Below are 286,255 nucleotides of genomic sequence, written 5' to 3'. Positions count from 1 at the left end.
AAAATTCATTCTCTTGTCCTGCTGAGGTCAGCTCAGCAGGACAGTTCCAGGCACTCTGCCTGCCCCAGGGCAGTGTTATGTCTTTATACTAAAAACTACATGTACAATGTTTACAGTAACTTCCCAATACCCATCACCTATGTTAGACAGTGAGCTTCTACTCTAAACCAATCTAAAAGTGCCAATATCACAGCAGAAGATGGAGGCCAAGAAGAAGGAGAAAGGCTGGACATGCCCAGATCCCTCCATCTTTTCCCGCTGAATCCCCATACCACAAACCCCAAAATCTACTTTTCCACTCTGTGATGACTTCACTATTATTATACCTAAACTGTTGTGGCTTGCTGATCCTCATCTAAGGTTGGTAACTTGCTCCATGGGTCATAACCAAAACCACAGGAGCATCTTGGGCTCTGTGCCAGGGTCTCTGAGCCCCCTGGCAGGGTCTGGGCTGCTCAGCACAGCCACAGGGATGTCCTGGGTGCTGACAGAGGATGAGCAGGGCTGTGTCTGTGTCCCCTGTGCCCTCAGGCTCTGGAGCTGCCTCAGTGTCCAGGCTGGGCTCCCCAGGCTGGCCCCAACCATCCCTGCTCAGATCAGCCCCACGAACACTCCCTGTACCACCCTGGGCTGCTCCAGGCCTGGGCACTGAGGTGGCAGCAGGGACGGGCAGCAGGAGCTGTGCTCGGGGAGGGGAGCCCATCAGGAGGGCTGGAGGAGCAGCTGGAACTGTTGGGATTTTTTAAATTTTATTTTTCTCTCAGTAGTAATTGGTTTTTTTACTAGCTAGAGATAGAATTATCATAGAATGGTAGTCATTTGGATTGAAAGGGATATTGAAGACTATTTTGTCCCAAGCCCACTGTCAGGAACACCTTTCACCAGACCAGGTTGCTCCAAGCCCCATCCAGCCTGGCCTTGAACACTGCCAGGGATGGGGCAGCCACAGCTCCTGTGGGCACCCTGTGCCAGGGCCTCACCTCCCCACAGGGAAGAATTTCTTCCTAATATCTAGTCTAAATATCTTTTCGTTCTATTTCTCCTTAAATTTAAAACCACTCCCTCTGTTCCTGTCACTACCTGCTTGTGTAAGAAGTCATTTTCCCACTTCACTATAAGCCCACTCCAGGTGTTGGAAGGCTCCCATAAGGTCTCCCCTTCCCTTTCCAGGCTGAACATCCCCATCTCTCTCACCTGTTCCCACAGGAGAGCAGCTCCAGCCCTCTGAGCATCTCTGTGGCCTTTCCAACAGGTCCGTGTATACCTGAGGCAGAGCTCTGGGTGAGATCTGACCTCCAGCTCCCACTCCAACCCCCTCTGCCTCATCAAAGCCTCTCCTGTTAACTCAGACACTTGTTAAAGAAAAAACTTAAATTTGGGTGGTGGTTTGGGTACTCATGCCTGCTGTTGTGGCCCACAGACAAATTCTGACTTTTTGGGAGAAAAGTGAGCTCTTGGCTGTGGGGTGGGGGTCAGGGCAGGGCTCAGGGCGCTACCTATTGTTAGTAGATATTTAGAATAGAGACCCAACAAGATAAAGGACTTTTGAAACTCTAAAGGAGGGAAATGATGCCTCAGGTTTTAGCTTTTATGTTTTTCCGATTCTGTGCTGCTTTGGTGTGTAGTTCTGAGCTTCATATTAGGGAGTGGTGAGCTCTATGCACAGAGCAGGGAGACAAAACAATTCCTTCTCTAGCTGGGGACCAAGGAAAACCAACCCAAATTTCAGGCCCAAGAGTGTAAACAACGGTGGAATGAAGAGAGAAAAACAAGGATGGGACTTCATAACCTAAAGCTGTAATTGGACAATTAACTCCAATATGCAAACGGACCAGAAGTTATTAACCTTGTGACCAGGTGTCCATTTTGTGACCATTTTGGTTCATTTTGGGTGCAGCCCTGGCTGGGCTCTTGTGCTGCCCAAGATGGATCCATCAAGGCCTTTTAATAAATCCCTGCTTTATTCTTTAGCTCTGTCCAGCCTCTGTTCTGGGTCAGCTTTCACACAGCATCACCCACAGCTCCTGGAGCAACAGCTCCACCGTGTGAGCCAGGAGCCTCCAGGCACCGACTGCTCAGCTCTGCCTTTATTCACTGCTTAATTTGCATTATCAGACTCTTTTTTTTTTTTTTTTTTTGCAAGTGTAAAAATATTTAAAATATAAAATATAACATTTTAATATAAAATATAAAAATATTTCAAAGAGCTAAATATTTAAAATATAAAATATAACATTGTAATATAAAATATAAAGATAATTAATATTAAATAAAAGTATTTTCTATAAAATATAAAATATTTAATATAAAATATAATGTTTTAATATAAAATATAAAGATATTTACAGCCTGCAATGTTGCTGCACTGCAGCTCCTCAGAGCCTGCAGTAATTCCACATGGGCCCTGCTGCTGCCTGACCCTGTGTCTGACAGATCACTGTGGGACACAGCTCTGCTTTTATTTCACTGCTTAATTTGCATTGTCAGACTTTTTTTCAGCAAATGTAAAAATATTTTAAATATAAAATATAATATTTAAATATAAAATGTAAAGATATTTTAACATAAAAATATTTAATATAAAATAATAAAAACAATTAAAATATAAAATATAACATTTTAATATAAAATATAAAAATATTTCAAAAAGCGAACCAACACCACCACCCGCACACACAAATCCACGGGGCAGCTTCTCCTGGGCTCCCACAGGAGGACACACTGATCATGGCAGGAGTGAAATACACATTGTTATTGAACACATTGTCAAATATTGCAGCCTGCAGTGTTGCTGCACTGCAGCTCCTCAGAGCCTGCAGTAATTCCACCTGAGCTCGTGTCTGACACATCACTGTGGGACACAGCCTCCCCCTGATTCCCCTTGTCTGCTTCTGCCCCAAGGACAAGGTCACCCCCTTGGCATTTTTGGGTTTGGCTTGTGGTCTCTCCGCGGGCTGGAATGGTTTAACAGTCCCACTGGAGTCTGCCCCTTGCCCAAACACTCCCAGCACAGCAAACCACAGAGCTGTGTCCTGTGTTTGCTCAGATTCCCTCACTCAGGGTCCCATTCCACCCTGCTGGGGCTCCTGTCAGTGCTGGGCCCAGCCAGGGCTCGCCAGGGCCACCCCAGAGAGGTGCAGAGCCGGGTGTCACCTCCAGAAAGCTCAGAGGAGCTCGGGCACACCCCAGGGATGGCATCTGTGGGATGGGGGCTGGCAAACCTCGTCCTCCAGCCTGGTGAGTAAAACCATGGGGCTGTGGAAAGAAGGATCCCTGGGCTCACTCCCAGGCTGTGTTTGCTGTTCCCCCCTCCCTGGGGATCCTCTCTGGCTGTGCTGCCCTGCACAAATCAAACCTGACCCATCTGGACACACAGCCCTGGCTCGAGCCAGGAGGTCACTCTGTCCCAGGGTGTTTGGTGCCTGCTGCCGTTCCCCATTGCTCTCTACTCATTTCCCCTCTCCATCCCCCTTGCTGCAGATGTTTTGCACAGGGGGGAGGACATTGATTTCCTTAGTGATCCCCCAAGTGTTTGCTGTCCCTGCCTGCCCTTTCCTGATGAGATTTGATGGAAAACACTCTGGCAGCCCCAGGATGGCAGTGGTGTGTGTCAGTGTGTGTCAGTGTGTCAGGTGTGTGTCAGGTGTGTGTCAGTGTGTGTCAGTGTGTGTGTCACTGTGTGTCAGTGTGTCAGTGTGTCACTGTGTGTCAGTGTGTGTCAGGTGTGTGTCAGTGTGTCACTGTGTCACTGTGTGTGTCAGTGTGTGTCAGTGTGTGTCAGTATGTGTGTCACTGTGTGTGTCAGTGTGTGTCAGTGTGTGTCAGTGTGTGTGTCACTGTGTGTGTCACTGTGTGTCAGTGTGTGTGTCAGTATGTGTGTCAGTGTGTGTCAGTGTGTGTGTCAGTGTGTCAGTGTGTCAGGTGTGTGTCAGGTGTGTGTCAGGTGTGTGTCAGGTGTGTGTCAGTGTGTGTCAGTGTGTCAGGTGTGTGTCAGTGTGTCAGTGTGTGTGTCAGTGTGTGTCACTGTGTGTCAGGTGTGTGTCAGTGTGTGTCTGTGTCAGGTGTGTGTCAGGTGTGTGTCACTGTGTGTCAGTGTGTCAGGTGTGTGTTAGTGTGTGTCAGTGTGTGTGTCACTCTGTGTCAGTGTGTCAGGTGTGTGTCAGTGTGTGTCAGTGTGTGTGTCACTCTGTGTCAGTGTGTCAGGTGTGTGTTAGTGTGTGTCAGGTGTGTGTCAGTGTGTGTGTCAGTGTGTCAGTGTGTGTGTCAGGTGTGTGTCACTGTGTGTCAGGTGTGTGTCAGTGTGTGTCAGGTGTGTGTCAGTGTGTGTGTCAGTGTGTCAGTGTGTGTGTCAGGTGTGTGTCACTGTGTGTCAGTGTGTGTGTCAATATGTGTCAATGTGTGTCTGACCCCTAAAGGACAAATTCCACCTCCTCCCCTCTTCCCTGTCCCCACAGCGGGCTCTGACTGCAGCCCGTTCCGAGCCATCCCACGGACCCCCAAACCCTGCGGGATCTGAGCCCTGCCAGAGGAAGCTCGGGTCTTTTGATGCCACCTTGTGGAAACCTCGCTGTCCTGCTGGCACCCGGGCCCGTGTCACCGAGGGACGGAGTTGGGGATGGAGCGATGGACCCCTGGATGCTGAGAATTTGGAATTTTCTGTGCTGACAGGCACTGACCCCCAAGACAACCCGCATTGGCCTGAGGCTGTGGAGAAGGATTCCAAAATTGAATGATAGAACTGGGATTGTGGGTGTGGAGTTTGAATAGAAGTGTGCAATATCACATAACACACTTCTTTATATATATTACTATGATATATATTTATATATTTTTTATATATTACTATAATATATATTTATATATTTTTATATATTACTATATATATCAATATATGTATATATTGCCTCCACCCTAAAACCTCCATCTTGCTTTATATATATAACTATATTCTAAAACCTTAGAATATAGTAATATATATATAAAGGAAGATGGAGGTTTTAGGGCAGAGGCTGGTCCTTCTTCCCCACCTTCTTCCTCACCTTCTTCTCCATGGGTTTGGGTGGTTTTGTGTAACTGGATAAAAAAGTCCACATTGTGGGCAGGGGTGGTTGGGTATTGGGTTAAAAGTAAAAATAATTGAGGTGCCATTTCTTAATTGGACAGTTCATCTTTAAAAGGCCTTGTAGAGAGATAGATAGGGCTCTATTTTTAGTTTGTTACAGTGAAATGCTGTAGAACTCAGGATTTGTGAGACTATAACATGGATAAGAATTAACAAACATCTGAGTCCCAACAAGAAATTCCATCTCAAGCATTTAATCCCAACCTTGGCAAAAAAGAAGTTGAGACTCCACTGGAGTGCAGGTGCCTGGGGAACATTTTGGGGTGAGGCTGGGTGCAGCTGATCTCACTGAGGCTCAGGTGTGACCGTGTTCACAGGGTCTTAGGATGAGGGAAGAGACGAGGATCTGACTCCATGTTTCACAAGGCTGATTTATTATTTTATGATATATATTATATTAAGACTATACTGAAAGAATAGAAGAAAGGATTTCATCAGAAGGCTGGCTAAGGATAGAAAAAGAAGGAATGAATAACAAAGGATCATGTCTAGGACAGAGAGTCTGAGCCAGCTGACTGTGATTGGCCATTAATTAGAAACAACCACACGAGACCAATCACAGATGCACCTGTTGCATTCCACAGCAGCAGATAATAATTGTTTACATTTTGTTCCTGAGGCCTCACAGCTTCTCAGGAGGAAAAATCTTAAAGAAAAGATTTTCCATAAAATATCATGGCTACACTCAAGTATGCCCAGAAAAGCCTGGAGGGATGGGGATCCTCCCGTGTCAGGGCAGCCCAGGCTCTCCTGGCATTGAGTGTCACCTGTGTTGTCACCACAGCAGTGACAGGAGGTGACAGGAGGCTCCTGAGTCCTGTGTCACATCCAACGACACAGTCAGGAAAGAACAGATCAGCTGTGGGCATGTGAGTGCCTGCTCTGGCTTGTGCTCCATCCTCCTGCGGCACGAGGAGCAGCAGGAGAAGCAGCTGCCCTAAAGGGATGCAGAGAGCTGGAGTGAGCCTTGCACAAGCTTTAGGTGAGTAAACCCAAAACTGCCAGCTCAGCAGCCAGAAAGGTGAAAGTTCCTGCCCATGGTGTCTGGAACAGAAAATCCTCCATAATTGCACTGCTGGCCAAGCCTGCACTGGGCAAATCCACTACAAGGGGTAACCAGGTAATTCTCATGTCACCAGGTGTGCCCTTGGTATTTTAATACCTGGACAGGATCAAGGTCTTTATTAAATTGACTTACAGGTGTTTTGTGCTCATAAAAAACACCCAGAAAAGAGGATCTGTGCATGCCCCATCCACTGCTGCTGTAAGGACTCCAAATGCATCCCTCCCAGCAGAGCATCCTTGCCAGCAGGCTGCAGGGGATTTATTGGATTTATGGATTTATTGGAGGATGCAAGAGGGAACTCCTTCCTCATGTTGGATCTGGACAACAGCAAAGTCAAGAATTTTCCTCTGCTCTTGGTTCACCAGGCTCCTGCTTCACTGCCTCCGGCAGGGAAAGGTTCTGTCTAATCTGGCAGATAAATCAGGGCCTGAGGGGCTCTTCCCTGAAAGACAGGCAGAGCCCTTCCCTGGCATCACACAGCATCAGATATCCCACAGAATACAAAATTTGCCTTAAATATCTCTGTGCCTTAAATCTTTCTGAATATCTTCCTATAACCCTATGTACCCTGATTTCATCCCCTATCAGCATCTTCTGATACCCAATCCAAGCATCTTGACGTTGTTTTAATTTGGGAAGTGTGGACAATGAACATTTGAAAATTTTCTTTTAAAATTACTTTAAAATCTGAAAATAAATAGAAAGATTATGTGTCTTGGTGTGTCATTCTGTATTTAAATTTGTCTTCACCTTATGTTAGTTCTAAACTGGCTTACAGTTTAGAAATCACAATAACTTCTGAAAGTGTAAAAGTTGCAAATTAAATGATCCTAAATCAGGTACCCACATCAAATACAGTCAGTGGGATTACTATCCAGGTCGTATTTCAGGATATTGGCACTTTCAAGGTGCTCTTGCAGACTTGTATTTCCACCTAGGGTACTTTGAAGGAGTAAAACTCACATAGGAGGGCAGCAGCAAATTAGTGCTTGTTTTCCACCTCTGCTTTGGAAGGGGCTCCCAGGGATGCTGCTCTGCCATTTGCATGGCTGAAAAAAAAAAAAAAAAAAAGGGGATTTATTGAGAGAATGAGGAAATATCTGCTAAATTTTGTCCTGCACCATAAAACTTCTGTTTGGATACCAACAAGTGTGAAATCCCAGGGAGGGAGTCATAACCAACGCGAAGACAAAAGCTGTGAAAATGTGACCCTCTGAAAAGTCGGGTTAGGAATTCTTTCCTAGCAGCAGTTTTCAGCTTGATATGAAGCGGACTCAAAAACCCCTCCTGGTAATTCCCAAACCGGCACCCCGCTTTCATCCCCTCCACGGGTCACATCCCTCTACTTATCTGAGACATGGGGGATGCTGGTCCCTGTCAGGTGCAAAAAAAAGCCACCTCGTTGGCTGGGAAGATTGTGCTGGCACCAGCCTGGTGTCTCTCAGACATGTGTATTGAAGAAAACAAAACATCAGTGCCTGATCGTGGCACCCCATTGCCCAAAACCCCACCAGTCTGCTACTCACCGTGCCCCTAGGAATGCCCAGTGGCTCGGGCTGCACACTTCGGGCACACTCAGAGACCGATGCCATAGTCACAGGGGACACCTGGATTAAGAGACAATAAGGTGATTTGGCACAGATGAAACCTCAGCAAACCCCCGCTCCTCCTCCCTACTTCCACCACTCACCAAAACATCTTGGCAGTTGCCGAAGGCCACGCAGATAGCGCCATTAAACACAGAAGTTCAGGGCTTCGTCACCAGGTCCTGTAATACATCCGCAGGACTCACATCTGCAGGACACCCAGTGCATCAGCCGGGTGGCGACAGGGGCTTGGCATGCTCCGAGTAGATTGCCTAAAGCACACCAATGAGAACGGAAACGTAGAACTGCATCACCAATTGAGAGCTGAGCAATAACTACTTCTCTCTACTGCTCACCTTGACTGCTGGTATCCAGCTTCATTTCCTAAAAAGAAAGACAAAGAACAGAGCTGTTACAGAGTCATCAGAACACTTCCGCTGCAGAGACAAATGACGCCTCACCTGCTTATAGAAATCCCCTCACCCCGAATGGGGCCCCCTGGCACAGATTTAATGCATCTGAATCTGAAAAAAAGGTAGGACAAGAGTCAAACTGCTGCAGGATAACTGAAGAGCTCCAGACATCCTGTGTCCATCTACAAATCCCATCTAGAGTCCAATTACACCCCACATTACACATCCCAAGTCCCCAGGACTTGTCATATTGCAGCAGGCTATGCGGCAGGGAAGAGCAGCTCCGGCACAAATGTGTGCAGACACCCGTGCCACAGGACAGACAGGACAGGACAAACAAAGGGCACAACACACAGACAAAAATCTCTTGACAAGGAAAATGGCTGCAAGGACTGAGAGAATGCAAAAGGAGATGACAGAGTCGAAACTGAAGGTGAGCTGCTGAGACTCAGAGAACCCTGAAGGAAGAAGAAGCTAACTCAATGATTGATTGCAAGAACAGCAAAGATCAATGCCTAGGAATCCTGTGGTCAGAATCCTCTACCTAACCTCATATTATTACAAGTCCTAATCCACCAAAATGGATCCAGGTGGGGCATAGCTATCCGTAAAGCTCAGAAAAACACCTGACAAGACATCTGACTGGATGCTTCCAAAGAGAGAACTTTTGACTGGGGAGCTCAGACAGGTATCAGAATCGCATCTATGGCCTGGGTGGCAGGCCAAGGAGTGCAGAGATCACGGATGCTAACAAGGATGCCAAGGTTTCTGACAGGCCCCCCTAAGGTAAAAGACATGGCAGACACAAACAACACATAATGCACAACAGACAAGTGACACGAGACACACCAGGACTGCTCTGCCCTGCACACCGCACCACTGGGATCAAAAGTGAGACTTGGCTTTTATGGGGCCTAAGGGGCCACTTCATTAACACCCCCCACCTCCAAATTGGACTCAAAAACCCCTCCCAGTAATTCCCAAACCAGCACCATGCCTTCCTCCCCTCTGTGGGTCACAGCCCTCTACTTATCTCTCAGACATCTGGGGATGCCAGTCTGTCTCTGGTGCAAAGAAAGGCCACCTCGTCACCTGGGAAGGTCCTGCTGGCACCGGGCCGGTGTCTCTCAGACAGCTAGATTAAAGAGAACCAAACATCAGTGCCTGATCTTGGCACCGCATCGGCCAAAACCCCACCACTCTGCTACTCACCGCGCTCCTAAGAAGGCCCGGCACCTCCTAACCCTGACCCTCTGCCATGGATGCAATGCATCTGCACCTGAAAGAAAGTTAGAACATATGTCAAACACCACCAGGATAACTCAAAAGCTGCAAACACCTTATGTCAATCTAGGAATAGCATCTAGAGCTCAAGTACAGCCCACATTACAAATTTCAACTCCCCATGGTTTGTCCTATTGCAGCAGGCCAGGCAGCAGGGCAAAAGAGCTCCGGCACAAATATGTGCAGACACCCGTGACACTGAACGTGACAAACAGGGGGACATGAAACACGACACATCATGCTTGCGGTGAGGGCCTCGAGCGGAGAAGGCAAAAGGGACCCCAAAGACACACCAGGTAACAGGCACACGGGATAATACCAGACAGACCGGAGCTGTTCTGCCCTGCCCGCCTAAAAGCTGCCATCAAAAGTAGAGTCTCTCCCTTCACTTGTCCTAAGAGGCCCTTGGACAAGATTGCTTTTCCCTCCGCTATTTGTTAAATCTGGCCCAAAAACTCCCAATCTGCTACACTCCCATCTCCAGGCCGAGGCCCCCGACTTATCTTTTCGATGATGATCGGTGAGGGGAATCCACGTTGCACCTGAAATGAGTCTGCCTCAGAGGGCTCTGTGATGGCCTGTGAGCCTCTTGGTCAGCTGCAATAAAGAAAACCAAAACCAAAGTGTGAGTCCAGAGTTATGTGGGCCAAATCCCAGCCAGTCAGCTACTTGCCCTTTCCTGAGCGTGCCTGGCTCCTTCAGGCTCCAGCTTCATCCTGATTCCAAGGCTGTGGCCTTCATTAGGAGTGGCACCTGGGTTAGAGAAAGGCAAAGTTAAATGGCATTCCTGTGAGTGCAGTGGATGACCTTGTGTGCTCTAAGACATGGCAATGCCTCTGCTAGGCTTCTGAACAGCCTTGTGTGGGGGAGGCCTCAAATAAAAATAAAGACCCTTTCTCACCCTGCTGCCTGCAAACCCTCTCCCAAGAACTCCTAACTGGATACCTACTCACCCTCCCTCTCCCAGTCACAATCCTCAACTCACCTGAAGCCTCAGTCTCAAACATCATCCTTGACACTGGGCAGATCCCTCTTGTGACATGATCAATCTGCTGAAAAAAATGTTGTGCTTGACACAGCTTGGAATTTCAGGGAGTTGCACTCCTCAATTAAAAAAAAAAAAAAAAAAACAAAAAAAAAACCCAAAAACAATCCCAAAAATAAACAAAGAAAAAAAAAGAAACAAACAAAAACCCACAAAAACAATAAAACCCAAAACACCTAACTCCCCACAGAAACAAAAAAACCACAGAAACCATAAAAAAATCCAAAAAACCCCACAAAAACCAACCAGAAACCCCAAAAAAACCCCCAAAAACTCAAAAATTCCACCAAAACGAATCCAACCAAAAATAACAACCAGAGCAAAACTAAAAATTACAAAAGCTCCTTAGCACTCCTAAACACAAAACACAAAATCACAAACCTAAATCCTCCCTGTGTTCTATGCTGTTTTCTTCACAGAATCTTCCAAGTCTCTGTGCTTTAGATGCCCAGAAACTCCTGCTGAAAAGAAGCTGAGACGGTCGCGCTTTGCGGCACCTTTTACGACAGTCGCGCTTTACGACCGTCTTTACGACAGTTGCGCTTTACGGCGCCTTTTACGACAGTCGCGCTTTACGGCCGTCGTTACGACAGTCGCGTTTTACGGCACCTTTTACGACAGTCGCGCTTTACGGCCGTCTTTACGACAGTCCCGCTTTACGGTCGTATTTACGACAGGCGCGCTTTACGGCACCTTTTACGACAGTCGTGCTTTACGGCACCTTTTACGGCAGTCGCGCTTTACGGCGCCTTTTACGACAGTCGCGCTTTACGGCCGTCGTTACGACAGTCGCGCTTTATGACCGTCTTTACGACAGTCGCGCTTTATGGCCGTATTTACGACAGTCGCGCTTTACGGCACCTTTTACGACAGTCGCGCTTTACGGCCGTATTTACGACAGTCGCGATTTACGGTACCTTTTACGACAGTCTCGCTTTACGGCACCTTTTACGACAGTCTCGCTTTACGACACCTTTTACGACAGTCGCGCTTTACTGCACCTTTTACGACAATCGTGCTTTATGGCCGTCTTTACGACAGTCGTGCTTTACGGCCGTCTTTACGACAGTCGCGCTTTACGACACCTTTTACGACAGTCGCGCTTTACGGCACCTTTTACGACAGTCGCGCTTTACGGCCGTCTTTGCGACAGTCGCGCTTTACGACAGTTTTTACGACAGTCGCGCTTTACGGCCGTCTTTACGACAGTCGCGCTTTACGGCACCTTTTACGACAGTCGCGCTTTACGGCCGTATTTACGACAGTCGCGCTTTACGGCACCTTTTACGACAGTCGCGCTTTACGGCCGTATTTACGACAGTCGCGCTTTACGACACCTTTTACGACAGTCGCGCTTTACGACAGCTTTTACGACAGTCGCGCTTTACGGCCGTCTTTACGACAGTCGCGCTTTACGGCACCTTTTACGACAGTCGTGCTTTACGACACCTTTTACGACAGTCGCGCTTTACGGCCGTATTTACGACAGTCGCGCTTTACGGCACCTTTTACGACAGTCGTGCTTTACGGCCGTCTTTACGACAGTCGCGCTTTACGGCACCTTTTACGACAGTCGCGCTCTACGGCCGTATTTACGACAGTCGCGGTTTACGACACCTTTTACGACAGTCGCGCTTTACGACAGCTTTTACGACAGTCGCGCTTTACGGCCGTCTTTACGACAGTCGCGCTTTACGGCACCTTTTACGACAGTCGCGCTTTGCGACACCTTTTACGACAGTCGCGCTTTACGGCCGTATTTACGACAGTCGCGCTTTACGGCACCTTTTACGACAGTCGCGCTTTACGGCCGTCTTTACGACAGTCGTGCTTTACGGCCGTCTTTACGACAGTCGCGCTTTACGGCACCTTTTACGACAGTCGCGCTTTACGGCCGTATTTACGACAGTCGCGCTTTACGACACCTTTTACGACAGTCGCGCTTTACGACAGCTTTTACGACAGTCGCGCTTTACGGCCGTCTTTACGACAGTCGCGCTTTACGGCACCTTTTACGACAGTCGCGCTTTACGACACCTTTTACGACAGTCGCGCTTTACGGCCGTATTTACGACAGTCGCGCTTTACGGCACCTTTTACGACAGTCGCGCTTTACGGCCGTCTTTACGACAGTCGCGCTTTACGGCACTTTCTAGACAGTTTTTTCTTGCCCATCTTGGCGTTTTTTTCTGTGTTTTTTTCTGGGTTTTTCTTGCCCATCTTGGGGGGTTTTTTCTGAGTTATTTTCTGGATTGTTCTTGCCCATCCTTGGGGTTTTTTCCAGGTTTTTTTCTGGTTTTTTTTTTTTTTTGGTTTTTAAGGTTTTTCTCTGGTCCATCTTGGTTTTTTTTCCTGGGAGTTTTCTCACCCATATTGGGTTTTTTTCCTTGGTTTTCGGTGGGTGTTTTCTGGGTTTTTTCTTGCCCTTCTTGGGGTTTTTTCTGTGATTTTCTGGGTTTTTTGTAGATCTTCTCCTTGCCCATCTTGGGGTTTTTTTTCTTGGTTTTTTCTGGGTTTTCCTTGCCCATCTTGGGATTTTTTTTCTGGTTTTTTTCCCTGTTTTTTTTTTTTCCTGGTTTTTCCGGGGTTTTTTTCTGGTCCATCTAGCATTTTTTTTCTGGGATTCTTCTTGCCCATATTGGTGTTTTTTCTGGTTTTTCCTTGCCCCCCTTGGGGTTTTTTTTTTCAGGGTTTTTTTTTTTTTTTCCTGGGTTTTTCTTTTCTGGATTTTTTGTTCCCCATCTTGGTTTTTTGTTGTGATTTTTTTTTCTTGCCCATCTTGGGATTTTTCTCTGGTCTGTTTTCAGGGATTTTTCTTGCCCATCTTGGTTTTTTTTCTGGGTTTCTTTTTTTTCCTCTGCCTTTCTTACGTATTTTTCTGGGTTTTTTTTGGTTTTTTTGGTTTTTTTTTTTCTGGGCTTTTTCATGCCCATCTTGGGGTTTTCTTCTGCGTTTTTTTTCTTGCCCTTGTTGTTGTTTTATGGGTATTTTTGGTTTTGTCTTTATTTTGTTTTTTTCCTGGTTTTTTTTCTGTGGTATTTCTGGGACTTTTCTTGCCCATCTTGGATTTTTCGGGGGGGGGGGGGGGGGTTCTCGCCCATCCCGAGGTTTTTTTCTGTGGGGTTTTTGGTTTTTTGGGGTTTTTTTGGTTTTTTTTTTTCTTTTCTTTTTCTTTTTTTTTTTTTTCCATAGGTTTCTCCTTGCCCTCCTGGTTTTTGGGTTTTTTTGTCTGTCTTCCTTCCTTCCTTCCTTCCTCCCTTTCTTCCTGTCCTTCCTTCTTTCACCCTTTCATTTCCTTTCCTTATTTTCTTTTTTTCTTTTTCTTTCTTTCTTTCTTTCTTTCCCTGCATTTCTAATCTTGGTTTTCCTTTCTAGCTTTAGAATAAAAGAGCAGCAGTAGTAACTTTCAGGCTACCTGGGAGTAAAAAAAACCTACAAAACGAAAATGATTTAAAGAAAACTATTCATTCCCTGGGAGCCTGAAATTTTCTACTGCTGCACATGACATAGAGCTTTGATTCCTTCTTATAGATAGTTGATATTTTATACTTTATACAGCGGCCCCTGCCGTCTGCACCGGCGCACTGCATGCAGAGCGCTGCGGCGTCGTTCGGTTCTGTTTAATTAAACTCGGCTGAATTCGGCTTGGTTCGGCTCTTGGTCTAAACTCGTTTCAGTTCGGCTCTTCGGCTAAACTCGGTCGTATTCGGCACGTTGTCTAAATGCGGCTACACTCAGCTATCGGTTCCAGTCGGCTATCATTGGCTCTTGGTGTAAACTCGGCTATTTTCGGCCGCACTGGGCTCTTCGGTTCAAGTAGGCTGTTTTCGGCCACACTCGGCTCTTCGGTGAAACTCGGCTGTTTCCGGCCACACTTGGCTCTTCGGGGAAACTCGGCTGTTTCCGGCCACACTCGGCTCTTCGGAACAATTCGGCCCGGCTCAGCTCCCTCAGGGTGGGAAAGTGGACGCGAGAGGACCCCGGCACAGTGACGCGTTTACCCAGATGCCTGTCACAAACCCACCAAAATACGCTTGCCTGCGGCGCCCCTGAGCCCACAGCATGTCTCGAGTACACATGAAACGCCACAGAAAAATCCGTCGGGGCCGCCATGACGTCGGTATTCCGTGCAGGCAGTCCAGTTACACCCACCCGGTCCTCCACTTCCCCGCCCTTTTCGCCGCCATCTTGAGAAGGTCAACCAAAACTCCGCGACATCGCCCACGCGCCACTCCCAAGGTGGCGGCCTCTCGGTTCAGGGCTGCAGTACCGCGCTCTGCCCACATGGCGGCAGCACTGCCGCCTGCCCCAGCCGGGGGCGCAGCGCGCCTCGGGGCTGCCGGCAGCCAAGGCGGCAAAAAAGAACAGGGGCGACCCTCGCCGAAAACTGCTCTGAAATAAATGCCCCAAAACAACCGGGAAGAGGGGAAAAAAACCGTCTGCCTCTAATCTAATAGGATAAAAGACAAAACAAAACACTACACAAAAAAAAAAAAAAAAAAAAAAAAAAAAAAAAAAGACATCAATTTATTTTAAAAATATTTAAATATTTTTAAGTATTTTTTCATATTAATATTCACATTTCTATTTACAATGTATATTGATGTACACTGTCCATTTATACATTTCTTTTTATAAATACATTTCTATTCCATATTGCATATATCCCTAAAACTTAAATTTATTTGTGTATTTTTATACATATTTTAACATAGTAAGTATATATTTCTGTTACGATTTTTACTTCTGTAACACTTGGATGATTTAAAATAAAACCTTTACCTCCATCCAAATTAAAGCCAAAAAGAACCCCTTTTTTCTAAAGTGTATTTAAATATTTTTTAAAATTCTATTTTTCAGGTTCATATTCACATGTACATTTAAAATGTATACTTATGTATACTGTTATTTGTATTCTTCATTACATCTCTTCCTATTATTTGTGTTTCTTTGTATTTTGTGTTTATATATATTTATATCTTGTTTGTATATCTCAATATTTAGAAATATATGACAATAATATCTACATTCATATTATTTAAAATAAAAACCCTGCCTCTAACACAATAAGAATAAAAAACCCCCAACCCTTTATTTTAAACAAAATTTAAATAGGTTTTATCCTAATGTTCAATTTTTATATTCATATTTGTATTTATAATGTATATTAATGTATATTGCTTACTTACACATTTATCTTTACCAATGTCAATTTAAAACTAAATTTATATTCTATATTAGATCTGATGCGAGTAGTTTTTCATATTTTTTATATCTTTTTATTCATATTTTTTTATATTTCATTAAATATTTCTGCATCAAGATTTTTACTTCTGGGATTTTTACTACGGCAGCAGGCCATGCGGCAGGGCAGAACAGCCCCAGCACAAATGTGTGCACACACCCGTGACACTGAACGTGACAAACAGGGGGACAAGAAACACGACACATCATGCTTGTGGTGAGGGGATTGAGGTGGGAAGGCAAAAGGGACCCCAAAGACACACTAGGGAACACGGCACACCGGACAACACGACACAGACCGGAGCTGTTCTGCACTGCCCGCCTGAAAGCTGCCATCAAAAGCAGAGCCTCTCCCTTTAGCCGTCCTAAGAGGCCCTTGGAGAAGATTGCTTTTCCCGCTGCCAATTTTTAAATCTGTCCCAGGGATTCCCAACCTGCTACTCTCCCATCTCCAGGCCGTGGCCCCCGACTTATCTTTTGGATGATTGGTGAGGGGAATCCACGCTGCACCTGAAATGAGTCTGCCTCGGAGGGCCCCATGATCACCTGTTAGTCTCTGGTCAGCTACAATAAAGAAAACCAAAACCAAAGTGTGAGTCTAGAGTTATGTGGGCCAAATCCCAGCCAGTCAGCTACTTGCCCTTTCCTGAGCGTGGCTGGCTCCCTCAGGCTCCAGCTCCATCCTGATTCCAAGGCTGTGGCCTTCATTAGGGATGGTAACTGGGTAAGAGAAAGGCAAAGTTAAATGGCATTCCTGTGAGTGCAGTGGATGACCTTGTGTGCTCTAAGACATGGCAATGCCTCTGCTAGGCTTCTGAACAGCCTTGTGTGGGGGGGCCCTCAAACAAATTAACACCCTTTCTCACCCTGCTGCCTTCAAAACCCCTCCCAAGAACTCCTAAACTGGATACCTGATCACCCTCCCTCTCCCAGTCACAATCCCCAACTCACCTGAAGCCTCAATCTCAAACATCATCCTTGACACTGGGCAGATATCTCTTGTGACACGATGAATCTGCTGAAAAATTGTTGTGCTTGAGAGCTGAGCAATAACAACCACTTCTCTCCGCTGCTCACCTTGGCTGCTGGCATCCAGTTTTACTTCCTAAAAAGAAAGACAAAGAACAGAGCTGTAACACAGTCACCACATACACTTCTGCTGCAGAGACAAATGGGGCCTCACCTGCTCGGGGCAATCCCCTCACCCGGGATGGGGCCCTCTGGCACAGATTTAATCCATCTGAATCTGAAAAAAAAGTTAGGACAAGAGTCACACTGTTGCAGGATAATTTAAGAGCTCCAGATATCCTGTGTCCATCTACAAATCCCATCTAGAGTCCAACTACACCCCACATTACACATTCCAAGTCCCTGGGACTTCTCCTATTGCAGCAGGCTATGCGGCAGGGCAGAGCAGCCCCGGCACAAATCTGTGCAGACACCCCTGACACAGGACAGACAAGACATGACAAACACTGGGGACACAACAGGAACAGAAATCTCTTAGCAAGGAAAATGGCTGCAAGGACTGAGAGAAGGCAAAAGAAGAAGAGTTGAAGATGATGGCGAGCTGATGAGGCTCAGAGAACCCTGGAGGAAGAAGATGCAAACTGAATGATTTATTCCAAAAACTGCAAAGATGGATGCTCGAGAATCCTACAGTCAGAATCCTCTCCCTAACCTCACATCCTTACAAGTCCTAGTCTGCTATAATGGATCATTGCACAGCATGGCTGTCCGTACAGCTCAGAACAAGACCTGACAAGACATCTGACTTGATGCTTCTAAAGCGAGATGCATTTCTGATGCCTGTGTGAGCTCCCCAGTCAAAAGATCTATGGCATGGGTGCCAGGGTGAGGAACGCTGAGATCACGGATGCTAGGAAAGGTTTCTGAGAGGCCCCTCACAGGGCTAAGATAAGAGACATGAGATATCCAGACAACGCACAATACACAGAAGACAAGTGACACGAGACACACCAGGACTGCTCTGCCCTGCTGCGCACCTCAGCACTGGGATCAAAAGGGAGACTCTGCTTTTATGGAGCATAAGGGGCAACATCTTGGCTACCCTCATTGCCAGAGCCAACTCAGACCCCCACCTCAGGGAGTCCTGACAAAGCACCCCACGTTCATCCCCTCTGTGGGTCACAGCCCTCTACTTATCTCTCAGACATCAGGGGATGCTGGTCCCTGTCAGGTGCATAGAAAGGCCACCTCGTCAGCTGGGAAGGTCCTGCTGGCACCGGGCTGGTGTCTCTCAGACAGCTAGATTAAAGAGAACCAAACATCAGTGCCTGATCTTGGCACCGCATCGGCCAAAACCCCACCACTCTGCTACTCAAGTGTGAAATCCCAGGGAGGGAGTCATAACCAACGCGAAGACAAAAGCTGTGAAAATGTGACCCTCTGAAAAGTCGGGTTAGGAATTCTTTCCTAGCAGCGGTTTTCAGCTTGATATGAATGTTATCACTTGAACATTCCTTGGTTTGCACCACTGGGGTTGCCTTTGAAAAGGCATGGCATGATCTCATGCTTTCCTTTCCTTTAAAAACCTTTGGGGTTGAACCACAAATGGTATTTCCCTGTGAAATCCAGCTCCTCTGCCCAAGAGGCCACGGAGGTGGGCAGCAATACAACATTCCTTCCCAGGTCTGAGGGGAACACGTCTGCATTCATAAATTTAAACATCTGGCTGCACCACCAAGTAGGTCAGAGCTCATCTTCCAGAGGAGGATTTGTCAGAGATCCAGGGAATTGTGTTCTGTCCCTCCTGTGTCATTTACACAGCACCAAACTCAGAGCAGCTGTTCCCCCATAGGTGCTGACTGTGCCCTGAAGGTGTCAGTGCTCCCCTGCAGGGGAATGAAAGTGTGACTGATCCCTCCCCTGTGTGTCCTGCACTGGGGGAATGTGGCACACTGGTCTGTGATGCCACCCCATCAGCACCAGTCTGTCCCTGAGCCCTGGCAGGCCAATGGGAACGAGAAAATGTGAGGGAAATTCTGTATTTCACCAGTGCTGTGGCTGCCAATGGGAATGAGAAAATGGGGGGGAAATTCTGTATTTCACCAGTGCTGTGGCTGCCAATAGGAATGAGAAAATGGGGGGGAAATTCTGTATTTCACCAGTGCTCTGGCTGCTGCTGGGTGCCTCCAAATGTCTCCAGGCAAAGCTGTCACCCCAAGGCTTGGGTGGCACCAGGTGTGGCCATGGCCAGCTCTGTGCTGACGTCTCTGTGACTCCTCTCTCTTGAACGTGAGCACTGTTCCAGCCTGGAAAAAAGGTTCCCCAAAAACTTGTATATCTACAGAAAGGAACAAGAGCTGTTTATTGAAGCCACATCTGCTGGCAAGTCTCTCTGTCAGACTGCTCTGGGCTGGGTGTCACCTCCACATCTGCTTGGTGTGGTCAGCACTGTTGAGACAGAGTGGAAATTTTCCTGAGTAGAAATCCATTTTAATTTAGGTGAAATGTACATCTCTGAGTTAAGTCTATAGCTTGCAAACAGAGCTGTTTGGTCTGACTGCCTGTTCTCACAAAAAACCTGTGCTCTAAGAAACTGCTTCAGCTGAAATACAGTGTCACAGACACATTTTATGGAAAATCCTTTCCTTAGGATTTCTTCTCCTGAGAAGCTGAGAGGCCTCAGGAACAAAATGTAAACAATGATTATCTGCTGCTGTGGAATGCAACAGGTGCATCTGTGATTGGCCCATGTTGGATGTTTGTAATTAATGGCCAATCAGTCAGCTGGTCAGTCACAAGATTTTATTATCATTCCTTTCCTTTCAAGCCTTCTAATGAAAACCTTTCTTCTATTCTTTTAGTATAGTTTTAATATAATATATATATATTATAATAAATCAGCCTTCTGAAACATGGAGTCAGATCCTCATCTCTTCCCTCTTCCTGGGACCCCTGTGAACACCACCCCAGGACAGAGATAAGGGAGGGTCCCTTGAACTCTGAAACAGACAGAGAGGCTACAGGAGACAGGGCAGATGAGCCAGGAATTCTTTCTGATAAAAAAATAGCAGCAAATGTAATGCAAAATCACTAAAATAAACATGTATAAACCTATTGTGAAATTACATGCATATGGATTAGATAAAGAAATAAAAAAGGATCTGGAGTTCCCAGAGGTACTCATGTCCTTTTAAAGGAAACAATCCCCACAGGTACCCAGCACTGTAATAAACACACCAGCTTTATAAATTTCACAAAAGTTTTGGTGTTTGTTTGCCTCCATAAATCACTGTGGCACCAGCCTGGGGACATCCTGCCCCACCTGCACCTGCCCTTGCCCTGCTGCAGCAGATCCCACCCTGCTGAGGCACAGATGAGGGCCCCCTGGCCAGAAAGCTGCAGAGGGAATGTTTAATGCTGGGATACGGGATGTGCAAGCCAGAAAGCTGCAGGGAGAGTGTTTAATGCTGGGATATGGGATGTGCCAGCCCCATTCCCCAGGGGGAATGTCTCAGGCTGTGGTATGGGCCCTAAAAGCTGCAGAGGGAATGTCTCAGGACATGATATGGGATGTGCCAGCCCCAGTGCCCTGAAAGCTGCAGGGGGAATGTCTCAGGCTGGGATATGGGATGTGCCAAGCCAGAAAGCTGCAGGGAGAATGTCTCAGGACATGATATAGGATGTGCCAGCCTCTGTGCCCTGAAAGCCACGGGGGGAATGTCTCAGGCTGGAATATGGGATGTGCCTGCCTCAGTGCTCTGAAAGCTGCAGAAGGAACATTTAATGCTGGGATATGGGATGTGCCAGCCCCACTGCCCTGAAAGCCACGGGGGGAATGTTTAATGCTGGGATATGGGATGTGCCAGCCCCACTGCCCTGAAAGCCACAGGGGGAATGTTTAATGCTGGGATATGGGATGTGCCTGCCTCAGTGCTCTGAAAGCTGCAGAAGGAACATTTAATGCTGGGATATGGGATGTGCCAGCCCCACTGCCCTGAAAGCCACAGGGGGAATGTTTAATGCTGGGATATGGGATGTGCCAGCCCCATTCCCTGAAAGCCACAGGGGGAATGTTTAATGCTGGGATATGGGATGTGCCAGCCCCATTCCCTGAAAGCCACAGGGGGAATGTTTAATGCTGGGATATGGGATGTGCCAGCCCCATTCCCTGCCCATCCCCGGCGGCTCCAGCCGCTGCTCCTGCCCTGCCCATCTGCACCTGGGAACAGATCCCAGCTGCCCTCCAGACACGTCCCAGCCCAAGGAAACGCCCCAGGCACAAGCTCCAGCCCGGAGGTGGCACAGAGGGGGCAACGCTCGCCAAAAGCGCCGGGAATGGGAATCCCTGCCTGCAGGCAGCGAAGGATGCTGCGGATCCCGGCGGGGAGAGGCGAGCGCTGGGCTGAGCCCCCGGGCCGGGGGCTGCTCACAAAGCACCAGAACACAGCCCCGACACCCGCAGAGCTGTGCCCAGCCCCGGGAACAGCAGGTCTCATCTCTGTCCCCTTCCCTGCAGCCCCCCCCCGGCCAGGCTGAGCCAGCCCCGCATCCCTGGGGTGAGCTGGGCAGGGCACCCGGGCTCAGCACGGCTCTGCGCCCAGAGCAGAGCAGGAGCAGTGGATTGGCCCCGGTTTCCTGGCAGAAAACTGGCAGGAAATGGCTCCAGTCCCAGCTCTCCAGAAATGGGTGTCCAGGTAAAACAGGGTGGGAAGGATCCCAGGATGCCAACAAAGAGTTAATGATGGAAGGAAAAATGGGGGAATGTTTAAAGGGGCAGGGAAAAACATGAGATGGAAGGGGCCAATAAGGACTAATTTCATTTCTCTCTACTAATTAATTACTAATTATTACTAATAATTACTACTTATTCTCTCTAATTAAAAGGGGTCAAAAGCAAAGTGTGGAGCTGAGCCTGGGTGTTACCCCATCCATCTCAGCCACACCACAAACAGGACAGGCTGCCAGGCCCATTTCCAGTACCATCCCTCCTCTCTGAGACTTCATTTGAATATTTTTCCAAGGATTCTGGCACTGCCTCCGTGCTCCTCAGCAGACCAGAGCCCCACTGTGTCTGCAGGAAGAGACAGAACCTCCACTGTTGCTCCCCCAGCCTCTGCAAGCACGGCTGGCACAGGGCTCCTGGAATTGCTTCCTTCATTTCCATTTAATGAAACACCCTGGGAAGAGAGGCTGGCTCTGCCCTCAGGCCTGTCCTGGCTCTCTCTCTCTCCTGTGCAGCCAGGACATGAAAATTGGGACATGAAAATTCCATCTACAGGCACATGTGAGTCTTGCTTAAGGATGGGAAGCAGCCATGGAGGGACCTGTTTGGATCAAAGTGTCCGTGGAGCCAGCATGCAGGGATGCTCTTTTAAGGGCTCAACCTCACAGTGCTGGGTTGGAAACCAGAGGAGGAAAAGATTAGAACAAAAAACATAAGACTTCCAGAGATGGTCCTCTGCAGGTGTGGCTGGATCTTTGCAGCCCTGAGCTGCAATGGGTGATGGCAGTCAGTGCATTCCCGTCCAGGGATAAGGGAAAATTCAGGTCCCTGGGATGGATATCTGCACATACAGATGTGCCCCTCTGCCATGGAGTCCAAAGGGATGGCAGAGAAATGAGAGAATCAGATAAATGAGGCATTTTTGTCCTGAGGAAGGGCAGGGAAGGATGTCTGTGCATCAGTGCCAGAGATGTCCTGCACTGAGAGTGATTTCCTAGAGGAAATTTTCTGGAGGAAATTTCTCCTAGAGGAGATTTTTCTGAATGCAGAGGACCCAAATTTCCCCAGGTTAAAGCATGAATCAAACATTTCCCTTTGTTTTCTAGCACTTGCTTTCACCCTAAGCAGGAAGCAAGCTACAAGGAATCAGCTCTGCCTATAGAAAAAAAAAAAATCCAGGAAAAAAACTACACACATGCAGAAAGTTAAGACTTATTGCCAAGTTTTGATGCAGGAAGGGCAGGACTCATTGCCCATGTAGTGTAACATTTATATTTCTTCTGCTGGATCAAATTCAGGCTGGATGTGACTCTCAGGAGCCCCAGCCCTGGGGACAGACCCAGTGGGGAGCCCCCACCATGTCCCCCCAGCCCTCAAGTGGGGCTCCCATCCCTGGGCATGGTCCGAGGGAGGCTGCTCAGAGTGCACAGAGATGGGATGTCCATCATCTGGAGCTGACGTCCACAGCACCCAAACTCCACCTCTCATGAAGCCCTGCAGGCCTTGGCCTCAAACTGATCCAAAATTCCCCTGTTTTGCTTCCTTTCAGCCAACTGAGTGCTTTTCATTTTGATTTCTTCCCCTCCTCCCTTCCTCACCCCAAACTAAAAATCCTGACAACTTGGGCCATTGTGTCAGCTGACTTTCCCTTCCAAAAATAATACTATTTTTGATGCAAACTCCTCAGCCTGCTCTGTTTTAACTCTCTCCAGAGCCCTGTAAGTCTGTGTGTGCAGGGATGCCTGTGTGTCCTCTGGCACGCTTTTGCACATGGAAAGAAAGGACTTTTCCCTACCTGAACGTTCCTGTTATTGAACCTCTTTGAAGTGGAGCAATAAAAAGTTCCTGTGCCCATGTGCAGAGCTCCAGACCAGCCCTTTAATGTCTCACATGCAAACTTCACTGTAACTGTACCAAAAACTGTGGAAGGCTGCTCCAGATTATTGCACTGGTCTCATGACTGAGTTGTTCTTCAAATAAATCTTACAGATCAGAGGATGTCCCCATCCCTGGGGGGGGACATCCTCCAGGTGGGAGTGTCTCCTTGCTGGGGCTTTCTTTGCCCATGGCCATGTGGATCTGGGCACCTCACTACCAGAAAGGATGGAGAGAGGAACACAGAGGATCACCAAAAGCATAAAATATATAAAAATCTGTGCCCTTGCACTGGAATAAATAATTTACCAAGGGAATCCCTGACATTTCTGGCAGCAAATGCAGTGTGTGCTGTGTTTATCTGCAATTCAGCAATAAAATACCCAGAGCCACCAGGGCTCTTTGATGTGTGTCTTGGTTTGGAAAGACAGGAGTCTGCTGAGGAAGGCAGGAGCCTCCCCTGAAATGGAGAATGTAAACCCTCCCCACCCCTCCGAATTGCTATAAATTTTAAATTAGGGGGCTCTCAGGCCCTCAAAAAATATGGGAGCAGGAAATAACAGTTCTTTAATAGGGAAAGGAGAAAAAAAAGTATAAAATAAACAATGCAGTGCACTAGAACAACACTGACAGAGTCAGAACCCAACCTGACACCCTGTGGGTCAGGGTGTTGGCAGCAGTCCCATTGGAATTGTGGCTCAGCCCTCCTGCAGTGTCAGGGGTGGTTCTGTTGGAGCAGGGATCCCGTAGAGAAGGATGGATTCTTCCTCTGAAGATCCGGTGGAAGAAGAGGCAGCTGCTGTTCCTCTGGGGAATCCCATGGAGAAGCCGTGCTGGTGTTCCAGAATCTCCAGATTATATCCAGGTAGGAATGCTTGGCTCCTCCCTCTGGGCTCACATCTCCCAGTGGGATGCTTATCAGTTCTTATCAGCCATGCAGGGACATTCAATAGCTGTTATCAGCAGATGTCTCCATGGAGGGAGGAGTGATTGTGGTCACTCAAAGAGAGAGATAAGGCAAACTGCCCACTTGACAAAGGTAATCTGCCATACAGATGGTAATAGAAAACATCTTGCATTGCAATCTTCAGCAATGTGAGATATTGCAGTGCCTTTTTCACCCTGCCTCACTTTTCCTCCCAGTGAGACAGAAAATAAAGCAAAAGCCAGAGGTGGGGGGATTGTTGTAACCCTGCTGGCAGCGCTGAGGGCAAAACCTCATTCCCACAGGGAATGTGCACTAAGCACCCATCTGTTTGCCCAAAATCACCCTCAGACCATGCCCCCAAATGGGGGGCAGTGATAGACACCAGTCATTGATGTGTTCTCAGCCTGTGGAAGAAAATTCTCCTTCCACGTCTTTCATGGGGATGTGTCTCAGCTGGAGCCCAAAAAAACCTTAAAAATCTCTTCTGGGTGAGCAGAGAGAAGATGCACAGAAACATCCATGTATGGGGAGCATGGAAGGAACAGAGCCAGATTTGGGTGTATTTATCCTCTAAAGGAAAACTTTCTGGGTTTTAGTAGGCATAGGCACTGGCTGGCCCAGCCTGGTTTTCAAGGCACCTCAAGGCACAACCATAAAAAACTCCCCATTGCAGGGCAGGAGTGATTGGTTATGGGGTTAAAAGTAAAAGTAATTGAGGTGTCATTTCTTAATTGGACAATTTGTCCTTAAAAGGCCTTGTAGAGAGAGAGATGGGGCTCCATTTTTAGTTTGTTAGAGTGAAGCACTGTAGAACTCAGGGTTTGTGAGACTGTCACATGGATAAGAACTAACAAACATCTGAGTCCCAACAAGAAATTCCATCTTGAGCATTTAATCCCAACCCTGACATAAAGAAGTGAAGACTCCACTGGAGTGCAGATGGCTGGGGAATGTGTCACTGGACATGAGGTGATGTGGGTAAGGCAGCTACCAGGGCTGCTAGAAACCCTCTCTGTCACCCTGGGTACATCACTGCTGACCCCTGGAGCTCCTTAGACATGGGATAACTCCTTTTTCCCCCACTTCCTTCTCCTTTTTTCCCCCCATCCTTCTCCTTTTCCCCCCCACTTCCTTCTCCCTTTTTTCCCCCACTTCCTTCTCCTTTTCCCCCCACTTCCTTCTCCTTTTTTTCCACCAGTTCCTTCTCCTTTTCCCCCCACTTCCTTCTCCTTTTTCCCCCACTTCCTTCTCCTTTTTCCCCCCACTTCCTTCACCTTTTTTCCCCACTTCCTTCTCCTTTTTTCCCCCCACTTCCTTCTCCTTTTTCCCCCACTTCCTTCTCCTTTTTTTTTCCCCCAGTTCCTTCTCCTTTTTTCCCCTCCACTTCCTTCTCCTTTTCCCCCCACTTCTTCCTCCTTTTTCCCCACTTCCTTCACCCTTCTGCTACAGGAGCTGCCACATTCCTACCCCAGCCCCGTTCCTGCTTGGAGCAAAGCCAGAATCCAAGGTTTCTCCCCTCCTGGACCAGGCTGGGGTCTCCAGATGATGTTCTGGGCCCAGCCCAGCTCCACGAGAGCCCTTGCCCAGTGCAAACACAGATCTCTGCCCAGCTCCAGCCAGGGAAAGCAGAAAAACAAGCAGGGAGAATAAACATCCGGATGAGGGCTGAGGAGGGAAAGCAAAACACTGCGGGGAGCCAGGAATAATAAGAACCAAAAACAAATAGAAAAGAGCTAACAGGAGCAACAGATCTAAAAATAAAATGAAAGAGCAGCAGCAGGGTGGAGGGGCTGGGATATTTTGGGGGCTGGCAAAGCTTGTAGGGCTGGGATTTGCTGTGGTGGGCTCAGCCCTGGGGCACAGCCAGGTTCTCCTCTCTCTGCCTTCCCTCCCCGAGGTGGGGGAGGATGGAGGATGAAGGCTGGGGCTCCCAGGAGCTGTTTGGGTGCCAGTGGTGGCAGCAGGCTGCTCTCCAGCCCTGCCACATCTCCCTGGGGCCAAAAGTGTTTGCTGCAGTGCCATCCTAGGGACAGATGTGCCACCCCAAACCCTCCTCAGCTCCCTGTTGTTCATCCCTCCAACCTGCCTCTGTGCTGGCCCATGGTCTGTGAGGCAGGGGCCACCTCTGCTCAAGGACTGGGGGGAGAAGATGTGACCCCTGGACACCCCAAATCAGTGATGTCCTTCCAGGAAGGGAACCCTGGTTTTCCCATGAAGCCCAACATGGCTCTGCAAATCCTGTCAACCCAGAGCCGTTCACTTGCTCCAATATTTATATCCAGAGGTGAAACCACTGGAAATCAAACCACTAAAATTCCATTTGTTGATTCCCATTCCCTGAACTCCCCAGGCCAAGGTCATACAAAATCAGTAGGGGAAAAAATAGGTTTTTTTCCTTTTTCCCCCCAGGAATTAGCTGGCAGAGGGAAGGCTGTGCAGGACAGACTGAGCTTGGCTGTCCCAGGTGGACAGGGAGCACAGGGTTCACAAGCCCTCAGCAGTTTGGAGATAGGCAGGGAGCCATCAGAGGTGGGTCTAATTCTCCCCCTGGGAAGCCACAGCCAGGCAGGGACTGATCTCTGCTCTCTCCAAGCTGACCATGGGGCTCCTCTGCATAAAAAACAACTTCCTTCACATTTCAGACATTTATTTTTCCTTTGTGGTTGCCCCCATTATTCCTGTTCTCAGGGCTGGGAACTTGCCCCCATCTCCTTTCTCTGCCCCCAATGCTCTCCTCACCCTGGCACCTCCTCCAGGTGCCACTTCCATGGTGGGACCTGCAGGGACTCTGGGAGCATGGAATAAAATAGATGGAGCTAGAATAAAATAAACAATAAATAAAATAGTCTGGGAGATACAATAAAACAAAACAAAACACTTTGGCCACCTCTGAGCCCCTGACTCACAGTTCCCTCTCCCAAAGGCAAGATAAGCTGGGTTGAGGCTCTGCTGCCACCAGAGCCACCACATCCAACCTCCCCTCTCCTGCTCCTGGGAGCCCAGGGGCTGCAAGCCCACCTAATCAGAACCAATGGTGAATTTTAAAGATGAGGAAAAATAAAACCATGAAATTAGAAGAAATCAGTCAGGGTGGAAAGCCAAGGAGGCCACATGCCAGGAAAGTGAGCTGCCTGCCAGTTTGGCATGGAGTGAATGCTTGGCCTGTTGGGGTGAAATGCCAGAGCTGGGCAGGCTGAAGAGGCACTTTGCACCTTCAGGGGGAAAGGACCAGACAGAGCCTGGATGGCAGATGGGCCCCAAACACACTTGGGGATGATAATGGGTGTGGGGAGGTGAAGGGACCTGGCTGGGGTTTGTCAGCACAGCTCATAAATGACAATGGTGCAGCTGCTGGGGACAGGCTCCCTCTGAAACCAGAGCTGGAGCTGCACAGAGCAAGGGACAGTCCCCAAAGGAGTGCTGAGGGCTGTGGAGCAGCAGGAAAAGGCTCCCAGCAATGCAGGGAGCAGCCAGACAAGGAAGAGAGGGATGCAGCCAAGAGCAGCATGTGATGCACCAGCCCCGAGAGTCAGATGTTGAAAGGGCAGTGAAGGCCCCAAAACTCTTCCCCTGTGCAGGAATGGGACACACAAATCATCACTGAGTGGGTGTTCACCTGGGACAGCCAAGCTCAGAGCCTGTCCTGCACAACCTTCCCTCTGTGAACTAATTCCTTGCGGAAAAAAAAAAAGAAAGAAAAAAGATTTTTTTTCCCCCCACACTGATTTTGTATGACCTGGGCTTGGGGGGTTCAGGGAATGAGAAGCAATAAATGGGTTTTTAGGGGTTTGATGGGGGTGCAGGTTGTACCCAGCAGGGCAGCAAGCTCCCTGCGGGCAGAGGAGATGGGTGCCCATGCACGACTGCCCTGATCCTGCCTTGGCTGGGATCCCGCCCCTCCCTGGCTCCTTTCCCAGCTCCCCAGGACCCGGCACAGCAGAGAGCAGAGCAGCCCCTCACACCCAGAGCAAGGAGCCAGAGAAAGGAGCAGCCACAGCCAAGTTTCCCCCTGGTTTTGCTTTCCCCGTTCCGTTTTGGCGGGGTCCAAGTGCAGGGTTTGGGATGCAGCCTCTCCCGGCTGCTCCCAGCGGGGCTGGAAGGAAACGCCGGCACCTCCCTGGCTCTGAAAGCTGCACCCGGCAATTCCCGCCTGGATCCGGGATGGGATTGCAGGGAAAGCTGCACCCGGCAAATCCTGGTTGGATCCGGGATGGGATTGCAGGGAAAGCTGCACCCGGGATGGGATTGAGGGAAAGCTGAACCCGGCAATTCCTGCTTGGATCTGGGGATGGGATTGAGGGAAAGCTGAACCCGGGATGGGATTGCAGGGAAAGCTGCACCCGGCAATTCCTGCCTGGATCCGGGATGGGATTGCAGGGAAAGCTGCACCCGGCAATTCCTGGTTGGATCCGGGATGGGATTGCAGGGAAAGCTGCACCCGGGATGGGATTGAGGGAAAGCTGGACACGGCAATTCCTGCCTGGATCCGGAATGGGATTGCAGGGAAAGCTGCACCCGGCAATTCCTGCTTGGATCTGGGATGGCACTGAGGGAAAGCTGCACCCGGCAATTCCTGCCTGGATCCGGGATGGGATTGCAGGGAATGTGGAAATGTGCTGCTACTTTGTGTCTGTGCTGAGAAAATAATACTAAAAAAAAAAAAAAAAAAATTAAAAATTGGATCATTGAAGTGTGAGTCTAATCTTTTAAAGATGAGATTTTTACTCCTAAAAGTCTCATGGTTTTGTCCATGAGATTCCAGACGTGGTGTTTCTCCTGAAGTGCCCAGCAGGGCTCTGCGCTGGTCGTGCCCATCCCAATCTCTGCTCCTGCTCAGGGATCAGCCCCTCGCATCCCTCCTTCCCCAAACCGGGCTGCCTGTGGGGAATTGATGCATTTCATGCCCTAACCCCCACAGGTGGAGGATTAAAAGGCAAGCAGGGGCTGGGTGCTCAGTGCCAGCTCTGCTGGGGCCCCTGGGCACCGCCTGCCCAGCTGCACAGCATCCCAGCTCGGGAGCTGACAGCACAGGGGAAGGGCAAACTCAGCTTTGCCATGGAAACATTTGTTCAGCAAAGAATTGCGAATTTTCATGGCGAGTATCTGGTTTCCTCCAAACTTAATTGTTGTTGTTTCTGAAAGCTGCCCAGCCGGTCTGGATCTGGCTTTCGTGAGCATTTTTTTCTCCCTTAATGCTTAATTTTCAGCAACTAGGATAACTCTGCTCCCTTTTTATTATTTTTTAAATTTTGTTTTTGTTTTTTCTTTAGGTTTCTATAATTTTTTTTTCAACATAAATGGCAATGGCAGCTCTTTTGGGCTTTTGTGCAGGGCACAAACTCTCACTGAGAGTAATGAATAAAGAATCACAGTAATAATTATACAATCACAGAAGGGTTTGTGTTGGGAGGGACCTTAAAGATGATTGAGTTCCAACCCCCTGCCACGGGCAGGGACACCTTCCACTATCCCAGGTTGTTCCAAGCCCCATCCAACGTGGCCTGGAACATTTCCAGGAGTGGGACATCCACAGTTTCTGTGGGCACCCTGTGCCAGGACCTCATCATGCTCACATAAAGAATTTCTTTCTAATATCCTAAATAATCAAAATCTCCCTCTTTTGAGGATGGGTGACCCAGGAAGGGCCACTTGGATTTTTAGGCTGAATTGGAGAGGTGGGAGTGAGCAGCTGCTCTGAGGACACAGGGGAAATTCCAGGCTTTTCACAGGGCCAGCAACAAGTGATGACAATTTGGGGTAAAGCTCCTGAAGGATACATTTAAGCAGAGAAGGAAGGAAAAGATCATGTCTGACAATCCAGAAGGAGATGAGACATAATTCCTGCAGGGTGCTTTTCCACCTGGGTGCTGGGACAGTGGGATGTCCCTGTGCCCCTGGATGTCCCTGTGCCCACGATGTCTCTGTGCCCACGGATGTTCCTGTGCCCATATATGTCCCTGTGCCCACGGGAGTCCCTGTGCCCCTGGATGTCCCTGTGCCCAGAATGTCGCTGTGCCCATGGATGTCCCTCTGCTCCTGGAGGTCCCTGTGCCCCTGGGTGTCCCTCTGCCCACGGATGTCCCTGTGCCCACGATGTCCCTGTGCCCATGGATGTCCCTGTGCCCACGGATGTCCCTGTGTCCGTGGATGTCCCTATGCCCACAATGTCCCTGTGCCCGTGGATGTCCCTGTGCCCACGGATGTCCCTATGCCCACAATGTCCCTGTGCCCACGATGTCCCTGTGCCCGTGGATGTCCCTGTGCCCACGGATGTCCCTGTGCCCATGGGTGTCCCTGTGCCCACGGGTGTCCCTGTGCCCATAGATGTCCCTATGCCCACGGGTGTCGCTGTATCCCTGAGCCCCTCAGGCTCATCTCCCTCCCCGCCTGTGACCCAGCGCTGCCTTTTCCCCGCTGGCGTTTTCTGGCTTAACTCCATTTTTCCAGGCCGTGGGGAGGCGGAGGCTCGGCGTGTCCCCGGGTGTCCCCAGCGTGTCCCCGGCAGGGCTGTGCCCGGGCAGCCCGCGGTGACAGCAGGTGGCACTGCAGCCCCAGGAACCGGCCCCTCCTGCAGTCCCGGTCCCATTCCCGTTCCTACAGTCAAACACTCCCACTCCTGCATTTCCACCCCTGCATTTCCATTCCTGCGTTCCTATCCCTGCATTCCCACTCCTGCACCCCTGCACTCCCACTCTTGAATTCCCACTCCTCTATTCCCATTCCAGCATTCCCACTCCTGCATTCCCACTCCTCTATTCCCATTCCAGCATTCCCACTCCTCTATTCCCACTCCTCTATTCCCATTCCAGCATTCCCAGTCCTGCATTCCCACTCCTCTATTCCCACCCCTGTATTTCCACCCCTGTATTCGCACTCCTCTATTCCCACTCCTGCATTCCCACCCTTGTATTCCCACCCCTGTACCCCTGTATTCCCACTCCTGCATTCCCAATCCTGCACTCCCATTCCTCTATTCCCACTCCTCTATTCCCACCCCTGTACTCCTGCATTCCCATTCCTGCATTCCCACCCCTGCACTTCCATTCCTGTATTCCCACATGTTTATTCCCACTCCCAGCTCCCACTTCTGCATTCCCACTTCTGCATTCCCACTCCTGCACTCCCAATCCTTCACTCCCACTCCTTTATTCCCATTCCTGCACTCCCACCCCTGTATTCCCCCTCCTCTATTCAAATCCCTGCATTCCCACTCCTATATCCCCACTCCTCTATTCCCACTCCTGCATTCCCAGTCCTGCACTCCCATTCCTGTATTCCCCCTCCTGCACTCTCACTCCTGTATCCTCACTCCTGTATTCCCATCCCTGCACTCCCACTCCTCTATTCCCACTCCTCCATCCCCACTCCTGCACTCCCAGCTCAGCACTCAGGCTCAGAATCCCTCCTGGCCCTCCAAACCTCATCCCCCAGCTGTGCCCCCACCACCCTCCATGGTTTCACCCCGTGAATTTCCAAGCAGTGGAGTTTGGGATGTCATTTCTAAGCCATGCCAGAGCAGGGTGTCCAGGGAATCCTGTGCACGGTGAGGTTTTGGTGCAGGAGCAGAGGAGCCCCATCCTCACTGTGGCAGCTCTGGATTTTTGGGATGCAGGAGGCTGAACGTTGCCTGTGCACAGGGAAAGCAGGAGGAGGGAAGCAGTCCATGAAATCAAGGTAGCCTGGATAAAGTGCAATCCCAAAGCCACTGCAAACCTGGGGGATTTGGGCAAAGAACTTGATTTGCTGTAAGACCATGAATGTGAGCACAGCATGTAAAGAAAACCCAACATCCCTCCATTAACTGTGATGATTTATGCCAGTAAATGTATCCCCAACCCTCCAGTTGTGCCTGCTAAGAATAAAACCTGGGATGCACCACAGCCTCTGCTCCCATCCTGTAACTCCTCTGTGAGTTCAGCCTTTATTTTTAGCTTGGCTTCCTCGGGGCTCTGTCTGATCTGATTTCTCCAGGGAGAAGGTTTTTCCTGCTGGATGCCACCCTCCTGGCTGGAAACCCCCAGCACTGCTGAAGGGCCTCACCTCCTCAAGCAAAGACAAATGGGTCAAATTTGGTAAAATAATTGTCAGCCAAATAGACCAAGACCTAAAGAAGCATTGTGGGGTGAGACAGACAAGTGGCACACAGACATTGCAGCAGCCAGGCAGTGGCTCTGGGAAAGGCAGGAAGGAAAATGGGATGTTTTCCTTTTTCCTCGCTGTGATTTGGCTGCTGTGCCTTTGCCAAGCCCTTGGTGACAGGCTCCAGGGCAGATCCCTGCCAGGGCTCGGCGCTGGTTCCTGCTGGCTGCTCCTGGATGTTGTTTCTGGCCAGCAGCGGGCTGAGCTCATGTCTTGTAATTGCTGGGTGGGCTCGAGGAGACCACTGCGGCTTCCGAGCTCCCAGGGAAAGGGAGAAAATGAGCAGGATTAAGGAATTTCAGAAAATTACAGGCATTGTCATTTCACATCAGCCTTGCCAGGAGCACCATGCCCTGGAGAAGGATGGCCCCTGCAGGACACGCTGCCCACGGGCAGGACTAAAGGGTTTGGTTCCTCATCAGTCACACAAAAAACTGTGAGAGTGTGTTTGTGTGTGTGTCTGTGTGTGCGTGTGTTTTTGTGTGTTTGTGTGTCTGTGTGTGTCTCAGTGTGTGTGTGTGTGTTTGTGTGTGTGTGTGTGTGTGTGTGTGTCTTTGTTTGTGTTTTTGTGTGTGTGTGTATGTGTCTGTGCGTCTGTGTGTCCGTGTGTGTTTGTGTTTGTGTGTGTGTCTTTATGTGTGTTTTTGTGTGTGTTTGTGTGTGCATGTGTTTGTGTATGTGTGTGTGTTTATGTTTGTGTATGTGTTTGTGTGTGTGTGTGTGTGTGTGTCTCTGTGTGTCTTTATGTGTGTTTGTGAGCGTGTGTGTTTGTGTTTATGTATGTTTGTGTCTGTGTCTGTGCACATGCAGCCTTTCCAGGGCAGGCAGTGGCCCTGGGAACACAAGATTTAAGGGATATACACAAGATTTTAGGGATCCATCCCACCTGCAAGCTCAGTTTTACCCAGATTTCCCTTCCATAGCAGGATTGCTGTGGCTGGAGGGAGCTGAGGGACGGCATGTCAGAGCAGGGGCATTTATTCATTTTTAGCCAGGTCTGTCTGTTGAGGTGATGACGCCTCATGTGCTGCTCCCTGCCTGGCTCACACGGGTTTTCCTGCAGCAGGGAGAGACAGAAAGGCACAAATTCCCCTGGAAAACGCCGATTGTGGAGCTGCAGCAGCTGGGCAGGAGTGATAGGACTACACACAGCACCTGGAACTGCTGCTCACCAGGATTTTTGCCCTTGGTGCAGGAACTTGGTAAGGGTTTGGGAGCCCAGCCTGCCTCATCCACCCTCCCAGCTGACATTTCTGCTGTAAATGTTCACTCAGCAGGGTTTAAAACTTGTGAGCAGACACTACACGCTGCTAAATGCTTAAAACGAACACAAATCTGTTTCAGGTGGTCAAGTATTGTCCTCATTCTGCTTCAGGGCGCAGGATCCGAGCATCCCCCTCCCATCTGAGTGAAAGGAGGTTCCTTTTTCAGCATCACCGAGCAATCCCTTGCTGCATTTTTTCCTAATTTATTTTTTTTTCCTTGAGGAAAGGGATCCAACCAGCCCAGGTGCTGCGGCACAGGCCCCAAACCACGGCTTTTAGAACCACAATAGAGACAAAACCCGCTAAAAATCTACTTTTTACCCGCAAACAAGGGTCTGATCCTGCACACCTTGCTCCTGGAGATGGGTTATCAGGTGGGTTGTTCGGCACAGCGGCTCTATCAGGTGCATTTATCTCTCTGGGCACGTGTATATGCACAGGAGATATTTATGGATTCTGTCTCCCGCTCATCATGGCCATTAATCACCCAAAACACCCTAAAAGCGGCGATGGCCGCTTCCATTGTGGCTCATGTGACTCTGATTTGAGGCTTTATCGCACCAGAGCTGCCAACCACAACTCCCCAGACCCCAAAAAAACCCCAAGCTGTTCTCACTGAAAACCAGCGAGGTTTGGAGCAGAGCCCGTCGCTCTCCTACCATGGCTTCAGGCAGCATTGGGGACACATTGTGTCGCGCCTTGGGGACACATTGCCCCAGCGCTGGTGGCCTTTGCTGGCATCGCTGCCACACCCAAACCCGCCCGGAGCCCCATCTCGGCTGAGTAACCGCGATCATATTTCCACATGAAAGTGCCCAGGTGGACAACCCGACTCCGGCTGGAATCCCTGCGGTTTCCATGTGCGGCGGGGAACAATCTTATCGGGCAGATCGCGCGCAGAGATAGCGAGCCCCGGGCTGGGCTGGCACAAGGGCGGATTGCCTCGGCCCTGGGGAAGGCTCTGCTCCCTTTCCAAACATTTGTTTGTTTTCCCCAGCGCGGGTTTCAGGTTCTCCCGGTGACCATCATCCCAGCTTCCCCTCCCTGCTCATTGTTTGGGCACCTCATGGATCACTGGGCGGGGGGTTCTGCTTAAATCCGGCTTCATCCCCCGGACCCTTGCATGTTGCCTTGAGAGATTTCTTGCAAATATTTTTATTTTTTCCCCATCTCCTTGTGGTCCTGCTGTGTTTGAGGATGGGGTGGCCCCTGTTTGGGCTGGATGTGGTTTCCCCCTCCCTGGGCACACCATTTTGGCCTCTCTTCCCCTCCTGCCAGCTCCTCTTTCAAACCTGGCAGCTGCGTGGGCACCTGCTCCCCGCTCACACAGGCAGAAGGATATATCTGTAATATTCAGGATATTCCCTTTCCCTGCCTCACCAGTGGTTACAGAACCCTGGCAGAGCCAAGGGATGAGGACAGAGAGGGGTCCTGGGCAAAGCCAAGCCCCCAGAATGTCATCCTGAGCATCCCAGGGGGTGCAGAGCCGGATTCAGGGCATGCGGGGACAGCCCATCCCCTCCTGCAGTGCCACCCCATCCATGCCATGCCCTGTGCCAGGACAGTCCCTGCTGTGGCAGTGGCAGGGGCTGAGTGCACTCATCAGACACCCATGAAGGGTTTCTGGGAGGTTCCTTCCCTTCCCTTCCCTTCCCTTCCCTTCCCTTCCCTTCCCTTCCCTTCCCTTCCCTTCCCTTCCCTTCCCTTCCCTTCCCTTCCCTTCCCTTCCCTTCCCTTCCCTTCCCTTCCCTTCCCTTCCCTTCCCTTCCCTTCCCTTCCCTTCCCTTCCCTTCCCTTCCCTTCCCTTCCCTTCCCTTCCCTTCCCTCTCTCTGTTTTTCAGTATCTTGTCCCCAAAGCCTTCATCCTTTAGCAGTTCCCTAAATAAAACATTTCCTTGCTGCAGAAAGGAGAGGGAAGATCATTTTCTGCAGGGATCAGGAGGGTGTTCGTGGCAGGGACTTTGTGGCAGCTCTTGCTGTAGTTCCATGAAAATCAGAAAATCAGAAAATGGAAAATCAGATTTGGCTCCTTTTGCCTCTTTTCCTTCTGGTTTGAAGGATTTCAACAAACCCCCCTTGTACTGGTTCCTTCAGATCTTCAGATCATGCAACATCACTTCTTTTTCTTATCTAGGGTCAATTAGCAAATTCAACACATCCACAAACCAGAAGGGAGCACTGTGATGAGCTGGTTGGACATTTGGTGTGGATCAAGGTGCTGAACACCTCCCTGAAATTCATCACCATCTGGGGGCTTGCTAATCCTCCATCCTAAACCCACCGTGTAGGGCCTTGATTCTCCTCCATCCTAAACCCTCCCAGCTGGGCCTGAGCTCAGCCCTGGGTGGGAGCAGAGGGGTGTGGGGGTGACCAGCTGCTGACCATCCTCACCAGGACCATCACAGCTTTGGCCACACCACTGTCCCGGGCTCCTGTGGGGTGATGCAGTCTCACAGGCCAGCAGAGAGCCCCCCAAAATCCCGTTGCTAAACCTCTCCTCAGCCCAGCCCTGCCTGCTGGGGAGCTCAGGGGCAGAGCAGGGGTGGGGATCTCTGAGCAAGCCTCCTGCAGCTCCCCATCTTCAAGCCCTGCTTTGCCTTTGCCCTCCTGAGGGTTTTTGAACCCAGCCCAAGTCACCCTTGGGGCCTGGGGGGTTCAGGAGCAGATCCTGCACACAGGGGTGACAGATAACAGGGTGACAAGGGTGGCAGACACAGCTGGGGCAGCCCCAGGGGCCATCAGCCTGTTGTTCTGTGTGTCTGTCCACTCCAGCTGGCTCTGTGTCTCCTGGGAACAGCACAGCTCCAGCATCCCCTGTGCTGTTCCCCCCAAAAATAATCCCACCTCCCCATCAGCTCCTCCTTGGGTTTTGGAGAAGTTGCCTCTAAAAATAGAAATCCATATAATCACAGAAATGTGGGATGGTTTGGGTTGGAAGGGACTTTAAAGACCATCCCATGGGCAGAGACACCCTCCACTAAACCAGCACAAAAAAAAAATATATCACCGTGCAAGTCAGGGTTTGTCCTTCAGGAAATGTCCTTGCTCAGAGCCCCATCCAGCCTGGCCCTGAGCACTGCCAGGGCTGGGAGATCCCTCCGGGCTCAGGCAGGGATGTGTGTCCAGCCTGGGCTGTCCCAGCCATGTCCTTCGTGTCCTTCCCTCACTGCTCACCCAGCAGGGCTCCCTGGGGTGGCTGGAACAGGGCAGAGCATCCCCAGCATCCCAGACCCACCGGGCAGGGCAGTGCTGCAAACCCCAGGGCTGGGATGCCACCACATCAGGGCACAGAGCTGTCCCTGCCATGGGCACTGCTGAGCCTGCACAGCATTCCCAGCCCCTGCTCCTGCAGCTGCTGGCCATGAGATCCAAGCAGGATTCCTGGTAAATTCTGCACTTCCTTTGTGCCAGTGCCTCTGCCCAGCCGAGGAGGGCTCCCAGGAAGGGAACAGCAGTTTATAAACTGAGTTATTTCCCTCTTGAACTCTTTCTCTTCGTGTTTCCCTGCCATCTCCCATAGAGAGACCTGAATTCCTTAAATACATCTCTGATTTGCCCTAGGATGGTGCTGCCCCTCTGTTGAATGAAGCTGCTCAGAGGCTGTGTCTGTCAGCATCCCTGGCACTGCCACAAAACCCCTCCTGTGCCCTCCTGGACACAGCTGCAGGTCCCTGTGACACCCTCACAGGGCAGTGGGAGCAGGGCTGGGGGGCACAGGCTCCCTTTGGGGCTCAGCAGAAACACCCTGATAGTTTGCAGATGTGATTTCATTTTTCAATTGTTTCTAATTTTCATGGGCTGTTTTTATTTTTTTGTTTGGTGTGGTTGGTTTTTTTGGTTTTTTTTTTTGTTTTGTTTTGTTTTTTTGGGTGGTTTTTTTCAGTTGTAGAAAAGAAACAATTTCTTCAGGGAGTGTTAGCCACAAGCCTCATTTGGCATTGTGTTTTAGTCAATTGGTTTTGTCTCCTACTAGGAATATTGTGTTACATAATGATAAGATGCAGTGGGTTATTATGGGGACTATAAAGGGAGGCAGTGTGGGAGTGCAGAGCACCAGCCCATCACCTGCCCTTGCTCTGACCTTCAGCAGCTCTGTCATCTCCCCAGGTCTCAGTTTCCCTCCTGTAAAACAGGGCTGATCCATGCTCCAGCCATTATCTTAAAAGCTCTTCCATCCTGAAGTCAGGAAAAGGAGAATTTTCCCCTTTTCTTCCATCCTGAGATGAAGGCATGAGGATTTCCACATGAAATCCATCTGGGTCTGAGCAGACACCAGAGCATCCCCATCCCTGCAGAGCTGGGCTGTGGATGAGAAGCTGAGACAGGGATGAGAAGGAGCCTCTCTGCCCACAGAGGTATTTTCCAAAAGCACTGGACAAATGAAAACAGGAAACCGTAATTGAACTAAATCTGCCTCTTTAACCTCATTATTAGGATTGGGATTATATGCTTCAGAGGAAGCTCAGCCTCTGTTTAAAACTTGAGGAGGTGTGGATGAATGGTACAAACCACAGGGAGAGAGGGAATGTTGCTGCACTAGGTGGAAAGTCCAGCTGGAAGGACAGACAGACAGACAGACAGGGTGGCCGGGATGGGGGCTCAGCCTGGTGCCCTCCTTTCAAGCAGAAGTTGGGGTGAGCACTAAAAACCTCTGTGGAACCTGGCAATTTTCTCTCTCTGCCTGAAGATTAAGGCAAATTTCCCTTCATTTCCATATTCAAAGCCGCGTCCCCACGCAGCTGGGAAGGACCAGGGTCTCGGGTTACTCCGTGCTCTGCCCCAAAGCCCTGCAGATCCGGCCTGGCCACCTCTGCCCTCCCCACACAGCACCTGGTGCCCTCAGAGAGCCTCAGCCCCAGCAGGAACAGCAAAATCCATCCCTGGACACGGATTGCCACAGCCAGGGTGTGCAAATTCTGTGTTCTGCTGCTGTTCACAACGTGGGGCTTGCACAGAGACCAGTGTCCAGCAGTGTCACCCCTCTGCAAGCCCTTCCTTGGGTGCAAAATCACTGACAGCAAAGCACTTTGGGTGGGCAGACAGAGAGATTTTCCCCCTGTGCAGCACTCGTGAGTGGAGAAAAGCAGGAGCAAGGGAGAAGCTCAGAGGTGAAGAGTTATCTCGGGGCGTGCGCTCTTTCTTTTACAGAGCCTGCAGATCCTGGAGCACTTCAGGAATAGTTAAACAGTTGTTAAATAGTGCTTTATCTTCAGGCTGGATAACAGCAGAAGCAGCCACTGGCTGCCTGGTGACAGGCAGCTCCATCAAACACCTCCCCAGGAGAGAGGGGGTTGGGATGCCTTGGCCTAATCCTGACAGCTCCACACACCTGGACTCATTCCAGGTGCTGACATCCCCAAAAACCTGTGCTTAAAATGAAACTCTGGCTGTTCAGGCCTGGTTTGCAAAGACACAGAGCACAAATGTGCCACATTTTAGCTCTGGGCTCCTGGAATTGCAGCTGGAGATGTGCAAGCTTTAGGGAGCCAGGCCTGGAAATGTTGATTTAAATCCAAGGGCTGAGCGAGCATCCACTCCTCACCAGCAGCTCCTGTGGAGGGTTTGCCAACACATGACCCAGGATTGTGGGGGCAGAGAGTGGGATTTGGGGGGCTGGTGGGGAAGGGGATTGGCAGGAGATGGCAGCAGGACAGGGCAGAGCAGAGCTGTGGTTTGGGGACAGGACAGCGCTGGCTCAGCGTGACCCAGGAAATTAAACAAGGAGAGAGCAGGGGGCTGGCTGCCTTTCTCCTTGGGTATTTGCTTTTATACACTGAATTTCCTGCTTGGGGAACCCCAGTGCACCCCACAGCCCTCCCCAGGCTGTCCCAAAGGTGGGGCTGGGCTGGGGAGCACCAGGCTGCCCATCTGAATCCAACAGAGGAAGAAGCGCTTACGGTGGAGGTGACCTTTCTAAATCCCTGCTTTGGACAGACATTTCCAATAAGTGCTGGAGAAAAGCCTGCCAGTTCCAGCTTTCTCAGCCTGCTCTCCATTTTCCTTCCATCCTCTCCAGGCTGAATTTAATCCGAGAAGGTTCCTTTGAGCTTTTGTGTGTTGCTGGGGGAGATGTGGGCGCACGAGGGATCGCGTTACAACTTTCATTTCCTGAAATGTTTGAGGGAACATCCAGGGTTTTATCCACACATCAGGCAAAGTTGAGGGCTCGGATTTCAGGTCTTGTCACTCAGCTGTCACCAAACAAATGAGGCTCTCAGAGCTGGAGACGGGGAGAGCTACCTGCTATTCATGACCCCGAAAGCAGGTGATCACTCATGGGAAAAGCAGGTAGAATTAATCATTCTGCTGCTCTGTTTCCTCCCCTTTTTTGGCTGACCTGGACACAGTGTGAAATCTGTCCTGGGGGGTGAACGGGAGTGGGGAGGGGGCGAATTAACCCCTTCCTGCCGGTGGAAACACAAAGCAGAGCTCAGTGAGACGGAGCCTGGGGCTGCTCCCCGGGCTGGCCCTGCTGTGAAAAGCTTGCTGCGAGGTCAAACCTGATCGAGGAGAGCTCAGCAACCTGTGCCTGGCTCGGCTCCAGGGCCGCCCTGCTCCTACCTGACGGCTGGCTAGGGAGGTATTTCCAGGGGGATGCCCTCAGCACCCTCCATCCCTCCTTTCCACCTCCCACCTGTTGCCAACCTCTCCCTTTTGGGAAATGGAGAGCACGGGGTGGGAAGGGCTCTGAGGTTGGGGGGCCTGCGACTACCTGCGGGCTGCAGGTGTGTGCTGGAAAGGGGGATTTGGGCAAGGGCAGCATCCCATGGCACCTTCCCCAGCCTTCAACAACCAACCCTGTCCCTGCCTACACGCCTTCGAGCTGTTTGCTTTGAAAATACCTCCTGGTTAGGACTCCTTGCTTGGCTTTCCCGCCGCGCAGGGCTGCGGCCCCGGGCGATATTTATCCTTCCTCTTCACCGAGCCCGCGGTTTGGGAAACAAACGGAGCCGGAGTTTATCCATCCTCCAGGCGTGGAGCCCGCAGCTGCTGACCCTACAAACATCCTGCATTTCCCCGGGGGCTCCCCTTTTCTGCCCGAGGGACGGGAGCGGCTGCGCTGGATGGGACCCCCGGCAGGTGATGAAGGTCCCAAAAAGGGACAAGAGGATGAGCCCGGAGCGGGGGCACGGACTGTCCCGTCCTGTCCCCCAATGTCCCGGCGGGTCAGGCAGCAGGAGCCGCCTCCTGTCCCCTTCCCCAGCCGGGCTGGGGGTCGCTGCACACCAAGAGAGGGGGCTTCGTGCTCCCCCACAATCCCGGCTCCGCAGAGCAGCGCAAGCAGCTCTGTGCGCGGCATTTGCGCGCTGTGCCCTCGGTGCCACGCTGTGCCCGCCGGGCAGGAGGTCTCCGCTAACCCGGCCATGCCCCCCAAAGCATCGTGGGCACAGAAATCCCGGCGGGATCCGCTCCGGCTCCCCCGAGGGGCGGCAGGGAGCCCATCCCAGAGCCCCGGGGCGGTTCCCCCTCTGTCCCCGGAGCCCGGCGGGGTGACATTTATAAATAAACCCCATCTCCGCCGGGCACGGAGCCGCTGCCCGGCCCGGCCGCGGGTGGGATCCCCGCGGGGCTCCGCGCCGCGGATGGAGCGGGAGGGCGAGACCCTCCTGCAGAGGGTGACATTTCTCCATGGCCCGGGACCCCGAGCACAAACACGGCCGAGACTTAAATAAACACGCACTAAATGATGCAAAACGCCGACAGGGAGAACCGGCAGCGGCGAGGCCCCGACGGGGCGGGCCGGGCGCTCCCTCCCGGCCGGGTGTCCTGCTCTCAGGGGGCACAGCGGGCTCCAAGGCTCCTCTGTCCCCGTCCTTGCTCCCTTACCGAGGCACCGGCTCCTCCTCAGCTCCGCTGCAGCCCGTGGGGAAGGGGCGAGGGCGGGCAGAGGGGCACGGGCTCGCCCCTGCAAAGAAAAGCGCAGCCTGGGTGTTCTGCCATCAGCGTTGTTTAATTTAGACTGTTTAGGTACAATAGAAAATAAACCCGAAAGCACATGCGATTTTTGGTAACAAATACTCGAGACAGGCAGCGCCATCCGCGGGCTCTCTGCAAGCCGGAGGGCGGGCACGGGCGGGAGAAGGCAGCGGGGAACCGGCGGGGCACTTTGGGAGGAAATGGCCGTCGATTTCATTATTACTATTATTATCCTAATTTTTAGCCGCATCGATGCGTTTCACCACCGAAGAGGAGAAAAGTGGGGGACGCGGGTCCACGGGAGCCCACTCAGTATCTGCCTCGCACGGCCGCGGTCAGACACAGGCACTTGGTAAAACTCTAATACTGCAGCTTTTGATACATTTTTTTTCACTCCTTTTTCTTTCTTTTTTTTTTTTCTTTTTTTTTTTCTGTATTTTTCTTTTTTTTTTTTTTTTTAATTTAAACTAGATCGAAATCTTTTTGGTAAGGCTAAATATGAAAAATGTAAACGTAACTTCCCCTCCCTCCTCCCACTCGGCCACAGGGCTCGGTGCAGCGTTTCTCTCCCTCTGTCCCCGTCCCAGCTCCTCGGGGACCGGGCCAGGCAGCAGCAGCAGGGATGTGCCGGCCGACCCTGCCCCACGGCGCCCGCGGCATTTGTTTGGGTACAATCGGATCCAGCAGGGATTTGGGGTTTTATTTTCTTTTTTTTTTTTTTTTTTTTTTTTAATTTCCCTTTTTTTTTTTTTTTTTTTTTTGTAATTCCCGTTGGGACGATCTCGTTTGAGCTCCAAGGGCTGATGAGGGGTATTGCCGCTCTCTGCGTTTGGCTACGTGGAAAAAAACAATAATTAAAAAATCGTGGTGACAGTGGGAGACGCTGAGGGGGAACTGGAGCAAGAGCCGGTGTGGGGTTGTGTGAAAAGAGACGAGAGTCCCGTTAGCAATCAGCGGGTGACCTGTAAAACCGGGTGCTGTCCTCTATGTACAACCCAGAGCCTCTGTCCCCGAGCAGAACCTCCTCTCCCGATCCTCCGGCGAGGCCCTTTAGGATCCCAGATCCACCAGGCTGGACGTGAGGGGTCCCAGCAGCGAGTCCTGGAGCTGGTGGCCTTGCAGGCTGTGCGGGGTCTGGGATGCGGCCAAGCCGCTCAGGGAATAGCCGGAGCTCCTGGCGTGGCTGAGGTTCCCCTGCAAGAGCAGGACCGAGTTCTGATCCGGGCTTTGGGGAGGAGAAAACTCTTCCTCGGAGCTGGACATGAGCGGTTTGCTCCCGTCCAGAGGCGAGAGTTGGTTCGGTTTGTTGGTGGCCGCGTTGTTGTTTTCCGTGTTCTCTCTGCGGAAAGACAAAAAAAAAAAAAAAAATTAAATTTGTATAAATAATCGCAGGACGGGGATGTTAGGGCGGGCACGAGGCGGCGGGGATGGGCATTGTGCTAATGCCCACCGTAAATCCTTCGCGTTTAGTTCCAGCGTGGGAGCAGATGCTTCTCAAGGGGGGAAAAACAATCCTAATAATTTCATAACGGATCGTCCCTATTTCTTTTACTACTCCTACAAATAAACACACCGAACAGCCCGATAATTTAGGTGAGGAGGAAGGGATTTTTTTTTTTTGAGGGGCAGTTTTCCTTTCCTTTTAATTAAAAATTAAAGTGCGGCCCGGGGCCGAGCTGAGCGCGGGGTTTTCTCCAGGAGCCTCGGTGACTGGAGGAGATTCCCTCCGTGGCTCTCGGTCTCCCCGGGCCGAGCGGCCGCCTCGCACCGAGGCCACCGTGTCGCCTCCGGGGTGGCCTCGGTACGGGCGGCCTGGCCAGCGCCTCCTCATCCCCATCTCCCTCTTCTTCCCCCGCCTCGCCATCCCGGAGCTGCATCTCCCTCCTCCTCCGAGCTCCAGAGCTGCCCTGCCCGATCCCGGCCGCACAGGACCCGGCATCCCCGGCGCTCCCCGCATCGCTCCCGGCTCGCAAACAAAGGCGGCCGAGCGGCCTGGAACAGCACGGTGGGGGCTGCTTGCTGCCCCAGGGCAGGTGAGGACGAGTGAAAAACCCATTTTGGAAGGGGAAAAGGCAACGCGGTTTACGAAAAAAAAAAAAAGAAAAAAAGAAAAAAAAAAAAGAAAAAAAGAAAGGAAAAAAGCAGGGGGAGGGGGATTTGGGGAAGGGAAGGGAACCGTGTGTTTTCGTGGCTCCGATCCCATCCGGCTCCGCGTACTCGCCGCGCTCCCGGAGCAGCTCCCGGGGCTCCCAAACGCCCCCCGCACGGTGGAGCAGGGGAAAAGCGGGGACCGGAGGGTGGCACGTACCTTTCCTTCGCCTCCGCCGCTCGGTCCCGCTGCCTTCTGTTCTTGAACCAGTTGCTGACCTGGGTGGTGGTGAGGCCGGTGGCTTCCGCCAGCTCCCGCTTCTCCCGCGGGGACGGGTAGGGGTTGTGGGCGTACCATTCCCGCAGCACGCCCCGGGATTTCTCCTTGAAGCAGTAGCTGGTTTCCTCGCCGTCCCAGATGGTGCGGGGCAAAGGGAATTTTCGGCGGACGCGGTATTTGCCGACGGCGCCCAAGGGTCTGCCCCGCAGCTTCTCGGCTTCCACGTAGTGCGCCTTCAGCCAGAGCTGCTGCAGCTTGGGGTGGTTGTGGGGCGAGAACTGGTGGCTCTCCAGGATCTTGTAGAGCTCGCGGAAGTTGCCGCGGTGGAAGGCCACCACCGCCTTGGCCTTGAGGACGCTCTCGTTCTTGTGCAGGTGGTCGCAGGCCGGCAGCGACCAGAGGAAGCGGCCCAGCCTCTCCAGGTTCCCCCCTTGCTGCAGCACCTCGCACACGCAGGCGACCTGCTCCTGCGTGAAGCCAAACGACGGCAGCATCGACATGGCCGAGCGCGGCGGCGGCCGCAGGACGGCGAGGAGAAAGAGGAGGAGGAGGACGAGGAGGGACGGGCACCCCGCGGGAGCGCGGCGGCGGAGGGGCGCGGGGTAGGCGCCCGCCGGGCCCGGGCCCGGAGCTGATCCCGATCCCGGTGCCGGTGCCGGCCCCAGAGCGGGGAGGCGCTGCGGCAGCCGAGGGCGGCGTGCGGGGCGAGCGGGGATGCTCGTCGCGGCGCCGGGGGGAACTTTGTCCCCGCTCCGCCGCCGCCGCGCTTAAAGCGCCCGAGCCCCCGCGCCGCGCTGATTGGGCACCCCCGGCCCGGCCCGGCCCAGCCCGGCCAGCCCAGCCCAGCCCAGCCCAGCCCAGCCCGGCCCGGCCCGGCGGGCAGAGCCTCGGCACGGGCGGGCGGGGCCTGGCGGCGGGGACACGGCCCCGGACACGGCCCCGGCCGCGGCTGCGCGTCCCTCCCGCCGCCGCCTGTGCCGAGCGCCGCCGCCCCGGGCGCATCCCCGGGGAAGCCGCTGCCGCCCTCCGCTTGTCTTGCTTTCTTTTTTTCTTTCTTTCTTTCTTCCATCTTTTTTTTTTTTTTTCCCGCCCCAAAACTCCTGCCCCCCGCCCGCCCGCTGCCAAAGCAGCCCAAAGTATTTAATTACCTTCGAGCTGGGGATGAATAAATAATGCAATAACGCTTTGGTGAGGAGCTGAATAAGGCGCGGGGCCCGAGCGCCCCTTCCTGCCCCGGGGGGGCCCGGCGGGTCGGGGCAGCCCCGAGCAGACCCCGGGCAGCAGCGCTGCACCCACCGGCGGCGCTTTAATTAGCCTAATCCTCATTTGCACACCCCCGCTCGAAAGCAATTATTTAAAAAATTAGAAAACAATTAGGCTCCCTAAGCAAAGATAATCTATTGTCAGCAGGGAGGTGAGGACAATGCGGTGAGATAAGGGCAGGGCGCGGGGGGCCGGGGGTGTCTTTATGGCTGTATTTATCTTTGATTAGATAAGTCGAAGCCCGTATTTTAAGCACACTCCAGATCGCTTTGGATTCAGGAATGAGTTCGTTCCGCGGGTGCTAAGAGCCATCGCGGGGCTCTTTAAAACCTGTTTGTCCTCACTAGGACAGTCGGATTTATTTGACCTACCAAGGCGGATTTATTTGCGTTCACTGCTCCGAGGGAAGGGGAGCCCGCTCCGGCCGCGGGGCTGGGAGCCGGGGCGCTCCGTGCCCGTTCCTGCCCATTCCCTGCTCCTTCCCTGCTCATTCCCTGCTCATTCCCTGTCCATTCCCTGCCCGTTCCCTGCCCGTTCCCTGCCCCATTCCCTGCCCCATTCCCTGCCCGCACCACGACGTGGGAAAGGCCGATATTTTCCTAAACCCGGATTGTTGTTTTTCCCACGTACTTCGCGTCTCGGTGCCGTTTAAATTAAGCCCCTGCCACCCAGTCTGTACAGCGACTGCACTATGTCCGCTGGAGTCAGGGCGCTTCCATATCCCATGACCATGTGTCTGGTAATTTTCCCTTGCCATTTTATTTTAGTACTTATGATGCTGCAGATGAAGTCTTAAAGAGCTGCAATGTCCTCCCAGAAGGAATGTCTACTTGGAACAGATCCTTATTGACAAGGCAGCTGTGTGGGGACCGGAACGGAGCCTTAAACCCGGCTCTAAAATCAACTAATACCCTAAAGTCTGGAGCAAGTGCGCAGAATTAGGAGGCATGGGCTCGCCCGCGGCCGCGTCCTGCAGGAGCAGCGCCCTGCCCGGCCTAGGGGTGCGTTCCCCCATCCCTCATTCCTATTGTTATTCATTTTAACTTTTATTTTCTTCTTTCTAGTGAGGGGCTCGGCTCGGGAAGAGTTCGGACCTGAGGGTTTGTGACTTCTGGATGAGGAGGAGAGAAACGCAACGCGGGGCTGGGGAAGCCCCTGGGCGTTGTAACGAGAGCGGGCTTCTCTTGCCCTCACAGTTCTCCTTTTTTTTTTTTGTTGTTGTTGTCTTTTTCTTCTTTTTCTTTTCCTCCTGTAAAAGGCCGACCCAAACAAACACCGCTCTTGCTGGGAATAAGGAAATTATCCCGATGCGGCCGGCGGAAGAGCTGACGGACACGGGTGAGGGCTGAGCGGAGTCTTCCTCGCCATTCTTGAGCGGGGCTTTATTCTCCCCTCTCATCAAAATTCACAAAAGGAGGGGACAGACCCGCCGGGGTCTACCTGGGAGTTGCTGCAGGCAAAGAAGCTGAGCGTCAATGTTCCTTAAGGCTCCGGTGTTGGTTTTCCTAAAAATTGAAAACCTTTCATTTTGAACCAAGGGAAGAGGCAAATGTATTTCCAGAACCATCCCATTTAACCCTTAGAAAATCACAAAAGCAACGACAAAAATGAGAGTTTCGAGCCGCTCAAAAAATAAAAAAACATCAATAAGGAGGCAAAGGGAAAAAAAAAAAAAAAAAAAAGGAAAAATAAGCAAAAAGCCACCGAAGAGGACAACGGCTCTGAGCTGCCGCCGGCCCCTCTCGGTGCTCGCTTTGCCGGTGGAGCAGGAGCAGCTCGGTAGCATCACCGGGCAGCATCATGGGGCAGCATTACCGGGGCAGCATCACGGGGCAGCATCCCCGGGCGGAATCACCGGGCAGCATTACCGGGCAGCATCACGGGGCAGCATCTCCCCTCTGCCCGCCCGGCCGCAGCTCCCCGGGTTGTCCCCGCCGCCGGGCCCCGGCCCCTCCGCTGCTCGCCCCCATTGCCCGGGCACCCATCGGCTCTGTTTGTGCGGGAAATTCATTTATTCCCTTATTTATTCGATGTGTTTCTACAGCGCAGGGCGGGGGTGAAGATGGAGCCCACGCAACACGCTGCGGGTTTTTCCTCGATTTCGCCAGAAAATCAAAACAAGGCAGGAAAAAAGAAGTAAACCAAATACATCCCCCGTTTCCTTCCGAGCTTAGAAATAGAGCTGTTCCCCAATCAAAAATAAAATTTAATTTTTTTTTTCCTATAAGTGCGGAGGTCTAGAGGAAACAAGTAGCGCAACAAAGTAAAACCAGCAGCGGGTTTTTGGGAGCCGCTTCTCGCCGGGAAGAGAACCGGGGCTGGAGGCTGGGAACCGGCGGGGCAGAAACACAACGCTGCCACTCGCCCAACATTTCGAAGGCGAAACCCAAAACCGACCCATTAAGTCAATGAGGTTTGTGTTGTGGAGGCTCCTTTCCCATCCACTTGCTGTTCTGAAAAATAGATCGCATTTCGTTATCTCGAGCGAGGATCTGCAACGTGATACCGGATCCGCGCCGCCTTCCCCGCCGAACGCGGGGCGCGGGGAGACAGCCAGCTTCCCGGCTTATTCCCCAACAATAAAGGATTTGTGTTTTCTTTCTCCCCCTCTCTTTCCTCCCACCACCCCCCCACCCCTCCTTTATTATTCTATTTTTTAATGAGGAAGAACAAACCCCTGTCCATATGCAGCGCTCTTCTCTGCGGCCCGGCTCGCCCGCAGACCGGCGCGACCTTTAATTACTTGTTGGTAAATTGCCCTCCCGACACCTGTACAAACAAAGGCGCTGTCCCTGCCCCGGGGGTGCCACCGAGGGGTCCCCCCGCGCCCCGCGGGGTCAGGCCGGCCCGGGGCTGCCCGGGAGGGCCGGGATGCTGGGGCAGGACGAGGATGAGGATGAGGATGAGGATAAGGCCTTCCCGATGTGGCCGATCCCCAGGGCACAAAGGGCTCTTTCTTCGCGCACTTACCGGGACATTTTTCAAAGGATTAGAGGTGTACACGCGTTGTTTTCTTCTCTCCGAGGGCCGATACGTCTTTCTGTCCCTGTCCCCGCCACCTCCACCCTTGTTTCCTCCCGCTTTTGCCATGGCACCCCCAGATCCCGTTCCCCCCTTCCCTTTTCGCTAATGTACCTCCTGGACGCTGATTCTTTTAAGCTACGAAGAATTTCCTTTTGGGAGGTGAAACCCTCCAGCTCCTCCTGTTCAGAGGAAAGTGCTAGTGACGGTAATACGGGGTGACACTAAATAAACAGTTAAAGCAGGGCTGGAAAGATGGAGTTAATTATCCAGTGAGCTACATTTAAACCGAGACCAGGAGGGGCTGATTTGTTTTGGCGCAGGGAACTGAGAAGGAGACGAGCCACCGAGGTCTCCTTGCTGCTCTTTGGTGGCTCTTTGACTTGTCCTGGTGTCGCCAGCCCGGGGACCGCCGTCCTTTGGCCCGGGAGGGGGAGCCCCGGCCGGGAGCCCCGAACCGCGGCCCGGGCTGCAGCGCTGGGAGCCTCTGTGCGAGCCGTGCTTGGGAACAGGCGATTTCAGAGGGTCCAGAGGCGACTTTTTTCGATGTTTGTTTGCTTTTGCTTCCCAGAAGTCAGATAAATTCTCGCCGGTGCCTGCGCTCTCAGGTAAGTCTGCATGCGAGCAGCAGCCCCGCGATGTGCTTTTGTTTTTTAAATTTTCCCTCCTGCTTCTTCCCTATTTTCCTCCGTTTTTTCCTCCCTCTTTTTTTTTTTTTTCCTTTCCTTTCCTTTTTCTTTTTTTTTTTTTTCCTTCTTCTTTGAGAAGTCTGATATTAATAATCCCCGTATGCCCCGCTTTCCGGGTCATTACGGTACTGCTGGTCTCTAATCAATCCTAATGCGATGGCAATTGGAGTCTCTGATGAATGCATCTCAGGTTTCTTGTAATGGCTCTACCACATTTTCCTGGACCTCCTTCTTTAACCTGAGATGCCAGGGGGACGTCTCCGTTCTCAGCTGCTGATTACTTCAAGATGTTCGGGCTGGTGTGGGGAGAGAGGCAGCGAGCGAGGCAGCCTGTCCCTGAATAATCTGGAACTGAATTGGATGAGCCATTTCCTAAATCAAAGGACAGCGGCGGGGTTTAACTCCTTTTCTGCACGGGAGCTTTGCCGGCTCTCCCTGCAGCCTGCACGGGCTGTGCCGCCTCTCCCCGCGTGTTCGTGGCCGTGACACGGCCCGGGGGTTCCGGGGGTGCGCAGCTCCCCCCATTCTAAGGACGAGACCCCCACCGCTCCATCCCCAGCTGCTCTCTCCATCCCAAAGCCCCTCAGTGTCTCTGTGGGTCCACAGCCCCCCCACGGGTGTAGGACCCCACGCCGAGGTGGGGAAGGGGCGCTGGGATCCCCGGGCGGGCGCGCAGGGACGCGCGGTGTTAGCGCTGCCATTCGCTTTCCCCCGACATTGTTTTTCTCTCTTTTCCCAGCGCTGGCCGTAACGCGAGGCAACGTTGGCTGCAACTTCTGCCTCTTTCCTCATTTTTAAAATTTTTAAAAAATAAAATACTGCCGCAGGAATTAGGCTGCGGCCAAGCCAGGCGCGGGGCTGCCGCGGGTTCGGGTGAAGGATGTTCCCTCGGGATGCGGCTCCTCCGTGGGACAAAATCCCGCCCCAGCTGCCCCTCTGCAGCCCCCCCCCGGCCCGCAGCTGGGTACGACCCAGCGCCACCCAACACGCGTGGGCAGCTTGGCCTGCGCCCCTGCGAGAGCAGGGTGTGCCGAGGGCGAGGGGCAGAATAATATTTGGAACGAATAATTGAATGTCGCAGCGCCGGCTGCGAGGTGGAAATGAATCCGCGGCAGAAGAGCGGCCAGGGGTAAATCCAGCCCGATACCCGCGGGCTCTGGCCCTGCGTGGGGAGGCAGCAGCGCGGGTGGGGTGTTTGTACCGAGGCCGTGGGTGGGTCCCGGCTGCACCTCGGCCCGGGTGCCGCATCTGCCAGGGATGAGTCACTCCGAAGCGAAACAAACCGCGGGCGCCTTCTCCGCGCAGGGCGCTCGGGGAGGCGGCTCCGGCAAGGCCGATCCCCGCGGGCTGGGCCGGGGGCTGAGCTGCGTGTCACCGTCCCGCGTGTCACCGTCCCGCGTGTCACCGTGCCGCGTGTCACCGTCCCGCGTGTCACCGTCCCGCGTGTCACCGTCCTGTGTGTCACCGTGCCGTGTGTCACCGTCCCGCGTGTCACCGTCCCGCGTGTCACCCTGCACACCCTGCCGCCTGTGCGCTCCCACCCACCTGAGCACCCCCCGCCTGTGCCCCTCCGTGTGCCCGCACCCCAAATCCACCCGTGGGCGCTCCCCACCCGCGTGTGCGACACTCCGCATCCTCTGAAGGCACGGGCCTGTAGAGCTCCTCAAGTGGCGCTGCCACCCTGCCCGCGGTCCCCTGTGTGCTCACACCGAGCCGTGTGAGCGCTCCCGCAGCCCTGCGTGCATGGAGCCACCCGGGTCCCGCACCCCACCCGCGTCCGTGACCCCCACCCACATCCGTGACCCCCACCCGGGTACCGCACCCCACCCGCGTCCGTGACACCCACCCGGGTCCGTGACACCCACCCGAGTCCCGCACCCCACCCGCATCTGTGACCCCCACCCGCACTCGCACGGACCGTCCCCACTCATGTCTGTGGTGGGGAGTTCAGGGCTGGGTCCCGTCTGTCCCTGCCTTAGGTGATGGCTAGGACGGGGGCGCTGGACACCGGGAAAACTGCAAAAAAACACCCTTATTTAAAAAAGGGAACACTAATAAAAAAGGCAGCAAGGGTGATAGTTGATTTTTGTGGTGTTTTGGGGGGGGGGGGTTTGGGTTTTTTTGTTTTTTTTTTGGTGCAATATATTGTTATAATGATTTCCGCGCAAAATGCGTGGAAAAAAAAAATATAAATTACATTTTGTGTCCTGCTCGGATGGAGGCAGGCACTTTGAGGCTCTCCTCCCTCTGTGCCATCCCCCAGCACAAATCCTTGTCCCCACCTGCCCAGCGCAGGATCCACACTGATCAGGGTGATCACTGCGAGGGTGGCAGCTGGACTGGGGACAGGATTTACATCCCAGGCTCTGTTTGCCGGTGTGCTTTGCATTCGGGTGCTGAACAAATATTTCCATTGCCGGGGGACCGTGCCAGTCTCAGCAGGGCCAAGGGAGGAGGCACCAGCCCCCTTTGGGAGGGGTAGCTCAGTGGCACACGGGGCTGTGGGGCACTGTGGGGATGATCCAGTGCTGGGGGGCCCATCCCGCACCCACCTTCCCGGTGGCTTTCCAAGCTGGCTGCGAGGAGGGGACCTTTCACCTCTCATTAGTGATGCCATCAGTGGCTGGGCAGAGCAGCGCTGAGGTCAGGTTACATATGGCACACAGTCTGTTCAGCGCCGGCAAGGCCAGCTTTGAAATTTTAGAGAGGGGAAAGGTCACCTTGCGAGAGCCGGCTCGGGGGGTCCCCGCTCTGTCTGCGCCCTGGGTGGGTCTCCATATGCCTCTGTCTGGCCCTGAGAGATGCTCAGCCCCTCTTCTCTCCCACCTCCCGAATTTTCAGGGAATATTTTCACACTGCCTTCCCTTTTCCCTCACAGAAAGCCTCTCCCAGCGCTGTTTTTTTTTTCTCGTGTCTCTTCCCAGCACAAACCCGTCTCTAGCATCTGATTGTTTTCTCAAACAACATTTAATGCAGCTTTCCAGGAGAAAATGAGTTGTCTGTGTTTATCAGCAGATCTCTGCAGACGGATAAGTTTACTCTCCTCAGACCTGGGTGTATAATTTCATAGACCTTCAAAAGTGTCGTGCTTCCATGGTGATTAAAACTCACTCCTGAATCTTGCTGGGGCATTTCAGGTTTCATGCCACTGGATCTTAGAAAAGCACATCTGTGCAGCCATATATCTTTCATCTGAAGGGCAAAAAAAAAAAATTTTTTTTCTTCCTACATATTTTGTATTTGGGAAAATATGACACATTGCAATAAATTAATTCCTGTAATTCACTACGTTGAATTTCAGCAGGATCCTGTTGGAGCTTCATCTGGAATGATTCTGGAGGTGTTGGCTGCAGGGAAGAAGTTCACCAGTTTCCCACGTATCACAACTGACAGGTAAGTTCATGCCCCTTCTCAGCCCTGCTGCAGAATTTTATTTTGCACTTTGTGTTTTTAAATACGTGGGGCCTGATCCTTAAGCTGTTCAAGTAACTTGGCCAGGAGTCTCTGGCATGCAGCTGTTGCAGGGAGATCTTCAAAAGGACATTTGCTTCTTCACAGGTCATAACTAAAAAGGCTCTGAATTAAATAGATGCTTATCTTGAGAATTCAGGAGAAGTTGGAGCTGAACCAACATGCAGTGGATTTGGGATACACCTTTCTGTCTGCTCCAGTGAGGCATCCAAAGAGCCAAATTAAAGGCAGTTTGATGTAATTTCCTGCAAATAGGGCTACTTGCATGGATTTTCATTTTTAAGTAGGAATATTCTGCCTTTTAAAGAGGGAATTTGGGAACAAATGTATTAACAGGCACATTTTCAGAAATCGAGATGCTGCAATCTATTTATATTTTTCTGCCATAAACGATGTTTTCCTACATGGGGCCAAACTGTGCCCTTGGTTATTGAATGCAAATCTGCTGCTTTAAATGGAGTTCATTGCAAGTGGGAACAGGACTTAGCCATCATTTTCCTCTGCTGTCTAATCACTGTAGTCTGAGGAAAAGCAACATATGTATAATGGTAGCTGAGATGCAGGAGGGGTGGAAGCTTTCTACCAATAAGAGCCACATTAAATAATTAATTCCCAATTGCCTTTCTGCATTAGTGCTTTTGGCTATAAAAGCTGGTCAGCTTTGTAAGGCCCCAGGCAATGAAACATTTGGTGCATTGTCAGTCCAAAAGTGGAGGTAATAGATATCCAGCGTGGCTGGAAAAGTGCTGCTCTCCATCCTGCCATTTACATATTCCAGCTGCACAGCCTCATTCCTCATCCCTTCCTCTGCCCTACTCAAGTTTGACAGGACAGCATCTCTTCTGAGCTGGCTGCTGGAGAAGCCAAAATTTTGTATTTATTCCATCAAAAAAGAGAGGAACTCAACGTCTGAGTCTAAAAACGGAGCGCACAAAGCTGCTCTCTGTTATCAGCAGACAAATCTGACAGGTTAATAAGGAAAAGACTGAATTTCCCCCTCCTCCCCCATTTTCCCCCCTCCTTGTCCCATCTGCTGTCCCCCAAGCCCAGCCTGTCACCTCAGGTCACGATGGGATCTCCGGGGCTCGTGCGTCATCCGCAAGAAAGGTCTTGCCATGAGAAACGACTTCAGAGAGCTTTGATGTGCAAGGCACCAGAGGCTGCTCCCCTCACCTTCTGAGATCAAGATACCTGTGCCTGTGTGTGTGTGAAGCTGGGGAAGAAAAGGAAGTGCTGGGATAAATTGCCTGGGGAGGTGGGAGATTCTCTGTTTAAAAACAGGTCTAGACAAACATCTGTCAGAAAATACCGACGTCTATTTGATCTTGTCTCGGAGCTGGGGGAAAGACTGAATGGGGCTGTCAGGTCCTTTTCAGCCCTGAGAGAACACAGTTACACACATGTATTTATATCTGCTCAGGTGTGTGTGTAAATGTATGCATTTCCTCACTTTCAGGGACAAGCTCTTGGCCCCTGTGGTAATTTGTGTCTGTGAATCTTGCAGGTTAATTACACCCAGCTTTGCTCTCTCTTGGCTTCACCAAATTTGAGTTTCAGTTTTATTTTAGTGTCCTTTGTGCCTCGAGTGGATCAGATCACAGTGCCTAATCTACTGATGGTGTTTTCCTCATGTTCAAGTGAAGTTCCTTCAATTCTGTGAGATTTTCAGCAATTCCACTTAACTCCCAAAGCACATTTGTCAATGCACATGGGGTTGCACTTCTTGAGGTAAGGTTGTGGTAGAAACTTGTCTTTGCCATCAGCTGTAATGGATGGATGCTTGGTGAAGTTGTAAGGTTGAGCATGAGGACAGCATGAAAAATTTGGGTTTTTTTAGGATTATTTTTGCACACAATCACTTTGGAAAGCATTCCTCAGGTTTAAAGACAGCGTGGCCATGGCTGCTGCTGGCACCCCTATAATTTCCTCCCAAGCATGCAGACCTCAACAGGATCACTGAGCTGCAGGATGCAGCTTTGAGGAGTGTGTTGGCAGCTCATTTCTGTTTGTGCATGGAGCACCGGGAGACACCAAGGGCCAGGACTTGTGATCCTCTACACAGATTCCAGTATTAATTATAAATACTTCAATTAAAATGTATTTTAAAAGGAGTTTTAACACTCTGATGCTTCCCTAAAGATGGGGTCCTGTGCAACTCAGCATTGGAGACAGAGAGTGATGGAAAACTTACATTCCAGGGATGTAAAAAGGAGTTTTGCAGGGCTGAAGTGCCGCAAAATGTACAGCAATTTTCCTGTTGCTGCCCCTAGAGCACAATCACACCAGGCAATGCCAGTATTCCCTTGACATCCTGGGGTGTGGAAGCTGCAGGAATCAAACAGCACCATTTTGTAGCAGAAACTGAGCTCTGAATTTCTGAAGCCAAAAGCTGGGATGAGCCAGGCTGCAAAGGCTGATCTAGGATTTTAGGCTCCACGAGGGTTTCAGAGGTGGCTTCTCCTGCTTATCCACCTTATCCTTCCAAATGATCCCCCCCACAGCAGAGCCCTTTGTGGCCACATTTGTGATGGCCTGGCTGAAGCCAGCTGCTCCTGCAGAGTGCACTGGTGCAGCAGGCTGAGCTCTGCAATCACCATGGAAGGGAACACATCACTACTTCTGCCAGGAACACAGAGAGGCAGAAACCTTTGTCCTGGGGACAGGCAGGGGCAGAAAGCCCTGACAGTGCCTAAGAATGAGCAACTAGAGCTCAGGAGTGTGTCCTTGGGCAGCTGGGAGTTAAATTCACATTTTGGACCCTCCTAGCAGAGCTGAGCTCTCCTGCATGTCCAAGCACTGTGAGCAGCAGGGAGGAGAAGGGGAATGATGAAAACTCCTTGGGTGCAGGAAGCAGAGGGGCTCTCGCAGGGTTTGTGCTGTGTCCCAGCTGGTGATGGGTGTGGGGCAGGTTTTGACATCAGGACAAGGAACTCTTAGCAGGCCAGCCTCTGGCAGGGCTTGGTCAGGCTGTGCAGAAAAGGCAGGGGGAGAGAGGGATGGTGACTGTCCCTTGGAGCCACATCCCAGAGGATGGTGACTGTCCCCTGGAGCCACATCCCAGAGGATGGTGACTGTCCCTTGGAGCCACATCCCAGAGGATGGTGACTGTCCCCTGGAGCCACATCCCGGAGGATGGTGACTGTCCCTTAGAGCCACATCCCGGAGGATGGTGACTGTCCCTTGGAGCCACATCCCAGAGCATGGTGACTGTCCCCTGGAGCCACATCCCAGAGGAAAGAGCTGTTCCAGGGGGGAAATGAGCACCCAGGAGCTGGATGCTGGGACAAGGTCTCCAGCACACGGTGCTCTGCAGCAGGGTGAGAGAAATCACACTCATTTTACAGAGGATCCCGTGGAAGTACAAAGGGCTCAGCTGAGCTGTTCCTCTTCTCTTATCTCACCCTTTTTTGTTTTAGACACCTCTTTTCCAAAGGTCTGCCTGCAGAGGGTGGGGCAGGCAGGGCACCAAAGGCAAAATTCCTGTTTGCCCTTCCCAGTGTCACATTTGCATGCACCAGAGGCATCGGTGTCAGATGGGTTTGGGGGCAAGGCAGAGGAGGAAGAGGGGGAATCTTCCTCCCATTTTGTTTTGTACATTCCTTCTGCTGGTGAATTGTTACCACCGTGGCTGGGGGGGTTTTTTCTGATGCCTCTTGGGTTTGTTCTGCAGCCAGCCCTTCTGATTCTGTCTGGCCACATATTGTATTTGGCTGGCTGTCTCTCTCACTCTGAAAATTCCTAATTTTTTTGGTTTAATTTTTTTTTGTTTAACGTTTTTTTTTCTTTGTGGCATTTTAATATCTCACAACTGGCACCTTTACCAAGAGATTAAAGGTCTGTAAACAAACAGCTGTTTTACAGGCAAGCTTTAACACAGGCAACAGGTGAGAACCTCTTGTGAAAGAGAATTTGGGGAAAATTTCTTGAGTGTGGGTAACGCTTTTAAAAAATATTTTCCACAAAACTGGGTATTACAAACAATTCCTGAGCTAACACTCAAGTAAACCACCACGAATTATTCAGGTAATTAAAATTTTAAAACCATTTTAGGGGAAGGTAGGGGAGAGTGAAGCATTGACCTTGAAAATTTTCTACAATGATGAGAGAAAATCCAGATACTTTTGGATGGGTGGTAGAGGCAGTTCAGTTGCTTCTACCTTCAACTTCAGGGAAGGAAAGAGAAAAGCCTCAAATATTTTATGCTAATAATTTGTTTCACACTCTGGTAGAAAAGCCATTGGAAATGTGTCCAAGGTTGTGCTGGAACTGTCTTGGCACTGCAGGTCTGGCCTTTTTATTGAGGTTGGTGAAAGCACTTCAGAGCTTGGCCCTGGGGATTGGGGAGAGCTGATGTGGGGATCGTGCAGCCAGCAGACACACGCAAGGAGCAGGGATCCCTTGGCAGGGAGTGGGTTTGTCCTCCTGTGAACTTGTGTAAGAGCAATTTTAACTCAAACCCTTTCCTTTTGATGATCTAGAGCAGATCTTTTTCCCTTCATCACCTGAGGGTTTCCATGTTCTGTTCTCCATGTAAAACTTCCCTCTGGTGAGTTCTGGGGAGCTCCTTTCCTGGCTGGGTGTCTCCCTGTCCTGCCTGGCCCGTGGTGTGGAATGCATTGGCAGCTGCTGGAAGGGTGCAAGGGCTCAGCTCAGGGGTGACAGCAGCTCAGGGCCCTTCCCAAGGGCTGGATTTGGCAAATCCCAAGGGCAAGGACTCCCCAGCTCCATGTGTTCCTGGCTCTGCATGGAGCTGGCATGCTGGGGGACAGGCTGAGGCTGCTCGGTTACAAGGACTCCAGGACAGAGCTGAAATGAAGCACAAGGGACAGAGTGTGGAGGTGGATTAGCTAATTAGTGCACAGCTAATTAGGAAGCTGAAGCCAGGCATGCAAGCCCTGCTCTCCTCCTCTCCTGGTTCTGACCCCTCTCACTGTGAGTGTGACACAGGCAGCCGCTGCAGAGCACTACAGGAAAAGTAAATATTGTTGTTTCAAGCAGAGAATGGTTTATTCCACAGCAGAACTCTCTCTTGGAGAGCCCACATTGACCTCAGGGGGTTGTAACTGACCCAGGTGCCAGTGAGGTGCCAGGTGTGCCACCCTAAACCCACGGGTGACAGGGGATGTGTGTGGGGCTGCTGTGAGCACATCCAGCGCCTCCAGAGATGCTCCAGCAGCTCCTCCCTGCCTGCAGGTCCTTTGCTGGGCTTTGGGCAGTTCTGGGCAGGTGCCCAGGGCAGGATGGAGTCTCTGGGGTGCCAGTGGAGCTGTGAGGATGCAGCTGGAGCAGGCACAGGAGCCAGAGATGCTGGGGGAGAGGGGGGCACAAGCTCTGCCCTTCCCCACTGGAGCTCTGTGATCCTGTCTATAATCCCCTTAGCTTCAATGGCACCATGGTGATTTACAGCTCTAATGCTTTGATCCAGAACATGATGGACCATGGGACACAAATTAAAAGATGAGAGATGAGTGCAAAGCACAAGTTTCCATTTGTGGCCAGCTATTTTGTGCAGACGTGACAGCAACCAGGTGTGAAGATCCTGCAGGAGATGAGGGGAAAACCAAACCAGTGCAAGCAGATTTGTTAGAATGTGAATGGGAGCACAGCAGAGTAAGTGCTATTAATAGGATTTACACAGATTAGTAAACTAATCTGTGCATTTCAGATTGGATTTCATATTATGGAAAAGAAAATTAAGCCACATACCACACAGACTTTCCAGGCAGTGATTTGTGAGTGTGATCTCTTTGCTGGTACAAGTGGCTGCTCAGCAAGGCTGTGACAGCTCTGATGGGTGGGTCAGTGTAGCCATGATATTTTCTGAAAAATCTTTTCTTTAAGATTTTTTCTCTTGAGAAGCTGAGAGGCTTCAAGAATAAAATGTAAACAATGATTATTTGCTGTTGTGGAATGCAACAGGTGCATCTGTGATTGGTCTCTTGTGGTTGTTTCTAATTAATGGCCAATCACAGCCAGCTGGCTCAGATTCTGTCTGAGACACAAGCTTTTATTATCATTCCTTCTTTTTCTATTCTTAGCTAGCCTTCTGATGAAATCCTTTCTTCTATTATTTTAGTATAGTTTTAATATAATATATATCATAAAATAATAAATCAAGCCTTCTGAAACGTGGAGTCAGATCCTCATCTCTTCCCTCATCCTCCTGTGAACACGGTCACAGGTCAGGGGCACCCACTGGGAGCCAGGAGGGGACAGTGCTGCAGCATGCAGAGCTGTGCTGGTGGCTTTGGGAGACAGACAACGAAAGGAGCAGCTTTGTTAAGGAATGGCTCTTAAAATGCATTGCCAGGAGATAAAGCAGTGTCCTCCTGACTCCTGGCTCAGCTGAAATGTGAAGCTGTGGATGCCTCATCTGTAGAAGAGCTCAAGGCCAGGTTGGATGGGACTTGGAGCAGCCTGGTCTGCTGGAGAGTGTCCCCACCTACGGGATGAGATGAGTTTTAAGGTCCCTTCCAACACAAACCATTCCACATTTCTGTGAAAAATAACTTTCCCTGCTCTGCACGTGGAGTGAAGAGGAGCAGAACTGGTCCAATGTCACTGAAGTGGGGAGGTAAAGGGCTCCCCAAAGGGAAGGGCAGAGTTCCATTTCTGTGCCCTGCTCCTGGTACCCGTGTGCAGGAGCTGGGCAGGGACAGGGAGGTGGGAGGCACTGGCACAGCTTAGGGAGAGATTGAGCACCCAGGACAATTCAGAGCAGTCATCTGTGTAAGCTCAAAGTTTCATATATTATGTAAATATAATATAATATAATATAATATAATATAATATAATATAATATAATATAATATAATATAATATAATATAATATAATATAATATAATATAATATAATATAATATAATATAATATAATATAATATAATATAACATTTCAGATTATATAATATAAAACTAGATATTACATATTTACATATAATATATAATATATGTAAATATATACTATACAATTAAATAAACATTTTAATATATGCTTATTAATATTTATATTTGTATATTTATATATTTATAAATAATAATTAGAAATAAAACAAATATATATTACATTATATATAATATATAATATATAATATATAATATATAATATGTAATATGTAATATATAACATAATATGTAATATATAACATAATATATAACATATAATATATTATGTATTATGTATTATATATTATTATATAATATATTTTTATATTTTTACGTATATATTTATAAATAAATGTCTTTGATTAGCAGGGTCTGGCCTCAGTATTTTGACTGTGCTATTCCAGATGGGTGAACACCAGCCTGGCTGTGCCTCTTGCCATGGAGAAGGGGATTGCTGTTACTGTTGTTGTACTGATGGGGAGATAGAAATCCAGGTATTTAGGAACTGGACTTTTGGTTCCAAGTGATTAACATCAGCTAATCTTGTGATAGTTACAGTTCAAGCTGCCTCTGAGCAGGGCTTGACAAATAAAGTGTAACTCATCTTTCTCTTGGTGCTTCCTGTTATTTTGCAAAAATACAAGTATTTGGAACATTTAAACACTCATTATAGCCAGGACTGAAGGAAGAGCACCATTAGCCTTTCAAATTTCTGTTTTAGGCCAAAGCTTTGAGGCAGAAGGAGCTGAGCAGCCCAGTGATTTTTCTTCTTGCAACACCTTGTTAGGTTGCAGCAAATAAAAATCCCCAATTTTGATTTGGTTTTTCTGGGAGAACAAACACTTTGGATTTTTCCAGGGCCAGGGCTGAGGGTGGCAGCCAATAAAAGCCACTTCAAGAAAGTTCCTCTCCCTTTTCTGCCTCCTTTCCCACAGCCCTTGAAGTTTCCTCTGGTCCTTGCTGTGGGTGATAACTGAGCTGAAAACCATTTGTTACAGCTGGGGGCCATTTGCTTTGTGCTAATTATGGATGAACCAAAATGCAGTTTGTGTGCAGAGATGTGCTGAGGTGTGGCGTGGAGCTGGTGACCAGTAACCTGCCATGGACTGGTGTGTGCTGCCAGCCCTGAGAGCTGCCAGCAGCAGGGTGCTCTGGAAATCCTCTGTTACACAGGGATGTAGAGTGAATTGGCTGGAATTCCTTGAAAACAGAACTGCTTTTACAGTGCTGATTTTAGGAAATGCATTTGTATGTTATTTTTGGGGGGTTGGTTTTTAGGTCAGTGAAATGTGTCTCTAGCTTGAGTTATACTGAGGGTTTTTTTTTTAATTTTAAATCAGCTATTAGGTTTAGTGATTATACTGCAATAGTCTAGGAAATTAATTCAAAAGCCTAATTTTGAATTTTGTGGGAATTTGAACTCAGAGGCAACTTTGACATATATTCTCTTGAATTTGTAGACTATTTATTACTTTTATTTCTAAAATAGCAGCTATTTTTTACCCTTGTTTATTTTCCTGAAGTATCTTGTTGCACAAAGTGCTATCAGACCCAAAGGCTTGGAGAGAATGAGGCAACACCAGATTTGAGATAAAATGCAGATAAGATAGATAGATGGATAGATGGATGGATGGATGGATGGATGGATAGATAGATAGATAGATAGATAGATAGATAGATAGATAGATAGATAGATAGATAGATAGATGTGATACACCCAAATTTATATGTATTCTGGCTTGGAGACCTTCAGTATCTCCAAATTTATTTTTGTATTTTAAAGCCGGGAACCTAATAATGAAGTTGAGCAGGAAGTTGTGGCCATAACTCCTTTGCCTACTTCCCCTCTCTCACCATCTACTAAATATTGCAAAGCCCATAAATTGTGAAAGGTGACAAATCAGATTGTTGCTCAAGTATAAGATTGAGACTTGGGGCCAGGAGATTTCAATCCTGCATTACCTGGAATATATCATTACTGACAGACTTGTTGGGATTCAATTTCTCCCAGCTATAAAGTGGGATTCTCAATTTCTGTCGTGCCAGCCTCGTTGCCTTTGATGACATGATACCCTGCTTGGAAAGGGAAGAGCCATCAGATGTGACACAGCTTGGCACCCACCAGCCTTTGGTGCTGTTCCATGGCCCAATGAACTGGGGAAATGTGATCTGGGCAAAGTCTCTGCAGGGTGGGTGGGAAATTGTTCTGAATCAGTGATTGTCTTGGGCTTCCAGGTCAAAATATCACCATCTCTTGATCAAAGTGATCTCTTGATCAAGTGTTTCAACTCAGCACAGCTTTAGGCTGTGTTTGCAGGGACATCTTGGAGGTTGGAAGAGGGTGTGCTTATTAAATACAGATGAGCTGATGATTGTGCATGAGTTTCACAGGGTGGAGACCTGGATGCTGAAACATCTTGTGGTGCCTGTGCTGGGAGCAGAGCTTGCAGGACAGGAGGCATTCCTTCACTGGATGTGGCTCTGGAAAAACCTAAGCAGGAGTGTTCCTTGGTTTTGGGCTTAGGTATAACTCTCCTACTGCTCTCCAGTGTTATGAGTATGCTGCTGATTTCACATCCATTTGTGCATTCATTGTGCAAACCAAAGGCAGAGTCAACCTGAGCCTCAAGCCAGGAGAGCTTCATCCCATTCCTTTGGAAAAGTCAGCCCCAGCAAATGAAACCCCTTGAGAGTTGCTCAGGTTTGTGTTTGTTACCCAGTGACGGCAGCAAGAATTGCTCACCTGGGCATGGTGAGAAGTGCTCCTGCCCCTTCCACACTTCTTCACCAAGATCTGAATCTTTTTCACTTAAGTTTTGGATCAGTTTGGGTTACAAAAGAAGTCTTGTTTTGAGTGAATGATGCTCATGACAAACAAGAAATAGTCATTTGTGGTGGCCTGGAGGACCAGACCAGCTGCTTATTTCACATTCATTTATATGGCTTCTAAAAAGACCCCAATAACAGAGAATAGTTAAGAGATGAACAGAAATGGGCTCTACCCTGTACTTTATTCTGAGGGTCTGGTCCTCCAGGCCACCACCAAATGACTGTACCTTGTTTGTCATGAGCATCATTCACCTGAAACAAGACTTGCCCTCATAACCCAAACTGATGCAAAATGTAAGTGAAAAAGATTCAGATCTTGGTGAAGAAATGTGGAAGGAGCAGGAGCCTCTCACCATGCCCAGGTGAGCAATTCTTGCTGCCATTACTGGGTAACAAACACAAACCTGAGCAACTCTCAAGCGGTTTCATTTGCTGGGGCTGACTTTTCCAAAGGAATGGGATGAAGCTCTCCAAGCTTGAGGCTCAGGTTGACTCTGCCTTTGGCTTGCACAGGAAAAAAATCCACAACAGCCACAAGAAACTGAGGCCAGGAGGGATTTACTGAGACCTGCTGAGCATGGCAGGAGGTGCCAAATGTCCTCCTGACACCCCTGTGCTGGGCAGTGAGGTGTCCTGGAGCCATGGAGGTGCTGTGTGACCTCTGTCCTGGGAGCAGGCACGCTGCAGCCCTGCTGCTCAGGCTGTGCCTGGAACGTGCAGCATGCCCTGTGCTCCTGGGAGCACTTCCAGGCCCTCCCTGATAAAGCCAGACCCCAAAATAGGCTGCTATCAGCAGCCTGCTGCCAGGTGCTGCTGGTTTTCTAAGTCCTGGGTCCCACCTCATATCAAGAGGTCTGCAAGGCTGAGGGGATGATGGCAAATAGGAGCAGCCCCTAAAAGCCTCCCTTGGAATTTATCTGGTGGGTCCTGGGGAGTTCACAAGACAAAAAATGCCATGGGGAAGATGCTACAGGGCTGAAGCCCCTCAGTGCTCACTGGCCTGGAGGCTGGGCCTGCTGTGGTCTTGCACCCAGTCCTTGTGGGTGGATGTGTAAAAGAAAGAGTCTTACTTTTCTGCTCTGGAGTTCGTGGCTTTGTTGGCAAAGCTGGGGGACACCAAACCCTGAGGGTGATGTAAGCAGTTAAAACACCTCAATGTTTTGAAGCTCAGGGGAGAATAGCACTACATTCGGAGGGAAAAGGAGAAATGCCATAGCAGCCTTCAGAAGCTGATGTGACTCCTCCCTACACAGGGGTGTGATGTGCCTAAATCCTTGCACGTGCAGGTGGTGTCACTTCCCCAGAGTTTGCAGCTCTCTCTTACTGATATTGTGTCTGCCTCTCCTCCAAGAGCAGCACTAACAGGGCACTCAGCCCCTGCTCTTCTGCCACAGGCTCTGAGCAAGGAGACAGCACATTTGACAGCAGCAGGTCACAAATCTGAACCTGTCTGTGCTGGAGTTTTGGGGCTGTGCTCTAATATATGTTGCCTGCAAGAAGAAGAAAAGGCTGCACCTCTTGCACAACTTCATAGTGGTCCTCAAAACAAAGATATTATTTTTTATTCTTAATCTGGTCAGTGCTCACTTCCACCTGCATGCGTACAACACACAGATAATGCTTTTTAATGCAGACAACTTGTGAATTTGTATGTGCATTGTGAATATGCTTGGGATGGTGTTGAGTGTAGACTTTTAGAACTGCCTTCTGATCCCCTGGCCTGCCTTGGTTTGATCAAGCAGCAGTAAATAGCAGAATCTCCAGTATTTTCCCTAGGACATGAGTAAAATCCAAATGGTCATTTGTTCTCAATGTGCTCTTTTAAGAAGCCACTGACTGAGGACCTGCAAGAGCAGGCATAGCTCAGGCCCTGGACTAACCCATCCTCACTCCCCTGAGCATTTCTCCCCCTCAGGCTCTGGACTAACCCATCCTCATTCCCCTGAGCATTTCTCCCCCTCAGGCTCTGGACTAACCCATCCTCACTCCCCTGAGCATTTCTCCCCCTCAGGCTCTGGACTAACCCATCCTCATTCCCCTGAGCATTTCTCCCCCTCAGGCTCTGGACTAACCCATCCTCATTCCCCTGAGCATTTCTCCCCCTCAGCTCCTTGGGCTTGGTGGGACATGAGTCAGACCTTTCTCAGATTGCCTTGATTTGGAAGTGGGTGGCTCTGGAGTCCCCCAGGGCCTGCATGAGCATCACCCTGAGCTACAGATCCAGGCAGGAGCAGTTTTTGGAGGCTGAGTGCTTGGAGGCTCAGGGATGCTGCCCCAGGGCCAGTCTAGTTACCAACAGGGCTATTGGTCAGCATGGGAAGGTGGCTGTAAATACAGCAAATAAATGAAAGCAAGCTCAGCTGGGATGTCAGCAGCAAGTCCTGCTGCTGCTGTCACGGGATGTTGCATCCCAGAGGGATTGGGCTCCCGAGGAGGTGCCGTGAGCCAGCGGGCAAAGCAACAGGGGGAGGCAGAGACCTGGCTGTGCACCCTGCCTGTGCCACCCACCCTGCACGGCCCCGGGCACACCACCTCACCTCCCTCCCTCCCCTCCTGCCTCCTCCCATCCCTGTGAGCCTCAGGGGCTGTGTTCACAGCTGCAGGCAGTGCAAGGGATACCGTGAACATGGAATTCACTGCCTGCCAGCGTGCAGAGCAGGACGGAAAATGTTGCGGTGTGACATTCTGGGAGTCCTTTCCTAGCACAAGGTCTATCACAAAGCACTTTGGCTGCCACAACAAAGCTTATTGATCAGCCTCAAGTATTCCAAATTGGGTCTTTCTGCCCGAGAAGGAGCAGGAGGGAGAATTGAAGCACTTACAGGGGAGAATATCGTACATGAGTTATTGAGTAACCATCAGCACTGCTCCAGGGCTGCTCCGTTCCTCTGGACTGCATGCAACTTCTGAGCATTTTATCTCTTTCCTTCAGCGTTTTCAGGCATGTGCCAGCTTCTGTAGCATATAAACTAGGTGCTATTTTTATTGAATCTGGCTTTAGTGCTGTAGATTTTTCACACGTGTGTTGGTTTTTTATTGTTGGTCTCATTCCTGAACTTTCTGGCACCTCTAAGTGTGAAATCGGTTATGTGCACGTTGCTTGGCAGATGAATTCCTATTTCTGGGAATCATTTTCCTTCTGAAATGTATTTTTATATTAAAAATGTGATCTGTATCCATATACCGGCCTAAGATTCCAGCCCAGAGATTTCCACAGCCAGAGATCACCACAACAGGGGATGCAGCCTGGAAGGAGACCTCTGCTTTCCAAGCTGTGAGTACTCATATTAAAATCCTGTTTTACTGACCCAACCTCTGCCTCTTGGAGCAGCAAAATCCCCTTCTGATCTGGCACCAGCGAAAAATCAAGACAAATATAGAGGATAATAAGTGATGTCTTCCAGCACTGTCTCCCTGCTGGATCAAGAGAAACCACCCATCTCCTGAGCCTTCCCACCACCAGCTCCATTCCAGCTACTGCCTTGGCAGCTCCCCCTCCTCCCTGCAGCATCCCAGGCCCTGTGGGAAAGGCAGGGGCTCAGGGACCCGGCTGCCCACCCTTCCCAAGGTGCTGTCCCCCCCTTTTCCATCCGTGCACAGGCTGCCAGGGAGGAAGGAGCCGTGGCTGTGTGTGGTTTTCTCGCCCAGGGTGACCTGGAGCACATCTGCGGAGCGCTCCGAAGCAGCAGGAATGCGCTCCGTTAGGACATGATTCATCCTGCATACCGCATGGGTGGCTGCTCAGGGAGAATTTGGCCATTTGCATACGCTGCCGAGACCTTCCCCTTCTTCTCCTTGTTCCCAAAGCCCTGTGCTTCATCCAGAGCCCCTGCAGGGGCTGCACAGCCACAAATCCCTGCCCTGGGCATTGCCCTGCTCCTGGAGTGCCACATGGTGAGGCAGAAACTGCTCCAGCCAGGTCGAAGGATGGCTTTAAATCCTCAGGAAAGCTGGGACAGAGCTGCTGCTCGGGAATCAGTTTGGGATTTGCTCTCTGCAGGCAGGAAAATCCCATCCCGGTTCTGCTCGGGCAGAGGAGAGCCGCAAACACGCCGGAGCCAAGCGCCCGCTTCTGGGAAGGAAACAGGAATTGGGCAAGCAGGCAATTGGCTCTGGCTTAGGGCAGCTCCAGGGTAACTGGATTATTTACTTGGGCAGCTGCAGAGCCGGATCAGCCTGGAGGAAAGAGGGAGATGCTCCCCGGGCTGGGAGGGGATCCCTGCGCTTGGCCAGCGGAGCTGCGATGCCTGGGAAAGGTGGAGGAACGGTGGAAAACAACAAGGTCACGTCCTGAAACACCAAGGTAACGTCCTAAAACACCAAGGTAATGTCTTAGCAAGCAACAAAATCACGAATTTCATGTCATTAACTCTATCTATTAAAAAAAAGAACCAACTCCCAGACCTCACATTGCTTCTTCTGGCCTAAACACAGCTTAAAGGGATGGAAGGGTGTTTTCCTGCTGGCTGTTAATTATCTCTAATGTATCTAAAGCTTCAGTGAGGGAAACTATTTCACCTGCACAGATTGGTCTATTTGGATTTATTGTCATTCATTTTGGCACCAAAATGGTAACCAGGCAGTGCTGCTGCTTGGAAGGCAGATCTGAAGTAATATGGTAATGTGTTTAAATCCTTTAATATCAGGGGAACATAGCATTTCAAGCTGTTCTCAAAAGGCTGCCAAAACCAAGCCTGACACTATGTGAAATGTTTTAAAGAAAAATTTCAACAAATAGGAATTTAGCAAATAGGAGTACACCTACCCAAAAAAAAAAAAGCCCCTGACACAGAAAGCATGCCAATGTCATGGGAGCAACAAGTAAACACTGACTAGTCCTAACTAGCAGGTGGAAGTAGATTTTAATAATATCTAACTAATTATGGGACAAATTCGGTTTGAGACACAAATAGGTTCAATATGAGGTATAAGATTTATGGTTTTTAATTTAGTATTTTAGAATTCTGACAAAACCCCCTCAAGTCAACAGAAAGTCTCATTCTTGCTTAAATAGGGTGCAGATCAAATCCCTGGCAAGCACAGGCCCTCCCAGTTGCCATCACCTTTCATGATGAGTCATTAGAAGCCAAGTTTCTACTTCAGATTGCTTTTCCAACTCAAAATTCAAAGCCCTCGTACGACATCCAAACAGAAATATTTACACAAGATGTGTATAAATATAAAGTTTATTCAGTATAGTGTTTAGAAAAATAAGTTCACATCATCTCAGAATACAAATAAAACACTTAATTGTCCAGGCACAAACCCCTATTACAGTACAACAAACATACATACTTTAGATCTCTTTGGTTGGGTAATTAAGCACAGATATGTTTGATGATACACTCTGGGGCAGCATCACCTAACAGTGCAGTAAAGTTCTTGATTATTCCCTCCTCTAACATGTACATTCCACTTAAATTTAATATTTGTTGTAAGGCACAATAAAACCCATACTGGAGAAATAACTGGTTAGTTCTGGACAAACAGTACATGCAGCAAAAGAACAAACATCCTCTGAATGTGAATCCTGAAAGCCAGAAGATTCACCCCCTCCTTGAGTTCAGAAATTTAAGAAGCAAGTTTTAAATTATATGAAACATACAACTAAGGTATAAAATATCCTTCAAGATAACAACTGCTAGGAGATACAGGAAGACTTCAGGCATCCTTGCTTTAAAAAATATCATTATTTTTGTTTTCAGAATTATAAAATTACTGTTCTTTTGGATGATTTGACATTCTTTTTGACCACAAGCACTGGGCAGTTTATGTCCCCAGAGCCCTGCACAGATATCTCACATGATACTGGAGGGATGCACCCCCTTGTTCATCTGCCCTTGCTGAGGAAAGTGCACAGACACTGGAAATCTATGTACATGAAAAGCTCCTGTGCACACAGGGCCAAATTCCACCCTGATTTATTTAACTGAAAATCATCACTGAGGTGGTTTTACACGATTTGAAGTCAGAACCTGTCCATTATTGTCATCAGTCTCAGACTGAGAGCAGCAATGACAGTCCCAGCCTCACCTCTGGGTGAAGCCACTTTCTGAATGAGTCTTCCTGAATCCACAGGGAGGGGAAAGCAGTAAATGGGAAGAGGTATTTGCTTGGATAAACTGTGACTGTTTGGTTCTACCCAAGTGCCAGCCTTGTGCTCTGGTTTGTGCTGCCACTGTGTACTGGGCCAAATCCATCCCTGACCTAACACCAGTGAAATGAATGGACCATATTCCCAGCTGGCAAAAAAAGGACATTAAAGTCAGTGGAAATGTGCTAGTTTAGCCCAGCTGAGGACCTGGCCAATGCATGTCTGTGATTTACATTGCTGAAATGTCCTTGCAGGTAAGACCACAGGGATAATGCTGCAAATAGTCCACACAGAGCATTCAATTCATCGTGTTTCTGGTTTTCTGCAAAAGTCTGGGTGAAACAGAGGCAGCTTTAATCAAAAGTAGTAAAGAAGAGAGGGGTTTTTAACATCATGCTTTGTTAAGAATTTCCTTAGGCATATTTTTCAAAGCTGAGTCTGGGACTAGTAAAGCAGTAGAATTTGGCAATGTTTTCTGTAAGATTTCCAGTGGACTTAGAAGTTACAAACATATGTGAAGTTGAAATGATCCTTTACTCTCATCCATAACAGAGAGGGAGGGAAGAGAAGGAATGTGTATGCCAGGTAGACATACCATTCATTTAAGTAACAGAATGTGATAATAAGGGCTGTCTGTGGGGCTTGGACACTCACTGCCCTCCCATGTGTGGGAGATCAGCATCCAAATCCCCTAAACACCAAGTAAAAATCCTTGCTTTGGGAGTCAGTGGAGCAATGCCTTATTTACAGCAGCCAAAGATCTGGCCCTGGACACTTTTTGGGGCTTTGAGTACTGTCTATTGAGAGCAGTGAGCCTGCCTGCCTGAGGGCCACAAAATAAAAACTTACCCTTGTAAGGAATAAAACTACTTATTTAAATTTCTATTTTAAACACACTGTACCGTGCAATGAGTCTTTATATTGTGCATATGTACCTGCAGGAGACATGAGGTTATAACTATGTTATTTGGAGGGAATGACACTTATTTTCAATGGGAGAAAGAAAGAAAAGAGTAAAAGATAATAGGAAGTTACTCGATATCTGGAAGACTAGAATAGATTAATCTCACTTTGTCCCAAAACACTGCTTTTATGTACATCCTCCACTCCAACTGGAGAGTGGGAAGTCTCCTATTAGAAGTACCAGACACTCCAAGAAACGTGCCACTGTAACAACATACACAGTTTTTCACAACAACTGTGCTGCAAAGCCATGGAATTCACTCAGTAACACAACAAATGCAAAGAAGGAAAAATTAAAAATAAAGTAACAGGTACTGTTGTAACACCACAGTCTCTTCAATTATGAGAGATGATCACACCAACAACTGCTCTGAAATATTCCCTAGCTTGCCTCCAAATATAGTCTGAGCTTCACAGACCAAATGTTAATCCACCATCAACTCCTTCAGAGCCAAGTACACGTTCTCCATTAAAATGACAGCGATAGGGGACATTTCTAATTTTCCAAATGGCTGAATGATTTCATGCAAAGCATATACAGCTACTGTCATCACCACCTTAGTTACACGGGTGCAGAAGAGGTGGGAAACAGACAGCTCATGCTGGGGCCCAGCAAACAGATAAACAAGCAGAGTGGTTGGGAGAACTCTGGACTATCCGATTCCCTGCTCACGCGGAGCTCCCGGGAACGTCAGGGAAAGCTGTGCCAGGGGAACATACAGCTCCATGTCCTGCCTGTGATAATCTCTGCTTTGAAGCACTTGCCTCAAACCCCCTGTTTGCCTGGGAGCACGTGGGGACAGCCAACTGCTGATGGGCTGCTCCTGCCTGCGGAGCGTCAGCGGCTCCGCGCAGCTGCAAGCGCTGTCCTTGCACTCTCCTCCTTCCCTTTTCCTGCCCTTCTCCCTGCAGCCCTGGCTCACAGCACGGGCTCCAGTGCACACTGACAGAGCTCAGCCTCAAGGTTCCACAGAAAACCCTGCAAAATAGGCAACATAGTGCAAAACCACGACGAGAATGCCAATGCCGTGCTCACGGTGCACAGAGAAACCTTCATTCCCAAAAGCTTTCCATGGAACCAGTTAAAACCAAGACAAACACACTGGGATTTGCCACCTTAATTATCTTTCCTTTCCATTTTCTTTTTGTCCTTTACAAGTGATCTTGTTCTGTCCTGAGCCTGCTTCAGAGCCCACAGAAGCTCATGAAAACATTTCCCATTGCCTTCCAAAGGCTTTGGAGGATGAATACATGCTTTAGTTATTGTATATATTCACATCAGGATAAAATACAACAAAACCAAACCCACCAGCATTAACAGCACGTCACTTTTGTACATCTGAATTCTTCTTATTGTTTTAAAGCTATAAGGATGTGCTTTTCCATGCTACAAAAATAGGAGGAAAGGTTCAGATCTGCTCCACCTGCTCCAGGGATGAAGGTGTGGGCACCATCCCCAGCCAGGCAGGGACCACGGCTGCTGCAGCTCCCACCACAGCTCCCAGGCTGCTTCTCCTGGAGGATATTCATAAACACACACTCAACTGCACTCCTGGATGGGGGCCTTGCTGCACCAGCAGCTGAAGCTGTCCCACATGGGCTCTTTGGCCAATTTATGAACACAGGGTTCCCATCCTTGCCTCGCCCATCCAACCTTCCCTGCTCATCTCACAGAGCCAAGAGCTCAACCCTGTGGTCCCCTCCTGCTGATGTGGGGCAGAAGGACCCATCCTTGGCTCTCTGCACTGCCAGGAAATGTCACCCACCATGTCCAGAAGACTCTCAAACCTCTTCTTACTCGTGCAAGCAGGGGCACCTAAAGTCAGGGGGTCTACTTGCAGAAGTAAGGCATCAGGATTTGGCCCTGAGGACGGATATCTGCAAATCAGTGTTTTTATTCCTCCTGCCACTGTGCTTTAGTAACAAAGATAAGGCCACTAGGAAGAAAGGCACGTGGAATTCTGTAAAAAATACACAAAAGGGTTCAACTAAATCGCAAAGTACTAACAAAACAAACAAACAAAAAAAAAGCCCTGAACACAAAGACAGAGGGGGTAGAAACAGTGACCTCCTGGGTTTGTGAGACTGGGAATTAATTTTCTAGTTTCAGTGTGATTAACATTTTACTTTTACAGTCTATTGCTTGAAAAAAAACTACAAAAAAGTAAAACCTTGTCAGAAATAACTACGCTTACTTCCTGCTCAAACAATAAAATAAATTAAACAGCCAGAAAACGTTTTCCTTTTCAATGCATTGTGTCTAAAGTGAAAGGGAACATAAACCATAAATAAAATCCATTGTACTAATTAAAAAAAAGTCTCCTTTATAAGAACTGAAACAATATTTACATTCATACTGGATAGAAAGCTTCTGAATTGCATAATTAGAGTTTCAAATGATGCTTTTTCTGGTGCACTGACAAAATGCTAGCTGTAGCATTTAGAAACCTGTACATGATTGATGTGAGACTTTTGGTTTAAATGCAAGTCTGCTGGAAAAAAAGCAAACATACCAGTAACAATGTTATGATTTTGTTTTGTTTCTTAACCTCAAACAACATAAAAGTAGCCAGAGAGGTATCATCTAGAGTTCCTTAGAAATCTCTCAATGCCCATGGACTGGAAGTAAACAGAAAAAAAATGTCTGCATTGTTGCTACCATTTTGGAGTGAGATTTTTGTTTTCCATCTGAAGCTAGGAGTGTATACTTACTGTTAAGATTATGTTGTACTATGGAGAGTCTAGTTAAATTTTCAGGGTAGTATCTGGTAGCCAAACCTGTACCCATTCCTCAGTACTTGCCCTGGCCATTTCCTTTCTCCTTTAACCTGTTTAAAAGAGGATACTGCATGCAAACCAAGTGTGGCAACCTAATTCCACTGCTGGAGATTCCTCTGTACATTGATTCAGACCACTTAAATGTTCTTCTGGTTTCTTAAAATGAAAAAAAAAACCACCAAACAAAAAAACCCCACAAACACCCCACTAGGTGTTTGTTAGGGCCTCAACAGGAGACTTATCTATTAAAACAGAAAGCAAGAAAAGAAAGAAGCTACAAGTCTTGCATAACTTCATCCATCTGAACTGTCTGCAGTTTGGCAAGTTCTTTTTTGTCCGTTTCCAGTTCTTCACATACCGTGTCAACCATGTTGCTCATAACATACTTAGATTTGGAATCCAGCATCATTAAACTGCCAGTTGACTTGCTCTCAGAATTAGGCAAGAAATTCTCTTTGACATCAGGTACAGCTTGCAGAACCAACCTGTGCTCTCTGCCAAAATCCTGGTGCACTTGTGCAGGGGGGTGGCTGACACGGTCTGCACTGGCTGAAACGATTTCTCCAAGCACGGGCTGTGCTGTGGAAATGGACAAGAGATCCTGACTGGTGATGAGGGGACAGTTCTGGAGGGTTGCATAGTTAGTGTTGCTGATAGATATCACTGTAGAGGTACTGGTCACGGGTGAAGACATGGCCTGGCTCTCCGAGATACCAGAGCTCAGTTCTGCAGCATTTAAAAGAGTTGGTGGAGTGAGGGAAAAATTGTGTGAGGGCGTTACATTCACTAAGGAGGAGGCCAGGGACTGCAGCCCTGCACTGGATATATTTTCAGAAGACATGCTGACGTTCAGTTGTGTGTTCTGACTGACTGGCATCAGCTGAGAAAACACCAGGCTTCTTTCCAGTCCTTCTTGCTTGACAGATCCTACAGCCTGGCCCGAGTTGGGAACTGTATAAACCACTGCACTCGGAGTGAGGGGGCTGAAGAAAACCTTTCCTTGCTGCACTGTTGAAGATTCTGTCGTGAAAGTTCCTCCATCAGATGTGCTGGGGTTTGCTGAAACATTACCTAGAGAAAGGAAAGCAAAAGAAAAGAAAACAGAGAGTTATGCAGTCCTGGTCTTTTTTACCTTCGCAGTATACACACACACTAATATTTCATGTAACACTGCAAAGCAATTTTTGTAGCAGGTGAGAGAAAACTTGCTGTAAAGAAATCAATGCTGTTAATAGATGTTGCTTCTAGAAAGTTAAAAAAAAAAAAAGAAAGAAGTTTCTGATCTATTACATTAGGTATCTTTCAGACTCTCATTAAGGAGCAAACAGTCCCCAGCCATGTGACTAAAATGAATGTGCTTTGGCCTTCACTAGTTGCCACCACTCAATTTCCATCTAAGAATAGAAGCATGAAAAGCCATTAAAGATAGTTCAGTGACAGACTACAGCTTGTGTGTGGGAACTGGAGACGCGTCACATGAAATCCACTGCTGCTGGGGAGAACCTGCCCGAGCCAACCCCCACGGAAAACACGAAAAACCAGTAATTTCTATTGGTCTGACTCGGTAATAATCCTCAAGCACTCAGCTCTACTCCCTTTCACCTTGCTTTTTTGTGTTTTTCTAAAATCCTAATCCTGCCACATCCAGCATGCTGTGAAAAGCCACCCAGCACTGCCTGCCCTTGCTGAGAGCCATGGCACTGCTCGTGTGATGTTGCAGTGAGCCAAAGCAGGGAGAGGTGGCCAGAGATGACCTGAAGTTGTTTTCACTGGACTTGTCATGTCAGTTGTCATTATGGTAATTCCTAAAATAAGAAATAGTGGCTCTTGGGACTGAGTCCCACTTGGAACACCTCACTTTCTCAAAAGCAGTTTAATTATAAGAGATTACAGTTAGACACAGCTGAATATTTTAGAGCAGCACCAAAGATTAATTTCTCACATGGGGAATATTTTAATTCCCTATTAATTTTGGTTAATCAATTATGATTCTTTGAAAGATGTTATGCACATGGGTAAACTAGAATAACAAAGCCAGGTAACTTAAAGTTACCTGTCAGTATTATTTACTGGCTTACTTGAAATAGCCTGCAGCATGCTTCACTTGGAATAGGCAGCCAGCTATCCATCCAAGACAAGCAGAACTTTTCTCTGCACCAAAGATATGGTGAATCACCCTCCAGTGGGCAGTAAGTATTTTTAACAATGGGAAAAATGGTCAGAGAAGAGCTTATTATGAATCTTAGGACTTTCAAATACAATAGTCCTACAATACTTAAAAGGATAGAACTTACTTTCTCACCTTTGCTGGTTGTTAGTTTGTGCCTTGGAGCATGTGGATTAAGTGGCTTTAGTAATTACAGGTGGCATTCAAACTAAATGTCTTCTCTCTTTAATCTTGCTTAAACTATGTGCCAGTAACTTCCAGTGCCTGTGAGTGCTGTATTTTAGGACTTTATAATTGTGCACCCATTTGAAATGTGGTTGCACAGCTTCAGTGCTCCTCTCTGTGCTTCAGCAAGAGCAATTCATACCCTATACATATTAAATTCAAAGAAGCACATGAGCATAATTTGACTTTCATTATAGTATTCACAGCTCCTGAAACCAGAGAGAATCATTCCAGTTTAATAACTTTCATAATCAAATAAATAAAGTGGCCAATGAGTACCAAAGATGTTCAGCTGTGCTTTTTAACTGATCTGCTTCAAAAAAGGGATCCAGAACAAGGTTTGTGCTCCCTGGGATTCTTCCTGGCCAGCTGCAAGATTCAGACTTTGGTATGCTAAGACCAACTCTAAAGCAAACTTGGGGAGGAGCCTGCACACTTGGCACATGAACCTGTGATGACATATTTCCCTTGGACTCAGGGCAGCTTTATACAAAGAGCCTCACATTTTATATCTACGAGCTAGTGCTTACTTCTATTGTTCCCCTCAAGTTTAATCTTTCTTAATTATGGAACAGAAAATGTACAAGCAACTGCTCGGTCTTGTTGTGTCTACAATAATTCAAAATGTATTTTTGTGAAATGCTTTTGTTAACAAAAAAAAAAAAACAAAACCACCACAGGAACAACAAGGGTAACAATTTCCAGCTGCCATAATTTTCATTTTTATGAACCTTCTCATTAAAAGAATTCAGTGGCAAATGGGGAATATTTTGAATTACTGAAACATGTAAAATTTACAGATATTTGTGAAGACTCCTATCACAGACTTCTGTGAACAGCATGAGATGAAAGGGGTGTAAATTACCAGACCTCCTTCCATGCTCTTAACAGAGGAGCTCAGCTTCATCTAACAGTCTGCCCATGAGCATAATTCACTATAAAGGAAGGCAAACAGTATTATTTGATGTTCTGTGTGTGGCCATGGCTGAGATATTATGTTGATACCTTGGAAGAAAAGGACCACAGTTTCTAAACTGCTCAATGTGCCTGATTCCAACTTTTCCTCATATCTCTTAGCACAAGAGGCAAAGCTTTTACCTTGTGAAGCTGCCACAGAAACTGGAGGCAGCTGCAGAGAAGAAAAACCAATGCTTCCGTTCAGCAGCTGGCCATTTGTTCCTGAATTGGGGATCTGGACAATGCCATACTGGTTTATTTGGACAGGAGCAGTAAAAGTAACCACGGAGCCTCCATCCTGGGAAGCAGCAGTTTCCACGCCTTCCCTTTTCACCTCTGAGCTCGGTATCAATCCCGGGAAAGTGACTGGGATGTTGCTAGGGCTGAAGGCTGCTGTGGCATTGGGGACCGAGGCCTGAAGGAGTTTGAAGTCTTTGACATCTTCTGAGGACGATGAGGACAGTATGTCAGTGATGGACACGCCGTTGCTCACGACGCTGGCCGCAGTTTTGGGCGAATTTAAGGTAACAGTCTGCGAAGTGCCCACGCTGAGTCCATTGAGTATGACACTGTTGGGTCCCTGAAGAAACGAGCTACCATTGAGGAAGACAGGAGAGGTACTGGCAGGCATGAGGTTCCCATTCAACAAGACGCCGGACGAGCTCAAGGCTATTTTAGTGTTTCCAAGCTGCTGCATGTAGACAGGCTCCATGTGGCCGGGAAGGCTGAGGCTGGTAACGCCGTCGGATGAGCTGGAGAGTGGATGGGGAGATAAATCCTCCCGCCCCTTACTGGATTCATCTTCTGTGCTAGGGTTGCCATCTGACTCGCTACGGGAAAAGATGGAGAGATGACATTGCATTACCACGGCGTACAGGATCTCTGCACCAAGGCGGACTTCTTGCTTTAACACAAGTATGCGAGAGCTTTCACGAACAATTCTTTTCTGTGTTTTGCCTTTACGAGGAACTTTAAACGAATATTTATGCCAAGGGAGGAGGTTTCTTAGAATAGAACACATCAAACCAAACACTCGCCCAAAGGAAAAACTTTACAGACTGGGTTATGGAGTTGTAAATAAATTCCTCCACCCCGGCGACCGAAGGGGGCTGCCTGGGCCCGGGGTGCCCACACGTGTGAGACGGGCCGCGGCCATTTGGCAAAGCGCTGGGAGGTGAGGCAGGGCCGGGCAGCGCCGCCGGACCCTCGGGGCTCAGCCTGGCGCCCCCGGCCCGGGGGAAGGGGCAGACCCCGGCCCGCGCTGCCCCGATGCCGGCGGAGGCACCTCCGGCCGTGCCGGGGGGAGGGACGCAGAGATGGGGGGCGGCCTTTGTGCCTCCGCCCGGGGCTGCGCCGGGTTTTTTCGCTGACTGGTCCGCCCTCGGCCGCATTTTTCGGTCGCTCTCCCCTCCCTCCCCCCTCGGCCTTTGATGTGTCCCGCGGAGAGGGGCCGCGGCGGCACAATCGCGCCCTTGGTTGAGAAATGCCTTGGGGCCCCCTCCGCCGGCCGCTTTCCCTCCTTCTCTCCCCGCTCCCTTCCTCCACTCCCTCCTCCCCGCGCTTTCTCCCCCCTTTCCCGTCCCTTCCCGGAGGAAGGCGGGAGCGGGGAGGTCACCTCCACCTGCCCGCGCCCCCGCCGCGGGGCGGGGGGAGCCGAGCCCGAGCCGCGGGCGGAGCGGGGCCGGGGCCGCTCCCGGGAGCCCCGGGAACCGGCCCCGCTCCCCCGCTGAAACCCGAGCCCGGCCCGCTCCCGAGTCAGGTTTCAAAACAGAGGGAGCGCCGGGACCCCGCGCGTCCTCCGGCCGTCAATGATTAACTCTGTCAGGCGCGACAATTGAATAAAAACAAGGAGCGGGGGGAACGAACACCCCCGTCCCGTCCCCTCCCGGGAGTCCGCCCCGCGGCTCCCCCGTGCCGGCAGCGGCTCCCCGGTGCCGGGAGCTCCCCCGGGAGCGCGGGCCGGCGGGTCCGGGAAGTTTCCCCGCGCCGCCTCGCACGCCCGGGCCGGGTGGGTGTGTTGGGAACGAGGGAGCGGGGAGGAGGAAGGAGGGGAGGACGAGGCGCACCGAAGGTAAGCGCCATGTTTGCAAGGGAAGAAAGAGCCGGGAGAGGGAAAGGCAGGCGGGAGAGGGGGCGGGGAGGAAAAGTTTTCCCTCACCTTTTGGACTGGGTCTCGGAAGGGTTGCGGTCCCGCTGCCTGCGGTTCTTGAACCAGTTGCTGACCTGGGTGAGGGACAGCCCGGTGATCTTGGCCAGGTTGCGCTTCTCGGCGGGCGAGGGGTATCGGTTCTGCTTGTAGAGCTCCTTGAGCGCGTTGCGGGACTTCTCCTTGAAGCAGTAGACCGTCTCCTCGCCGTCCCAGATGGTCCTGGGCAGGGGGTATTTCCTCCGCAACCTGTACTTGTCCACCGCCCCCAAGGGTCTGCCCCGGGCTCGCTCCGCCTCGGTGTAGCGAGCTTTGTACCAGAGCTCCTGCAGCAGCGGGTGGTTGGAGGAGTCGAAGTTGTGGCTCTCCAGGATGCTGTAGAGCTCGGCGTAGATGCCCTGGTGAAAAGCCACCAGCGCCCGGGCTTTCATCAGGCTCTCGTTGCCACGTAGCAGATCACTCGGGGGCAAAGACCACAGGAACCTGGCCAGGCGGTCCAGGTTCCCACCTTGCTGCAGCGCCTCGCACACGCAGGCGACGTGGTCCGGCGAGAAAGCCAAGGGGGTCTGCGAGGAGGAGGAGGAGGAAGAAGAAGATGAAGAGGAGGGAGAGGAGGCAGCGTGGTGATTCCTGGCCAGGAGTTCCGTGTGGAGCAGTACCTGTTCCGCGGCTCCCTCCTCGCCGGCGGCAGCGGAGCCTGCATGCTCCATGGGGAACTGGGCAGCGGCGGGAGGGGGCGGCGGCGCGGGCCCGTCGGGGGCTTCGGAGAGCATTTCCATCACATTTTCCTCCTTGATCTCTACCGCGATCACGATGTCGTCCGTGGCGGGGGAGGCAGAAGACATGTTTCGGTTTGTTTTCCTTTTTTTTTTTCTTTTTCTTTTCTTTTTTTTCTTTTCTTGTGTGCTCTTTTTTTTCCCCCCCTTCCTCCCTCCCCCCCCCCACCACGTTCCCTTCTCCTCCTCTCCCCCCTTCCTATCTCTCTCCTCCTCCTGCTCTAGCCGATCAGGTTTCCCCCGGCCCCGCGGTGACCATCCGGGATCGCTGCTGTATCCCGGCCGCGCTCCGCCGCTCCCCCCGCCGCGACTCCCGCACCCGCCGCAAGACTATGTGGCCCCGCCCACCTCTGCCCCGGCCGCGCCCGCCCATTGGCTGCGCCGCGCCGGGAGGGCGTGGCTACGGCGTCTCCATGGCAACCGTCAATCAAGCGGCCGCGCTCCTCTCTCCGCTCCCCCCCCCCCCCCATCCCCACCTGGAGCCCCTGGGGAGCGGCGGCTCCGTCACCTGCGGAGGGAAAGGGTTAAATCGCTCCCGGTGCTGTCTGCTGTCCTTACTGGGGGTGAGGGACTTTTGCTGTGTCCGCTTCTGGGCGCCTCACTTCAAGAAAGTCATTGAAGTGCTGGAGCGAGTCCAGAGAAGGGTAGCGGAGCTGGGAAGGGTCTGGAGCACGAGTGCTATGGGGAGCGCTTGAGGGAGCTGGGGATGTTTCTCCTGGAGGAAGGGAGACTCGGGGTGACTTTATCGCTGTCTGCGACTCTCTGAAAGGAGGAGTAACCAGGTGGGGGTCGGGCTTTGCTCCCGGGCTGCCAGCGACAGGACGGGAGGACAGAGTCTTAGTGGAGGTTTAGGTTGGACACTAGGAGGAATTCCTCCGCAGAAAGGGTGATTAGATATTGGAATGGGCTGTCCAGGGAGGCGATGGAGTTACCATCCCTGGAGGCGTTTAAGGATAGACTGGACGTGGCACTCAGTGCCACGGTCCGGTGGACACGCTGGTCTTTCCCGTCCCGAAGTGATTGATTCCGTGCTTCCTCTTGGTTAGTCAGGGGCAGGTGTCCCCCGTCTCCCGCTGTTCCACCCGGAGCTCTGGGGCCCGGCCAGCGCTCGGACAGCCCCGGCGCTGGCCCCGGGCTCCTTCCCGCTCGGGCGGGCGGTGTCGGGCCCGGGTGGCGCACGGAACGCGCGGGGCGGCGCTGGGCGGCGGCGGGGCCGTTTGGCGGCGGCACCGGAAGGCGGAAGGCGCGGCGGGAGGAGGGAGGGGAGCGGGAGGAGGCGGCCATGGACGACTTGGGCTGCCCGCGGTGCAAGACCACCAAGTACCGCAACCCCTCGCTGAAGCTGATGGTGAACGTCTGCGGGCACACGCTGTGAGTGGCGCCGGGCCCGGGGGGAGCGGGGCGGTGAGGCCTGGGGGAAGGAAGGGGTCGCTCCCCCGGCCGGCCCGGGGGTGGGGGCGGCACCGGCTCCGCCAGAGCCGAGCGGCGCTTGCGGGGCGGCTCCGGGCCGGTCAGGCCGCCTTTCCTGCCGCGGAGGGTCCGTGCCAGCCCGGACTGGCTCCGGTGTGGGTCTGGCTGCCCTCGGTGCGTTCTGTGCGGTGAAATTGCCGGGAGGAGCCCGCGGGACGCGGCGTGAGCTCGGGACACGCTCCTGTCCCGCTCCTCTGCCAGGCTGCGGCGTGAGAAACGGGCAACGCAGGGGAAAATACATTTCCCATGCAGTTAAACATTTCTTGTTAAAACTGCTCGAGTAGTAAAGGAAAAAGTGTTTTGTGGTATTATTGTAATGTGTTAATTCTGCTGAATGAAGAGTGCTTTCCTGAAGGTTTGGTGCTGGTTTGAACGTTGGAAAATCCTCTTGAGAACCGGTGCTGATGGTAGTCTTAACTCATTCGTGGTTTTTCCTTTTTTGTTTTATTTGTTCTGTTTTTTATTTTTTCCCAAGACCACTCATTACTTTTTTCCCTTTTCTCCCAAAACTCAGCCCTTAGATAGTACCATCACTGGCTATTGCTGATTTTAGTCACAGATAGTCTTGCTGATTTAAGTCGCAAATAGCCTGAACTCACTTTCGGATCTGAAGACCATCCTTAGTTAGTGTGGAAGTTTGAAAGGCTGTGCTCTAAATTCTTTCTGGATGTACACCATCCAAGGCCAGTACTGCAGTAGCAGTCCTTTAATATATTTTTTATTTTTGTCTTGCCATCTTTCCTGTGATGTGTATGTTTTTAAACCACGTGTGAACTACATTGAGAAGACGCAGCCTGGGAGCTGTCGCTTGCCTTGGCGCATTGCTGTAAGCGAACAGGGTGAGGGAAGTCAATTACAAGAAAGGATTTATCTCGTTGTCTTAGGAAAAAAGCGTTACTTTTCACTCTGTTCCCTGCTCCCGTTCCCTTCCCTTGCCGTGGAGGTGCGGTGGGGTGGCAGAGGTGGCCTCGGCAGTGTCCCTGTGGTGGCAGCAGCGCCGGGGCTCCAGAGCAGCGGCCCCGTTCAGGGGTTTGGAGCGGTGCCTCGATCCTGCACTGACCGAGGATCACAGCAATGATCAGAGCGGTCCCCGTGTGCTTCCAGGCTCCTCCAGAGCCTCTTCCAGCAGAGGACAGCATGTCTCAGTTTGCTCTCCTGCTTCGCTTCTCTTGCTTTGGGCTTTTTTTGCAGCTGAGTTTTGCTGGACACAGTTAATGCTGTTTTCTGCTTTAGTGGCTGCAGTTGCTGACGCCGTGTTTGGGGCTGATGTTCTTGTCTTGGTTCTTGTTTCTGCAGCCCAGCTCTTGTTGTTTGCATCTCTGTGGCAGAGTAGGAGCTCTGGGTTTGTTTTTGTTGCAATTAAGGCCTCTCCATCTCAGTGTGGTTCAAGTGTGCCACTTTTCCTCTGTGCTTTCCTTCCAAGAGCTCCCTCAGGGTTGTATATCTATTATAGTTTCCACACGGTGTTACAAACCCTTCATGCTGGAAGTTGTTTCTTAGTAATGGTTGATGAATTTCCCTAGTAACTCATCTAGAAGCTCAGATGACCCACCTGTGCATGAAAGGAGGGGACTGACTTGTTCTCATAAATTCACCATATTTCAGTCACTAGGAAGGAATGTTTAATGAGATGACAGAAGTTTCTGATGGAGATTCGTCCTTTATCAGTCTATTTGGATATTTTGCAGTTGTTAACATTGAAAATGCTACTCCTAATTTCCAATTTAAATTTATTTGCTATAATTGAAGCATTTAAGAACTCTACCATGAATTTTATACACTTGTGAACTCTTTATTACTTCTCTTTTGTAGGAAAGTCTGGAATACTTTGAGGGCTTTCTTTTTGGTTTTTCACTCTGAAGAAATCCCATTGCTTCAGTCTCCTCTCTTCAGTGATTTTTAATGTCTTTTTTTTTTTTTTTTTTTTGTTACACTTGGGGGTTATTCTCACTGGGGTTTTTTTAGGCCTTTTCCACTTGTTTTGCATTTTATTTATTGAAGCTGGACATGGTGTTCCATGTGAGTCATTAGTACAACAGCCAGACTCAAAATTATTTTGTGTTCTTCTCATTTTGTGTTCTTTTTCATTCTTTTCCTGCCTGCATTTCATCCAGGCAGGATGATGACTCTTGATGTATTTAGTTTTTTTGCCGTGATATTATTGGTTTATATTGAACATAAATCCCAGATTCTTTAGCACTGCCACATCTGTGGGCAGAACAGAATTCAAGCTTGCTTTCCATGTTATGTTGTGCAGGTGATGATGATGATGATGATGATTATTATTATTATTATTATTGCCTTTTTGCTCTGTTAAACAATTTGTTACTTCATGTGACTTTTATTTGCTTCAAGTGACTGTGGATTCTGAGCCCCTCCATCCAAGTTCTTGAAACTGCCTGAGATTATTCTCTGTTAACATCCTGATATTTTCTGATGTGTAGTTTGTGGGCAGAATGTCTGGGAGATATTGGAAATTGTTGCTTGTCACCATAAGAAATCCAAGTGAGGCACAGCAAAATATGAAGTTGCCTGCAGTAAATTCATTGCTAAACCCCCCCTTCCCCTGGTTGCTTTCTGTAACAGTGGAGAATGTGAAAAGATTAAAGCCATGTGAATGGGCTTGCTACCAATTTTCTCTCAGACTGAAGCAATGATAGCTTATCTCTGGGTGTGGGTTTCTAATCACCTCTGAGTACTTCAGTACGTTCTGCTTTTGTTTAGATTGCATGGCTGTCAGTTTAATAGTGTCAAAAGTCCAGTTAAACCAAAACTATATTGCCTGTAGTTGCTGTTTCACTGCCTGTATTGTTACTGTGCCATTGGAGGGAATTCTGTGCCTTTGATGTGATTTGTTCCTAAGAAATTGTGTGTTGAATCTCTCTGTTCTGTTATCTGACATATACAGGAGATAGGTTCTTTCCTCAGATTATTTTGGCATTTTCCCAGGATCTGATGGTGAGCCTGCCTCTGGTCTGTTTTCCTGTGTCCTTGTTTCCTGCTCTTTAGAGGCAGGTGCTTTAGTCCTTCTTTAGGTTCTTGGAGCTTAATGCAGACAGCAGAGATGCTCCAAAACTTCTTTTGTCAGTTTTCAAAGGGTAAATATTACATCTACCAGACCATATTTGAAAACCTTGAAGCACTGCTAATGCTGTAACCCTGGGTGTAGTCCCCAGGTTTATGGACTGCAGGGCCATGGGTTTATGGAGGCTCATGAAGCTGTCTGCAGGAGCACATTGCCTTTGTGGTGCTTTTTGTTTGAAGTGTGCTGAGAGATCTGCATGGAACATTCAGAGCCGTGCCTTTGCTGGCTCTGGAGTGCTGGAGCAGTTGCTGTAATGCATTTCCCAGCTCTGGCCTGGGCTCCTGCTCCTTCTGCTGTGCTAGGAGTTACATTAGCCAGCTAATCCATCTCACTGAGTGCAGATTGATGCAGAAAATGCCCCAAGTGCTTTGGCATCATCTGTTAGAGATTTTCCCTCTCGTTGGATTGTGGGTTAATGTGCTCCTGCTTCAGCTGTGCTTGCATTGCAGCCATTCTGAGGGAATATTTGCATTTTACCTTCAGTGCTGCCTCCTGGTAGTTTCTTTCCTAAAGCCCTGACCTTTCCTATTCTGTCAACTGTGCTGTTCACTTAATGAAGTGACCTCCAGTGATGTGATTTGCACTTGTGCAAAATACCTTGAATTTTAAAATGTTGAGGAGCCTGTAAAGGCTGAGATGATTTGTCAGCAAGCTTCAGATCTTTGTTTCATCTGGGTTTCAGAAAGCTTGTGGTTTTATCAGGAGTTCATTTTATTCATTTTGTGACTCTGTTTCCCCTTCTGAAGAACTGTGAGAATTGTCTTCTCATGCCTTCTGTCAGCCAGGTTGTTTCCACTTTCATGTTCTTAGGTGCCCTCTGATTAGAATGAAATTAGAAGAGCCATTCTTCTTATCATGGTTTATTCCCCCTCCACCTCTTATATAAAAAAAAGCACCTCAGAATATCTGAGAACTTGTTGGGCAACAAATGCCCTGGTTTTTCTTTCTTTTTGTGACAGATGGTTACAGTGAAGGTTCTTCTTGCTATGAAATCCTGTGCTTTGGAGGTTTGGCTGTTCATTCTTCTCTTCCTCACTTCATTCATTTAAATCTCATCTGAAGTGGATGAGAAAATCCCTGTGCATCTCTTTCCTTGCAGTGACCTTGACCCTGCCATCAGATTGGGTCTGCATTTTGGCAGCACATGCAGGTAGCATTTCTGCATTTCTCCTCCCTCATCCTTTGCTTGAGCCCACGTTAGAAATCTCCCAGGGCTGCACTTTGGCTTGGGCAGTTCTCCCAAGGGCACTGGGGCTCTGGAATGTTTCCTGGCACATCAGGGTGCTGATAAGCACAGCAGTGGAGATAAGGGATAGGCAGGTGGCTGCAGAGGATGAAATCAGACATTTGGTCTTTTATAAACAACATCAGGTTAGGATTCCACTGCAGTTTATTCCAACAGAACCATGCCAAGGCTTACAATTTTTACAATTTTGGCAGTGTTTTTTTTTTTTTTTTTTTTGGGGTATTATTTCTTAGTAGTTTGTTTTCCTTGGTTATTGCTTCTTGACCAGTATCACCAAAAGTGTAACACCATGTGTTTTTGGCATCAGAGCAGTGTTAAATAAGCCTTTTCCACTATAAATCTTCCCTGTCACTGGGAGGGAGGATGATAAATTAGCAGTTAAAAGTTGTTCTAGGATGGGACTTAGTAGGGAAATGCTTAGTTCAAGAATAATGAATGTCTTTTAAAGTTTATTTTCTTAAGTATAGCAGAGGTTCAAGGCATCAGATACTTGGCTTTAAAAAAACTTTTGTGCAGAGAAAAGTGTCTAATTATGGAGCAATGCTTGATTAAAGTCCTGTAATGCATTAGTTTCTAAGGTGCCCTGATGGCTTTGTCTTCTTTTAGAAGTTCACTCGAGAATTATATTCCAAAACCATTGTGCATGCATGAAAACTTTTGGTTTTTCAGACAATTCCTAGAGTCTTTTCTAAGCATTCAGATGCTGGGTGCATGCTTGCCAATGGAGTTGTAATCCACCTGGCTTCACTTGAGCCCATGAATTATCTTTTACTCTGCCTGCTTGGATTTCATGGCCTGTGTTGAGTTTTAGGAGGCAGGTTAAGCATATCCCACTGATTTACTTACACAAAGAGGAGGGGAAATGTATCCACCCAAAGCTGCATTAAAAGAACATTGAGGTTGTTACTGCAAGCAGGAGTGGGTAAAGAGATTTATTCCTGCCTGTAAACTTGGACCATATGGTCTCCAGGGAGGAGACACAAAAATGTTGGTAAAAAAGGTACTTAATTGGGGCTGCTGGTTCACCTTTGTTATCCCACTGCCTTTTGTAGGGAGCAGGAGGGAAACTGGTGTGAAAAGCTCTTCCTTAGGAGTCAGTCCTGGTGCTCCAGCTTGTAGAGAGGAAATGTGGGTGTCTGCAGACCAGCAAAAGCAAAGAAACTCCTGTTCTTCCCCAGTGCCATGCCAGCTCTTGTGCTGTTGTGACAAAGTGTCTTTTCCAAGCCTGATATCTCTGGGAGACACGGGCTCAGGGGCCAGAGCAGCCTCCACAGAAAGCTGGGAAGCTCCATTTCAGCTGCTGCCAGTTTGGTGGGTGTGGGTTTGTTCATGTTTTGCCACAATCTTAGATGGCAGCTGATCAACTTGCTTCATTCTAAGCTTTTCTGCTCTCTTTCCTGTCTTCAAGAAAGGTGTCTGGGCTCCTTACTAAAATATAGTTTGTTTTTTTTTTCCTCCTGTTCCCAGAGGGAGATGTATTTAATTCTCATTTAATTTGTTAATAAGACTTCAAAATGAAGACAGTGTGGAAAAGCTGACTGTCTCTAGGCCCAGCTTTGTGCTGCTCAGGGGAGACATCAATTCACCAAGCTGTGCTGTGGGGATTCTCTAATCTGCCCTGCACCCTGTTAGGTGTTCCCAGGGATTCATTAGGGGGGAAGTGCATCCTTGGAGAGCTCTAATTGAGGTGTTAACAGCTGCAATGTGAAGAAACAGAGCTTTCATTATTTGGGTATTTATTTTAATGTCAGAAGCTTTTGGAGTTTTGTGGCTGTCACATTCCCTGGGAGGCAGAAGCAGGAACATCCCTGGTGGATTCAGGGGAATGGGGGCTCATGCCAATGTGTGGGGCTGGACTTGTTGGAAAACAGTTTGGAATCTTCTTGTTTCAACCCCTTCCAAGTGAAAGGATGGCTTGGCTTCCTGCTGCATTCTTCTCTGCAGTGTGGTTCAAGAAAATGCCTTTCTTCCAGGATGGGGGAAAGCCCTGGAGACTGTGGAAAATAACATAAAACTGTATTTCAGCCAAGGGAGTTTGAGTGAAGAACTCTAAACTAGAGGTAGGCAGTGAAGATCTGTCAGACCTGTAACTTTTAATTTGAGCATGTGGGAATTAGGGGGGGGTTTAAATATGCATTTGAATTTGATTTGGCAAGCTTTTTTTCCTAAAGAAAATACCTTGAATGCAAGATATGCAAGGACAATGATTCAGGGCTGTCGTTTGTAAACATAAAGGTTGGCTGTAATAGATATGAATTTTAGGCCAAAAAAAAAAAAGGTATGTGGGCTTTGGAGCTCAAGCAAGTGGGAGTGTGCTGGTTCAGCCATGGAGTGTGGATTCAAGATTTGTGAACAGCAGCAGGCACAAGGAAAGAGCCAAAGAGCCACCAGGCTTTGGTGCTTACCAGACCCTTGCAGGAGCTGCTCTGGTTTGCTGATCTGACAGAAAATTGAGCTTTTTTTTGGTCAGTTCATGCTATTTGTACAGAACTAGCAAATGGAAGTGGCTTGTGAATGGTTAGTCAGACATCAGAGGTGGTGCAGGGCCCTCTGTAGGAATGTGTCTACGGATGAGGTAGGAATAGGGTGGAAGGAAGGACCTTCTTATGACACAATGTTAATTTGGCTTTTTAAACCATGCTTTAGAATTGGCTTATCTGGGAGAGCAAGTGTTCTGCTTTGTCTCTGAGACTTGGTTTTCTGCTGTTATTACCACATCACAGCTCAGCTTAGATTCCTGGATGGTAAATCCTTGCCTGTATGAAAAGCATGAACAATCTTGGTGGGTTAAAGCAGATTACATGCAGTTGAAAATCTCAACCAGAACAGAAACTTGGTGTGGTCCTGAACATGCCTGCATTGCTTTGGGGAGGTAAGTAATGAAAGCTGTGTAAATCTGTTTCATTCCCAGTAATTTCCACCTCTGAAAGAATTCTCTTAGTTTCTTCTGCGTGACTTGGGAGACACGTCAGGGAGTTTTTTACTCATTTTGTCAGATCTACTATGAGACTTGAACTGATGCTTGATTGAAGTAATTGCACAATCAAAGCCTGTCTGCTTCCTCAGAGGAAGAAGCAATTTTTTATTTTATTTTTATGTTAAGTGGGCTGTATTCCCTCTGAAAGAAAGCTTTTCCCTGACTTCTTAGGGAATAAAAATCTAGGTCATCTTTCTTCTTTGTCTTTTTGGAGTTTTTCCTGGTTTTATTAATTGGGATTAGATGCTCTTTGGATCCAGTTGCATCCCATTAGGCTTCCAAAGTCTCTACAAGTTAGTCATGGGAGGTGATTAAATCACTGCTGAAATACCCAAGAGATTATTTCCTTCTGCCATCCAGTTTTGACAGTGGATATTTGCTTTTACATTTGGCTCCGAGTCATGGTCTTGATACTTCTGATGAAGTGGTGTTAATGCCTCAGTTTAATTCTTTTGTTTTTAAAACTGGCATATTTAGAAAATCTTCTCTTTTCTCTGTTGAGCTATCAATTGCCATGTCTGCTTGGTAATACTTCTTGTCTGCTTAGCAAAGCTCACAGAGCTCTACTCTTCATTCCCTGTAAGTACTTTTTGGAAATGTAAGTTATGGTTCTGCTCCTTGTGACCTTGGCAAAAGGAAAGCTGTTGTTTATATCCTGTCTCTTCAGTCAGTAAATGGAAAAGTAAATTCTTTTTTCTTGGTTCTGGAAATTCAGTCTGTTTGAATCTGCAGCCTGGATTGAAGACTTTACAGGAGCGTGCAGTGACAGGGCAGGGGAATGGCTTCACACCAAAAGAGAGCAGGTTTAGATGAGTTATTAGAAAAAAATTCTTTACTGTGGGGGTGGTGAGGCTCTGGGATAGGAGAAGCTGCCCCATCCCTGGCAGTGTTCAGAACAGACTGGATGGAGCTCTGAGCAGTCTGTCCTGGTGGCAGGGGATTGGAATGAGGTGATCTTTGAGGTCCCTTCCAACCCAAACCATCCTGTGCTCCTGAAAATGGGTTTGGGTGCCCACTTGAGGAGTTTGTTCCAACACGCTCTGCCCCTCCTGGTTTGGGTGAATCTCCCCCTGTTAGTGTGAATATGGTCATGGTCTGGTAAATCTGTGGTGAGAACAAGTTCTTCTCAAAAAGAAGGCAAAGACAAGAGCTGTTTAAACAATTTCATATTAGGAAGGTTTTTCTTTTCTCTTTCTTTTAATTGCATCTACTTCATTTTAATTGAAGCCATAATAATTCTGTGGGTTTGTGAGGAAAAAGGACAATGAGCTTGCTTCTGTGTGGTTGCATTAGCTGTCAGATGTTAATAAGCCATATGCATATGTTTAATATTTATGAAATTAAGCAAATAGATTCCTGAGTCATTTTAGAAAGCACATGTGTCTTGGTAACTGTAAATTCACAGCAGGGCAGGTCCAGAAGTGCCCAGAAGTTGCATTTGTGTGCATGCTCTTTGTTTGGGGCTTTGCTTGGTTGTTCCTCCCCCTGGACAACTGAAGGTGAAATCTGAAGAAAAGCCAGGTCAACATTTTGGAAGATGAATTGAATACCCCACTGTTCATATCTGGTGAGGAAATAAGGAAAATTCCCTGAAAGCAACAGGCTGTGGCACAGGCACAGCTGAGCTTGCCTGGGGACACTTCAGTTTCATGTTGCTGCTTCCCTCCCTTGGTTTGAGGATATGCAGGCAACAGTGGATGTTTCCTCACAGACCACTCTGGCTGCAATAAAAATCACAAATAGTAGTCCTAACAGTGATCTGAATTTTATAAAGACATTTTACCTGGTTTCTCTTTTTAAAAATATATTTTGCAAGAATTCATTTTGACGAGACCAGATCTGAGAAAAGATCTTAGCTATATGCGACAAAATTAAACTTTGTAATAGCTAAAAACATTTTTTGATCCTCTGAAAATTATATTAAATTATTCCTTTTTTTCGGAATATAATGTGTGTGGGAAGAGAATATATAAGGAAATTCTTGCAGTTTTTTTTGTGTGGAATGTAGGTAAGTTCAGATCACTGAGAACAAGATGGCTCTGTCACAAAGGAACAATGAGCAAGTCATGTCTGATAAATATTTTGGCTTCTAATTGGGGAACATGAGGTAATGATTTTTGCTGTGCCCACACAGTCCTGCCTCAATGGCTGGCACTAAGGTTAGATTATGGCTAAGCATTTGCAGAATCCTGGGCTTAACATGAGCATGACAACTCCTTTAAGATTTTAGAGAAGATAAATGGCTCTGCTGAGAGTTAGGAAATATTGGGATGTGACAGAGTGAGAAGAAATGTATTAAGGTGAAAGTCCCCAAGAATGTTGTGCTCTTCAGTTTTTTCTTAGTTCCAAGAAGTGTGGCCAGACTGCCAGGGTGGCAGAGGAGGACTGATGTTCCTAGACAGCAAAAGGCAAGGGAGTGGTTTGGCCAGTGTTGACACCTTGAGGCTGCTGAGCCAGAATGGGAAGTGTTGGGTCTAACTGGGCAGGAAAGTCTGGCACTGGGATTAGAGGTATTGCAGGAGCTGCCCTCAGAGCTAGGGTGAAGGAGGAAGATCTCTGATCCCAGACAAGTACAGGCAGACAAATGTTTAACTTGTCTTACTTGCAGGGTGTCATGTGTTTATCTGTAAAAAAAAAAAAAAAAAAAAAAAGATATCTTTGTGGGGATTAGGATCTGAACAAGCTGTAGGTGTAACTAGTGGCTGGGTAATCTTTACTGTGAGTACATGAATAGCCTTGTGTAAACAGAAGAGTCCAGATTGTTCTGGGGGTAGTGTCTGTAGGCTTTAAAAGGCTGAAAAAAATCATCCTTACACACCCTGGAAAAACTGTCAGTGGCAATTGTGTGGTTTGATAAGCTTGTGACTGATGTGCTGTGAACTACAAATGGGAGGCTGCCTTTAAATCCACAAGATCCCTTGTTTAAGGGAAAAAATGAAAAGTTATCTTTAGTTTTGGGGTATGTTGTGTTGTGTAAAGGGAGAGAGGGAGGTTAACAGGACTGAGGGCAATGCCAGGGTGATGGGATGTTGCTGAACATTAAGCTGAGCAGGCTTGGAGGAGTTCAGGAGCTGCAGAGATATTTGTTGAGCTTAGTCTAGAAGTGCTGCATTTCTTTGAGCTTTTTAGTTTCTACTCTTGCAACAACATTTTGCCAAACACCCCCTTGATTTCTATTCTGTCTGCCTGGTTTTGGGGAAGGTGATGCAGGGGGTGTGTGCAGAATGAGCTGCCTTCACATGGGCAGGATCTCAGTGATGGGTGAGTGGAACAGCCCCTTGGAGATTTGTGTCTTGGGATGAAGTCAGGGAGCTCAAATTGCATGGGGTCTGAAGGAAACCTTTGCTGCCAGCTGCCAGATTTTGGAAGGGAAATTCTCTTCTACAGGGAATTTGTGACTGGGAAACACCTTGTGGCTCTGGGGAAACTGAAATCCTACAGTGGTCCCGAGGGGAGGCTGCCTCCCAGTCTGACTGTATGGCAGAAAGGAAGCTGCAGAGATCACAAGGGAGACTTGCTTAGGGAAAGGGACATGGCTACATGAGGAGTTGAGAGAAGGAGTGATGGCTGGGACAATCTTGGAAAACTGGAGCTCACAAGCGTGTAGCAAGATGTGAAGTTCTTGGAGGATGAAGGCATGGGGAGGCTGTGGCAATCAGAGGTGAGGACAGTGAGTGTGTTTTTGAGCATTGTGCTGTGGGGCTGTAGGTGTCTAAATGGAAATTTTCCAAGGCTGGATACAAAAGTCTTGGCCAGGAGAAGAGGAAAGGTGCAGGAGGCACTCAGAGCTGTGTTCCCTCACTGGGCTGGAGCAGCACCTGGGTGTTGGAGTGCTTTACAGAGCTGGCCAAGTGCCTGGGGTGCAGCATTTTTAGGGGCTCTGCTGTGCCCATGGGATGCCCCTGTGGCAGTGCAGGCTCTGGGTAACTCCTCCTGCCCTCCCTGGGAGCCGGGCTTTGGGCAGAGGAAATCCTACAGAGCGCTAATGCTAATCACTCTCTAATCAGGAATGTGAAATTTGGGCATGCTTCAAGCATTAATTATAGTGGCTTAATTTCCTTATCTGGTAAAGTGGGGATAATGCTACCTCATGGTGGTTTTGAGAAGGTCAGTTATTTAATGCTGACTGTGCATGCCAAGGAAAACTGGAGAGGGGGAGAAAAACAGTAAACGTGTCGAAGCAGGATTTGAGCAGGGCAGAATAAACAAGGTCTGAGGATCAACTGGCATTGCCTGAGTGTGTTAGCTGAGTGTTGCCTGTCCAAAAGGCTGAAAGAGGTGGGATCCTAACAGACTGGAAAGAGCAAACCCTCATGCTGGTGCCTGTGTGTTCAGAAAAACGTGTAGTGCCTGGGCCATATATCATGCAGGTTGTTAGAGGAATAACATGGCATTGAGGCCTCTGCCCTGCCTGCCTTAGTTGACATAAGGTAATGGATATTGAGGGGAGGAGCTGAGTAGCACCTGATTGCATAAGCCTTTTTTCCAAAGGAAACTGGCTAGCACAATGTGGAGATTAGAATAAATTTATATTGTGGTGCACGACCACAAGAGGGATCAGGCCGCTTGAATTTTCACTTTTTCAGTTTTGGTTCTGCTTTCTTTCATGTAGCCTGTGTTACATATGGAGATTTTAATTGTCTGACTTGCCAATGGTAACATGAGAAATTTGGGTGAGTAGTGGGCTTGGCTATAGTTTGCTTTCTGTCTGTTTCTTGGCTTCAGTCTCTGCAGTAAAAACAAAGCTGCGTTACTGCATGACTTTGATAAATAGATTTACATTTCTGCTTGCACAGGAAGTTATCTCTTACTGTTTGCTAGGTAAAGCTTCATTTCCCATACTCTGTTTTTTTTTTAAAGTGAATATTCTAAGAAGTGACTGTGCTGTGTAGCTCAGATAAAATACAGAGCCTCTATTTTATAGGAGCTTGATCGTTCAAACCTGATTTCTCTCTCCTGGTTTCTTTCTTCTGGAGTATCACTTGTGTAATTGGCAAATATATACAAGAACAAATGCTGACCTGAAATAACCATTCCTTGACTATAGTGGACCACAGTTATTTCCTCTTACACCTAATTAGCCCAACATTTTGTTTTAAAATCCATTTGTTTTCTAGGTAGAGTAGAAAGATGCAAAGTTGCTTGAAGGAGAATTGTCCCAACTTGTTTCTACTGTGTCCTTCCTCCACAAATATAGAAGCAGCTCTGTCATTGAAAATTTAATGAAGCTTTCATCAATACAATGCTGTGCCTCTTCATTCTCTGAAATGTATTCATTTTTAATGAGCTTCTAATTCTAATTCCAGGTAACAGGAACAACTGAACATAACCATAAATCTGATTTATTTGTGAACAGCGTATCACACGTAATTTACAATTCCTTAAGTTGTACTTATCACTTTTGGCTGCTTTTGGTAATTTGGTAAAAATGTTTTGTTTCCAACCTGTTTTGTTTTTTGTTTTTTTTTTTCCTTTTTGTAAAAATCAGCATCAGCAAACAGAAGCAATGATCTTAAAACAACAACAACAAGGTGGTTATCCTAGTTTCATATTGGAGTATTCGCATTTTTAATTTTTTTTTTTGTTTTAAATTTCTTAGCAAGCCCGGGGTTAATTCCTTAGTTAAAAACTACAATAGTGGGAAAATATTTTGGATATGTGGGAGAGCTGGTAATACTGAACAAAATATAGTATTGTGATAATTAATTGCAGAAGATGGAAATAGTCTGGGAATAGCTGTGTACTGCACTATGGACAGTCTCAAACTGGAGATACCTTATTGGAGATATGAAGCATCCAATAATGTTGCACTGCTGGAAGAAGGAACCAGTCTTGCTTGGCTTTTTCTTACTGGGAGTTAATCATAATGCTGAAAAAATAGTATTACTTACCAAATTTTATGCAACAATGACACCTATGAGTACATAATTACATTTTCAATTCAAACAAGAAAGCATTAACACTAAAACATTATTTTGGTCATATGAAAATAGTTTATTGTTCTATCTGCATTATTTAATTTATGGTCCTTTTATTGTTTCTCATAATCTTAATTGACATTTATCCATAAATATTTAATTGGTGTTTTGGATGTTAATTGCAGAAAAAGGCCACATAGATTGTGATGCCACTGAGTAGGGAAACATAAAATTTAATAACCAGAAACATTCTCTACTACACATAGTATTGCCTTTGTAATAATACAGAGAGTAATGTAGAAAGAGGGGATGGGATGAGTACCATTCTTGGCAATGTGCAATTTTTTGTTTTATCTATTAAGTTCCTTGAGAGGAAGTATTACTTTAGTACCAGGAGGAAGCTGCACTTGCATGGCACATGTTTGTATCCTGATTTCTTTTGACAGTTCTTATTGTCCTACATTGATTTGCTTGGAGCATTACACCAGCAGGATGATTTTCCATATATATTTCTATAAACACTTTTTAGCAGCTTCACAAATGGAAGCAGTATGCTGAGCACATTATATGGATATCCTGAACTGTTTCAGGTGTGTGAAGCAGCCCCACAATTCTGCTCAGCCTTTAGTGAGACTCAGAGCTTGTCGTCCTTGGTGGTGTCTCTGTGGTGCAGACCCAGGGGAGGTGCTGTGCTGGCATCTCCTGGCAGGTGCAGCTCTGGAGCAGCTCCCTTGGCACTGCCAGCGTTGGCACAGGCTCGGGGCATCCCTGAGAGCCAGAGCAGGGCAGGGCTGGTGCCACTGCTGCCCTCAGTGAGCCCTGCCCTGGGGAGGGAGCTGTGGGAAATGCAGCACAGCCTGTGGCGTGGAATCCCTGATCTGGATTGTTGCAAGAACCCTGTTTTTTTACCTTTTAAATGCTTTCCTAAATGATTTCAAGGCTTTCAGAGACTTCTTCCTTAGAAGTTTGGATCTGGTGTGGGCAATTAAATCTGGCATGTCCTGAAGTAGGAGAATGAGTGTTTGCTGTGCTGGTCTCTTCTAGAGACTTCACCCTGGGCAGTGCCAGCTCTGTGTCACTGATGGACACTTCCACTGTGGACTGATATCCATATTTACTGAATTTATGATGGCTAATTACAAAAAATCAAATTTCTACTTAGCATTCCTGTAGGGGGATACAGTATGGGTGAATGAAGGTGCTACAGAATGTAATCTTATCCCCTCAAGAGTTACAGCTGGACCAATTGCTAAAGATTAGGAGCAGGCCTGATGATAACAGGCCACACCTGTAGCCAATAAGAACAGTGGTATAAAGGAGTGGATTGGTGGGACCAGGAGTCAGAGGGCTGCTGCAAGGACCAGGAACAGTCAGTGCTTAGAGGAGCTGTCTGTGAGAAACATTGAGGAGGTATGAAACTCTGGTGGTATGGAATCTTTGCACCATAATGATAATAGAACTCTTGATGTATAAGACAATACATTCCCATTTCCTGGTTGTTTGGAATGCAGAGCTGTACATCAGAAGAGTGGGTGAAGGATCTGTGTTAGCAAGGCTGTTGTTTTAAAGACTGCCTCAGTTCTGCAGGTGCTGGAGTGCCAGAGTAGCCTCACATGTGCAGGTAGTTCATGGAAATAGTGAAAAATCTGCATGTGATAATTATTTTCAGGACCAAGCCTCTTCTATTTATTTTCCCTTCTAAAAAATGTACATCAGTTTTTCTGATAGTTGTTTTTCTGTTAAATAGTTTACTTAACACAGACAAACAGTTTATTTAAGATAAGTTGATAGCACCAGACTTGGAGTTTGTCCTAATACTGTCACTTCTCACATTTGGCTTGGACTATTTACAGGAAGCTGAAGGTGAATGAGATGAGGGAGAGGTGGAGGTTTGTGTCATCTGCCCCTTTAAATGTGATCAGTTCACATTTAATGGCTGTTGCTCATCTTCTTCTGGGTGATACCAGACCTTCCACTTGCCAGTCTTTGACTAGGTCAGATTTTTATTTGGGACTGTAATAAATACACCAGTCCAACTTCATTTCATAATGAGAGAGCATTTTTTTTGCTCAAGACTGGAGCAACTACATTAATAAAACTCTGTTTGTTTTTCTTTCCTAATAGCTCCAGAATTATTTTTCCAGTTTCTTCAAGGATAATTCGAGCATTGTTGCCTGGAATCTGTTGAGGAATGCATGGATAGTGCATAAAAGCCACATTCCAAGCTTTGTTTTAGAGTTTAGCACCCAAAAGTTAGAAAATTGCAAGATAAGGACTCAGGCTTAGTGTGGTTCCTCTGTTTATGTGGTAAGATACTATTATTGACATGGAATGGTATTTTTCATCTTGCAAGATGTGTTTTATGCTGTAATCACAGTATTTTAATCCATTACTTTTTGGACATATCAAGCATATGGAATGAATAAGAGGAACATTGATTTCTTTCTTTTCTTTAGCATTCTTGATATAAAACTTTTTGTGCCTATGTATTTCTCCTGTGATATTAAAGCAATGCTGCCTCTTTTTTCTGATGAGAAAAATCATAATGGTTTAATGGGGTCTCTACATTTTATATGTGCTAAAAGGGGAATGGAGGTGGTACAGTCACCATTCCTGGATGTGTTTAGCAAAGCCTGGATGTGGCACTGGGTGCCAGGGTTTAATTGAGGTGTTGGGGCTGGGTTGGACTTGATGATCTTGAAGGTCTTTTCCAACCTTGTGATTCTGTGAACTTCTCTTCCACCAAAACTTCATCTTCAAATACACAGCCTGCTTCCCCAGCAAACCAAACCAGCCTTCAGAAAGCCTCCTGATGTCAAGTGTTAAACTCAGAATGTGCCAATCCTGTGAGTAGCTGCTGGGCATTCCAGAAAAGGGTGTTTGCATGAGTTAAGGAAATGATACTTCAGCTTTTCTGTGCATCATAATTTTGGAATTTTTACAAGTTTTATCATAGAGTGTTAAGGAGTTGGAATGGACCTTAAGATCAGCTGGTATCAAACCCCGCTGCCATGTGCTGGGATACCTCTAAAGGTCTTAAATTTTGTGTTACATTTACCTTTGCCAGGCATCTGTGGTTGTACCCTTTCCAGTGGTTTTATTATTGCTTGGGCCCAAAATGTTATGGCTCTCCCCAGACTCTGTTTCCAGCACAAATGAGCTTTGTTACTGGCCAGGTTGGTGTAAAATATTTTTATGCTTTGGACATGATCAGGCATCACTGGTGGTGCCTTTTATGTATAAGGACAACAGGAAGAGAAGTGGTGTGGTTAAGAGAACAAATAAAAATTACTGGCTGCAGGAGTGTGGTGACTTCCACTTGAGCCTCCCTGGTTACTCCAGCTAATTAAAATCCAGGTGTTCCCTGTGCCACATGCCTGTCCCATCCTCGTGTTCCAGCCCTTTTTTTGGCACTGAGTGGTGAATCAGCTCAGGAAGGTGATCCCTTTTAGGGTTTTAGACTTTAGGTTATCAGCTGAATTACCTCCTTGTACTGCTCCTGGGCACAGGTGCTGTTGTAGAGATTGCAGGGCAGGTCTAAAATAGGATAAGCTACTGTAGGACTAGACTTGACCTTGCACTTGTAGTAGCCATATTAGATACCAGTAAAAATAAATATATGAATCTGTATGAGGTGGCTGCATGTGTCTTTGCTGATAACTCCAGTGCTGTCCTGGTGACATTCCTGCAGCCTGAGGTGCCCTAGGTGTGTGTCAGCCATGCAGAAAAAGCTTTGATCTCACATGATCCCACACAATTTCCCCAGTCCCTGCTGTGGGAGTTCAGATGTTTGTTTTAGTTGACAACCTGAGCTTGCAGAGGCTCCATTTGTCTTTTGTGGCTTGGATTGGGATTTCACTTAAACAAATGGCAAGGAACTGCCTCTTCATGTTATGTAAAGTTTGCTCCTGAAAATAAAAGGATCACTTGTGGATTACTGAAAGTGGTGCAATTTGAAGAGAGCTGTGCTGGGGAGGAAACAACTTTCTTCTTGAAGTAGGGGAAGAGTTTTCAGATCTCTTCTTTTTTAGATATTTTCATGATTCTTTCAAAACTTGTGCAAGGATTTGGTTCACAGTGGGCTTGTAATGTTGTCACCAGTGTGAATGAGAAGCTGGTATGAGAATTACTCAGGAGGATGCACAGTGTGGTTCTTCATGAAAGTGATGGGTTTTGTTTGGCCTATTTTTCTTCTCTACATAAATGAAAGTGAAGGTAATGCAAAGCAAAATCTGTTTGGAAGGTAATAGGAATGGCAGTGAAGCAAGTTTGATATTTGATGTGTCTTGGCTGTTGTCACCAAGTGCTTTTTCTCTTCTCTCTCTTTTTCTTTTGAACGTTGTTTACAGTGATAGTAACCAGAAGACCTTTCATGAGTCCCAGCTCACAGTTCTCTGCAAGGAAAGGAAAAGGCTTGGATGAGCTGTAGTGTAAAAAGTAATCAGATTTGGAAGGTGAAGATAGATGGGAACAAGAACCAGTTTTCTCCTGATTTAGTTGATGCAGTGTCTCCTGCTATGGGACTAGCCCAGTTTCATGCATGAGTTTTCAGTGGAGCTCCAGGATGGGATGGGAAATAACCCTGGAGTTAGAACTTCATAGAGCATAAATTTCAATATTTGTGTCTCCTTATCTGTGTTATTTTTTTTCACACCTCTCCCCCCGGAACAGAGGGGCAGCTGGTGTCAGGGGCTGTTTGTGCATTATCACAGAGATCACATGTATGCAAGTCATCTTTGTCCCCACCTTCCTTGTCCCCTGGCTTGGGAAGCCATCCCACAGCTTCTGTCTGTGCTGGTGTGTGCAGAGGGAGAAAAGGGCAGGAAAAGTCTCACTCCCATCAGCATCATGTGAGTACTGTGTGTCCCCAGGAGCCTTAAACTTGGGGTCTTTTCAAAGCAGAATAGATGCTGTGCAGGTGAGTCAGCTTTTTGTGCTAGGGGCCAGGTGCTTGACTTATTTTCAAGCTGACATGCTGGGACACAGTGGCATTCATCACATTTGTAAACACTCTGAGAGCTGAGGAAGGCCATTGTCTGTAACCGGTTTTCCTTAATGCTCTGGGAGTGACTGCCTTGACGCATTTTCCCCACGTGGCATCGGCAGCCTGTGAAACACAGAGGAAGCGTTTCTGCTCTGTGACCTTTGCAGCAAAGTCATCCTCAGGGAGGACAAGCAGGAGTGAGTGTCTGCATGTCTGCACTTCTGGTGCTGTGCCCAAATATGTGCACTTTTGACTCCAGAACAGGGAGTGAAAGACTCCATGTCTTGGACCAGCCCTTGGGCAATGCAGTTCTTGTCCTCACTTTTCTGCTGTATGTGAATTTGATGGTTCACAAGTCATTCCTGCAGAGCAGGAAGAGAAATCTTACCGTTTTAGCAGTTTTATTGCTTCTATTGGAGTGGAACAGAGCAGGTTGTGGTCTGTTGTGCTGAGTTCTAGGTCATGTTCAGGCTCTCACTTTTCTGGATGAGAGCTCAGGTTTCCTTTTAGTAATCTAGGTCTAAGTAGTCTAATATTAGTCTAAAACCTAATAATTAGTTTTTATAGCATTTGTTTTTGAACAAAGACTGAGGAGTATTTGTCTGTTGCAAAGAACAAGTGGAAAGTAGTTCCTGGTGAGTTTTTTACAATATGTGGCATAAGGATGGCCTCAGTGCTGGGGCTGCTTGTGGAGGTGAATATCAGGCTGTCATGACCCACACAGTGTTGCCAGGGAAAGCAAAAACTCCAGTTAGATGGGATTTACCCAGTACATGTAATAAGTGTTTTCTCAAGTGTCTATACTCTGTTTTTTTCCTTTTCTCCTCTCTGTGTAGTGGGTTTTTTGTTTGCTTTCAGTAGACCATTGTCTTGAGGGGCCTGGTCCTGCAAACAGTAATGAACAGGCTTTTTGTTGACTGGAGATACCTGTGAGACTGTTCAAATAAGTTTGTGGAGCTGAGTCCAGGGCCTCCTTGAAGCCCACCAAATACTGAGGGTTTCTTTCCCCTTCTTCCTTGAGACCTCAATTCCTGAGTGCCTTGAAGCCACTTCACCTCTCCCAGTAGTCACTGACTGAAGGATTAGGCCATTTTTTATAGTAAAATAGACCCGAACATATTCACATTTTGACATGTTATGTCTGAGAATGTACAAGCTGTGAGCTGTTGTTCAGCCACACATTTTTAGCTTATCAATGATGAAGTCTTGAGTGTTAACATGCCTGTTAAATGGATATTTTGGGCATGTGGAAAGTGGCTTAATTGTATATTCACAAAACCAAAGAACCTCTTTTGGCCTGGCCGTTTAATAGACCATTTAGCCTCACTTGAATCTGGTTTTGATAAAAGCTGCTGAGCAGAAATCACATGGGTTTGTCTTTCACTGTTCACTCTGTGAGGCAGGTGCTGGTGACAGTCTGAGCTGTCAGGCTTGGTGCTCAGAGTGACAATTGCTGCCTCACTAGCAGAACCTAAACAAACATTATCCTATCAGTGCATCCACATCTTTGTGCAGTTAAACTGTGTTATGTTTAAGCTGCCTCCTCTGTGCACGTTCCCACAGTTTTAACAGCTTGTCATTTAAAGCCTACGAGAATTTGAGTGAGATTCAATTCCACCTGCCCAGCCTGGCTGGCAGTGGGGTGTGATTGTGTCTGTGTGGTTTAAGTGCAGCTGCCCTGAGCAGTGAGAGTGCTCCAGTCAGTGTTGCCAAGGTCTTCAGCAACCAGATAAGAGGGAGTGACCAGCAGGAAATGCTCCTTGGTGGGGGAGAGTCTTTGTTCCATGAGAACACTTTCAGATAAAAGGTGAAAATTGATCATCTTGGCATTCCCCTGCTTTAAAATTACTCAAGGACTGGTCAAGGGAGTTTCCTTGCAGTGTTTAATAATACTGATTTCTGCCAAAACCCCAATATTTCCCACATATCTCAGTTGTGTCACTTGGAAGTCTTGCAGATGAGTACTTGTCAGTCCTGGAAGCTGTAATATATATTGCTGTTAAGGGGATATTTTGGGGTGGTGTATTTTTTTTGAGTAAGCATCTATGTCTCAAAACCATCTGAGTCATGCATTCTATTTTTTAATACAAAATGGTTTTGAAGGTTCAGCATGTTGTAGTGGTTGAGATATGACACTAAGCATAAAGAGCCATTGCAATGCCTCCTGAAAGGAGGAGAAAAATATTATAGCCCCAGGATCACAGAATTAATTTACACATTTATTTATTTATGGTGACCTGGGCAATGCTTGTTTGCAGGCTCATTGGGGTGTGTTGATGGGTTCAGTTTTGGGGCTGGCACCCCCCTGCCCCAGTTAACTGAGGGCAGCAGGTGATGGTTCTGCTTCACCTGTACAGACAGGGCAGGTCTTTCTCTCTTGGGTTCAATCATTTTGGGAATGTGGCCTGATCTTTGATTTCCATGACCACCTTTAGCACTTTTTTTCACGCAGGAATTTTGTTGAACTGGTTAACTTTGTGCATTGGGTTCAGGTTGTGCTGGAGTGGGTGTCACCGAACTTGTTTTACAGGGTTTTCCAAGGAAAACACCCACTATGGTGTTTTCTGCCCTGGGTAGGCTGTAAATGGCTTTTTCTGTGGAGCTGCAGTTGCTTTTCAGGTGCCTGAGTTGCACAATGGCACTGTGACTCAGGGACCACAGCCCTTGTCCCTAACTGGATTCTTTTGAGGCTTTAATTGTTGTGTGCAATAGCCAGGGTGCAATCTTCAGTATCTACAAGCAATCCATCTTTTCCTTATCTTTGGATCCCATTTGTTTTATTTTTACCAGTAAACTTGGCTCATGGGCTTTGTGGGAGTAGGAAAAGTGATCACTTTTCTGTAGCATCCTAATGTTTCTTGGGGAAAATGCTGGGAAACGATGGAATGCCTTACACATCTCTCCAAAATGTTGCATGTGGTTTTAGGGGGTGGAAGCAGCATGAGTTGCCCTTTAAAATTGAAAGTTAAGGAAGTAGCTGAAGTTGACAGGAATCTGAGAGCTTTAGAGAAATTAACAAAAATGTGTTATAAATAGCAGGAATATAAAATAGCATAATAAAATGGTGAGAGTAGATTTTTAGTGTAATATCCCCTTAGAGAGTCATTTTTGGGTAGAGAGAATGAAATATTTTGCACATGCAGCTTGCTTTGGTCAAGAAAGTTAGAGGTGGGCAGTGTGACATGGGCACCCCAAAATGTCAGGAGTTGGAGGGGCCATTACTTTCTGAAAAACTCATCTTTGCTTTATTTTGTCTTCACTGGATCTCCCAATTGTTGGTCATCATGGATTTTCCTAGTGACTATTGTGTTCTGGAAGAATCAATAGAATCAAATAATCATGTGTAAAATAGATGTGTTGATTTTTAATTATTATTTTTTGAGTGTGTGGTTGTGAAAAAATCCTTTTCATTGTTGTGTACAGCTTGTAATTTGATTGAGATTCAGAGCATAAAAAGCATGAAATCCTGTATTTCAAACTTCCTAGAGCTGTGTACTCAGGGTTGTTCTCCCCTGATTTGTTTTAATTTGACTGCTTTAGTGGCACTAGATAATATCAAGCATTTATTGTGTGTGATTTATATGGATAGGGAAAATACCATACACACTTTCTCAGGCCAGAAACAATGTTCTTTACACATGGCATTTAATACAGTTGTGAGCCTAAATAAATGCTGCTTTTGAATATGTGCACAGCTCCTGTATAATTATGGAGCAGTGTGGTTTATTAGGAGAGAACATGCAGCATTGTGGAGTGCTCCTCAGCTGATGCTTGGATAAAACAGATCAGCTCAAATATTGTCTGGGACTGATCATCTGAATCTTGGGCCAGATTTCCTTTCCCTTACTTGTTTTCAGTGGCTCTGGTGGCACAAAGCTCAGGGATGTAGCCATGGATAATGGTGGGGTTTGGTTATCTGTGTGATGTTTACAGCTGAAGTAGTGAATGGAAATGCAGAACTCTTGTCTCTCCCAGTAACATTACACAGAGATAGGAATCAACAAAAATACTCTGCAAAATGAGTAAGTTAGACCAGTCCCACAGAGGATGCCAGGTGGGGTTTATGCTAAAACAGGCATTCAAAAATACTCTTCCAGGCTATTTCCACACATAAAACCAAGGCACACACAAAATCCCAACAATCTATGCTCTGAATTCACTGTACATGGAAGGAACTTCACATAATGAAGAGCAGATCTGTGGATATTTATCTGCCTTCAGATCATTTGACAACAATTGGATCATGATCATCTCACCAGTGTGGGGAGGCAGCTGTGTGTCCTCCTCCCTCCTGTCCCAGCATCTGCATCCTCTGCTGAGGAACTTCACTGGGGTGTTCTGCTTTGTGTGGTTTGTGGCAGAATGGGTACTGAGAGAAATGCTAACAAGAACAGAATGTATTTTGTTACAACTTTTTTCCTTTCATCTTTTTGATCCTCTGTTAATATGAGTTGTCTCGCTTCTGCTCCCTCTGTGCAACTGATTCTCCTCGTGGCTTTTCCTACTAACAAACCCTGAAGGAATAAATTTGCATCACAAATTTTTATTGTGATAATATTCTTTGAAATGTGCTGCAACTCTGAGAGAACAGCTCGTGTTATGTCTTTGCAATGGTGAGTAATGTGTTTGCTCACTTTGTCCTTTGTGTTTGATAACCTGGGAAGCTCCCTCCATATTCACTGGTGTAGGGCTGGGTTTTTATTCCCCACAATTTGTAGGAAATTATTGAGATGCCAGCACAGCTAATGAAGGCCTGATATGTTCTCCTTATTTTTAATACCTAAAAGTAGCTGCATTGAATATGGCCTTACAATTTAGCTTCTAAAAGTTGGCATGACATTCACCAAGTGGTTTAATGTGCTAGAATAGGAGTTGCCTTTTTTTTTGAGCTTGAAGAAAAAGCATTTTTTTGAATTATTAACTTTAAAATGCAAAAAAAACCTTCCCTACCATGCTTTAAGTAGGTCAGGATTTCTGCCACCCTTAAAAAGGAAATTGAAACCTGACCTGCTCAATGACCAGGGTGGGATGGGGGAAGGAGGTTTTGGTGTGTTTTTCCTTTTTCTTTTTTTTCTTTTTTTGTTTCGAATAAATCAAAATATAATTGTTTTTTTTGAGATTTGTTTCACTGGCCACGTGTTGCATATTGTAGGGTATTTCAAGACATCCCTGAAATATTTATCATGCTGTGTCCCACCAAGAATGTAATCTTAAGGTCTCCACTGTTTATGAAGCACAGTCTATATTTTATCTCATGCTGAGAAAAGATGTGATAATGGTTGTTTGGGGATTATGTGAAAATGAAGTGAGGAATGACCCTTAAAAATTGGTGGGAAGTGGGAGATTCCCAAATGAGACCAGGGAGGTGGGGAAACAGAATTGCTGCTCTGGGGTTTTTCTAATGAATATTGTCCTTGCACTTACAATGGGGAAAATGAAGATTAGGGAGAGAGAGAAGCATTTAAAGGAAGTGCCATAAAAATCTGTTGGGCTACAGAAATGAAAGCTGACCCTGTAATTTGGGGCACTTGTGTGTGTCAGTGGGGCAGTTCCAGGAGTGCAGGCACAGAGCCTGGGAAGGTGCCTGGGATGCTGGAGATCAGCAGTGGATCAGAGATGCTGGGATGTAAATGAGCTTCAGCACCAGGTGGCACAGCCACTCCTGAGTGAGACACCCATTCCAGCAGGAAATGCTTTACTTGGTTTTGGGCTCATTCTTTACACCTCCTTTAACTTTAGGTTAAAAAGGAAAGTAGATTTGCCAAAATATTTCTTCTAAAAACATACTTGCCTAGGCTTATGTCTTGAAGGATTGAGTCTGAGTTTGATGAAAGATGGCAATAAAGTGTTACTGGTTGCATCTTTTGTTTTTCTGCATCTTACTGCTCAGAATAATTTGGGCTCTGCTCTGTGAGGTATTAAAGGAGTTCATAGAGATCATTCTTCCTTCTCTGATGTCCAGCTATTCAAATTGCAATAGTGAAGCCAACAGAGATTTAGCAAGTCATTCTAAATGGTGCTTTAGGGCAGGGAATAAATAATGTCCTAATCAACTGAAATTCAGTAGGGAATTGTGATATGATGTAAAATTTAAAATTACCTTCGTTAGTCCAGAAAACCCGTGTGATCTCAACAGCAAAAATACTACTGAGTCTTTATAGCATTCAAAGGCTGCTGGTGCTTTTGGCCTCACTGAAAAGGCTGCAGCCTTGGAAAGAACCAGGTTCCCTGAGCCTGTGTTGGACTGGAGAGGAGGGGAGGATGATTTGCTGAGTCATGGCCACCACCTTTTGCTGCAGAAAGGATTTTTTACAGTAGAATATTTCAGGATTTTTGCTAGTAGAATATATCTCCATGACAAATTGCATGTTCTGTCTGAAGTAAGACAAGCTGGGGATTCTCACTCCAGTTCCTTCTGTGTGTTGTACTGGCTATTAAGGACAAGCAGAATGGGGTGATCTTGCCTATTCTCTTTCCACCATGTAAAAAAATTGATACAAGTGAATCCAAGTGAAGTGAATTGGGTCTCTGACATATATGTATTATGGGTTGTGCCAGATAAGAGAAATAGCTTGCTTTTAGATAGAAGACTATTAATCTCTTGAATTTGGGAAGGCTGCTTTAGACTGATGGCTGAGAGTGATTAGTGTTATGAGCAGATGATTAAATACTGAAAAAAAATTTTAAAGGAAGGCAAAGGAAGGCCCAGATGTTCTAAGATGCACATAGTTTTAGCTTTTCTCTCTCCTTTTTTATTTTTCTTCCTAAGCTATTATTGTTTCAGGGTTTCAGTCATTAGAGCACATAACCAGGACTGTAGATGTGAGTGGAGACATCATCTCTACCAGATTTGGTTATTGAAGACTGTCAGGTCATCAAATCCTCCTCTTGTTAACTTACAAAACTTTTTAAAACTAGTAATGTTAATTTTAACCTATTTTTTGTCTTGTTACTCCTGTTGATTCTGATTCCAGACCCCCTCTGATGTGACTGATGAGAAATACAATTTCCAATATGAAGTTTTACTCTGGTTAGACTTATAGTTGAGTGGCTTTTCCTGCTGTTTTTCCTGAAAAGCCAATCCTCCTAATCCTGTGGTTATCTTGTTGCCTTTTTGTGCATTTATAGGATGAGCTCATCTGTTTTGAGTGTCGTTGACCAGAGCCACACTGCTCACGTCAGGTTAAACCTCACATCCTGCTGGTGACTTTGAAACACCAGCAGCTCTTCAGCTGCCACCTTGGGTTCCATGAGCCTGTTCCTGACTGCCCCACATGGCAGGGGGACCACAAGGTGTTATTTAATTGGTTTAGGGCTGTCATTTTCTCTGCTTGCTGCTCTTTAAGTGATGAGCTCCCAGTGACTCTGTGACTTGGTTCAAATGCATGAATTAATCAGTTTTTTTTCAGTTGTATTGCTTTCTGTTTCTGTTGTGGAAGGGCTTGGCTATAAAGTAACCTTGTGTGCTTTGTGTAAAGTATTCTGAAATAATTTGTCATGGTCTTTTGGCTGTCTTATTTTTAGCAAGTCTAAAAAATAGTATTTACCCTCTGTCTGCTCCCCCATGTATTATTGCATGGCTTGTGTTTTAACTGTTCAGTGACTCAGCTTTTTAGAGGTGTGTTGATCAACTTGTAGGGTACCCTGAAATAATAATGGTGAACACTTTTTGGGTCTTATTTCCCTCTCCTTATACTTTTGGTTCAAGATAAACACTTCCCCTCAAACCACAACACTAAGTATGCTCCAAAAGCTTTGGAGGAGGGAAGGAGAAATTCTAATAGAGAGAAGAGCAGCTTTTTATGGCCTCCCACCCAGTGGAAATCCCTGGGATCTCAGTTCAGGGAACTTGTTCAAACTGTAACCTGCCTGTGTGGTGCACCCAATGGGAGAGTTTATCTGGTGAAAAATAACCCAAAAATAACTGTGTGGCTGCACAAATGTTATCCTGGCCTGAGGGAGAGGACAGCAGGGGAAGGACAGTGCACAGCAGTGAGGTTACAGCAGCTTCTCTGGTGTTGCTGCTGATTTAACATGCAGGGATACACTTCTGCTCTTCCCAAGCTGAATATACAAACTCAGGCTTGTTGGGACTCCTGCTGCTTATCAGAATGGCAGATGATGTCTTAACCTTTGAGTTTGGCCCTTCATTTGTAATTAAATAAAAAGAAACTCTTGATTTTATTGTATCATAAACCAAGATTTATGTAGGAGCTCCCACTTGGTCATGGCAACTTGTTCTTTCAGTCACTTCAAACCAAGCAAGTTTAGTGGTAGGGAGGACACCACTTTGTTACATTTTGTTTTTTGAGCACTGATAGGGGTTTCAGAGCTATCCAGGACGTGGCTGATGCAGTTATTGCTCCACCAGGCTGTTTTTTCAGTTGTTTTTAATTGTGTGTGCATACACCCACACTGTCTCTGTATTTGAATAGCTTGAGGAAACTGGACTGTGTACTTTTCATGCTTCAAGTCAAACACAAGTCTCTGCTCTTGGCAGGAATTTGGCTTGGTTCCTCCCAATACCCAGGAGAGATGAGCCAACATTTGTAGATCACTCAACAATACCTTTGTGAAAGATGGGTCAAGATTTGGATTTTTGAGGGATTTTCAAAGCCTTGCATGTTTCCCATTGAGACCCCAAACCACTGCTGTATTTTGGAAGACCTTGGTCATATGCCTGGCTCTCTGACAGATGTGTCTTATCAATTTTATCTTCCTACTCTTAGAGATTAGACATGAAATATGGGAGTGTCTCGTGACAAGCCCTCAGTAATGTGGTCAGGATATCCCATCATGCCACAAATATCTTTTAATGTTTTTCCCCTTTTACCATAAAGCCACATTTCCTTGTCTTGTTCCCACATGCTGTTGTTGCACTGTTAAAATGTGTTAAAAATACAGGACAGAAGGTACAAGTCTTGTTTCAGTAAAAGAATTCAAGTAAGAGATTTGTTGTGACTATTTTGGGACCCCCAAGTGTTTATTTTTTTATTTTCTATGTTTTAGTTTTTTCCATGTGATTTCTGGTTTATGTAGGTGTTTGGTGTGATAATGCTCAGAGTATTTGGTACAGTAAAATCTGTCAGCTTAGCCACATGGTGCAGGACTTTCTCATGAGGTAAGAAATGGATGTGGAGGGAGAAGGGGGCAACATTTCTGGTGTGAGATCTCACACTTGTTAGTGACAAATATGTTTGTCCTGTGAGACAATGGGTGACGTGGAGCTGGATTGTGTCTCAAAAGGTGCAGTCTTGGCAATTTGGACAGACGGGAGATTTCGTAATTGTGACTTAAGTTCAGGTGTGCTGTGGGCAGCTGTTGATCCTGATAAACATTTTAATTTGATGTTTGCTGAGAACTCTGAAAACTTGCAGAGTTCTCACTGAAGGAGAATAAAGCACAATAGCAAAGGTTATTGACGCAGTTGAATTATTATTTTAGTGCATGTGTTTGCCCAGTAGACCATAATGGATTTGGAGTAGTTGTTCTGGTACACTGAGTAAATTCTGGGTCGGTTTTGGTGTGCCTAGTCATTGTGAAAGCACTTATTTCTCAATGCCACACAGCTGCTCTTGGAGTGTCAGGAATTGGCCTGTTGTTTGGACAAAGTGGCAGAATGGTGCTGTAGGACACGTTCTTGTGATTGTGTCCTTAACTGACTAGGCAGCACTATGTCAGGAAAAAACACTTTATTTGAATACTCATAGAAATATTTTTTCTATACTATCTAGAGTTAATAACATAAAAGCTTCTCTATTTTTTTTTTTCCCTGGGGAAAAAAGAAAGGCTCATCTGTACTGGATAAAAGTGATTTAAGTTTTAGCTTGCTGCAAATTCTCTTGTCAGGTCCAAGCCCCTTGAAATGGTTTTGTAGTAGAGATGTTGAAACACGATGGGTGGTGGAAATATTTATTATTAATTGACTCAGTATGTCTTTTTTTTCCCCTTTAGAAATCCCAGTCAGTCAGGGCTGTTGTTCAGTCACTACCTGGCCTGCTTTATTTCTGATGCAGCTGAGAGGAGCTGGTCTGTATAGCAGAGTATGTACATGGGAGTTTGGAAAATAACGTTAACTGTGCCTGGATGTCTCCTAAATTTTTGAGATGTCTGGGCTCATTTAACCTCCTCTTTTCTGCAATGTGGAGCAGAACTTGTCTGACAAAACAAAAATGAAACAGAAGTGGTGTGCATGCATCCTTTTCCCAAAAGATATAAACAGTCTAGAAGGAGGATTGTGTTCTCAGGAGCTTGGCAGATGATGCTGAGAATTGACATAACACAGATATAGGCAGAGCACCAGAGTCTCCTTTTGCTTTGCTGCTTAAAGGAGGGAGTTCAGATCAGCTCTCTGGAGTCCTGGTTTGAAAAAAATGAAATGTTAGCAAAGCAATCTCTGAGATTTTGTGTCACACTGTGACTGGGCTGAAGAGAAGGGAGCTGCAGATGGCTGCAGATAGCTTATCAGCAGTGTTTAAAACCCAAAATTCTCATCTGAACTGAGCACTTCTCATCTGAATCTGATAGAGTTGTGGTTCCTGCCTGGAAGCTGTGTCCTATTGCCATGATGAGCTGCAGTCTCTGCATGTCACAGGGGTAACTGTGAGACCTGTTTATTTACTAGTTGAAGACAAGGCCCATTGTGTGGGTTTTTTGGCCAAATAAGGTTTTGAGATCATTCTGCAGTTGTCTCCTCACAAGGTAAGGACATCAAAATCCCCTCTGATAGAACTTTACAGAATCTGGACAAGATTATTCCTTCTCCCAACTCCCTCTTGGATTTGGCAGTCAGGGAAGAGATGGCCCAAAAAACACAGGCAGCAGCTACTGCAAGTACCTGAATAAGGATTTATGGATTCCTGAAGCTAAGGTGTAAAAAGGAAAAGCCTGATTTTTATCCCTAACTCCCTACTGATCTTTTAAGCTCCTTTATTCTGAGGCTCTCAGAGGTGCTTAGTGTCACTGAAGTCGAACTTTTCTTTCCTCTGCTTTTGCTCCCTATCCTGTAACATGGCAAAAAATGGTTTTGTCTGGGTTCTTTTGGATCTCAGAGGTCCTGGCTGCTGCAGGCTCCAGGAAGAACCTGTGTCTGTGGGTCCATCAGCTCAGAAAATGAAGCTGCAGTGGCCAGCTGCAAGTCATTGATGAGCTCTTGGCTGCTCAGCAGAACCCACTGTGACTTGTTAAATGTACTGAGGGTTGTGAAATAAACAGGTTTGACAGCTGCTCTCCCCAGATTGGGCTGTTCTTGTCTCAGTTCAAGAATCTCTGCTTGACAATATCAAATTGTCTAATCCAGGCTAAGCAAGAAGCCCAGGAATGTTTCTAGAAGCATCTTTGATTTAAAAAACTAGATGTCATCCTGTAAGCTTTCTCATGTGTGTGTTTTCTGTTTTTTAATATTCCCTCCCCATAAATCAAGTCATTCCACTTCTATACGTAAATTTCCCTCTGACATTGAAATTGAGGAACAAATGAAGACATTTTTGCTGATTCGCTCCACTCCTGTTGTTTGTGGTTCAAGTCTTGGCTATGTATTGAAGACTGCATTATTATTTTTTTAATCTAAACTATTTCTTTCATAGTAGAGAGGATTGTTGTTTTGTTACTTGAAATTACAGAAACATCTTGGTGATAAAAGCTGAAGAAAGAGAGGCTTAGAAATTCTGATACTCTTTAGTGAGTCTATATACTAATAATAGGCTTTGTAAAGAAGGGTAGTAACTCATTCTGTAATACTCCTAGTCAACAGCAAAAGCCATAAAGTTTTTTTTTTTTCACTGCAATGATTAATGGCTGCATATCTAAAGTTCTGCAAATTTTTGTAATGCTTAGCAGAATCTAAAATTTTGAGAGAATATCTTGTGTTCCTGCTTGTGGAAATAGCTGTTCTTTATTCTGTTTTGTTTGCTGCCTCGCCAGCCAAGCTAAAAAAGTGAGCAGCACCATCAAGCTGTGCTAATGCTTGATGGTGCTGCTAAATGTGAGCCATTTCCATCCTCCATGTCCCAGATTCCTTGTCTGCCATCATCCCTGCGTGCAGTGAGTGTGTGCATGTGTCAGGAATGCAGCATTGGGCACCAGTCCTGTACCCTCTGAAGACACTCTGTCCAAAACAAACACTCAGTTCCCTGTCAGTGTAATTTAGTTGATAAATATCTTAACAGCTTTCTGGGGAGGAACCTCTGCTTGTTTTCTGCAATGTACCAAAAGCATTTTTAGTGATCCTGAAGTCCTTGGACATGAGGGCCTGTAGTGCTGTTTGTGCATTGCCAAATCATGGAGATGCTTTGTTTGCTCCCCCCAAAAATGTGGTGTGATAGACTGCTCAGAGACTGGGCCTTTTGTTTAATATTTCATGGGGATTAAAGAGAAGAACAACAGATAAAACCACTGCCCATGAAATGAAAATGAGCATTCTAATGTTTATTGGTGTCCAAGATCAGGACACTTCATTGTTCCTGCTTGGCATTACTGATAGTTGTGCCTGTTGTATGTCCATGGGTAAATCCTTGGCATTTTCTGTTCATGTCTTCATCCTGATCACATGTTCTTAAGGTACAAACTCCAATCCAAAAGGAAATGGTTTGGTGAGTGTGTGAAGTAGAACACAGATTGCAGAAGAAGCAGCAACATCACATCATTTGTTTAGCTCTCACGTGAAGCTGTTGTCTTCAGACAAACTCAGTATTGAGCAAATGTATGGATGAGATTTTTTTAAAATAGAAATGTTTGTCATCATTAGTTTATATATGTAGCATATCTGCCTACATAATACACATACAAAATTGCCTATTTAAGGCTCCTAATTAAAGAAATTAGGAGGCCATCCTAATGGCCTCTGGTTTTGGCCATGATTTGAAGGTGAGTTAAGGAAGTGCTTTGATGCTTTGCTCATTTGGAGAAAGCCACATAGAGTGTGTTGGCCAGTGAAAGATGTACAGAATGGTGTCCTGCTTCCACAGTCAGCTGTTGTTATAGTAAGACCAGGAGGGAAGAGTTGGACTTGGAAAGAAAAGGAAAAATCTCCTGAAATGATGTGGTTTGAGGAGCTCTGTATGTCCCTCTGTGCTATTGAATAAGTTTCTGTGACTTTGAAGTCACAGAAATTGCTACATATTTTAATAACTAGCAAACTAAATAATCCAAGTGGAAAAAAAAGATGTGTTTTTGAATTTTACAGTTCAAGATAATTTTTTCTCAAGTCACATTTTGAAATCTTTATTTGAAGCTGTGAAAGAATTCATTAAATCCACCTTTATAACAATGTGCCTCCGTGGTGATGACACATGCTCTGACATTAGTGGTCTGCAGTGAAACCAGAAGGAATTCCTTGCAGCAGGGTTGGGCAAATGGCTTTTTTTCATTCCTCAAGAATCAGATGGAAATGTGTGACCCAAGATTGCCATTGGTGGCAGAGTGGCTGCCGTTTGTGGGAACAAGGATGACAGATTTGTTTGGAAGGAAGCTTGGGATCTGTGTGTATTAAATCTGTCTGGAGATGGGAGAGGAGGCAGGACATGGACTGAGTCCAGCTCTGCCCTTGACTTGTCCCATACAGCCCCCTTTGAATTCAGAGGGAATTATCTCCAAATAAATATCAGGGTGGATGTGCACGAGTGAGAGAGAATGCAATCACCTGATGTGGGATCCCCATAGTGAGGTGTTGACTCATCTTTTCATGTATGGAAAGCTATTCTGCAGCCTTAGGAACAGTGCTTTCAGCTGGGGAAGGCATGGAAGCACTTGTGTGAAGTGCTTTTCCAAGGAGGGATTTTTTTTCCATAGTCAAGTCCTGTGCAAACTTGAAGTGTCTTTGATTTAGGGCAGGGGGGAGTGAAGCAGTTTCAGGTGCTGCTGGCTGTGAATGATACCCTGCACATGGAGCCCCTGTTCTGTTGGTCCTTAGGCAATACTGTGATAAAAAACAATACAAACACCTGCACTTGGATCCACCTGCTGAGCTCTGTCTCTTTGCTCCCTGTTCCATAACTTAGGGAGAAGGAGGCAGGGATGTTTCTGTGCTTTGGCTGCTGTGTTGAGAGGCACAAGCAGCCAGAGCTGCCAGAACAGAGACAGTGAAGCTGTCCTTGTGTTGGGCTCCTGCGTGCACAGACAGGTTGGGGGAGGCAGGAGAAATCCCTTTCCCTGCCTTGCCTGCTCTCTTGCATTTACTCTTGCTCCTCCTGTTGTGGGGACATAAATTGCTTTCATTATATTAACATGATATTAATTTCTCATTATTTTATTGAGTTCATGTCCCAGCAGCTTCTAAATTTCAGGCTTAGTGTGCTAATGAAGTTTAATTGTTCCCTACCCAGATAATTTGTATTTATAAATACACTTTGTTTTCTAACTAAAGGAATTCTGGGGCAGGAAAATGCCCAACTTAATTCAAGGTTTGCTCTTTAACATTTGCAGCTGCTGTGCAAAATGCAGGCTGAAGCTGTAGTTATCTGTGTTAGCAACAACAAAAAATTTGCTTTTTTTAAAAAAATTGTGAGATTCAATTGTGTTTGTTTTGCACTTTCTAATCTTGAAAACAGAAGCTGGGCAGAACTGGTTGGCTCTCCTCACCTCTGCCTCTGTAAGGACTGGAACCAGTTTAGTTTGGGATAGGTCAGCAGTACGAAAGTTTTGTTTAAGATCTTTCTCAACCATGTCAGTGTTGTTTCTCTTAACTTGTTTAGCTTTTGTGCTGGGTTTGTGAAGGTAAAACATGGCTTAGCCCTTAATGTACAACTGTTTTGGCTTCAATCTAGCAAAGCTATAAATAGGCTCCCCTTTGCCTCCCCAGCAGTAGGAAATGACTGCAGCAGGTGTTGTCCTCTGCTAGAAATTTGCACATTATTACTAGCCAAGTACTTTTTTCTTAAAATCAGCTTTCTTGTTACGTGTTCTTCCTTTATTAAATGCCAACTGACTGGTCAGCAAGTATCGTGTTAAAATCTGAAGTCTTCATTAGGTCAAAAGAAATAAAACCAGAAAGGTATTTTTGTTTTATTTCTGTGCAGCCTCTGTGTAAAGTTTATTTTACATGCAATTTAAAAAGTATTACCAGAAGGCACAGGAGAGCTGCATAAAGCTGACTGAAATGCTTTTTATTCTTTTGGCTTTGCTGGGCTGGATTTTAACTCAGGTTTGTAGCAGTTCCTCTGTGATAGGACTGGCAGATGCTTGGAAGTCTGCAGGCAAGATTTGTGTCCATGCTTGGATTGAGTTCTCCTTGCACTACAGCATCCAGAAAATAAACAGGGTTTTTGTGCAATGGTCATGCTTGGAGTAAATCAGGATCTTGCAGTCTGGTCGATGTGAAATGGGTTTGCTGTGTCAGTAACAGCTTCCCCTTGATCCAGACCCCATCATTTGATGGGGTTTTTGTTGACACTGTGGAGTATCTGAGGGAATTCAGGGATCAGAGCAGGGGAAAGAGTGAGGCTTGGGGAGCAGGAATCATTTGGTGCTTGGTCCCAGCAAAGAGCTGGGGGTGTTTGGGCAGGGGGAATCAGAATCCATGTTTGTGCTGCTGAGCCTGTTCTGCTCAGGAGGGTGGGGAGCCCTGGCCCCCTGCCCCTGTGGGTGCTGCAGAAGGAGTGAAACCAGGGCAGATGTGCTGTGCCAACAGCAAAAAGGGGGCACACTCGTGTGTTTCAGTTCTGTTTAACACTCTGTGCCTTTGCACCCCTGCCTTTGTCCCACAGGTGTGAGAGCTGTGTGGAGCTGCTGTTTGTGAGAGGGGCTGGGAACTGCCACGAGTGTGACACCCCCCTGAGGAAGAGCAACTTCAGGGTGCAGCTCTTCGAGGACCCTGCTGTCGACAAGGAGGTGGAAATCCGGAAGAAAGTGCTGAAAATGTGAGTGCCACCATTTAAAATAACAAAAAGTGGATGTATTTCATGCATCAAAATTTTAAAAATTTGACTTGCTCAGTAGTACAGAGGAGATTTTTATTTTTTTAAGTGGCAAACCATAAAAGTTGACTCCATTTATCATGGAGGGATTTCAGAGAATCTGATTTTGTGCAACAATTGAAAGCTGAAATCTCAATTTAGCCTTGAGGGATTCCTGCTTAGCATTAGAAAATGTTGAGTGTTTCTATGTGGCCTTCTTTGGCAAAGACTTGGCTCCAAAATGGAGATGATTAGATATTGAGGGGGTGAACATGGCAGCAGAGCAAGAAACAGGACCTTGATTGTTTTGTTCCCTGGGGACCTGTTCTGAGAGTTGAAGGCCAGTTCCCTTCAAAATCAAAATGGGCAAAAGAGAGTTCACATTGTTTTTTGCTTCACACAGCAATTGTTAGTGGAAGTGGTCCCTTGCAAGCCTGGTGTTACCATTCTGTCATGCAGATTTGAAAGCTCTTGAAATTGAGATAAATGAGGTCTAAGATTGCATCTCACTCCTTGTGGCCAGTAAGCAGCATTTTATAAAGAAAATATGGGAGCCAGTTGATGTTTTAATAGAAGAAAATCTGATAAACCCAGAGAGAGCTGTGTGTGCCGAAGTGAACTTACAGGTAAATTGTAAGCTTGTCAGCCTTTATCTAAAACTTGGGACAATAGTAAATGAATCATATGTTGATGAAACTGTGCCACTGAATACCAAGCATGGGAAGCAGTATTAATTCTGATGCTGGATTTTAAAGTCTCTTGAAGTTAACAGAAGTCAATCTGTAATAACTCAATTAAACATGGAAGAAAGTTTAGTTAGAAGAGAAAATGTTGGAGAATTCTTGGCCCACTGGGGTTTGGCAGATTAGTTTTTAGGAGGCAGAAAAAATGCCCCCAAATTGGAATATGGCCTCAATTCTTTGGATTTTTATATTCCTCGGTGTCACACTCCACAGATCAGACAGAATCTCAGCTTTATATTTTCTTGGGAAGAAAGTCTGCCTGTCTTGACTTTCAGAAGCTGCCCATGTTCTAAGCCAGTTGTCCCTTCATCTTTTTACTTTCTCCAGCTCTGAAGAGGTGAATGTGAGTGCTGGAATGGCCTATTGATATGAAATGAGATAATTGCAGAATTTTCAGTTTGCTGCTGACATATGCTGTCTGTTGTTGGCACAAAGCCAAAATCCCTTTTCTGATTGTTCTAGAAAAGCTTTTTATTTTTTCTTTTTTGTTCTCTGTGGGTGTTGCTGTTGTCTCTGCCTTTGTTAAGAGGCTGGCTGGGAGTTACTCTGTCTTGGCCTCTGTGCTCATGTTTACCTGTAACCCTGGAAAAGGAATTGGCAAACAATGGGCAAAGATAGCAGAGATTTCTTCCAGGCTCCTCCTTTCCTTTGGAGCAGGCACTTGTGTCTCCCAGTAAAGATTCTGGTCAGTTTGGGAGTCACAAAGCACACAGCAGATAAAAGTAGATCAATGCTTAATCAGCTTGCTGCGAAAGCTTTGTTGAATGGAAATTGTATCTTTCTGTTTATAAATACTTTTATCTTCTCTTAAAGATACAATAAAAGAGAGGAAGACTTTCCCACTCTAGAGGAATATAATGATTTCTTGGAAGAAATAGAAGAAATTGGTAAGTCTTAATGCTTGAATTTTTGATGTGCTGTGCTTGTGAGACCATAGGCTTTTATCTTCTGACTCAGCTGCCTATGAGAATGTCTAAGTTCAGTTTCTGTAATATGATTTATCACAGTATCAGATTTTTATCTAATTACTTTTTTTCTGGATTTAATCATGTTTGTTGAACTGTAGGATATTGTTAAGTAAAACATTTTATCTGTCAGAGAAAAAACACAATCCAATGAGGAAACAAAGCTGGAAAAGAAAGGCTTGCAGGGGACTGTCCATGCTGCAGTGGCAAAGATTAAACAAAGAGAGGAGAAATTGAAATTTTCATTATATCCCTCCATTAGCTTTATCTACCATGACAGAAGCCATATGGTGTCTTTCATCATTTTTGCTTCTGCAAGTACAGTAGTTGAAGCTGCTTTGAAGCTGCTGACCTTACATACCACTGTGGTAGCATTTTATGTTGCTGTGCAGAAGGAGAAGGTTTAGGAACAGACGTGGATTTCTTTCTCTTTGGATTAGCTGCAGCAGAACTTTGCCCTTTGGGGAAGGGACAATGTTATCAACAGAGTTTATTTTCTTCTTAGTTAGGGTGACTTTTGATTTATGGTGGAGTGATGGGTTTTGCTTAGAAAAACAAGGATGTGTTCAAAGGAGTGACTCCTAAATGGTTTGTTCTTGGTTTTTATGAGCTTCTGAGGCTTTTCTTTTTTTTGACCTGGAGGAAGAAGAGGTGACTTAGAGCATGCAGGAGGGGCAGTGAATGTGATTTGGAGGAAACCATGGAGATGACAATTTTCCTTCATTTTTCTCAAAGGAGCCCTTGCTGCTTTTTGCACTGTGGTGTTTTGTAGAAATGTATCCAAACACTTACTGCTGTGAGCAATGGATCATGTTTTTGTTGGCACAAAAGGATGCTGAGGCTGGGAAGCCAAGTGGTGTGGCTGGGAAACACCAGTCACACTCACATGGTCCAGATATCTGGAGGAGATGATGTGGGTGTAGCTTTGTTTGTATATTTTTTGGAATGGTATGGGGGAAGGAGGGAATGAATAGAAAGAATGGCCAGAGGATCCTGGAAGAATCTGTGTGCTCATGGGAAGCAAAACTGCTTTTTTTCATGTAGCATTAAGTATAATTTCCCACTTAACTGCTGTTGCAGGACTTTTTAACATCTCTAACAAGGGAGTTGAAGTTTTGTCTGAAATTGTGTGAACTTCATGAATTTGTGCAGGATGTGAAGGTTTTACAGTTCTTGGGATTAGGTGGTTACATTGCAAATGGTTCCAAATCTTGTACTGGGAACTTGGTTTTAGAAACAGCAGAAACCTGGCTGGTCTTGGTAACATTATGAAAAAGAATGATTTGGCCAATAATTGTTTTGGCCCTGCAAATGCATAGTGAAGAAGCTTGATAGAGTTTTTAGGAATTGGAGTTAGTTACCTGAGAGGAACACCTAAAATACTAAAAGGAATTGGAAGTCCAGCTGCATCCTAGTTCATTGATGTGGCAGCCAGGGTGATAAGAGGAAGGAAAGGGTGCAGTCAGAAGCCTCTTTAATTTTCACTATCCCTATTTATGTTCATTTATGATATCCCAACTCCAGACAGACCCCAGAGGACAGGTTGGGTTCAACAGCAGCACTTCAGCCAAGAGTTCAAGCCCTGTTTGCTCTCCCTGGTGACAAAGCCCATTGCACATTTGTCCCCAAGCCCATCCCTGCTGTGGTCCTGGACACAATTCCCCACCTGGCACTTGTCTGATGTGACATTTTCCAGTGCATGTTGTGAATGCTGTGCCTGACTGAACAGTGTGTTTAAAACTCATTGTCTCTGTATGATAATTTCACACTTTGCTGCTGAGAGGAGTTATTTCATTTTTGTGTGTCTCTGAATTCTCTGATTGCTTGCTCATGTGGAAAACTGGGCTGTAAGATGGAAAAGAGAGGATGTGCAGGGCAGCTTTGCCTTGTGGAGCCAACATTCAGCAGACTTGCAGTAGCTGCTGGTGCTTGGGAAGGTTTCCCCTCTCCCCATGCCCCAAAGTGCAGCTTCACCTTTTTTTCCCTCTTTGCTGAAAGGTTTTGTTTCTGGAGTTGTTTTAGAGGGTTTTTAATGAAGTAGTTGCTTAGCACAGCCAAAATGTAAACATCCTGTGGAGGTGTATTTCATGTGACCCTCATTCTGATAGGTTTTCCAAATATTCCAGGTAGGTCAGCTCCAAAACTAGCAATGGAATGAGACACAGCAATTGCTGACCTCACTGCAAACACGTTTTCCCCCTTCATATCAGCTGTTTTATACCTACAGACTTTTTCTATTGAAATAGAGGAGTTGGATGGTGCAGCAACAGTGTGTGTGTGTGGGAAGGTCAAACAAACATTATGGTAGTCACCTTTTAAGATTTCTATTATAAAAACCAGGTTTTTGAAGTGGTTTAGAGTGTAGCCACTGAATAATGCTTTGGGCTAAAATGTGTTAAACAAGGCTTTAAATAAAAACCACATTTTAAAGCAAGTTCTCCCCAGAAGAAAAATCGGTTGGACAATTTGAGAGCATTGTAAGCACAGTTTGTTGTCATTAGCACTAGGAATAAAAATAAAGTGAAAGGGTTAAAACCTGCTTTTGGGAAAGGTGTGGGCAACATGTATCTGAGTGAGTCAGGACTGTGCCCATATGGTAACAGGGACCTGGTTAAACCTTTCAGTGTTGCTACAAGTTGCACTCTCTGGACACAATCTGAATTTCGCTTGCTCTTTCTACAAAGTTTTCTTCTTCCCCCGAGCATTTCTCCTTCCCCAGAGTATCTCTGCCATTTTTCCAAGCCCTGTGTGAGAGCTCTGGGAGCAGGACCCGCCTCCCAGCGTGTGCCTGGCACCTTCCCTGGTACCTGAGTGAGGCCCCCCGGCGTTACCGCAGCACCTTGTTCTGGGTAATTGCTGCTTTTTAAAAAGCATTCAGCTCCCAGGAGGCTGCTCTTAGTTGTGTATTCCTGTATCTCCCTGATCCTCCAGGACTTTATGCAATGCTCTCAGAACACTTATCTGACTAGTGATCCTTGCATAGGAAGGGTTTTGCTATCTCTGATCACTTGTGGCTTGTGCTGTTTATTGTTTTGTGGTTTGGTTTTTCCCCCTCTGTGTGTGTGTGTTCTCGAGGATGGTGTTGCTGGTCCTGACACGGGCAATAACACAACTGGAAATTGGGCAGCTTTATCAAAGATCTCTTTGAGTTCACATCATCACACTGCTCCTGCCAAAGTGGTCTTTCTTAGAGTGATGGGGCTGAGTGATTTCAGTCATTCACTTCTGGCAAAGGTGTTGACTCAGTAAAAGACCACTGAGGATAAACAGAAATAATCATTGATACCTAACTAGACTCTTTTCTGGCTTAACTGTGGGTTTTCTTTTGTTTCTGATAATTATTTTGTTATAATGCCAGAAATGTTGGTTGGAAGGAACATGTTAAATTCTTTTCCATCTTTTCTCTCCCTCACTGCACTCCTACTCCTTTTGAAAGTGCAGGGATCAGGCTCAAAAGCACCAAAGGAAGTTGCCACAGAAGCCTGGGACGTCCCAGGCAGACTGAGGATGAGGTTGTGTCTCCCTCTGTATCACTCTGCCACATTCCCAGTCTGGGGTTTTAGGAAGATGATAATTTAGGAGTTGTTTGTAGTAGATGAGAGGAATATTGTTTATAATGAACTAATGCTAGTAGTTAGTCTAAAACAGGGAGATTTTGAGGAACTTAGTCCTGCAGTGCAGTGATATTCATTCAATTATTGTGCCATTTAATTAAAATTTTTTGTCTTATTTTCTTTTTTATAGCTAGGAAAATATTTTTCCATTTGTTATAGAATTGTATAATGAATGCTGTTCTTTTGAAAAACAGAGAAAGTCCCTGTAGAGGCTGAATTTCAGAACTTGGGAGTTTCACCTAAATAGAATGAAATGCTTCACAAAAAACACAATAGTCTTCCTGTTATACTTAACAGATGTCTCAAGGCAAGTCATTTTATAAACCAACCAATGTGAGATGGATAAGTAGATAAATAATTGTTGCATACAAAACAGCTTCTGTTTCTTTTCCCTGAAGGGCTTCAGGCCTCTTATATCGGCTTATGCTATATTTCAACATGGACAAAAATAAGTCTGTCTTCTCTTTGAAACCTTTTCAAACCAGCCATCTGCTTTGCCACTCATATTCAGATCTACACCAATATTTTTTCAGGGTAGGTGTAGCATATGAGTTGGGATTTTTAACTCTTTCTAGTCTTTCTACTTCTATTTTTTTTTCTTTAATTAAAGTTAAGAAATGCATTTAAAATAAATTTCTAGCAAAACTCAAAGCAGGCTGCATAGTCCTAGCTATGTTAAAGTTTGTATGTTGAGTGATAGCAATTGTGTTCTTTGGTTTTATAGTTGTTGGCCTTTAAATGCCAAGTAACTTGTGGAGGGGACAAGGGACAAGAGAGGGAAATAATATCTTAATTATTTTTTGTGCCCTAGTGCCCCTTGCAAAGCAGACTTGTCAGCTGTATTGTGAGGATACAATGGCAAGAATTTGTATTCTATAAATATTGATGAAAAGACGTTTGAAGCTCATGAAAAATTTATTAGAAAATATGTTGAAAGATGTTTTGGCTGCTGGCTGGCCACTGGTAACCATGCAGTGTCAAAGAGCAGCTTGTTTTGCTGGTAGGTATTTATTGCAGAGGGAAGATGCTGTTTTCATGTACTGAAGGGCAGCTGTTGATGCTGAAATTGATGTGGGCAAATCCAGGTTGCGCTGTTACAGTTTTCATTGTTTTATTTTTTTTTATACTTTTTTGCACTCTTTTACTCTGTTTCTACTCTTACAACAAAATGTCTTCAATGTTTCCACTCTTGAAATGTGGACAGATCAGTGTTGAGGATATGCTGAGGACCAGGACAGTTTTCCTCATGTAGATCAGTGGTCTCTGGTTTCTCTGGTCCAAATTTCCTCTGGCCTTTGAGGGGGCTGAAGTTTGAATTTCTGATTGCTGGTGTCCTACAGAATCCTTGAGTGACAAAGCAGGACAGGATGGGCAGAGCAGAGTCAGTGTGAGCAGATCTGACTGCTGGGAGGGAAACAGCAGGAAAACAAGGGGGGATAAACACTTCCACCATGAGCAGAGCAGTGGGCTTTTGGGGTGAAAATTTCCCAAACATTGATGCAGAAATAGATTTTTTTTAGATAGAAATGTTACTTCCTGTGAAGTACCAAAATGCACCCGTTTTTGTAAGCAGTTCTCAATAAAGGTAGGCATCTGCAAGTGTTTAAAACATGCCTGCTTTTCCCCAGTATGAGTTTTAAATCTTAAGCCTCTTGTTTTACAGACCAAATTGTGATCAGCTGAACCTATTAAAGATAACTGAGGAAGAAGTCAAAAAACAAACCCTGAAGGTTTCAAGCAGCAATAACTGCAAAACAGGGATCATCAGCTTATGGCTGGATTTATTTTTAGAGAAATATTCATGATGTTCAGAAGCCTGAAGGCAATTTGGCATCTCCTCATGCACCTGAAGGTGGCATCTGGGCATCCTGCTAGCACAGCATGGCTCATGGGCTATTTCTTTCTTGTGTCATGACTGGGGAGTTCAGAGAGCTGCTGTGTGGAGTGAGGTGGTAGGAAGTGCTGACATTCCCATCAGCTGCTGTCACTGCAGAGCTCTGGGCTCATTGTGTGCCAGCATTTTCACTGATACTTCTTCTCTGCCCTAATACTCAAATAATAAAACTTCTTGTCAGTGGCCAACTGTAGGCTGGAAATTTGGATGTCAGATCACCATTGCCGCAACCAAGAAGTGTGTGTTTGTCACAATATGAAATAAGAAAATATTATTCCTTTTGGAGAGGAAAAAAACCCCAAACATTTGGGATGGGTAGCTTGCTCCCAAAAAACCAAGGAGCTGAACTTTGAGTGTCTTGTTTGGGTTATGGCAGTGCCCAGAGGTCACAGCTGGGGTGAGATCAAGACCTGAGGGAGAAGTGCTGCCTGAAGCTATGGCATGGAGATGCAGCAGGTGGTGTGTGGGAGAAAGGAACCTTTATTCTCCTCCTTCTGGTTTTTGCCAGTGGGAGAACTCCAGTACAGAGGCCCAGTAGCAAAGTTTGTAAATTCAGCTCAGGTGCTGATTTTGAAACTTTTAAAGCACAAACTCAGCCATCTTAGATCTTGCCTCTGAACTGAGGATGCTGGGGTGGGGCTGGAAGAGTTCAGCTGATTCAGGAGCCAGGCTGGATTGAAATGTCATTCCTCTTGATGCTGCTTATTATTCAGAAAAGGGGAAAAATAAATACAGTTTTTTTATTTTTAAGGTTAAGAGGTTATTTAACTGTATCTTGCTGAGCCCTTTTTTGTTGCAGTTTGAGGAATTGACTATGTTAATAAGAGTAAGATGATGTGGTGGTTTGGTACTCCTGGATAAGAGTATTCCTCTTCCATCTGTACCCTTTTATTACTTCCCTGGTACCCTCTCTGGCTCTCAGCCCCTGTGTTGAGCCAGTTCAGGTTACTGAAGGATTTTTGTTGACACTGCAGAGTATCTGAGGGAATTGTGGGATCAGAGCAGGGGAAAGAGTGAGGCTTGGGGAGCAGGAATGCCTCCCTTGGCAGCCAGAGCTGGGCTTGTAGCACTGAGCTGCATCCGCAGCTCCGCCATTTAGGACCTTCCTGTTTCTTCTCATCTCCATTTGCTCCTGGCATTGATTTCTTGATGTTTCCTTCACTGCTCTCACCTGGTTTGCTAGCCTGAGCTACTTTTGGTTTGGTTTGTCTAGAACCCTCCTAAGGGCTCTTTTCTGCTGTGTTACCTGTGGGGAGGATGGAAGAAGGGAAATGATGTTCTCCAAACTGAGATGTGTGTTCCCCTGATGAGTAACAGCAGACTTCATTCTGTTCCCTCTGGCAGCCTCATTGGTTCTTTATTCCCCTTTATTGTTACCTGTGGGGAGGATGGAAGAAGGGATAGGATGCTCTCCAAACTGAGGCGTAGGTTACCCTGCTGAGTAACAACACACTTCATGCTGCTTCCTCCTGTTGCCTCCAGCAGCCTCACTGGTACAAATGACTCGGCAGTGGTGCAGCCAGGCTTAGCTTGGCCCTGGTTTCCTAAAAACCTGGGAAAAGAGAACTGGACCAAAAGCTCCCAAGTGCCAGGCTGGTGTTTGCACAAGAACCTCCTTCCCTTCGGGCTGTGACACAGCGCGGTCACTGCGTGGTTGTTTCTTGTGGAGGATTTATCAATGGCTGCACAAATTTCTCTGCTGCCCTTGCAGGCAGGTGACAGAGCTCTTGGAGGCTTGGAGTGCTCTGTGCTGGCTCTGCTCAGTAGCTCTGAGGCCATGGGCATGAGCCCAGCATCACTCAGGGTGGGGATCACCAAGAGACTTCCCAGTGATAACGGGTTCAGTTGGAATTCACTTGACCCACAAGTGAACCAGTGACCCAGAGGTGAAGGGCTCAGGCATTGTATCAAATTACAAATCATCCAAACCATCTACATCTTTCAAGCTGTTGATTATAGAAACTGTTCAATTTCTTGAGATACCATGTGTAGATAATTGGGAATGTTGTGCTAAACTATGGAGCTTGCTCGCCGACCCTGCTTGTTCATAATTACATGAGATATAGTCTGTCACCACTGAGAGACATCAAAAGAATGTCAGCTGACCTATTAATCTGCAAGCATCTGCAGATTCCTCATAATAAAGGTAATTGTACTTTGGTGCCTTTTAAGTTACCAAGCAATGTAAATTTTTTTGTGTACCTGAGAATTCAGTCACTGTAGTCCTTGTGCATTAAATATTCCCTAGGAAATGAAATTACTTAATTTCCAACCTTGTCTTCATATGGCTGTGTTTGATCTAATTTAATTTTATAGGAACCACCATGTTCTTAGCTATAACTGCTACTTGGAAAGGTCAGTGTTTTATGAATAGTATGATGATTATTCATGTATCATTACAGTGTCACAAAATGGGATGCAAGATTGAAATTTTAATCTCCTACAGATGTGGAAACCTACAGAAACTCTGCTGGCTTTTGTTGGAGTGCAGTGACTTAGCAGATTGTCTCTGTCTTTATATGGCATGTTTAAATAAGTTCTGTTACTGCAATGTTTATATTTGGCTAGAAGGGATACAGAGCATAAGAATAGTGTTTCTTTGTCATAGTCATGCATGCTGACCTAATACTTTTGCTTTCTGTCTTTATAATGTTTATGCAGTATTTAACTTGACCAACAATGTGGACTTGGAGAACACCAAAAAGAAAATGGAGCTGTATCAGAAGGATAACAAAGAAGTCATTCAGAAGAATAAGTTAAAACTGGTTAGTTAACTTCTCTCCCCTACAATTTTTATTCATTTGTTAAAGAATTAAAGGATTTGTGGAGAACTTTCTTAAAACAAACCAAAGCTGAAAGTGCTTACAGGGTTCTTTGTATTTAAATATTGAGGTTGAAATGTAGTTGTGCTTTATTTTGGGAAGGGCTGGAGGAGAGGGGCAGCAGCAGAGGCTGTGTGTAATACATCAGCAGGCATGTGTGCTGGCAGTGGCGTTGGACAATGGCCAGGAGAGATGAAGTTCATTCCTACACCAGGACAATCGTTCCTTTCTCATCTGAAGGAAAAAAGAAATCCAGACCCAGACATTGTGAAGCTCCCAGGAGAGAGTTGTAAAATTGAGGCAAAACACAGGCCTGGTTTGTACAAAATTTGAAATGAAAGATGTTGAAACAAACATTAAAACTTTTGTTCAAGAGCTGATAACAGTAACATCAGGGATATTGTATATATAATCTGTATGCAAAACACAGGGTTCTTTGAAGATTCATTCATTAAATTATGGCTCACATATCATTTTGTTCTTTAAAAATAAACTTGCATGCATTTATTCCTGTAAGAAAAGTTTAATCTGTTAAATATTTTTTCAGCATAAAAATACACATTGTTATCAGTTCTTGAAGGAAAATGTCTGCCCAGAGTGTGACATAACAAAAGTTTGTGTTTGTAATCCAGTTGCACTAAGGACTTGCTTTCAAATCAGTAGGGGTGAAATCCTCACTCTCCTGAAGTCTGTGGCAAAACTCTGGGTGATTTCTTCAGCTCTAGGATTTCACAGGAGGAGATTGGAATCTGAAAAATGTTTGTTTGAACCTCTTCCTTTTAAAGGCAAGGAAATTTCCCTAGGGGTCCATCTCTGATCTGTTATCCTGTCTCTGACACTGTGCAATATCCTCTGCTTCAGAGCTTGAGGAGACCTGCCAGGGCTTTGGCTGTGTCTTATTTTACAGTGGAGCTGCAGCCTCTGGGGTCACAGTGGGAGCAGCTCTGCCTCAGCCCACCTTCCCTGCAAGGACAGGGGCTGGCTGCTGCTCTCAGGCACCTCTGTAATGCCCTGTACCCCCTCAAGCACTTCTGTTTGCTGTGCTCCACAGTCCTGCTCTGCTGGAGGCCTGTGTGAATCCAGACTCACTGAAGAGCTGGAAACATTTCTGTTTTTTTTTTCTTTTTTAACATTTGAAATGTTCCTAATTTCTTTTTCAACAATTGAAACATAATAGATTTTACACAGTGGTTATTACAAAAACTGCATGATCTTGTCCATAAATTTCCCCCTCTCCTAAAAGCTGAAGGGTTGCTTATAAAAGCTGCTTTTCCTCTCCAGCTCCTCTTAGCAAGTTTTGGAATGTCTCTACTCCATGTGTGGTAAAAGGTGTCCTCCTTTCTTGCTTAAACTTCTTATGGTCAGTCATTGTCCCTGCTTTCTTGTCTTAATTTTTTTCTGTCCACTCTAATAGGTTGCTTCTGAGGGATGTAGGTGTTTTCTGTCCCTCTTGTTTTTGTTACCCTTTGCCTGCTCCAGTGTGATTTGTGTTTGGCAGGCAGAAGGGGCCAGAATTGAATGCAGAGATCTTAATGCCTCTCATAAAGGTAATCTGTTTTCCCATCTTTGCTGGAAATACATTGATCCTGAGACTGTTCTTCTCTTGTAGTTTAGGAAAAAAAAAAGGTGAAGATCTTGGTGTTCTTGTAGTTATATTTTTTTTAATATATAGATATTTATATACACTTTTTATTTATAAAACCTTTCACCCTGACTGCAGCTTTTCCAGTGTTTCTCCCTTAAATATTTGCACTTCTCCAGTCATAGGGTAACTTCTTGCTTCCTGCTTTATCACTAGATGTTTAATTTCACTTGCTGCTTTGTGCAGTCTTGAAATAGTTGTGTCTGGATTCTGTGATGTGAATGTGCCTGTTTTCCTGATTATCCTTTCCTGAATGTGGCAACACATGATTTTACTTTCTATTTACTTCTTCACTTGTAGGCTTGAGTTTACAACAGGCTTCACTGTCATCATCTTTCCCTTCACATATTAGGACTGTGTTTAGATTATCTTTAGTCTGGACACAACCCTTGCTGCCTACTGAACTCTTCTCTTTTACTGTTTAAAGAATTTGATCTGACATGTGATAATTCTTCCATTTTCCTGTAGTCTGCTCTGGTTTAGGTTTGTTTATCAGTTTACTTATTTCAGACCATAATTTTTCTGGGCTGTTTCTTCAGACTAGGTCTGTCAGCACTTCCCTACAAGTTTTCTTCTGTTTCAGTGCAAATTCCAGGCAGTCTTTAGAGATAAATGTGGAAGAGCCTTGGAATGTCTCAAACACCATGGGCTCTTCTGTCCTGTTGACCAAACTAACTAAATCCCTTAATTCTCAGACATAACCTCAGTTAGAAATTTGGGGATTTTCTTGTTTGTTTTTTCCCTTTCATGAAATGCAAAGGGAGCCCAATTCCAGGTGGTTGCTGGTTGGTGACCAGCTTTTTACCAGTGTCACTGCACCAGTTACAAAATGGAAGCAGTTTCTGTTGGCTTGGGGGCAGGTGGTGACATCTCCCAGGAGTAACTGGGACCCACTGGCTCAATCTGTCTGGTGAAGGGATTTTTTTTTGGCAGATTTTGGCTTTTATTAGGTAGCTGTGCCTTATGATATAACTTTATGATTAGAGCAAACTTTACTATTGTCTTGGCCTTGATAATGATCACAGAATCCTAGAAGAACTGAGTTGGAAGGGACCCACAAGGATTATTGGGTCCAGCTCCTGGCCCTGCACAGCACCATCCCCACCCTGTGCTGAGGGCATTGTCCAAACCCTCCTTGAGCTCTGCCAGCTTTGGTGCTGTGACCATTGCCCTGGGAGCCTGTGCAGTGCCCAAACACCCTCTGGGCGAAGAACCTTTTCCTGATATCCAACCTAAACCTCCCTTGACACAACTTCAGGCCATTCCCTTAGGCCTTGTCACTGAGCGCCACAGAGAAGAGATCAGTGTCTTCCCCGTGATGTTCTGCTGAAACTCCTTTCATCAGTAAATCATCCATTTAAGTTCATGAAATTTTAATTATCTTGCCATTTTTACTGCATCTCCCTTTGCTTTAGTGTGTTAAATGGAGAAGATTTGGAAAACGTTTCCTGTATGTTTTTCCTTGTACCTTCTAGCAACCAAACTGACATTCTTTTGATCCACCTTCTTTATAAAATTGTTTAATCCTCTTATTTTCCTCTGTCTCTAAGCCTTCTTCTGTTTTTTTATTTTCACTGTGATTTTCAAATACAGATTACCTAATAGTTTGCACATTAAAAAGATCCTTGCCAAGAAATAGATCTGTAACAAGAACTTGTCTTTTTGTACTAGTAATCTTTCTTTTCATCTCATGTCACATGTTTGCAATCCAGGTTATAGGAAAAATTCCTTATTTTCTAAAAATGTGACATTTTCACAGTTAATGCTTAATGATATAGGCTTTCCTATTAATATGCACATGTTTGTAATTTCTCATTTTTCTTCTGCACCACTGACGAGCACAGCGTGCTTTGCAAAGATGCAGCTGATGAAGGGGATCAGGACCAGTATTGTGGGATTATGTTTTTGTTTATCCTACTTGCATCATTGAGTTATAGGATGTGTGGGAGCTGAGGGGGGCTCGCTTTAGAGTGAAAGTGGAGGGAAAACTCCTTCCCTGACATGTACGGAGTCAGATCTGACTCCAGCAAGCAGCGAGTTAAAAATCTTAACTTTACACTGGGCAGTGAGGAGGTAGAATGATCATCCATAATCACCTTAAAATTCTGCTTTAAAGGGTAGAATTTGGCTGCTTTCCCCTTGCCTGGCCCGGCTGGGGTCCCTGGTGGCTGTGGGGGTGCTGGAGCTGATTTCTGATCTCCCCCTCAGACGCGGGAGCAGGAGGAGCTGGAGGAGGCCCTGGAGGTGGAGCGGCAGGAGAGCGAGCAGAGGCGCCTCTTCATGCAGAAGGAGGAGCAGCTCCAGCAGATGATCAAAAGGAAGAATAAACAGGCACTCCTGGATGATCTGGTGAGTAACAAAAGCAGAGGTTTTGAAAGCTCAATAGCATTGACATCCATCTCTATCACTGTGTGGAATTAACAGATCTGTCCCCCTTTCCCTGTTCTGTGTGTTTTGTGTTTCCATTCTCTCACCTGTTTATTTCAGCGCTGCAAACCACTCTGGTTTTAGTAAGCTTAGGGGCTGGATGAAGACTGCTGCTGAGATTTGTGGCTCAGCTCTACCTCTGTTGGCTTGTTAAGCAGTTCTGAGGAGTGGCTGAGGTGTGTGGAAGCAAAAAGGTCATCAGGAGGTGCTTCTTGGCTCAGCCACCTGTGCAGTGGAGAGCAGGGAACAGGAACCTCATGAGTTACCCAAGCATTGCTCAGCTCTTTTCAGTCAGAGCATCTAAATGATTGGGGTCCGAGGATGAGGGAAGAGTTGAGGATCTGACTCCATGTTTCAGAAGGCTGATTTATTATTTTATTACATATATTACAGTAAAACTATACTAAAAGAGTAGAAGAAAGGATTTCATCAGAAGGCTGGCTAAGAATAGAATAGGATGGAATAATAACAAAAGCTTGTGGCTCGGACAGAGAGACCAAGCCAGCTGACTGTGATTGGCCATTAATTAGAAACAACCACATGAGACCAATCACAGATGCACCTGTTGCATTCCACAGCAGCAGATAATCAATGTTTACATTTTGTTCCTGAGGCTTCTCAGCTTCTCAAGAGAAAAAATCTTAAAAGATTTTTCATAAAATATCATAGCTACAAACTACTACAATGAAAAGTTTTCTGCCTTGAGTGTGTCTTGTTCTCTTACTGCCACTTCTCCTGTGCAAGTTGCTCCTTTTGAAGTGAATGAAGTTTGTATAGACACACAGGAAAACTCAGACTGCTTTTGGAAATTGTGGTAATCTTGATTAATTTACTGATTCTGCATCTGAAATGCAATGATGTGTGGGCATAGAGAAACTCACTCAATGTGTTACATAACCAAGTTTCACATCTCAATTTTTTCAGTGCAAGAGTGTGTACAGATATGCACACACACACATTCACAAGTTTAATACCCATGAGGACAGTCTGTGTACACACAGCTTGTGTGTAACCTTGAGGGAAATCAGAAAAAAGAAGTATGTATGCATACATACACGTGTTCAGCTGTGTCAGTGTGGTTTAAAGCTGCTTAGCATATCCAAATGATATTTTCTCTCTTGTATCAGTGCATCTCACACTAATACAGTGTCAATTCCTGCTTTGTAGTCTCAGTTCTTATTCATGATACAGATGGTTTTCTACTTTTCCTGAGAAAGCAGAGTTCCTCTTTGAGCCAGTGCAGAATGCACTGACATAGAGAGAGGATCTAAGTGAAATTTAGGAGTTTCAGGGACTCCTGAAGAGACAGATGCATTTCTTCAAGCCAGGATTCCTGGCAACTTGTTACTGGTTTTCCTTTTGTAGGCAAAAGCAGAGATGAGCAGAAAGCTTCTTTAAAAACAAGTCAAGCCTGTATCTTTACATCCAGCAATCTATTTTCACCTTAAAGGTAAATGCTTTTACAGCCCACACAATTAGGAATAGTGGATAAAATAATAAAAACTCCACTATGAATTTGAATTTAATTTCTCAGAATATGGATTCGGAGTTTCTGACTTTTTAAAAACCTGTTCTAAAACACCTAACTGACTAGAGACCAGTGACTGATGTGCGGTTGTTTGTTTAATTTTTTTCTAACACAGCATTTAGTTTTACTGGAAACCTTCACCAGGTGGCTTGCAGAAAGAATAGCTATAAATAACCCTTAAAACATGACTAAAATAAGTAGTTTTAATTGTGATTGCATATGAATTGCTATTAAAACAAATCCTAATATTCTAAAAACAATATAAAGGTGATTTTTAAAGGCTGAGGGAGGAAACTGCACAGTTTCAAGTTGTGTCTCTGTTTCTGAAGGGGTAGTGTCAACTTAAATTTGAGCCAAAACTTGTTTTGTAATATTACTAAGGTTTATAAAACCAACACTGAAGTGTTTGTGTAATGACTTACAAAGTCTCTGGAAAACCAGTGGTTATTAAAGAAATAAACATTTCCTATGGTCTCTGAAATCTGAAAATGAAACTGATAATGAATAAAACTCAATTGAGAAATGCAGCAAAAGCCAAGCATAGGCAGCAGCAATGTAAAGAATTAACTTAAAAAATAATCTTATGTCTGTGGTTGCTGGTTTTGTGCTAAACCAAAAAGGATTAATTTCTGGCTACAGAGATACCACTGGTAATACCACTGGCTCTGCAGGATTGTGAGAGCAGAGGAAGGTGAGAATCTGACATTGGTTTTGAATCTTCTTCTTTGGACAGATCACTTGGTGTAGCCTACAGCCTATACCTACTGGATCTTGGTAATTTTTGTTTTCAAGTTTACCTCGTCAGTGGGCAACAAGAAAAAATTAAAGACACATTTTTTTGTGTTGTACAAGTAGAGATGTGAGGTATTTTCCTTGTCAAGGAATGAATTGTACCTTTGGTGCTGAAATCTTACAAAGCTGCAGATCTCATGGAATCATGGAGATGTTTGGGTTGGGAGGGTCCTTGGAGATCATCCAATTCCAAACCCCTGCCATGGGGAGGGAAAGCTCAGAGCCCCATCCAACCTGGCCTTGAACACTGTCAGTGTTGGGGCATCCACAGCTCCTCTGGGCAGCCTGTGCAGGACCTCACCACCCTCTATAAAGAATTTCTTCCAGTGTCTAATCTAACCCTGCCCTCTGTCAGTTTGGAGCCATTCCCCTTGTCAGGCTGTTGTAAAGGGTCTCTCTCTTTTGTCAGCTCCCTTCAGGAACTGGAAAGCCACAATGAGGTCACCCCAAAGTGTTCTCTTTTCAAGCTGAGCAATCCCAAAGCCCTCACCCTTTCCTCATGGGACAGGTGCTCCTTCCCTCCCACCATCTTGGAGGTTCAGGTCATTAGATGTGTTACTTATGGTGGTTTCATATGGAGGAAAGATCTCAGTTGTGTGCAGAAGTGTTTGAGAATGCTGTACCCTCTTCAAAGAGCTGATCATTTAGTTACTCCAGAGGCACTGGAAAATGTTTGGTGTTCTAAATATTGTGCAGTGTGCCCTGGTTTGTGGCCAACCTGGGGAGTGCAGGGGCTCCTGCAGAAAGGACCAAGCCCCATGAACCCATCCTTGGCTGGGAACAGGGAGGGAAAGGCCAGTGGGAAGTGCTGGAGAGATCAGCAAGGCATCAGGGGGACCCAGGCTCTGCAGGGCACTGGAAAAGCAGTTTGGTCCTTTTTGCCTCCCTAATTAGGCAATTTCTGTGTTACCTGCATTGTAGGCCACCTCTTTTTACAATAGAATCTCTCACTTTAAAAGCACAAGACCCTGTTGTGACTTATTGTTGCAGTCTCAAATGCACTTTGTGCATCACTGGGAGAGCTGTATGAGTGTTTTATTTTGGGTTGTTGTTTGTTTGGGGATTTTTTTTTAACCTTGGATAATCCAGGCTGAGTAAAATATGAAAGCACTTTCTTTATGTGCTGTACAAACTCTCTCACATGCATACAGAGGATTCTAAGATGATCTCTTGTGTTTTATGGACTTGCACTTTCCTCTTCAACAGCCCATAATTCCCAGGCGTGAGCACAATGGGAGAGGATCAGGTTTTCCCTGGACTGTGGCATAGCTTACAGCCAGGCAAAGGCATTCAAGAGGTCAAATCCACACTTTCACCAGAACCTCAAGGGTTTTGAGACAAATCTTCCAGAAATTGTTGTGTAGAACCAGCTTTGTTCATAGTGTGGACAGTTTGTTTTCCCATACAGAAAATTGCTGGTATGGATAAACACAGGGTTGGAAGTTCCATGTGTGTTAATAGTTAACAGAAGGGCTCTGGGCATATTCAGAAGGACAAACAATCAGGATGTGGTGCCTTGCTGGCACACTGTGGCCTTCCCACAGTTGTGTAATCTGGTTACTGCTCATTGTGTGAACTCCTGAGAAGTTGGTTAAAAATTGGCTTCCTTGAATCATTTTATTAGAAATGCAGTGAGTGTTTAAGGAATACGAATGACAAAATGAACAGGAGACTGCTTTCCACTCTTCCCTTCTCCCCCAACGTGTTAAATCTGGTCATTGAAAAAATTTAACATCTTTAACCTCTGCTGACAGCACATGCTGCTGCATGCAGGTTAGAGATGTACAGCACTTGAAAGAAGCAGACTCTAAACTTTGCATTTGTGGTCCAATTGGCTCCCAGTTGTACAGAAATTAGATGTCTCTACAATTTGGGTTTTTAGCATCTTCCCTACCTCCTCCCAGCTGATCACAGCAATGCAAGTAGAAATCTGTACCTTAGATGTTGTATTTGTGATTCTGGAGCAGATCTTGTCTTGTGGGATTTTTCTGCTTTTATCTTGCATTCTAGTGGCAAGGCAAAGGGAGTGTAATAAAATATAGAAAGGGAAAAAGACTGGAGAGTGATGTGAAAGATCATGACTGTTCTTCATTATCACTTCAGAGGGTTTCTCTAGGTACCATCAAAACAGCAAGGCATCTTGTGGCATTAAAAACATCCAACTGCTTACCTTCAACTGAATAATGAAAAAATCACAGTCCTGTTAATAAAATCTGCTTGGTTTTGTGAGTAACAAATTAGTTCATAGTTCAATATTTGCTTGGCTCCTTGAAACAGAAGGAAATGTGATCTGTGAGAGCTTTAGGAATAAAATCCTGTGCTAGAGCAGTTCAGGAAGAATCTGTCTGAACTTCTTCCCTGCTCTCAGCTTCATGGCAGTTCTAGCCAGGAATTCTCAAGGATTTCTGTGTGCATGTAGATAGTCACATTAGTCTCTTAGAAAATTACTTAGCCAATAATTTCCTGACTCTCTTAAAAATACACTTCCATATATGTATGCTAATAATCATTCTGTCCTGACAGTTTAAGTAATTCATTTGCCTAACTATTCATTTTACTACTTTTGTGTGTATATATGTATATATATTTAAAAATTGGCTGGCCTCCCTAAAAATAAGTTGCTGAAGGAGAAAATAAATATGCTGTTGGTTGCACTCACAATAGTGCCATTGTGCAGAGCAGAGCAAGGATCATTTCCAAACGGCCTCAGGTGAAATCTAATGGGAAACAATTTCAAACTGGTCTGAGTTCATTGGGAGAAAGAATGTGTCTTAGATAAACATCTGATGCAAGTTATACTGCTCAGTATTATTCCTTCTCTGATTAAGTTCCAATTTTTTTTTTTATTTTAATAAATATTGTGGCACTGGCCAGTTGGAATAAGGAGCCTGTTATATTGTCTTTAATGTGGATTCTATAAAAATGGTTGTTTGCAGGTTATTCTGATTTATGGGGCTGCTGCAGCTTTTTCTTTTTACTGAAAATGATCCTTTTCTGTAAACTGTTGCTGAGGAAGAGGATACTTGGGATTCTGCTGTTCTCCTAGTGATGGCCTTGCAGTCACAGCTTGCAGTTTGGAAGAATATGCAGTGTTAATTAATATTTGTTTTGGTCTAGGACTCAAATTTATTCCTCATATATTTACAGGAGAGCTCTGATCTTCCTGCCTCTCTGCTCTTAGCTCAGCATAAGGACAGATCTACTCAGCTAGAAATGCAGCTGGAAAAACCCAAACCTGTCAAACCAGTCACGTTTTCCACTGGCATCAAAATGGTAAGATTTGCTTGTTTGGTTTTTTTAATGCATTTCAGAAGATCAAGGAGTTCCTCATATGAAATTCAGAGGTTGCTTAAACCTGAGTTGCATGTTACATGAAATAGACTGTTTGCTTCCAATTAAATAAGTAATTAGGAATTAATTAAAGAATTTCATAATTGTGTTAGTTGGGATATTCTGATGACCCACCCAGCAGGGTCATCACAAATATATGGAACACTTTCATTGTGTAGTTGTCAAAAAACAAACTGTGCCTCTCTCCCTGTGAAGTTCTGGTGTCCTTGAATTATTTTTCTTGCTTGTGTACCAATTCTGGAAGTTGAAATTTTTGAAGTTCAAGAATCATCTGCATTTTCTTCAGATTTTATTTTGAACACTGGAGTAATCTGTGAGTATGAGACTGACAGACTATAAAATGATGCCAAGGTTAAGGACTCTATTTTCATTGTTATTTGGCTTTGGGAAGCAACAAATATTTTTGCAAATGTGTCACCTTAGGGTGGCAGCTGAAGATCTCTCAGCATTCCTGTTCTGTATCATGACATGGCACAGGCACACACCAGCCTCAGTACATAAATGTAAAACTGGGGGTGGGAGCACCAGTGGCTGATTTTTTTCTGCACCTTGCTGGTTTTCTGCTTTGTATTGTTTTAAATCTCTTTTTGTACTTTTTTAAAATCCACTTTTTTTAGACTTTGTGTTTTAGAATAGATAATGGTGAACTGAATGTCTTGAAAATAGCCAACACTCTCTACTCTTCTCAAGAAACCAAGAAGTCAGCAAAGCAAAAATCTGTGCATCAAGCTAGTTTCCTATCAGTAATCAATTTATTTTTGCCATGAATATTTGTGCTGTGTTCATTATCTGTTCAAGTGTTCACAGTGTGGAAGCATTTGCAGCTTATTTTGCCAAAAGCAGTGCCAATTTTTGCAAGGCTGTGTGGATTGTTTTCTTGTTTTCCTGTGGTTTAAATTTATATTCTTCCTATTTCCTTTAAAATCTAACAGTCTGGGGGAGATTGATATGCTTTGTGAGAGATTTTCTGTCTGTGTAGAAAAATCAGTGGACAGAAAATGCCTCTTGTTCTGTTTAAAAAATACTCTGTCTGCATGGCTGTACTTCTCGCTGTTAAAATATATTGTCAGAATTTCTTAAAGCTGTGTCTTTTCTGTGGGCAAAGGAAGATCAGCTGATGTATGCTATGAGGACAGTGGAAGTATTTTCTAATTTGTTTAAAAATGAATATTAAATGCAGTATGTGGTAAATTAATATTGAATGCAGTATGCGGTAGTGGACATTTGAGATCTGCAGCCCTAAGTAAATTTCATCCAGGAATGATGAAAGACTTGGATGAAGAGATTTCCAGCAGCAGGACATTTAAATCCTAATGTTTGGAATAATAGGGGATATGCCAGATAACTAATTGCTAATTCATTACTGTTCAGAGAATGTGAATAGCTAAATAACTTAATTTGTTCAATCCCAGGAAACAAAAATTTCCTCACCCTGATTGATCTTAGTCCTTAATTGAAAAAGAACAATTTAATTGTACTTATTTCTATGAATGTTTTTAAACAGTCAAGTTAAGGATAGAAGTATTTGAAGTTGGTGACTACTATTTATGGGAAATGGATTGCATCAAAACCCACAAAATTACAGGTTTTGCTTAGAAAGATAAATGTCTCCGTATTTTCTTTACAGGTGCTTGATTTATTTATTACATGACTTAAAAAAATAGAAATTCTATTACACAGTAATAACAGTATTGATACTCTGAACAATAAATGAATGAAGTGTCTAACTTTGTAATTTTTGAAGAAGTTGGTTCCACAGCCTGGGAATGTTTCTCTGGGTGTTCTGCTAGGAGGCAGCTCAGTGCTTGGAAGCAGATGTTGAATTTCTGTGGATATGTGCAAATTGGCATTTTCAGGGTTGCTTTGACTAACTGGCCTCACTTGAATGACATGTGTTTTAATAAGGCTAAATGCAAAATGAGAAATAGAAGAGTAAATAAATCCCCAGGCTGGTCAGGCTCTGGGAAGAGGATTTGGATGTTTAGCTAAGCAAGTAAACCAGTTTGACCCTCAGCCACAGTGTGTGGGGAGCCTTGGGTATGTGAATATTCCAGCAATAAATAGGAAAGGACTTCTCCTGAATGCAATATTGGGAAGATGTTGGACTGCAGAGTTCTGCTGGCTGCATTTTGAGTGCAAAAATCAGAAAGAATATGAAGAGGAGCCACAAAAGTCCATTCAAAGGAAGATAATGTGCTGTGTGCTGCGTTGTGCCTCTGGTTGAGGAGGTGCTTCAGGAATGACTCAATTTACACTGAGTACCTCCTTAGTACAGAACATGCCAGCTCTGAGCAGTGCAGCATTAAATGTAGTTAAACAAATGCCATTTAAATAGGAACTGAAGGAAGGAATAAGACCTAAAGTTCACACAATGTCCTGCTGGTTAATTGGCCTCACTGTTAAAATTGGCTCTGGCATGCCACAAAATCTCAAATTCTTGATGCTGTCAGATTAGGATTGGGGCGCATCTTGGAGAGTTGCTGTAGTTATCAAATGCAAGTTTGCTGGCCTTAGAGCAGGGTTGGTTTTGTGAAAAGCAGTTGTGCTCGCTGCACATGATCCACGAGGGTGGGTTCTGTGGCAGTGTCAGGTGAGTTCCCAGCTCGGGACACGCTTGTTTGCCGGGCTGAGTGTTTCCCTGAGAACCTGAGGTGCTCAGTGCGCTCCTTGTGCGTAGGTGCCCGCGTGAGGTGGGTGGAGCTGTTCTCGTGCTCTTTGTGGCTGCTTTGGCTTTGTTCCCCTCTGAACCATGGGGTTCACACCACTCCTGTTGGTGGGGCAGCTCGAGGGGAGCACTGAGAATTTCTTATGAAATGTAATTCTAATTAATGCTCTGGCACAAGAGTTCTGCAAATTCAGGACATTTGTGTGAAAAGTCTGGATTGTGCCCGCTGTCAGAGGCTTAGCAGTGCACATTTAATGAATCACTATAACCCTTCCCCAAGGCTTTTATTTTTTCCTAATAGTTTGGCCAATGACCTTTTCTGATGGGTGTTTTCCTCTACTTTTGTTTCAAAAGAAGGGAAGCCAGATAGAGCTGGCTGAGCTGCTGGCTGCTCCAGAGCTGGTGTTTACACAAAGGCTATGGAAATATGCCACTTGTGGCAATCCACTGGGGTTTTTTTTCAGCTTGAACAGGAGTGTTTTTCCTTGGTCAGAGATGTTCTTCTGCCTGACTGCTAATCAGACATGTTTCTTGGTGTCTGAGGTAGGAGCATGTCCATTCTAGTCTCCTGGGCAGTGCTCAAGGAAGTTGGCTCATTTAAGGTGTCATTTTAGTGCTGGGAGTTCCTTGGCTTGCAGGGGGAGGAGGGAATGTCTTTCTCTTGTAAGCTAAGCAAGAGCATCCCCTATAGCATGAGACAGACAAATAGCTCATGGGCACAGGGTCTCCTTCACTTTTCCTTTTGTGGAATTCCTTTTTTTTTTCCTCCTTTCTAGTGGAAGCAGCTTTTCCTCTGTAGTCTGCTCTTTAACTTTTCCAGTAAGTTCTATCCTCTGTGCACAAAGCTTAAGTTCCAAAACAATCTGTTTGATTTACCTCTTTGAGTAGGGGGAGATAGTGCTGCCAGGCTTTTTTCCTTTCATGTTCATCATATTAAGAAATATACTTTCAGCACATCTGAATATTGTAAAACAATTTTATTAAAGCCCATCTCCAGTTAGGGTAAAGCTACAAAACAAACTGTAGCAATCTTAATTGCTGCAGTAGTGCTAAAAATGAGATTTCCTGTCAATTGTGATACTCCAGACTTAAGCAGCTGTCAAAAAGAGCACAGTTGTCTGAAATGAATGATGTTTCCATCATTTCTAGGGCTTGTCAGGAGGTGCAAAACAAGGTCTGGCAAGAGAACCATTCTGTTTCTTGGTGAATGTAATGACCATTTCTGGTGGTCAGGTAGCTTTCATATGGAGCTCATTTTAAGGTGTAAAAGAGATGCTCTCATGTATTGCAGACAAATGGCAGTTTGCAAATGCAACAGGAATGAATTGTTTTACATGAATTTAGTTTCCTTCTTATGTCTAGTGTTTACAGTACTGTAGAAGGCTTTTCTAGGTCTGTGCTTTACCTCAGCATTGTGGTTAAAAATGCATAGAAGTGTGGATGTATTTAAGTCCTCCTGAATTTGCTGAACTGAGAGCACAGAACCTTTGAGTCCATGGCCCAGCTGTTTCTATGTTTGTAGAAAATCTGATTGCCTTAGACTGGCTCAGCTGATGCCATCTCCAGCACATTTCAGGCTCTGTGTCTCTCTTTTCTTTTCCTTCCAGTTCTCTAATGTTTTTTTTTTTCATTTTCAAGAAAAGAAACATTACAGAACTGGAAGGACTGTCCTGGACTTCCCCCAGCTTCCCAGGACACTTAGCCTCTAGTGCTGGTATTCTTGGAGTAATCTCATGCAGTTAAAAACTCAATTACCTCTAATTGGATTGCCCAAAAATGCTGGAAAACAACATAGGTGTCCCTTGGTTTGCTCCTGCTTGGGAAAGTTTGCATTTTATACCCAAATAATTCAGAATTAATGTAATGCATCATAGCCCTTCCAATTCTTATCATTTTTGTTTTATTACTTAATAGCAGTGGGAATATTTATTAATAGAACTATTAGTGCAGAGTGCTTTACCGTGACCAGGATGGTCCCCAGCCCAGTGAATCTGCAGTTGAAATAGATGTGTCAGGGAGGGAAGGAGGGGAGGGGAAGCAGATGGCCAGAGGGGATGTTCTCACCCAGGATTAGCCAGCAGAGCAGTGCAGGAAGGAGGAATAGGATCCAGCCCTGCTGAATTCCTCAGCCGTGGCTCTTCCGCCGAGCCGGGCTCCATCTCCTGTCAACAGCACCCCTGAATGGCAGCGAATTAACAGTGAAATATCTGCTCCAGCTTCTGCTTCCCTGTCCAAATCACAGCAGCAGTGTTAAATATAACTTTGTGGCTCTGAATATTGCCCAGATTTATTCCAGTTCTTGCAGTTTCAGGTTATTGGTAGCTGGATGCTGGGGAGAGCAGCCAGAGGTTGCAGGAGGGAGCAGTTGTAGCACCAATATTTCAGAGGAGTGGATTTGTGTCAGGCACAGGATGTCTAGGACACCTCAGGAATGTGTGTTACCACTAAGCTGCACATAACAAGTGTTAGGGAAGAGATTTTGTGCAGTCTTACACTTGCAGTATTATTCTGAAGGGAAATAATGTTCTTATTTTACGTTATGTGGAGCTGTTTCTTTTAAAACATTGACCTCATCAGCTCGGGTCAAATTAACTGTTCTTTATTATTGCCTTTTCCTGCAATATTGCTTCCTGTGCAAACAACTGCTCCTGTTTTTCAGTCTGTTTCTTTTATAGCTCGTGGAGCAATTATCCAAAATCCTGTTCCAAACTCAAAAAAGTCTGTCAAAATACCCTTTTTAATCAATTGTGCTCCTTCAAAGTTGCTCAGACATAGGCCAGGTACTCTGAGGTAAGTGAGGTGCATGTCACACTGTGGTTTAGGCTACAGCTATTCTGCAGCTCCTGAGGGGGCCTTGCTTTGCCAATTCTTACTGCTCTGGTTTGCTTGGTTGGTTTGTTAGTTTTGGTGCAGTGTGTTTTAGTGTGTGTGGGTTTTTTTGGGTGCTTTTAGTTTTTGCCTGAAGTTAAAAAATAAAGCAATCAAGGCTTCCTTCACTGTTAGCTCAGCTGGTGTATCTTCAGACTGGAACTGTTCAGATGGAATTGATTTCTTTGAGATGAGTGCCAGTTTGAGTTTAATTGGTATTTTGTTTTTAATCTTTCTTTGGCTCATACCACGCACATTTCTCTTTTACAGCTGGGTGGAATGTTTCCCTCTTTGCAACTCTTGGTAGTTTAGAATCACAGCAAAATTACAGCACTTATTTTCAAGAGTAACTAGTGGGTTTAGGCATATAGATCCTTTTAGAATAGGTATATTTCTTTAGAGAATGTGCATGTAAAGGTAAAATTTCCAGTGGCACTGAGCATTCTGTGTCTGTAGCTGTGTCCCAGCTCAGACACTCTGGGCTCAATGTCAGGAGCAGAATCCCTTTCCCATTTCCAAATGCCCCAGTCAGGGGAGTCACAGCACTTTGCAGGGTCTCTGATGGAGGTTTACAGGGAAGCAGCATTCCTGCCAAGCAGCTTCCCTGGAGCAGAGACTCACAGGGGTGCAGGCAGCCCTGGGACAGGCGGGATTGTGCAGCTGCTGAGCACCATTTCCTGATTCCTATCTGAGTGTACATTGCATATTGCTTCAGCATTGAATTTTTGTCTGCAGTAACAGTGTCTTGTTTTTAACAATGAGCATTGATTTGCTAAGGAGGATTTCTGAATATTTATATCACTATTTCTGAAGAGAGGAAAAAGAAATAATGGTTGCTGGATCTCTACCATTTCTCACAATATGTAGATATAAAATTCAAATATATAAACTGAAGGACATCAAATATGCTGGAAGCTCTAACTCAAGTTAGGATTAACATGCTGGATTTAAAAAGTAATCCACAGTCCTGTGACCCACCTACTGCTCCCCTAATCTCCTAAGTTTATAAACACAATATGACTGCAACTTCCAAGTAGCTTGATGGAAAATGATTAGTAGTAGTAAATACATTTGTCATACTAAATCTCTAACCCTCTGTTTAAATAGAGATGTTTTGTTAAGAGTCAAGCACATACATGCTGAACTGTGCTTTGAGTTTCTGAACTCTGGTTTTGAAGTGTATGCCAAATAAACTTTATTTAAGTGATCTATCATCAGAATGCTTCCTGTGCACTCCAGCCCATGGACTGAAGTCTGAAACATTAATTGGGTTCTGGCCTTACTAAGTAATTACTGTTATATCAAAGTGCATAAACATTCAGCACATGATGTTGACTTAATGAATTTTGTTCTTTATGTTGGTAAGAAAATGTTTCTGGAGGAAAGAAGGCAAAGTAAATGACAGTATTTGTTATTTCTCCTCCCTTCATTTACACAGCAATGGCCTTGGAAAAGGAGACTGTCTTTTGAAAATGCAGTGCTGTGTCTCCCCATAGCTCTCTGCAGGATTTTAGTTTGGAAGGCCTTAGGAAATATGCTGCAGTTGAAATTAAGCTGTTTGGTGGACAGACATAATCAGAACTGCTTGACTTGATTCTTTTTTATGGTTGGGCTCTCTGATACTGCTCTGTTAAAATAATATTTGTTCATTTGCTTTAAGGCTCCTTTACATGGCTAAAGCAGCACATGTTTATGTACACATATTAGTATAAATACAAATTAGACCCATAAGTTTGCACAGCTGTAATGACTGGAATTTAGTAAATGAAATAATGCCAGCAGTGTTAATTGAACAGGAGTGAATGGCATGACCAATGTGCTTGTTAGCTAAAGTGTCTGTGGCCAGCAGTGGAGCAGATCTGTGCTTTAGCTGTCACTTTTTGGAATGGAACTGTTCTTAGGGTTTTTGAAAATTATCTCTTTTTTTTGTGTGGGTTGTTTTGTTTCGTTGTTGTGGGTGGTTTTTTTTTTTTTTTTTTTTTTTTTTTTTTGGGTTTTCATTTTGTTTTGTTTGTGATTTTAGTGTCCTGTTTGATTTTTGGAGTTGCCCAAGAGCTTATTTGCGCACCTGACTCTTCCCCATCCTTTTTCAGAGGTCGTTTCTGTGACATGCAGCATGTTCTGGTCCCATGGAAAGGCTCACAGGGAGAAGGGAGGCTGCTGGAGGAGTTCAGCCAGGTTATCATTTGCTTCCTTGCCTGTGTGGGAGCAGGCACTGGGACAGAACAGCAGGAATGGGCTGCAGGCCCTCATGTAGGATGCCCAGATTGCATCCCAAGCAGCAGCCAGACCTGCCACCAGCTAAGCTAGCACAAAGACACGTTGTAGAGCAATCTAAGGAAAATGCCATTTAAATCAGCCTGAGATCCTCCTGTTTCTGGCTCTTACAGCTCTGAATGTACCTTTGCTTGAGTAGGTGTTACTGTGAGCCATAAGGAGGGATCTGACTGAAAGAAAGAAGGTGGCTGAGAGGAGAGTCCAAAAAAACAGCTGGCAGGGAAATAAAGAATAATAAAAAATTTCTCAATCATTGTTTGTTTTGGAAAGATCGTGCTTTAAGCACATGGAAATACTTTACACATTTGAGAAGTGCTGACTTCCTACATGCCTTGTGAAGGAACAGCAAATCATTCATATAATGTAAACACATTTATAGATTGTTCCAATATAATTTTTTTTCAGTGCTGCTGTTCTTTTTAACAAGATACAGTTCAGTGCATACATGCTCTTTTGATGCTATACTCTGGCCAAGAGTTGCAAACATCATAAACATTAAATATTGGAGTTTGTGCTGAATGGATGTTGCCAGGTTACTGAACCACACTTTTAATGCAAAAAGTTGTTAAACAGTGCTGTTTGATGCACTGTTTCAAAGTAAACCCATGAGAAAGTAGTGCTGGAGTGAAACAGAAAGAGATAACTTGTCCAAAATTGCAAGTATAAGCATTATGTCTTATGATAAAAAATGGGAGTGGACAAAGTCCACTCTGTGAGGGTGGAATTTTAAATCAGGGAAGAAAAAATAATAAAAAGAGAAGCTGTGGTGTCAGAATTGCAGCAGGTACTTATGAAATTGTATAATCATAGTGCTGGTCTTGAGGGTCATGGGGTCCTTCCCCTTGCCATGAGGCAGGGCCAGGGGCACTTCATGGCAGGACCTGTCCCAGCCTGTTCTGAGAGACCTCCTGAGAGGGGGGCTCTGCAATCCTGGCCTCTGGTAACACTTACTGCCCTTGCATTTCAGGGGAAATTCAGCAGCTGTGTGTCCTTGACCTGATAGAAGCTCATTTTCTACCTATGTACATGGCAAAAGTTCTCTACCCCTTTGTAGGAGCTTCTTAAGTCCTTGAGGATGACTATGTAAAGAGGACTTTACAGAACTAAATGTTTTAGAATTTAGATCTTAAATACTTCAGGCACCTTAATTGTCATTTAATAATAAAATCATTGATTTCTTCTGGAGATGGTTGGTAGACTGTCTCTACTCTTACAGGCTGGATGTGCAAAAACATTCAGCTGAGGACTTTTAAAAGAGGAAAATTCTTTTAAAGAGAGCAGCAAGAGCATTTAAAGAACTACAGTAAGATCACTGAAGCGTTTGAAGCCATTTAGGGAAGCTGTAGTACATTTGTATATGTGCACAGAAGTGTGTGTGACCTTCCTGCCATGAGCCATTTTTTCTTAGCACTCGTCTGCATCTGTGAGAGCATCACATGTTTGCTTCTAATCCTTTCTTCTGTTGCTGCTGATCAAAGCAGTTCTGTCATTCCTTCATCTTCTCTGTTGTGTACCTGGAGGAGCCCTGGTGACCTGAGTGAGAGCAGGTGGCTTTGCAGAGTCCTGGAGTGAGAGCAGGGCTGGTGGCTTTGCAGAACCCTGGAGTGAGAGCAGGGATGGTGGCTTTGCAGAGTCCTCTGAGTCAGCACTCAACTGGGCCATGTCTGTTTGTCCTGCTCTGACAGACTTACCTATTAAAGCACATGTGTGCAGCCTTACCTCCCAGCCTGGTTTCACTCCTGGTTATTGCATTTCTCCATGAACCAGAATCCACTTGTCCATGTGGAGTGTGTTGATCTCACAGCGCAGTTAAAAGATCTCCCATATGCCTGAATTTTCTTCCTTCCCTCTTCTCATGGCTACTTTCAGACAAATTTTGGGTAAACACAGCTTTTCTGAAATTCTTGCCAGACTTGGTCACACAAGGAGAGCCAAGAGGAGGATGAGGCATGGCCATAGTGGGAGGAAGGAGTATGGCAGGGACATCAGTAACAAGTGCTGGCAGCAGCAGTGGTGCCCTCCTGGAGCACAGAATCAGGGCTGCTGGGGTGGGGAGCACAGGGCAGCAGAGGAGACACACTGGGGAGAACATGGAGGCCATGTCACCATCACTGAGGGGGGAGATTTGGGGCAGAGTTGGCAGAAAGGTGGATGTGAGGGGGGGATGGGAGTTTCTAGACAAGGGCTGAGTGGTTTCTGAACAAGAATTAGTGAATTAGAGGGGACAGAAGGATTTGGGAGCCTGGGGATTGTGGTACCCATCCATCACCATCAGTTCCTGTGTGAGGATCCTGCTCTGAGGTCAGCCAGGGTGCTGTGTGTGCTCTTGTGTGGCTTCCAGTGTGACGCCCATACCCACACACATGTGCTAACCAGGGTTCAGGCAGGGATAAATGGCCAGAACTTGTTTCCTGCAGCATCTTCAGTTTTGTCCAAGGTACACCAGCCTTACTGAATAAATTAATTACTAATATATTGATTTCTTACAAAGAAGATATCATCAGTGTGTTGGTTGGGGCTGTGCTGCATTCTGTGCGTGTACCACCTTTGCTGCACCTTAGCTCCTGCATAAGTGCACACAGCAAATAAATGCATGTTTCCTACTGGATCTCAGGGAGGTCAAAATTTGAGCTTTCACATTTGTAAATCAAAAATTCATTAAAAAATTAAGATGTATTTCAACAGAGCTCTTGGGGGCTCTAGTTTTCAATAGTGATCATGACCATCCAAGTGCATCTGTATTGTACAAGGGTACTTGAAGAAAGATATTTGGATCAAAGAGACAATGTTTTCTAAGGAGACTTCAAAAGTAGTTTTCCTTAAAAATGTTTGTTCAGGTGCAGAGGGTGAGAGAAAGGAATATTGTTTGAGGCAGTGTTGGACATCAAAAGGTGCATGTCCCCATGTATATGGAGTGATTGTCAGGGTGTCTCTGGAAGGGAATATTAACAGCTTTAGCTAGTAAGGAAACAAATTATCTTCATGAAGAAGTGCCTTGGTCTTTGAAAGTCTGGCTTATTCTCATTTGTCATAATATTTTGGGTTTGTCAAGCTTTTTACTGTAAGGGCAAAAAACATGGATAATATTGAGGTAGAGAATTGACTAGTTTAGTTTATTGTTTTGCTTTGCCTGAACACAGTTGCTACACAGGTAATTCTGTATTTGGGGGAAATGCAAAGCTCAGGTGTAGCTTGTGACCCATTACAGTTCAGCAGAATGTGTGGCAAAGCAGTAAAATCCTCTGCCTCTTGCAAAGTCAGTAATAGCATGGTAATAGACTGTGTTTATGCAGGCTTCTTTTTTAAAATATAAAGTACTAAAGAATATTGTGGCTACAGAGAAAGCTGCTTTGACTCACTGAGACAAATGTGTGCTGTGGTATGGGCAGGAAATGGAAGGACAGAGAGCACATGTGGAACCATCTATCTAAATTAGCTGGATGGGGGCCAGGAGAGTGGAACTTGCAACATTTGCCATGATTAGTAGAAAATGAAATGGTAGTTTTGTGTAAGAAGAATGATTCTTGTATTATTCTGGGTGAGTGAGGTAGATCCTGCAGGACACAGATGCTGCATTTAAAGGTGGTGCATGTGGAATTGGAGGACTTTGAAAAGGTAAATAGTTTGGAGGGAGGAACAAGTTAAAAGTGAGGGCTGTGCACAGGAGGAAAGCAGAATATATTATATATATATATTTAGGTCTGAGGCTCATTCTCCTGTTTCATCTCTTGAAAGAGAGGCATAAATAAATAGAGCATCACTGCCTTCTCCAAGGCACAGAGATGACAGAAATGTGATCCTCTGCTAGGCAGTCAGAGGCAGTGCTCCAGCACCAGGAGCTGCTGGGCTGGGCTCTGGGGATGTGCTGACAGAGCTAAAGGGGTGCATGGGGCACCTGATCCTCACCATCCTTGGGCACCCCGGGGCTGGGGCTGCCTCTCTTTGGTGCCTGTGTTTGGCACCTGGGCTACATAAAGCAAAAAAATCACATACATCCCAGTCTGTAATGGTTCCCTGTGAAAACCCTTTGGGTTTAGACAAGCAAAGCTGGAATGATCAATCAGTAAATATTTGAAGAATTTTCTGCCTTTCTGAAGGGGTGGTACTGTCTTGGCCTTGCCTGCATACCTAACATTCCTCTTTCTGGTTGTTTACAAGAAAACATGATTAGGATTTTCTTTTGTTATGGGGCAGAAGAAGAGGGCTTGGTTTGAGAGCTCATAAGAGAGCACAGAGGGGATTGCAGTGGGAGTTTCATCCTTTCATTGACTTTACCCATTTGGTTTCACTTATGCACCTTAATCTCCCACTTGGTGGGATGATGCCACACTGAATTCCTGTTTAGGTAGAATCTGAAGCCTAGATAGGGTTAGGCCAAGAATTTATCACATATCAGGCACTTTTGGAATATGGGGTAAAAGCCCCACATCCCAATCCTTAAAGTGCAGTTTATATTAAAGCATAATGTTGTGTCATTTCAGTTTCTTTGGTAGTGTTGTGTGCAGCATTTGCTTTGTGCTAATTTTTAACCTGTTTTTTGTCTGGTTAGTTAAGTGTATTTGAAATACAAAATTAAACAGATGTGTCACTTTAAAGTAATATAAATATTCATGAAGATTGTTGTACCCATTTAGCTGCTTGTTGCTTTTAAATTGTAACCAGTTTGAGCTGTAGGTGCCAGGTATAACTTTGGCATTGTCTCTCTATCATCTACTTGAAAAATCTTTGGATTTTTTTAAAATCCTGAATAAAGTACTGGAAGGATCAGGGTAATTTTGTTTGTTATGAGGACCAAATCATAAATGTAGCTGCACATCAGTTTTTATTTGGCTTATTTATGAAGAGACAAAGTACATAGCAACTGCAGCTTTTCAAAATGTGAAATTTCTACTGTAGGAAGAAAGCTCCTTTAGAACTGCAGATAATTTGTCTATGTTAGTGAAGACAGCACTCAATGACCATGCTGGGTCACCTTGTATTGTTTTCAGTCCTTCTCACCTGTAGCCTCAGAAATGAAGGAGTGGGCTGTGGTGGGGGTGGCAGAGTTGCACCTATGGGGGGAAGTGAATTTAGACATAATAAAGTAAAAACCACAGCTGCATGTTCTGTTTGGAGAAACTCCTGCCTGCAGCTCTGGAGCTGTGAAAGGTGAGAGGAGACTGTGTTTTCCTGTATCTTTTGCACAGGGAAGTTTTTGCTGCTGTGCCTTTTGTTGTCTGTGGTTTTGCTGGCAGAGAAGGAAGCTGGAAAGGCGAGGAATGGGCAGCTGGCTCTTTGAGGAAGGGGAGAGAGAAGCCCTACCTGTCATGGCCTGTGGGTGACAGGGAGAGGCACACACAGCAGCCCTGTCAATGCGTGTGCATTGTCAATTGTCCATGACAGCTGACAGCGGGGGGGAGGGAGCTTTTGAGGGGAACTCCGAGATTTGGATCAGGGAATGTGAACTTCAGTCAAAATGCTTCAGTTGTGGTTAATACCAAGTGACTGCAGCTAGTTGGAACATGACTTTTGGATTGAAATATCAATGCAACATAGGCTGTGTGGTTTTTTGTTATGGTTTCTCCCTTCCCTAACAGAACATATTTTGTTGAAGGATCAATTGGAAAACCTGAAGGAATGTGGATGATGTGAGTGTTGGGGTTACTGCTCTCTCTGACCACTTTGGCAGACTCACTGAGTTTATAAAATCTACCCCTTTCACTATTCTTTCATGTTTTTATACGTTTTGATTAATGGAATCTTGAATCTCTTTCTAATTATTTGCATAAGGTCACACAAAGTATTAAGCTAAGGCCATGGAGAACAACTTTATAAGTTCTTTGTGCTCTGAAATCTAATTAAAAATCTGCAAACTTCATCATTCATCATTTTACCATAGCAGTATATTTCTTATGGAGACAGTCTAATATCCTGCAGCAACTTCATGGTATTAAAAAAATAATTAATGGACCCTTTTAGGGCAATGTGTGTTGCTACAATGTGGAATAATACTTCAGTGTTATAAGTGAATGGTGTGCTAGGAAACACTAATCCCTTGTGTATAGTAACAGGAAGTATGAATATTACTTATTAATAATAATGTAAAACACCTTCACACACATGCTTTTTCCTGGGCACATCTACCTTTTTGTAAACAACAGCAAATTTTAATTGCAGAAAACTGGTGAGAAGCAAGAGAGATTTGTGTAATTAAAATGATCTGTTTATTTAAAAGCCTTCAGAAGTTGTAAGAGATGGAACTTAGCTGTATGTGAGGGATGAATGTTGTGCAATAATGCCCCTTCATTCCCCTTTCATAATAAATCTCTGCAGAGTATTCATCTGAAGGGCTGGATGCCAAAAAGAACAGGTTCGACTTGTCTGTGAGGATTTACACCACAGTGAAATGCACAACTGCTTTTGTAGAGGTCATTGTGAAGGTCAGGGAGCCAGAACGCTCTGCTGAATGGGAGCAGCCTGGAACAATGGTGTGCGAGGTTGGGCTGCTTGAAATCACTGCTGAAAACCTCATCTCAAATGGAGCAATAAGCTGGAATCCTTAAAACACACAGCTTCAAAGCAGGCAGGCTGTTTTGCAAGAAATGAATGCTCTCTTTTGCAGTGGTTTGCGTCTCCTACCCTCTGCTGAATGTGGCTCTGAGCTCAGAAAGCAAGAGTGTGGCCATTTCCTGACAATTAACATTGACATGACTGAGTGTGTCTAATGTAAACATCCTCAAACCATTAATAATTGCCTCTGTCCAGGTTTAAAAAAAAAAAAAAAACAACAACAAAAAAACCCACCCTGGATTTAACTACCTGAAATTGGGCTCACCTCTTTCTTACAAATAAGGTCTGAGTTTGGCCATACAGTCGCTATGTCTTTAAATAAAAGATGATGATCATTTCAAATGGCAACCAGCCATCAGTGGGGTTTAGTGCAGAGATTAATTAGTAAACTTTGGAATGCACTACAGCAAATGCAGCTGATTGGCAATAGCATGTGGAGCAGCAACTGGTGGAAAGCTGGTGCTGCTGAGCAGCAGAGGTATTTCCAAAAAGACTTAAGGGTGCTGTGATGTGCTGTGCTTTAAATGGCACTGTGCTGATTGCATCAAACCACCAGTTCTCTGTTTATGCAGTTTGGTAAATGCACAGATTAGAGAAATCTGGTGTGCATTTGGAAGGAAAGCAAGTTTTGTGTTGTTTTGATAAGATGAGGTGCACCCCATGAAGAAAGTGATGCCCCTGAACATCAGTTTACAGGGATTGTGGTTTGTCTGCAGTGCATTTTACTTTTTTTTTTTTAATTAGGAAGACAAATGTTAAATGCTAAGATAAGAATTTTTCTAAAAGGACATCAACATGATTATGGACAATTCAATGGTTATTGCAGTAAGCTGTTCCTTAAAATTCTAGTCCACTTTCTAAAATTTTACAGATTTCTAAATATATGTGGGTGCATGATTTATAATACCTTACTGTCATCCTTTTAAAGTTTTAAATGCATGATTAGAGAAATTTGGAAACTTTCTCTGTAGGTTAACTTTCTAAAGAGGTTTGATCTGTTTGGTGTGAGTAATGCACCCCATTATGTACAGTCCTAGTGGAGCTATTTTCTCAACTTGTTTGGCCCATGGGATTGGGGCTCAGATAATGAATTTAAGGTGATTTATATAATAAATAACTAATCTTGAGATACTACTTAGGAGCCAGATAGATTATAAGAATTGTAACTTAATAATATTGTATTAGTCTTCTGATGCTGATCTTCATTTAGAAAATGATGGTCAAGCATCCATTTAAACTGGTAAGAAAACTCACACCTATACCAGTAGGTTTTTTGCTTTGGAAATGCCTCAGGCATTTGGATTAACCTGGTAAAATTCATCTGGCTGCCTGTATCTTGAGTATTGAGCTAGTCTGCCCCTGTGGGCTAATGGGATCACTGAAACAGTCATATAAATTTTTGATACAGACCTGGCGGAGGTGCTTGATCTCATAAGATATGGATCACCCTGGCTTTGACCCAGAAAACCGTTCAGCATGTGCTTTGGAACCAAGCAAGCAGATATTCTTCTGGGCTTCACTCTCAGCTCTGTGACTTTGTCTCCGTTGCTGTTCAGTCCCCAGGGCCCATTTGTGTTTCCTGGTGGGTCTGTGGGCCAGCAATGGCACACCTTGGTGTCACCCAGCTGGGAACAGCCTGCTGCACTGCCCAGCTGCTGGGACAGTCCATGCAAGGACAGAAGGACAGGGAGTGGAGGCTGGAGCTGTGAGGGTGCTGGCTGTTCCTCTGGGGGCCTGTTTGTGCAAGCCTGTGCTTCCTAGAGTGTGCTGTTTATTGCCACAGGTAATTGCAGCGCGGCGGATGGGCTCAGCTTACCCCTTCAGGTTTAGGCTTGCTTGGCTTTGTTGGACTGGACTTGCAGGCCACAATCCCAGCAAAGTAACTGGAATGTGGCTGCTCCTTTGGCTTTGTGAGGCTCTTTGTGTGCTTGGAGCTGGGTAGTTCTCTAAGCTCAATCTGGGTCTAAGCCCCAGGTAAGTGGACGATAAAATTTTCTGATGGCAGAGAAATGTGTTAGCTTGACATACCTCTAAATAATTCCCATGTGCAAATGTGCACATGATTGGGGTATTACAGGGTTGTGCAAACATTCTGCGATAGTCTTTGTTTAAAACTGTTTAGCTCATGCCCTGGATTATTTGTGTTTGGGTGTATCTGTGTGTACACACACAGAACAGAAACCTCCATGCACACAAAGAGCATCTCATTAAAAACAGCACTATTTGAGCACTGCAATCAGCTAATTACTGAGGTGTGTTTATTTTATCCAAACTGCTGTGTGTATGCACAGTATACACATCCAAGTACATTGTAGAACATTATGAATAATTAAAAGCAAACTGTAGCCCTTTACAGAAGTAAATGTAGGTACATCCAGTGAAGCATTATCCTGGCCAGGCTGCTGGTTTGCTGTGACTCAACTATTGTATGAATTATAGAATGGTCTGTGTAGCACTTGAGGGCTGCCTCTAGTATTGGTCTAAATCTGAGACAGAAAAGATTAAACAAAGTCTGAATTTCTTTGACTTGATAGTAAACAGTCACTGCAGCTCCCTACTTGTGCTAATACCCTGGAACAGAGCAGTGCAGCTGCTGGAGTAGCTGGGCTGGGGCTTAGGTGATTTTGTAAGGTGAGCTGCTGTAGGCTCTGGCAGGCTTTTGTTCCTTGTAGGTCTCTTGGTCAGTGCTCTGTCCTGGCAATAAATGTTTCAGCCAACACAGCAACACTGTGAACAGGAGATGTGGGAGAGAAAAGTTGATGAAGTGTCATGTTTTAACTGTGCCCTGAGATTAATGTGAAACTGAAGGAGAAAACATGGCTTTCTCAGTCAACTACCATTGATAAAAGTTTATGTCCAGAGCTAGGGCCAAGTTATTTAGGCTGCTGGTGATTTAAAGGGTGATTTAAATTTGTTTGTTAAAACTTTTTTTAAAGCTTGCCATCTTTTGCTGAAAATATAATTTTCCAGAGAGTTATACATCTTAAACTTAATTTTCTTTTCCTTGTCAAATCTTGGACAATTGAAAACAAACCCCCAAAAACCCCACCCTGGATTATTAAGCCAAATGTGCCATGAAAGCTTCTTGAACAGCTTGCCTTGGCACGCTGAAATTAATGTGGTTATAGTCCAGCCATGGTGGTGGTGGGGAAAATAACCTTCCAAACTGTCAGCACTTGGGAAAGGAAACACAAAAACCTATTATTATTCACGTGTAGTGTAGAGTTTCTGATTTGCTCCCATTGACTGGAGCGATACGGTATCAGTTACTGCCATGGCTGGAGCCGGGTTTGTGTTTCACTAACGAGGTGCAGCAGCCATGCAGATGCACAGTAGCCCAGTGTGGCTGCATGGATGGCTTCCAGGTAGATGGACACTGGGAGGCAGTTTGCTGTGGTCAGCCAGAAAATCAGCTCTTGCTGGTGAGTCTGGAAGGGTTTGTGTGCGCTGAGTCAGTCTCTTTATATACCGGGGTGATTGCAGCACTGATTAGGCTGGAGAGGCTTGGCAAGTCCTCCTTGTGTGGGAAGCTGGAGTGTAAAAACTTGCCTAATTTTCTTTATTTAAATCAGTATCATCCTGCTTGAGGCCTTTTGGAAAGCACATCCAAGTGAACGGTGTTTTAAGTTAACACAGTGTTCACAATAATAAAGGGCAGTTTCATTGGGAAAGGGGGTGCTGAGGGTTACTGTGCACAGGCTGCTGCCCTGTTACATGTGGAGGGACTCAATTCTCCTGCACACACACATTGTTTTGCCAAATCTCTACTTGAAAGATTTAATATCTTAAAATTTGCTTTATGATCAGCAGTTCTTTGAACTCGCAAACAAGAAAGTGTGGATAACTTCAAATATCCATTTGAAGTCTGATTCTGAGGAATGCTTATGTTGATTTTGACCTTAGAATGTGAAGTTTGATCTGTGTCTCAAACCTGCAGTTTTCTAGCAGAAATGTAAATACACTGAACTTTTTTTAGATACCTTTAAAATGTGTTCTGTCTCTTGAAGACAGGGACTTTATTCCAGAGACCCTGGATATTCAACCCAGGGAAATCTATTTCTCTTCATAAGGCTCCAGATTCAGGAGCTGATCTCTAATCACCAAAGCTCACTTGCACGTGCTTGTGTTCAGGAGACACCAATCTATGGTGGTTTGGACTTGAATATAACATTTTTGGTAATTGTGAAGCTTCATAGACTAGAGAAGGGTGAAGGGTGGGAGCTGATTGAGATGATTTAGAGTTTTATATAAGCACATAAAGCTGTAAGTTGTCTTGTTGTGTTTGAGTTTGAAAAGCGCTTTTTAACTGCTTTGACATCTCGCTTTTATTCTCAAACATCTGCTTTAGATTGTTTGCCATAAAAGTGTAAGAATTAATCTTGCCCTCATTTTTGTTATTGCTACCAGAAACCAAACTATTTTTATTACTTCTTGTATAGGGATTTGGACTCTGAACTATTTTCAGAGTTTAGGAGAAAAGGAGTTTGTATTTTATTTTTTTTTTCTTCCCCCCTCGTGCACCCTCTCCCTCCCCAAGCTTACAGGTAAAGTTAATTAAATTATAGTTTTTAAGTGCACAAAGATGTTTGGCATGGCTTGTAAAACTGTGTAGTAAGCTCTACTGTGCTTTATTTGGTCCAATACTAAGAGTTTTAAGGGGATTCAAATGATCAGCTTATGTTGGTTTGTTTCTCAGAGCAGCAGCTGCCCTGAGCCAGGGTGAGCATTTGCATCATCTGTGGGGAAGCCTGGTACATATTTTACTGATTGGAAATCATTTGTGAAATTCAAAGAAATGAAGGCCTTCCCATATGATTAGGCATTTGATTAACAAATATTCTTAATTCTTGTTTTGAGGGTTTTTTTTTTTCTCTGGGATTGCAGCTTGTTTGTATTGTTTCCCAAGCAGCAGCTGATGGCATGGCCCGGGATGTCAGGGCAGTCCTGACCCAGCCTTTGAGCAATGCCTTTCCCTGCTGGATATTGTTAAATGTCAGGGCACTCTGCTGCTGTGGCTCCATCCAGTACTTGTGCCAGAGCATACAGGAATCTTCCCTTCTACAATGGAAGGGTTGTTTTTAAGGCAAAACTCTCTGTTGTAAGCCTATAGCAGGAAATACTCAGGCAGCCTCCCCAACTTGCTCGAAATGCAATGTTTGTCCTGCAGTTACTTTCACAGCAGTCTCCTCTTTCAGAATCTGTGACAACACTTGCTTTTTAAAAATTTGAATACAAATGTTTTAACAAAAGGGTTCACAATGAAACCAGTGAACAAGATAAAACAGATGAGGCACCTTTTTATTTTGTGAACGGATAAATACGGTTTTTTAGAGGCTGAAATTGCCATGTGATTTTATCCATTTTTGCTGCCAGCTCCTATTTTCTCTGAGATTGTAGATTTTTCATGGCAGGGACCATTCCTTTTTCTTTGTGTTAAAGATGCCTTAGATATTTCTGGTTGTGTTTCAAGGAGTTAGGAAGCTGTAGCCACTGAAACCAGGGCAGTGCAGGCCACGGTAGCTCATCCATGGGAGGATTTTTTTCAACTCTCTCAGGATCAGGCAAGGCTTACAAACAGGGTTCTTAGTCCTGTGAAGTTCTGTGAATCCTGTCCAAAGGATTGGCAAAAGTCAGGTGCCATGGGAAGTAAGTACAGATAACTTGAAAAACTGTCATGTGTCTGTGGTTTAGATTTAAGCATCATTTTGTTATACCCACTTAAATGAAATACTCCCACAGATGAAAACTTGCATGGAAAGAAACTGAACCTCTCTGGAAGGACAAAAGAATAAATTTTGGGCAGATTAAAAATGCAGTTTCTTCTGCCCCAGGGAGGTTTTTTTGTTTAGTTTGAGAGAATTGATGTTCATTTTCAAAGCAGTGCCATGAAGTTGTGTTATGTTTGCAGTGGGTCCCCTCCTGTCCTGGAATAGTTGGTTCATGTTTACTTGTGTGCCGTGCATGCAAATAGAATAAGGCTAGAAATAAACTTCTTTTGCTCTAAGTAATAATTTCTAAATATATTGCTAACAGTTTTCAGTGTTCATTTTAAATGTTGTACTAAATACAGCCCGCAAATATTGTGAAGATGCATCACATACTGCTAATGTCTGATACTTTTAGTTTTTTAACTTTAGACTTCAGTTTTTTCCTTTTGCCTGTTTCTAATAATTTAGCCTTCCTGTTTTTCTATTCTGTTCATGCTTTTCTTTTCATCTGCCTTTATTGTCCTCTTCTTAATATTTTATTCTTTTTTTGGTGTCTGTTGCTATAAAAACTCCCTTGCTTTCTCTTGCCAGATGATCATCAACCTTTAGCAGTCCCTCCTTAAAGTCTAGCTATTCAAGGAATCTCACTTTTTCTTCCCTTTATCAGGCAGACATAAGCCACACTGAATGTGATGTTCTTCATCTTTATCAACATTTATCTGGGTCTAGGCTGGATGCTCTGTAGAACAGGGAATATGTCTCTGACTTCCATGCACACACACAGAGTTACTCATCTTCCACAGTCTGAGGTCAGATTTCTGTTTGGTTTTGTTATTTTAAGCAGTGCTTCTTTTTAAATCATCCTTCAGACTTTGCATTCCTCAAAAACAGAATTGTGGAGCTGTGGCTGTTTGGATGGGGGGAGCTGCTTTAGAGAACCCCAGGAAAGAGCAGACAGTTGAGTACAGTGATGTATGATTCTTTATGAGCTGCTGTTCTTCCAGCACAGCAGCTGGTTTTTACAGTTTCCACTGTTCTCCAGGAAATCCTAGATAATTTTCTTGCATAATAGAGGGATCATATCAGTGTAACACACAGCCCTAGTTCAGCAAAGTAGGAGCACCAGTGGATTCACCTGTGCAGAGGCTCAGGCAGTTGTTGCTGCTGGATGAGCAATGCTTTGTGCTCTGACCTCCACTGCTGTGTCTGTCCCTCTCTCATTGTTCATGACACACAAATTGCCATTTGCCATTTATTTCTACTTCATGTCCCTTGAAAAATTAGGTCTTAAATGTGTGTATTTAAAACAATGTTATATTAAAGCCTTAAATCCTGTAATTAGACTGGCTATGGTTGATAGTGGATACTGTGCTTTGTTGATAGCCAAACCAAAATGACCAAGGCTTCAGAAGTCTGATGGTAGAGATGCAACAAAGGTTTGTTTAGTTCTGCTTAGTGTGCTGTGTTACCAACAGGACTGGTGAAACAAAATGACCAAAACATGGACTTTAAGTCACCTGTAATGAAACATTTCTCTGAAAATGGGAAGAACCTGCAACTGTACTGTACTCTGAGAAGGGTCATGCAGAGTCCTGTAAAAGCCACTGTACAAAAAAAAAAACCAAAAAAAAAACCAAAAAAAAAAACCCCAAAAAACCAAAACAAACCATGATCTGATAGTGAGGTTTACAAATTCATCTGGCATTCCCAGAGTGTCCAAATGCCCCCCAGCAGCCAGCCCATGGCATGGCCCTTCAGTCCAGCTGAAGGTGGCCAAAGAGGCACCAAGTGCAGGTCCTAGTCACAGAACAAAAGGAGCAGAAGCTATTGAGCTTCTGTGCATGTGGATGTGTACAGAACTGATTTCTTGGGAGCTGAGACAGAGTTGAGAGTAACGTGGAGAAACCAGTGCTGAAAACCAGGAGTGTGACCCATGGGCTTATTAGTGACATGAAAATGATATTGTGTTTTAATTCTTCATTCCCCAGAGTAACGCTGTCTTGTATGCTGGGCTGTCCTTTGAACAGTGGTGGGGATTTTGAGGAAAGCTTGGCAGATCCTGCCAGAGCTCTGGGGTCTCTGCTGAAAACAAGAGAGTGACTTATTGCAGCAAGCATGCAGAGTATCCCCTGAATCCTGCCTGGGCTGCAGGCAGTCCATGGCCATGAGCAAAGGGCACCAGGCTGCTCTGTGAAGAGAGCAGGCACTAAATCCTGCCCTGGCCCTGCCCCAGCACAATTGTATTTCAGCTTGTTAGAGGGACACAGGCTTTCTCCTGGGAGATTAGAGAAATGGGGCTTTTTTGGCAGGAGCTTAAAGATAAGTCTGGTCAGGTAATTACTTATGTCAGAAAGTTGTAAAGGAAAATAGAACTAATGGTGTGATTTAACCCATGTTAGTCCGTGGTTAATTTTGCAGGTACCTGTTTGTGTAACAAATCACATTTATCTCTGTCTTTGTTAATAGCTTCTTCAGTGCTGTTGATCCCTTGGCTTATTTCTGTCATTCCTAAAGAAAGCACATGTTTTAAATCTGTTTTGGCATTTGAAAATCAAATTAAGTATTACCACGGAGGGAGATTGTTTTAGGTGTCTGAAATCATCTACCACACAGAGAAGGGTTAGCAATGTTGTGTCTCTGATCTTGCCATTTGTGGTCAGATTTTGGTTTTGAGATCAACAGAAAATCTTAATATTGGTTCTCTTGCTTTCTGTCAGATCATTTGTTCTTTCAGTTTAACTTCTGAAATATCTTAATAATCTTCTCATAATCAAGTAAATAAATTAGATTTATTGTTGCTTTTTCAAGAGCAGAGAGAGAGCAGTTGATACTTAAGTCTTTGAAAACGTTTCACTGGCCCAGGAGTTTTAGGCCAACGAATAGAATTATACATTTTAGTTTGACATACTTTGTGTTTATTTAAAAAGGCTGTGGAAGACAGAGAGGGTAAAGGTTAAAATAATATTAACTGAGCCCTCCAAATCTATCAGTTTCATTCTCCTTTTCCTGAGTATTACTGTAGTCAAAGTAGTTAATCAGAATCAGAAGGCCACTTTAGCATTGCTGACATGGATTTGTCAATAGTGAATTGAGAGGGTGGAAGCTGGAGGGGGAGAATAAATCCACAACAACCCAACTTCTGGCTCACATCACATTTCCAAAGATATTTACATTGATATCTGTAAGAAATTGTGTTAACATGAAATCTTTTCAAAAGCTGAATTCTGTTACCAGCTTAACAGTAAAATAGTTTCCTAAGACTAGTTCTACTGAAAAATTCATGGAATTTATAGTTTTGTTTCAATGTTCACTTGAAAGCATTTGGATAATTGCACGCTCAGAGGATGGTGTGTTTAAAAGGGTCTTTGTACATGGCAGGACAGAGAGGTTAACAGTGGAAGCAGTGCTGGGGATGTTTCCTGGCATTCCACAGCCCTTGGTTCCTGCTTTGGCCAGGCTCAGGAGAGTGACCTGGCAGAGAAAAGGGTTAAATAAAAATAACATTACTGCAGAGGGGCTGATGAGATGCAGCGCAAGCGCCGCTATTTCTGTTCTCTGACGTGTGCTGTGGAAGTGGGCTGATAGCAGAGCTCAGCGGGTCCCTAAGCAGAGAGAAATTTAAAAGGCAAAAAGATTGGCTCCATCAACTAGCCCAGCTGCTGTTAGTGCAGAAACTTGCCTTGTCTGGACAAGTTTTACTGACCCCAGTCTCTGGCTTCTGTCTCTTGCCTGGAGATGTTTTTGTGGCATAGCTGTTCCTCCTCTTTCCCCTACCAGTGCATTTTTGGTGTGAGTCTCCTTTCTCCTCTTCCTTGGCTCTTGAAAGATTTCTGGGAAGGCAGTCAGTTGTTTCTTTTTGCTGCTGAGGGAAGGAGGTGGAGGAAGGCAGTGTCATTTTGGAGCCACGGACAGGGAGAGAGGGCAGGACAGGGAGAAGTGTGAACGCTGCAACTTGGGCTGATATTTCTGTACTCTGTGCTAAAATAACCTCCTTCTGCTAGCAGGCAAATACTGATGTACCTGGCATTTGCCAAGAGTCCCTCCCCAAACCTGTGTGAAAGGTGCAGTGATACACTATAATTTTGATGTTCTAACAGCCATAATTGTTCCTGAAAGAGTGTTGTTTTTGTTTAAAGTAAGCTCCTTGTTACTGCAGGGGCAGCTCTTTGTATGTAATCCACGGCTTTTCTTTTATTAATGCCATGTTGTATCACAATCTGAAACCAAAACTGGCCACTGCTTTTGTTTCTTTTTCAGTTGATAGTTGTCTCAAACAGTCTCTCAGCCAGTCAGTTTTACTTCTAATACAAAGACATTATTCAATCCCCCTCCCAATTTAATCCTGTATGTCTCCCATCTGAACCCATACAGCGCATGAATAGAATGTCAGTTGCTCACAAATCCATTGCTGTGCAGGCTTTTATATAAACAAAGTCCTAAGGATAAGCAAATGCCTTCCTTCTAATTAGCAGCATGTTTGGTGGTTCCATACATTCCAGTATGTAATAGACAGCTCTGGTGCCTAAAATAATCCCAGGGAAAACACTTGTATGCTGTGAAGATTGGGGTGGGAGGGAGAGGAGGCAGGAAAAAGTGTTGTCTGTGTTCTTGGAAGCCTTTTCTCTCTTCATTTGGATGCTGTCAGCTTCTTTTACACAAACATTACAGCATCCAAGGGGAATTAGAAATACTTACCCATGACCACATCAGATTTTAAGTTTGTCAGGAGAAAGCAATGCAGAAGCAGGACCTTGGTCCCACTGCTTTCATTTTGGTTTCAGCATGCTGATAAATGCCTCCTAATGCTGGAAAGAGGTAAGGCTGACTGTCTAGGTGGAATACAGGAAATTTAAAAGTCTTACCTCATAGGTTAGAAATGGGTTTTGGATCTGTAAAAGTGCTGTGTAAGTCCAAAGTAAGTTATTGTCTGTTGTGGTGTCTCTAAAGTTACACAGCAGCTTCCCTTTTATTACCAGTCTGTTATGAAGTGGTTTGGGACCATTGGGATAGAGAGACAAAAGTGGGATGCTTCTGGTCAGATGGCTCTAAACTGAGATAATAGTGGTAAAATTGAGCCTTTTAACTTCAACAAGTTTTTTTTGTGAGTCAGTTTATCCCAACAGCAGTGGAAATAGGAAAGGCAATGGTTTTGGTTTGCATCCCAGCCTTTTGCACCAGTCTGGGCCATACCCAGTTCTGGGACCTCACTAACCTGTGAGGTTGAACAATTGAAAGTCTGTAAGCTCAGGAGCCTGAAGGCCAGACAACCAAAGGGCAGGAGAGGCAGCTGATCATGGGGCTTTTCACCCGTTGCTAAGTGGAATGTAATCCACATTGCCAAAGCACTTCAGCTAAAGTTATGATTTTGGGAAACAAAAATAAATGAACTGTCTCATACAGCTGCATAATCTCCTTGAGGTGCAGATCTGCTGGCTGCACACAAACCAGTGCAATCCTTTTGCCACGGAAATGGCACCCTGGTTCCTAATCCTTGCACCTTGGCCCACGAGGGAGGTGAAAAAGACACAGGAGAGAGTCAACCTGATGAACCAGAAACAAGCTGCCAGTATTTAATGGTGAAGATAATCAACTATTGCAGTTAACTTACCTAGGGGATGTACCTGTACATCAGATCACAGAGTGTGATCTGAAATCTGTCTGAATCTAGATTGGATGCCTTTCAAAAGAAGGTGTTTTGGCTGAACTGCCAGTCCTTGGGTTTCATACAGGAACACAAAATGTCCTGGCCTGTGCTGGACATGTCAGAGCAGCTCGAGGGGGAACAGTTTCTATAATGCAGCTCCTCTTCTGACATTGTGCTGTTCTCCAGGCCACCCCAGGGAGCTGGTGAGGCAGTTCCTGCCCCCCGTGCCCCCCATGCCCCTGGGGTGCTGACCAGTCAGCCTTCCCACCATTCATGGGCAGCTCCCTCACAGTTCCTGCTCAGTTATCTGAGAGATGATGTCCATCCTGATCCCCTGTGACCCCAGCACATTGGGAACCCCACAAAGAGGGGAAAACAAATGAAACGTTTTCATCCTGTCCTCCCAGGAGCTTCCAGAGGTGGACATCTGTAGCAGCATAAATGGTGGTGGGCAAAAAGGCAGTGATGATCCCAGTCCATGTGTTGGGAGCCTTCCTGTGTCTCTTGGCCAATGCTGGCAGAAGTTGCTCTCATTAACAAAGTGTCAGGAAGGCACCAGTGCAACTGTGCTGACAGTGAGCAGCTGTTGTGGTGCTGTCCTCAAGGGATGGGTGCCTGCAATCTGAGATTCTCCCTTTTTCTGCACAGAAGTCATTTCCCAAAGTATTTACTGTGGTTTTGATCTTTGCCCAAAACCAAAATTTCTTTTCTATGGCTGGAACAAAATTTGGATTTGGGAAGAGTGAGACTCTTCACTCACCAGATGAGGCTGTACATATGTAAAACATTGGTATGACTTTCCATTTTTTGTTTGGTTAGAGACAATGATGTTGCTAAAAATTCAGATGTAAGAGTCTTATTTAAGCAATGGGTGTAAGAGGCTCACATAAATGTAGCTACAAAGTATTATATTTTAATAAACTTGGATAGATAGTAAATAGACAACTTCTAGGATATTATAAACCCTTGCTTTTATGTCCTAAAATATCATGAAGTGGGATTAAAGCTGAATTTTTAATGTTTAGCTGAAATTTTAACCTTTCTTTTCCTAGTTTTAAAAAATGTATAGTAGCCTTCTTTTAATGTTGCAGCAATAGTTTGTAGCACAGAAATAAACATGCTGGCCATGAGAGTTGGAGTGGTGCATGGCTGACTGGAAATCTTCCTTCACGTCTCATCTCCAGGACACTGTCTCCATACCAGTGTCAGCAGTGGCCTCTCCAGTCCCCCAGGCAGTGCAGAAAAAGCCTAAAACTCTCTGTTTTCATCACACACACAGGGGCTGTTTGAATGGAAAACTTGAGCTGCTGATATTTCCGTGGAGATCAGCTTAGATCCACGATAACACTTCTCAAGGACTCATGTTTTCAGTTTTCTTAGCTATTTTCTGCAACTCCCTAAACAAAAATATCTCTGCTCCAAATTCAGAAAGGTCACTGTCTTCAACCACAAATTTAATTAACAGCTTTCCCCTTCTACAGACTTTTTCATTCCCCTCTTTAGTTAATTTTAACCCAGTGTCCCACTTTAGGAGCCTGTGTTTTCCACTTGAGGGAGTAGATGCTCAGAGGAGTGGCCCCAGGGAAGCTCAGCTCAGTAAGTGATCACCACTGGGAGCCAGGCTTATACACAGCATTACACCATGGAAAGCTTCCCATCTCCTGTTTCAGACAAAATGTCTACAAAAACAATACTACTACTTTGCTAAATTCCTGCATTCTGCAGATGGGAAACTCAATTTCTACAGGGAGAGCCAGGCTGGTTTGGGGCAGCTCATGGTGCTCTTTTTGCTGCTGCTGCTAATTTTTGTGAGCACCATAGAATACAGTAGAAAATTGAAACTGTGTGAAAGATCAACAAATCAGTGTAGAATGTCACGCAGCAACATCTGTTAACTTTGGCTCTATCTCATATCCTCCTGACCCCCTCCTTCCCAGGCACAATCTCCTGTTTTGTGAGAGCTCTGAGTGATAGGGGCTTGGAGGGGAGGGGTGTGCAAATGGCTCACTGTTTCTCAGCACTCTGAAGGTCTTGCAGAAGTACCATCTGGAGGGAAAGCTTAATGTTTGTGTATTTCTGTATTTTTAGTTATGAAACAAATGGGAATTTGCTGAATGAATTAATTGTATTGCTCTGTAAAAGTCTATCTTGAGAGCCATTATGTATGGAAGCTTACAAAGCCTGTGGAGAGAAAGGAAAGTGGCTTCCCTTTCTAATTAGGGCTTTCAGGAAATCATTGATTACAGAATCAAGTAGGGTTGTTCAGAGACATTTGTTTGATAGTACTTCAGATAAATGAAATTAGTGCCTAATAATAATTTTGCTAGTGCCATTGGAAGCAGCTGTACTTTCTGATGGTAAGCTTGCTCTGAATAAAGCTGCTTCCCCCTTCCTTCTTGTCCAAACAATTATAGCTGATGAAACATCACTTCTAATCTGTAGGTCCCAGTAAAAAAAATCTAAATCATGAAGAAGTGAGTGGTATAGTGAACAGTACGTTCTTAGTGGGAGGGTGTTTGTCTGGACCAAGGTAATGCTTGTTCTTATACTGCATATAAAAAAGTCAAAACAAAACTTTGACCTTGATTATATGTAGAAATATTTTACTTTTTTTTTTTTTTTTTTTTTTTTTTTCAATAGGGTCAGCATATTTCATTAGCTCCCATCCAAAAGTTAGAGGAAACTTTGTATGAATATCAGCCTCTGCAAGTGGAGACCTATGGACCACAAGTTCCAGAGCTTGAGATGTTGGGAAAGCTGGGGTAAGTAAATAAATGCATTTTAAATCCCATATTATGGCATTGTAGCTGGGATTGTTACCATCTTCAGATTGCCAGGGATCTTTTTTTCCTTTCCTTTTTTTATTTTAAGGAATCTTAACAAAATATTAGACTTCCTGCCCAACCAACATTTTGTTTGGATGGATAAGCAGAAATTTTTGGTCCTCTTGCCTTTATAGATCTATTGAGAGGTGGACTGGATTGCATTAGTGTTTTTAAGGTTGTCCTTGGCAGTCATAGTGAAGTAGCTGTTCATTTTCAGTTGCACGGTATTAAAAAATAAATAAATAAAAATCTGGGGCTTAATTTACCCAGCTGTAAGCCAGTAAAAATATTAAAGTTGGGCTGTTTGCCATGGAAAAGGGTAGATTTACTTGTCGGCTGCTGTCCACAGTCAAACTGTGTTTGTGAGAAATGAAGCACAGAGCTTAACTTTGTCAAAAAATATAATGCAGGGCTGGTCCAGCAGCTTGGCAGCATCGTGGTGTGCATCCACGTTTGAGAGAAAGGGAGTTTGGGAGCCTTCTGTGCCTGGGTAAGGGGGGTTAGGAAGTGCAGGAGTGATGTGTTGGTAGCTGAAATGCCACCTGAAAATTGGAGCTGCTGGGGGAGTGTCACCCAGCTCATCGTGGCCTGACCCTCAAGGTCATCAGCACTTGCAGTGCCTGGAAACTGCAGGGCAGAACAAATGTGCAGGCTGGCAAGGCAAGGAAGAGTTTAAAAAAAGAACAGTTTACCTTTGGCTGTGCAATCTGGGAAAACTGAAGCCACAAAGTAGTGAACAAAGTTGAGGCAATTGAGTGTGCAGTTTGGGAGACCACTGAAATCCAAACAGGAATCCCATCTCGTTCACTGTCATGGGAGAAGCTGTATCTCATCCAGGAAATGACAGAGGTAGAATAGACTTAGGAAGGTAAATAAGCCACCTAATGGTGCTTCAGAAAACTGAAGTGAGAAGTGACAGTGAAAACTATCTGGGAGTGAGGCTGTCTCCATTTTTACTGTTTCTGTGTCCTCCTGATGCCTGTAACTTTTATTATCTTCTGGTTTAAAGGATTTTCTCTGTATAGTGTTGTGCTGCCCCAGAACTGGTGCCTCCAAATGCAATGGACATAGATGACTGTTCCTGCTGGATTTGGACACCAGCATTCATGGGGCACAGGCAAAAGTATTAATTAGGAGTTTAAACTTGGGCAGAGCCTGGTTCAGCCTTCACCACCTGTTGGATGGAGCACAGCTATGAGGGACCTCCAGTGTGAGAGGGGCTTGGAGGCCCCCTCAGCCTCATCACAAACAAGAAAAAGATGCAGGGAGGATTCCCTTTGCCTGTGCCCCATGAATGCTGGTGTCCAAATCCATCAGGAACACTGTGCTTTATGTCCATTGCATTTAGTGGCACCAGGTCTGGGGCAGCCCAACACTTTACAGAGCAAATCCCTTTAAACCCTGCAGTTGTGTCTGTGTGGGATTCAGAGTAGAGTTTGCTAACAATGCCACAGTCTGTCCTTGGAGACACTTTGAGAAGTGCCATTTTCCTCCTGTGGGCAGGAGCAGCCAGGCTTGTTGGGCTGGGCTCTGGAGGTGGGCAAGGGGCTGAGGGGGAGCAGGGTGGCTGTGGCAGCAAGGGGAGCTCACGGCTGGCTGGGTGGGTGGGTGGGTTGGTGGTGCCCACCAGAACAGCTCCTCTGGGTCCTGAGGCTGTTTGCCATTCCAAAACAAATACATCAGTGCTGTGGGTTCCCAGCCAGCACAGCTCTAACCCTATTCCATGGGGTGTCTGAAATACCTCAAGGCGTGCAGGGCTGTTGGTTTATATATTTGTGTTTCTGTGTTTATAGGAACTCGTGCGCATTTCCTGTTGGTGCTGAATGCTGCTCTAACGTGCCTCTGTCCCTGCTTTGGGGCTCTTGAGGCAGCTGCACACAGCTGCCTGGGTGAGGCAGAAGAGCTGGGCACAATGCAAACCTCTCCAGCTAAAGATTTTTAGTTTCCTGTTCATTTGCACTTATAAAAGGCCAGGCTGGATGGGGCTTTGAGCCACCTGGCCTAGTGGGTGGCATCCCTACCCATAGCTGGGGGGTTGGAACTACATGGTCTTTTTTAAGGTCCCTTCCAACCCAAACCATTCTGTGATTTTGAATGTATTTAGTTGGTTTTATTTATTTTTTAAATATTAGTTTCTCCCTCTTTTCATTTTCCTGTTAATAACTTTTAGCCTGACATTTATTGCTGCTAGTTAGTTCCCTCAAATGTGCAGGCTGTTATCTGAGTTCCTGGAGCCAGAACTATTGCAAAGACAATTGTCAACCTAGTGACTTTTGAATTCACTAATTTATAATTTATTGACTTGTTTTTCTTAGTGATACATTTTTTAATCTTCAAAAAACTCAGCAGAATGAGTTTTTTGAATATTCCTTACCATCTTACCTTCTGCAAGACCTGCTTTAGGTTTCAGCATTGTTTTTTCCTTAGTGAGTTGCTGTAATGAAGGACACAGCTGGCAAGAAGGATTTAGCAAAGGGAAAGAAAAAGGGTGAATACTTACAGGGTCATGTAGAACATTTGTAAGGAATCTTTTATAATTTTAAAAAAAGCTTTTTAAGATGACTTGTATTATTTGCTTATTAGGCTTTTCAAAAAACTTAATGAGCTGACCATAAACTTGATTTTGCATTTTTCCACTGTTCTTCTCTGTGGAGTTTGCATATTTTGCAAAAACGGAAATTTATGTTCAAATTGTTCTTGCAAATTTGTTTTCAGTTTCCCCTGGGGATGTAAATTTTCTTTTTTTTTCTTAAGCACTGCAGAAAAGCATTAACATCCTTGTGCATTTTTTTTGTTAGGGTGTTGGAAATCTGAGAATAATAAAGATTTAGGATTATTTTTTCCCCCCAACACAAATGATTGGTGCAATGTGCAGGGGTTTGTGTCCTTCAGCCCCCCATGAAGGTCACGTTGGCTGTTCAGAGTCCAGGACCAGCTCATGCCTGTCTCAGCTGTCACATGGAAGCGTGACTTGGAAAAGGGGAGAGGATGCGTGAGAGCATCTCCCAAACATGTGGTGCTGCCCTTGGAGGAAAATGGGCTCTTGGATCACTGGAACATGCCCATCCTGGGGGTGGCTCCTGCAGCTGCCTGTCCCTCCCCAGTGACTTACAGCCCTGGCTCTGGGTGGCTTTGTCACTGCTCTCAATTACTGAAATGCGCTGGGAAATTGTTGTGCACGGAGCTGGGGGCAACCTGCTGATGTGTTTGAGAGAGATCCCTGCCTTATCAAGGCTCTGCTGGCACTTCTGCTGTCACCACAAACTCCAAGTTTGGACTGAAGTGGGAAGTGTCACCTTTTGGTTCAAATCTGTTGAGTTGCCTTTTGGGGAGCAGAGGTTTGTGGCTGCAACAGAACACTTGGGATCACGAGCTTTACTTGGAGGTTTTCTTAGATGGGCAAAAATGTCCTGTCTCTTTTCATTTTATTTATTTTTTTCTTCCTGATGTTTTAGCTGAGCATGCTGAATTTGTGTGGTTGGAGGTCTGCATTTTTCTTACTGGAAAACAAAAGAAATGAAAAATATAACAAACTGACATTCCAAGTAGTGAAAGAATAACATGGGATGGGGATGGAAAGTAGTGTGTTGCTTTAAAAATGTATGTTTGATGTGTAGTTTTCATTCTAAAGGAAAAACAAAACAAAAAAGCCCCTGAGGATCCAAATGATGTTTTTTTGGAGGTCCTGAAAAATGTAAAGACATTCCTGGCAGTAATTATAAGTCTGTCTAACAGGAGTGGCCACACAGCAGCCACCAAGTTTTACAGCTGTGAAGAGACATACACAGACTACTTAAAAATTTGCTATAGATTGGAAATCTGCTTATGTGATTAGCATTTTGGGTAAAGATATGTAAACTTCATGACTCAAGGTTTAGAAACCTTGTAATCTAAAGTGGATCATACTCAGCACAGTGCGAGTCATATCCTCACCATTCTCATAAAATTGAGGTAATTTACAAGTCAGGGTAAAAATTTCTCTTTGCAGCAGACCTTGTAATCAAGTCAAGCCTGGTCTGCTTAAAATAAAATTGTGTTTGCCTACTTAGCTTTGGAGAGATCCAAGCTGAATATATGTGTGTGTGCATATAAAAAAATCTTTTTTGGGGGGAAAAATGTGACTCCTCTTTGATCTATCAACTTGTTTTCATGTATAATCCCATTGTAAGGAACACCCTGGTTAATGTTTTGTTTAAATAAAATGCAGAAAAAGAAGTTTAATAGTGAACACAAATCTAATGAGGATAGGTAATATATTTTGATAAATTAAAAGTTAAATCTAAGCAGAACATCATTTTAAGAGCTGTGGGGGTAAGTACTGAAGCAGAGTGGGAGTGCTGTGAAAATCTCTCCATACAATGAACATGTTTTAGCCCATTGTGCTTTTTCTTGTGAACAACTGGATTGATTCATTCCCTTTTTCCTAGTGTAGGACAGCTCAGGCATTTTAAATTTCGCATTAAGATGAGGTTGGGTTTCATATCTGTTAGAGCTTTGTTAGTGTTTAATTTTTAACCTTCACTTCCAGTGGAAAATTTCTGCATATTTCTTTGTTGTACAGTGTTGTAGTGTAATTTGAAACACATGTAGAGTTCTGGCACTTAATCTAGAAATGACTCGTGTAACTTCTTTGCTGTCAGTCATTGTGATATTTTTTTTTTTAAGTGAGGCAATAGTCAGGATGGTCTCCAGACTATTCTTACAGCATAGTTGAGCTGGTCTTTGGCTGGATCAGCTTCTGCTAGAACCCTGTCAGTGTCTGTGTAGGGTTGGAGGCAGAGAAATAACTGAGAATTGATTTTGAATGGGTGACAGGATCACTGGGCTTTAAAAGTCCATAGCAGGTGATTTTTCACATCTGCTCTGTCACTGGGGTATGCAGATATTTCTTGAATCTTGGAAAAGGAGAAAAGCCACAAATAAAGGGCTGATTTGATCTGCTCTGGCCCATTGGTTTTGAACACTGAATTCATTCTGCTCCTTTTAATGGAATTGAGTCTCTCAATAAGCTCAGTAGTCAGAGTCAAAAGATTGAGTAAGAGCAAGGGAAGCTTGTCTTGCCTTGGAGGGCTCATAGAGGGCTGCACTCCTTGCAGGAATGCTCTTGGCTACCAAGGCATATGGTCTGAATTTCCCAGAGTCTCCTGTTGCAGGGCCTGATCCTCAGCAGAGAGGTTTCTGTCTGCTGCAGAGGGTTTGGCATTGGGCACCCAATGAATGACAATTGGCAGGTAAGGAGTGATTATTGCTTTGAAGACTCAGCTTGGTTTTTCGTTCATTTTATCATAAATGATTGAATAAAAACCCATGAATGGCAAAACAAGTACTGTGTGGGTGCCCTTTTTAGGAATCATGAACATGGCCAAGTGTGCTGCCTCTTTCAGGGCAGGCAGCAGAACTGCCTGTAAACCACCTTGACCTGGTTTGATACAGAAACTGTCTGGTATTGCTTTAGCATTCCCCAGAAATCCTACAGCCTTCATTTTAGGATTTTTGGAAGGATGCAAATTTAATATAGGGGAGGTAGATTAGCACCAATTTTTCCAGCTGAATGGAAATCAAGGAGTGCAGCCTTCAGTAAGTCTGAAATCTTACTGTTTAAGGAATCAGCTTTCTGGCAGAAAAGTCTATGAACATTTCAAACGACACCCCATAGAATATGGTGTTTTGCATGGAGCTCTTCTGTCAAGGTCATTAGCAATTGAATATATTAAAAGTGGACTGCTTATGAAGTGGAGAGTTTTGCTTCCTGCCCGCCCACCTGTGGGTATAGTGTGGGTTCTGTAACTGTAAAAGGTCTCAGGAGGGTTATAAAAGCAGAGAATATGGAAAATATATAAAGAAACAAAGAAGGAAGCCTGCATATACCACTCAGTTTCTTCTATGTAAAGCTGGCTGTAGCTGTGTGTGTACCACTAAATTAACCTCAAAAGCTGGCCCTGACAGCAGAATGTCCATGCTGATTGTTTTTGTTGGCCTTTGCCTTCAAAATTAACTCATCGATCTAACACGAGTCTCTGTGCTCGCAATACCGGTCTGGTGATGTTTTTTTACTTTTTCATGCAATCATGGAAAAAATATGTTTCTGCTCGAAGCAGTTGTCAAACAAGCTTCTTTCATCGACAATCAGACACAGGGCAGCTGAGTGAGGCTGTTTAGTCTAGAATAAATACTCGTGAGATTACAAGGTCGCTGTAGGAAATGTAATTATACCATTTCTTCCAGAATAGTCTTTCTGTAGCGTGGGCTTGCTGAATACTAAATCATACATTCATTAAAATACTTAAATATGAAGAGGGGAAAAAAGAAAAAAATCAGAGCCTTAATGAAATAGAGATTTGTCTGCAGACTGCTATGGGATCAAGCAGTAAATATTTAAAATGACTTCCAAAAATCAGGATGGTAATATTGGCTTTATTATTGAGAGTGTGTGGGAGGCAAACCCTGATTTGTCTCTGCAGGTTTGGAGGCAGTGCTGCTAAGTGGGCAGCTGAAAGGTGTCAGGCAAAGCTGTCTGCTGATGGATTATAATGTGTCAGGAGGCATCCAGCAATTGTGTGGGCCAAATGCCCTATTTTCTGTGCTCTTTGTGTCTCAGCAAATCAAAGCCTTGTTACTACCAGCCACTTAAAAAGACCTGATTGTCTGTGGCAGTTCTTATCTGTTATTGAAAGCCCTTCTTTGCTTTCATCCCTCCCTCCATCCTCTGCATTGATATGGCTGTGGATGTCTGGTTCTCTTGTGACTCTGTATATCCACAAGCTTTCCTCCTTAGCTGCTGTATTTTGGTACAAGTTAAGTTTTAGGACTTCTGTTGCATCCCTGAAATGATGTGGTAAATTTGAGATGAGTGGTTTTTATGCTCAGCATTTTCCTTTTCTTTACATTTTTCCTTCCCTGCTTCTCCTGCAGTCCATCATGTTGCCCTTTTTGAGTCTTTTCTCTGGCTCCTCAGCCAGATGGATAATTGCACTGGGAATTGTGTGGTTGCCACAAGGAAAACAATATGTTTTGCACATGCAGGAGATCTGTCCTGATTATCTCTCACTTAACAACAGCAGGGCCTCAGTGTCCTCCAGTTTTTGTAGTTCTTCCTGGGACAGAGCCCCCAAATGCTTTTTTTGAGTACAGAGGCAGGAACACAGTGATGGGGAGCAAAGTCTGCCTGATGGAGCATGTGGGAGCTCATGGAAATCCATTGCTGAGCTCTCCTCTTCATCAACATCTGAGCATTGCTCCTGCTCTGTGCTTGGTTGTCAGGAGAGGTGGCACAACAAGGACTTGCTCTGGGACACTCTGAGAAAACCCTGGCATTTCCTCCTGAAGGGTCTATTTGGATGTAGTAATCCTAAACTATTTAGTCTTTGATATAGTTGAAGTAGAAAAGTGATGAACATCCTATTTGAATTTGCCTTCTGAAGCATTTTCATTTGTAATAATTTTCATTTGTAAAAATTCATTGCAATAGAGATTCAGAAAGGAAGTATGGAAGGAAGGAAGGAGAGAGAACCTTCCTTCAACACTGTTGTTTCAAGAAGGGGGGGTTTAATGTAAAATGAAAACATTTAGCCAGAGACAGCCAGCAAAAAAGGACCCATAAAGAAAATAAAGCCAGGAATTATGCACCATCTTGACTCTGACACTGATAAATACAGTTGTAAAACAGCATTCTGATGAAGATTTTGTTCAGGTATCAAATGGCTGAAAAGGCGAGTTATGAGTTTCCTTAAATAGCAGAGGGAAGTATTGGGGGGGATGTCTTGCTTGAAGCTTTCTGCAGCTTTTGTAGCAGCTTTTGAAGGTTCTTTAACCCCCTTCAGTTTGTGGTTCTTTAACCCCCTTCAGTTTGTGGTTCTTTAACCCCCTTCTGATGGCTTTCTGAAGGAGTCTGTAATGCTTAAAGCTTCTCCAAACAGTGCTTGGTGCTAGCAGTGAGAGATCTCTTCCTGGAGGAGCAGGTCAGTCGCCAAAGTCAGTAATTCCAGTGATAAATTTCATCCTTTGGATGGATGTAACTGCTCTCAGTCCTGATAATGATGGATGACAAGATTTTTAAGGGTTGGGCTGGCAGTCTCTGTTTTCTCATTTTGACACTGACCCTGTGGTCCCACAGATCACACTGGAGGAAAAAGTGGAGCCAGAGAACTTTTGCTAAGAATTAATGGTATCCCATCACAGGTGTGTTCTTCTTTATTTTTCCCAGTTTCCTTAATAAAAAAAACCCCAAAGCCATCCAAGTCTTCCACACCCATAAGAATTGGAGTTTCTGGCTCCTTCCATTCCAGCAGGTTGTGTATCTTTCCCTGTGGCTCTCACACCTGGAGAACAGCAGAGATTTTAGGGGTAACTGGGACCAGAGCTGCTGCATGGAAGGGAGTGATTGGATATGGAAGTGAGACCCTAAAACTTGCTAAACTGAAGCTCTTTGGATCTTTGAGATTGGAAGATGTCCAAGGACAGGTTAAAGGTTATTATCTCAGGTGCCTTTTGAAGTAAGAAACTCATGTATTTTGGGTCAAAGGGGCAAAATACATAATATGAATTTCCTATCATGCATTACAGCTATTTCTGATTTTTTTTTTTCCTTAGTGGTGCTGCTTAGAGGGGGTTGAGGAATTAAAATGGTTGGCTGGAGATCATGTACACACATTTAGGAACCAATTTCATGGCTTTGGTTTTAAAGCCTTGCTAGTAGTTATTTGAAAACTGTTCTAGGTAAACAAGACATGCAGTGCCAGGCTTCCAGAAAGAATTGAGTTGTTCACTTCTCCCTCTTTCAAACCGAAGCATTTGAGTCAGGCTGTGTTTCTAATAACAAAGCAGAGGTTTGAACATAATGGGACTTCACAGCTGAACTATTGCTCAGGCTTGAAGGTAACACCACCATATTTTTGTTTCTTTAACTGGTATTAAATGTAAAAACATAAATCCTTTTCAGTGAGAGAGGAGAAGGGGAGATGGTTTTCATTTGGCATAATTTCCTGTGAGCCGTGGTTCTAAACAAGGCCCATATTTACACAAGACAATACAGTTTTACATGTACTGGTATATCCAGCACGTTTTAAAATTGTTTAGCCAGCCCCAGGTATTAAATACCTTCACAATAAATGTGTTTAATAAAAGTAGATGAAGTTTGAAATAATTTTTTAATAATTTTACAGTAGAAACACCAGTTAAATCAACCCCACTGCAGTAATAAATGTCACAAAAACAATTAATTATAGTTGCTTGCCACTGCAAAATCAATTGTGTAACTGTTCTTCTAAAACTGACTTTTACATTACTAAATCCTAAACACTACACTTCTGTAACTTGTCAGAATCAGGTTTTGGTTAATAGATATTTTCAGTGATGTAATGGGAACTTCTGGCATGGAGTCAGAATATAATGGACTGTGATTAATGTTTTAATAAGCACTTTTCTTCTACTTATGATGCAGCAGTGAAATGGTTTCCTGCTTAGATTGATAGAAAAGCAGGTGTGCATTCATACTTTTTTCTTTCAGTAAGAATAAGTTTTTCAATGCTTCTGCTTGAAAACATTTAATGTTTTTCCTTGAGTCAAGCGCTGCTGATTTGGGGGTTTCAGTTTGTTTGTTTTAAATCCAGCTATTGCTGATATTTGTCAGCTGAAAGTGGAGGGTGCCATGGAAACCTTTTCAGTACTTAAAGTAATTGCTTTGTGAAAAAGGAAACTCATTAGTTTAAAAAATAGTTTTGATATATTGACATTTTCTTCAGTAGAAGGATTTGTTTAAAATAGTGTTGGAGTAATTTGAAAGTGTGCAAGAACACATACAGTGTTGAAAATATTAGCAGGTTAGATTTATTATGGAGGTTGATGTAATACGCTTGCTACATCATGCTGGGTTACTTTCGTCCTGGAAGTGGTTGTGTTATTTTGTATTTAAAATATTTATTTTAAAAAAAAGAATAAATAAATAAATAAATAAATAAGGTCTTTTAGTCACTGCTTTTAATGACCCATCAATTCAGATTTTTTACAGGTATAGCTTTTTTTGCTTAGAGATCAAGTCAGCTTTTGTCCTGGTGGTGTTTTTTCTAAGATGATGCTAAAGGTGAGCAAATTCTTCAGACTTTAACATCCTGATGATGGTTGTGCATTTGGTCTCCACTCTTCCTCTGAAGAAGATTATATATTCATAGAAAAATTTTATATATATATATATATATATCAACCACAGAGCATGAGGACTGCCTTCTGTGGAAAACAAAGTCATCCTTTTTCTTTCCTTCTCCTCCGTCCTCATAAGCTCGATAGGAACAATGGATATTCCTGTGATGAGGAGAGAGGAGGGGGTGAAGCCTGTGGAAAGAGGGGTGGCATCATTCCACTAGCCTGGCTTCCAGGCCCCTCTGCTCACCCCTCTGAGAGCTGGGTGAGCCTTTCTGGAGGGATGGAAAAGGTGCTGAGGCTCCAGTGCAGGCGCTTTTCTCTCATCTCCGGAATCTGTCGACGTTAATTGAGATTCAAGATAAGAGTTTCTCCATCCCTTTGTTCTTTCCCCTAAACCTGCAATCTTACTGACTCCTCTGTTCTCAGCAGCATCGACCCATGCTTTAATTTTTCCATCAACTTTGGAAAAAATGCAGATATCAGCATACTTGTGTTTTTAATATTTATTGAGAATTTACCAAGCAGCCTCTATACCTTGGGTTTGTGCCAACTCTCTCTACTGGGGTAGTGTCTGCCTTGCCCAGAGAAGGTTACTTATGGTTTCCTTTATTTGCTACTGCTGCATTTGTCTAGTTCTCCCTTAAAAAGATGCAGGAGGTGAGTGCTGGCTGCTATCTTTATTTTTTGACTCTCTTCCAGAATTCATGAGGAAATGCTCCTGAATAAAGCCAAAAAAATTCTACACCTCTTCTCCCCTTCCTGTCATTAGAAGGTTCTCTCTCTCTCTTCCCCCTCTTTTCACATTTAGGTCCTGATGGATTGGGCAGATTTCTTGCTCTGTGGTCATTGATTCTACTAATTGTCAAAAGCTATTCCAGAAACGAGAGAGAAGAGATTTTGCACTCTGAGGCCATCTCAAAACTTGGAAGCATAAAGGCTCTGCTGTTCCAGACTCTCTTCAGCACACAGTTAATTTTGGAATGAAAAGTCCCACAGATAGAGAGTCTGCAAACAGTCTGAAATAAGGAAACCATGTCTTGCCTTTTTATTTTTTCCCTTGTTCCATGATGTAGGTGCATCCTGCGCTTTTCTCCCCAGAAGCAAGGCAAGTATTGTTGTGAGGGTGTGAGTGCAATGGGGATTTTGCTTTCAGGACTCTGCTGTGACTGAGCAGTTTGGGCCATAGGATCCTTCTTGATCTTTTGGCTTTTGTCTAAGAGCAGTCACTGAAGTTGTTATTTTTGTATTTTGCATTTATTACCTCTCTCTGTTTTGCTCACCCAGAAGTGCTCTATAGATTTTTTGGGTCTGCTGTATTTACCCAGTTTATCCAGGCCTTGGAAAAGCTTGGACTAGCAGAAGAACACACAAAATTGGTGTTGCCCAGTTCTACAAACATCTGAGCAATTGTCAGTGTCATAACAGACCCTGGAGGTGACAGCAAGGACAGCTCAGTGCAGCTCCCAACTCACCATTTTCACCAGTTCTCCCAGTTAACACCTCCAGCCTCCTTCCCTGCCTTCTCCAAAGAGCTGTAGGAAATTCACATGTTCCTTGACTTGTTTTTGGCTCTGGTGTCAAAACACAAATCTGAAAAATTCCCATTGAACTTGCTTGGGTGCTGAGCCTGGTGGGTTTAAAATTAAATAAAAACTCCACACAGGTCCAGTTCTGCTCCCAGCCCTGGCAGAGGAATTTGTAGTGGCTTCAGTGGGAACAGGATGACCTTAGAGAAGTGCCTTTAAAGTTCCTCCCTGGGGCTGTCAGGATGGATGGACACTTGCTTTGCAGCACAGAGGATGGACTGTGTGTGCTCAGGGATGTTTGCAATGGAGCAAAGGAATGTCCTACCTGTAGGACGGAGGGTGGGCAGAGGAGCCTTGTGCTGGTGCTGCAGGCTCTTCATCCCCCAGTTCACACTGATTTGGCTTTTCTGGGAGCTGTTGGCTGCTGGTTGATTTTCCTGTATTTCAAAACAAATGCTGAAAACTTGCCTGGAGCTCTGTGCTCTGATCAGCTGTCCATATGTACTACAGCAGCAGGTTTTACAGGCTGTCTGCCTGGTGATTGAAGACCAGAAAAAGAAAAGAAAATCAATGTATTTTCTTTTAATGCTATTTTTATCTCCTTAGAAAAAGACTATGAATGGGGCTAGCCAATACATGAGATTTCAGTGTTCATGTATGGGTCCATATCATGCCTTCCTCATGCACATGTGCATTGTTTCTTTTTGGTTTTTTTTTTGTTTTTATTTTCTCTCTCCTATTGGTGCTTTGGTTCATTATCTGAAAAATGGAAATATCTGATTTGAAATATCAGCATTAGGTTCTGGGAAGTCCTTGCTACTTCCAGTAGAGAGAACCACACAAGCTGGGCTGGCTGGGTGGAGGTGATACTAAGGCTCCTGGTGTCTGCAAAGAGCAGTGCATCCTCTATTTTGGGCTGCTTTGAAGGATGTTATTTGCAACAAATCCCAGAGTTTTTGTTGACTCATGACTTATATTTTGGTTTTATTCAGCATTTTTCTTTTGTCCTTTGAGGGCTCCAGCAGCTGAAGCAGCATCGTCTTACCACAGGGCAGTTTCAGCTGAGCCTGGTGTTTGAAATGGCAACACTGCTAAATGCTTGTGCCTTGTTTTTAGAACACCATTGCAGCTGCCAGTTTCCTTGAGAAAGCGAAAACAATGTGAAAAGCAAGAAATACAAATAAGGGAGAGGTTTAAAATACTTCTGATGTGAAAAAACCCCAAAACAACAGCCAAAAAACAAAACAAAAAGCACGCTAAATTTAGCAGAATTTCTTGAAAGTGACATCTAAATAAGCATGCATGTTCCTGAATTCCCTTCACCTTTTCTCCAGCCTGTACATAAATTCATTTGTTGAATTCTCTTTTAATGAGCTGTTGCCAAAAAATTTGCTTTTCCTCTGATAAAAGGCTTGGATGCTCCCAGAAGAACAGCTGCCACATGGTGAGGGTAGATACAGGGGAGGATGAGAGCTCCCCAAAACTCTTCTTTCTGACAAAGTGGTACAAAGAAACTGCAGTGGTACCATTAATTTTTCCAAAGAGAGGGTGGGATTTAGGGTGCCAGGAGTTACTGCTTTGAGGGGATGATCTGTGTGCCCAGGAAAGCTGCAGTTTGTGCTGGAATGATTTTATTAATACATATGTTTGTGCATGCAGATATTGTTATGGATCATTTTACATTTACAATGTGGTAACTCCTTGCTGTTATTGCTGGTGTATTATTAGGTGTTCTGTAGGTCTGCAGTGCAGTGATTTTTTTCAGCAAGTACAGCTGAAGCTCAGTGTTTTGCCCCAGAAAAGAGAAGGTAAAACTCAGAGAACTCACTGCAGAAAATCAGAGTGAATTCTGAATTTCCCTACTCAATACTATTTTGTGTCTGTACCCACCTCCTTGCCTCCAGAAGAAACCAAAGCTCAAGTTTTGTAAATCAGCCACTATTATCTGTGTTGTTTCCAGTATTAATTAATTTTTGGTGCTGTTTTGTGTGACCTGTTCTCAGCTCCTGGCTGTGTGACCTTTGCTGTTAAGCTGTCTCTAGCTGGAAAAAGTCCATTTTAGTAAGTGCTACACTGATTAATGTGAATCATTTATCCATTTCCCCAGCCCCCTCAGATTTTTTGACAGATGTACGTTCTGCAATAGAGGACTTTTATATTTTCTTTCAAATGGTAGATGAAAGTTGTTGAGAATCACTAGGATAAAATGAGATCCCTGCAGGGAAAATAACTCTTTGGATGATGAATCCCCATTTACATTTACTTCTTAAGATCTATCAGTGTAAATCATGCTTAATTTTTTTTTTTTTTTTTTGCATAGCACCTATGAAAACTAATTATAATATGAAACTTTAAAAATTAATTACTGCTTGTTTATTGTAAAGCTAAAAATGAGCGTGCACTTTTCTTTGGGGTGTGTCATTGAGGGGTGTGTTAGTTTTTGGGGTGAAGAAATTTGAGATCAATATTGTTTCAGTCCATAGGTCAGTGTAGAATATTTTCAGTGGCAGTGCATTAAATGGACAGGGCACACAGTGGAAACTTTTGTGCTCCAGGGATTGAGGGATAATAGTTCTGATGCAGGAGGACAGCTAACTCAGAAAGATGAGCACAGGACTCCTCTGGAAGCATTACCAGATTATTTTCCTTAAAAAATTGAATGTTTTCTGTACAGAAAATGAGGAGTTTGCATTGATACAGATTTAACCTCCATAGAGAGTTACAGGAAAATCCTACAAAATTCACGGTGAAGTTTGTGTGTGGGGCTGTATTTGGGATGGCTTCTAGGGCAGTGCTGCAGCAGCACAGAGGTGGTCTGGGAAGAGCCAGCTCTGCTTCCCCTGTGGTTTTTGCTCTTCCATGGCTCCAACTGGTAGAACCTTTGTAGTACAAGCAGTTCTCACTCACAGAGGGCATCAGGTTAGCCTGTGGCAGATTTATGTGCCATAATATTATTGAAGCCTTTGAAAGCGTGCGCGGCGCTGGCGGGGCAGATAATGCAGGGCTTGTGTGGGGCTGCTTCAAAGTGAGCTCAGTGGAGAGCTGGCCCTGCTGCTGAGAGACCAATACAGCCCTGTGCTCCCTCCCTTCAATCACATCAGCAGCCTGTCAGAGTGATGCACTGCTCACCAGCTCTGTACAAACAGCTTGATTCTGGTAGGAAAGGGATTTTATTGGACCAAACCCCCTTTCTAACAGAGTGTCTGAGTGCCTTTGGTGTTTTACTCCAGAACAGGTCTGTCCCAAAGAGAAGTGACATTTTCATCTGTGATGTGCTCTTCATTGCTGCTCAGGGACATAAACTCTGTGGAGTGCAGGTCCACAGAGGCCTGTCAGGATCTCTCACTGGTCAGAGTGACCCCAATAAAGGTTAGAAAGTCTCTTTTCCCAGCCAGGCACTTGAAGGAGGAGTCAGGGCTCTTCAGTTCTCAGTCTCAAGGTTTTTTATTGTTCCTTATCTATAAAATTCTTTCTCCTGTTCTGCCAAGGTCCTCTCAGCAGGACAGTCCAGGCACTCTGCCTGCCCCCAGGGCAGTGTTATGTCTAAAAACTACATGTACAATGTTTACAATTACTTCCCAATACCCATCACCTGTGTTAGACACTGACCTTCTACTCTAAACCAATCCAAAAGTGCCAACATCACAGCAGAAGATGGAGGCCAAGAAGAAAAAGAAGGAGATAGGCTGGACATGCCCAGATCCCTCCATCTTGCTCCCTGAATCCCCATTCTAAAAACCCCAAAATCTACTTTTTCACCTTGTGATAAATTCATCATTCTACTTAATTTGTCATGGCTTGCAGATCTTCATCTAAGGTTGGTAACTTGCTCCATGGGTCATAATCAAACCCACAGGGGCATCTTGGGCTCTGTGCCAGGGTCTCTGAGCCCCCTGGCAGGGTCTGGGCTGCTCAGCACAGCCAGAGGGATGTTCTGGCTCCTGACATGGACCTTGATGTTGTTTGTGAGTTATGCAGGCAGTGAGTGCTCCCAGTCCCTGGCTGCCACCTGGGAGAGCTGCATTACTGGTCTGGCTGCTTTTAAGAGCTGATTACAGGAAAGGCATTTCAGTAGAGAAGTGTTTTCATTCCTGCTTTACCCACCATGCTGCTTTGTGTTTGTGTTTTAACTGGAGAGCTGCATTAAGCACCTTGTGTGTGTTACCCTTCTCTCCTCTGCTGCCTTTAATTACGAGGTTTATACGTTGATGTACAGCAAATATGAAATTGGAGCTAATGGGAGGTGGGTTTGGGCCTGAGCTATAATGCCTATAAAGTGTGAGGAGAGCTGGCAATTGACTTATGATGCCAAAGAGGGGCATGACACGCAATCTAGTGACATCCCATTGAATGGTGTTTCACAGAGCACTAATATTTTATGTAGCTTTAAGATAAAAGCTTGGTTATAGCACTCAGTGCATAAACATGCATATACCTGTTTATGGCTGTGTGTTAAAGCAGTGGCCCACACTGTTTCTTACATTTCTTGTTACAGCAAGGAACTTATATATCTTAATAATACAAGAAATTAAGCAGTTCAAGAGCACAGAGCAGGAAAAAGACCTCCTTTAATTTTCTGCAGATGTTTCTGGTGATTGAAGACTAAAGGAGTTTCATAATGAAATAGCAAATTGCATGAAAGAGGTTAAACTTCAGTACAAAGTTAGGGTGCATTTTATTATTCCAGGGGAGTGTATACTAATAGAATAATCACTCACCTCTTGTCTTGCAGCTTGTGACTTGACATAGCCATGGACCTTCCCTTTAAAGCACAGTAATTTCTGTATAAGCTGTTTGATCTGTCAAGTAGGTGTAGGAGCTTGTGTCAGACTTGAAGAAGGGAGCAGATTCAGCTCTGACAGATGATTCAAATAGAGTGAAGTTAATTGACTTTGCCAGGGGAGAAAATTCTTCCTCCCAATTATGTCAAATGCCAGACAACTTTCCAGAGGTGTGGAGAGAAACATGCCTAAAGGACAATACTGACACTGCTTTTCTAGTAGCTGCTTGCTCTGCTTGATTTTTATTTTTAACTTTTTTATTATTTAAGCTTTAAAGGATAAAACAATAAAATCCACTAGCTCAACTACCTCTGTTTGAGGATTCTCAGACCTCATAAATCCATTGCCTCTCTGTGCTCCTCAGGACTTTCTGCCTGGTTTTGTGAAGATAAAAACTTGTGAAGCAGGGAAGTCCCTGGCTTCTTATTTTTCTGCCAGTGTTAGGAGTTCTGCTTCTTTGGCTTCATAGTGGCATAATTTAAACTCTGTCAGAATCAACAGGTTTCTGTCACATTCTAAGATTTTAGTATTTGGAAGGCAGAGGAGAGGACTGGGCTTTAGACTTTGTTGGCTGCTCCCATGTCAGACCTGCAGCTTGTCTCATGTATGAACCTCTGCAGTTCTGTGTTCCAGCAGCACATGATTCTTTTACAGAAATTTCCTGTCAGTGCAGAGGGAGCCAGCAAGGCTGTCATGGTGTAGGGGTTATTGCTTGGAGGAATAAAACTCCCCCTTTCTCCATCCTGACACCTTTTCCCCTCTCAGCCCCATTTTTGTTTGCAGTTCATGGATTTTTCCACTGCAACTCGTGATATGTGTTACTGCCAGGATTTAATATAAATAATTAATAAATAAAATAAAAAATAAATAAAATAAATAATAAAAGGGATTGATGTAGACAACTTTTAATTCTCTGTCACCTTCTTGTGAGGTTGTGATGGACAGCACAGCACTGGTGGGCAGGTCATGCACAACCTTCAGTTTGTTTCACAGTGAAGGTAGAATCAGTTCAAATGTCCTTTTGGGGCCCAAATCTAAGATTTATATATATCTAATTTATATAGTTATATATATATATATATATATAAAACTGTATATATATAGATATATATATAAAACTATATAAATTAGATAAAAATAAAAATATAAATTAGATCAACTGTGTAAATTATATATAAAAATATAATATATATATAAATATAATATATATAGTTATATACATATAGTTATACACACATATAAATACATATAAATATATATAAACTGACCTTGTTCAGTAACTGTTACAACTTTTTCAAGAATCCATTGGTAAATCTGACAGTATTTATATTTTGAGAGATTGGGTTTTTTGGTTGTTTATTGCTGGGTTTTGCCTTACAAAAGTGCCTAGGAACATAATTGCAAGTCCATCCCTAGGCACTGTACAACAGGTCACAGATGTGTGGAACAGTCCATACCTCAAGTGGAGGATGCCATCTTTAAAAGAAAGAAAAAGTTAAAAAATAACATGTTATGGTAGCAAACGATCTCCCCTTTATTCCTCCTGCACTTGACTCTCTTCCTGCTAAATGTGGCAATACTGTCAAAACTTCTCATTCTTTTGGCTTCTCCCTGTCAGTTTAACTGTTCCAGACCTTTCAGTAGCCAAGAAATCCGTTCTGTTTGTGGGTTCCAAATTTTTACTCATCCTTGCATCTGGTTTTGTTGCCTTAAACCCCAGATACTTTCAGATTGACACAATATTGATCACAGTTGCATTTGGTTAAATTTGAGGTTAGTTTACATGAGTCACTGATGAAATTGCATGTGACACTTTTTTGGACATGGGGAATTCATTATCTTTAAAATTATTTTTTGGGAAACTTTATTCAGCCACTAAATATACTTTTATTAAAACAAGCCCTTAGTGTGCATAATTGAGATTTGGAATCATGGTGTTTGTTTTTTCACATTTCTTGGAGTGTGCTTTCAGTTTAGCTAAACTAAACACCATTCTATTTAGGGCATAATTTTAAGAATATTTTTGTAATTCTGGCAGCAAATGCTGTGACATTATAATTATGCCATAAGCTTTCAATGTTTATCCATCATAAACTGGCTGTAATCCCAGTTCTGGAAAACAGCTTTCTTGTTGCTCTGGATTCTTCAAGTGAAGGGGCATTTTTGTCTGCAGAAAGGGTTTTTTAAGGAAATCCACCATTTGGGTTAGTTACATACTAAAGCAACTCAAAAAGAGAAATCTGTCTTCCCCTCTAAGGTCATAAATGATTTTTGAAGTTTACTTGAAGGAAGTTCACTTTTAAGGACAAGTTGAATACTTGAACAGCAGATACTGAATACTGTTCAGAAACAGACTCAATTCTTGCATTTATTAAAATATTGCACTCATTCGAGTGCCTACATTTCAAAAAGGGGACTGGTTAAAGCAATACAATGTAATGCTGCTAACACAGCTGTTCATTTGTGGGTTTGAAAGCCAAGCAGGACCCAGTGGTTCCCCCCAGGAGTCAGTGATGGGAGCAGCACCCTGTGGTGTCCTGGCTGGCTGTGACTGCTCCCTCAGCAGCTTTGCAGCTGATGCTCAGCCCAGAGCCTGCACCAGGTGCTTGTGCTGCCCTTCAGAGGCACCTCAAGGCTGGAGAAATGTGTCACAGTGATCCAGGAGAAATGCAGGGACAGCAGCTCTGTGGAGAAGGGGCTGGAGCAGCCCAGGAGGCAGCAGCGTGTCCTTGGGGAGAGAAAAGCCACTGGGGCTGGGCCAGCAGGGACACCAGCAGCTCAGAGAGGGGGTGAGGGACACATCCAGATTGCTGGGTGCTGGCCTGGCATCCCTGGTGCCAGACATGGACATGCTGGAGCAAGTAGGGATTGGTGATGCCTCAGGTGTTAGCTTTTCTATTTTTCACATTCTGTGCTGCTTTAGTGTGGAGTTCTGAGCTATATTAGGGCATGGTGAGCTCTCTTCATAGAGTAGGGAGACAAAACAATTCCTTCTCTAGCTGGGGACCAAGCACAAATGATCCAAATCTCAGACCCAAGAGCACAAACAACATGGGCTCAAGAGAGAAAAACAAGAAGGATGGGACTTCGTATTCTAAAGCTATAACTGGACAGTTAACTCCAATATGCAAATGGAGCAGAACTTACAAAAGTGAGAGACCCTGTGACTGGTTGTCCATTTTGTGACCATTTTGTTCATCTTGGGTGCAGCCCTGGCTGGGCTCTTGTGCTACCCAAGGTGGATCCACTGAATAATAATCCACTTTTAATAAATCCCTGAGGCCTTTTAATAAATCCCTACTTTATTCTTTAACTCTGTCCAGCCTCTGTTCTGGGTCAGCCTTCACAAGGCATCAGTTCAGTATCTGTTGTGTGAGGTAAAACTGAGGGAACCTTCAATCTGGAGAAGAAAAGGCTTGGAAGGAGCCTGTTGGTGTGTGAGAATACCTGATGGAGGGAAGGGAGTGAGGGGGACAGAGCCAGGTGCTCCTCAGTGATTCCAGTGAGAGGACAAGGTGTCATGGACACAAATGGAAATACATGGAATTCCACTGGAATACATGGAATATGTGTAGACATGGAATACATTTGCTGCAAGAGAGGTCAAACACTGGGACAGGTTATCCAGGTAGTTTTTGGAGTGTTCCTCCTTGCAGATACTAAAACTTGACTGGATGCTGCCCTGGGCAACCCTGCTGAGCTGACCCTGCTGAGCAGGGAGGACCAGGTGGGCTCCCTGTGTCCCTTCCAGCCTCAGCCTTCTCAATGTCACTGTCCTGCCCTGATTCCATGGCAAGGTGAGAAGATTTCACCAAATAATCTCAGCAACAAGATATGTAAAATGATACTTTAAAATAAAGAGATTATTTATTTCAAATTGATGATTTCTAGAGCAGAATTCACTAGGAAGTGTCTTTTTGTCTGCAGGTTGCCTTGTTATCTTAGTTCCTTTTTCTGGAGGTCTCAGGGGTTGCTCCATGAGTTTCTAAAGTGGGGTGTTGGATGCTGAGGCTGGAGTTGCAATCAGGTGTGGGCTTGGGAGCATGAAATGAGTGGAGCTCCATTGGTGTGAGGCATGATGAGTGGTACAGCTGTGTCACCCTGAGATTTCAGAGGTGATCAGGTGTTAAACTGCCTTTGTGTCCCTGCATCCCCCTGCCAACTGTGTTCGTTCACCACTGAGTTTAAACTCTGCAGGAAAAAACACTGTAGTACAAAGGTGCATCTGGTCATAGAAGAGGAGCAGATTGTCAGTGTCCTGCTGCTCCCTCTGCAATGCTCAGGCTGCCATGCACTCACTCCCTTTTCTGCTCCTGGAAAGGGATGGAGGGAGTGTGAGCCTCACCCAGCTTTCCTTTGCTGGACTGTTAAACACCTTTCTCTAGCTCTCACTCAGGGTTTGCTACTGAGCTTGCATAATGCCAACCAGATAAAAATTCAATTGTCTGTAGCAAACACAGCAAATGGCATCACTTTGTTGTAGCAAAGAGCAAAGTATTTGTTGAGCCTTTGATCTCTAAAGTGCTCTGATGTGGTGAGGTCATGTTGAGGAAGCACTAACAGGCCTTTCCTTGAATTTTGTATATAAAAGGGAGGAGGGAAAATGGAATTGAATGTGTGCTTATTGTGATAATTAATTTCAGTCAACAATTAGCTTTTCAAAGTTCCTGCACAGGACTTGGTATTGGAATGGGACATTGGCAAATGACTTTATTAGTTTTCATTGAAAATTAATATGTCTGTCAGCTTTTCAGTGCAGGGCTCATTTTGCTCTTCAGATCAGTTAGACTGCTGGCTTCCCTTTCAAAACTAATTTTCGTTATTGGTATATTTGCTTATGTGTCTTTAATCCTTCCAGTTACTGCTTTAGAAGATGTGGGAAGGGGAAGAACACTTGGTCCCTGAAGGTTGCTGTGAGCCAGCGACTGCTGGTATGAATGAAATATTTTCATACAGGATAAAACTTTATCTCAAAGAAAGTCTTGAGAAGTTAAAATAATGGTAAATGTTCTCTAGACTAACTCTTGCAGGGGCTGAATAGCCTGGCCTTGCTCCAGGAAGGCACTTAACAATGTGCTTAACTTTAAGCACATTGAATATTCTTCCTGGCATGAGGGAAAAATCAATGAGGCTGCTCACATGCTTAAAATAAGACATGTGCTTAAGTGTCTTTCTGGAGCTCAGCCAGAGCATTCAGCCTGTGAGATGGGCTGAATTCTAACTGTGGGCAAAAGGCAGTAGTGTTTCATTTTGCTTGTCTTGTGCCTTTCTGAAGAATGCATTGATATTGTCTGTGTTTATTTTAATTGGCCTCCATTTCCCATCTAAGCCCTACCAACTCCAAGGCTCTGGGAGTAAAATAGATGTGCAACTTAGGGCTGTCAAACAGCTTGTCAGGGGTAGTACTTAGACTGTATATATTGCTCTAGAGCAGGAACTGAACTTCAGAAAAGCTGGGAAAAGATGAGGTGAAACATGATTGTTTTCTTTGGTAGCCAAGGTTTTAATATGGAGAGAAAACGAAGAGGAGAGAAGAGAAGGGCTGGTGACACGTCACACCTTTTCAGTTAACATAGTTGCTTCTTAGGAAACATTAAAGAATGCAGACAGATGCATTAATAATCTGCTGGCAGTGGCTGTAGCCTTGGCAAGTCATCTTTCCTACCTACTATTGATTTTTCTGACTCTCAGGCAGCAATTTGCAATGGGTGGCGTGATCCCTTACCCTCAGAATGGGCAAGGAGAGGAGCTGTCACAGCCAAAATAATTTTTACTTTCTAACCAGCCCCTCCTGTTTCTTCAACAGCATCTTTTCCTGCTTAGATGACAATTTCCACTGCTGACAACTGTGAATGATAAAATATACTATATTTAAACACAAACAGCCTCCATGGCTGGAGGTGCAGAATAACCCTGCAGGATGCACTGAGCCCTGTGCTGGCACCAGGGGAAGCACCCCTCAAGTGCTCTGAGTCTGGGGTTTTACTGCTTGGAAGTGGAAAAGCAGTGCAGCCATGGGCATCTCAGAGAAATCTTTGCTGTCAGCTCAAACTTGCACATCTGAGGAGGCAGAAATGTCATTCTCCCCCTGCTGCCTTTTGTTTTCCAGCATTTAGACAGTGCTTGGCTTTTGCTTTCCCTCTCTGTGTTTGCAGCTTCCTCCTAACATCACCAGGGCAGGAGATGGATTTGATTTATAGAGGATGAGAGATAAACTTAAAGCAGTTGGGAAGAGAGTGGCCAGAATAAAGAAAATGGAGTATAGATGTTTTTTAAAGGGTTAAATATGTAAAACTAGAAACAGGCAGTTGAATTTTGTATGTAGTTACAAAATGCACCTCCATGAGGGAGCAGCTGCCATTTTTATCAGATCTTTCCCGCATTGGGTCTGAGCAGTTTGGAATGAGTTTGTTGTAGGTTGTTGTTTTTCTTTCAGCTGCAGAAATGTGTTTGCAGAAATGTAGCACTGCAGTCTGGGTTTTAAGTTTGCTTCAAGGTAACTCACAGTGTTTGTTTTTATTGCGTACTTGTCCTAGTGGCCATTTATTTCTTTAAACAGTGAATTTCTTTTTAATTGTGTAAAAGCTTAATAGAATCATATACAGAATTTCATCTGAAGTGAGTAGGAGGTGATTAAAGGTTCAGGTTTAGAGTGTGTATTCACATTCTGGGATAGCTTAAATGGTGAAATAATGTGCACTAGGGATATCAGAGCCAGAATTAGCACTGGAAGAGTGGATGGAAAAGGGGATCTTAGAACAGTTTTGCTTTCAGCTGTGTTCCCCTTAGCTTTTCTAAAATCAAGCTCCAGTAGCTCTGGGAGTGTATCTGTCTGCAGGTGTCTTCAATGTGACAGAGCCTTCTGCCACCTAGTGTTACTGGGAGCTCTGCTCAGTGGGAGAGTTTATTCAATGTCATTTTAAGCAGCAATCCCCACTGATTTCCAGGCACTTTCTGGGAATGTTCAACAAGGCACTTTCTGCAGCAGTTTCAGAATCAGGCACAACTTCTTTGGAGACAGATTTTGGGGATGCAGTTTGCAAGTTGAGTTGAGTTGTTAACAAATAATCCATGGAGAATTTTTCAGCAGTTGTGGATGTCACTGCTCTGTAACAACTCTGTTGGTATTTTTTAAGTGAAACTAAGGGGTCCTGCCTAACTCAGCACACTCCTGTTTGATGTCTGTGCTTCTGCTGTTTCAGAACATTGGATTAGACTGAAAGCAACAGAAAATTAAAATTAATTCAGCAGAAATCATATAAAAATGGTTCAATTTAGACACTTAACTCATTGTCTTTTTAGAAGAGTAAAATGAAGATCTGCTATCATCACTGCATTTTTCCCCTCTAGAAATTCTACCAAGGCACAATAGAGAAGGACAATAAAATCCAGAGAATTTCACCCAGATTTCACAATAGAATTGTTAAGATGTTAAAACAGAAAAATAGCCTTAATGATGCTTTATATTTAAGCCAAATAATAACAGCTCCTACCATATGCTGACAGATAGAAGGAAATTGCCTAGGATTGAAGGAGTGTTTTTTCCCCCTCCATTCCCTTGTAAAAAATATTTTCAGGAGAGCAGAGCAGCTTTTGCCTCTTCCCCACCTGGGAGCTGCCCAGCAGCAGAACCTCAGGAGGCTCAGGGGCTCTGCATTACAGCACAAGGCAGCTGCAAGGGAAATCCACCTGGTTTTCACCTTCTTCTGACCTGAACCATCTCATCTTCTTTAAATACTGTCATTCAAACTGCAACATTTGCTTTCAACAATTACACTTTCCACATTTTGCCTGAAGAAAATAACTTTGGGTTCTTATTAGCTGAAATGAATAACCAAGAGTTCATAGTTTTTCATTTGAGGTAATTATTAGGTTTGGCAGCTTACTTATCTGATCAGTATCAGCAGCTAAAAAGCCTCTAGAAATTCTTGTGCTATTTTGAGTCACATTAAATTTTGGAATTTGGAATTGCCATATGAATTCATTGCTACTCAGTCAGAACAGAGGATGCTGTGTCACAGGGAAAACAGAACTGACTTTCTGCCTGGGGAAATTGTATTTCAAAGCTGAGGTTATAGCCACTTTTGCTGTGTTCATATGATTTTTTTTCTGCCAGCAGTGTTTTGGGGGGCAAAGCCTTTTGCCATGCCTGATTCACCCAGGGGCTCTGTTCTTCCCTGCTGAACTAAAGCAAGGCCTTAAATGCAAGAAAAACTTAAAAAGCATTAGGTCAGTTCATTTTCCAGCCTTGGACATGAAATCCAGGTCCTTACCAGCACTCCTGGGGCTAAAATATCTCCTGTGTGCTTGGAGCCACCTGAACTCTGCAGTTGTGTCCTGAGCTAGTGGGTGGCATCCCTGTGTCCATGGCAGGGGTTGGAACTGGGTGATCTTTAATGTCTCTTCCATCCCAGTCATTCTGTGATAAAATCATGACTGTCCTCCTCTGTTGCCTCAGAGCTGAGCACCCAGCAAAATGTGCTGAACAGAGGGAGAAAAAAGTGTCTGTGCATCTGCAGCCTCCTTCTGTAGGTGTTCCTGAGTGCTCTGTTCAGAAAGGGCTCCCTTTGCCTACAGATGCATAATTTACATGGAAGCTGGAGGAATCTCTTTCATGTAGCTCTCCCAGAGCCCCAGTTCATCAATATGGATCTGTGGCTGTGTGCTGGGGGATTCATGGTGCTCTGTGGGGTGTGTGGAGCATGGAAAAAAAGGCAGAGCAGGAGGAACAGGAGGGAATTTTATCCTAAAAGAAGAGTTTGTGTGTCCAAAAGAAGTGTCTTTTAGAATAAAAGCTGTGTTCTCCCTTCTTGCCTGTATTCCCAGAGTCCAGCCTAGGGAAGAAAAGATACAGTGGTATCTTTAAAACTGAACTTGCCCTGTCCTTACATAAAAAAAGATAAGCCTATGAAAACAGTCTTGACTTAGGTAGAAAATTACAGAACAGTGGTTGACTTCCTCAGAATTATAATATATACTTAAACACATCCATGTTCTGCTTGTGCCCTTTGTCCTAAACACAGTGTGTGGGAGGAAGAGTGGAAAGATGAAGAATTTGGAGATCAGTCTATGCCAGAACATTTCCACAACACATTAAAAAGAGAGCTGTTTTGCAATTACAGAAATGGTGGCTTAATGGTTGTTTTACCCATTGAAAAGGAAAAAAAGAAATCCAATATCACAGCTGAGAAAAGGCCCTTGTGTTCAATGACATTCTTCTGGGGTCAAGGACGAGCAGAGCCTGATTTAGTGAGGGACTGAGTGCAGCTGCAGTGCTGTGAGTGCAATCCATGCCAGTCCTGCAGTGCTGTGCAAGCTGAGCAGAGCCTGATTTAGTCAGGGACTGAGTGCAGCTGCAGTGCTGCAGCTCTACAGTGAATCCTCTGCAGCCCTGTGTGCAGTCTGGGCACTGCAGTGTCCTTGTACTCTGTGGGGCCACTCAGTGTCACTGTCATATTCCTGAAAAATCCCTTCCCCAGGATTCTTCTCCTGGGAAGATGAGAAGCCTCAGAGGAAAACCAAAATTATCTCATTTGCTTCTCCCTGTTTTGCTGCTTCGGAATGGGGCTGGAGATTGCTCACCAACAGGTGCATGTCTGATTGGTTTAATGTGATTTGTTTTTACTCAATGACCAATCACCACCAGCTGTGTCAGACTCTGAGGAGTCAGTCACAAGTTTTTCATTCTCATTCTTGGTAACCTTCTGTCTGTATCCTTTCTTTATTCTTTTGTATAGTTTTAGTATAACATATACAATATAATACAATATAGAATAGAATAGAATAGAATAGAATAGAATAGAATAGAATAGAATAGAATAATAAATTACCCTTCTAAGAATATGGAGTCAGATTGACCCCTGCAAATACCACAGCTCAGGGCTGCTCAGCTGCTGCCCTTGCAGCTGTTGGAGTCTCAGTGCTATGATGCCCAATGGGCAGGAAGAATGATGTGAAGAACTTCATGATATTAGAAGGTTAATTAATTATTATACTATATTATACTGTATTACAGAATATTATACTAACAAGAGCTATCACTAACTAACTTATGACTGTCTCCAGACTGACAGCCCACACATCTTGGACCTGATAGGCTAATTAACATAAACAATCTCTACCAGAATCCAGTTTCTAAATTCTTTCAGGTAAACAACCTTCCCAACACGTTCCCCCATGTGCAAGCACCAGGAGCAGCAAATGAGATAAGAATTATTTTGATCATTCTCCTCTCTGTTCAGAGGGCACGTGAACGCCACCCTGGAGCGCTTTCAGTGGGGGTGATTGATTTAGTGGATGTGGAAGTGCAGGGCTGGCAGTGTGAGTGAGGAGAAGGCCTCGGTGCTGGGCAGGGTGTTGAGAGCAGCGACAGCTGGCGGGTGACCCCGGGCTGGTGACAAATGGGGCACCAGGTGCCCCTGCCCGTCCCGGCCCTCTGCGCTTACGGAAGCGGCTGGCGCTGAAGGAAGGCTTCCTGTGAGCACGGCCTCCAGAAATAAACACTGACCTCTGGGACAGCTGGGTGCACGGGGGTGAGCAATGCAGCAGCTCTCTGGGGAGGAGCTGAAGCAGAAATCCTCGCAGTTTAAAGGGAAAAGGGAATTAATCCCAATGGCAGTGGCTGTGCGTGTTTTGGAGTTGGCAGGAGTGTGTGGTGTGGAGAGGCGTGGGTGAGCAACAAGAAGGGAAATGTTTACACAGCACAGTCAGTGGTGGCTCTTTGACACGTGTGGAGCCATCAAACAACTAAATACTTCACTGTGAGGAAAATGGGATGTGAGAAAGCCCCCCAATAATCAAAGAAAGAGAAGCCAGCATAGAATTTGTATAAAATATCCTTTACAGAGCTGAAACATGTGACCAAAAAGAACTTGCATAGCCTTTAGTTTTCCTTTGCTTGCAAAGGATTTGTGTATTTGCAAGTTCTGCTTTCCATTTCCTGTTTTTATTTTAAAATAGGCAGTTGTGTGCTACAATGGGGAGAACTTTCAGATAATCCTTGTCTTGAATCCACCCTGCAGCAGCACATAAACCTGTAACCCACATTGCCTCAGACCTGCTAGGATGTGCCTTCTTTCCTTAGTGGGGCTGTGATGTACTTCAGCAGCTTCAGGGCTGTTTGTTTTTCTTTTCAACTAAAATATCCCCAACAAAACAAGATGACCTCTGTCATCACTTTAACTTTGAAACTGTGTTCAAGATTTCCCACATTAGCTCAGCACCACTGAGTGCTCCAAAGACAGCACTGGCTGCTCTCTTGCCCTGGTATTCACATTTTCTAAGGCTGGAACTCTTACACCTCATCTGAAGTGATGCTGCCTGATCAAATGTTAAGAGAAGCTGATTAAATGCAGCATTTGATTATTATCAAAGGGAATATGCAGGCACCCACTGTGAATTGTGGGCTCATATGAGGGGCAAAATGTGTTTCTCAAACATGCACTGCATTTACACATGGGAATTCTGGTTGAATGTGAATCTCTAGCTTAGATAACTCCTCAGTGAGAAGGGGAGGTTTATTTAACTTGTTAATATTTGTAACATCTCTAGGTGTAATGGGATTTACAGCTCCTTTTGAATATGGAAATAGGTCACTTACACCATGTAAGGGGTTTATGTCCCATTTCAAACTAGATTTTATTTCTACAGGTTACAGAGCTTGAAGTTGATAGTCTCAAAGTCTGGTACATTGTACTTGCAGTTTATAGATTTTCTACATGAAATAGTTGTATTGAGGTGGTGCTTTCTTGGGTAGGGCCCTGCAGTGGGACTGGAATTGTCCAAATCTCATTTTTCTGGCAGTGCCTGCAGGTCCTGGCCCAGGGCTGCATCCAGCCTGCAGCAGAGGAAATGTGCAAAATGCATATCAGGGCAGAGGAGTACAAAGCTTCCTTTATTCTATAAAACCTTTTTCATCGTTAGTTTCCTGTCTTTACACTTTAAAACATCCACTTTTAAAATTATATCAGTTTCTGGGAGGCGGAAGGCATTGCTCCTTTTCCTTTGATCTCCATTTCTCTGTAGCTTTTCATCTTACCTCAAGGCAACAGCACTGGCTTCTCAGTTACTCCAAAAGCAAATGTTTATGTGTTAAATAAATGCAAGTACCTGAGTCTGGTCTCACATCTATTTAAAAACCAGGGCAGCAGTAGAATTGCAGTGCTGGGAAAATGCTGGAGAACCAGGTGCTCTCTAAAACTTTTCTTCCTTTAAAACTCTTTTTCTGCCAGTAGAAGAGCTGGGTTTTTATGAGGAGCACTGGAGGTGTATTTTGAGGTAGCTGTCATAAAGAATTCCACTCCCCAGTGGATTAGCTTTGCAGTGGAAATGGTTGGTCTCTGGGCTCTGGATTTCATCACAAAAAGAGGAAGTTTTTAGGGAAAGTAGTATGGGAAAATCTGATTCTGTTCTCTTCCCCCACCCAGGAGGGCTTCTGTGACTTTGGGCCTTTGCATTTAAAGGTTTTTCTACTCCAAGGTTCATGACTGCACTCACCAGTTCAGATGTAATCTGTAATAAACTCTGAGATGGGTCATTAGATAAATCTTACAGATCATGTATGGGTTTCACCATCAACAGAGGAAACAGTTTATGCGAAACATGAAATTAAAGTGCTGTAGTTTTTGCTTTAAACCCTCAGAAATTCCTTTATTGGTCACTGCAGCAGCTGGGAAGGAGCTCTGGGTGCTGCTGGGTCACTGCTGCAGCAGGACTGGTGGCTTTGGGTTTCCAGGATCCAAAAGGTTTGCCCTTTATAGAAAGGACTTTATAAGGGAGAAGAGGATGGGGGAATAACTCATCTTTAATTTCTACCTTTGGGGTCAGAACTGGCTTTATCAGCAACAGCTGTTTCACACCTAATATCACATTTTGAGGCTTTTTTTTTCCTCTTTCTGTGTCTGGTAGCAGAACTGTGTCCTGTTCCATCTTAGCTGAGGTGTGCTCTGGCAGACCTGCTTTGTTTTCATTTTAAAGTACTTTGTTTTGTTTCACCACACACAGTCTACACACACTCCTGCCCTGAGAAAACTCTGACAGTGCTTGAAACAAATTGCTGTTCAGAAAAAGCAAATGGAAGAGGCTAAAAAGAAGCACTAGAGAGTCCTGTATTCCTTCTATTGATTTGCTGGGCTGGGGCATTTCCTGTCTTTTCTACTGGGAAAGTTTATTTCTGCTAGAACAGAGTTCTTCACTCAGAAAACCTAAAAGTTCTTGGAGCTTAAACTCATAATTATGTTTTTTTTCTTAATCCTTAACTGTAACAAAAAGAGATCCTCTAGATACAGAAGGCATCTGCTTTTGCAGAATTTATTGCAAGATGGAGGCAGTAAATTTCCTTGCTGGAAATCGGAATTGTGATGAGTAAGCAATGGTTCTGCAGCAGGTTCCTGGGGCAGGGTGAGGGAAATGGGCTGAGCACGTTTGTGGCATGGAGAAGGGTCTGCCATCCATCTGACACCTCAGAGAGCAGCACAGGTTATTGATAATACCAAACCAGCCTGGCTCACTCAGCTGGGTGTGCTCAACACTGCTGTCTGCAAGTGGGGCTGCAGGGGCAGTGCCTGTGCTGGATCACTTGTCTTGGGCAGGAATTTACAGTAGCCAAAACTCAGTTGTGGTTTCTAGAATGACTTTTCCTTGTACCCCTGCACTGTGGGCTGTGTTCAGTCCATAAGGTGCCATAATCTGGGTGAAAATGTGATTTTTTATCTCTCTATTTTTGCCTCACCATGCTTAGCCCTGTTTTGACATCCGCACCTAATACTGTGATTGTATACAGAGGAGCATTGAAAAAAAAACTATAAACAAATAAGAGAACTCCTGCAGTGATTGCACCTATTAAATGGATTTTCTCCCATTTTGTCTGTGGGGTCTGGAGGTGGAGGAGAGGAGTGGCAGTGCTGGCAGTGTGACCTTGGGCAGGGAGGGGTTGGGCTGGGCTCATGAGGAGCCCTGGCTGAGCTTATGGCTGTGGTAAACTTAAATTCTGTGTCACAACACAGGCTGGGCTGGGCTTCAGCAGGAGCTTCAGCAGGAGCTTCTGATACCAGTCACAGCTGGTGGGTTTAACATCTAAATTCAATCTTACTGCCCAAATAGTGCCTGCTAAAATGGGTGAAAACCTGCTTGTTTGGTTTTTTTGAATTTGAGGATCAGGCTTGTAGCTACTTCCTGGAAGGATGAATTGCTATTCTGGGTTTGAGTACCAGCTTTGTGCCTTGTGTTTTTGCCCTGCCTTACTCATATTAATCTGAGAGAGGGAGAACCACACCACATTTGAATATCAGCAATGCATTTCCTGGGGCTATTTAGTGGAGAACAGCAATGAGCTGGGCTCATTTTATAAACAAATGCAGTTTGGCTGCACAGACTGACTGTGGTAGAGCTGACTGGTTGAAAGGAAAGCAGAGCTGAGCAGGGGAGCTCAGTGTGTACCTGCTCAGGGATGGAGAGCAACCCAGGGCAGACACTGTCCAGCTCCTTCTGTGCTCTGTCCTTGATGGGAGCCAGTCCCTGCAGCTCCTGAGTAACTCAGCAATAGCTCATCCCAGGGATTGGTAAATCCAGTGAAAATGTCTCCAGAAAGGCACAGGAATGCAGCAGCCCATGCTACTGCCTTCCTAGTGCTTCACAGTTTTCCAGACTGGAGTATTTTGCTTGCTTTATGCAGTCACTATTTATTATTTAAATGATGAATCTGGAAAATTTCCCAGATCTAATGTCTGCCCCATTACTTTATGTCTTGGATGCTGCAGATAATCAGATGAGCAGTAAATCTACTCTGTGGAATAGAATTAAATTATTTCTTTTTTTTTTCCTGTCAAACAACTTGTGAATGATTTTTCTTTTCTTCACTCCCATTAAATACCTAATAGGTAAAAAAAAAATCTGTGTGCCAAATTCAGAGTTATTCCATCTGTATCTCCAAGTGATGCATCTGCAGAAACACCCCTGGGAGTGCATTTATCTCAGGCAGCAGGAAAGATTGTGTGAAATAACCCCTAGCACTGGTATTTTCAGTTGGGTGGGTGAAGGGACATACCATGGGGTGGTTTGGGGTTGTTGGTTTGTGTTTGGTTCTTTTCCTTTGTTTAGGTGAGGGTTTTTAGCTTTGTTTGGTGTTTGGTTGGTGTTTACTTTAGCCAGGTTTGATTGTGCTGTTTCTCCGCTCTCTCTGATTGTTCCTGAGGTTTTTCCTGAGTTTCTCTGGAGCAAGCCCACCCTGCTGAGCAGTGAGGGGATGTTTGCCAGTGGCCCTGGTGCTGCTGAGCTGCTCGTGGGTGCTCTGGCTCTCAGGAGCAGCAGTGCAGGGGCTCTGGGGCTCCTTGGAGGCACAGGGGGTCACATCCCCTGCCACACTGAGCCCAGGCAGCTCTCACAGCCCTGTCCTGGTGAAGTGGTTGTGACACAGCCTTGGGAGAAGAGAAAACATGAAGAAAACCCCTCCCAGGAACAACCAGCTTCATTCTGAGCCTCCAGAATGAGTGTGAATTACACCTCTTTCCTTGAAAACAAGATGGTTTTTTTGGGGTTTTTTTTTGTTGTTTTTTTTTTTTTTCCTCCCACCCCTTCCATGGTGATGAGAAAGTGAAGGTCAGGAATGAGGCCCCCAAGGCTCATGAAGAACAAAATATGATGTGTTTGGACTGATGTGAAAGCTTCATGGGGAAGATCAACATGCAAAGGCTGCAGCCAAGGCAAGGGAGCTTGTTTGGGCACAGGCATTGCTGGGAATGGGAAGTGTGAAATGCTGGGGCAGGGAACACACAGCCCTTCAGCCCTGCTCAAAAATAATAGTGCGGGCTTTTTTTAACTTCAGAGTTTAGTCTGCCCTCAGAAAAAACAAGTTACATTAAAAAACTGCGCACCAGAAAAAGCAAACCTCTTTTTCCTGGTCTCTGCTTATAAGATTTACAGGTACTTAAAATAAACCTATGAAAAACAGACCCAGTGTGCTGGAATTTGCTAACTAGTGAGAGCAATTACCTCCAGGTCCCAGGACCTAAGGGAGCTCGGCTTTTTGGAAATAAAACTTGGCAAGCCCTTCTTCCTGCTGCTGTTGCAAAGGTGTACATGAAAAGATGTGCTGACCTCTGCCAGAAACCCCAGGAATCCAGTTCAGAGAGATTCTCCTGTGGAGGGGATGGCTGGGATCAGGCAGCACAGATGGGGAAAAGGCAGCAAAAAGCATTCACTGCTCATTGTGTGGCTTCGGCGTGGCAGATTCTTTGCAATTGCCTGGTGTACCACAGTAATTAAATGGGTCAAGAGCAGTAAGTTCAGATACTTAACAAGAAAATAAAGACCTCACTTGACAGCCAGCAGCAGGCTGTGCTTGTTTCACAGGAGTAAGGAGAATTAGGGCAGGTTGTGCTGTAAAAGTCGATGGGAGCCTTTTTGGCAATGAGTTTGTATTGCTGCAGAGATCACCTCCCAATTAACTGTAAGTGCTGCAGTGGCTGAAGTCAGCTTGTCTTATGAAACTAATGCTCCAATTTCAGATGTCCTAGAAAAAGGGAAACAATAGACTCTGTTTTTCTCCTTTCAGTGATATATAAGTAAGGGAAGATAAGAAAAGTAATGAGAAAGACACAACCAACCTTTGTTAATATTGAAAAGTAAAATACTCACATTTTCACTGGACTGAGGGGAAAATGAAGTTGTGCAATGAAATGAATATGATAGAAGGTGAAATTCAAGATGGGAACTGATTTTTATAAGACTGTTTTGGAGGGTAGAGGTAGTTTCACACCAGCATTTTGAAGGAAATTATTTGTTGTTGTCAGTGCCCATCATTCCTGGCTGGGGAAAGAAGCTCCTGTTTCCCACAGCAGTTTTAAAAGTCCTTTGGGAAGGATGAGATCTTCCTCTTAAAATATTAAAGGACAAGTAACAAGAATCTTAAGAAAAAAATGAAAACCCATAAAATGTGTTCTGCCACAAACCAGGAGCTCTCTGCAGACCACCTCCCCTTGCAAATTAAGAGATGGGACCAGCTTTGTTGCTTTGTTTGTGTTTGTAAATTCTTTTGGACTGAGCACTATTAAAAGGGTTTCTTTTATTATTACTTTGTGCTCTCCTGCCTGTGTCTGTGCTGATGGGAACCAATGTCTGGCAGTGAGGGCCAGATTCTGTCACAGCTTGGTACAAAACACCTCAGCTCAGTCACAGGAGGTAAATTCAGTCTCAGCTTCAGCATCTCACCAAGAATCCCTCAGAAACATTGCTCATGTCTGTGCATTGTGGTTATTAGGTGCAAGAAATACAGTTTTTAAAACTGTAAATAATCATTTCTCAGTAATCTCTTTTTCTATGCTTTTATGGCATCAATGGGTATGACTGTTTATTATGTCTTACCTATAAAATCTGACCTGTTTTATATACTCTTTATGGAAACAGTGTACAGTCATAAATTAAAAGATGCAACTGTTTTGGATATTTTACTGGTGGTCCTGTATTTTCCTGCCAAAAGTGCAGCTGTTTTAGGTTTCTTGGGATAACATTATAAAAGGCTGTGTGCGTTTTGCAAGTTTATGCTTGGATTGCCAAGCCAGAGGTGGAATGACTCAACCTTCCCAGGAGCAACATGTACCAAGTGAGGAATCCAAACAGCGCCTGGAGCGCCCTGTGGAGAGCACTCGGTGTTTATGGGGCTGTGTCTGATGGGCAGGGTGGGAGATGCTCCTTGTGCTGCTCCTGCTGGGCTCTGAGCTGTCTGTTTGATGGGGTTTGGTGCAGAACTGGTGCAGAATCTGTCTTGAACTTGTCTCGTGGTGTGCAGGAGCTGTGGGGTTATGGAGCCATCCTTTAGCAGGAGCTCTGTGTGTGGCTGGGGTGGAGCCCTTGGAAGGAGCCAAGGGGAGCCAAGAGTGGCAGTGCCAGCACAGGCAGCGTGATTGTGCTTCCATGTCAGCCCGTGTCTCCATGTCAGTTTGTGCTTCCATATCAACTCGTGCTTCCATGTCAGCTCCTGCCTCCATGTCAGTTTGTGCTTCCATGTCAGTTCCTGCTTCCATGTCAACTCCTGCTTCCATTATCAACTCGTGTTTCCATGTCAGCTCCTGCTTCCATGTCAACTCCTGCTTCCATGTCAGTTTGTGTTTCCCTGTCAGCTCCTGCTTCCATGTCAACTCCTGCTTCCATTATCAACTCGTGTTTCCATGTCAGCTCCTGCTTCCATGTCAACTTCTGCTTCCGTATCAACTCCTGCCTCTGTGTCAGCTCCTGCTTCCATGTCAGCTCCTGCTTCCCCGTCAGCTCCTGCTTCCGTGCCAATGCTCTGGAAGGTTTGGGGTAGAATTAGATGGCTCTGCAATTGGGTGATGATGATTAATTAATGGGGAAGTTTAGAGCCTTCTTTAGCCAAAGTGATGGTGGCCTCCCACAGATGTGATTCCCAGAGTGAGAGGGCTCCAGGCACAGGTAGGAAGCAAAGGAAGCTCAGCCCTGTGGCCATCAGAGTAACCAGCACAGTCAGCCTGGGGGAGCGTCTGTTACTAAGTGGCAGAGCTGAAATCCTCCTATTCCTGTGGGAGGGCAGGAAAGCCTCTGGTGGTGTCCTTGTCTCGGCAGGGCCTGCGGAGTGGGGACATGAGCCACCCCAGAGCGGGCACAGAGAACACAAACGCTGGGTGCCCTTAGCCCTGTGCCACCAGGGCGCTGGTTGGGGCAGCCTGGCTGGAGTTGTGTCATTGCTGTAACTCACAGAATTTTATCCTGCTGTGGGCAGTGGGCAGCTCCATCTCCTTGCTTTGTCCTGAAGGGTTCTCTAGCCCCGCTGTGCTGTGAACTCGGGGTGTTTGCTGTGTTTCTGTGCTCTGAACTGGCACTGACGCTGCTCTTTGCCGCAGGTACCTCACCCACGTTCGGGCCGCCTCCCCGCAGGACCTGGCCGGGGGCTACACGTCCTCGCTGGCCTGTCACCGGGCCCTGCAGGACGCGTTCAGCGGGCTCTTCTGGCACCCCAGCTAGCCGGGAGCACCGGGGGTGACCGAGGGACACCCAGCGGGGCCGGGAGCGACCCAGGGCAGCCGAGGCGGGGCGGGATCGGTGCCCTGTGCCCCCCTCTGGTGCGAAACCGGCTGCGCTCCAGTGTTCAAGGGAAAAACCAAACCCCTCCGCACCAGAGCTGTGTAAAATGGCAGGAACATTCCTGTGGAGGGGGAAACTCGTTACTCATGTGGCACTTTGCTGAGGGAGGCTGAAGCAATAAGCCACATCTAATGGAAGATGTGAATAACTCAGCTGTGTGTGTTTGAGGCTTAAAGAAATACACTTGTAAATTTTTTTTTTAAATAAAGCCAGACTTTAATAAAGTTTGTGGTTTTACTCTTATTGCAGGGTTTTATTTGCACAAGTATTTAAATGCCATTTTGATTATAACATTTAGTGTCAATATTCAAGCCTGCATTTTCTTCCCATAAAACTAGTTTTCCCAGTTTAGACAAGTGGGTTTTTCCTCCTGCCAGCTAGATGAGACAAGAAACTCTGGAAATACGCTGACACAGCTCTCGTGTGGGATCCTTCCTCCCTGTGTCACTGGTTCTTACCTTTGCTTGGAAAAAAAGCTTTAGCTCAAGGTCTTTCAGCTGAGGCGCTCTAGAAGCCATGTAAGAAATGTCAGTACAAGGCAAAGTCACTGAAGCAGTCAGAATTGTGGGGTTCTCTTTTGGGGTTTGTTTGTTTTCTTTTGTATGTTTGCTTTTTCCTGTTTATCTCCATTTGCAACTTTTCTGTCATAAACTCAGGAATTTCTTTAGGTGGGAACATCCCTCTGGCTTTGGGGATGGTCCCTGCACCTGATGTGATCCTTTTTGTATTCCTGGCCTGCTCCCTGGGAAGGAGCCGTGACCAAGGGCAGGAGGTGGGAGGCTGCTCAGCACAGCCACCTTGGGCCATGTTTGATAGCTGCTGAATCCTGCTCTGAGGAGTGCAGGATGTATTTTTTCTGGATGGATGTATTTTTTCTATGCTGTAATAAAGAGATGAATGAGATCTATTCCAGACTTGGTGTTTTCTTGTTAAAGAAAATGGGGGGAGATGGCAGAATTTCCATTGCCCTTTGAAATCCCCTTGGTCGTGCCCAGAAGAGCTGCTGACAAGGAATGTTCCAGAAGGCAGAGGTAAGATCAGATCTTTCCCTCCTCTATTCTCCTTTCTCTCATCTCCCAGGCTCACCCAGGCTGGCAGAGATCACCAATGATCTCTTGATATTCACTCTGTAAAGCCCCAGGTCATGCCCTAATGAATGCAGAACTGCATATGCATATTAATATTTATAATTTCAATACACTCATTAACTTGTGTGTAGCCTGGCTGCTATTTATTGTGTTATTTCTTGTACACAGAACTGGCAGCTGCACAGAAAGCTGGAAAACCCCTGGTTATGAGCACAGTGATGTATCTGCTAGACTGGTATCTGAACTGAAGTTATGCTGCTGGAATAACACTGGCATTTGGTTCTTCAGGGAAAAAATATTTACCACTTTAAATCCTTCCCTGCCCTGACACTTTAGTGAAAGTCAGAGTTACATATTTTGGCTCAGAAATAGTTTGGGTTGGTGCAGTGGTGCCAAGCCCTGAATTGGGGCTGTGAAGTCACAGGGATCCCAGGGTGGTTGCACCATCTCAGAGTGGTTCAGTGAGTGCCTTATCTCTCCAGCAGTGCTTGTGGGGGGCCCTGGAGAACAGGAGCTGCCTTCAGATGTTTGTGGGAAGGGGAGGCAGCAGCTGGAGAGCAGCAGAGCAGGGACAGAATCCCAGCACAGCCGTGCCTGGGAGGAGAGCACGGGCTGGAGCTGCAGGGCTGGAGCTGCAGGGCTGAGCAGGAGTCTGGGGCTCAGTGCAGGCCAGGGAGGGATCAGGACACCTGGGTGAGGCAGGACAGCCTCCCTGGGGATGGGTAAATGAGATCCTGCAGGAACCCAGCTCGAGGGCTCGCTCCCAACACAGCTGTGCAGCCAAGGGAAGGAAAGGCCGGCACGCAGAGCCACCAGCAAAACAAATCCGTGGCCCTTGGTGGTGTTTGGGTGAGAACCAAAAATGCAGCAGGCTGCAGGCTCAGGGCTGGGCCACAGCAGCAGGGCCACGAGGGTGACACACATCTGGTGGCTGGGTGTGAGCTCAGAGCCTGGGCTGAGGGAAAATCTCTGAAACGGAGAGGGCGAGCCGAGCGCTCCGGCCAAATAAACTGTTTGTGGTTGACATTGCCCAACAATAGTTTGGATGGGTAAGAAAAGGAAATCAAAGGCAGAGGCTTTTCAAATCCCTGCAGAATACAAGCAGCCAGGCAGAAAGATCATCCAGGGAGGGGAGCAGGCAGAGGTGGGGAGAGCTGGAGAGGGCAGAGGCACAGAAGCCACGGCAGGACACGGTGTCAGGAGGACAGAACTGTTTTTCAGGTGCTGGTTTCAATAGAACTGCAATGAGAGCTGAACTTCATCTGCAAACAATCAAAAGACATTACAGTCTTTCTGGCTCTAACCATGGACAAACACAGAGTCAGGAGTCAACTAATCCCTAACTAAATCTTGATGTCAAAATGAATTTTTTACTCAAAACCTCAGGATGTTGGGCTATCAGGCCCTTTTGGTATCTCAGGTTAAGCTTTTGAAAGGTTACCTTGCTTACACAAGAGCTGTTTGTGCATCTGCTAAGCATAACCCAAATTCTGAAAGCAGAACACATCTGTCAGGGAGAATCCAGGGCAGTGGTTGTATCACTCACCTTCCCAGACCTGACAAGACACAAAAGTCTGTTCTCCCCACATCTTGCACATCATCAAAATGCCACAGCAGAAAACCACCCCAGGCCCTGCCACTGAGTTAGCACAGGGTGTGAAACAACAGACAGCAGGGAAGTACCAAAACACATTTATTATAAGAGAATGAAGTTTTAATTTTTTGTAGTAGCAATTTCAGTCAATCCCACAATGAGAAGAAAAGGTGACTGCAGGAAGCAAGGCTCCCAAAAAAAAGCTGTAACTCAATGGGAACACAGCTCTGCTCCTTGTAACTCAAGGGGTAAACCAGAGACACCCCAAATATCCTTTACACAAACTAAGGCAGTCACCACACTCTTCAACTCAGTGCCTTCTCTTCTGAACAATCTTGGCTGGTACAGAGACGTTTTGAGGCTGGTTTTGCTGGAAAAGGTTAGAAAAAGCAAGTTATTTAATGTACAGTAAACAGACTGACCTGCCACAAGCTCTGGAAAAGGGAGCTCTGGTAAGGGATTTAACAGGAAGAGATGAGAGTTAAAATCAGGATTAACAGCCACAAATGTAAACTCTTAGAGCAATAATGGGGAGTCTTTACTGAAAGCCAAAAAAGACTTTCCAAAAACCTGTATGGAGCTACATTTTGACCTGCACTTCAGTGCAACCTGACAACAGCATAAGTGTAATGGCACTTAAACTTTATAAAAACCTCCAGTTTGTGTACCTGCAGATGGGAGCCTCCCTCTGCTCCCTTTGTCATGGATTGCAAAGCCCAAGATCATTGAAACCAACCAGTTTCTTAAATGAACAATTATAAACAAAAAAGAAAACCCACAAAACCACCAAGTTCAGCACTGAAGATCTCCAAGGGTATCTATGTCTCAGTTAAACTCAGTCAGGTACAGAACCTGATTGTGCTGCTGTGGTGACTCCAGGGCTCACTGAGTCTGTGAGCATAGGGAGGAGGTCAGAGCTGGGAGCAGTCCCTTGGGAGTGCACTGATCTGGGCAAAAACACAGCTCCAGTTGGAAGGACTGAGCTGACAGGGCCGTGTGCTTGGCATTACATCACAGAGCCACTGGATATCCTGCACTGGAAGGGCCCACAAGGATCACTGAGTGCCCCAGCCTGAGGCAGGGCAGAAGGGTCTGCTTTATGGCCTGTGGGGTGATCCTGTCCAGTGCATTTTTCTGGGGAGCTCATGCTGGGATCAGAGGAGCAGGCTGCTGTGAGCCCTGCAGCTGCTGCACACGTGCAGGCCCTCAGTGCTGCTGGCCAGCTCCGTGCTCAGTGCCACAGCCAACGTCACACAGCCACAGGGCTGAGCAGGTGGGAGCAGCACAAGGTGCAGCCTGAAATCCCAATGCCACGTGGGAGGTTTGCTCCTTACCTTCCTCAGGGCAGGGCCTCTTGTAGAGCACGTCTGCTGGCACCTGGAAGCTGAGGCACAGCATCTCCTTGCTGGGTGCCACGTTCCTGACCAGGAAAGTGGAGCAGCGCCCGGCCAGGGAGGTTCCCAGCACGGCCTCTGCCCTCTCCTGAATGTCCCTGGCTGGGTCCCTGTGCTTGGAGAAGCCGTAGCAGTGCACGGTGGGGAGGCCAGCAGGGCTGCAGGGCTCCCCCACCAAGAGATGCCTGAAGACATCCAGGAACTCCACAGCCAGGGCTGGCAGATTCATCACGATGTGGAACGCGGTTTGGTGCTCCTCCCCCAGCAGCGGGAGCTCCTTGCTGAGCTCCTCCCTCACCGGCCCCCGCAGGAAGGCCCTGCCGTCCATGTTGAACGCCTTCACCTGGCTGTGCACTTTGTTGAGCCGGCAGTTGTGCAGCAGCCAGGAGTAGGAGTCGGGGTTGAGGTCGTTGGCAAACACTCGGCACCTCCTCTTGGCCGCCGGGATGGCGAAAGGGCCGACGCCGGCGAAGACATCGAACAGAACGTCCCCGGCCCTGAGCAGCGCCACTATGCGGCCGTGCTCCGTGGACAGCCGCGGGTTCCAGTACACCTTGGAGAAATCCAGCTCGTAGGAAATGTTATTTTCTTTGACCTGCAAGTCCAAAACGTTTGGTTAAGCCTCTGTGTTCAAATGCCAGGCAGATTTAAGCATCATCATCACTAATTAAGAAAATTAAAAACCAAGGTGCGTTATCGAAAGGTAACATGTACAGCAGCATTGTCCCACTGGTGGCACATGTGAATCTTAAACAAACAGATCAGCTAAGGAATCAAATAAACAGATCTTAAATCTCTAACAGATCAACTCATCAGACACAGCCATGTCCCCACTGTCAATCCTGATAGCTGGCATTATGCAGGTCTCAATCACCAGGTGGAAATAAAGCAGCGACTTCAAATGACCCTACAAAAATCTGAGGGTTTTCAAGAGCTTTGTGGCTGGCTGACAGCTCCTTTATTGAAAGCAGAGCTTGGAAAGAAGCCTCAAGCCCTCCTTTGTGAAGTGCACACAGTAAATAAGTGTCTGAGAATGATAGGCCCAAGAACAGGAACCGTCAGCCAAATTCAAAGCCACTGGGAGCCAGTTCTGCAGCTTGAAAAATGCTGCATTTCATCTCCCAAGGTGACAGGGTCTGGAGGCTGATCCAAACCCAAGCTCTGGGATGACCACTATCTCAACAACAGGCCTGAAAAGGAACAGTATTTATTCAGATGAGAGTGGGATGCAAGATAATACTCTCTTTGCACCAGCATGTGGAATTATCTGATTCCTAAGTAACTTGGGATCCAGATCTCCACACTGTTTGCTTTGCCAGCAAGAAACAAAGTGAAGTGTCTGAAGTGTCTCTGCACTCCTGGATGCAGCTCCATGCTGTGCCAGGTGTGTGGTGACACCATCTGCACAACATTCCATTGTCACTGCTCCTTGACAATCCAGTGGCCTTCTCTCTGCAAGAACAGGATGTTCCACCAAGCTGTTCAACTTTTATTTGGTAATCTCATTTTTTCTCCTTTGAAAGCATAAAGCTGCTAACAGATAAAATATTTTTGTGGAAGCAGGGCCAAGTTTCCATGTACAGACAAGAAGCCCTATGTGAAGAACACTTGGCAGTCACACAGTGATTGCACCTGATAGATGTCAGAGCAGAGGAGACAGGAGGTTTGTCTTGCTGCTGACAGGAGAGGAAAAAGGCAAAGGCAACAAAGGCAAAGGCAAAATGTTGCCTAAGCTGCAAAGTTGGTGAGATAGAAATTTCTGTACCAGCCACTGTACAAGGCTTGTTGAAATTAGGAAACTGGATTTTCTTAGCTCAAATCCACATCACTAAATCTAGGCTGTGAACACATGCCTTCCTGATCCCTGTGGCTGAGTTTGCCCTGGGCAGAGCAGGACAAAGGCATGCAGCAGAAACAGCCAAGCTCAGGCTCAGGCAGGTGTCAGGAAGGGCACTGTGCACAGGAATGGTCCCAGCAGCATCCCTGCATCACATCTCTCCAGAAGATTCCTTTGGGTTTTAGCACATTAAATTGAAAACACCAGGGGGAAAGGGCTGTACCTTGGTCACCAGGTTGCTCTCTCCAGCAAGCACTTCCATTTCAAAATTCCTGTATGTGCTGTCGATAATGTTGGTTTTATTGACTACACAGGTGACTCCTGGATTCTTGTCCATTATCACCTGGCCTGAAAGAGAGGGTGGGAGATAATTATGATTGAGGGACCAGGACATTTCAATGTTCTACAACAGCCACAACAAAGCTGCTGTTTACAGGTGAATTAACAAAAGCAGGTGTGTGCTGGAACAATGACTCAGGCTGCAGCTGTGCCCTGTGCAGGGCACACACTTCAGCTCAGGGCAGTGACAGCACCACACCGTGAGAGCTGTGCCCCTCAGCACTGCAACTTTTTAGCAATACACAAATGGCACAAACACCTTCCTGGGAGGAGCTGCTGCACCTACCAATGAGGTGTCTGTAGGGCAGCTGGTGATCCCTGAGGTTCAAGTGAGCAATGTGGCCCACACGGCTGAAGCCAGAGGTGACCTCCTGGCCCTGGGGAAGGACGGCCCTCAGGATCTCCTCCGACTTGAAATTCTCATAGCCCAGCTCCAGCTGGTACCTGCACACCTCAGCAGGGACGCTGAGCTCCTTCAGCACCTGCTGCTCTGACTCCCCCAATGAGAAATCTGGCACTTTATGAGGATCCAGGATAACAAATCTGCTGTCCTCATCCTCTGGGTCCTCCACCACGCGCTTGAGGCCGGGGCGCTGCAGCACCGATTGTTTCAGGGATTTCAGCACTCTGTGCACAATTTCCTTCCTGACTTTAAGAGCTGGAACAACCAGAGTCCTTTTGAAAGCCTCTCTGTTGAGCAGTGTCATCCCACGCACTCCAGGATGTGGCAGATACAGTTCTGGATCAGTTTTATCCTCCACGGTTTCGGGCATTGTGAACAAAGTGTTTTTTTGAACTACTACAAAGAGCCCAGGTATTGTGCCAGAATGTTGTGCCAATAGCATCCAAACTGCTGGAAATGATGGATTTGATGCAGCTGTTCTAAAATGATTAGTTTTCAGTAGTCTGGCACAGTATCCCAATCTCCACAAAGTCCTAGAAGAGAAATTATTCATTTTATAGACATTATGTAATCATTCCATTTAAAAGGCTGCAAATCACATGGATTTGCTGTTCTCTTAAACCAGAATTTCCATCTGTACCAAACAATCCACAATAGTTTAGTAAAGCTCTTTATTATGAAATATATGCTGCAAATTTGTTATTTTGCAAATGTACTTTCAGACTCAAATGTTAACTGACTTCAAGCAGTGAGATAATCCCCTCCTGCCAAAACACAATGACCTCTCTTTGTTCTAATAAATGTGATATTAATCTCAGTAAGCCAAATGGAAATATTTCTACTGTCTTGATCCTACTCCTGTTGGATCCCTCCTGTGTCTGGTAAAATCCATTACCAAGCAGTGGTTGCTAGAGAACAGTTATTAGCAACAGTGGTCATGGTCACTCTTGGGTGATTTCTGCCTCCCATGCCCCAGTTCAAGAGGTTCCATGCTCTGTAAGAGCTTTGCTCCACGAGGGGTGTCACAGACATCTTTTATGTAAAATCCTTTCCTTGGGATTTTTCCTCCTGAGAAGCTGAGAGGCCTCAGGAACAAAATGTAAACAATGGTTATCTGCTGCTGTGGAATGCAACAGGTGCATCTGTGATTGGTCTCATGTGGTTGTTTCTAATTAATGGCCAGTCACAGTCAGGGGGCTCAGACTCTGTCCGAGACCCAAGCCTTTGTTATTCATTCTTTCTTTTTCTATTCTTAGCCAGCCTTCTGATGAAATCCTTTCTTCTATTCTTTTAGTATAGTTTTAATGTAATATATATCATAAAATAATAACTCAAGCCTTCTGAAACATGGAGTCAGATCCTTGTCTCTTCCCTCACCCTCAGACCCCTGTGAACAGGGTCACAAGGTGCGTGCCAGAAAGGTTATTCATTAAATGCAATGGCCACCATAAGGTCCAGAGGAGCATCATGAATGTCTGCTCCTGCCACTGAGCCCCAGTTCATCCATGGTATGGAAACTGGAAAAGTGGCATCACACTTCTCCAAATGGTTTCCTCCACTAGAGACAGATCAAAAGGGCCAAATTCTCTGCCTTGGCACTGGCTGCTCCAGGGCAGGAGCCAATGGTTTAGTGGTGCTGGAGGCTGGCGTTCCTCCTGCCGTTTTTCTAAGCTTGTTTTGAGAGAGAGGCTCTGCCAGGAAATTGGTTCTCGTGAGTGCCTCCCTCAGCCCTGCCTCTCTCCAGGGTAACACCAGGCTGTGTGCTCTGTCCTTCACTTTGCCGTGCCAAACCCTGCCCGGGCTGCTCCTGCTCCCATCCTGGCCTGCCCCGATCCCAGCTCCGCTCCGTGCATCCCCCAGGCCGCCCCTTTCCCTGAGCCAGGCTTTTGGCAGAGCACACCTCATTGCGAAAGGCACACGGCATTGCTCACCCTGGGCACACGAGAAATCCCTCATCCACGGGACTCAGCATCCCCCTGCTTCTCCTGGGGGTGGAAATGGGTGGTGTGGGTCTCAGAAAATCGAATAAGCTGGAAAAGATCTCTGGGATCAGCGATTCGAACTGCGACCGAGCATCACCATGGTACGGGGTGCCAGGCCCCATCTTTCCTTAAACACCTCCAGGACAGTGACTCCCCACTTTGCCGGACATATTCCCATGTCTGATCACCTTTTCTGTGGCCAAATTCTTTCTAATGTCCAAACCAAACCTTCCCTGGCGCAACCCGGGGCCACGTCCTCTCATCCTGTCGCTTCTCGGTTCTGCATGAAACCCACAAGACAGAGCCGCCCACAACACTGGATCTGGCTGGAGGCCACTGCCGCCACCTTCCCAAGGCACCCATGGAGAGACACCATCCCTTCCCTCAGCACACGATCCGTGACAATCCCGTTCTCCCCGATTATCCCGTTTTCCCCGATTATCCCGCTCTCCCCTCAGGGAATTCTCTCCCGCCGCCGCCCCCGCCCTCACCTCATGCCGGGCCCCGCGCGGCGCGCGCGCGCGTCATCGCCGCTGCGCCGGGATGGGCGGGACCGGGCGGTGACCACGCCCACAACACCACGCCCCTCTATGTTCCCTCAGCGGGGCGGGCACGGCCCCGCCTCTCGCATGTGGCCACGCCCACCTCACGGCCACGCCCGCGTTTGGCCCCGCCCCCGGCGCTCCCCTCAGAGGCGCTCGGCGGGCGCGGGGGGCGATGGCGGCGGCGCCACCCTGGGGGTCCGGGCGGGTCCGGCCCCTGCCCGCCCGCGGCTGGTACCTGTCCGCCCGCGAGCGGCGGGAGGAGGACGGCGAGGAGGAGGAGGAGGAGCGGGAGACCGCCCCGCTGCTGCCGCCGCCGCCGGGCAGCGTGCGTGTGAGGGGCGGCGGGGAGGGAGCGCCCTGAGGGGGCTGCGCTGGGCGCTGAGGGGAGGCTCGGGCAGCGCGGGTTCAAAGGGCGGCGGGACGGGGCTGTGACGGCGGTGACAGCACCGGGGACGGGACAATCACCTGGATGGGGAGGGGGGGGATCAGCCTCTGCTCCCATGGCTGCTCCTGATCCCTTCGCTTCCCTGCCTGCTGAGCGCTGGGAGCGCTGCCTGGGCCCTGCTGGGGCACGCAGGGACAGCCGGATCCCAGCCCTGAATCCTGCCCTGCTCGTTCTGCGCTCTGCCCCCGCTGTGCTCCAGCCTTGGGGGCGTCTTGGGATGCTCAGGGCATCGTGTGTGCACAAGGATCTGCGTCGTGTCAGAATGAGAAGTGAGATTTTAGATTGGAGAAGGAGAAGTTGACTGTTGCCTCCTTCTCCCTTGAACTTCATTTTAGGAAAGATCAAAAGATTTCTTTCACTAATTGTGCTTTTTTTTTTTTTCTGTCTTTTTCAGAGTTCTTCAAGTCATGGTTCTTCCTTTGCTTTCTCAGTGTTTAACTTAATGAATGCAATCATGGGCAGTGGGATACTTGGCTTATCCTATGCCATGGCCAACACAGGGATCATGGGGTTTAGGTAAGTTTTCAGCTTTTACATATACTCACTTCTGAACTCCCATTGTAGGTTTGAATTAAAGAAAAAAAATACTGAGACTCCTGTGCAAATCTGAGGAAGAAATAAATAGCTTGTGCCTTTCAGAATTGTTGATTAAGATCTTCCCCTTTTTGATTTAGTCATTCAGATCTGACCTAATAAAAGTCCTACTCAGATGTTACATTAAATTGCCACAGGGTGGCAATTTCTTGGCCATTACTTCTGATAGATTGATATTTTCCTTTCAAAAATCTGGTTTCCTTTAGCTCCAGGAATGGGCCTTGTGGCATAGGATGGATATGGCTGAAAACTCTGAATGAGCTCGTGCTTTTGTTTGCACTTTTGCTTGTTGCAAATGCTGACCTGTGGGTAATGGGGCCAAAGTCACTGGAATTGTCACTTTGTCCATTTCCTGAGCATTGATTTCTCTTCCCTGGGGGATGTGTTTGTGTTTGTGTGCACACACAAACTCCCATGGTTATGGCCATTCTGTAATCCACACATCAGGGCAAGTATTGGGAAAATCAGAAAGCATGTGAACCACAGTCAGCAGATAAAAGCCATAAAATGAGGAAATCCTGTAGCTTAGTTCTTGCAAGAGTAGCATTCTTAAAGCTGGAAAGTGCATTGTACTCTAAAAGTGCTTAATTGTGAATGTTTTGTGGTTTTTAGTATCTTGCTGCTGATTGTTGCCAGCCTTGCTTCTTACTCTGTGTTTCTCCTGCTCAGTATGTGCACTCAGACTGGTAAGTGCAAAGGATTTATCTGACAGTGAGCTCTGAAATATTTCCTCAGTTTTATCACAGAGACATGACCCACTATAAAGATTGCAGTTAACAGTGGTGTCTGATTGAGTGACCTTGAAATAATTAATGTTTTAACAATTAATATCTGCCATTTAAAACCAGGATTTTGAGTCTTTTTATGCAAAGCCAATGCCAAACTGACTGGTTTCTGATTTAAATTTTTTTTCCAAATGCCTCTCTTATCTTTCCTGAGGGATCCTGTATTTCTGCAGCAAAATTATTTTGGTGCTGGCTGAACCTCACTACTCCAGTGTGTGCTTTTGCTTTCAGTGAATGCCTAAGAGCAACAAAATAGCAGCCTTTCATTCTCCTTGGAGTAGTGCATATGTTTTTGTCCATGGTTTGAAATTGATACCTGTCAGGTTTTTCAGTCATACTGGATTATCATTGTTCTTGTGGTGCTTTGTAGATGCAGCTTGTAGAGCATTTTTGATGCTGAATGGGAAGTCATGGTGCAGCCCTTGGGAGCTGCACTGCTTTGAGGCAGCTCAGTCAATCCATTCTAATTCCTGCAGTCAGATCTGCTCCTGTTTCAATTCCTGCTTCTTTTAATTGCTGCTGGAACAGCTGAGTCTTTCCTTGACTTCTGCTGCACACAGATCATGTTACAGCAGGAAGTCTCCCTGCTCATTGTTTCCCTCTCATCTGTTTTCCTCTCTTTTCAAAGGTGGTGGGAGAAAGCTGCTGCCTCTTTCCTCCTTGGCTTTGTTTTCTTTAGCTGCCTTTGGTCTCTCAGATGATTGCTTCCTGATTCTTCTCAGATCTGCTGCTCCTGTCCCCACCTGTTGAGGGATCTTCTTCATCCATTCTTAAAAATCACCCCTCAGAGGTAGGGCTGCTTTTATGCTTGGTGTTGTTGGCTGCTTGATGATTTGGGATTAAGGGTTTGGTAATTTTTTTCTCCTTTTGGAGTGCTGCTTATTAGAAAGGAGTCAGAGCCTGAAAAATGAAGCTAGAGAGGTACATGAGAAGCAAAAAAAAGGGGAGATTCAGGTGATTTTAATGGCCTTTTAAACCTCTTCCTTCAGGCTGGAAAGTTCTGTATTTTCTGGGCATTAAGTGGCATTAAGCTGTTGTCTAATAAAAAAATAAAGAGATTCCTTCAAAAGAATTATGATGAGGGGGAGAACTAATGATTGAAGTAAGAAGAATTTGGATGTTCTGAACTCAGAGGCCTGATATGAATGAAGGGTTTAACTCCTCAGTTCTTGTCCAAAGGCAGCAGTTCACCTCAGGAAAGCATTTCTGAAATGCATGCAGCTGAAGTGTCAGAATGAAGAATTCCTCCAGTCTGAAACTAATAATTAATTATCACCTAATGCTGGCCAGTAGGACTTGCACCAGAACTATGTCTGGATAACTTTGCTGGATTTATCACCTTTTGTGTTTTAATTTTTTTTAAAATAAGATTTGAGATCATATTTTCTATCATTCCTGTCAGCTAATAAAGTAATTAAATGCTGGCTGGCATTCCAAGCTTTTCCTTGGAACACTGTCTTTAAAAAGTGGGAAATTCAACCTTTGTACCTTGACAAAGTAAAATCTCTGTACGTGTTTGATTCCAAAGTACTTAATTAAACTTTTTCTTTAAAAAATCCATATTAATTTGTAAACAGATTATTAAACTTAATCCATGGAAAAAAATTGGAAGGAAATCTTACTATTTTTTATATAAAAACAAGCTAGAAAAAATTAAAAGGTGGTGAAGAGAAACAGTTGAAAGTATTTGTAAACTATTATTTAGGAAAGAGATGACCTATAAAACACCTTCTGAAAAGAAAGCACTAATACTAATTCCATTTCAAAAAGAGGCCAGGATTTATTAAGCACAGACATTTTAGTTACAGTTCAAAAATAAAGAAGTGTCTTCAGTTACTCATTTATATTGGTCTGGACTTTGACAAAATCAAGTGATTTGTGTAGACCAAAAGGCTTAGCAAAAAAAATATTGTCAAGTGTTGAGTTGAGATTAGTTTAGGCAATGTTTGTCCTGTGTTAATTCAGTATGACCTGTGTTGTTCTGGGCTGATAAGGGCTGAGATTACTCTGTAAAGCAGAGGAATTGGGAATTTCAGTGGGATGCACTTTGAAGTTTTGTGGCTGTTTTATTCTTTTCATTTTAGGAGTCAGTCACAAATATTGCTGGTACTGCACTGGCCCATTCACATTTAAAGGGATAATTTCCATGGAGTGTTAATGAATGATAAAAAATAAGCTAATCAGGGAGAACTTACTTATCTTTATATAAATTGCACTAAATATTTTGTTCCCATATTATTGAAATTACAGAAGGAATGTGATCAAGTAATAGGGCTTCCCAGTGTTTACAGGACCAAACTGATTACAGAAAATACTCCAAGGTTTCATATTGCTCTTTTGGAATTGTGTGGAAAATTTTGTTCTCTTTGCTCATAACTCCTCACACATGTGTATTTATTTACCATGTATATTTATATTTATTTATTTATAATATATTTATTGCCATGTGGTAGAAACAACTTGCTCTTAAATATGTTTACTATTTTTCTGATTTTTTTTTTAATGGCAATGAAGATGGCTACCTAAAATGCTTTTTTTTTAGTAGTTTAGTCGTGATTAGCTACTTTATAAATGGAAATTAGGAAAAACACAGGGTAAAATCTAGTAAGACATATTTTTTGTTGAATTGTATTTGTTAGAGACTGTTCCAGGTTTATGCTGAGCACTGGCTCACTGACAGAGTAACAAGGAGAGGCTTTAATCTGAGTTCCTTCTCTCTGAGAAGGGATTGTTCTGAGTTATAACAGAAGTGAGCTTCAGCTAAACCCCAGCAAAATCACACAGGAAACCACAGGCTGTTTTCATGTAATTATGTAAGTGGGGTGCAGGTAAGGGCAGGATTTTTGTTTTGCTTTGGGTTTTCTTTTGGGCTTTTTTAATAATAGGTTTCAGCTAAAGAAGGTGTTTACCTTCTGCTCCCTTGAAAATAGATAGGGCCTAGTCCTTAAAAGCTGGAAAGATGGTAATGTTTATATTTGTAGAACGATGAAAATTTATCTTCTGTTGTCATCCTAATTTAAAAAACCTGCTCTTTTAAGAAATAAAACACAGAAATATCTTATATCTAATTGCTAATGCTAATTTCATAATCCTTCACTCACAAAAAATCTTTGGGAGAAGGCAATTTGCCATTAATGTACTAGTATTATATTTTAAATACTGAAACTGCAAGTACTAAATTGAGTTTCTGAAGAGTCTCTGAATGTTTGAAAATCAAGCTGTATTTTGTAGCAGGAGTACAGGTGAATATAAAAGCTATTTTGTAAGTAGAAAATGCTATGAAATATTCTTTGAATCCTGAATTTTATTAATTTTAAAAGGGCCAAAAATAGAGCTTTCAATCCTTTCAAGTTAGAGAAATTTTAGCTCTTTTCTTTTTTTCCCTTACCAACAGCTGTCACTTCTTATGAAGACCTTGGCCTTTTTGCATTTGGATCAACTGGAAGGGTGAGTATTCATTTTTACCTGTTTTTCTTCTTGGTCTCATGCTTCTGATATGCAAATATTCTTTGCATAATAAAGAAATATAAATAAAATGAACAGTATATTACTAACACCATAGTATGCTGAAAAATCCATGACAGCCTGAAGCTTTTAATTTGGTTTCATTTTGTGTGTCTGCTATGTGGAAGCCAAACTTGAGTTAAATTTACACTCCTGTCATTCCCACTCTAGGAACAGCTGAGAGCACACAGGATGCATGATACTTGTTTCCTTTTGTTTAAGAAGCTCTTCACATCAATGTTTCTTTCTTGTTTTATCTCATAATTATAAAAACCAACAAAATCCACAAAAAACCAAAGCAACCAAACAAAACCACCATCAAACAGAACCATTTCTGATAGATTAATCAAATGTTAACTATTATTCTAACTAATTATTTTAAACATTAATTATTATTTTTTAGTAGTGTGTTCTGAATCTCCAGTCCTGCCTCTGCTGAAAAGTGTTCAGAGACAGGAAGGGCTGGATTTGCTGTTGGTGTTTCAGCCTTTCATGGGGATCTGAGATAAGGGATGGCTTTCCATGGCATTCCCACTGTAGGAACAGCTGAGAGCACACAGGATGCATGATACTTGTTTCCTTTTGTTTAAAAAGCTCTTCACATCAATGTTTCTTTCTTGTTTTATCTCATAATTATAAAAACCAACAAACCCCCCCAAAAACCAAAGCAACCAAACAAAACCACCATCAAACATAACCATTTCTGATAGATTAATCAAAATGTTAACTATTATTTTAACTAATTATTTTAAACATTAACTATTATTTTTTAGTAGTGTGTTCTGAATCTCCAATCCTGCCTCTGCTGAAAAGTGTTCAGAGACAGGGAAGTGGTGGATTTTCTGTTGGTGTTTCAGCCTTTCACAGGGATCTGAGATAAGGGATGGCTTTCCATGGCATTCCCACTAGAGGAACAGCTCAGAGCACACAGGATGCATGATACTTGTTTCCTTTTAATAAGCTCTTCACATCAATGTTTCTTTCTTGTTTTATCTCATAATTATAAAAACCAACAAAATCCCCAAAAAACCAAAGCAACCAAACAAAACCACCATCAAACATAACCATTTCTGATACACGATTAATCAAAATGCTAACTATTATTTTAACTAATTATTTTAAACATTAATTATTATTTTTTAGTAGTGTGTTCTGAATCTCTCTTTCCCAGTAATGATGTTACTGCTTGTGAGTACAGCACATTTAATATGAATTTGTTAATTTGTGAATTCTGTGCTCTGTGTTCCACTTATACCTTACTGAAAACAGATTTTTTTACCCCACATGAGTGTGATTTTAATGTTTTTCTGAAACAATGCAAACTTTTTAAAATTAGTTTGCCTTAACAGGCTGGAGACTGCTTTCTTTTATCCAAATGTCAGTGAGGATTAAGCCTGAGCTATCAGGTGTTTGTAAGGCTTCCATTAGCATTAATAAGCAGATGAGTGTAGCCTGAGGATCAATATTTATTGAACAAATTAACAAGTGATCAACCTCCAGATATAATAAACCTTGATAATAGCAAGGAATAAGACAGTTATTTTTTACAGGAGCTGTTCTGTACACAGTACCCATGAGCCATTACTTGAAAAAGTCATAGAAATGTAGAGTTTAAGAACAAACTAAAATGTGACTTTGCCTTTGCTCTGAACACACATAAACCATTCTTGGCAGATGCTTGTCTAATCTGGTATTTAAAAGCTGAAGTGAAGGAGATTTCACAGCTTCACATCATACTCAATGTGTGTATTTTTTTTTTTAAATTCTTCTTAATACACTGTTTCATTATTTCCAGTTTAAGTAATCCATGCTGAAAATTACCTGGCCTTTCATTTTCAGTGTGCATGGAGAGCAGTGGAATATTTCTGTGTTGGGAAGCTGTTCTTTTGATAAAATAATCAAAATTCACCAAGCTTTCCTGGTGAACTGATGTTTTCTGGAGCAGTTGTGAAACATCTTTGATATTTATACACTTTTGTTAAAACTTGCCTGCTTTGCTGCTTCTGAGTGTGTTATCTCAGACTGTTTTCTCTTTGCAATCCAGTAGCTCTTAAGCCCTGTATTTGAGATCTGCTTCCTGAATGCCTTGCTTTTAACTGATCTTGTTGATTTTTGGGCTTTTCTACTTCACCACCACCATTCTGAATTCTCCTCTGTCCCTGCATAGTTCTCACTTCAGTCAGGCACAGATGACTTTTTTGTTTTGTTTGTTTTTCTCTGCAGCAGTTCTGAGTTCTCCCTCACACACAGGGGATGGTACTGCCAGGCCAGTGCAGAACCTTGCTTTAATTGGCACCTTGGTTTGAGTAAACTACTGGTTAACTACTCTTGAACTAGAGCAGTTACTCAACCTGGTGATTTCCTTTCAAATGTATTTTCCTGAGATTTGTAAGATTGGAAATATTCTGCTGTTGGAAGATTGCTGATTCTCCCTTTCCAAAGGTGTGAACTATTTGTTTCCATCTATGACAAATTCCAAGATATCATTTTTTTTTCTTCCTTTCCTTGGTGAGTTTTGAACTGCCTTTGAATTAATATAAAATCTGAAATGATTTTTTTCAAAAAGCCAAATTTGTATTTCTTCTCATTACTGTAGCTTAATTTTTTTTCCAAGCTGACTTCATGGCAGTGCTTATTTAGGAAATGTCCTATATCAAGAAGAGCAGTGGGCAGAAAGAAAACTCAAGCTCATGATCCTGGTATTTTGCAGCTAAACTCAAAAGAAAACAATAGAAAAACTTTATAGCCACTTTGAGGGGTTTTTTTCTCAGATGGAAATTATTTCTTTTTTATTCAGAGAAGTTTATTCATAGCCTGTGATCATTTTTGCTTCCATATCAGTCCAGTATGAATAACCACAAGTGCTAAGGAAAAGAGTATCTGTTTTACAAGTTTAAAAAACAATGACATTCCTGACAGTCAGAAATATTCAGGAATAAGGAAGTACTGTACAAATCTCTGCTGTCTGTCTTGTCAGAGATAAATGATAATTTTCATTTGTATTCACCTGATATCAGTTAGAATGCATTTATGTTTTCATTGATTAAAAAACCCTCTCTTGTGCACAACAGGCTTCACTGTGTAATTACTCTAGCTTTGTCTCAGAATAAAAATGTGATATTTTCAGGAAGGATTTTTGTTCCCATGTTCATTTTAGATTGTGCTGGTTTCCATGTGTTAAACTCCTCACTAAGGAGAAGATTCCCTTCCTTTCAGGACTTGTTATCACTGCTACATCTGGTGTGTTTAAGATAATGCACATGTGGTTTATGCCTGCTCTAGACATATGATTTCAGTTATCCTTCTTACCCTTTCTAAAGAAATCATTTTTTTTATAGGTCCTTGTTGCAACTACAATAATTATCCAGAATATTGGAGGTAAGAGACTTCACATGCTCAGTATTAAATCTGTAACAGGCTTCAAAGCTCCACCAGCACCAAAGGCAATAATTAAAAGTGTTTTTAAGAAACTGATTAAAAGGACAGAAAATTAAGGGAAAGGCTTTTGTGATGGTGCTGAGAAGGGCTGTAGTTGTGGGACAGATAGGGAATTTTGGGGGTTGGGTTCTCTGCCTGTTGCTGCACCCCAGGGTGTGGAGCACATCCCTTAGAGCTGCACTGCTCCTTGAGAGGAGCTCAGGCAGCAGCATCTCCGCCCTGCCCCTCTGTACATTTGGATCTGGAGCTGCATTTTGTCAGATCCTGTAGTTTGGGTTTTGCTGTTGGAACCTGCTTGTGCATTTCAGTGATTTGTGCAGCAAGTGAATGTTTGCTTAGCTATGATGTTTCACATGTTTTGCATTAATGGCAGCTTTCTTTTTTTAGCTCAATAACTTGGTTTTTTTGGGGGAGTTTATCTTCCTAACTCATGTGGGCTGTCCCACTGTTGGTTATTTTGTCTTTCTTGGTACATGGCATAGTAAAACAAACACTCACTGCTTTTGTACTTGGACTCTTCCTCAGGTATGCTCACATACTTGACAGTCACTAAATATTTAGAAATTATTTCTCTGAAAGTAGAACAGTTTGAAGTCTAATAGAACAGTTTTTTTTTTTTCTTTTGTTGTAAATGTTTTGGATGCTTTCTTTTAAATGAGGGAATTATCTGAAAGCTCCCTCCTCTGTTCCCTACCACCATGGCATACCCATGTTCACATACATCAACAGAAGGAAAGAGCATTCCAGTGCTCTTCTTTTCTTTAAGATTACTGTCAAGTCCAGATAATTCAATGATTGCTGGTTTTTGTCACTGTATAAGCACCTAGAACTAGAGAAGGTAACTGTGTTTTCATTATAAACTTGGAATATTTTCTTACACTAAAAGTTCCAGTATAATGGAATGGCTATAAAACTCCAAGCATGAATTTTAGGCAGCAGTGACCATAGCAATTCCAAGATTAAGGACTATTTATTCATACAGCTTTTAGAGGATGTTCTGTAGCAATGAACAAATCTTTTCATTTCCTTTCCTGTTTGAGGGCACCTCTGAATAAACAGTGCAAGAGAAGGAGGGATACACAGAGCAGGTCCTGGAGATTGTGGCATCATGAACAAGACTGTTGTCAAAGGAAATACAGCTCTCATTTCTTCCTGATCACTACATAACTTCCTCTGTGCCATTTTAATAAAATTCAGCTCAGTGACTCTGGAGCCCCAAACCAGTGCATGCTGGGTGCTGCAGTCCCAGTCCCCCATGAAGGTGACTGTGCTGCAGGCTGACAGGCTGCTAAAAAAATCACATATGAACAGTTCACTTCTCACACAGCTTTGACTCCTAAAGAACTGCATGGAAAGAAAACAATTTTTGTTATCTTTCTGGTCTTTCTGCAGATTTTACAGGGCAGAACTGTGGAGTGTAGTTTGTCCTGACTGGCATCCATGCTGGCATTAAATGTCAAACCTGGGCTCTGCCTGTCCTGCTGGTTTGCTGTGCTCCCCTCTTTCTGTTTGTCTGTCTGGCTGAAGGAACCAGGAGCCCTGTTGGGCAGACATCCAGACTCTGTCAACATCTTTGATTTCAGAGGAAGGCTAAAAATAAAATTGTTTTGTGTTACCTCTGCCACCATCAGCCCTGGGTGCGTTGCATCACACGGTATCTCATTTCAGAAGTGATTAGAGAGCATGAGATAATGAAAGATGGCTTGTGATTAAGCAACAACACCAAGGTTATTGTCACTATCTGCATCTTGTCTGGGCTTTTTTTAAAGTTTGCTCTGATCCCTTCTAAAAATAGCCTGAGTGCAGAAGTGATTTATATTAATTTGTGGTGGAGAAAGCACTTTAGTAATAATTTTTACAGTTATGCTTTCCAATTTATCATCTTTGTGTGTTTTTAAAAGAAAGCTTAATGTGCAAATTTGAATTTGACATTCTAATTGCATACACTCAGGGAGTTGTGTAGATAGGGGAATTGATTTTTTCTATTACCAGGATACCCAAGGGAAAAAACCCCCATTTTTGTACAGCTGCAGGAAAGCATGATTGGTCAAATTAAGGTTCAGATTTTCAAGTACATTTTTTTGTTTGGAATTTTAACATGCATCTCTAACATGCAACTTTTCCTGCAGATTTTTAATTGTCCCTTGGAAGGCATTTAATGAATCCATGTAACACAAATCAAATCTATGAAAGTACCAAGATTAACTAAGGATGCACCAGGATACTGAGTTGGCTGTTCAATATCCAAATGTAAATTAGAATAATTTTAATACCCTAACTCAAAAGAGTATAAAATATGAGCTTAGAGTGACTAAACCTGGAGAACATTTGCCTTGCTTTCCTTATAATGAGTATGTTCTTGTAAATAGGTATTTGTTAATGAGGGAAAACAAAAGGTTGAATGGGATGGCCAGTGCTACTGATTTTTACATTCCATTTCTCAGTTTTTTGAGAGAGGATCCTTTAATGTAATCAATCCCATGAACTGCCTTGTTCCTGACAGGGCTGCTTGGTGTGGGGTGCAGAGAGCACATGGAAAAGGGAAATGTCAAACTGCACTTCCCAGGCTGCTCAGGTTTGTTCATCCACTCCTCCCAACCCTTTCCTGTCACACACATCTCCTCTGCAGTGATCTCCCTGTGGCCATTCCTCACCTGCTCTGAGGAGGATCTTGAAGGCTCCCAGATGGTGTCAGGTGCCCTCAGAGAAGGGACAGAGCCCTTGAGGAACTGCAGGCACCCAGGGAAGAGGGAGGCTGCTGGAAATGCTGAGTTCCATGGCTCTGCTGCTCCAGGAGCAGCTGGAGCTGGATGCATTCCCTGCTATTGTTCAGTGGGGTTGTGCTTCTAGGAAGTGATGGATGAGGCACAGTGGGCAGAGCTGTGGCTGGCAATCACACAGCCCCTCCCTCTCCCCACCAAGGAAGTTTGGGAGATTCCCAGGTGCAGGGGAGGAAGGAGAACAACAATTTCTCATTCTAGAATTGTCCTTTCTGTGGATGGGGCTGAAAAGAATGACAGTCCACAGCCATGTACCCAAGAGAAATCTTTAGACCTCCTAAAGCATGTGAAATAAAGTTAGAGAAGGGCTGATTTTAGCAAGGCTGGTGGAAAAATGGAGACAAACACAATAAAGTATTGCACAAGAGCAGCTCTCAGCCCATTGCCAGCACTAACAAATGCCAGCTCTGAGCTTAGCAGGAAGCATGTGGAGTTTTGCAGCGTGCTTCCCAGGCTGGGGCTGCCATCAGCTGAAGGTCACTGCTGCTGAGATATGGCTGGTGGCTGTGATCACACAGACATCACTCCAGACTGCTGAGAATGGGAGTTTAATAATTTCAAATTTATTAGCAGTGAGATGAAGTGCTGCAGTACAACCTGCAGTACCACCATGTAGCTTAGGTGGTCTCTGTGAGGATTTTTGCAATATGTATTTTATTAAATTTCTTCAGATAACCTGCCTTGGCTTGTGCCATTGCAGTCATTCTTTGGAACTAAACTTCCCAGACAGCTCTGTTACTTTTACAAAGAATTGTTTTCTTACATAAACACAGTTTAATTCAATGTAATTTCTATAACTGGTGCTTTTTGATTTTTTGTTTCCACGTGTCCTCAAAGGTACACACTTATCTTCTTTGTGAGAATCAGTGATGAGGAAAAAAACTCAAATTCTGTGTCCCTGGAGGGATTTTTATCCCCAGCACTGCCTGAATGCTGCTGGGAGTCACAAGATTGGTTCCAATGGGTGTTGCTGCTCTGTATGAACAGGCCATAAAATCTACAGAGCTGATTATCCTACCCAAAAAGAGACCAAGTGCCAAAGTCCATAGCAAGGATGTCACAGAATGTACAATAAACTTATAGGTAAACATAGAATTTATGGTGATAAATCCCTTTAAATAATTTCATTGAAGGGAGTGACTCTTGTGGTCAGCTTCTCCTCATCTGCCACTCTAGGTGATGGTATCAGAGCCCTGTAAATGTCTTGCATTTTTAAGCACTGTGCAAAGATGGAAACAAGCTCCCCTCCAAACCTCCCCCAGGAGAAGAGAGGGAGTTACTGGTTTTAATATGTCCTCTTAGTGGAAGCTTTAAAAAACAATGTCAGGATAATTTCTTTGGTTTTAAATACAGATGTAGAATGGAGTGTGTGACAGAAGATGTAATCCTTGTTCATATAGAGAAATTCCAAAAACTCAAACAAGTTGTCAATTTCTTTGCTTCCTGCTATTATGGAGACTCATCCTGATGAATTTCTGTTCCCCTGCTCTGTAGATTTTATGGCCTGTTCATACAGCCAAGGTGACAGACAGCACACAGAGACCCTGCTGTGGCTGTAAGACACCCTAAATAAGTATCTACAATCGCGTGCTTGGTATTTTTCAAGCTTCCCGGAATCAGTGGAGAGGCGCAGCCGCTGTGCAAAGCAGAAATTTCAGAGGCAGCACCACCCTCTGCTGGCCTGGGCTGCCTTCCCGGGAGAGCTGCCGGCAGCCCGGCGCCTCGGGAGCCTCCAGCTTCTCCTGCCGCCTTCCACATCCCCTCCCCTTGGTTTTCCGGAGGTAAACAGTGAAAAAATTAATTTAGCTCCCCCCCTTGTAAATATATATAAATGTATATAAATATATATTAATATATATATATATATATTAATATATAAATATATATAAATATATATTTATATATATAAATATATATAAATATATATTTATATATATAAATATATATAAATATATATAATCGTGCTTTCTGTGAGTGCCTGCTTAGAGGTGCTGTGCAGAGACTAAAAACCCCTCTCTTTATCAAGCTAAGTGGACATTTTTTAATTGCAAATAATTTTCTTTTTTTCTCTCCCCCCAATTGATCCGTTCTGCCATTTACTTCTAAACATGTTTGCAAAATTTTTTTCCAACTTAAATAAAGCAAATATTTTTTCAGACTGAGGGGGCAGATGGGAACAACGTTTGTGTAATCAGTGAGAACAATACTCCAGAAACTTTGAAAATGAATGAACGGTGCAAATCATGGAGGAATAAAATAAAATAAAATAAAATAAAATAAAATAAAATAAAATAAAATAAAATAAAATACAGCTTTTATTCATCCTGAGACCTGCATCCTTAATACCTTAAGAAATTACTGAGCTTCCTTTAAGTATGGGAAATCTAATTCTGTTTTCAAACAAACTCCAATGTTTGTTTTCACAGCACGCTTTACTTTTGACCTGAAAGCCTAATTATCCTGACTGATTCAAAGTGAGGATTTCCAGTGCAGAGCTGCCTTAATTAAGGGCAGGTTTGTCAGCTCCTGTACTAATTTAACAATTGATGACCCATGCTCCTGTGTTTTCCTATTGCAGTGAATGGAAGGTTTGATATTGTGAAAAATACTAAGCTTGCTTTAAATAATAGAAAAAAAATTACAGAAATATCAGCCTGCAGCTGAATGGAATGGAATATGTGATGAGCTATGTAGGAAACTTTTCTGTTCTTTTAGCCTAAATGTACACTTATAACTAAGGAAGTTTTACCAAAATAAATCTGCTGCCTGTGTGCTCCATGTACAATAAAAAGGATTTTTTGTTTGTTTTTTAAGCTTGCCACAGATAAGTTCCATACTAATTCAGGTAAAAGCTAAAGATAGAAGGAAAAGGAAGCAGGGGAACAGAAATTCATCAGGATGAGTCTCCATAATAGCAGGAAGCAAAGAAATTGACAACTTGTTTGAGTTTTTGGAATTTCTCTATATGAACAAGGATTACATCTTCTGTCACACACTCCATTCTACATCTGTATTTAAAACCAAAGAAATTATCCTGACATTGTTTTTTAAAGCTTCCACTAAGAGGACATATTAAAACCAGTAACTCCCTCTCTTCTCCTGGGGGAAGTTTGGAGGGGAGCTTGTTTCCATCTTTGCACAGTGCTTAAAAATGCAAAACATTTACAGGGCTCTGATACCATCACCTAGAGTGGCAGATGAGGAGAAGCTGACCACAAGAGTCACTCCCTTCAATGAAATTATTTAAAGGGATTTATCACCATAAATTCTATGTTTACCTATAAGCTTATTGTACATTCTGTGACATCCTTGCTATGGACTTTGGCACTTGGTCTCTTTTTGGGTAGGATAATCAGCAAAAGTTACACTTTTTCCTTTTAACCAAACAACCACCCACATATTTTAACTTTGGGCTACCTCAGAAGAGGTATTTTGAGGACTATTTAAAAAACAACCTTTTCTCCAGCAACTATTTTTTCAGATAGGGGTGCATATGGTCAGTGTTAAGCAATATTGGTAGCACAGCACAGACATTCTGAATAATGTGTGCATGCTGTGTGTATTTATAGAGTCACAGCTCATGCTGGCACTGCAGGCTGCAGTAATGCAAGTGTAAAGCAATTACTCTGTTCTATATTTTAATAAACTTTTTGTTTTTCTGTCAGCTAATAGCAAGTTTTGAGATCATGGCAGAGTGATAGGTATTTTAAGAGTAATATTTCTTACTGCTTTCAACACAGTGTAAGTGTACAGAATAATGAACTAATAACATAATTATGATTTCTGCTGAGTTCTGGCGTGTCAAGGCCTGTTGGGGAGTTCAGAACTGTTCTCCATTAAGTATCTCTAGGTGCATACTGAAAATTACCTCAAACTAACATAATACATGCAAATTCAGAGCCTGAAAATTAGGAAGTGACCAGGTGAAGGTTGCTCACTTAGTTCTGGTTCAGCCCTTGTGGCATCCCCCTCTTGCTGCAGCCTCAGACCAGGCCATTGCAGAGGGTTTGTTCTGCAGGAAAGCTGTGTCCCTCAGTGCTGGATGGGTGTCTCATGGCAGCATTTCAGGGTAAATCAGAGCACAAGGATCTTGTGCTTCTCGTTATGTTCTCTTGTGTCACAGCTCAGCCTGTGGCTGTGTGATCTCTTCCTTCCCTGGCACATCAAGGCTGCCAAGGGGAGCTGAGGTTTCATTTGTACAACACAACCTGAGTCAGGGAAGTGAGGTTCAGATTGTTATTTGGGGCAAAGGATACCTGACTTTTTGTCTGTCTCATTCTATGCTCTCAGTTCCTCAAGTAGAAAAAGACTGTCACATTGTTTTAGCTTTCCTTGTTTTAGTTTCATCTTTAAAAAAACAAACAAACCAACCACGCTCTTTGCTCACTCTGAAGTGTGTTGCAGAGTTACACAGTGGTTTGTGTCTTCATGCCAGGGAAAGCTATAAAGAGTTTTTTCTTCTGAGGAGAATTAACACTGTGTTTGGAAATGAACTAAAAGCAGAATTTGACTTTTTAAAACTGTATTAAGTGTGGGCATCCTGCTCAGATTCATGCACAAGATGCTTAAACAAAAGCCAACAGCCTGATGCTTAAATTAAATAATTTTTTACCTAGGGTTCCAACATCAGGATATAAATATAATTATTTAATATATATTTTAATATCCAATAGATATTTAATATATTTTTTAATATTCAATTAGTACAAACAAGAGAATATAAAAAATCCTACTATGTGAGATTGTTTCCCATATGCCCAGAGAAAGGAAGAAAGATGCACACAAACGTTCAGCCTGCACAATTTTCTTGGTGCAGGACTGGCTCCCTCCTTAGGAGTGGAGTTCAGTGAAATAGGACTCCTCTCAAAAACAAAGAGTGAGCAACAAAGGATAAGTGATCCAGTGATTAGCCAGAGGCTAATAGGAATGCAAGGGCACAGTGACAGATTGCATATTGGAGGAAATCTGATCTGGAAATTAATTTGAAGGTTTCTGCAGTGGAGACTGCAAAAGAACTAGTTTTGAAATCTTTCTGAAGGACATAAATATATGAAAATTCTGACTTGCTTGTGTATAAACTGTTGTATCATACAGGAGAGAAGGCTAATGGGTAAATAAGGTTGAATTGCAATTTAGAGGAATTTTCCTTTCCCTCCTTCCCCACTTAATTTTTTTTAAAAATTAGAATGAAATATGCAGCTGTCTGCAACTTAGCATGAAAAATTTGGTTAATTTACTTACAAATTCTAGTGATTAGAAATCTGGATGCTGTAATTTTCTCTGGTTGAAAATACACTCTGTTGTAGGAGAGTAAATCAGGACAGCAGATAAATACATCAGCACACACAGTCACCAGCTACCTGTCACTAAATATACATAAACATTGGGAAAAAACAGTGCTTTTAATTATGAAGAAGTGAATATTATTATTTAGTGACTTACCAAATGGTTTTAATTTAACCTTGTGGTAGGTAGATGTCACTTTGTGTTAATAGAATTCTCTTTCTTTATTGGGACCACCTTACCCTTTCTTCAAAATTTAACAGTGACTGCTGTAATACAGCAGTATCTGAGTCCTGACATCTTTTCTTTTAAGATTAAAAAAATTCCTTAAGTAAAAAATCCCACACAGGCTTATTCAAATATCAGCTTATGAAGGTTTGCCTTTTCCAAATGTAATGTTTTAATTTTAAAGCATGAATAAATACACCTTGGTAAAATTCTAAAGAGTTACTAAATACAGAACAGTAAAATTTGAGTACAACAGATGAGTTTTTGTCAGGGATTCAATGTAACACTAAAATTACTATTTACTATTACTAAAATGACTTGCTGCTGCAGGATGGAAATTAGTTTCACTTAGGCTTTGATACTTGTTGAAGCTGTTTGTAAAGCTTGATTTTTTGAGTAGTTCTCTGCTGGTTACCTAAAAGAGCAACATGAAGAGTATGTGAAGGAATCAGACTAGTATAAATTGGGATTTAAAAACCTCTCATTCATTCCTTTGATCACAGTATTTAGTGAAGGAGAAAAGTGGCACTGTGAAGGAGCTTTTGGATTGCTTTCTGCTGAATAGAATTAGAAACACTTAATTTCAAGTCAATAATCCTGTAAGAGTAGCTAATAATTTCTCTTCTGCTTCACAGTTCCTCTACACTTCTGCACTTGATATCATTGTTGGGATTTTGTTGGTGATGGATTTGTTATGAGAAGCAGGGATCTGTCACTGATAATCCTCTTAGCTCTAAGGACCAAACCTTGCAGTATATAAAAAATCCCTTTTGAGTCCTATGCTTGTGTTTGAATTTCTGTCTTGTATTTATTTAGTACAACAGCAGTTGAACAACTATGAAAAACTGAGTCTTTAAAGAACTCTGTTGTATTGAGAGAAACAAATATTATTTACTCTCATCATGAATAATGTCTCATGAAGAGGAGGGAGGATGCTGCAGCCTCACAGTCTGTCTCTAGCCTGTAGGTCTGTATTCCCAGGTAGAAAGGCAAGACTATATATTACATTATTTTGCCTTTTAGTCCTTTAGGTTATGTTTTCCTTGTTTCAAGACTCACACTGTAAGAGTCTCTTTGGAGGCATTAGCTGACATCAGTGCAGTACTTGCAGCTATTTTTAAAGGAAGTATATGAGAAAATAAATTCTGGTTCTGGTGCCGCGGTGTCTCACGCGGAGCTGAGATGTTCCAGGCACAGCCCTGCTGGTCCAGCCCTGCTGGCTGAGATGCTGCTGTTCCCCTGCTAAATCTGTCCTGCTTCTGTTTGCAGCCATGTCATCTTATCTGTTAATTGTCAAGTCTGAACTTCCTGGGGCTGTTGCTGGGCTTTTGAGCGGAGCCGAGAGCGGGTAAGGAAAAATGCTTCGTGCATTCTCTGTTTGTCTTGAAGAAAAAAGGGGTCCAGCACTGCTGAAAGTGATGGTTGCTGACACTTCTCTGCTCTCACACTTGAATTTAAATAGTCATTTACATGAGTTGTTGGAATATGAAATGTATTTGGCAAGTGCAGGTCATTTGCAGCACACACACACAGAGCGTGATTCTTTCCTCATGGTGATTTCCTATCCTACGACCTTAAAGTCAGTGGCAAAACTCCATCTACAGGAATCTCCTTCCTGTAATATTGTAAAAGGAGAAGCAGGAAGGTGCTGGGAGGGAGAGGAGAAGCAGCATTTCCATGCTGTTATGTTATCACCTCACATAATTCAAAATCACAGTACAAAAAATGGCAGGCATTTACATGGAAATATTTTGTTGTCTCGCTCTAGTAATTGGACTTGGCTTGGGAAAAATGCCAGATTTCCAGACTTGGTTTATAATTCCTAAACTTGGCTCCCAGTAAAGAAGTTATTTTTTGCAGTTGAGCTGTAAAGCTGTTTGTAAGGAGTGTGTGCCTCACATTTCCATTGGAACTGTCACAAGAAATCGAAGGCAAACCCTGCAGCTTCAGCACTGAAATATCTTGTTTGAGCTGTTCCATGCTCCTGTCATTCCTTACAGTGTATCTTGGAGTGCCTTACAGCTGTTTTTCCAAACTGCTATTTTCAGATGTTTTGAGCTCAAAACTTGCTCTGGATTGAAATGTGCTGAAATTGTCCCAAGGCTGTGTGATGCTTGTATTATTCCTGAATGTTGTGGGTGAATTTTAAGTGGGAAATCAGTTTGTTAAAAGGTACTTTAGTTGATTTTCTATTTTATCACTTGCAATTTCTGGATTTTATAATGAGTTTGAAAATTAATTGTGGCTGTAATCTTGCTTTCTATCTTTCTGTCCCCCAAGCCCTCACAGTTTTAGTAAAGTTTTTTGTCAGTTCTCTAAACTATTACATTTTATATGTGTATATATGTGTATATTACATTTTATATCTGCATATATGTTATTTTTAGTCTGCTAATGTATCTCTTCCAGCTGTGGTAGTTATCAGCTTTTCATTTGGGTGCTGTAACCTCCTTCAAGCTCATACTTCAACCTCACTCTCCATACACAGTGGTGTTGAGCTGCTGCTGGATCTGCTGCCTGTATTCCAATCTGTCTAACCCCAAATTTAAGATCTAACATCTCTTACTGCTGTTTTTAATTTTGTGTCAGCTCTGTTATTGCAAAGTGAATTTTCTTCCAGCAAAGATACATTTTGAAACAGCTTAAGAAAACTCCTGGTAGGTAGAATGTGGAGGTTCAACCCTGTGCTGCCCCAAGGGTTGTTGTGTCTGTAAAAGGCACTGTGAAAACTTCATTAAGGTGCCTGTGGGATAGTGCTCACAGGTTCTACCTCAGATCTCCTGGATGTGAGCACCCAGGTTACAGTGTTGAACTGTTCATTACAAATTACAATTACCTGTTTTAATCCTCAGTCATCTGCCAGCTCTGCCAGCAGCCCTGATTCTTCCTTAGCTGAAGCTGCAGCTGGAGATGGGAGTGAAGCTCAGCTTTGCACTCTGAAAGAGCTGAAATTGTTCATAGGAATCCCAACCACAGCTCCATGCTTAGGTGATTGGCAGCCTGGTCTCATCCAGTTTCTACCTCTGTAAATTGGAGTTCTTGCACCAATAAATGTTTATTTAACACAATTTCCCTCCTCTAGTATTTGTGCAAGCAAACTGTTTCAGTGCATTTCTCAAGCAGTATTCCAGGAACATGCACATATGTGTGTCCACATCAATATTTAATTTCTTTTGCCATATAAATGGCCATGCTAGATCATAATCTTTTGTTTCTGTGTATTTTTTTTGCAGATGTTAAGTGTACATTTTTACTAGCTGACCTTTTAAATGGTAGGAAATTGTTCAACAAAAATAGGTTATCAAATACCAAGCCTGAGAAGCAACTTGTTTATTCAAAGGGCATAAATATTGAATAGTTTGATTCACTTTTTTACCTGGAGCACTTGTTTCCAGATGGGATTGCACAACTGTTCTGTGTTTGTTAAGTCATTATAGCATTTGATACGCTTTCATTTGGTGCAGAATTTATCTCAACTGGAGTTGGGATGTATCAGAAATGTCAGTTAAACTATCTGTGAAAGTATTTTATATGCATAAACCCTCCTGAGCTGTGCATTTGGGAAAGCCATTTACAGAATGGTCTGTGCATTAAATTATTTTTATAGGTAGAGGTTAGCAGGTGTGCATGTGTTTGAAAGGCTCAGAGCCAGTCTAACAGATCCTCATGTCTTTTTAAAAAACAAAACCATACAGTATGAGCACTTACTAATATGAGTGGAGATGTTTCTGTCTGCATAACAAGAATTCCACATAGTTTTGATGACATGAACATAGTTTCAAATGAGGATTGTGTTAAAAAGTTGTAATTTGTGAGCCCTCTGTTAACATTTAATGACCCTGTCAGAGGATGTGATTGATGCAATTAAGTTGTCTTGCTTGTGTGTTGTATAATTGATATGAACTGAGAGTAAGATCCTAATTTAGAACATATGAATATCTTGTTCTGTTGAATTCAGGAATGAAATTAAAGCGATTTATAAATGTCTGCTTTTAGTTAAAATAAGGGGGAGGGAGGAGAAACATCTGCATGCCAAAGCTTTTTCAGCACAGTCAAGGATTTATATTCTGTGTTTCATATTTTGAATGCTTTTATCATGTAGGATTAAATTTACAGATTAGATTGATTTTAAAGGCACTATCAAAACATTTATTCTGCCTTTGGAAAATAACAGTATTTTTACGTCAGTACTTTGAGGAGAAAATGGACACATTTTCCAATAACCAGCTCACTATGGACTTTTTTGATGTCTTTTTAAGAATAAAAATTGGTATTCCAGAATGAAGCCATATAGAAAATTACTTTTTCTCCTTCATTTCCTCACTGCTATTTTCCTCTCTGTCCCCCCCCTAAACAAATAGTTCTTCATTTACCATAAAGTAATCAAAATAATTTTCTGTCTGTTCTGCTGAGCTTGTGAACCTCAGTGGCAGCTGTGGGTTTGCAATCAGGAGATTTAAACTGAGGTCCCACATCTCCACATAGTGCATGATCCTTATGTTCTCTGCCATGGTGCTGTTCCTCCTAATCTGAACATCACCAGACTGGAAAGAAAGAAAGAAAATGTTTAAAAATATATGAATGATAAATAATAAGAATAAGACTAAGAATAAGAATGAAGAATAAATGCTACAGCAAGAAGCTGATTTTGGCAAAGTTGTTTCTTCACTGTAGCAGTAGCAGACAGAGCTAATAATACACTTTTTGAAGAATTATGTGTTTTGACTCATTTTTAATACAGACATTGTCAGGTAATGGTTGCTTTGGGTTTGGTACAGTGAACATGCCCTCAAACTTGAAGTTTCTCTGTTTACATTACATCTTCTTTCCAAACAAGTGACTCAAGTGGCTGTCCATGATGTACAGCAGTAGTTAAAATACCTGTATGATAATTCTTCTTTAACACAGGTGTTATGGTATTTCTCTCATGATAATTTGAGGTGCTGCCTGTTTATTAGGTGCTAACCATATCCTGGACTAAATAAACTGGGAGGTCAAAAGTCAAGGTGTTTATAGGTGGTAAAGTTGGAGGCTGATGTGCAAGATGTTTATCAGTACAGGATATGGTTATTGCCAAGTCAGGGCAGGCACCCTCAGAATGTTTCTGTTTCTTAACAACTTACCCATCTGTGCTTTCCTCACTTCAGAGATGGGATTTTGGTGCTTTAAATAGATTTTAAATGTGTGAGGACTTCATGTGCCTCTACAATGCTTTTTTAATATGTGTGGTTTTATGTATAAACATTCTACCAAATTTCATCAGCATAATTTTTATCCCTTCTGTCCTTCACATTTTTCATGGATGTATGCAAGGAAGGGCAGCTCAGCAGTGAGTGGGAATTGATGTTGCTGTTTCTTCAGGTGTGTAAATGTGCAGCTCATTGTAACCCAGTTTTAGACACACACTGTGCTGTGTAAATACTTCTGCTGGAAATCTCTAGAGTATGAAATGCCCTTCCCTCTGACCATTGCTGTGAGTCAAGGCAGGGATTTGCATTTTGTGCTGATGAGAATTATGAATTGGCACACATCAGAGCCCTGATCCATGCAGACACTTGCCTGTGGAACATTACTTGCAGAATGAAGATTATCTGGAAGCTCTGTTTTATATCAGTGTAGAAACTAAGAGTAAACTAGGAGTACAAATCCATGTAAATAGCATGTGAGACAGGAAATTATTTTTTCTTGTCCTAGTGGTTGCTTTGTCCAAGAGCACAGTTCTAAGTTTTAACATATTTTTAGGACTCCTGAGCTTTATATCAAACCTAAATCAATTTTCCACCAGGTCTTGGTACCTCGATGGGAGGCTGCTGCTGCTGCTCACTTCAGTCTGCATTGTTTTTCCTCTTGCCCTTCTTCCTAAAATTGGTGAGTAATTAAAGGAGAGAAGAGAATATTATTCTACTTTAGTAGCAATTACAGTTGAAGACTTTAAAACCTTAATGGCTTATTTATTTATTTAAACTGGCAGGGGGCTGCTGGTGGTGGTGATTACTTCAGTTGTTGTAGTGTGTTCTGCCTTCCAGCCCTGCCTAGTTAACCTATTACTTGGGTTGCAGTAGTATTTTGTCTGCAATACTAAAATAAAATCTTTACAGCAGAACATTAAAGAGCTGCATTTACTTACAGCATGCCATTAGTGGTAAGCCAGTTCTAATTCTGCCCTACAAAACTACATAAATGATCTGTGACAGGCACTTGGAATGTTGTTATTCTGAGTCCTAAGCCCCAGATACCAAGCACTGTAATAGAAAACATGCCTAAAATGTAAAGCTTTAGCTGTACATTAGGATCACTTTCCTTATAAATTCTCTTTTATTTTTACTGTTATTTTACAGGCTTTCTTGGCTACACAAGTAGTTTATCATTTTTCTTTACGGTGTACTTTACTCTTGTGGTAAGTTAAAAAGTCTCTGCACAGTTTCTTTTTTTTTTTTTTTTCCTTATTGTTTGAATGTTTTCATAAGCCTGTTTGGAAATTAATTGTCTTCCCCTCCCCCTTAATTTTTTATGTGAAATTTAGAATTCTCTTCAGTATGTGCTTGCTTGGACAGATTGCATTTGTTTTGCTGAGGCTGGGAAATGTGTATGAACTTCCAAGCATGTGAAAAGAGTTAAAATAATTATATTTTGGGCTGGTAAATATAACAATTCTTTTTTTTTTTTTTTTTTTTGCTGATGGTGCAGCAAAGGGAGCTGGCACATACATTTTTGTTTCCCTACTAACAGAGGAATGGAATTCTGTTTTCTTAACTTCTAACTATTACTTACTGCAACTAGTACAGCAGAAAATTTAATATACTCCAAAATAAATTAAATTTACATGTATAATGGAGTGACAGAGTTCAGAAAAAGGCAAAGAAAACTAGAACTTCATTAAGGCAGTTTACAAGATTCATTAATACGTCAATGACCTTATTCTCCTCTCCAGCTGAAAGGAAAAGTTCTTTTCTCTGAGCCATATGGGGATTTTTGACCCTGATGTTCACCCTCTCAAGGCCCCTGTGAGGTAGATGTTTCCAAATATCAAAAGTGAGACCTGCTAGGCAGATCTAAGAGAGAAAATGTGCCTTTAAGTTGCACTTTTTTTCCTTTTTAAAGGGAAAAATTGTGTTAATGCACATGTGTAATATGTGGTACAACTGAGCAGCTCTCACTCTGTCATCTATTTCATCTTTTTGAGTCTTATTTGGGAGCCTGGCAAAAATGTTCCCCCTCTGCCCTGTCACTCTGGCTTGCATTGACTTGCATTTAATACCTGTTTTACAAAGGGATAAACAGAGTTGAAGGCAAGTTGAACAAACATGCCATCCAGGAGACCAAGGCAATCCATTAGGAACTGAACCATGTGATAAAACCAAACTTCAAAGCTGTCAAAACATCTCCCTAGGGTATCCCTGGAGAGCTGCAGTGTTTGTAGGACCTTGGGAAGTATTCTTCTTAAGCTGAATATTGAGAAGCAGCCACAGCCTCTCCAGAGTTAATGGAAATTCATTTGTAATATTTATAAATTACCTTAACTTTTGACCTCTCTCCTAAAATTTATCTTTAAAAGAAAAAAAAAGGCAAGAAAAAGCACTGAGTATAATGCTGACACAGGCCTTTGGCTGAAGCAAGTTACAAGGGTTTTAAAACCAGTTCAGCTCCTGGATTTCAAAGGGAATGTGGATGGATCTCTGAGGAGAGCTGCTGTAATGGGTGGATGCATTTGAAAACAACTTCAGTCCCTGAAAAAGCAAATGTGTAAGCAAGAATTGTGTGCAGCCATGCCAAGCTGGGATGAGTTAAACTAGATTTTAGTTTGTGATTCTCTGTGAAAAAAGTGGGTACAAAGTGCTAAGGGAGGAGTACAGACTGCTGGATTTTTAATGAAATGTTAAAGTTTGTGTGCTTATTCTTTCTTGTTAAATGGCAAAGCAGCAGCCACAGTAAATCTAGCTGAGGTCAAAATTTTTAAAGCCATTATGGATATTTCCAGAAAACCAATACTCTTGACAGAATATTCCCTGTGACTTGCTCAGGCCCTGAAAGTCAAAGGCATTAAATGTGGTTTAGTTTTCATATCTAATTGCTTTGAAGTGGGTGATATGTGCTGTTGAAATGGTGTTTTAGTTTGCACACTGTTAATTTCTGTGTGGCAGATATGTTTTAATTTGTTCCAGAAGAGAGCTGTGTTAGTCATATGGAAGTGATAGAATTATATTTTGCATATACAGTAATTCTGTGCCTTTTCAAGTGCACACCATCTGTTCAGCTTTTTGCCAGCAAGGCACAATTTTACTGCAGCCTGCAGAAAAGAGACATCCTGGTCAGTCTGGTCAGCACTGGAGAGCACTGAGCAAAGGGCTGAGACTTCTTTGTTCTGGGGCTCAAATGTCCTCTCTGTGCCTCACTGTCTCTTCCTTTAAAGCCAAAAAATTGGTTCTAGGCTTTACTTGCAAAAATATTGCAGATGCTGAGATGAGCTGATCTAGGAGAAAAACAAGAGTGTGTAACAATTCATTCAAAGCCAGATTCTGTGAGGTCCTGAACACTTCTGTTGCTGAGTTGTTGAATACCTCCCTGCCTTGAATCCTCAGGGAAAAAAAATGTGATTGTTAAAATTTTTGTTATTCCTTCTCCTCTTGCTGTGTATATTGGTGAAGCATAAAGACACACTTGTATTTTTTTGTGTGTGTGGAGACAGCATTATTGGTAGCTTGTTCAGCAAAGGTGTTAATGATTGCTGATGGTGTTTGTCTGAATCTCTTGTTTGTGTTCCAGCACAAAGCATGTTGCACATTGGGAACCTGCCACATGCAATGAGTGATGTTATGCACACACAGCTTTGCTCACTGCTGTCAGTGCTGCTGGAATAAAGGGATTCCTGTTTTCCCTCTGCAGGGTACAAGAAATCACTGAGGATATTAGAACATTTTGAGCCTCTAACTTTATTCTTTAGCAATGTGTCTGGTGTGGGCTTAAAATACCCTTTTTCCACTAGAACCTCTCTTGATTTTGAAGTTTTTTTCACTTAAAACCAAACATTTTTTATACTCAAAAGAATGTTTATATGAAATGGGCTTAAAGTTCTGGAGGAGGGTTGTAGTGCCTGCATGACTGCTCAGCTAACTGGGCTGTGCTGCCAGCTTAAAAATCCTTTCCTATTGGGGAAACTCATTGGACTCCAATTGGAAACCTAAATACATTTAAATAATTAAGCAAGTGGGCAAAAATAAATAGAGATTTTTTTAAATGCGCCTAGTACATTTTATTTTGTCTTCTTTTATTTCCACAGTCTGTTGTTAATCTGTATTACATTTATTTTAGCAAAGTGCTCTCCAGCCTTTTAGGTTTGGCTTGTCTGGTCCTCCCTCTGCAATGTTTATATATATTTTTGCTCTTTAGCTTGCAGGAAGTCTTCCCCTCACCACTGCCAGGCACATTTTCCTTTCCCCAAACCTTGCCCTTCAGCTCCTTGCCCCTTCCCAGTGCCTGTTCCAACTTTAGACTGGAGTGGGGGAGTTCCTACAAAGCTGATTACTTTGGAGCCTGCAAAGCCTTCCCCTCTTTGTGTGCCTTTAAATACAACCCAGCCCAAATTATGCTTTAGTGTTTGGTGTTTGCAGGCTGCTGTTGAGCAGGCTCCCACCTAGTTCCATACGTCAGCTGAGTTGTTCTGTGCAGTTTAAAAAGTGTTCCTGCCACAGTTTGTGTACCCACAGTTTTCTTTCCCCACATTTTGGCCAGGGGTGATATTTGTTTGCCTCTCCTGGCATTGGTGACAAGAGGGGAGCATCTACTCCTCTGGGAAACAGCACTTGGCAGCAGGCAGGGCACAGTTCCCTGAGCCAGGAGAAGAGCTCCCTTGCATGTTAGTCTTCTCATGAATCTGAGTCTTTAATTAAGTTTTTAATGATTTGCTCTAGGCTTCAAAAGAATTATAACCTCTGCAGCCAGGCAACTACAATAGGAAATTAATTAGGGTGAGGAGAGCAATGCAACTATCATTTTAAACTGGGCTCCTGAAAGAGGAGGTAACATTGCTTACTTTAATTTCCCTTTGATTTTCAGCCCTGTTGCTTGGCAGTCCCTAAACCAGCAGGGTGTAGCTGAAGGCCCAATGACATTCTGGGACAATAATTGCATTTATTGTTTTTCCTTTGCTTTCTAGTCCAAACCATATGTTTCTGCCTTTCAAGATTAGCCCTGGGCTCTGCTCTATCTCTGTTGAGGGCTCGTGTGCTGCGGGTGCAGGCTGGGCTCTGCCACAGCAGCAATCCTGCCTGGCAGGGGAGTCTGCTTGCATTTCAGCTCCTGGCAGAGCCCACTGCAGTGCCCTGGAGTATTCACATGCTTTTTGAGCAGAGAGAAGCTGTGAGACAAGCAGAGAAGAAGGAAAACACAATTCTTATCTTGCTTGCTGTGCTTGTGTTAAAGTAGAATGTAATATAGAGATTGTTTACCCAAAGTGAATGTAATATAGAGAATGAAATATAGAGATTGTTTACCCAAAGTGAGGATGTTTTGTTCCCTTGGCCTATCAGGGCCAAGAAGTGTGTGTGTGTCAGAGAGACAATGAGATGAGTGCAGTGTGAGCAGTTGTAAGCAAGAGTAAGTGCAGAGCAAATTCAGTTTAAATGCAATGTACATGGTATAGTGTAATGCAGCCTTCTGATGGTAAAGTCAAATGCATCATTCTCTCTCCCCTTTGATTTACAATAGTGCCCCAGCTCCAGAAGCCTGGGCCATGAGGCTGCCAGCTGTGCAGGGTGAGCAGCTGCATGGAATGGCACTGACAGGCTTTGCTGGCCAGTCTCCTCCTGGTGGCCTGGCTGCCAGGCAGGGCTGCTGATTTACTGGGGGTGCAGCTCCCTGCTGGGGGTTCCAGCAGGCTGATACTTCTGCTATGTGTATCTAAATTGAAAACTGATTTTTAGGATATCATTCATACATGAAATATGCTGTCTCTGCAGGTTGTGATTAAAAAATGGTCGATTCCTTGTCCTCTACCTCTGAGTAGTGCCATAGAGACTTTACAGGTAAAGTGCATGCTGGTTTGAAGTTCTAATTTTATTAGTAAACTGTATTGCTTTTTTTACATTAACACTTTCAGAATGGCTTGCAATTTAAATTCCTTCTTTTATTAATCATCACAGAATCTGAAAAGTTTCATGTCTGTGGTTTGGGCTTATTCTTTCATTATGCCTTTTTTTTTTCTTTGCATTTATGTTTTACAGGTTTCAAATTCTACTGGGGATTGTAAAGCAAAGCTCTTTCATCTTTCAAAAGAGGTAATCTCTATTAACAATACACAAACTTAAAGGGGGGTGGTGGTATTTAAAAAATTGGGGTTTAAACCTTACCCTGGGTAAGCTGTCCTTGTATAAAACTCGTTATGGGCTGCTGAAATATTTTCTGTACCTGCTGCCAAGTGCTATCCAGTCTCACTTCTTTTTGTATGAAGGCTGATTGTCCAAGTTAGCATTATGAAAATATTTTGGAAATATGACCAAAGAAGAAAGTATAAGAGCTGAAGCAGTGGTCAGCCTCATCATGCAATCAGATCCAGCCCTCAGCTGGAAGTTGGTGCTGCTTGGCTGTGTGCTCTTAGTTCCTGGCAGGGTTGAGCAGCTTTCCTGAAACTAACCTTAGCTTTTCCTCACCTGAAGCTGATTCTTCAGGCCTGCTGCAATCTTGTGCATCTCATTGGGTGCCAGCTCTGCTATTTGTTAATTAACATGGCATTTAAATCGTTTAACCAGCCATCAAGGCTTGCAGGAGGGAAAGTGTCATGTAGAGCCCTGATCTCTGTGGGGGGAAGAGGAAGGGAAAAGGTAAATCTGGGATAGCTCTGTAGTGAGATCTAGGAGGGATGTGGCTGCATTTCTCTGAAAAAAACAAAAGTCCACCCTACCTTCCCAAGAAAAAGGAAAGGAAAAAAAAAAACAACATTGGGCAATGCAAACATCAGACAAATGTTGTCTGTAGATCAAAGAAGAAATGGTGCTTTGACCAGAAACATCTAATGTGAGATTCTGGCCTTTAGTGCTTTGAAGACTCTTGGGACTCATCTCTCCTTCTTTTTAAAATTACCTTTATCAATAGAAAGTGGCAAATCTTTACCAATATGGGCTTGATTATTTCAGCACAAAAGTGTTTGTTATTGCACAGCTTATTCTACTTGGCAATTGCAGTAAGCTGTACTAGATGATTCATCTCTTTTATTACAAATTTTTGGAATAATACACCACTAATTGTGTGGTTGCATCTTTAATTACATAACTGTCTTAAAACTTTAGATGCCAAAGAATGTTATATTTCCTGTTAATATTTTCTGTTATATTTTGTATTTCATCCAAATTTTTCTGAAGGAGTAATAAAATAGTGAGGTCAGGGTGAAGGAATCAGTAGTTTGACAGCCATGGATATTAGAATTTGGAAAAATTCTTAGAGAATTTCACAAGTGATACACTGACTGTGGGACACATCCTGCTCTTTCTACATAAGTACTTGGCTTCAGTATAGTGAAGAAAGAAAATCTCCCAGTTTTTGGTTTATAGGCAGCATGACTTCTCCTGATGATGAAACTGAGCTATGTGCACTTGAACTGACATGACTTGAAAAGATTGAATTTTTGTGGACTGATTAGAGACACCATTTCTGTCTTGTGGAGATTTATCTCAAAGCATTCATCTGGAAATTTTTCCACTGACTTCCAGCACTTGAACTGAATTCTGAGTTCATGCAGATATTTTTCCAACCAGCAGTAACAGCAAACAACTTACAAGATGTTTTCTTTCTCTTTCAGAGTGCTTATGCAATACCAACTATGGCCTTCTCTTTTCTGTGCCATACCTCAGTCTTGCCAATCTATTGTGAGCTCCAAAGGTAATGTATGAACACATGCAATATTAAAATAGAATTATAACCTTTTTGTAATACTTTCCCTGAGTATTTTTTATTTTTAGGTCAGTACCATCAAACACTGCAGAATAAGGACCTTTCATGGTTTTGGGAAGTGTACAGTTTTAGTCTGTCCTGGCTTTTTCTCTCTTAGAGGAATGAAAAGTAACAAATGTGGTTCCATCATCAGTGTCAGGATATTATCCTGCTCTGGACAGTCAGGAGAAAAAAAAGGGTCATTTGCTAAGGTACTTTAACAGCCATATTTTAAGGCTGTAACTGAATCTGCATTTGGCCATACCTGATCCAGTGATGGTTTTTGACACAGATTCTGTTCCTAGCTCTGAACAGATTGTAATTGTGGTAAATCCCAATTTTCATTTAAAAGAGACACTAGTAAGTCTAAATTCCATACAAGATAAGGACAGTGTTAATTGTCTGCTTGAAAAGTGCCCTTTTAATTACTAGATTAAAAATACTTTTAAACCCCCTAAATGTCAGTGACAGCACAGACCTCAGCAAATCCTCAGTGGCCTTAAATTGGACCAAAACTTCCTTATGAAATGCAAGGTACTGTATAGATTGTGCTGTGTTTAATCATCCCCAATGTGATAAAACAACACTGATTTCCTTTTCTTCCTCCATTTTAGTCCATCCAAAAGGAGAATGCAGAATGTCACTGTCACAGGAATTGGGCTGAGTTTCCTAATTTACTTCATATCTGCTCTCTTTGGGTACCTGACATTTTATGGTAAGTGATTTCTTCAGGTACTCCTTGGAACCAAAGTTAATGATAACAGATAAATGTCTTCTGCCTGGAATGCTTCAGGCATTAGAACACTTGAACCCTCAGAATTTAAAAATTCAAAAGGAAAGGCTCTGAGCTGGGTTTTCCAGCACTGTTCTGGTTCCTGAGCCAGAAATGTGTTTGTTTGATACATGAACTGAACCAAGAACTGCACATTTCCTGGAAATGTTGTTGATATTTGATGAAGTAACTGTACCTTTTAATTATCAATCAGAAGTGTGGGTGGGGTATCAAACACTTGCCCTACAAATGCTACAGACATTTTCATTTGCTGTGGAGTTTAGGTGACAGTGTGCTGCAGTACCAATTTAATTACATATGGATTTCTAAATACTTCTGGGTACAGATTTTCAGTAGAGTTTAAACATAGATGACTTCTTCTGTCTGGCATTCAGAAAGATTTTAGGCCCCTTTTTTTAAAGTTCCATCCCAGCCCTGGCAGAAGTAGGTGAGTGTCCATTTCATACAGCAGTGACAACACAATTAGTTTATTGAATTTCCTCTACTTGCTGATTCTGTTGTAGTTTCATACCAGTGCTGTCACATAAATGCATCACAGTCATCCATGAGGATCCTTCTGATGTCTTCTGAAAACTCTTATTGTGAGATGTTCACATGCTAATCTTCGTTGATTGGAGTGAATAAAAATTCTTACAGGAGACTGTAAGGCAGTAAATGAAAGTTCTGGTGAGGATTTCCTCTTCTTTCAAGTGTTTCATAATTCTTGATTATGATGGGTGGGGGATGAGAAGGTGTCTGACAAAGCACCAGGAATATTGGCTTTCAGTATCTAATAATTCCAGATTTTTAGGGACTTTTGTACCTTTTACCCCCAAGTATAAGCATGTTTGAAAATATTCCCTAGATACCCAGAAACCTTAGAAAAATTATATGGGGATTTTTGAAGGCCCTGATGGCCTATTGGCCACTGTTGCTGTTTGCTGGCTGTCTGCATGAGGTTTGCTGGAGAATATAAATAAATACAAATTTAAGTGCAACTCAGAGAGGTTCAGTAGGCAGTGCAGGGTAATCATCTGTCCAGATGAAATCTTAATAAGAAGGGGAAAAAAAAAAAAAAGAGGAAAAAAATAGTCCTGGAAGCCATCCCAGTTCCTGTTACCTTTTCTGCCATGATTTCTTTGGGACCAGATCCTGCCTTCACTCAGTCTGTTTCACTAGGAATGGTTTGGGTTTTCTGTAGGCTTGATTTCCTTTAGGAACTCTAAGACTCAGGAGCCTGAAATGCTGAAGAGTGGATGTCTGTAAGAGACTTGTGTTGTTTGTTTGGATTTTTCCCCTTGCAAGCTTCTTCTTCTTTTCACTTTTTGGTTGTCTTGTTTAATTAACTTACTTCTTTAAACAGAGAAAGTCTGTTCCCTGTTCCTAAAACACCAGTCTGAGAAAATGTAAAACATTTTATATTAAATTGGAAACAAAAGAACAGTTCCCTCTTTGAAATGAAGCATGTTTCATCTCTCTGTGGTTCACATGGTTTCTTCTGTTTTCTGTGAATTTGAAACTTCACAGGGTGACCAGACTTTGAAAATTTCAGTTTATTCTGAAGTCCAAAAAAGCAGAGTTAAGATTAAAAAAGAAAAAAAATCAGGGGTAGCAGACTACTCTCAGTGCTCTGACTTTTGCTGTTTAAATTTCCTCCTTTTTTTGAAGCTGTGTCCTTTACATTTGTGTCTTTTCTTTAGGCATCTTTGGCTTCAGCAGAGACTCTGCCTGGCGTTGCCTCCTGAAATTTTTAATTTCCCTGAAGATTTTGCCTCCTAGTGTATCAGTAATGCCAGAATGTATCTGCATCCCTCAAGCAGATGGATCCATTGGAATGTCGCCTTAATTAATTAGCTCCCCATTGATTAACAAAGCAATTAATTTGTTTTGTTTTCAGACAAAGTGGACACTGAGCTGCTGCAGGGTTACTCCAGGTACCTGCCCCATGATACCCTCATCATGACAGTGAGAGCAGCCATTCTGTTTGCTGTGCTCCTGACAGTGCCTCTGATCCATTTCCCAGTGAGTATTCCTGGGAGCTCTGCAGCTGGCACTGAGCACCGGGCACTAATGTTTTGCAGACTGCAATTCTTGAGTCACATCTAGTCTTGTGTATCTTATTCACTTGTCAAGTGATTGATCAAAGACCACATATTTGCATATGTTCCATGAAAGCTCCAAAATAACAACTAACCACTAAGCTAATTTGTGCTCTTGAGACAGATTTCAGATTAAAACTAGCCCACAGCATTGTTTCTAATTTAGAGAATTCAGAACTTCTAAAGTTTATTTAGTTTGATTTTTTTTTTCCCCTCTTAAATTGAGTTTTGCTGACTTGGTTTTTCCTTTCTACATGCACGCACCCACACACAAACACACTTGTACTTGAAACTCAATTTGATTGTAAATTAAAAACACATCTAGACCTATTTCACAAAAATAAACCCTAGTTTAGCTTATCAATACTGTAGTAGAATTGAAAATCCATTCTTCTGGGAACTGGCAGAACTCTGTGTATGGAAGCACTGTATAGATTATGTATCAGTTGACAACATGCTGACATTTGCTACCAGGCATTTTCAGAGACAAAGACTGTCCCCTAGGCCTTCTTTTGTCCCTCCAAAAAAGGGAGGGACCAGTCATTCCTTCAGACTAATGACCATGTGATAAATCTTGCTTTAATACTGTAATAAATCTACACTACAGAGAGACAAAGCATTAAACTATTACTGATCTTCTGGCATTTTGATTTTTAAAATGTTCTTTTACATCTGGAATGATGTAATTCTTAAAGTTCTGAAATTGAGGTAAGATCAAAAAATATGTGTGTGTATGTATGTATGTATTTACCCACACAATGTTTGTCTTTTATTGTGCAGGCAAGGAAAGCTGTGCTGATGGTATTTTTCTCTCATCTTTCTGGGTCATGGATTTGCCATATCCTTGTCACCTTAACACTGAATGCAGTTGTTGTTCTGTTTGCAATGTATGTGCCAGACATCAAAAATGTATTTGGAGTAGTTGGTAAGTTCTTGTGGTGGTTGGTTTTTTTGGGTTTTATTTTAATTCAAGAAATTCAGTATGATTCTGCAGTGTACTTCAGTCTTGTCTAAACAAAATCTTACTTTCTGTTTATTAAAGGTTCAACCACATCATCATGTTTGCTTTTTGTATATCCTGGACTATTTTATCTTAAACTTAACAGAGAGGACTTTATATCACCACAAAAACTTGGGGTATGTTTTCTGTTTTCTCATCGGCATTAATAACATTTAAACAGGCTCATTTTAAATGCATTTTAATACACAGTGGAGCACACAATCTGAGGGGCAAAGCTCTTGTTTTCATTGCAGCTCACAAAATCTCTGAGCATTTTCTTTCATCCCTCCTGGTAGATCTGGTCTGTCTGAAACTCCTTCTTCAGCAGTTTTTTGGCAAGCAGTGTGTCCATGTACTGGGCAATTGGTCTGATAATGTGCTTTTCCCTATAGTTTTCAGATGTTGACTTTTAATCCAGCTTCTGCTCAGTTTTTACCTGCTACTCTTTTGTCTGAGCAGTTGGGACAAATCTAAACTGCATTTAAGTGGGACAGTTTTTGTGCTTGTTTTCTATAAAAGACTTTGCAAAAACATCTCTCTTTTTTTTTGTTCTCTTCCTTTTTGTTTGGTTTTTTTTCCTCCTCTTTGTGGTTTCTTTTTTGTTGTAGTAGGTTAAGTTCTGGGCTGGAATTTGTGCAGGAGCCTGCTTTTTGCACTGTAACTGTCTGTCTTCATGTAACCACTGCTCAGCAGAGTGGCCAAAATGCTGACAAAATGTTTATACATAGTTTTTCTGCCATTCTTATGATTCATGGAGCTGCCCTTGTATTGACAAAACAGGGAATCTGAAAGAAAATATAATAATAATGCCCTCTGACCATCTAAAGTCATGGCTAGTTCCAGCAGATTGGGAACCTGTTATAAATCAGCAAGCTGCAGTCTCTTGAACTGTGGTTTTATCATCATCTGGCTAGTCAAAAATGTTAAAAATCCATTGTAATTTTAATTGTATTTTGAGTAAAATATGAATCAGTTTCTCCATTTCTTTAGAGTTCTAAAGGGCAGATTATTTTTTGTGCAGCTGGATAGTGTGACTGCTCCAGGAGTTCCCAGGGAACTATGCCAGGCTTGGTTTAGTTTCCCACTAAGCAGATTCTTTGTGTTTGAAGACTGAATAATTTGAAACATTACAGATTATTTTAAAAGACACTCTTTGTACCTGTTCTTATGGACTTTCATAACATTAATTTTTGCTTTTCTTTCTTCACAGGCATGTGCCTTGGTTATTTTTGGCATTTGTGTTGGCCTTCTCAGTTTGGTTCTGATAATTTACAATTGGGTTGATCAGTAATAACTATTGACACTGTGCACTGAGCTCCAGGGGGACAGCAGGGAGCAGAGAGGTGCCAGCACTGCTGCAGTGAGTGCTGCACATCCCAAAGGAGCACTGACCAAAGCTGCCAAGGAAGAAGCAATGCTCCTTTCACCTCCTTTACTGATGGTCCTGCTTGAATCTTCAGTCATCTTCAGTTACAATTCACCTTTGCCATTCTAAAATATGAGGTTTTGGTGATGTAATAAGGACAGGTAAAAAGGTCTTGAGAATTTCTGCAATGCAGAAATGGTTTAGGGCACATGGTGAACAAAAGACACACTTGAAGTAACTTGTCCTTTCAAAACAAGGTGAGCAGACATTACATCATCTTTTTGTGCATAATGTCATTTGTGCACACAGGATAGTGCACATTGTCCTAATCCTTGAAAGATTCCTGTTGCTTGACTAATTTCCAAAATTTCAGCCAGTTCACATTAAGAACTTGTTGACTCCAAGTGTTTACCGTAATTTATCCTAAGGTGGATCCAGAGACCAATTGCCTTAGCTCAGTTTAATGGGCATGTCATGATATTTGTTAATTGTTTTTTAAAATACATTTTTTCTGTGTCAGCACACTTGAATCATCCTGATTAATTTTTAAATTAATTTTGCCCATCAAGCACAATAGCTTTTAGTAGCATTTTATTTTGGTGTTTTCATTTTGCAGTTAATAATAGACATTTTTCAATTAATATCTACTTTTGAGTAGTACTCAAAGTACCTCAGTATTCCTCCAAGTAAAAAACTCTTCTCTTTTTCTCTCTTATTCCCATTTTTACAAATCTTTCAGGTTTGAACTAAAGTGTTTCTATATTTTATGTTCTTTTGTGTGTCAGAGAAGATTTGGTCTTAAAAGATGACAATCTGCCTCTGTTGAAAACAAAGGGAAGTTTTACTTTTATGGAACCCTAATTTTACCTCAGATATCTTTGAACTTCCATGTAGTCTTTTATAATTCCTTATTTTTTAGGCCCCTGAATGTGAATGCATTTTTCAACACCAGCTGGGCTTTGCAAATGATGTACCCACAAGAAAAGTTTTCTTGGGTACCCACAAGAAAAGTTCCTCATTTTAGTAGATTGAAAGCAGTGGCTGAGACCATGGAAGGTTTTTAGCATTTCCTTCTCTCAGGTGGGATCTGATGGCACTAAAGTGGCCTTATCTCCTCAGAGATTTCATGCCCTAAGGAAGCAAAGGCTGATTGATCCTGTCCTGTCTGAAGGGGAGGAGCAGAGTTGGAATCACCTTCTCCATTCCTGATTTCTCCTGCCAGCAGATCACAACAGATCACTGGGCTCCCTCATGGTCCAGGAGTTACTTTTCATTTTTGATGGATGGCCTGAAGGCACCCAGGTGGTGCAGGTTAGTTCTGCTTCAGAAATCCTTTTGGCTTGGAAGTGTCCTTCTCCCTAGGAGTTTAATTTAGAAACAGACTCTGTGGTGAGGCCAGGGAGCTAACTCAGGAATTTTGGTAGGATCCCAAAGAAAAAGATCCCTGGAAAGGACTGCAGTTCTTTTTCTATCAAAGTTTGTAGCAGAGGTTTCTTGAGTGCAGGTGAGCCCTGCAATAGTTTGGCAGTACCAGAAACAGCAGATCCACACTTGGCCAGGAGTTCCCAGCTCCTCCTGTGGCACTGGCAGTGGCTCCTGTCACATGTTTACCCAGCAGAAAACCAAGGTGACCACGAGATGTGACATTATCTGCCTGAAAAGTGAACTTGCCTTTATTTTTCCCAGTTCAAACTGCTGCTAACCAGGTGCAGCTGCCTTCCTGCCTGTGGCTGCCCTTTGATGGCTGACTCTCATGGGCTTTGTTACACTGCAGGGATTCAGATGCTCATGGAATCTCTGGGCCTGCTGTAGAAAACTAAATATATACCTTGTAAAAGTGTACCTTGAGTCAGCACTGACAGCTGTGCATCAGGAAGTGATTTTCTGTCTGACTGAACCAGAACTTCTTTGGAAAACAGGAGACCTTACATTGGTGAGAATGAACTCAGGGATTTTTGTCAGACACTAGAATTTAGGGAGTGTATTTATTAGAAATTTTATGGAAATTGTTTCTCATTCATTATCTGCTCTTGTAGCATACTGTTGAGTAGTACTGGTAGGTCATTACTGCAGTCACTTTTATTTTAAACTCCAACCAGTAATGCTGAAGTCTGAATACTTAGATTATCTGTGAGGGGACAAAGTTGGCAAAGCTTTGCTGAGCTTTTGCTCTTCCCTCCTCCCTGAAAAAGCTGAGTCTCACCATGCACTGTACTGCTCTGTTGCCCTGGGGCAGTTTGGTTTGTGTGCATCATCTTGAAAATATGACTGAGAAAATACCTGAAATACAGTGTTAATTTTACAGGGGATTCCTTAGTGCTGCAGAAATCACTACAGTATTGTTTTTAATCCTTGGGTATTATCCCAGCCAGCCTGGCTGCTGACTGACTGTCCTGAAAGGTAACTTTGGAATGATGCATTCCAGTGTGTGAAGTTGATGAGGATGAATGGAAGCAATTCACAGCTCTGCTGAGCTCTGTTATTACATTTTGGCTGCAGAAAGGAGAGCACAGGGGTTTACAGAATGCCTGTTACCTTTCACTGAGAAAAACCCTAGAAATGCTGCTACTTCTGAGTTTCTGTAGTTCATAACTTAAAATATGGAGGAGCAGAAAAATAATTTCTGTTCCCAAATTTAGAAGATATGAGTGTTGTGCACAATGAAAAACCAGAGTAATTTATCCTTCTCACCTCCCACAGCTGTGCTGTGCATTGTGTCTCTCAAGGGTTTTTCTACAATTGTGCACTTCCATGAAGGTTTTGAGCAGAAGAGGCCTCCAGTGTGGAACTCTCAGTTCATTTAAATGCTGACAAATATTTTCTTCATTATTCTTGCATAGAGATATTTTTCCTTCCAAATTTCCAGATTTATGAATTTCAGTGATTCTGCTTTATTGCCTGTCATCAGCATTTTCCAACCTTCTTCACTGAAGACTTGACAGGGATGAATGAAGGGACCCACAGCATTTCTGAACTCACTTGGAAAGGTTCCTTTTCCCCAGCTGAGCAGGAAGAACAGTGTGAGAGATGAAAATTAATTGGTTGCCTTTGATTTATTTTCTCTTTTTCTCCTATTTCCATTGCTTGTCCATTTGGAGGCTGCTCAAGTTTCAGCTGGACTGTGGTGAGCTGGGTGTGAAGAATGGTTTTTGTAACCAGCATGGCAGGAAGGAGGCTGCTAAACAACAGAGCTCAAAACTAGGATTATTGTGGAACTCCTTTCTTAGTTAGATTTCATTTAACACTGCACCTGAAATTGTTGTTTTCCAGTTGATTTTGGTGTTGAAACCATTCAGTGCAGCTGCTCTCCATACAAAGAAACCTTTGCACATGTTTAATCTTGCTGCCAGTGGGAGAGAATTTTCAGTATTATAAACTGCAGTTTGTGGTGGTGGTCTTGGTATTTGTGTGCTTCAGTGGTGTTCATCCAGCCATGCTTCATGTGGAAATGGAATTCCCAAAAGAAATGAATAATGACGTGGATGTAAAAATTGCCCAGCTCATGTCAAACCTGTGTGTTGTACAACAGATTTTCTGTTCTGAGTTCTTGCCTCAGAGTCACTGTGAACAGCCAGTGTTGCAAAAAATGCAAAAAATAAAGAACAGTTTACACTCCACACAGCTGTGTGTGTGATCCCCACTCTGTTGTGCAGCTGATGTTCTGCAGCACATCCTGAAATGTTCCCAACTGCCCCTCCCAGGCCAGTCTGCTCCCAGGGATGGATTTTACTCTTTGGACTGTGCTCTCCAGAACACCAGGATGCAACAATGAGCAATGCAGTTATTGTCCTCCCAGGTATTGGTTCATGGACAGCAAAGCTGCCTCTCCTGTGCTGTGAACAGGAGCCAGCAGAATTTATTTCAGAGGCTGGTGTTCTTCAAGAATCAGGAGGTTGGAAGTTAACAAATGTAACTAATCTCAATGTCTCAGCTGGAAGTGAATGCATCTAACCCAAACTTACTGGTGGTTTAGCTACAACCACTTGCCAGGTAGGAGCTTACCACAAACAGAACTGACCCACATGTGTGCATGATGTTTAGAGCTTTTGAAAATGTCAGTTGTACTCAGGAAGTTCAGAAAAATAGAGTGGAAGGTTGTAGGTCTATCAAAATGCTTTCTCTTAGAAGGGTGAATTCAGTGTTCTTCAATATTTATTTCACAGCTCTGTGCCAGCACTGCCTCTGGGATGTGGGGAAAGGATGAGCAGTTGGCCTGGGGTGAAAAACTGCTCATGGAGACACTTTGGGAGGAACCCTCTTGCTGAGCAAGGTGAGGGGCAGTGATGGGGAGCAGGCCATTTCCTTACTGCAGCATGGATGTCCATCCTGGCTGTAAGTCTCAGTGCTCTCCAGCAGCTGTGTGCTGTGAGTGCAGCTCCCAGCACTTTGCAAGGTCCAGGGGAGTCTTGGCTATAAGCAAACATGGAAACCTCCTCATCATTGTGCTGCTGCCTTGATTCCAGAGCTGCAGGAAAGTTCACACATGTGGAAATGAGTATCAGCAACTCTGTTCACTTGACGGTGCTTGCCCCAAGTGGAGCTGGCACCAAGGAGCACAAAGCCCAGCATTTTCCCTCAGTGCAGGATGGAGCCCTGTGCTGCACTGGCTGTTTTGGTGCTGTGTCCTGGCTGTGCTCAGCCTTGCCCCTGCCCCAGCACCTGGTTTGAATTCTGAGCTGGTTTGCACACAAGGTCACACTTTCATTGTCAGCCCAGCCAAGGGCAGGATGGTTCATCTTGGGAAGGTTTGCACTGAGCCTTTACATGGCTGCCATGAATGCCTTCCCCAGCTGATTCCCATTCCAGATTTCAGGCATGGTTTAATTGGAGTCACCAGGTGATGAACACCAGGGGAGGTTGGTGTGGTGGCTGGGCAGCCCGGGGTGCAGGATGGCTTTCCTGGAGACAGGCTGGAAATTCCTGCTCCACACATCATGGAGCAAATCACTGATGTGGCCAAGGAGAGTTGATGAGCCCTGGAGGCTTGGGGCTGTTGTTCCAGTCTGTGCCTTTCAGGACCCCATCTTGCTGCTCCATGGACTGATGTGAGACTGGGTTCCTGGCAGCCCCTTCTCTCTGCCCTCCCAGGTAGCTCCACTTGATTCTGGGATTTACACAGGGATGGAGAAAAGATTTGGGATGTGGCTGTTACAGCACAGAACCTGTTGGGCTGGAGTTGAGGGCCTTGAAAATCTCAGGCCTTATTCTCACCTTCTGTCACTTGGCTTTGGGGTGTTCTTTGGGCTGAAAGTGGGGTTTAGTGCAGCATTTCTGGGTGTGTGCAGCTCCTGGCTGGGAATCTCCTGTAGGAAAAGGGTTAAAGAGCCTCTGCTTTACAGCTTCCTACAGGGCTGGCACTGGGACTCACTTTTGATGTTTTACTCCTGGTTTGGATGAACAACTTCCATCCATGTTGAATTCATAGGGTTTATTCACTTCTCAGCTCACACTTCTGTAGTCCACTTCTCTTTCTTCAAATATAACAATCAGTGTTTGATCCTTTGGGCCAAAGCAGTGAGCAGAATTAGCTGCACATGGATGGGTGCAGAGACAGCTTGGGCAGAAACTCTGCCAGGGGGACCCCTGCCAGCCCATGTGTGCATGGCACCGGGGCAAACTTCTGGAATATTCCCCAGGATAACACCACCTTCTCTTGGTGCATTCCAATTTCAGGGATATTCCCCAGGATAACACCACCTTCTCTTGGTGCATTTCAATTTCAGGAGTATTCCCCAGGATAACACCTCCTCTTGGTGCATTCCAATTTCAGGAGTATTCCCCAGGATAACACCTCCTCTTGGTGCATTCCAATTTCAGGGATATTCCCCAGGATAACACCTCCTCTTGGTGCATTTCAATTTCAGGGATATTCCCCAGGATAAAACCTCCTCTTGGTGCATTCCAATTTCAGGGATATTCCCCAGGATAACACCTCCTCTTGGTGCATTTCAATTTCAGGAGTATTCCCCAGGATAACACCTCCTCTTGGTGCATTCCAGTTTCAGGGATATTCCCCAGGATAACACCTCCTCTTGGTGCATTTCAATTTCAGGAGTGTTCACCAGGATAACACCTCCTCTTGGTGCATTTCAGTTTCAGGGATATTTCCCAGGATAACACCTCCTCTTGGTGCATTTCAGTTGCTGCTTGTTGTGTGGTCATAGGAGGCTCCTCACCCTGAGCTTTGTGTAGGGGTGCAGGGGAATTCCCAGTGTTGCTCACTGAGCAGGTGCTGACCATGTTCTTCAGCACTTCCAGAGGTGCAGGGAGCTGTGGTGAGGTCCCATGTGGTGGGTGAGGGTGCAGATGGAAGATTTGTCTGGGAGGGACTTTGCTTTGAGGTCACCAGAAAGGATTTGAGACTCAGCACTCCCACAGTGCCTTCAGCAGGGAGCTGTGGCCTTCACTGCCCTTTGGATATTGACATGTTTGAGTGCAGGGTCACAGTAATATGTGGAATTTATGCCCCCAAATTGCTGCATCTTCAGAGTACTGGTTCTTTTCCCCTCCTGATGTGTGCTTTTCTGGGGAGCAGTGCTGCACACTGAGGTCCTGCTTGCAGACAGCTTGCCAGGCACTGGTGGAATGGAAATGGAGAGCTGAGAGCTCTTTCCTTACATGATTTAGTGTTTATTCATTACCCCTGTCACATGAGGTTGGGCTGCTGTGGATTTGGGGCACAGACAGCAGTGAAGGGCAGGAGGAGCCATTGCCATGGCACTTTGGGGTGCCAGCTGCCACCACAGCTCTGCCCAAGGACTGATGGGGGATGAGCAGGAGCAGCCTCAGCACAGCCAGTGACACCATCCAGAGCAAGCAGGCCTTGTGCACAAGTGATCACCAGATGGGATGAGGGAGAGAGATGTTTGAGGGACACCATCCCACAAGGTGCTCAGAGTGTCACTGCTGGGCCCAGCTCAACAATTGTTGAAATGGTGCAGTTTTCCTTTTGGTGTTTGCCGGCACAGTTTCCATTGCTGTTTACAAGTCAAACATTCTGCAATCATCTGAGCAACAGGAACATTCATCTGGTGCTTTTCCAAGGGGAGACTACTCTGATGATGGTGGACAGACATTGTCTTGGCCTGAGGAGCCAAAGATGTCTGTCTTGCCATTCCTTAATCTGACAGCTCAGTTTGGTGAGTCACAAGCCAAGGAATGACATATCCCTGGGGGATGCAAAGCCTCAGGCTGAAACTGCATGGAAACCGTGGACAGATCTTTTTTTTTCCACCCACAAATACTGAAAGTTGATATTGCACCTTCTCCCAGCCCCTGGGGCTGTTCCTGCAGGGCCTGTGCCTCGTGTTTGCCATGGCTTATCTAAACAAGGCCTTCCCTTTGAGCTGAGGTGTCGGTGCACATTCTCCAGCACGCTGCAAAGGGGGAAACATTTGGCTTTAGCACTTCCCTGCCACCCTGTGCTCCTGCTGCAGGGGTGGAATACAAACACCAGGGTTTTAGGGGTCCCAGGGGAGGCCAAGCAAAATTCCTTGCTTTGAAATGAATGTTAATGCTGAGAAATGGAGTCATAATGCTGAGAATAAAGAGACTCCACGTACATTCATGTTTTGATAGCTCAGCATTATCCATTAGGCTCCAGCAGCTGGAATTCAGGAGACTGTGGAACAATCTTTGAATGGTGATTTTGAGTGCTTTGTGGATTTTGTGCACATTTTAGCCCCAGTTTTGACTTGCATGGTTTGCCTCTCCTGGCTTCAAGGAGAGTTGGATCAGTCCTTTGAAGGTGTTTTCTTAAGGGAGTTTACCACTGTGAAAGCACAGTGGAGCAGCCTTGGCTATATAAATCAATTTGGAAGTGACTTATAAAGAGCTTAATTTGCCTTCTATTAAAATTCCTTGTCATCTCTCCACTCCCTCCAGCTTGCTGTTAAATGATCTTTTGGGAGAGTGAGGATTGAAGTCCTTTTTATGCTGCAGAGGGAACGTGCTTGACTGAAAAATCTGAAAAAAGCAGGGACCTGTGGATGTTACCTGGAAAAACACACGAGGTTTTGTTAGAAAATTTGGTGAATTTAAAATCTCTTTTGTTGTCCTGTTCCAGCCCAGGGGCTGAGTGACAATAAAGGGCATGAGCAGGTGAGGGTCAGTCCCTTTTCCTGGTGGCATCCTGCAGCTCAGAAAGTCTTTAGGAGCCCAGATTCCAGGGGCTTTCAGTGATTGCTGGAACCTTCAGGATCCAGGCCCTAAAGAGGGGCTTCTTCTGGCCAGGCTGGGCTCTGACACAGCCAGGCTGGCTCTGGAGCAGCCACAGAACTGCTGGAGGTTGCTGCAGCTGCAGGGAGGCCAAGGCTAAAGATCACCAAGGCACAAGAATTCCCCAGGGGAGGAGGAAGGTATTGAATTTGCAGGGAATGCCCCAGCAAAGGCAGGAGTTATGCATCTGACTCCATGTTCTCAGAAGGCTAATTTATTACTTTATACTACTATATTATTTTAATACCATAATATTTTTTTAATTTTATATTTACTTATATATAAATAAAGAATACTGTATTATACTGAAGAGCACAGAAAGGATACTTGCAGAATGCTAGAAAGATAATAATGAAAACTGGTGACTCTCTCCACAGTCTTGACACAGATTGGCCCTGATTGGCCAAAGAGTCAAAACATCTCACACCACAATCCACTGAAACAATCCCCTGTGGGTAACAATCTCCAAACACATTCCACACAGGAGAAGCAAATGAGAGAAGAATTGTTTTCCTTTTTCTCTGAGGCTTCTCAGCTTCCCAGGAGAAGAATCCTGGGCAAAGGGATTTTTTCAGAGAGTGTGAATGCTGCAGGAAGGTGGCTGAGAGGGGAAGGGAGGAGGAGCAAGGTGAGGAAGGATTTGTTGGGTTGTCTCTTGAAAATGTGGAGCAGCAAAGCGTCCATTCAAAAGCCCGTGGCACCATCCCTGCTGTGCAGGGGCTCTGTGGGCTGGGAGGGGACACAGCCCCTCTCTCTGTCACCCTCTGTGCCTCCCTGGGATCCTTACCTGGTTTGCCCTCACCCCCCACCATGGTCCCATTGTGGTGACCCATCTTGGAGCCTCATCCTCCTCCTCCAAGGAAGCCAGAGGAGAGCCTGAGGCCACAGCCTGTCACCCAGCCCTTCTGAGCTGGCCTAAACACACCTGCCTGTCCCCAAGGGTCTGAAAGAGCCACAGGTTGGCTCAGTGTGGGTGGGAGATGCTGTGAGCACCAGCATGGCCCCTCCCAGGCTGCATCCCTGGAGAGACTCCACCAGCACTGACACTGGGATTGTTTAAGCACTGTCACTTCTCTGGCCATCACAACCCTCTGTGATGGGCACAGTGCATGGGCAGGGCACCACAGGGCTTTTGATGCATCCCAGCAGCTCCAGCTGGTTTGGTCTCTACTGATAATGATGAAAACTTGGTCTCTACTGAGTTTTACTCAGCCAAAAAATCTTCAGTGAGCAGCTGTGGGAGCTGCCTGCCCCAGCCTGGGTGTGGGGCTCAGGGGTGGCCTCTGACAGGAGATCTTGGGGCGTAGCAAACCTTAATTCCACCTTCCCTTTCCATGTGGTGACTCTTTGTTGCTGCCAACAGTGACAAGCAAAACTGAGCTTCACCTGAGGATGTTGCAGCAAGCTTTTGAGCTTTCCCACCCAGGCTGGGCTGGTTACAGACTCATCTTTTCTGCTTTAATTACACCACAGAGACACCCAGGTTGCTGGAAGGATTTCTGAAACAAGCCTGGAATGCAGCAAGTGTCATTGTCAGGAGCTGCTGAGCAAGCAGGGTTTAACAGCGTGGCACAACTTTTTCCTTCTATTCTCTGCAAAACAAGGTGCAATCACAAGGACTGAGGGGAGCCATATGCTGAACCTGCATTTCTATTTTTACTCCCCTGCTCCATAATGTTCCAAGAATAATTTTTTTAGTGCACAGCAGGGTAGGAAAAAACTCGTGCTGATGGCATCTCAGCTATCCCCATTGTGCTGGGAGGAAGGAGGCAGCTGCTTTGCTGAGCTGGCACTTCCATGAACCCACATTCCAGGTACTGAGGCCATTTGCTCATCGGGGCTTGTTTGATGAAATGGCCACCAGGGTTTATATTTAGGTCCTGCCTGTCCTGCCAAGTTCCCTTAAATTCTTGTAAGTTGAATGAAGTTGGAGGGAGGGGGGGGGGGGGGGTGGGAGAGGATCAGCTTGAAAAGTAGAGCTGCTAATCTGCCTGTGGTGCCTCTGGGAGAGCCTTGGGATGCCCTGTCCCCCCTGGGGCTCTGAGCATCCCATCCTGCTGGGAGGGGAAGCAGCTGGGGCAGCCTGGGGCTGGGGGCTGCCCTACAGAGCCTGTGGCCACTGCTGGGGTGCCAGGGGAGTGAGTGAGTGATGGGGGAAGGATGGGAGGAATATTTATAGCTGGTGCTGGGCCTGGGGTGATCACCATCCCAGGGGTGTGAAGGGCACAAGTGTTCAGGGCAGATCCCCAAGCACAGCAGGATGCAGGGATCAGGAGCAGTCCTGATGGTGAGGGCAAGGGCTCTGCAGTGCCATTTCTTGCTGGGGAGAGCCCCCAGCCCGTCCATCCTTTAAAGCAGAGCAGGAGAAAAGGGGCTGGGAGGACAGGTCATAGCCAGGGATGGGCAGTGGGTGACCCCAAAGCCATTCCTTGGCTCATCAGGCACCCACAGAGCTCTCTGCTCCTGCTCTGACACACTGACCCTGCCCTCCTCTTTATCCAAGCTCTCCTTGAGGATTGCATGGTTTCCCTTGGACTGGGCTTGTTTGGTGATGCTGGACAAACTCACCAAAACAAAGGTTTTGGGTGGGAAACGTGGCCCTGGCCCCCAGCACCATCATGGGAAAAGCCAGAGCAGCCCCAGCCCTGCAGCCAGGCCTTCATCTGCCCTGGGCATCTGCTCCCTTGCCCTGGAGATCTTGGGAAGTGACCAGCAGTGGCTGGATTCAATGTTAGTTCAGAATAATTTTCACCTTTCCTTGGATAGAACAGATTACCTCCTTCAGAATTCACACGTCTGCTGATACAGTTGTTTTTCAATCAGTGTTCTTTTATGATCACTTGTCAGTTCCCAAATCTGACTCCTGAGTCCCAGGGCAAGCAGGAGAACTGTTCCACATCACCAATTTTCACCACTTCAATAGGAATGAAAAGAATTAACCATGCCTGACCATCATATAGACACTGTCTGCTTTAAGGTTGTGCCAGCAGCCAGCATTTAATCTTTTAAAACAAAAAATCCTTTTACTTCTCATGATTGTGGAATTTAATCTTTTAAAACAAAAAAATCCTTTTATTTCTCATGGTTGTAGAGTGGATCTGGGACATACAGGAGCACAGCCAAGGTGCACTCAATAAATTGTTGTGAAAAACCTCATGGTGCTCAGTGCTGGCTCGGGAGCAGAGCTGGGAGCTGCTCAGAGGGATGGATGCTTGGATTTGGTGAGATGTGAGGCACTTTGGCACTTTCCATATGAGATGTGCCTGGTGAGCCAGGGAGGGCATGAGAGGCAGGAGCTCTCAGCCCACCATGCACAGCAGGGAATTCCAGCAGCTCCTTGTGCTTATGGAGAGGGGAGCACTGCAGGGCAGAGCTGAGCTCCCCTCCTGCTGCCTGTGTGTCAGGGAGCTCTGTGTGCATCCCCTGACACAGGAACCACACCCAGGCTGCTTCCCTGGTGATGCCAGGGGGTTTGGGAGGGCTGGTTTGTGGTTTAGGGATGATGAACACTGGATGAATTCCCCAGGGTCTGTTCTGCAGCCCTCAGCAGGCACTGCCCATGAGGATCTGCTCCTCAAGCTTGACTCTGCTGCACAGGGATTCTCTGACTATCCACAGATCCATGCCTTGCTGTCTTTGTTTTCTGGCCAGCTCTGCTTTCCTGCCAAGGGAAGGGGCACAGGACATGTCTGGCTGTCACAATTCCCTGTCTGTCCCTGTGTGCCAGGCACCTGTCTGCCCAGAGATCCCCCTGGCTTTGTTCTTTGGGGATCTCTGGCTTTGATTTCAGCTCAAATTCCTCCCTCCCTTCCTCCTCCTCCTCCTCAGGCTGCCAGGCCCACACCAGGGCAGGCTGGGTCTGGGAGCCCTGGGCAGATATTTCTGAGCTGACAAAATCCACACCAGGCTGAGTCTTGCTGCCTTTGTGCTTTCTGCAGAGAAATTTGTTGACATCTGTGCACCCCAATGGGCTATGTCAGTGCTCCCCTGCCATGGATGTGTGGCACTGCTAGAGGGGACACACAGCTCCCTTGAGTTTGGCATGGTCAGCCTCCATCCAGGAGAAGGCAGGTTGTGCACACACCTTGCTTTTCTCCAACCTGCTGGTAGCCCAGTCTTTTCATAAACTCTGATAGTGCTAAAAATGTAGGTAAAATATTTTTAATTTTTTCTTTATTTTTTCTTAAACCCTCATCACTTGGTCAGCTTCCTGCGGTGTTTTCGGAGTTATTTGTCTGTGCATTTTTCCTGAGCAATACCAGAGCTCTGCAGATCTGCTTGGTGGTGGGGAGAGTCTTCTGCCATTCTGCTTGCACCCCAAGATTCAGAGAAATGCCACCCAGAAAATTGCCTTTCTGAAAGGTTTGGCTTCTTGTGATTTGAAATATCAAAACATTTCAAACCCAGATATCAAATATCTCAAATATCTCAGGGGACTGAAATCTATGGGAAATGGTGGAAGTTTATCTTGAACCAGTGCAGCATCAGTCAGAGATTGCTGCTCCTGCAATGCCAAGAGTATCTGGTACTGCTGCTGGGTGTCCTTGATATGCCTGCTTTGCTCAAAATTGCAGTTTTCTGCACTGGTGTCTGTGTTATAAATTATTTTAAGGGATTCCCAGTGAATTTCATAGAAATTGGCATTTAATTTGTTAAAATGCAGCTACATAATGAGCTCTCATAAGGTTGCCTCAGGTAAAACCACTGCTGCAGTTTGCCTGCCTGAGCCAATGGCTCTGCAAGAAACACCTCAGTTTGCATTTCACCTTTAGTAATTTTTTTCCCATCAGCCAATGTTGTGAGGCCAAGAGCACCAATTGCAGAAGTGTCTGCTCCCAGCACCAGTGAGTCCTGCTGGGAAATGGGGTTTCAAGAATGACTTTGAGGCACATTTCAGTCTTTGGTAATCATGGCTAAAGCTGTTCTCTGACCATTCCATCCTGATGTGGCTCTTGCAGAGCTCAGCTCATATCACAGAATGGTTTGTGTTGGAATGACATTAAAGCTCATCTCAATCCAACCTCCTGCCATGGGCAGGGTCACCTCCCACTATTCCAGACTGCTCCAAGCCCCATCCAAGCTGGCCTGGAGCACTCCCAGGGATGGGGCAGCCACAGCTTCCCTGGGCACCCTGTGCCAGTGTCTCACCACTCTCACAGTCAAGAATTTCTTCCCAATATCTATTTAAAGTCTCACCTCCTTTGTTTCAAAGCCATTCCCCTTGTCCTATCACTATCTGCCTATGACAAAGTTGCTCTCCCATACCATCTCACCTTTGGCCTGGCATGGGAGGTTGGGCACTGAGACCCTTGGAAACCCCCACACCTACGCCCCTCTGTACCTCCAGGATGGAGCAGGGCTGTGCCTTCATATTCTCATGGATAGCACAGAAATGAGAGTTGGTGTCCCTCTCACAGGGTCCCTTTGCTGGAAGGAGGGTGTGTTGGGAAGAGACCCCTTCTTCAGGGCCCTCCTGCATGGAGGATGGGGAGCATTCACCACTGAGGAGCACTGCAAATGCTGCTGAATGCTGCCAGGGCTTTGGTGGGGTGGCTCTGCTGTTACTTCAGAGGAACCATTGACTTTGGCTTAAAAATGCACATCCCTGCCTCTGCCTCTCCTGGCTCAAACATCACACTCTGAACTGTTCACCCAGAAATAATCTGGTTTGTTCTTTGGTGCTCTTGCCTCGTCCAGCTGTGAGCAGCAGCACATCCCATGGATGCTGCTGGGGCCCAAAGGCTGAGGTTTGCTTTTTATTCCAGGTCAGGCAGGTTTGCTGCAGAACCTTGACAGGGGAAGAGCTCCCCTGGAATTTCTGAGTCTGCTAATACACGAGGTGGTGTCCATAGGTGGTGTGGTGAGGTTGGTGCCCTGTGACTGCTGGTTCAGTGCAATAAAAATATATTGGGTTCTTAAGATGTTGACCAATGGGTTTGGGAAACAGATGATTGATTCCCACAGCTGAGAAACAGGGATTGTAATTTGCTTTGCCAGAGGAGACCAGTTTGACGGATGAGTTCATTTAAGGATTATGCTATAGATAGAGCTGTTGACAGAATGAATTTGTTTTTATTTTTCATCAGTAGGTATAACACAAAGCAGAACTAATTGAAAGTAGTTTCCTTGTGGCATCTGGTTGTGTTTCTTGCTTTAAGTCTTTCACACGCTGTAAAATTACACCAAGGGCTTTTCTTCGCTTCCATTCGCTTTCCAAGTTTTCCATCGCTGTTGCGCGTGGGCTCCCAGAGTGTCAGACACGTTGGGAAGTTGCAGGCTGCACAAGAAATGGAGCTGGGCCATCATTCATTAGTGCATGAATGTTCTGGTGCACATCACAAATCCACACTGGGGTGTTCTCACCTTAGGGCTGATGGCAGAGCTGAAACACGACCGCCCTGGCAGATATTTCTGATGGTGTTTTAAACAGTGACCTGAGCTAAATATGATTCCTGTGCGGAGTGATCTCGTTCTGAGCAAGGCCCAAACCTGGAAGGTGATTATGTTTACCCAAGGAGGTGTTCTGGGGTTGAAGGAAGGTGTTGACTTGAGTTCTGGAAACAGCTTTTCCAATCAGCCAGAGAGAACAAATCCCAGAGTTTCCTCAGGGATTTGGCTCGCTGTGTTCATTGCTCTCTTGGCTGCACTGTTATCGCGGGCTGGCTGATGGGAGAGGGCTCAGCTCCCCAAGTGCTTCCTTTGCCTCTTTGTGGTTATGTCTGTGCTGAGATCATGCAGCCTGTCAGGGTAAAAAACTGGGCTCTGTGGTTCAAACCCATCCTACAGATTTGATCTGTGGGTTTTGGCTTGGTTTTTTTTTTTCTCTCTCTTTCTTTTCCAGTTGTGGTCGAATGAGAGTTTTCCAGAACTGACTGACACAGGGCCAAGGAACAGGAATGCAGCGAGCACAGCAGCGCCTGCCAAACCAACAGACTCACCAAGGCAAGGGAGAAAACACCCCCAGCCTCTGCCACCGAGGCCAACACCTGAGGAGAGGAGCCCATGTGATGCCAGGATTACATTGCAGGCTAAATCCTAGCCTCCACTTGGCCTCAGACCTGAACTTTAAGCCCCAGCCAAAACATAATCTGAATCTGAGCACTGGCTGCTGGTCTGTCTCATCTCCTGCTCCTCATATGTGCAGTCATTCAACAGAAGCTGAAATGTGTTTTCCCTGCCAAGAGCCCTTGGTTTCCAAACAACTACATCAGCCTGGTGAGTGATGGAGTTTCCATCAACTGCTGTAGGCCAAATGCAGTCATCTGAATTCAGGTCTTGGCAGGTATGGGAACTTGGAGTTGTCAATGATTTTTATATGAAATGGTAATTAATTACAGTTTCTCATCCTGTGCTTTGGTTCTGTGAAAGCTCTTGGAACTGCAGATGAATGGGAGCTTTTTTATCTCTTAGCTAGTGAGATTTTCTGTTCTTTAATTGACCTTTGAAATAATTTAGTCTGGGCTTGGATCTGGGTTAAATATAGCTGGTTATTTTCACTCTGAGTATGTAATACATGAAAGAACCTAGGTATCCTTTGAATGTGTTTTGACAAGTGCCCTGTCTGTGTGCAGGTATGTATTTATAAACATTAGTGCAGCATGCACTAAAATGACACTTCCAAAAGCAAGTACTCTCTTTCCTGTAGCAAAACATTTGCCTAAATGTTGTGTTAGGCTTCCAAAAAATGGGCAGTTCAAAGAAAGCAGGACACTTGGAGAGAGAGCAAGGAGGGGATGTGGATTGAGCCCTCAGTAGTCAAGAAGTGAATATGGAGCTGTTACCCACTTTATCCCTTAAAGCCAGGACTAGATGGTGCCTAAAGCACTTGCCTGACAGCAAAGTTAAAGGCAGCAAAAGGAGCTGATATAGAATAATGATATGATAGATATCACAGAGTCATCCTGGGTTGGAAGGGCCCACAAGGATCATGGAGTCCAACTCCTGGCCCAAACACCCTGTGCCTGAGAGCATTGTCCAAATTCTTCCTGAGCTCTGCCACGCTGATGCTGTGCCCACTGCCCTGGGGAGCCTGTTCAGTGCCCAAACACCCTCTGGGTGAGGAACCTTGTCCTGATATCCAACCTAAACCTCCCCTGACACAGCTCCAGCCATTCCCTTGGTCCTGTCACTGGTGACCAGAGAGGAGATATCAGTGCCTGCCCCTCTGCCTTCTCATCTAAGAGGTTTCATGGCACTGCAGAGCACCTCAGCAGTGCTGTTGTGGGGGCTAAAGCTTGGAAAGCAAAGGATTGCACAGGCTCATGGAAACAGCACAAACTCTGTCTGGTCACTGCAGGAGCCATTTGGATAGAGCAGCTGCCTTCAAAAGACCCTGAACTACCCTGGGCTGGGAGGGTGGGACCACTGCCCTTCCCTCTCTGATACCTGTTTATCCAAAGCATTTATTACAGCCTCCTGTCAGAGATGAGATGCTGATGAGGTCCTGCTCTTTTTAAAGATGATGATTGTTATCTCCCTAATTTATACAAGTCCATGAATACTACCTGCAAAGCAGAAGCAAGATCTCAGCAGTTTCTTGCCACCAATCCTTCGACTAATGCTGATTTCAGTTGAAAAAAGAATCAACAGCAGCAACAACAAAAAAGAAAAATAAGTTCAAAGTGTTTGGCAGCACTTTCCTCTGTGTTTTAGAGACACAAAGTCCAGAGACACCTTGCACTAGACCAGGTTGCTGAGACCCCAATCCAGCCTGGCCTTGAGCACTTCCAGGAATGGGGATCAATAACCTCTTGTGGCATTAAAATGGGGGGAGTAGTTACTGGGTTAGCAGGGTGTTAAAATAAAATCTAAGTTTATTCAGTGAGACTCAAGGCTCAGTCACACTTGTACAGGTTTGTAGTTCATAGGAATGGGCCAGATTCCTGTAAGCAGCTGAATCTGCTCCTGGTTTTCACCATTTCTGGTGTTTTAGGAGCCACCAGGAAGCCACATCAACACTTGGCCAGTGCACATTTGCACATTGTGTAAATACAATTATTTGGAAACAATTCTTCTTTTGCAGGGATCTGCTCCCTATACCCAACAGTTGAATCCAACCCAAAAGAAAGAAAAACTATCCATGGAATCTGAGTCCTCCATAGCAGAGGAATCCTCTGGTTCTGAAAGAGCCAATGGACTGGGGTGGTGGCAGTGCCAGGACAGAGGAGATGCCTACACAGGATCTGGCCCTTGAGAGCTGCCCCACTCAGCTCCCTGAGCAGGGAAAGCACTTGGGGCTCTGAGCAGGACCAGGCTGAATGGAATTGGACTTGGTGATCTTGAGGGTCTCTTCCAACCTGGTGACTCTGTGTGGATTTCACATGTCCACATCCTTCCTTCCTGCCTTTCACCTGCCAGTCACCACTTCTCATCTCATGTTTGATGGAGGAACAAGGTCCCATCTTTCTTTGTTTGAGGATAATGCCTGGAGCCATAGCTCCCAGAGGAGCTGGCTCTGGTTCATCATTACCCTGCTGTTTCTGTAGCCATTTCCACCCAAATAACATTTGCATCGTGCACGTGTCTCAAGCGTGAGTGAGTGTCTAGAGCAGACCAGCATCATGTCTGCTCTGCTTCCTACTGCCTGCTCCTCTCCAGATTGAAAGATCTGGCAGGCATTGCCCCATGGAACTCCCACCTTCTCCCTTGCCATCGGGGTGGGGCATTGCAAAAAGATCAACCCAAGCCCAGAGAGTGCGACTGGAGCAGTGGGAGTGAAGGTGGGAGCATCACACGCGTTCTTTGGGAGGGAAAAGCTAAAAATGACCCATTCTCAGAGGGCAAAGCAAGCTCTGGCCCTCTGTCCTGAAATCTGTGATCTGAGTCATCAGATTCCCTCCTGCTGTAATTGCTGCCACTTTTCTGGAGGTGGAAAGCCCTGCTAGCTCAGAGCTACCAGTGCCACTTGGCAGCTGTGGTGATTTACAGCAGAAAAGACTCCTCTGCAACCTGTCAAGGCATGATCCCCAACTCCATCTGAAATACTTCTGCTCCTCCAGATGATTTACTGCTCAAGCACAAGGTGGTCATTTTATCTCTCCTCTCTTCCCCCTTGGATCCCAGGCACAGACTGGATCCCCCTTCCAGGGTGTCGTGGAATGAGGGAGATAAAGCTGCTCCATTTTTCCTGAGCCCCCGTGAGCAGTTCTGCAGGGAGGTGACCACATAGCTGATGGCTGTGTCCATTTTGCTGGCACCTCCAGCATTTTACACCCTGTCTGAGTCTCAGCAGGCTCCCCACGCCTGCTCATGGCTCTCCAGCCCAGCCAATCAATTGGTTATTTATGGCAGGCACGTCTCAAAACTGTCGGGTCAAGTTTTCCTACCCTGATGTATTTTGTTCAGAGGAGCACATAAATCCTCTCCTGCCATTTGCAGCTTAAACCTCCTGAGTGTGAAGCCAGCGGGTTAAAGTTTCCAGCAATAGTAGCAAACTGTATTTTAAAGGGTTGTTCTCCTGACTCTGAGGGGCTTGGGCTTTGTCTGAGTCATGAATCAGTTCACACTGCAAGATTTATAGGCATTAAACTCTCTCTTTGGTGTCCCTTAGCTCTGCAGTCTGAAGTCATAAGCAAGGAAATTGAGACTTCTCCACTCTTCCAGTGCTTTTCCATTTAAGGTCCTCTTCTGGGTCACAATGACATCTTCATTAGGTGCTCTAAAGGAGATACAGAATTCCTGCACTTTCAGTGTCTAGTGTTGGTGCACCAAAATTCATAACCTGGTGAATGGAAGGATGAAGGGCTTGTGCAAAGTGAACTCCGGATTTTGTTATCAAGCCTCTAAAGACCATAACGCTCCCATTTCTTGGAGCTGTGTAAATCTTGATGCCAGAGCAATACAAGTTAAATACAACCACAAGATTTCCCAGTCTTTAAGAGCTTCCAATCACAAAGACTTCCCAGTTTTGGAGGTTTAAATACCAACCACTGAAGCACAACTGTCTACAGCAGCAACCACTATGCATGAAGGGCATCTCAGAAAGCATGGGATAATTCCTGGGCACACTCTTTGCAAGTGGATGAGAAAGGATCACAGTCAGCTTTCTGTTCAGCCTGCACTGGTATCTTTTCAATACATCTGCATGTTTAGAAATGAGAAAAATGGCTACTGTAAAATGAAATGAGGGAAATATAATAAAGCCATGAACACTGTGCTACATTTCAGGGATTTGGAAAATAATTTGCTTACAAAAAGAAACTAACTTAATGACACAAAGTGGAGGTTTTGGCTGGTCTCATGGCAGAAAATAATTTTCCCTGCCAGGATGTAAGCAGACTTGGAACTGGTAGCACACTGCAGGCACACCTTCAGCTTTCAACATTTCTACAGTTTGGAAAATATTATCTGACAAATCAAAGCTTCTTACGTGGCCTTGCCCACAACACTTGCCCAAATCTAAATTTTATATTTAAAATTAAATCTAATTCAACAAATTTGGACCCATCCACAAAATTTCTTGTGATAAAATAAGGGGTTCCTCTCTTTGTCTGTGGCTGGGATCCTGTGCAAGACAGCATGGGACTCATCTTCCTTTCCTCAGAGCTCTCAGAATAACGTTGCTGCTGAACACTGATGAGTATTGTAAAAGGACAAACATGAACAGAAGTCCAGCCTTGAATGGAGGAGGAGGAACCCTGACTTTTCTGAGTAGGTTAAAATATACCGAATTTGTGTGGACTGGTGGTTACCACATGATGGTGTTACATATGTTCCTTTAGGTCCATGTCCTTGGCATCAGGAATGACTTCTGCTGACAAGAAGAACAATTTCCACCCAAGATGACTCAACATTTGCAAGGCTTGGTGGCATTTCTCTGTTTACAAACAGAGACCACTTAAGCTCAGCAAATTTTTTAATGCACGGGCATCTGTGAGCGCAAACAGAAACTAATAACAAGATATAAACACCAAAGCGTTAACCCTTGAGTGACCTCTGAAACAACTGCACGGGGAATGTGGGGCTTTAAAACCCTCCTTTTGTGGCACTTCAGTGGGTGGCTTGAGGAGGATTTTCAAAGATGAACGGTCCCTTGTTAGAGCTGGAAGTGCACAATGCATGCACACATTGGGAAGCCCTTGGTGGAAGGCAAGGAGGCACCTGGAGAGGCTGTGGGAGAAGGAGCTGCCCTGTCTGTGGAAGGAGGAGATGCCCTGGTTGTAGGAGAAGGAGGTGCTCAGGCTTTGGGAGAAGGAGAAGGAGATGCCCTGTGTGTGGAAGGAGGAGCTGCCCTGGCTGTGGAAGGAGGAGATGCCCTGGCTGTAGGAGAAGGAGCTGCCCTGGCTGTGGAAGGAGGAGATGCCCTGGCTGTGGGAGGAGGAGATGCCCTGGTTGTAGGAGAAGGAGCTGCCCTGGTTGTAGGAAAAGGAGCTGCCCTGGCTGTGGGAGGAGGAGATGCCCTGGTTGTAGGAAAAGGAGCTGCCCTGGCTGTGCTGTGCTGTTTTCAGCCCCACGGCTGCGTGGGGAGCGGCGCTGTGGGTGGTGGGAGTTTTTAAACCGATTTTCATCAACATGATTAAATACTTATTACATGAGTCAGCCATACGGGCTGCATTAAAGCAGTGAGCTCAGGGCTGAGCCTCCTCGTGTGTTTATGAAATCCATCTGGAAGCAGGGATGGCTCAGGAGAAGGAGCGTGAATGCAGCTCAGTGTGACAGGAGCCCGTTGCCCTCCCAGGAGCTGCACCAGCACACACTGCACTCCTCGCCCCACACTCAGGGAAAAGGGCTTTTATTTTTCTTTCTGCACATTCCTGGGCAAAGAACCAAGGCCTGCCATGACTTTGACAGTGAGACTTTAAATATACCCTGTCGGGATGTGACACAGGCACCTTTTTCTAGTGGCAGGATATAACACAGCTTTAAAGGAAAAAAAACAAAAAGTAGATGCAAGCTTTTGCACTGGAGGGAAGTATACCTTGAAAGGAACGGCTTAATGAACTTTAACCAGCCTTCCAAGATCTTTATTAGTTGCCCCTTTATCAAATTAAATTCACACTGTGCTGGGCAGGTTAAGTACTGCGAGTTGATGTCATGTGCTAAGTGCCAAAGTAGGCTTTAATTGGCTGTTTAAATGAGAAAAGGGCTCCTGCTGTGCAGCACATGCACGTACACACTGAACAAGGTACCAGACTTTTCTTAAACCAGCTGGGGAGGTTTTGCTCCTTGTCAGCTTGAGCCTTTTCTCTACCAGGACAAAAAAGTGAAGGAAAAGTTGCACAGAGGTCCCTAAGCTCTGTCCCCTGGGTTATAGGTGGCACAAGGTGTCTGTGGCTGATGTGCTTCAAGGTAAGCTGAATGAGATGCTCCTTCCAGGAATGTTGTCCCATGGAATCACTCAGAATTGGCTTTTTCTGAGCAGCACTCCTGAGGAATCCCTGCTGGTTAACCTGGCAGGGTTTTAATAAAGGCTTTTTGTACTGGTCACAGCTCGGTTTCATCCATCATGAATTAGTCACAGATGTCACCAGGAGTAGCCAGAACAGTAAAGGCCAGATGGAGATGAGCAGGTCACCTGTCCTGTAAAGGATTTTCATCCTACAAACCCTTTACAGCAGCAGCAGTGGTGACTGCAGAGTTAAGATTACAGAGCATGGGGGGTCCTTTACCTTCCCAGTGGGAATCTCTGGCCTCCCAGGAGGAGCAGTTAGTCACACATGGAGGAATCCTGCTGGCATTGCTTGCCTGGGACCGTCCAAGGCAGCCACTTGCATGACTAACAGCTCTGCCCCTTTGTGAGAGGGATGAAAAATGAAGTGGTGGTGGCGCTCCGTACTCCTGCGGCCCAGACAGAACAAGGGTGAAAGTGCTGCTGGAACTTGCTAAACTTGAACAGTTGTTTTCTGTTAACACATGGCCTTAAAAATGTGATTTGAGAAGCTTGTTAGAGAGTTAGTGTTAACATCTAGTCCCAGTGCAATTGGGCCCAGCTGGGCGACCAGCCTGGGGAGCATCCTGCCATCCATTCCCCATCCAGCTGCATCCTCCTGTCCCTCTCATCAGCCTCTGCTTGATCTGCCATGGTGGCAAGCTCCAGGCCTGCCTGGGAACACTCTCCCTGCCCATCCTGACCCATGGATGAGCAGCTGAACCCTCAGCTTGATCTCCACAAGATCTGGGGAGCAATGGCACTCGAGCACTGGTGGCTGCTGTTGTCTGCTCTCCTAGGCAGTGATGCTGGTGGTGCCTGTGGGGCTTTGCAGCAGCATCAGGGGCCACAAATCTCTTTCTCTCCCTCCTTTGTTAAGCATGAAAAAAGCAATTTTCCACTGGTAGAAAGCCTTGCAGTAGGTCCTGCTCCCTTCCTCTCTCCTCTCCTTCCCCTGCCTTTCCTCCCAGCCCTTCTCATGTCCCCATCCCTGAGTTTGCCTTCTCCCTCTCTCTTCCCCCATTAAGCTGGACACTTTGGGGAACTCCTGTCTCCTCTCTGCAGCTTGCAGCTGATTTTCTCTGCCCCCAGGGATGGTTTTCCTAGGGCAGCAGCCAGCACAGAGGTGCAGAGGCTTCCGGCACTCGCACTAACCTGCATTCCAACATTAAAGATAATGGATACAATGGAAAATCAATGGAGAATATGTAACTTTATCCCATTCATAGCTTCATATTGCATTACACCATGGCCTTCAGATACATAAAAGTGATGTATGGGCTGAACTTGGCAGCAGAAAAGAACACAGGAAACAAATATCTTCGGTAAGAATCACAGTCTAGGTATAACTTATACGGCAAATAGGCCTGAATATCTTCTGGTATCCATGAGTTTTTGCTTTGTAATTATTTTCCAGTAATATGCCAGAGTGTAAAAAATAAATCAAGGCTTTGTGCATATTACAGATTTCCCCTGAGTGAGATAAGAGAAAGAAAGAAAATGACTGCTTGACTTTCCAACCTCAGCCATATGCCAAAACTGTCAGAAATACTGCTTTTTTTACATTATATCAGTGGAGGAAATTGTAGCTGCTGTTATCTGCCCTTTGGTCAGGAGCACATTCTGCACCTTGGCTAATGTGCCTTTGTGGTGCAGCCACCTGCACTTTTTCGGGGAGTTCATCTAATTACAGAGTAGATGAGTCAAGCTGCATTTCCTATGGGCTGTCTACAAACATAGGAAGTTATTAATACTGATTAGCTGAAAAAGTCCAGGTCTTCTCCAGGACGTTTCCTGGCTAATATTAGACACACCTTCTGTGCTTGAAGGTGTGATGGCTGATAAGAACCAGTAGTGAGGCCACCAAGGTTTTACAGCCGTGGGTGCAGCGTGGCACAGACTGTCCCAAAAGGGATTTTTCTTACACTTTTGGATGCATTTGAGCAGACAGGCTGGAATGAGAATATGAAGCTAAAAGAAGAGGGTGCAGCCCTGAAGAAAGTGATGTGCAAGGCTCTTAGGAAATGATGAGGGAGTGGCACGATGCTTTGGTGCCTGGCAGCAGAAGAAAGTTATTGGGAAATTCTCCTTTCACTAGAAAGAGATATGTCCCCAAAGGAGATCCTAGGAGATGCTGTTGTAAGACTTGAGATCCTTGTTTTGGAAGAAGATGAAAAGGAACTCGACTGTTTAATGAGAATTAAACAGCTGTAGCCAAGCTCTAACAACGGGCACAATGGAGACCTGCTGGGGCAGAGGTCCCTGCACGACCCCTGGGACAACCAGGGCTTGGAGACAGACAGCAGGCCACGTGGCACAGAAGAAAGAGACGCTGCAAGGTCTATTTTCAGGTCTTCCATCAATCAGCAGATCCTTGCTGAGCTGTTTTCTGAGCCCTCCTTCACCCTGGGCTGGCTCCTCTGTGCGCCCCACCAGGGCCAGGGGCAGGTTAGGGGGAGTCCCAGCTTCACCCTGGGCTTGTGGGGCTCCCCAGGACCCCCACACCGACCTGAGCCATGCCCCTTGTCACCATTCTGTGTGAAGAGAGGGAAAAGGGGGTGTCCTGTGGCCCAGAGGGTGGAGGGACAGCAGTTTGGTGGTGATGGGAAGCTCAGCTCGGGCTGTCCCTGCCTGAGCTGTGGCTGTGGCTCAGGACACCTGGCCCAGCTCTGAGAGGTAGAAAAGGGGTGGAATAATGAAGCAGCACAGCTGGCCCTGCTGTTGGCAATGGGGATTTCACTGTGTCACATGGAGATGTTCACATGATAAACCAGAAGGCAGAAAACGGGACAGATGGGTCAAGTTATGGAGATTTATCCAAGTCGTGCAAAGGGGAATACAGAACACAGCCAGAAAATTCTTGAGATGTAAGTGATTATACCTTGGAAAGTAGGTAAAATAATGATGTCCCAGCAACCAGGACTGGGAGCCAGAAGAGCAGAGATTAAATGCTTTAAACATTCACAAAACAAATCTTGTATCACAGATGTCTTGATGTTTTATCTCTTGATTTATTTCACATTCGCAAGCCACAGAAAAATGGTACATGATGGTTTTTCCTTTTCAGTTCCCACTACTGAGCTTGCAAAGCTTGCCAAGTGTGGAGAACTTCACAGAAATCAAGAAGAAAAAGCTTCCTGTCTGGCTGGATTTTCCATTGCTTTCTCAGCTGTACCACAGTGGCTCCTCTGATTTATTCTGCAACCAGAGGGGACAACTGGGCACAGCATGGGCACATGGGATGGGGAATAGTGGCTGGCACATGGCACCACAGCTGCTCTGGAATCTGAGAAAAATTGATTTTAGGTGGAAGGGCTGTGTTCTCCCTGGGTAAAGGAGGAATGGGTTTGGCATTGCATGGGCATAATGGTGAAAGGGGGAGAAGCAGGCTGCAAAAAAACCTTTCCTCCCAAGGTCCCTTGGGTTTGTATTCTTAGTCAGAGTGCATCATAAAACAGGAAATTATGCTTCCTTCCTCCCTCACTTTCCTGGGTTTGATTTCAGCTCCTCCTGTGTGGCACAGCTAGTACAGGTAAAGTTATTTTACAGTATGAAGTCGGTGCCTCTCCAAGTATTTAAACTAACGTTTATAACATCATCCCCTGTAAAAGGGATAAGTGTTATCCCCCATTTTGCAGGTGTGGAAATCAAGACAATTTGGCCATGGTGTTGAAAGGAAATTATGTTGAGCTCGTGGCATTGAATTCATGTAACTCATCCCACTCCTTGTCTGTGGATCAGAGTTCAGAGTCATCCTCTATAAATATCTGCCAGCAAGTGTATGTGAAACATAAAAACCCTGCCCTTCCCTCAAACTTTGATTCAGTCTAAATGTGTCCTTCTCATACCTGGTTTTACTGTATTTGGTCTAAAAGCCCATAAATAGAGACACACACACAAACTTTGGGGTGAATATTGCCAGAAATGGGGCTTCTACTGTTGGAGGCTGCTGCCCAGTCCTAACCTGTGCTTTTCATGTCTCAGCTGCAGATGAGATGGAAAATCTGAGCTGCTTTGGCCAGAAGATTATCCTGGATTCAGATTCTCTTTTTTTCCTCCCCTCAAGCAATGTGTACATTTACTGCACTACTCTGCAATAGAGAAAAGCAAAATTCAGGAGCTGGGCTTTGTGGATCCCTTTCAGCTTAGGGTATCCTATGGCTCTATAAGGATCCTCCCATGTCTGATTGATGGAACTGGGATGGACCTGATTTATAAAATAAAATGGCATGTACAAAAGTAGGCAAAAAAAAAAAAAAAAAAAAAAAGAGGGAAAAAAACTCAGTGAGAAGAAACTTTCAGGGAATCATTAAAAACCAGAAGACAGAATTTCTTCCTTATTGAATAGTTTTTGCCCAGGAACATTCTAGTCCTAAAGCAAATCCAGAAACTGTGAGTTTGTGACATATGACTTGTATCTTGAGAGTTTACAGCAGATTGCAACAGACTGAGATGACATTTAGGCAGCTGAAGCCACATCCACCAAGCTCTGTTTTGCAGGGAAAAAAATACCCTGCCTGGTGGGAATGTGGTGCTGTTGGGTGGCAGAATGCATTATTATTATTAGAGATGGCAAGGATCTATGTGGCCTTTGTGCTTGAAATAAGAAATTTGCAGTTTGCAGCTTACGGGCTGGGTACTCCTTTGTTTGCTCTCTTTTGTATTGCCTGGGTTTCTGTGTGTGCATATTTCTGCTAATGCAAAAATAGAGCCTCCTTTATTGCAACACTTCACAGAATTTTTCCAGCATAAATGAGCCAGTTTCCACATCAAAAGGATAAACCCTGATGAAAAGTTGGCTTCTGAATGTGAGATTGTTCATTGTCCACATTCCATTGGCTTTTAAAGGAATAAAAAAGTATTTCTATAATGAAGAGAACTCATATTTTAAGGGGGTTGTAACCATTCTCTAGCAAATGGTAAAAATTGTGTCAAATTGAGGAGGGTGGGTTTTTTCCACCACTTTTCCCCCACTTCTGGTTGCCTTATTCTTGCAGAATGCAAAGACGCCCAGTGAGTAGGATGGAAATGCTCAGGAATGAAAAATATCTTTGATTTCCAAACTTCTGCTCATCTTTGAGGAGCTGCCAGGTCTGATTTTGGGAATGTGAGAGGCATTTTGCTGACCTGGAGGCAGAACCATTGCTCACACACTGGTGGCTCTCATGGGCTCAGCCAGGTCCCATCAGCCAGCCCTGCCTGCCCAGGGTGACAGAAAACACCTCTGCAGGTTTCAACCCTGATTCCTCCCAGTCTGAGACAGGGCAAATCACATTTTGTAAAATGGAGCCAGTAAAACTCTTTAAGGGGTCTTAATTCTAATTTTGCACTGATTTTATATATATATTTTGATGATTTGCCTTCTGTGGCAGGTACAGGGAGAGTCCCAACACCCTGCAGTGCTTCTACAGGGCCATTGTTTCCCAAAATGAAAGCAGCAAAGTCAACAAGGATTGTGCTTGGATTGTGCCTCAAAGAAGGAAAAGACATGAAAGATTTTCGAGCAAGGTGCTCCATGGAAAAAAATTAACAGAGAAAATCCTGAACTCTGCATGAGGAGAGGTTAGTCCAGCCTCTTTACCTTTGCAATTCCTGCTTGACCTTATTGTGGCATCAGTGCCTGGAGGGGCCCTACAGGGGAGCTGGAGAGGGGCTTGGGACAAGGGCATGGAGTGGCAGGACCAGAGGGAATGGCCTCAAACTGACAGACAGCAGGACTGGGTTGGATACTGGGGAGAAATTCCTGACTGTGAGGGCAGTCAAGCACTGGGAAAAGTTGCCCAGAGAAACTGTGGAGCCTTTTCAGCCTTTTCCTGGCAGTGTTCAAGGCCAGGCTGGAAGGGATTTGGATCAACCTGGTTGTGGGAGCCCAGTAAATTCCTCTGGAAGGACTCAAGCCCCTGTCTGGGGGGCTCAGAGCCCTTGGCACAGAGTACAAGACCCCTGTGCCTTTGATTTAGCCCTTGGAAAAAACAATTGCCAACCTTTATATGAAAGATTACAAGCCACAAAAGTTTAAGTAGAGTGATAGCGAATTTATCATGGGGTGAAAAAAATAGATTTTCTGAGGTTTTTAGAATGGGGGTTCAGGGGGCAAGATGGAGGGAAATGGGCATTTTCAGCCTTTCTCCTTCTTCTTGGCCTCCATCTTCTGGGTGATGTTGGCACTTTTAGATTGGTTTAGAGTAGAAGCTCTCTGTCTAACATAGGTGATAGGTATTGGGAAGTTACTGTAAACATTGCACAGGTAGTTTTTAGTATAAAGACATAACATAATCCTGGGGCAGGCAGAGTGCCTGGAACTGTCCTGCTGGATGGACCTTGGCAGGGCAGTAGAAAGAATTTTATAGATAAGGTACAATAAACAACCCTGAGACTGAGAAATGAAGAGCCCTGACTCCTTCTTCGACTGCCAGGCTGGGAAAAGAGACTTCCAACGCATCTCAAAGTCACTCTGAGCAGCAGAGATTCTGAAACCTGGTCTCGTGGAAGGTGTCCCTGCCTTCCACCTTGGCTCAAAGACTTCTGGCAGCTGAATTTCAGGCAGCAGGAATATGCTGAATTTCTTTACCCTAAAATTCACACGGAGGATGAGAGGCTGCCCTGTGCTCTCACTTCCCCACCCATCTCTTCCAACAGCCCGCCTGCTGTCAGGCCTGACCAGCAGAAGGTGAGTGAAGTTATTATTTAGTTATTTAGTCTAAAATTAGATTGATGTAACCTGCAAAAGGATAAAAATACAATCTAAAAAAAGAGACTGGTGTCTTGTCTTGTGTTCCTCCAGTTACATAGTGCTGGGTGATGAAGAAGATGATGATGCAGCAAATTAATTCCTGATTCTGTCGGTGCTTTTCAGGAGCTGAAAAATTGCTTGGCTAAGGTGATAGAAGTGTCACAGAGGACAGCGAAGTCAGCTTCTTAATGTAGGAGCTGGAAAATTTGGCTAAACCAAGACATTTGTAGCACTTTTTTTACCCATCAGTAACTCAAAGAAGTTTGAATAAGGGAAATAATTTGTTTTTTTTCTAAAATAATGCAAAATTGCACCGAGATGGGAAGGCTTCTCAAAGGTCTTTCTGCTCAGCTCAGCATTGTAGTCTAAGATGCTGACTGGGAAGGATGGATGGACACACATGGATTTCTAAGTGTGGACCTGAGCAACCCAGATTTGATGCTGCTGCAAGATTTACTGCCAGATTGAGGAGAAGGAAAAAAAAAAAAAAAGCTGAACTATCTAGGGTTTGTACAAGTCCTTGATAAATAGCTGGGCACCAGCCACTAACCTAAGCTGTTCTGGGGAGAGTCAAAATTTGAAGTGAAGGAAAAGGAAATGCCCTACTTGAGAGGCTAGAGAAGTAGAGGAAATTTATTTTAAGCATTGTTCAAACCCCTTAAAACAAGAAAAACTGAACTGGCATGCAAAGGATGAGAAAGAGTTCTCTTACAGCCTTTCACTTTGCAATTTAAGAAAGAAAAATTAATCCTGGCTGCAGAAAAAGCCTTTAACCATACAAAATAATCTGGAATAGAATTTCAGAAGTTCCCAATACAAACTTCTCCCCCAACAGGTAATAGAGTAGGTGGCACAAAGTTGAAGAGTCAGATTGGGGGGAAAAGTGCATCATAGTTGAGAGGTTCAGGGAATTTGGGTTTTTGTGGAGCAAGTGTGGATTCCCACTCATCCACTGAGCATTTCTGATAAACAGCAGGATATTACAGAACAAGGAATGACTGTGAAACATGGCTACAGAGATGTGAGTGTGGAGGGGCAAAGAGCTGTGGAAAAAGCAAATGAAGTTCACAAAATTGTCCTTGGACTAGTGCAGTGCCTCAGAATGGGGAAAGCAGCAGTGTAGGACAATTTCTGAAAAGGAACCAGGATCTGTTTTTCAGCTCTCCTAGAGGCACAGGTGGTAAAACTGATCCAGGCACTGTCAGAAATAAGCTCATTAAGCAATCACTCCACTGACCAGGAACAGAAGAGGAGGCTTTATGTACAGCTGAGAAAATGGATTAACTGAGCATAATTAAACCTGAAGTCACAGAATTATTTGGGTTGGAAGGGTCCTTAAAGGTCAGCTGGTTCCTACACCCCTGCCATGGGCAGGGACACCTTGGACAAAGGTCAGCCAAGCCCTGACCTTCACCCAATTCACACCATGAAACAGGCTGACAGCACCAGAGAATGCTGGAAAATTAAAATCAATCATTTTAAATGCTGGATGTAGCTTGTATAGAGATGATGTTAATGTGGATTCAGGTGGGCTTTTCATACTGGATCTGGAAAAATAGTGGTGGATACAAAAGGCAGGAAGATAAAAGCCCTGCCCTTAGAGCACGAAAAATCTTATTTAAAGAGATGACTTTCAGCTTGAAAATGCACCATCCATTGATAGAGAGGGTCTGGTGGTATGTGTCATTTGTTCAGTGTGTTGTATCTACCTGAAATCCTGATGCATCCAAAGTCTTTGAAGGGGAAGTCATAAACCTTTTAAAAGTGGTTTGTGATAAGAAATGTGACGAGCCCTGAAAAAAAAAAATTACCTTTCACATACTGTGTGGGAGAACACCAGGGATGGAAAATAGTTTTTCAAGTTAAAGCATAGCCACAGCATGGAAATAAACTGCTCAGGAATAAAATTAAATTGGAAACTGGAAGGAGTTCTGTTCTGGGTATGTTTTTATAGGAGAAGTGAGAAAGAGTTTATGAAAGAGACAGCAGATTCCAAAGGAAGAATAAATATTCTTCAGGGACTGTCTCAAAAGGCAAATGTAACAAAAACAAGCAGGAAGATTGAAATCCCCCCAGGAGGTTTGTGCAGGAGAGAGCTCAGACTGAGCTTGTGGAATCATGACACAAGTAGAGGCTCCTGATTATGGTTGTGCCATTTCTAACCTGCCCAAACTCCTTTTCTCTGCTTGGTGTGGACCCAGCAAGAGGCAGGAGAAAATGGGATGCTGCTCCCCTGGAAAACAGCCTCCCAAGGGTGTGTTTGGTCTCAGGTTAAGGTCTGACTGCTCCTTTCCTTCTGTAGTGAAACAGCTCCTTCCTTTAGTGGCAGCCAAAAAGAAAAAAGAAACAGAGCAGAGCACAGGGCAAATAATTAAAAACTGAGTTGAGAGGTTAGAAGGATATGGAGACATTCCCAAGACATTTCTATTTCCTATGATAAAGAGGCTGATGCTGTTTGATAGAGAAGAGTGGGCAAGAACAGCAAGGGATAAAGCAAACAAGAGGCACATCCTGGAGAAGAACAAAGAACAAAAGGTTTGGGGCAGCGTGGGGGCAGCCTCCTGCTGTTTGATCCCATCACATCCTGGCACACGGGGATCAGTTTGCATTTCCTAAAAATAAACAGAATGGCACTGAAGTGGCATCTGACCACAGCTCAGCACATGTGTCCTCCTGGTGGAAACACCCCAAACCATCCGGACAGAGGGAGGTGACAAAACACCCACATGGACACACACTGCAGTTACAGCTCTCCAAACATTTATTATTAAAAAATCACATGCTGCAGAATTGTCCTGTACTGCAGCAAGAGCAAAACCCCTTTGCTTTCAGCTCCTCTCCAAAGAACTTAAAAATCCATCACAAAAAGGGTGCTAAAATAAGGGTTCCTTTTATGGTACAACAGGTGCCTGGTTGTAAGGCAGGAACATGAATTTCAGATTTGCCAAACAGCCTGGAATTCCCTAGGTTTCAATATTTCCACTCTCTCCTTCTTTGAACAGTAATTTCTTTTGAGCCTTTTCTGTACCTCTTAGTTGCATTTCAGCTTTTGATACCAGTGGACAACTTCTGTGCAAAAAGTGAATTCTGAAGTAGTCTCGGAATATGCTGAATTTCTTTACCCTAAAATTCACAGGAGGTAATTCATGTCCTCTGTCCATGCTGGCTCTAAGTGAATCTTCTGCATTCTGAATGACAATTCCCCAGAAAGTATTTTTCTAACCTCTCATCCAGAAACTTGGCCCTGAGCATGTGAAGGAAGACTTTAGATCCTTGGTAAATTTGGAATCACCCCGTATTGAGTCTTAGCCAATTTGTTTTCTGGGTGTGGGAAGGATTGTAATTGTTTCTTGGGATAAACCCCAAGCAGTGCACATGCAATGTTAAGAAGTGTAGGCATTGATCACAGACTTGTATCTGATTTTAGAAATCAATAAAGCATGTAGCATAAACCAGTGACCTTATTTCATGTCATATTCCTGAATGTCAAAGCACAGCATGGTGTCATGTCTTTTTTTATTTGTTCCCAGAAATTAGATTTTACTGAAAATCCAAGATATAAATGACTGCTTCTCTTTAGAAGCCACTGTGACTCACAAGATTCATACATCTTGAGAATTGCACTTAAAGAGCTGTTAAATAGCTTTAAACCTTAATGCAGACATGATAACCCTCAAGTCAGTGGCCTGGAGAAGAAGAATTCAAGCACATTTCATGGGAGTTTGTCACCGGCTAACTAAAATCCCAGAATATTTTAAAACATCATTGCTCAGGAGGGGGTGACTCCCAGTGGCTGCCTGGCCAGCCTCAGGAAGGAATGTGTGTTTTGGTTTGGTTTTTAAATGCCTACAGGGTTTAGCTGATGAATGCTCTTCTCATCTGTGAGGAAGTTCCCCACTTCTTTTAAAGCTGACATGGAGCAAGCTGCTAAAATGAATAGAGGTAAACTTAACAATGATATCAGATTTTTCCTCCTCTTTCAAAGCAACTCTAAACTGATAGCCGTGGATTAAAATGTGGAATCTGGGGTTTTTTTTCAGCATCCCAGCACTGCAGCTGAGATGGGAGCAGGATGCAGGATTCCCATGGCTTTTCCTACCTAGGTCAGTGCCTCAGGGCTCAGACCACCTGCCCAGCACCTGCAGGCAAATTATTCCAGGTAATTACCCTGAAGATCTCCACTTGCTCTCAGCCTCCTCCCTCATTCATATCAAGTGCTGAGCTGTCAGAGGGACTGTGACAAGCATTCACCGTGAATGGGAGGGCCTCTTCTTTTCTCCAGAGCTGTACTGGAGGATTTACCCTGTTCCCAAGATGGACAAAAGTCTTTAGAATACCACCAGTAACTACAAATGAAGTATCTCAGGTAACATCAAAGTGCTGATATTTTGAATTGATTTCTGTTGTGTCCTGCAGGACAAGCCCCAGTTTTGGTCTGCTCCCATCATTCACAGTCATGGGACTTGGAAATTGAGGCAGAGGGAGGAAAGTACTTTGGGGTCAACAAAGATGGGGCACTGGAGACCACCAGATGCTGCTGCAGGGAAGTGTGGCAGGAATAACAGCTCAGAGGGTTGTGTGCAGCAGCAGTGCCTGGCAGGGTGCTAAACTCCCATGAAATAATGGATTTTCTCATGTTGGAGGTTGAAATGCTGTAGCACATTTTCCTCCATTTGAACCCTCTCTCAGGCTCTGGCCTGCAGGGCTCTCATTGTCCCCTGGCTGTGATGCCTTAGGATTTCAGCTTTCATGTTTTTTAAATTCTGTACTGTATTACTCCAAACTCCATATGAAGTGTTAGTTAACTGTCTTCACATTTTGGCCAGACAAAACAACCCCTCTAGGCCTGAAATCCAAGGACACCCTACTGCCTCAGGCCACAAAAGTGTAAATAAAAGGGAATTTGTGGGGGGAGCAAACTGGGGGTGTATGACTTCATTACATGAAGCTGTTATTGGAAGATTAACCCCTGAATTAATCAAAGTTATAATTGTCTGAAAAACTTGTGGCCATCATCCAGCTTGGGTGAGGCCTCTGGAAGGCCTCACTGCTAAAGGTGTGCCTGTTTGCCGGCCTTTAATAAATCCCCACTTTATTCTCTATATATTATAATATAAATATATTATTTACACTAATCTTGACCAGCCTCTGTTCTAGGTAGCCACCACAAGGCATCCCTGTGCCAGGGGCAGGTGTTGATCCTGGCATTGTGTGATGATGGAGGTGACCTCAGGGTGTCCCCAGCCAAGGGGACATGGAGCTCTCAGGAGGCCTGGGCTGCCCTGGGTGATGCTCAGCCTGTGTTAGGCCACTCAGCAGGGACAGCCCCTGCTTGTGGGGGCTGCTGTGGCCTGGGACAAGGGTTTTGTGTCCTAGGCCTTATAATTCCAGAGGCCAGCAATGCTCATGGTGTGGGCTGGGAGCCCCTTGTCACCCAAGGCTGTCCCCTCACACATCCTGTCAGGAGCTGCTGCCTCCTCCTCAGGCTCTCCCCACAGAAGAGCTGGGAGATGCTTTGTTCTGTCCTTTAGAACCTGTTTGTGCATCTTTTTTTGGGAACATCAAGTGTGACAGTGTTCACAGGGGTTCTTGGATGAGGGAAGAGATGAGACTGTTGACTCCATGTTTCAGAAGGCTGATTTATTATTTTATTATATATATTACATTAAAACGATACTAAAAGAATAGAAGAAAAGGTTTCATCAGAAGGCTTGCTAAGAATAGAAAGGAGTGATAACAAAGGCTTCTGTCTCGGACAGAGAGTCCGAGCCAGCTCACTCTGGCCATTAATTAGAAGCAACCACATGAGACCAATCACAGATGCACCTGTTGCATTCCACAGCAGCAGATAATCAATGTTGACATTTTGTTCCTGAGGCCTCTCAGCTTCTCAGGAGGAAAAGCCCTAAGGAAAGGATTTTTCCTAAAAGATGTCTGTGACAATCAGGTTTCCCCATTCTTCTGGCTTTCAGTCTTGTACCTCTCAACCCTCCCCATGCCTTTTGGAAGGGAAGGTGTGGCAAGGTAGTTTAAGGTAGCTCCAGGGTTTTTGTGCAGTTGCATCATATGGTGATTTTCCTTTTTTTAAATAAAAAGAAATGTTTAGAAACATGCCCAAGCCACAGATTTCAGATCAGTATACATATACCTTTTAAAATACCCTACATTTGGGAAGTGCTTGCCCTAGAGCAACTGTTGGACTGTCTTCAGCCTTCTAAAATAGCCCTGGCCAAAATCCAGACTCTGAACCCCACCCTTCAGTCTCATGCCTTATTTAAGCAAAAGTGGAAATAGAAATAAAATCTCATTTTATCTGAGATTTTTGCTTCAAAACACTTATAAATTTTTTAGTTTTGTTTTCTTAATAATGCATGTCTGCTAAATCAATCAATCTTTTGACCTCTTTGCCCTCTCAACCAGCAGTTTTCCAAGCCTTGGCTGTCAAGGGTTAAAGAAAGGAGGCCTGAGAGAAACTGCCACTCATTAACTGTAACAGCCAAAATCCTTGAAATTGCTATTGAACTTGGAACCTTGTGTGCTATTGTTCTCCTCTCCTCTGCTGGAGTCTTGCATGATGGTGGTTTGGATGGAAACATTTTTGGGCAGGTCCTTGGAAAAACAATGGGTAAAAGCCCTTTTAAACCACCCTGTGAAAGCCAGCAATGGCAACACTGACCAGAGCTCACAGATTTAATTTTGTGCATCTGGAATTGAAGGGAAGCTTTCTCCCAGCTTGATGGCAAACGTCCACCTGTGTGTCAGGGCTCAGGACCAAACTCTTTCCAGGCATAAGGACTCAGTAATGTTGCAGAACACCTTTGCAGGTGACACGATTAAACATAAATTTGGGGAAACCATGTTGTTGGTTTTCAGCCTACCAGTCAATTGCCATTGTGAAAAAACATTTATTACAAGGTGTCTTGAGACACCTCTCAAAGTGTCAAAAGTATCTTGAGATACTTTTTCTGGTGCCTGTAGTGAGCACAATAGATGTGGGAAAAGATTGAAGAACTCAGCTTGAGCACTGAAATCTTCTGCTGGATGTCTGCCTGTAATTGCTCTGAAGAGGGCACAAAGAGAGAAAGAGAAGTTAAAACTGTATTTTCCCTGGTTCTTGGCCACTGGCAAGCAGTAGTGGTTTTGCTTGTGTATTTTTTCCCTACTTGCATGCAGTGGGGCAGCTCATGAAATGGCTTTGCCACATTATTTCAGCTTTGCTAAGGTGTGCAGCTTTGGTCCCTCAAAAGAACTCTACTCTCTTTGTCTTTGTGGAATATTTTTTGAGCAAAGAGATTGGACTTGACCCAATTTATTTCTTCTGGGCAGTTATGGTTTCCTGGCCTTCCAAAAAAAAGAATACCATACCCATGTGAGTACTAGTGCCACACAAACCTTGTTTTAATTAAGATGACCACCAGATTCTTGTGAATCCAAGCAGAAATGTGGGACAATGTCCCCCAGCTGCCCTCTGGCTTACACAGGCTTGTTTTCCATTACACAGAGTCTCAGGAACCAAGCAGGATGTACCTGCCAGGAGTGGTTTGTGCTGCTGAAAACACTTTTGGGCAGCCTCAAAATGCTCCTGTTGGGACCCTTGATGCTGCTGTGCTCTAGAGAAGTTATCCCCAGCCCTGTTCCCTAGGGAGCAGCACTCCAGCCTCCAGCAGAAATGCACTCCCAGGCATGGGATGGATGGAAATTTCTTCCCTCCCTCTTTTATCAGCCACTGTAACAGGCACAGCTCAGCCACAGAGAGCTCTGGAGTCTCAACTGACCCTGGATGAACCTTGTCATAAAATAATAACAATAAAAACAATACAGGAATATGAATGCTGTAAATCACTGACCTCTTCTGAGAGCAAACTGGATCTCTGTTAACGTTTTTAAGATTCATTTAGTGCTGTCTTTATGGCCAGCTTGTATGTCATCATGGCATGGGCAGGTCTTCAGCTGAAATAAATCCCAGAGCCTCCACTAAAACTGTCATTTCACTTTTGATTTACACTCTCCTGAGTGAGACAGTCCCTGTGCTATTTCTATTCAGATAAGGAACTCGAGAAAGTTGTTATCAGAGCATATAACACCCTAATTATTCTGACACTGGAGACAGATTAGAATGCAGATCTTTGGAAGCCTCTTGAATTGGACTGATGCTCTTTGAATTGTAAATATCTTCTGACTTGCAACTGTGATTGCACTTGCAAATTTATCAGGTTCTTAATGTTATTTCAGCATGCCTGAATAGCTGATTTTATTTGCCTGCTTTGTGATTAAAACTAATGGGAGCAGACCACAACTTCATGCTGTGTTTCCATATAGCAGAGTAATTACAGAACAGGCTTTGAAAATACATCTGCAATGCAGGTATTTCTCAGGCAGGTTTTTACTGGGGGATATGGCCACTTTTTTGCATGTATACTGACTTCCCATGTGTTTAGAGTTTGATTATCCCTTAAAGCATGGCCAGAACACCTGTCAAAATACCACTTCTGTTCTTGGATATTAACAAGTAATTTATTTCTTGCCATTTGCCAGCTTATTCTTAGCTTGATACCCCTGTCTTGTATTTGATATGGACATATCTGTAGCTGACAAATTCAATTTCATGATAAACCTGACAAGAGCATTTCTGACAGAATACAGCTCTGGCTTGATTGTGTGTCTGGACATGAGAGGAATGGTAAGAGGGGGAAAGGCAGCAAAGAGAGAAGGAACCAGAGACCTGAGCTGCAGCCAGAGATGTGCTTAGAGCCCAACCTAGAGAGAATAACACAGAAAGGGACAGAGAACATGGGAGAGCAGCTGATTGCAGTAAGACCAGGTGTTGTCCCCACATGTTATTTGATTCCTGCTCTGCTCAGAGTAACTAGATTTGGTTAACAAAAATTTGAGTTCATAAAAAGGTTTTGATCATTAATTTTAAAAAATAGCTAAAGTGAGTTTATTCTCTTAATCGAAACAGGCAGTGAGACCACCAAAAAACCTCTGAACTGCTGGAAGACAGCACTGCAAGGACCGCTCAGGGCTTCAGCAGCACAGGATGACTTCACCCCTGTTCCCTTGGACCTCTCATGGATGAGCAGAAGGGCTGAGGGGAGGCTGAGGAAAACCAGCCCCTTCCCTGGGTGTGCAGCCCCTGCCTGCAGCATCAGGGAGCAGCAGATGGGATGGGGAGGGAAGCCAAGGAGCTGCTGAGCCTGCTGAGGTGTTCCACAGTGAGACAGGCCTGGCCAGGATCATCCAGGACATGTGTCCCACCACCAAAGCAGTGGGGATAGAAATCCTTGCAGGCAGTGGACAGGGAGCTGTCTGAACACATGGAAAAGGAGCATGATCCCTGGGCTGGGGTTGTTGATTATGGCTAGAAATGCTCATTTTAGAAAATGAGGTAAGTGTAATGTTACTAGAAAGTGGAGGGCTTCCAAGCCTGATCCTGCCTCATGCCCCTGCTGCTCTTCAGCTTGAGACCAGAGGCTTGGGGCAAGCTCTACCCTGCAGCAAATGTTGACTGTGATGCTGTGATCCCTCCCAGGAAAGGAGGGTTTGTGATGGAAACGATGATGGAGCATGAAGTGCCATGGTGCTTTATGAGCAACACAGCTACACCAACAACCCCCATACCAGTAAATAGGAAAAAGCTCCTCTCTGTCCAGATGGGGAGGCAGGAGATACAACCCCACTCTACGTAACACCAGAGACTTTCCAAATCCTGCTCCAAAGCTTTTAATCCCCTCAGTCCTAAACTGTTCAAAATTACATCATCATTTCCTCCATTTCAGACAGAGCTTTGCCCCTTCTGCTTCTTAGCTGCAGTGCAGCTTAATAGGACTCATACTTCTTCATCTTAAATGGAAAAATATATGTCAAGGCAAAACAAAGCCCAGTTTCTAGATCTCCACAGGGGGCAAGGGGGGTGTCCCATAAATCTGTGTGTGATTAAAGGCAGCTGCAGATTGACATGGACACTTTGAGCCTGTCAGTCCCTTGATGGATGGCTGCTGCAGCAAGCCAGCAGTGGCAAGCTCGAGACAATGAATTTCCTGCACTTCCTAATCTCATTGCTGAGGACTGGGAAATGGATGCCTAATCAGCCCTCCATTGGTAAGGGCCCTAACCCAAACCCCAGCACAAGCACTGCAAGTTTTCAGCCTGGCCATTTATTCTCAACTCTTTCAATCTCTTGTTTCAATAGCAGCAAATGTGGAGAAGGGCAATGAATTCCTTTCTGGTAACCTGAGAATACCGGCTAATGGAAAAAACAAAAACTGCTCTGCAACTATATTAAATTTTCAGGGATTTTTCCCTCCTGCCCCCAACTGGCTGATGTTAACATTTTTTCCAGCGTCCTTGAGATTGCAGCAAGCAGTTTGCAGGGAAAACAGAAACCAAACAGCTTGAACCACATCCTCAGCTGGCACGAAGTGATGCAGCTCTCCTTTTTACGTCAGCTGAGAAGCCAGGGTACTGCTGCTTTTATATCAGATTCACAACAGAGTTACCATCATAAAAGTAAGATCCTGAGATGAGTTTTGCTCCAAGTGACATCATAAATTTGTGGGGAGCAGGAAATGTCCTGGCAGAGCTGGATGGGGTGCTGTGCACAGACCCCATTTGGCACCAGCAACTAAACCCAGGATCCATGGGGATGCATCCAAGGACAGAGTCTTGCATTTTGTCTCCTGATTTTATGAACATCAGACTGATCTGTGTGCTTAGAAATGGAAGTGGCAAAAATAATGATGAAAACACACATCCAGTATTATGGTTGCAGTTCTGGTTATCTAGCATGGTTCGCTATAAAAAATGTGTGATTTAAGAAGAATGGAATGGAATGGAATGGAATGGAATGGAATGGAATGGAATGGAATGGAATAGAATAGAATAGAATAGAATAGAATAGAATAGAATAGAATAGAATAGAATAGAATAGAATAGAATAGAATATTTCAGTTGGAATGTACCTACAATGCTCATCTGGCCCAACTATCCGACCTCTTCAGGGCTGACCAATGCATTAAGGGCAAATGTCCAAATGCCTCCTAAACACTGACAGATCTGGGGAATCAAACACCTCTCTAGGAAGTCTGTTCCAGTGTCTGACCATCCTCTTGGTAAAGAAATGCTTCCTGATGTCCAGTCTAAACTCTCCTGGTGCAGCCCTGAACAATTCCCACATGTCCTCTCACTGGATAGCAGGGAGATGAATCAACATTTGTCATAGAAAGAATCACAGAATGGTTTGGGTTGGTCATATTGGTGTCCAGCAGCATCTGGAAGGAGGAGGAGGCACCTAATCTGAGCTGTGAATTTAGGGAACTTTGCTGCTAGGCATTAGGGGATCCTACATAGTTTCAGGGTGTGAAGTTTATGAATAGGAGTTTGGGGATTTCAAGTTTGGATTTAGATACAACTCCCACATCTCTCAAAGGTGCTGTAAATACTCATAGTTTTTCTGGGAGAAGAGATATTTGGAGAACTGCAAGTCTGGGGCTTAAAATGTGCAGAGATCCCAAGTTACCAGGGAGGTACTGATGTCAGTAAAAGCCAAAACAAAAGAGCCTGTTAAAGTAAAGAGGACTCCAATGTGCTCCAGAAGACCTTTTGGAAAAGCTAACTCTAATGTGCTCCAAAATTCAGTATTTGCTCACTGAAGACCTCACAGTTTGCATTTGGGGGACTGAAAGTTACTCCATGGACTTTGGAAGCCGTGCTTTCAGAGGGGAATTTGAAGGACAAAACAAAGGTAAGGAACCTACAAAACTGCTGTTTTGTATAAACTGACTAGTAATTGCTTTTTGAGCAGTCTCTCTGTCTTCTGTACTTTAGCAGAACCACAATACATATTCCAAATGGCTGGAGTATAAAATAAAACTTTGGCATAATAATCAGGCTTGGCAGCAACTTGTTTCAGGACTTTCAAAATGAGATTAATGAGGAAGAAGGTGTTGAAAAAGAGGGCCAGAGAAGATGGGGATTGATGCTATTGTAGCACAGCCATCCTTGTACCACTTTTCAGGATTTCCTGCTTTTAATTTGTTTTTGCATTATTCACCTGGAAAGGAAAAAACCCTTAAGTTCATGCACTTCATTGGAACACACTGGTCTCAGAGAGATATGTTTGCTATTTTCACATGGGAATGGTTACTACTTGGCATCTATTCTAAATTCAGAACTCATTGGGTCAAACTCCTCTGTGTTTCAGCCTTCTCAAATTGCAGGATTTCCAGTCAGGATGCATTTGGCCCGGTGTGCTCTGCCTGTTTTGGCTTCCATACATTATGAGATGGTTAGTTCCATATCCCCTGAAGGATTATATTCTTCCTTGGGCCCGGAGCCCACTCAGGTCTCTGTGTTTCACTAAACCAGACTATAAAGAATAGGTGCAAACCCTGCACAGGAACATCCCTCATCCTATCAATACCATTTCAAGCTGCCCTTGGAAAGAACATATATAGTGATGGGCTTGGTGTGCTCTTATGGTGTGCCATAAAAGATCTGAGGATTGAGTCCTTCTACACAGCCACCCTTAATTTGGGGGGTAAATCCCTGCCAAGCCCTTCAACCCAGTGCCCATTGAGCAGTGCAGTTCCAGCACCTGCACTGTTCTGCTGTCTGGGAAACATCCTGCACCTCCAGAGCTCAGCTCCTGCTGGGAATCCTCCAAAGCAAACTCCTCCATTCCCCCTTCCAGGGCCACACATTCCTGATCCTGAGCTGCACAGGGCTCAGGCAGTGCTGCCCCCTCATCAGCACAGAGCCACTTACAGACAGATGGGCAGAGGGGAGGAACTTGGGGCAATGGGAATTTTGGGTTAATGTGGTGTGGATCTCATGTGGCTGATTCAAACATCACCACACCACCATGGAATCCTTTCTGCAGCACAACACTACAGATTCCTGAGGTACAAGGAGAAGAGGACCCACAAGCCAGGGCTGTGTGCCTCACACTCTGTGTACATGAATTTTCTGAGCTCACCGTGCAGGTTACAGCCCAGAAAGTCTGAAATGACCCTCTGCACTGAACTCCCCCCAAATCTCCCTTGGTCATGCAAGTTTGGAATGGTTCCAAACACTTGGGAAAGGAGAAATAACGAATAAGAGCCTTTCTATCACATTTCATCACTGTTTGATGAGAAGTGTTCATCAGATCAGAAACAGAGCCTGCTGTGATTTGGTTTCTGCACTGGCATGCACAAGTGTGTATGAGATCTCTGGGCACAGTTTTTTCTACAGCCTTGAGTAAATCCCTCATTTCTCCTTTGCAGGAAGCTTTTGCAGCCTGTTTCTATCTCTCTTACCCAGGCAGACTTGAAGGTGCTTGGTCAAGGCCGTGGTTTGGAAAGTGTTAAGCAAATTTGGCCAAGGCCCATGGATGCCCCTGTAGGCAGGAAGAGCAGCAACATTTAATGAGATTCTCCCTCAGGAATGATGAGGAAGAGAGAACCTTTCTGGAGCTGAACACTGCCATAGTTTGTATTGCTACAAAACTAAACTGAAGTTCAAGGTAAATCTGGTTTCTTTTGTTGTCTTTATTAAAGAAAAAAAACTGGATAACTTCTAATAAGCATTAAATGTAAATCTAAATGACTTAAGCTTCATAAAAAGACTGGCCTCCCATCTGGGAGTAGCCTGTGCAGTTTTCAGTGTAAGAAACAGGCCATAACCCCTCCACAGGCAATACAATTAATAAAATAATACAATTATGCTAAGCCAGTGCTGACGATCATTTCAAGGGATAAGTATAGTTATTCTGGCTTGCAAATAAAAAACAAAAGTAGTTGAAAGTTAGAACACAGAGCAAATGGACGACTCTGAATCCTCCCTCTATTGTTAAACTGTACAAATCTATTGCTTTTCTAATAAATATCCCCAGTGCAGAGCATTTTCTTGCCAATATTTTCAGCAGTGGAAGCCAAGCCAGAAGGTTCTGAAACCAACATATTGGCATGGGTGGTTTTATTTCTCCTTCTTCTAATATACCATGGAATCTAGTTAAATATTTTTCCACTTCTTACTTCTCTCTGCTTCTTCTAGAGAAAATGTGAGTCCTATTTCCTCATAAAAATATCTTAGCAGTTGACAGGTTGGGTGTCTTTGATCCTGAAATGTTTTTGGATGATTTTTCTCCCCCACTTTGACTTTGTAATATAACGCTCCATAAAAAGTATATGCATATATGCAACTTTAAAAGGGGATCCTTATTTGAAATTAAACTTTTACACCAATTAACCTCCTCCCAGTGCTCTATAAAGTGCAGTAAAAACAGTGCTCTTACAGAGACCCTTGCAATTCTCAGATTGATGCCTCCCTGGCTGTGGAACCCAGAACATCTGCTTTAAATTAGCTCTGATGGAAGGTCTACTTGTAAATGCATGACTTAATCAGCCTTACTAAAGTAAATGGCACATACTGTAGCACAGGGTGCTTCAGAGTCAGACTCAAACCTGTCTTTCTTTTGAAGCAGAGAGGGGGGAGCAGAGGGGGCAAACTTTAAACCAAAGGCGATTTCTTTTTTTTTTTTTTTTTTTGTCTTTTATGAGCTGACATGAGCAGACGTGTGGCTGTACCATAGCCAGTGTAACTCCCAGCACCATGTGCAGCTGTGCAGGGCAATTCTGCCTCGCTCCTCCCCAAACTCACATCCCCAGGCTTTCAGGCAGGCCCCATTTAGCTCAAGTGAAGAGAATTCCATGGAGGAGCTGCTGGGAAATTTCCTCCTTTGCCTGAAGGCTCTGAGCATCCCCAAGAGTGCCCAGTTTGTCCTGAGGGAAGTCTAAGGGCAGCTGATCCAGCCAAGTTTGGCCAAGGATGAGTCTCCCTGCATTGCCCAGCCCCTGCTAACCTTCCCTGAGCCACAGGCTTCCTGTTGGCTTTTAACGGAGGGGTTGTGAAGGGTGAAGAGTTGCAGAAGGTCCTTATGAGGCTGAGTGACTGGGCAATAAAGTGACAGATGAAATTCAGTGTATATAAACAGAAAGTGGTGCTATGTGGGGAAAAACAACCCCTAGGTTCATTATAAAAATGATGGGCTCTGAGCTGACTGTTACGACTGAGAAGTGAATCTAGAATGAAAACATCAGTTCGGGGCTCAGAAGCCACCACAAAAAAAAAAAAAAAAAAAAAAAAAAAAAAAAAAAAAAAGGCAAATAGAATTGTTAGGAATTATTAAGAAAGGAATAGAAAGCAAAAAAAAAAAATTTCATCACTTTCTACAGCCATGGGTCATCCACACCTCAAATAATGTGTAATTATTTCATAACATAAAATAATGATCTCTCCCCTCGTCTGAAAAAGAAAAAAAAGAACAAAAAACATGTACTAAACTAGGAAAGTTATAAAAAATGGTAAAAAGAGTGACCAAAGTCTTGGAATAACTTCCATATAAGACATGATTGAATCTGGAAAAGGAACAGTTTGGGAGTGGGGGTATGGCAGAGATCTAGAGTACCACAAATGATAAGGAGGGGTTAAGCAGGGATAAACTGTTCACTGTCTTTTTTCCTGGAAGTGTTCAAGACAAGGCTGGATGGGGCTTGGAGCAACCTGGTCGAGTAGAAGGTGTCCCTGCTCATCACAGGAGGGTGGCAATTGATGATATTTAAAGTTCCTTCCAACCCAAACCATTCTGTGATTTTTCCAGCACAAGTGGCCATGATACAGGGCTTGTATAAGGTTTAATCCAGGTTAAAAATAACAGGAAGTTTTTCTTCACACAAAGGTAGCAGAGCTGTGGAATCACTGCCAGGAGAAGTTATGGATGCAAAAAGTTTAGTGATTTCAGGAGACAATGGTGAGAATTTAGAGGAGAGGAGTAGGGTAAGGGATCAGTAGATAGGACCTAGAGAAACAGATGAGCAGAACAGCCTGAGCTGTTTGAGTTCCTGTCCATCATTTCCTCCAGCCGTTGGTCAGCATT

At 44.7% G+C, this 286,255-nt stretch overlaps 5 protein-coding genes across 5 annotated transcripts; 2 read left to right on the top strand and 3 right to left on the bottom strand.

The window, feature by feature from the left end:
• Nucleotides 1–42,320: 42,320 nt before the first annotated feature.
• LOC131084867 (homeobox protein SIX1) lies at nucleotides 42,321–44,444 on the bottom strand. The gene is made up of 2 exons (XM_058026628.1): nucleotides 43,885–44,444; nucleotides 42,321–42,915 (listed from the first exon to the last, which is right to left on the bottom strand). Exons 1-2 carry the CDS (start codon nucleotides 44,442–44,444, stop codon nucleotides 42,627–42,629), a joined length of 849 nt encoding a protein of 282 aa, XP_057882611.1. The 3' UTR covers nucleotides 42,321–42,626.
• A 27,765-nt stretch (nucleotides 44,445–72,209) lies between these two features.
• SIX4 (SIX homeobox 4) lies at nucleotides 72,210–78,275 on the bottom strand. Its single transcript, XM_058026381.1, has 3 exons — nucleotides 77,443–78,275; nucleotides 75,426–76,114; nucleotides 72,210–73,006 (listed from the first exon to the last, which is right to left on the bottom strand). The coding sequence occupies exons 1-3, from the start codon at nucleotides 78,273–78,275 to the stop codon at nucleotides 72,210–72,212; spliced, it is 2,319 nt and encodes a 772-aa protein (XP_057882364.1).
• A 1,198-nt stretch (nucleotides 78,276–79,473) lies between these two features.
• On the top strand, nucleotides 79,474–198,533 carry MNAT1 (MNAT1 component of CDK activating kinase). The gene is made up of 8 exons (XM_058026380.1): nucleotides 79,474–79,577; nucleotides 113,588–113,740; nucleotides 115,333–115,406; nucleotides 123,654–123,757; nucleotides 127,665–127,805; nucleotides 133,351–133,476; nucleotides 161,906–162,027; nucleotides 197,386–198,533. Exons 1-8 carry the CDS (start codon nucleotides 79,489–79,491, stop codon nucleotides 197,504–197,506), a joined length of 930 nt encoding a protein of 309 aa, XP_057882363.1. The 5' UTR covers nucleotides 79,474–79,488; the 3' UTR covers nucleotides 197,507–198,533.
• Nucleotides 198,534–198,620: 87 nt separating this feature from the next.
• Nucleotides 198,621–206,822, bottom strand: TRMT5 (tRNA methyltransferase 5). Its single transcript, XM_058026379.1, has 5 exons — nucleotides 206,755–206,822; nucleotides 204,165–204,814; nucleotides 203,763–203,887; nucleotides 201,643–202,297; nucleotides 198,621–200,678 (listed from the first exon to the last, which is right to left on the bottom strand). The coding sequence occupies exons 1-5, from the start codon at nucleotides 206,757–206,759 to the stop codon at nucleotides 200,614–200,616; spliced, it is 1,500 nt and encodes a 499-aa protein (XP_057882362.1). The 5' UTR covers nucleotides 206,760–206,822; the 3' UTR covers nucleotides 198,621–200,613.
• Nucleotides 206,823–206,980: 158 nt separating this feature from the next.
• On the top strand, nucleotides 206,981–243,199 carry SLC38A6 (solute carrier family 38 member 6). The gene is made up of 16 exons (XM_058027268.1): nucleotides 206,981–207,133; nucleotides 207,648–207,769; nucleotides 208,460–208,533; nucleotides 212,027–212,079; nucleotides 215,475–215,514; nucleotides 225,135–225,213; nucleotides 229,651–229,733; nucleotides 230,204–230,262; nucleotides 234,821–234,886; nucleotides 235,085–235,138; nucleotides 236,656–236,735; nucleotides 237,401–237,501; nucleotides 239,456–239,580; nucleotides 240,438–240,582; nucleotides 240,700–240,794; nucleotides 241,868–243,199. The coding sequence occupies exons 1-16, from the start codon at nucleotides 206,981–206,983 to the stop codon at nucleotides 241,946–241,948; spliced, it is 1,410 nt and encodes a 469-aa protein (XP_057883251.1). The 3' UTR covers nucleotides 241,949–243,199.
• The last annotated feature ends 43,056 nt before the right edge of the window (nucleotides 243,200–286,255 follow it).

Source organism: Melospiza georgiana, chromosome 6 (assembly GCF_028018845.1).
Source record: "Melospiza georgiana isolate bMelGeo1 chromosome 6, bMelGeo1.pri, whole genome shotgun sequence".
Lineage (NCBI taxonomy): Eukaryota > Metazoa > Chordata > Aves > Passeriformes > Passerellidae > Melospiza > Melospiza georgiana.
The sequence above is the reverse complement of the archived record's forward strand: the minus strand, read 5'-3'. Positions and strand labels throughout refer to the sequence as shown.

Bases quoted from the DNA above. Each gene is read 5' to 3' on its own strand.
- LOC131084867 (XM_058026628.1), bottom strand. From the start codon at position 44,444: ATGTCGATGCTGCCGTCGTTTGGCTTCACGCAGGAGCAGGTCGCCTGC. The intron at 42,916-43,884 runs GTACGTGCCACC...GTCTTTCCGCAG, and splicing joins GCGGCGGAGGCGAAGGAAAG to AGAGAACACGGAAAACAACA.
- SIX4 (XM_058026381.1), bottom strand. From the start codon at position 78,275: ATGTCTTCTGCCTCCCCCGCCACGGACGACATCGTGATCGCGGTAGAG. The intron at 76,115-77,442 runs GTGAGGGAAAAC...CTTTTCCCGTAG, and splicing joins TCCGAGACCCAGTCCAAAAG to CGAGTCAGATGGCAACCCTA. The intron at 73,007-75,425 runs GTAAAAGCTTTG...TCCTTTCTCTAG, and splicing joins TTCTGTGGCAGCTTCACAAG to GTAATGTTTCAGCAAACCCC.
- MNAT1 (XM_058026380.1), top strand. From the start codon at position 79,489: ATGGACGACTTGGGCTGCCCGCGGTGCAAGACCACCAAGTACCGCAAC. The intron at 115,407-123,653 runs GTAAGTCTTAAT...ATGTTTATGCAG, and splicing joins GGAAGAAATAGAAGAAATTG to TATTTAACTTGACCAACAAT. The intron at 123,758-127,664 runs GTTAGTTAACTT...TCTCCCCCTCAG, and splicing joins AGAAGAATAAGTTAAAACTG to ACGCGGGAGCAGGAGGAGCT.
- TRMT5 (XM_058026379.1), bottom strand. The intron at 203,888-204,164 runs GTAGGTGCAGCA...CCTCTCTTTCAG, and splicing joins GCCCTACAGACACCTCATTG to GCCAGGTGATAATGGACAAG. The intron at 202,298-203,762 runs GTACAGCCCTTT...TTGGACTTGCAG, and splicing joins AGAGCAACCTGGTGACCAAG to GTCAAAGAAAATAACATTTC.
- SLC38A6 (XM_058027268.1), top strand. From the start codon at position 206,981: ATGGCGGCGGCGCCACCCTGGGGGTCCGGGCGGGTCCGGCCCCTGCCC. The intron at 229,734-230,203 runs GTGAGTAATTAA...GTTATTTTACAG, and splicing joins TGCCCTTCTTCCTAAAATTG to GCTTTCTTGGCTACACAAGT. The intron at 236,736-237,400 runs GTAATGTATGAA...CCTCCATTTTAG, and splicing joins ATCTATTGTGAGCTCCAAAG to TCCATCCAAAAGGAGAATGC.